The following is a 273,644-nucleotide window of genomic DNA, read 5'->3' as shown; positions in this document are numbered from 1 at the left end:
TAGCTCAAGCATGAATACTAACAACCTCGATCAAGTCTGACCAATTAAACTCCCCCCTCTTTGACTCTGACTCTTTGACAATAAATAATAGTGACGATGTTCTCTCTAGGCATGACCTGTAACAGCATGACGCAATTAGTCAGCGAAGGTGCCACACCGCTGTTGGGCACACACGAAGCTTTGCAGGCCGAGATCAAGCGTCTTCGGGAGCGCCTGATCTGCTTGGAAATAGAGAACGCGACGATGAGCGCCAAATTGAATCAGCAACAATCGGAAGTGGAGCTCCGTTTAGCCGAGATTGAGATGCAGATTGGCGGCGCCAGCTCGACTTCCAGCGTTGAGGACAACAACGAGAGAAATCGTGAAAGTATCATTTAACAAGAAACAAGGCCGCGAGAGCGCGGCAAAACCAAATTGGGGCGAATAAGACACTACCTTGCGGACGCCGACAGGTGAGGGTACTAAACTCAACTAGGTGTGACTGTTGTGGACACTCAACACGAGATTAAAGCGAGAATTGAGGGCGAAGAATGTTTGAAGTTCCTTGAAGTTGTTAAAGTGGATGATACCATATTTAGAATTTTGTGGTTATTAGACTGTGGATTTTTATTGGAAATCAGGTTTTTGTAAATAGGGTTAGAAAGTGGAGCCTGAAAAGAGATTTGTTTTGATTTTTATATGTTAGAATGTGTAGCTTACTTTTGGTATTTTGTATATTTTTGCAGGTTGTAATATATTCTCGCTATAGACTCACTGACGAGTTTACATAGTAAACGCCTTGTGTGCTGATAGTCCACCTTGGTCTTATTAAAGAGTGCTAATACACGCAAGTACAACTCATTTCCTCTAAATATATTTTCTGCACACTCGAATTTCATATAAATACATAAGTAAATGTGTAAATAAATAGTAACAGGTTCTTTCAGAGTATAATGACTGGATCATAATTTGCATAAATTCAGTTGAACCTGCTCCTATTTTTTAAAAAGAAAAATTTGGAAAACTAATACGTTGTCCTGCAGTTCAACCTGCTCCAATCAAAACTGAGATACTACCCTTTAAATAGAATCTCATATAATCCCATGTACAATATGTCTGCAAACCTCTTTTATATATTATTCATAGAACAAGTCTATGTGTACCTACATTTATATTGATGCACTGGGGACATACATATATGCATTTATGGGAAATGTAAATATTAAAAAAATGTATAAAATGCACATACCAATGCAAAAATATCCAAAGAAAACTACACACTTTAATATTTTGACGATAAAGCAAATTTTCATTTAGGTTCCGTTTGTCTAATTGTATTTACACAAACATAAATTTGCATAAACACCTACTATTTAATGATGAACCCTTAACTGGTACAATGAAATCAGTTTCTATCAAGAGTTAACCCTCTCTAAGCAAGCACTTTTTCACGCACTATAGACCCTGTCATTTATGTCCAAATCTAATATATTAAGAAAGCAAGGTCTAGTCAATATAAAATTTTGCTCATGCCATTAATAACCCAGATTGCCTACATAGGGTTAGTAATAAAATTCCCTGGAAAAAGAACAACAAAACTCACTAAAAACTCAGTCCTCCCCAACTCTGTCTGCCCCAGAAGATCCTCTATTCTCTCCCTCACAGACGTGTCAAACATTTCTTCCAGGTACACCGACGACCGAGAAGAGCCAGAGGGCGCCCGTATCTCAGGCCGATCCAGCGACACGAAATCGATCGGCAGCCTGAGCCAGCACTTCTTCGAGAGCGACGACGACGAGAAATACTACGGCACCTGTAACGGCTACTCCTCTCACCCGGGCAGCAAGTCGAACCTGCTGCTGTGCAGCGAGTGCGACCAGAAGGCCCGAACCTGCACGTACAGACCGCAGACGCCAGGTTCCTACTGCTCCAGATACGTCGAGGAGCGTTTCGACGACCGACTGGACGACCCAGGGACCTCTCGTTCGTACAAAAGCCCCGTTCACATGTCCTCTCCGCGATCAGTGCACCACGATCAGGACTACCCTGGCCAGAGTCCGTCGCCCAGGTCGCTGCACCACAGCCAGGAGTATCAGCCCCGAAAATGCTGGTCGACGAAGCACGAGCAGGAGGAGGACACGGAGGACTACGAGGACAGGGACCTACAGGTAGACGACGACAGTCCTGACTGCGAGCTCTGCCATGGGAACGGTGTTGTCGCTCAGTGTGAGCACTGCGACTTTTCTAGCGAGGGAGACCTGATATGCTTCCGCTGTCAGAGCGACGAGGGCTCCTCGAATGATCAAGGCTGCCCTCGTTGTGAGAAGAACGAGAGGATCATGGCTAGGCTGAGGTCGCAAAGGGGGATCGCGACCTCCTCTAGCGACGAGGGCAAGTACCCCGTGGATGCTGTGGTTAAGATCCAAGTGAACGATCGCATGATCGATGTGGACTCGGATGAGACTGCCGATAGCGACGTGTCCAGCAGCCATCACCATCAGAGGAGCGCTATGGAGCGGCTAGATACTATTCTCGAGGCGAAGGGAGACACTGCCAGCGAGAATGACGATGAAAATGGGGGTACAAAGATCAACGGGACTAGCAGCGCAAGATATCTCAATTATATGATCGTACTGTTTCTGTAAATAGACACGGTTAAGATAGCTGCGGTTGAGCTACGGGTCTGTCGACGATGGAGAGTATCAGATTGTTGTTATTAGCGGCTGATGCTACTGGGATTTTATTAGAGGTGTAGTACTATTGTAATATCGTACTGTTTTCGTTAATGGTATTAATAGTATACTATTATGACGCTTTATGGTTTTTGGAAATATTCCAACTAATTCTATTGGATATCTGAATTGGAGGTAATGTTATGAATTAAAGAACGTGGAGCTTGCATTCGACTGAAGTCCTATTAGTGCCAAACTGTGTATACAGTGGTAACAAAATTTTAACGAAATTGACAGTCTTATTTGCTATTATACGTAATCTAAGTCAAGAATCTAAAAAGTAGATTTATCACCTATTTTGTGATACAATTCGATGCTACGCAAAAGGAGTAATAAATGAAATTTTTTTTTAGATTTTTGATTTACAATTAGACCACTTTCGTAATTATTAAAAGCTTATTTTTTAAACACTAATGCAAACTTACTGCATTTTTTACCCAGAAGCTTCTATTTAAAAAATGGATAATTATCCTCTGTGTCATATGATACAAATCATAAGAAGGTATTTAAAAATTCAGCCAAAAATCGCTGTAACTTAATCTCAGAGGAAAAAACCATCTTTGTTCTCTTTTTGTTGATTCAATTTACAAAGTTTACAGTCTTCAACAAAAATTCGAGGGATCGATTCACTAATAATCAACGACGACACTCTCCATCCAAAACGAGACATTTTCGAAAGCAAGGAAAGGGGAACCATCGATTTGAACTTGCGCCGTGACTTTTTCCAAACGTTCCGTGTGCTCACGGTTTGTTCGACATCGAAATCTGTTGCTGTACGAATATCGATTAATCGCCGTGGCTCGACTCGCATGTACATAAACTGCCAAAGAACCTTATATCGTAGGACCGTATAGATTAATAGATAACTCGTAATATTTACAAGACAAAGAAAATATGCTATGTGAGAGAATAAGAGAGAATCGATAGAGAGAAAGCGAGAGAGAGAAAATGAGAGAGAGAGAAAGATGTTAATTACGTTCGACACGCGCAGTGTTGCCATGAGCTGAGATCCGTGATGCAACTATCGACACTATTCCATGCGCGGCTTTTAGAATGGGTTTGTGCAGAAATCGATGTTTTATTCCTTTCTTGGTCCTCATGTTTCATCTGAAAATTTGTGGACAATTTTCTCTAGGAAATAGTTCTAAAAAAAATAGGAATATACTGGAAAGAGTATCAGAAATCTCTTAAAACAGTTCCTTGAGTTACAGAATAGGCTCTCTTTCTAATATCTACAGTTTTCTTCATTTTTAGTGGACTATGGAATACTTTTATTGAATATGGAACTGTACTCGTGATTGTGATCATAAGCAGATTTGTCAGCCAGCTACGCCCGCATGTGTTATGGACATCTGCATTAAGGGGTTGAAGGGCCCACAGAATAATTTATTTTGAGATAAATTGAATCAAATATGACAGAAATATTTTTGGAATATGGTACAAATTATTAGAAGAAAAAATAGGGATGCAATGATGTTCAAAGAGAAAACAATGATAACTCTTACAATTTTTTAAGTGGGCCTCCTAATTCCAAAAATTATAAATGTAACTCAAAGAAATATAAAAGCAATTATAGTAAAATTTTAGTTCCATTAACTTTATACTTCTTAAAATTGTCATTCACATAGCATACTTTGTGGACTCTTCTACACCATCAAAAGAAATCAATGAATTCCTCTAAAGTCTCACAAATTAAGATTTATACACAAACCCATGCTAACTCATGTTCGGGACCAACTAAAGCCACCATCTGCATTGCTGCTTCCGACTTCTGCTTTCATTTACAATCGTTGCCCTTCAGATACTGCTTTCACATATGGGATACAAGAATAGCAGGAATATATCTCACTGACGTTTCAAAATTACTGTTTTCTTCTCGATAATCGATTATCCGAAAGAAGAAAGCGAATAACCACGAAGGAGCAGTTTAGTGAACCAAGAACAGAGTAACTTTAGTCTGTTTTTATAAAACCTTCATTTTCTCGTTTCGTTTAGAAATATCGAGTGCCACGAGCACGCAGAGTGTTCGACAATAGGTGGATAAAAATTTAAACAGCAATCCTACATGATGAAATGAAACAAAATTGCGAATACATATGTACTCGTGACGCATTGACGATGAATGCAAACTCTGCTGAGTGGACCCTCGGGCGCCTTTTATTCAAAATTTGAATCATTAATAACTGGGAAATGTAGTTCAGTTCCATTTTGTTACGTACAATCACCCGTTAATTTTCACCTGCTATCGAATACTCTGTATGGTAGTTACGAACGTGAATATACATATTTCATTCGAAGCAAAGCATTCTTAAGAAGTCGTCTAATCAATTCAAGAGAATTCAATCGAAATAAACGACGGTAGAATTCCTCGTCCTCGTACCAAGAAATCATCTCTCCTTGAAGGCCATCGACGGGACCGAATTTCCCCAATTTGGAAAATCAAAACGGGTCACGCCTACCCCTCCACCTTCCCCATAATCAGCTAGATTTCGTAATTGACATTGAACCTGTCTGTGAACGTTGTTTCTTATCGCATTCTTCAGCCGAAGCAACAGCGATGGTGTCTCAGCTAGAGCTGCGAGAAGTATCTGAACGTTTCTCCATGATTGTCTTCAAATTTTGCGAGGACACTTGTTCCAATTATTGAGACAGCATTTCTCCACGTAAATGAATAAATATCTCAACAGATAACGTTGTCAATAGAATGTTATCAGAGCTTATGACTAAGTACATAAATACAGATCCAAGATAGGGATCACTTTTATTTTGAGAACTTAGTAGAAGGTCAGGGAAAGAAAAAAGCTAAAGATTTGAAAGATATTGCTTTTCAGTCAAAGTTAATTTTTGTTTCATAATGTTGATTATAGTGCAAAAATTTGATTATAGCCATGAATTCAAAATATAACCTGGTACATCTACATATTGTTAATAAAAAAAATATTGCTGTGACATGAAATATTCCTGGCTATCACCTGTACCACTTATCACCTGTACCACTTATCACCTGTACCACTTCTTTCAACACACATGTAAATTAAATTAAAGTTAAACATTCAGATACTCGCAGTTCTAGCGGACAGTGTCCAGCATTCGTTCGCGAAAAATTGTTTGAATACTGCAAAGGGTGCAAAGGTTGTGACTCATCAGACATCACGGGGGAGGCAAGCTCCAAAGACACGCCCGTTTTTATATCATAGGGGAAACCGAAGGGGAATACTGACTTAATTCCTTCGAAATACAAAGTACGAAGCGACTAGTAATAAGAATAGCGATTTTTTTAGTATTTATATATACATATATCATCGAATAGATTTAAATAGTTAAAAGACATTTTTTTAACGTTCACCTCCCCACTTTGTATGCGTGCCACATACATACATGTACACATACATATACAAAGACACACGTTTATTGCTTGAACAGACGAATGATCCGATTTATTGAATGAACTACGCGTAGTCTTCGGAAAAGCAAAAGGGGAAAAGGAAAGCTAGGAAGAGAAATGCGCGAAATGGTTACACCGTATAGTTAATTAGTTTCGAACGTCGTCGACGAGTATAGTTCATCAGACAGATTTTCGCGAAACTAGACTCACCAGTCATTTGTATGATACTCATGACGATAGACATTGTCGAGGATACAACGTAAAATCTAAGGGAATAATTGTTAAGATGTATCGGTGCCCAGTGAACTACTTTGCTTCGAGCGATAGAATATTGAATTATTAAAGTGATCGAATTTTTTAAATAGTAAGGAAGAAATGAATTTCTCATGCGCATAGATTTTTTTGTAATTGGTGATACAATCGAAAAGTAAATGCAAAACAAGGTCCTTTTTCGAGATTTTGCTTTTGAACAAGTGAGATAATTCGCAGAGAAGCGAGAATGCAATTGCAAATAAAAAATGAAGCTTAAAATACTTCTTTAGCAAATAAACAATAAGATAACAATTCAAAGCAATGTTTCAGAAATTTCAAAATTTCTTTCAAACTATGTCTCTGTTCTTTATGAAGCAGAAAAAAGCTGATAATATCAGTATAATTTCCTTAATTTTTCTTCAATTAAAGAAAATATTTCTCTGCTTTTCGATTATAGCAGAAATGATAAAAAATCATGTCAGTTTTTTTAACTTTCAAAATAATTCTCTTTGCATAATACTTTTATGTTAAGATAATCTAAATAATTCTTTAGACAAACAATAATTTCATATCACTAATAATTACCTGGTAATACAATGAAGTAATTAACTTAGTTTTTGAGGCAAAGTAGTGGGTACACTATTCTACTGCCACATTCTAAAACTAGAAGAAACTTTGAGAACCCATTGAATTCCTAGTCCTATACACATTATCGCCAAGCATTAATATAGAGGAACACTGGTCGACTAAACTCTCTCTCCATTTTATAAAAGTTTTATACGCTTTCGTTCACACTCTATAGCTCTACTTCTGCTCCATTCAATTGTTCACCTTTTCGTGATACTCGGTCGTGTAGATATCATCCTAATTATAGATATATTAAAAACCAATAGCGTGATTTTGTGAGTGCAATCCAATGTGGAGAGAGAACTTTCAGTCAGATTCAACCGGAGATGAAGCGCGTTTAATCAGCCTTAATTATACAATTATTATCTATATTATTATATCAAAGGGCAGTATTCACGTTACGAAAAAAATCAGTCAAATACGAACATTCCCCCAATTTCAAATTGTGATTCTAATTTTTTTGTATGACCTGCGTTAAAAAGTCCTATTGACATTCCAAACAACTAAATTCCACATTTTGATAATTAATTACTTAAATCCAATTGTCAGTAACGTTTCATAAAAAAATAGACACTGAATTAAAAGTCGGGCAGATTGCAATATAGTCAAATCATTTGAATTTACGAATTCACTAAAAATAGAAGAAAATGAAATTTTAGGAACATTCTGTGAGAAGTGAATAATGTTCTTCAGGAGTACAATTATGTACGTATATGAAGTACTTTTAATTATAATCCTGAGAGAGTGCTGTGAACAACGATAATCTTCGAGCAGCAAGTGATATTACTCACATTTACGTCTAACTTACTTCATACTACTTTTTAAGAATTACATTGATTATAAATTACAGTGAAACTCTTAATTTCTGTTATTTTGTATAATTAAAATTCGGAGCTGTTTAAATGACTGTGATACGTAAGAATTTATAGTTTTCTTATTTCTATCAAATTTTTTATTAAAAATGTATCTATTAATTTTGTGATCTGCGATTTTTTAGTTTCTGTAGGTTCTTATATTGTATTTTATTTCCTGAATCACAGAACCGAAACTGCTGATAAACAATTTACGATCTTATTCAATATCGTAAGCCTTCTAGTATCTTATTATTATGTATGTACTATCACAGTTTCAGAGATACTCATAGTTAGAACAAGAATTATCCTCATAATTATTAGCGACAAATTTTTTTCTCATTACCCATTAGACACTTTATTAATTAAAATGCTCGAATTCTCTCTTTTCCCTTCGCCATTCCTATCTCACCTCCACCTCCACACAACAAAAAATAATTTACTATACCCTATAAACCTATATCATTCCAAAGTTTAATAATAGCCTTTCCTGAGAAATCGAACTGAAAATGAAGTAAACATGCGAGTGATATCTGAGGAACAATGATAAGAGCGCGGTATCTCTGGAATTGGAAAAAAAACGCGGCCGTGAGATGAATTCGAAGGGAATTCATTACGCGCTCGCCTTAGTTTTTATTAAATTTTCAAGCTCGAATCTCGCGCGACCGATGCGATTGAATCTTCGCGAGATCGATGTGATTGAATCTTCGCGAACACGAACCTCCTCACGACTGTTTGCATGATATTGATTTTATTAAGACGTTTATCGATGTTGAGAGCAAAGCAAAGCGTGCGCAGGGACGTGCTACGTTGGTGGACACGATCTATGAGATTTCTGTTGACGATCAAACGTACGAGGTTGCTGTTCGATCGAGGGATCAAACGATGCGAGAAAATCGATTGTGACTGACGATCGTACTGACGAGGACTTTTCTGGATCATTTTGTAGAACGATAACGAACTCGATAGTGATGAAACTGTGCCAAGGTTTGCTATCGTCTTCCTTGCGTTTTCCGCGAGAAAAACGCTTGTTGATCTTTATCGTTAAATACTGGGGGCTTTTTAATTATTTATTAAGAGTATACTGTGGTACCTGAATAAGTTAACAATTATTGAAAAAAAACTGTTATTATTTTAAGATTCGTAAAATACCCCTTTACTTGTTGAATTTTAGTTCTAATTATTGAAATTAATCGTGACCAAAAAGTAGTAAATATTTTGTACTATAATGTATTAATTCTCGTTATTTGCTGTAACCGATTCTGAATATCAATATTCCTAATATTGCACGTCCTTGATTATTTATAATCGAAGTCAAAATTTTAGGAGATAAATACATTGTGTAAAAAGTTTCATGTTATTAGACTAGCTAAGGAGGTAATGCTTTAAAATTAGGCAGAATTTAGTACGGTCGACGGTGCCATCTTTTTTAAATAATTTATATGGATGCGTGCTAAATGTGAGAATTTATTAAATATACTCTATTATTAAGATTACATTTGTTAAATATGCGAGGTATTTTAGATAAGAAAATTTATCTATAGATGCAAAAGAATCTAGATATTTGAATTTCATCGCTTATTTCACATTTAACTAGTAAGGTTTTAATTGAACCATTCAGCTATTAATATTAATTTTATATGATAAATTTTAAGGCCAAAGTAGCTTTGCCAAATCCACGTAATATACGAGTTTACCTTTCTATTTACCATGTGTCAATGGTTCTTCCATTTCTATGTATCATATAGTGTGTCGTTCCACAAAATGATCTAAGAAAAATCACAAAGAGCATTCATACTGAAATCTTAATGATAAACGCAAGTCCGCTTTATATCGACGCCTCAATTATGTACAAACACTTTATGTAATGTTAACGATGCATTTGTTCATGTTAGTATTCAAACTTACTCTTTCGCCGATAATGCCACATATATTGTTTGAAATGATTTGTTAAACATATTCAGTTTAAAATCTAGAAAGCAAGAAATTTATAACTCCATTACACATTTTGTTTAAAATTTTTCGTGCTTCGTATAATCCATTAAAAATGCAATAAATTCTATTGCAACTTTTTCACAATTAACGAAGTTTAAAATATTTTAAAAAACACGTACAATAAAAAACCTACTACGGAATTTAATTATAACTTTTTCTAAAAGTAAACCTAATTACAAAATATGTTTCATACGTTGAAAGCAGAATACGTTTAACTTGTCATTGACATTAACTTTTTCTCGATTACTCAGCTGCTTATCGTTAATCAGCTTAGTTCACGCATCCAGCAATTATCAGTGAACTTATTTCCATATTTGTCATCTCGTTACCTCGGTTTCATACCGCGGCGCCTCTACGTTCAAATAAGCCAATACCGATAAAGGAAACAAGACGAGGAGTCTCTTAATGAATGGTCACTCAGGAATAAAAAGTTATAATGTAATAACAATTGCGATATTGAATATTAACATTTAACGGAACAACTTTTTGTAAATATGAATATAATATAAATATAAATATAATGCTAAATATACGTTAAAATAATAGTATGAATATGTATGGAAACTGTGCATGTACAGGGTCGTTCGAATGGTGTGTTATGATTGGATTTTTTCGTTGATAAACAAGATTATAATATTTAAGAAAAAAATATGGAAAGAGACTACAGATTAATGTGCAAGTGAAAATTGATATTAAGCCACGTTCCCACGTGTACAATGTGCAGTATGAAAAACAATCATCTTACGTCCCCCACATTCCTGCAACTTCCCTTTAGATCCTTAAAATCTTAGATCCTTAAACACCTAAAATGTAACTCCTCCTTCATCCCCTTATATAAATACAAAAAATATTATTTTTCTCTCACAAGAAAACTCTCATCAGTTTCTCAATTCAGGAACAAAGTCTCGCTCCAAACGACCAAATAGTGAAAGGGTAAAAAAACCATAATCTGCTGTAGCTACTTTGCATCAAAGAAGCATCTTACGAAATTTAGAGAACCTCGAACACATTTCGCAAGTGGTAACGTGGCTTTAGCCTCCAAGTTCACCGGAAGCACATTCTCTGATTAATTTCTCCGATCGAACGCCCGAGAGAAGTCGCCCTATGCAACCTGGCGATCGCCCCAATACGAGATAACAAGCCTGAGATAAGCGATGCATGAATGAGAAAAATTGTATGTGTATGGCGGACGAAGCGAGAGAGAGAGGGAGAGCAAGAGAGAATGTAGAAGAGTGGAAGAAGCATTTATGCAAGAATTCACTTCCGATTACAAAGTATCGACCAAAAAAGGAAGCACACGTACACACATGCGCGCACACACACACACACACCGTCGGCATTAAGTGAAAGATGTACACTGTTGGTGAAACGTTTGCGATCGTGACTATCGTCAAACAGAGAGGCGAACTTCGACGAAGCGAATCGTGGAATAAAATGGGGATGAAAAGGGAGACGAGTGTCGAAACGGCGTAACGCAGGACTGAAGCCGCACGATTTATCAATTACACCCCCGCAGCGACTGCATACATCGCGTGTATCGTCGACTGCATCACTTGAACAAGAAGGGAAAGAAAAAAGGGAAACATAAATTACGGCTGCCCGCGCGAATGTGCACCGATTTTTGTCCATTTCTACACGTATATACGTTCTCCTCTTCGACGATAGAAGTTATTTTTAAATTTTCGAAATCTTAGCTGCGCCGCTCCCACGTGAGAGTGTCTGTACGAATCGGATGTCAGTAGGAATTCAGAAATATAAATAGACGATTGAAGTCGGCAAGATGTTTTCTTTAACACCCTCATTCACTGGAGATGGGATCAAGTGCGCTGCGATCGCGTTTGAATAGGGGTTGGAGGGTTTTTCATTTTCAAGATTTGACCCAGATCACAGCATGCTCGAATGATGTACGCGTTGTTTAAAAAATGGGATTGAGCTACTTGAAGATAAAATCGAATCTTGGAATGTTTTCTAACTTTGCAATTGGCTATTTGTAAATATCTTGTATGGATTGTATTAGGGGATTCTAGTTAAAATACAATGGCTTCTCAGTTTCGAGAGTCAAGGAAATTCAGTAGATAAATCTCTGCATAAAGTATAAGTCAGACATAGATAATTAAGTAGATATAAGTCAAATTTGGGGTCTGATATTTGCTTGAACTTTTGAGGAAAATATTTGTACTTGATCACATCCTTATTAAACATACTTTAAAAACACGCTATTTTCTTGTTTTTCTCTTAATTTGATTGCTTGATTTAATTGACTAATTAATTAGGTAATGAAGCATAGAATTTCAGAGACCAACTCTAGTTGCAAATTCTTCACTAGAAAATACTCGAAAGTGCAGACATTAATTTAAAGTTCGTAAAACTTGAAAATCTTAATCTCACTTCGAGATACGATATTCTAAGCAGCACCAGCGTTATTACTATCAGAACTGTATCTGCCTCGTGCAGAGCAATAAACGGAGGAAGTGGGAGTCTCCCCTCTTTTGTTACACACAGCACCCTCTCAAAGGCTAAAGGTCAATAAAAACTGATCCTTCTCTTTGTCACAACTGGATCAATACGAACTTTGGAGAGCTGCTTGAGAGTAACTTTATTGCGCTCAGATTCTAGATTCTAGATGCATCGTAGTATTCCCCCCCAAAAGGAAAATTGAAGTCATTAATAATAATTGCGTATATTAAAAATTATCAGAGAAATGCAAAAAGTATTCCTCGAAAATAAAGACGAGTACAATTATTAAAAATTAAAATTTGAGAAGCTCTAATATTTCAGAGGAAGGAAAAAATAAAAGTGTCAAAATGTCATAATTAGAACAAGAACACAGTATAATCAAATATAATATACAAAATAAATGTCAAAAAAGTAATTTTAAAAAACGGTGAGTAGAAAAAGATCAGATAATTCACGCAATAAACATTTTTTAAACACTATAGATATCGTATAACATATCAGTTCTCACGTGCTAATGAATAATGCACTGTACCCACTATTTTCAATGAGTCATTCACCGGCTTGCAAAGAATGCAATTACATAACACTGGCTTGATAAGTCATCACTCTTCCGCTTGAACCACCGACGCCATTGGCATGCTTGCCTACTCTACGAAGAAGTAAAACGGGTTGCCAACAGTTGGGCACCATGAATCAAGAGCGTGTTGCCGCTAAATAGGAAGAATTTTCTAATTGTACGATAAGAGCTGAGAGATAATCTCCTCGTTCGTATAAAAGGCAGAAGAATTTATATCTCACATTTTGTTGTCTTCTTTCACAAACATCGTAGCAAAAAATCCAAAAAGTTTCACGAGTATAGATACATCTTTATAAAACTATTCTCCAAATGAATTTTAATTTAACAAGTTCCTTGTTCTTAAGTCTTCGCAATTATACTAGTGGGAACAAATATGTAATGATCGTTCTATGAAGCACATTTAGTTAACAGTAATGTTGTACTTCCGGTTGAGAACTGAAATGCAAGGCAGAGCACGTGGGTGGTCATGTAACAAGTATGACCATCGATACTAATAAAGTAATCATTTGGCTAATAATTGTAATCAGAGAAATATGTAAATGAAATGCAGTGTTTAAATATTATAGAATTTTTTATCAAAGAATGTAAAGTAATAATCTGAATAATTGATGCCATACATGATCGTATTGCATGTAAATGAAAGATGGGAATTGATCCATTCAAAGAGTATAATGCAGAATAATGAAGGCAGTAAAAGAATATGATAGTTTATGCAAGGAAAGTTCTATTGTCGCCACCGGAAAGGTATTGTAGCAGGAATCCAGGGCTGTAACGAAAATCATCAGTACCCTAACCACTTCGAGATTCGCGAAATCTACGCCAGAGATTCAAATTATGAAATATAGTCAATTTTAAACAGATCATATTCAAAGTATCAATGACGAACTTTTATATCTGAACGTGATCACGTGTATAGCTATAACCTATACAAATAAAAATTAAAAAACTTTAAATAAATAAAAACTTTAATTAAAGTGTAGCACACACTACGCTGAGCAAATTTTAAAACCAATGAAAGCCTCTTCTGCGTATAATAAAGTAGAAATTAGAGCAGAGGAATTGTTGATAATATCATCCACAAAATCATGGTAATTGTAAGGAACGATCGTATACATATAATCTGCAAGGCCCTTCACGACTGAGAAAATTTGACCTGCATATACATTCTCACGCCACGAAGCACTTGCAGTGGAAATATTCCTTCAGAGAAAGTACAATTTCCTCTATCTCCAAGCATTCAAAATTCCTGTACTGCCTTCTAAAAAAACCTATAAAATCTACATGTCCAACTCTACAGAACACGTGAATCAGATAATTCACTGATATACACGAATAATTAAGCAATTATCGTAGAAAAGTAATACATGATACGAAAGGCAATGAGAATGGAATGTATCTGCGCTCTCGTATCATCGACCGCGTAATGGGGCTGAAATACATCATCGCAAATACTAATACTTTCATAGAAGATATACTTTCATATATTCATAGAATCTCCAACACAAATATACTCATTTCTAATCACAAAAAATCTTTCATTAAAAATTCTCACAAATCGAAGCATAACGCAGCTTCGCTACATCGATCTCAGAGCAGATGCGGCTACATTGAACTCACCTATACCATCTTCGACTCTCCACTCGTTCCTCCTGACAAAAGGTCAATCTGGGAGAAAATCGAATTCAGTCTGCGTCTCATAGTTCAGCATCTCGGGATTCGATGTATTCAGGGTCATATCATTGAATCCGATGTTACGGATGCACCAATGCATCCCAGAACAGAGCGACCTAACGCTCCTTCTCTCTCGCTCCCTCCTATCCGCATCTTTTTCCCGACTCCGTGGCCACACACACGCACAGATCCTAGGAATACCTATGTGTATATATCCGTATACGAGCCTCGGCACGCCTGGTGTTGCTGCGTAACCGTAGCCTCGAATCCATGCGCCTCCTCCGACGAAACCTTTAATTTCGCTCCCCGTCTTAAATAACAAACCTTTAGCGACTTTGCTCGAGCCGATTAGAACAGCCTCCCAGCGAATTTGTAGAAATATCAACCCCGAAGCGAACTCGATAAATTATAAGCCGGAAAAGGGGTCATTGTTCCTCGAGTGATCGATATGGCGGATGCGCTGGGTTCGAGGCTTCGGCCGGGAAGCCGTATGCGCATGTCACTTCACTTGGACGATCTCTTTCTGTCGTGGCATCTGGAGGTGAGTGGTTGTACGTGGTTTGCGCACAGCAGTATAATCCGTCGATTTCTTTATCGGGAGGGTAGCATCGAGCGTCAGGTACGGAATAAAACGACGAACGAAATATCGAAGGATTGTGTTGTGACAACAGTTTCGCGGAATTCGCATTTTTCTCGGTGAATTTCGACGTTGGGAAAGTGGCGCATGGCCGATCGGTCGTGCTAGCCGGCTGTTCGAACGCGGACCACATGCTGTATCATTCGTAAAAGATGTTCGGCATAAGTTCCGTAATATCGTCGAATCTCGCGATCGTTCGCGAAAGGGAATAATACACGTTCGTGTATCGATTCGAAATGTCGACGAAATTCTGCATTTGAATGGAAGAAAGTTGAAAAATTGCCCGAATAACCGGATGCAGTATGGCGGTCGCTTGTCAGAGTTCGAGATTCGGTCACGAGTTCGTGCATAGTTCGGGACGATTGTAGTGTAAAACTCCTCGCGATGTGAGTTCCACGGTGTCGCGATGGCATCGGCGAAATTTTAGGGATGAATGTTGAATGGAAGTTGTAATTGGTGTTCGATTCTTCTCGAGCTGGGATTATCCAGACATGCATTCGAGTTCTACTGGAAATCGTGTGCAACGATGACCTTGTGGGACGACTTTTCGCCGACAATGGAGCTCGCTTGCTGATTTCCAGCGTGGAGGATTGTTCGATCAATCTTTCCGACATTGTTGAGACGATTCGCTGTGCCGAAGTGATAACAAGTGAAGATGGAATCACTGAACGCTAGATGTGCAAAAAATGATCACCCGATGGGTGTTCTATATCGTATGTTACTTATTTCAAAATTCAGTGATCTATTGCATAATACTGATTGGTATTTCACAGTATCATCGACTGATGAATTTGGTATTACGAGTCTCGTTTTCGGTATCTTTGTTCGTGAATATCGAGTTTGAGGAATAGTCGGTTCGTTATTTTAGTGAGCTGATTCATGTTGAAGTAATGTGTTTTTATGAGAAAATTATGTTCGTCGCTTTCATTATGAATTCTTGGATAATGGGGTCATTTAAAGGGTTAACAGTAATTACAGCTCATCGGTTGAATATTGCATTGCGAATCGCTCTTAACGAAGTATTCGTCTGATGCCAAGCGTCAAGAATATCGTGGCAACGTTGCAATATTCCTCGCCATCTACAAAATGGCTACCGGTTCCGTTCTCGAATATTCAGATATCGCCACGTGGACGCTAGGGCAAAAGTACCTGCTGTATTTTGAATCAATGCTTAGAACTTCTAAATTTCTCTAATCTTAATAGAACTCAATGTCCTACATGCATTTGTAGAAATTTTAGACGGATTATATTTGCACATTAACCACAAAAATCTTCCTTTTTGATATGTGTAGCTTGTGCACATAAACTGTCTGTTTTTCGACAATATTTTACTTTCCTTTCCATCATATTAACTATTCAACATTCGTTGAAAATATAAATGATTATATATTTGTCCTTTTCTTTTTTACAGATTTATTAGCAGTCTCACTAAGCATTCAATATGGGTAAAGAGAAGATTCACATTAACATTGTCGTCATTGGACACGTCGACTCTGGCAAGTCCACCACCACTGGTCACTTGATCTACAAATGTGGTGGTATCGACAAACGTACTATTGAGAAGTTCGAGAAGGAGGCCCAGGAAGTAAGTATAACATGCGTCTAATACAGACACTTCAATCTAACTTCAAAATTCAACTCAGGATATTAACTCTTATTGTATCAAGATACTCGCGAATTCAAATACAAATTTTGAAGATTTGAATTTGATCCCATTGAAGTCTACGAGTAATTCCACCTTGATATGCTAAGAGTTAAATTGATGTCACTGATAACAGAGTTTGGCACAGTGATCAAATATAACTGCTTTTTACATCAGAAATTTAACATACAATTATATAGTCTAAATTGAATTATTACCGATTTTTAGATGGGCAAAGGTTCCTTCAAATACGCTTGGGTATTGGACAAGCTGAAGGCTGAACGTGAACGTGGTATCACTATTGACATTGCCCTGTGGAAATTCGAAACCTCCAAGTACTATGTTACCATCATTGATGCTCCGGGACACAGAGATTTCATTAAGAACATGATTACTGGTACCTCGCAAGCTGACTGTGCCGTCTTAATCGTCGCCGCCGGTACTGGAGAGTTCGAAGCTGGTATTTCAAAGAATGGACAAACCCGTGAGCACGCTTTGCTCGCTTTTACTCTTGGTGTGAAACAGCTGATCGTTGGTGTCAACAAGATGGACTCCACCGAGCCACCATACTCCGAGACTCGATTCGAGGAAATTAAGAAAGAAGTATCGTCCTACATCAAGAAAATTGGTTACAACCCTGCTGCAGTTGCATTCGTGCCAATTTCTGGATGGAACGGTGACAATATGTTGGAAGCTTCTGCTAAAATGCCCTGGTTCAAAGGATGGAGTGTTGACCGCAAAGAAGGCAAGGCAGAAGGAAAGACCCTCATTGAAGCTCTCGATGCCATCCTTCCACCTACGAGACCTACAGACAAGGCTCTTCGTCTTCCCCTTCAGGTAAATTTCGTATTAGTGATCTCCACTATATATAAACATCAGAATAGTGGAAATGAAAAAAAAATTGTAGGTGCCATTGTAAAAAAAAGGAATTGTTTTTAAGGCCAATATCAGTAAATTGTTTTCCTCGTAGTTATAATTTTGGCACTTACGACTCTTCTTATTTCCACTCTTTTTTTCATGATGATAACACTACTGTCTCATTCGCGGTTTCCACCGGAGGATTTTTTAATCTGGTGATGGTCAGAGCTGTCTGACTACAATAGTCTGTACCAGATTAAAAATCGTTTTAAAAGCTGTATAATAATTATGTGTGATTTGATTACAGGACGTCTACAAAATTGGTGGTATTGGAACAGTACCAGTTGGTCGTGTTGAGACTGGTGTTCTGAAACCAGGTATGGTTGTCACATTCGCCCCCGCGGGTCTGACCACTGAAGTTAAGTCCGTCGAAATGCACCACGAAGCTTTGCAAGAGGCTGTCCCTGGTGACAACGTTGGTTTCAACGTGAAGAACGTGTCTGTTAAAGAGTTGAGACGTGGTTACGTAGCTGGAGACTCCAAAAACAACCCACCCAAGGGTGCTGCTGATTTCACCGCACAGGTACGTACTTCACATACTAGCAATCATTTTGAAACAAAATTTCAATCGTAATTGATTTGCACAATGATGAAAACCTATAAACTTCATTCGCGGTTTCCACCGGAAGATCCCTAGGATCTGGTGATGGCTGAAGACGTCTGAGTGCTACTCATTTCAATTTCATTTTTGTTCCTCTTTTTTTTATTATTACTATTTTTGGTATATCATAATTTTGTGTTCAAATTTCTAAAAATACTTATGCATTTGATGTTTCTATTGCGCAGGTCATTGTGCTGAACCACCCTGGTCAAATCAGCAACGGTTACACACCAGTGTTGGATTGTCACACTGCTCACATCGCGTGTAAGTTCGCTGAAATCAAGGAGAAGTGCGATCGTCGTACCGGAAAGACCACTGAAGAGAATCCAAAATCTATCAAATCTGGAGACGCTGCCATTGTGAACCTCGTACCGAGCAAGCCCATGTGCGTCGAGGCTTTCCAAGAGTTTCCACCCTTGGGACGTTTCGCTGTCCGTGACATGCGTCAAACGGTGGCCGTTGGTGTCATCAAAGCCGTTAATTTCAAGGACGCCACGGGCAAGGTCACCAAGGCTGCCGAGAAGGCCCAGAAAAAGAAATAACTAGTTTCCGTATATACTCCCCGCCAGATGAACGTCGGCGCATAGTAGCCGGGGTAGTTTACTTTCCTTCTTCGCGTTTCTTGCGCGAGAACAGCGTTCAGTTATCATCACAGCCCGCAATATTTTCTATAAAATCGCAGCCAACGATTAAGAATAATAGAATTGGTAGAGAATCGCGACGAGTGGCCTTTCGTGTGCAAGAAGTTACACGTTCGCCACATTTTTTTGACATTCGTATATTTCGTTTATCGAAGTGGTTGCTCCGTCACTTTTCCCATCGTAAAGAGTTTCGTAGGAAAGGTGACAGATCAACGGTGGTGAACAAGCCCGCGATGCGTCATTCTCGACCACGGCGAGCTCCGTGAACAAAGAAAGTAAACTACAGGAGCTACTTTTAACATCTGATTCACAAGAACATCCAACAGACATGATAATTTAGCTCGGCTTAATTATATTTTCTAATTATTATACGGAAAATAAATCCTATATCTGCGATATTCGGAAACATCTCATTATTATATTTTCTTTGCCGTCGTTATTACTAATTATTAATCATCGCCATCCTTTATCATAAAATGTGCTTCGTATTTCCGACATCGTTTATACGAAATTACTCCGTGAAATTCTTTGCTGACCACCAAGTTACTTCTTTTTTTTACAAATCTGGTAACATAGATCCAAATAAATAATGGAGAAGAAAGGTTAGTAGTTCCAGTACAGACTTAGTTGGGACATGGGACCTGTTTTTTTTTTTTTAATTGCTTTTTTATTATCTGACTAGGTAAGGAATTGAACTGCTGAAAATATATACACAAAACACTTTTCTACGAAATATTTCTTTACAAAGGTTTTACCTTGTCTTTTTACACTTCTATATTGAAAGGAAGTATGTGCGGAGATACGATTGCTCTGCAATGGTTCAACACTTTTAGCCCGCGGTCCTCCTATAATTGAGATTGGTTAACAACGGTTTTCTGTACATACGTATAAATAACAGTAATAACGAATGAAAGTGAATAAAGGAGCTACGGAAACAATTACAGATTCCTCTTTGCATTCGTTACTCAATTTCCTTTACCTTTTAGTTATTCGTATATGTATAGCAAAAAATAAAATTTTTATGCATGATAACATTTTAATGATCTGTAAGTACTTTGAGAAACATATCAATCCTTTCGCTACTATAATAAACGTGATAAAGGATCATTTTAATTACTACTGAAATTATTAAACAAGGAACTTTAATAGAGTATATATATAAAAAGATTTAGACGATTTAGTATGGGACAATAAATGGATCTGTATGCACCATATACCTACATAGGCCATAACTTTAGGACACAAAATAAAAGTCCTCAAAAAATAAAATTATTCGTATAAAAGCGTTTAAAAAATTGCTCAGTTTATGGTTGCGTAAATTTGATAGCCATCTTGTGGCTAAATTTACAAACTAAAACCTTCGATTCCAAAAATATGTAACGAGATAAAGATTTATTTATACGTATATCTATTATTATTATAGAACAAATTGAATCGAAATATTACTTAATCATATCTTACTTCATGAATGATTAAAAAACTGTTTAGCAATAAATAAATTTCCATCGTTTAGTATTAATGGATAAAGAACCATAGAATCGTTATGATATAATACAATAACAGTATGACAGTACAATTATATTTTCGTTTATGAAAATTAATGTGCGTATAAATGAATTCATGATGCATGCAATTCTGTGTACTTATTTTCTATGGCGCATGTAGGAAGAATAGTGTTGTGTTAAACATGGCTGCCATAAGAAAGGGCCTGGGAATGTTTTCAAATTTTCTTTCCCAAAGCACGAATTATACACCATGCGGTGTAAGTATATGTACATTTTCGAAATTATGTAAAAAGTTATACATTTACGTTTTATGCTTTACAAGTAAAAAATCAATTGTAAGTTTTATTTGTTTGTTGTTCAGTTTCAGCAAATACGCAATAAATATTACGGTGCTTGGATGAAACGTGACATGAAACGAAGAAAATTAGCAGAGCAGTATGCTCCTGAACGATTACGATTGGTGGCAATGAAAAGGAATGATATTTTGCCACCTGAAATTCGGGTAAATGCATAACTTACATAACCTCAAAATATAGAGCGAATACAATATTTTCTCATTATCGACTCGCCACTGTCTCTTCCATTAAAACTTTTCCTTATTTCCTTTCAGTGCTACAAGACTATAACGAATAAAATAATTCCATTATGTTGAAAAATATTTATAATTTAATTATTTAAAGTTTGTTTAAAATTTCAGCAATTAGTTGGCAAACAAATAGATGAGACAATTCCTCGCCAAACTGCTCTAAGACAGTTGACAAACCGCTGTGTAATAACTTCTCGTTCACATGGTGTTGTTGTAAGGTGGAAAATGTCTAGAATAATATTCCGTGACTTGGCTGACAATAATCTATTAGCTGGCGTACAACGTGCTATGTGGTAGAGGGAAAAGCAAAATATTGTTTCAATGTTTTGTTAAGATATGTAAAAACTTAGGTGTAATAATATGTTGAATAAATTAATAAAAGAAATTGAATATAAATACAGTATGATGTGAATGATAAATATTTCTTCCAAGCACAATATTTATAATTTGTAAGTCTATACTTCCAAATATCCTTTATGTAGTTGTCTACTTGCTAGTAGAGAGTATTTAAATAAGAACTACAAATCTTTTTTATGTGTAAGTATATTTTTATATTTCATTATTCTATAAGAAATGTAAAGCGAGATTCATATTTTAAAAAACTAAATTAACACGTAACTGCAAAATATAGCTAGTATACGATTGTATATCTCGCCTTAGTTTATCAGTGAAAAGTGTGAGGAACTAGTAGTATAAGCGCGTATCTGATCAGACATGCATGGCGCAGGTCCGACCATATAGTTGCTCTCTCCTGAATCAAGAAACTTTATAAGTTAGTATACACTGGCATACTTGTGCAGTGGATCCCCCTTCGTCCTCATTGAAAATTGACCTGTTGCATTCATTGTCGATTGTTGATATTTTTAAGAGTGAGGTATATGAAATACCACAATTATGGTTACTCACGTTTGTAAGTACCTTTCTTCAAATAAAGAAACTACTTTAAGAAATACATAATTCATTGCTTAGATATTTCTCACTATTTTATAGTTTTAAGATTATAATTGTTATAGCCTGTTTTAATATTGTTTTATATTTTTATAATGAGGAAGAAGAACGAAAAACAAAAGTGGAAGTAGGAAATTATGTTTTAACGTACTTAAATTTTTTTAAGAGCTTTTTTTAAAAAAGTAATTAATAATTTTAATGTTGTCCTCATGATCGATTTAATTTTAATGGATTTTAATGATTAATAGTTGAAATGAGTGTAAAAATAATATGAAACCGAAAAAACGACATTGGTTTAATTTTGTATTTTTTTTTTGAGACCTGGATTCTGTAGAATCAATAATGTTATAAACCGCCCTGTGATAAAAAGTAATTATTATTACATATAGTAGTTAAAATACAATTTCTACTAAGTTAAGTCACATAGAATAATTCTTTTCGCGTGTGATAGTATGAGAGTAATTGTTGCATACTGCATTTTATAGTTTCTTTTCTGCTAGAAACAACTAAAGAAATATAAGAACACAAATTATATTCCCAAAAAAATATTAAACATTTCTTCAATTTTGAAATGCATCAATAAATCACCAATAAAATTACATTAAAATGTGTTTGTAAGCCTCACGAATGTAAAAGTTATTAATGATAGATCGATCACTCTATAAAATCAAACATTGACGCTTAATAAAGTAGCAGCAGAAATGGAGACTTTGCATAAGAGTTGCGACGTAAATTAACAAGTCCTTGAAATGTCAACACATTAGTTCATATGCGGGATAAACATTTACCACCCCCAGGAATGTAATGTGCATCATTGGGTATCGCGTGTCTCGAATATGCGTCACATAGCAGGATGTCCACAGTGCTAACTAATTAAAGAACACAGTCCTCTCAACCAGATCAAGTAATCTTCCTATGAAGCTCGTCAAAATTTCACTCTAGTGCATCCAGCAACGTCACTTCCGTTTTAATCCGATACAACGCTCGTGATAGGGAATACGAGACGGCTCCAGTTTCGTAAAACTGAAGATATCGATACAATTAATCCTACTTCTACCGCTAAGCTCGATCGATGTACATCGCGGTTCATTTTAATAAACCTATACAGATAACTCAGAAATTTCATTAATTTCAAATTTTTTATTTGAAGAAATATTTTCTCTTTTCATAAAATGTGCTTTGTGTATTTGAAATTGCAGTCATTTCGTTCTTTCCTTCTCTGAAGAAAAAGGAATAAGAATTAATGGTAAAGTTGTTTAAACAGGATCACACTAGAAATGCAATGTGATGGTTGCTTTAGCGAATGCGCTCCCAGATGTCCAGATCATGATGTTGAAAACAAGAATCGCTTTGAGTGAAATTCCTATCAAGGATTCCAGTAAAAAGGTTTGGCCCTTTTTGATGTATCAGAGAGAAGAGGATGGCTCCGAAGAATTCAGTACGAATCAGGGGAGCTTATCAAGAGGAAGGTTCCGAGAGGAACGGACTTATCCTACAGATCGAGTGAGAGTTCTTCTAGTAATAAATATAAATTCAATATTTTTTTAACTGAACTTCTCTTAAACAAATTTGATATTTTTGTTATTATTCAGATCTCAGAAACCTTTCACTGTGCCATGAGCCCCATTCTGAGTCTGGCACAAGCATTTGGAGCATTTCCCGTATCTGGATTACGAGCATCGTCACCTAAGAAGCTTCAATTCAGGATATTTTCATTCCTCACTTTCTATTCTATCTTCGTCGTTGTATTGTTACTTTTCGTCACGATTGTATCAGTGATTCACATGGTGAAGACCTTGAACGTTGACACGTTCCGAACACAAGGTAACTAAAATATTTTCTTCGCATAATTTTCTCATTTACGATTAAATTTTATTTATCTATTATTTTGGAAAAGGAAATGAGCCAATATATCTGCGTTCTAATATGTCGCGTGACACAGCATTTTGATAATCGATATTCTCAGGAAACGGTAACAGTGAAGGGGAACCTTTTCATAGAAATATCTTTCCAATTTTTCTTCCTTCGTACAGTGGTTGATAAAGAATAGCGAGATAAGCTTGGATGGTTATATTATGTTTCAGGTGGCATAGGGGCAGCGACCGTGGGCGCAGTGTTCTATGGGAACAACCTGCTGGCCATGATTTTATTTTTCCGATTGTCTTCGCGCTGGATGTCCTTTCAGTGCGAGTGGAGAGCTATGGAAGACTATATAGACAGGTCGATATCATAGTTGTTCACACATAGGAACTGAGGCACGATTTGCTGTTCGCTGATTGTTTTGTCTGCATTTTATTAAGCTGCACGCGAAGCTAGATACCTACTAATCACCATTACATCGTGGAGGAAGAATAATTGGTTTATTTTCACATGAAACGCGGCCACATGATGATGCGAGGTCTATACAGATCGTTGATTACGATCTTCCTTTCAAAGTCGTGTTTTTGCTTGTTTTTGATGGGGTGAAGATTGGATATTGAATGCTTGACAAGTAGGAATTAGTAGAATCACAAAGCAAATATTTTTTTTAGATCCATAAATATTTATAATACGTAGATTTCTATTCACTTTTTATCCCCCTTTCACTTGGCGCCATTTTAGTTTACTGTAATTAGGTTGCAGTAACTAAAAATTGAAAATACCATTTGCTGATATATGTTATAATATATGTTCTTATTTATATGGCATAGCAATAGCACACAGTTTCCACGGCTCCGATGGAAGTTCTACATTATAAGTTCTGTCGTCTTACTGCTGGCTCTCATCGAACATATTCTCAGTGTAATAAATAACGTTGATGAATACGAATGGGACAACTCGACGAACTCGAGCTTTCGTAATTTCCTGGAAGTGTACAGCTTAAAATCACATTCTTTTATCTTTGACACACGTAAGACACTGACTTCTACAAAATTGAAAAGGATATCGTATTAAGCAATTTCTATTTCCAGTGGATTACAATATGCTTTTTGGTCTCTACATCTTCATTGTCAGTAAAATTGCGACCTTCACGTGGAACTTTATGGACCTTTTTACTATGCTGGTAAGAATCCTAACAATTGAAAAGCCTTTTATGACTCAACATCATATAGTCCCCTCTTGAGGCTCTTAGGTATAAATCCTTTTTGTCCAGTTGACCATTTCAAAGGACCTGTAATTGGTGAGCAATAAACCAAATAGCAGGTAATCTATTCAAACAGTAGCTCACCACAAGGCGTCAATATTAGTGTGTCATTTGACCCCTGCTGAAGCTACCTGCAACTTTTTCCAAAAGGATAGGATTTATACCTGAAAACCTCAATAGTGAGCCTACACTAATTTATTTATTGGTACTTATGTTTAACATTTTCCAGGTTTCCACTGGCCTGGCTGAAAGGTATAAATCTCTGAACAAGAAGCTGGCAGTCGCAGTTGCGAAAGATCGTTCGAGGTTCGACTGGCATGAGATCCGAACAAACTACGCAATCTTAAGTTCCATGGTGAAGAAAGTCGACGACTACATTTCGTCCATCGTTCTCCTATCCTTTGCAAATAATCTTTACTTTATTTGTCTTCAGCTACTTAATGGTCTGTCGTAAGTACAGTATATTTTAATAGTTGAAGTATATTAATATACGATGTAGATGAATTCTCAGAAAAAATAGAGAAATTGAGGAAAATGATAAAATAAAAGTTTAGTTGTAAGTCCATTACTATTCTTTTTATTTCAAATTCAAGTAATGTAATTCTCTTTATTTCTGTGAAAAGAAGACCAAGCGGGAGCACTCTTACTAGCGCAATCTACTTTTTCGGATCTTTCGCGTTTCTCATCGGCCGTACGTGCTTGGTGACTTTGTGTGCTGCGAGAATAAACGACCACAGCAAGCAGGCATTGCCTTATTTATATAATTGTTCATCACTATCCTACGGTATTGAGGTAATTATTTTTTTTAATAATTTAATTATTTTATTACCATTCAAAAGCGATTATTATACTTTATTCTTCAACCAAGAAAAAGAAGAATATTAAATATTTTTAATGTTTGTATATTTGCTAAAATTTAAGATATTATACAAAGAAAAATGTTTAATTACCTTATTTTAGGATATACTACTCTTGGTTGAAGGTTCAGAGTTCTTGTCTCTCATGCAAGAGATTCTAGGTTCGATTCTTCCTGTGTTAAGAAAATTTTTTTTCATTTAATATTCATGAATTAATAGACAGTTGTTTTAAAATATTTGATAATCTAATGCAAGAGTTTAGAATAATTTGTTTTATATATTAAATAGTAGAGAATGGCAAAATTTATTCCTAGGCTCAGAGGCTACAGTACCAACTCTCTACTGACGATGTAGCATTGACAGGATTACGTTTCTTTTCGATCACGAGAAACTTTATGCTTGGGGTAATTTGACAACTCTAATTAATTATTAATTGACACCCACACATATTTAGACGAATGTTTATTTTCAGGTGGCTGGTGCAATTATAACTTATGAAGTCGTACTTTTACAATTCAATTCTAATACCAAGTAAATGAAAATAATTTGTTAGTTACGTAAATAAGTAAAAATAGTTCTAATTTAGTTTGTTAACCGACTTCTTATCAGTACCTCTGATGAAAGTATTATTACAGATAGCTTAAATACTTGCTACAGATTATAGAATTATCACTTACTGATACGTACGCCTTTGATGTATATTAAACAGCTGAAATAAAAGAAGGCAGACATTTTCTTATAACGCTATTTTATTGAAGGTATCTTGTAATAAGGTAGCTAACAACATTATCATTTCTAATAACATCAGTTAACATTATAAAACAACAATTAAATTCAAGTTATATGCGTTTCGTTGTAGAAGCCTTCACTGCTAAATGACCATTATTGTGAAGCATCCAACAAGCACTACAACAAAGTGACACATCAAAAAAATAATAATGCATAAATCAATCAAGTAAAATTTGTACTAACTATGCCTACTAAATATTACCAAAACTAATCAAAAATTGTACTAATTAAATTTTACTTAATAAATTACTATCTATACATACCTACGTGTTACTTATCACAGAAAGTGTCATTTCACGTTTTAGACTCCTCTCACTTAAGTTTCAAATATGCAGCTAAAAATTCATACATTATATTTCAAAATTTTTTATTATAGATATATAAAATAAACATTCAAATAATCCCATTCTAATATTACTTACGATGAAAAGCTACACCATGCAGCTGCTCTACAGACTATTTGTGAAGGATCCATTAATGATATCGAATAAGAAGCTTTGTTTGCATATAACAAAGACATGTATCTTTTTGCATTTTCATTTTTATTAGAGTGACTAATCAACCCTTGGTCTGTCTTTCTTACATGTGCAACACTACATCGTCTGTACACTGTATAAGCATGATAACGAAAAGGGTTCACGGCTGCAAAGCATTATAAATTTGGAAGCATGTATCGTAAGCCTATATTACAATACCGCAGCGTTTTGTATTTACATATTATCACTAAGATACAAGTGCAATTCAATTTCTCATATACTTACTTTGCTAATACGACAGAAATCTGTTCAAAACAATACATATACCTAAAAGCAGGATCGATATAAAAACACTAAAGTGACTTGAAAATTTGCTCTTACATGCTGCATATCGAGGCTAGCAAAAAAGTTCCATTTAATTTTGATCGCTATCATTCTAAAATATGTAATAATAAATTCTTCGATTAAGAGCTCACAAATTTTCAAACACACGATTGAACTGAAAGTGAAAGTTCAGGGTTCGAATTTTCTAATTAACAATAGATAATACATGGGCGTACTGAGGTGATCTCCTAGTGAGGGAATTTACCAGCCGAATTTTGTATGTACAGCAGCTTAGGCACTGTCGTATTCTGTATACTTGTAAAGCAACGAGAAAATTCTGGGAAAAGGAAACTCGAAGGAGGGATTCTTCGTAAGCGGCACTAAAACTGCTTACAAACGCATCTACTTCACCTCACAGACGTTTGTAGTGTTTAGTGTATCCGTTTGTTGGACTGCATTGAACTGGACTAGAACCAATTCGTAAGTGACTATGGTTCCTGCGACCTGGAACAATTTTTAATACGCTAGAAAAGTTAAAATTAATTCTGAAAGCTGCTACCTATTTGAAGTGAAACTTATACGTACAGTTAGAACTAAACTTCTAGTCACTGAGAAGAATTTCATGCCAGTCAAGCAAATGCTGTCCGTTGTCACTTGAGACAGAAATCTCATTACCTGTGGAAAATGGAGAAATTAATTAAATTCTTAGCTAGAATGAAATTAATTCTGTTCTTCTCTTAAATATTACTCTTGATAGAAAATTTTAATAAGATGAGCAAAATTTAAATTACTGTAATGGTAATTTTATGTATTATTAATTCTCTAAATCAATACTGAAAGGTGGTCAAAAGATTCTTTCTCAAAGTCGTAAAATTAGCCAGACTCATCGGCGTCTTACCTCAGTGGAAAAACTACTTTCGGAGACACTGTACAAAACTGGAGCAGGAAGTAATGATTCATCGTGAATAGAGGCTGCACATAGAGAAACCAGAGTGGTCCTTGCCAAAAGGAATCCGAAGGAGAAGCCAAAATAAATTTTCTCAATGATGCCTCGCATTGGACTGTTTAAATATCACTTAATAAATATTGACTAAAAATATCGATTCAATTTTTCTAAACTATATTACTTATATTCTATGTTATACATTCAAATCTCATTACATACTTTAGATTTTTATTATAACGTTATTAATTTTGAAAAATTAATATAAGCACCAACAGAATTAAATTGACCGATTTTTATGGAAGTTTAATGTCTGTACTTGAAGGAGAAGAGTAGCTGCATGCAGATGAAATAAAGGTCGGTGGCGAAAGAGAGAAGGACCATTGCGGATACGTGAGAGTCCAATTGCCTCGTCAAGCTCGCCAAATGGTTGTAATCGTTTCTTGCCTCGGCCCACCACCACTCTGGCATTGCCTTAACAACGAAATGATACTAACGACCAAGATTCGTCATTAGAAACGATGATACGTATACTTCTTTGCTATAGACATTACAATAATTGCTCATTAATTCATTTTGAACTCAATCATGCTTACAATACTCCATTTTGGTCTTATCGAAAATTGTGAGTAGGTACTTAATGGTGCTCACAAGTGCAGCTTGCTCACTCTAAATAATTTCAAACTATATGAAATGTAACAACGAGACTATAATGAGAAAATACTGTAAAATGCAATATCCATATCTTATATTTAAAAAATCACAGAATCTGATTCAACTATTATAGTTCTTACCTTGCCCCTTATAGAATGTAACCGACTGTTCAATTGACGAAATTGATCCGCCAAAGCGATGCTGATGAGAATGAGGAACAGATCAACGAAGTTCCACGAGAAAGTACTCAGAACATTAATAATATCCACTGCTATTCCTTTCCACAAGCTATAGGAAATGTTAGAAAATACCTAGCCGAAAATATGAAAGTTTTGTTTATAAATTTTCTGCAGCGTCTGAGAAGAGTCCGTAATTTATTTGAAACTACGTAAAATTGAATTACTTTTCTCACCTGTGGAAACTGGGATTGAAAGTACACCCCAACGATGTCTGAATTACCTTGAAACTCTGCACATTCTGTAGCCCTGATGGAACCATGAATTATAGATAGACTATGCTCCACTGAAAGAATTGTTTCGTTTAAAATTAAAGTCTCCTGCGTGAACATGTGAAGCAAAATATAGCGATTAAGCAATTTTAAAAGATTTTTGCTCTATCTTAGAATCTTTAGAATACAACACATCGCGATATTCATGTGGATACTTTAGCTTTCAAAAGAGAGTCATTATAGTCGAGATAAATTACAGTAGAAGCTCGATTAATTGGATCTTGACTATCTGTCTCCTCTATTATTCAGTGTTCCAGTTATTCATTGCATTAACGATAAGAGTACAGTAGAGTAAGAGTAGAACTGGATCCATAATTTAGTGGCACTATTAAAATTTAGAAAATTACAAAAATTTAATCTTAAGCAATCGAGGCCCTACTGTACCTAATTTATAATATCAATAATCAAAATAGAAGTATCGTTTACCCAAGGCAAATATCATCACCACTATAGTCACGAACTTGAATTTAGTAGCCAGGCTCATTCTACAAACTTTTCTATGCCTACTGGAAAATTCTTTCTCAAGTTTCTCCCAAGTTAGCATTAGACAAGGCCACTGGATAGCCAGTCGCAGGAAAAGAAAAGACGCAATCAGGTTCGTCCCGTTGAAGACGAAGCTAGCTATTGAAAATAAAGTAACACAGCAAATGATTTTAATAATGTAGTGAAGTATACGTGATAAATTCTTACTCATTTTCGCTGAATTGATTCCTGACGTGATTATCCTCATAATGTTGAACACCGTCATCATTGAGGAACCAAGGAATGAAATCGCGCAGTATATAATTTTTGGGCTACGCCAGGTGAACCTAATCGAGTAGGAATATTAAATATCAATGTCTTAAGAATTGATTCAGTGTTTCAATCATTTTTCTACATTTTAATATTGCACAATTTGACGTTCTCCTGATGATTAGAAAATTAAGGGGTTCCAGACTACCTGAGGTAAGACGCGTCAGGGGTGTTAACGCCAGACACAGGAAATATGGAGAAACACTGTGCTAACATAATGATTGGCCTCATAGACGCATGCAAACTGTCTTTTTGTGGGTTAAAAGTATTGACAGAGGCTGCCGCTGGTCCCGACACTAAAAACCGAATTAATATAATTATCGGGACACTAACACGTAGAAATCACTGGTAACTTACTATCTGGAATTTTGTTGCTGGTTATCAGATTGTGAAATTTACCAAATTGTGTGGTGCCTTTGGGTGATCTGAAACACATTGACACCTTAGAGGATAAAGCTTTATTTAAATCTTATGCATCCACAGAATTGTATTTTTTCACCTTCACGATGGATTAATTAAAATGCCAGACACGTATATCGTAACACTTTGGGTATATTATTTCTTTTCAAATTTTATTTGCCATGCAGAATGTCTTACGATTGGAATGATACGTAAGCAGAGAGATTAATTAAGACATCGTAGCTTTCTGAACAACATTTGATCGCGTCAAACTGGTCTATGAACTGTTTCTGGTAGCAACTCGCGATGGACGGTGTGCGCGGCACAGGAATACATCGCGAACAGAAGATCAACTCGTTATTTCTGAGTTTTATCGTACGTCGAGGAAAAAAGGGTGGAGAACGTTTTATAGACAGCGGAAAGCTCAATAAATGTCTGCTTGCATAGGCAGTGGAAACACCTTGCGCCAGACAGACAGGTGTAAAAATCCGTGACGTAAGAAAGGATTTGTTCTTGACAAGAGTGGACCAGTAATAGCTTTCTATATCAATTACTAAGATTTCTTTAACCCTTATCCTTAGCTCCTGAAGCAATTAAAATTCTGCGTAACTTTATATTACGAAAGACTTTACATTAAAAAGAAATAATTTTTGAGTTTCGCTAACAATGACTTTTAATTTTGATATATACTTCAGGTTTGAGTTACCAACTGAACTTAAATTAACAACTGATTTATTGTGGGATGTTAATTTTGAGTAAAAAGAAGATTTGAATATTTTTAAATTGTTTGTGATGAAAAATTCCATTTTAATAATGAAATTTGGAATTTGATTTTCTGAGGTGCTTGTGATAGAACAGCCTAGAGAACTACTCCGTCATCGATCTATGCGTATAATAACTTCCAGCTTATTTTCCTCCCGAGATAGATTAGCTTATTTGTACCCAGCGCCTTTTTAATTTCCACTATGCAAAGTACTCATGCAATGTTTTTATTTAGCAAACAGTTTCACATAGTAATAAGTTCTAAATGATAATAATGAAAATCAAATTGTTGATGATGTCTTCTGTTTTATAAAAAGTTACATAATAGAAATACTTCAAAATTTTAAACTTATTAATAGACTAGCTATATTTATGTATTTTTAGGGTGTAAATATACCTATACTTAGGTTCTATTTTTTTTTAGTAATATGAAATATGAATTTGACTTATAGAAATATGAATTTGCATTCAAGTCTGCACATTTGTAATGAATAGTATTTCAGGATTTATGTGTATTGGTTGTAGCTTCCCTTTGAGAGAAACTTCAACGTTGCCCCATAGGGGAGGCGGTACATGCACCCCACTCCACTAAATTTTAGCCAATCAATTACTGTGCTTCGATGGAGTTCGACTTTAATTTTTCGACCTCGGCATAATTAGTGTAAACAGTTTAAGGGCAAATGAGGCTCGCCCTTCTCTGTGTTACGAATATCGCGACAGCTTTGGGACGCAGTTGCAAGGTGCAGGTCAAAAGGACAGTGAAGTGGTTGACAGATCGTTTTGGACACTCTTTCAGTGCACAGTGTTTTATTCTCTTATACTGTGATTCTATATTTCTTCTTTGTGTCTTCAGTAATTATTATAAATGTTTCTCTGTTTTATTACAATTTGTTAACTGTAACTCTAACGATGTGCAAGTGTCATTGAATTCTGTGTTTGTAACTACATGTGTGATTTATTAAATTGAAACTGGTAAAGTGGAGAGTAGAAGAATAAAGTGTTTAAAGAGTTTGCACTTACGAAATTTTGAAAATGAACATTGGCACTATCACTGCAAAGACACCAAGAGACCACTGCTCGACAGGTGTCCTGAGACAACGACGATAGTACTTATCTTTGGTAAGTTTAGAATCAATACTGTGCTTTACATGTACTATATGTATTTAAATTTGACAAATTTTGAGAATATTTATCTTGCTTGTAACAACTGAGTGGAGTAAGAATTAACATAATCGAGAGAGTAAGTAGGGGGAAACAAGTTTCACAGTGGTGATACTTCCATTAGTAAAACAAAAAGTAAAATCTTTGGTTTAGTGTTTAGATTTTAAGCTTTTTAGTGAGTGGTAGAGGAATATTTACATTTTTAATACGTACCCAACATTGATCGACAGAACGCCTTCGTGTTTGATATTCGGTAAATTCAAAGTTCGCATTTTGCCCAAAGTGTTTTTTAGATTAGCGTGATCCGACATATACACATCAAACATATTGACAATCAATAATTTTAAAATAGAAAACGAACTTATAAACCTTCAAAATCTTTCATGTTTACTCAGATAAAAGAAAAGGATTTTTAACATGAGAAGGATCTTAAAAATAAGCTGTTTCATAAGTAGGACCCGTGACGCACACTCTGCACGCGAGGAATGGAAAACTTGAAGAGTTAATGCAGTTTTTAAGAAATAAACGTCAGAGCGATTAAAAAGCAGAAGTTAAGGGTTGTAGCGCGGTGATAGGGTAGATCACAGGGTGATGATAACACATATGCCGTCCGAGAACGCGTCGTGAAATGAACTGAAAGATATACAGCGCGGCTGGATAAGCTGTGCAGTGTATTGTTTATATAGAACGTCCATAAATTATGGTAGAAAAATAACAGATATGAACTACTGTGTGTACTTGTGTATAGATTTATAGTTTGTATTAGTATGAAGGACAGTCATTGGTTGTTGTTGCACTTATCCTGTAAAACCATCCTCAACTTCTAATCTTCATTCTCAATGAAAGTTTGAACAATTTACAATTTTTGGCAAATCAATTTTTTTCTTTTTACTTTCCTAGAGTTTAAGGTTTTGGAGATGGTGTTCTTAAATATTAAAACAGAATTTGAAGTGATATGACAATAGCAAAATAAAAAGAATATAAAGATATTGAAAGATCTGATTTTGAAAGTATATAAAGTATATAAAGAAATAATTTGAGTTATTTTAGAAATTTTTAGAATTGTCATCATACACTTTTGAGTTGATTTTAAAATCTTGAAAAGGGAACCTACGATATGTCAAGTGCTTCTGTTTTTCTACTTCGATAAGAACAAACCTGTCTCTTCTGTTTATTTAACCCCCGTAATGGTCTATTACATTAGTCATCAAGAAAATGCATCCATCATTCTGATTTATTGTTATTTGAAGAAAATGTGTACAATAATGATTGCATATTAAACCATCGAGGCTGAATACTAAATTTTTTATTTAAAAAATCGTAGTCGTTATAAATCTATTTTAAATATAAATTTTCAAAAATTTATAAGAATATTTTAAAGCAAATAAAAATTTTAAACATTTGCAAAGGAAATTGTCAATACAGTTATTAATAGATAAATTGTAATATAGATTTATTAAAGAAAAAATTATATTTTTTTTTATATATTAAACGTTATCGTGTGAATATATCGAACGCAATGAAACATATCAGAATATACGATCACAGCGAGTATATGTTACAACTCACACACGAGTAACAATATAAGGTAGTAATCATGTATATCAGTGATAGGCTACAAATCTTTATTTCTGTCTAATATGATTGTTTATAAAAATCCTCTGTCTAATCATTGATGTTTAGTTTTTATTTGAAAAATAAATATATAGAAACAAAATACAACACTTACATTCTCATATTCGAAATTATACAGAAAAGGTTTCGATATCACCAAATTTCGACCTTCTGGAGAAGAATTTTTCCAGTTCCCAAAAATCACTCATTTTATATTAATTATAAATGAAAATAAAATATAGTAGCGACTATTCTGTTACGCGTAATTCACACAGGATCTCAATATTATAGATTACACAAGAAAACCACATGAACAAAGGATAGAATTCTTCATACTTTCGTTACACTTTTAACGATGTTTATCCACTGTGACACACAGGCTCGTCGCTTCGGTCTCCTCTCTGCCAATACTGTTCTATATACGTGGAACAAATGATAACCTGACAGGCTGTGTAAACAGAATTTTTCCATTGTCACGACGCTTTTATTCGCTTCAAGTGAAAAGGGGTGCGTACGTGGATTTTGTCCCGCAATTCCGACCCACTTTAATATCCTCCTTTTTGTAACTCCGAAAACTGATGGATCCTTTGTACCACATTATGGCGTTTATGTTGTACCATGTTCTTTACTCTCTCTCTCTCTCTCTAATGAAGTTTATGCATAATAATCCACTATATTGCAGCTTAATTTCGAGAACTTTGTCTGCAAAGTTTGTGCTGCATAGTGATAGAGCAATACAATTGCTCAAACTCCCTACTACAATATTGATGATAATTGAAAAAAATGTAGGTTTATTTAATTTTGATTAAAAATTTATCGAAGTTTTTAAGGATACTAAGTTTCACGAGATCACATTTTTTTACTACAAAAGAACATTCTCAATTACTCGCGTTACTGAATAACTAAAGTTCTATTAAACATTTTTTAAGTATTTTTAAAACGAAAAAAAATAGGATCAAAGGATATAGTGGAGTTAAATTAACAAGAGATCCCATTTGCATTTCCTTGAAATGTATCTATCCCCTGTGAATATCTACACTCGGAATTACGAAACATCGAAGTAATAAACTCTGGTAGATCGTCACTGAACACGGTATCAAGGATAGTCTGCACGAATCCTTTAATAAATTCTGCTCGAGTACTAATTAATAGTCCTGTTTCAATTACATAAATATTTGCTGTGCTGTGTAGGATACCATGGGAGGATCGTTACTGTTTAATCACATTTTACTTGCCAGCAGGTTTGTTTGCGTCTCTGACTTGTAGTCAATTAACATATACGAATTATATCTATGTCCTGCTCCCATACACGAGTGGTGTACATCATTTACAATCGTGTTTTTAATCACTAAATACAGTGAATGAGTTCATAAATAACGCCATTGTACATATATTTCTCATCGATCGACATTTATTATTTATTGGCAATAGTGTTCTCGTATCATAGACCGTTATCTGTGCTTGCACTTTTATCGACGCAGTCAAATCTTTCCAAAACGATATATGTATAAGGTAGAACGTAATTCTTGATGCAATTAAAGAGGGGTTGGGGAGTGAAGAGTGCTTGTTTCCTGTTAAACTACATTTGTTAGAAAAATAAGTTTGAACAAGTTATTAACTGATTAAACAGAGTTTGGACATCACGTCTGACTATTGCAAGGTAATTCTACTTATACGTAGAATTTTTAGCATTGAAAACAGATTCACAGAGCTGTTTTTAAACTTCTTGGTCTTTGTTATTTTAAAAATTCTAAAAAATTACAAGGTCTATTAAAAACAAAATCTGTGAAAAATATAATTTTTTTCACGTGAATGGAAATACTGTACTTAACAGTGTCAGACTGAAATTCTTAACTTCTAATTTCCCTGTAAACTATATAATGTTATTTCGCATTTTTATTGTTCTCTGTTTTTGCCTTTTTTATTGAACTCTCCCCCTCTTACGAGCCAATTACGTCCCACCTTGTATAGTACACTACATGTATTATTAGAGTGATTTGAACACTCACATTTCTTAGAATTAGTTGAGTAAAGACTGTAGTATAACATACAAACAATCACAAGTCTGTACAAATTGTCCTTATATAAAATTACACAATCTAAAACAAAAATCGTCCTCTCGAAAGTCGAAACAAAACTGATGAATCTCGTTAGGATTATTTTCCTAATACTTACGCGATAACTTACAATTTACATAAATACTGGTGTGGGAGCTCAATGCTGTTCACTTGTTTTTGTTTCGCGGGTCTACCCGCGCTTAAATTGTAGCAAAAATCTAATATACCTGAAACAATATTATTACGATTTTGTTACGCGATAAAATAGCGTAATCATAACAAACGTGTTCCTTTACACGAGATCATTGTCAGTCGTTCTCTTGTTACACACAAAACATTCTATTTCAGATATACGTCATGTATTTACAATTCGATGATTAATATATAATGTTCATTTTTTTTAAATCCATTTATACAACACTGCCTTAAACGGTTAAGACTCGCTAGCTTTTTATACAAAACTCACAATACTGTACATATAATATTCAACTGAATTGTTTTTCCAATTGCGTGATGAGAATTTTTAAATCAACAGCGGTTTTATTAATACATTAAATTGGTGAAGTAGCTGAGTGAACGTAAAGCTTTTATATCAAAGTTAATTCTACCTATTTCATTCTTCAAAAATTTTCTGAATTTTTTTGAACTGCGAATACAATTCGAGTCATTTTATCTTGCTTGTGATTTCTAGTCTCTTTATTCATGAAATTCAATATGAAAGATGAGTCCTTGTATAGTCAATTTCAATGACGATTTATAGTTAAGAGTTAATAAACTCTTTTAACTAGAAAGATCCTTATCCGCAGAAGTTTTTAGAAAAGAAGTAATAAATTTTCAAATTCATAAAAGAGGAGAATGTTTTTACACAAAATGTACTTAGAAAATATTTTTCACTGACTCACTTTATATACCCTGTCTTAAAATCTTAAATCATAACCTAACGTTACTCGTCAAATTAGAATGAAGAACTGTATGTACAATTTTTCAAAATAGTATGTATTCTAAATTAATTCCTCAGTTCGTAGTCAAATGCCATCTCGATAAAAACGTTTATCTTATCTTTAAAAGTATCGTTTCTATAATATTTCCGTACTAGATACTAGAATTTCGTTCGAGGAAAATAATCGAAACTTTGCTGTGAATGCAGTCATATTTACAGAAATCTACACTGTTCATTTTCATATTGTACTCGCAGGAAAATTAACTCTAAGCACCGGTTCTATTTGTACTGTTATTGTACCTTTTAAAGTTAACGTTGAAGCATGCTCAAAATATCATCTAATCTGCAATAGTTGAACCTTCGAATATAAAAAAAATCGAAAGCGACTAATGAGGTATACGAGTTCGTGAATTTACGCAAAAATAGATGAACAGTTTCGTCTCATAGGTGACATAGTACATAATGCATTAATAGGTCAATTTTTCTTAGCAAAATGCCTATAAAAAATTCCTCGTCGCCGAAGGGATTCAAAATCGCAGTTTCTGGTATGCTTAAATCTTCAAAATTGCTACTCAAATGCAACGTTCCCTTTTTAACAATGCGCAATGACAACAAAGATCATACATACGTGCATCAAAAATATCAATAGCAAGTTAAACAATTCTAGCATGTACTATATGTTCTTAATCTGTTATTCGACGACTCGATTCAATAGAAAACTTGCTACTTTGAAAATCAAAAAAGTATTTGTAACCTCACTTTGCATATAAAACATCCCCTAGGTCTACATTGTTATACGACACTGAACGTTTGAGATGGAAAAGTTATCTTCATAACCTATTATCCCTCTGTTCCTCTATGTAATATTATACGAAAACTGGGTATGCAAATACTTTTTTGTCTCGCTGTATCCCACATGGAAAAATAAAAACTGAATAGCTACTAATCTTTTCGAGTCGAACGCGCGCTGTGTACAGAAATATCGCGATCCACGTTTGCCAATTCTATTCCCAGAACTCACAAAAGACTCTCTGCATGCTAGTATTATTTTTATTTCATAAACGCACAAATAATCAAGGTTAGACCGCTGTTTCGATGTTATCGCACAGGTCTCAAAGGACAGTTCTCTCCTGTGGTAAAATAGAACAAACGAGCATCGAGCTGCGTAGTTACAATAATGTGTCGCCAGAGTCGCTGCATTATCTCTGACATTGCTTTTCAACCAGTATCCGATTTGACGCTGCGTGTTATTCAAAACGTTTCAATACTCATTGTTCTCATGTATCTCATCCCCGTGTCGCTAACTACGAACTCTCTACGCTGGATTTTCAATAGCGAACAAAAGGATCGCGTTAAAAGAAGGTTATATCACGAGAATCGTATGATCTAGCTTCAAAGAAACGATTGTTCTGCGCAGACGCAAATAGATGCGCGGACGTCATGCGCAAGCGCTTCACGCAAATTGGCGGGCCGTCGGTGTTTCGAGAACCTTTCGTCAAACTTTAAATAACCATTTTTTCGTTATTTGTATTGCTTACATCGATGGCACAGTCCGTCGATGTTCCACAGTCGAAAGTTTTCGTTATGGAAACGTGAAGTCACATCAACCCTGTTTCGACGTACTAGGTAGGTTTGGATCTTGACCACTGCTTGACTGATCTGCAATTAGATCGCGTAAATGTTTCAGTATTCAGTACAGATTTTTTTCTTTAATTAATATCTAGTTGTAACCTTATTATAGAGTGAGTCTCGCAACTTTATCTCCTAACTTTTCTTGTAAACTATTTGTTGTAAACGAAAGTTGTTTGGTATCAAGAGAAACGTACCAAAAAGGAGCATAAAGGAACAACTTTCATTTGAAACATTATTTCACGCAACAAACAGTTTAAAGAAAGTTCAAGTGATATAAGCTGCAGCCCGAAATTCAGCTGAAACTGCTAATATTGCTGAAGCTATATACACTGTGTGACATGGTGTATACAGTATTCAGTACTTGTTAGCAGTCTCAGCTAATTTCGGACCCTAGCCATAGTTGCAAGATTCATACTGTATATGCAAGGTGGGTGAAGGTTATAAGTCATCGTTAGAGGTTATGAACATATCGAGATTAATGACAGCATTTTTTTAAAAATATTAACATATTGAAGAATTACGCATTCTTTTGTACACACGTGAGACTTTTATCATTTGTGTCTTGAGATAGTGTTACTTTTACGTTTTTTAACTCATAGGATCTTCCTGATTTTATTAGTATTAGTATTGTGAATCTGTGTATTTTGTACATTTTGGGACTAAGTTGCCTAATTTTTTAAAAATTCATTTTTTTAACAAACCTGTAGCAGTAGAAAGCTCCTCGAAACGGTCTGGTAAATCTAGCAATCCTGTTTCAGCGTGGCAACCCATGATATCTGGCAGAGCGTTCCTCCTGCCGGTTCTTCCGGTCGAGAGGAACTCCTTCGTTCCATCGCCATTTTCAAAGGTGCCTGGAGTCACCGAACCGTTTCCTGTGCTGCCTGGATCCTTCGTCTCGTGCCCATTGCCGATCTCCTCGGGACTGATCGGTCCCGATCGTCTCGGCGTTAACATCTTCTTCAACGCTGCAAAATGGTCAGACAGTTATTTCATTAATTTCGTCTGTCACTTGTTTATATTACTCTTTGCTGCTTCCTTCAAGAGGAGGCGTCACTTAGAGGGATGGTTATTATTTCAATTTTTCTTTTATTTTTAATTACCTTTACACCTCTCTTAATGATTAAAACAATATGCTTTAGATTAGACGAAAAAGGTTGAAGTGGAAGGGTTAGTAAGACCTCTTTTTTATCGTTTTTGTGACTAAATCGCTAACCGATTCACAATCTTGACGGACAGAGTCAAGAATCACCTAAATGAGGATACCAAAAATGACTGGTTTATTTGGCGTAGCTTGGCACGATAAGGTGTTTATCGCCGATAAGTTTATCTCCACGTGAAATAATTCGTATTCCCTTTAGATACAGTAAGCGTTCCACTCACATTGTGAAAATAAACTTGTCTTAGTATATGCTAACAGCTATCTAATATTCTTATCAAACTGTTCGTAGTATACACGAAACGAGCATGTTTTCTGTCTATACTTTCTTCGAATAAAGAAAAGAGGGTATAAATAAAAACTTTTATTTAATTTGTGAGTCGTGAGAGAATTATGAATCGTATTAAATTGTCTTAGAATGTTATAATAAAAACACCAAGGTACATTAGGTGGAGCAAGAGACTCGCTCATTGCTGTTGGACTTAATTCGCTTTTAATGAAGTTTGTACTTCCACGGAAGATATTTCTCGAGCAGGATTAAGTAATTGCAAGAATGTCTAACAGAATTTTCTTTCAAGTGTATTTATCTGTTTCTTTGTTTTTTTTTCTCAAGCTATATTAGCTTATTCTTTTTCTCCCCCTAGTAACGTGATGCTTTTTACTTTGTACTCGTAGTATCACATTTTGGACAAAAAAGAAACTTCCTGTGTATATAGTCTAAGAGCTCTAGTAAATTCGAATTTCCAAGTAAATATTTTGTCCTTCTTTATTGAAGAAGATGCTTCGTTGTTCTACCCTCGCGTAATAAAGTCTACGGCAATATGGACACTTCCCAACAATTTGTAATATACGAATACCTTAACTTTTATAATATTGGTAGTGGATTAGCTAGCAGTAATTAATCACAATGACAATAGATAATTAACTCAGTGTATAATAATATTTATATTAAAATTAAAATCGTACTACAATCATTAGGTACATTATATCAAAAATCTGAATCACTGAATTTATTTTCTAATAAAATTGTTATACAAAAAATAGGTATAATTCTCTGATTGAAATAATTGTTAATACCAGAAAAAATTAATATTTTTAATCACTGTTATACCTGCAAACCAAATATTGTACATAACAAAGAGATAGTCATCACTATATTATTCAGCCTTTATCTCACTTGCAAAGAGAGTTACATGTCAGAATCAAGTAGAACCAAAGCAATTAGAATTAGTAAAGCTGGTTAATTCGCCAAGATAAAGCAGTATTACCAAAGTTAATAGAGACGTTGGTAACAGAATTAGATAGAAGTTTGACGTGAGCACACTGATAGTGTAAAAGATACCTCTAAGTCGGACAGAGTGCTGTCTTCGATATCCTTTGAACCTTGAATTACGGGAAACTGTGAGATAATTTGTCTCTGCTTGCGGGTAAACGTCGCCATCTTGTAACGGTTTGCGTAGCCTTACCTAATTTAATTATTTTTTATATTATAATACATTACTTGTTCTTTAGAGTCAAGAATATTCTCGTAGGATATTTTCACGAGATAAATTCTAAATATAAAAATAATAAACAAAGTTCATGTATATACATGTCAGATAATACTTAGTTCTTTAATATGTATAATTGTAAGCTATTCCTGATTGCCCAAATTCCTAATTCAGAACCCCTGCAAGACTGCAACCTCCACTTGCATTAGCTCAGCGAAATATTCCCAGCAAATGCTACACGTTGCTGGTTTTATCTTCCTCAAATATTAAGGCTGCGGTATATTAACGATCTAGGCCAATATTTTAGGCAATGGAAAAGAGCTTACAAGCAAAAGAACTCAGCCTTATCAGACGTATACATACAGGAAGTTTCTTCATTACCTTCATGTCTGTAACTAATTCTATGAAAATTTTCTACATTTTTTTCTGCTTTTTAGTTGTTCTCATAATTAAAGTAGGATTACCGTCCCCAAGTGCCCACAAAATATGCTTCGCAACAGCTTGTATTATCCATTCATATTAATGCGCACGTACTAATTGCTAGTTCGCGTGATCTTCTCGAATAGTGGAGACGAAAAGAAACAGACGCCATTTTCGCGCGTGAAATTACGTGGCTGGGTCCTGCTTTTGCAATTATCGACCAATCCGTTAACAAATACAGTTCTCGTGATGCTTCTCACGCAAGCAGTCAGGTTCTGGGTCATAAAAAATGCATCGACAGCCTCCGTTAAAAATATATTTGGTAGCCCTAGACAGGATAATCGAGTTGGATGAACTTGTTTTCAACTGGTTTGTTAAGTATTCACGCAGATGCTAAATGCGTTGTCACGCTGAAAGTAAAGGCGTACGTTATAGATGAATTTTAAAAAGGGTGGAAGGGCAATCGTTTATTACTCATGAATATTATTAACACTTGAATTAGCAAAGTAATTAAGTTGGCTGGTAGTATTATTTCTTATACATATTTCATTATTTACATTGATTGCCTTTTCTCAAGTAATTTTTTAACGAAACTAAAAGAATATATAAATAAACGCCATTTTTGTGAATTATATATCTCCTTTTTTAAAGATTTATCATATTTGGACAAGAATACAAATACCTTTTTTTCTACGTCTTTTTGTTCTAAATTTGATAAAAGCTGAGGCTTTATCAGTCATCTTTCATATCAATTATGGAATGAATTTTTTCTTACCACAAGTGTTTTGGAGACAGTATTTAATAATTCTGCTCCGACATGGGCGTTAATTTCATTTGTAACTAATAGAACCCCTTGTTCGTGGCGCCCTCAGCGTTTATCTCTTTCACTGGAATTTCGTCACCCCCTCGAGACAAAGGTTTTGCTCGGAGACGGGAAAGATGAAAGTGCTTTCGCTATTTTTAGCGGGTCAGGTGGCCCTTCACGCGATGCACGGTTTTCATCTTGACAGAGCTGCGATGACTACGTAAAGATCCGAAAAGAGCCACCAAAGTGAGCAGAGTGTCGATGAACAATAAATTGGCCACATGATTTCAGTGGGGAACTAAGATTGGTTAATCACGTGTTTCGAAGGTAGAAATAGAACTAGAGGGCTTGGTTGGTAAACAAAATTCTCGGAATACGCTCAACTTAATTTTTTGTGGTAAACTGTACTCATTTATTGTATGTAAATTTAACAAAAAAATTTCAACAAATTTTAAATTTCGTCACACAAGTCAATAGCAGTCGTTCAGTTATCATACAATTTTTCAATATTTAATTATAATTTATAAGTTTGTGTTTTCATAATTATTATAATAATTTATGGAATCAAATTTGATAAATTGCGTTCTTTCTTCAGTTTAAATGCATAAAGTCTTAAAAAGTCTTCATTACAGTAAAGTATGTATTAGACGATGTTTTTTCGCAAGCTTAGCCTGTGAGAGATATAATCTTATTGTCTTTATACGTCATAAAGAGGAATAATATGCAAGGTAACCTGTCGTTCTTTGCTAGCAATACACATACACGAGTTTTATATACAAAACGTCTAATACTGTTTAATCGAGTTATTTCTAACACACGGAAGAGACATAATTTCCTCCAAAGAGTCGATAAATATGAATGTGTCTAGAATGCAATACAGTGCTTTCAAAGGGATTCATTTTTATGAGTTGGATAGTAACGTTAATGACTTTTCCAAGAAACCGTACACGTGAAACAGATTACGTTTTAAATACGTGCTCGCGATTGTTTGTTTTAATATCGAGAGATTTACTTTGATAGATTAAACTGGAATGGTGGAGTTGAATCTTTTTTTGATTGTTAATTGCTGAAATTACGCAAGCACAACCAGTAAAATGAATTCTCGGACAGATTCAATTATACTGTTGACTATTTATTCAAAAATAAATGGGAACTAACCAGTTAGGTTTGAGTTAGGTGTAATTATTGGTTAAGTTAATTTCTGCAGTTCGAGTTTTATTCCTATCGATTCGAATTTTGAACTAAGCTTATTTACAAAGTTTTAAGTACGTATAAGCTTCTGTGACAATTGTCGTACAATTTCATTAAAGTTGTCCTCGGTTCAAACTTTGTCGTCAGAGGTATAAGAAACTTTTAAATTAATAGAACAAGTTATGTCATACTTATCAAATCCGTTTCTTCTTACAATTAGCTTAATAAATCTAACCTTGAAGAATTTGATGCTTGATCAAACGTATCCCAAACTGATCGCGTTCAAAAAACAAATAAAAAAAAATATAGATGATACAAAATATTAGCAAATAGTTATTATATTTTCAGAAATTTGAGACTTCGAGTGTAAACCGTGTCCTAATGGAATTATTTTCCCAACATTTCGCAAGCATTGTAACTAGCTTCATCAGGGGGTGTAAAGATACTGATACTGTATCAATGTGTCTTTTGACACATTGACTAGCTACAATGCTTGCGAAACGTTAGGAAAATAATTCCACTAGAACACAGCTTACACCCGAAAGCCTCAACAGTGAGAACTGTATTATATTTTCGTTAACCAATTCAACGGTCAACCTGTCGATGTGTAACGTCCTCACCAATTTCGATGAACTTGAAATATGTTGGAAAGGACGACATTCTAAACAACTTTTTCTTATGCATGTACTAGGCAGTCGGCTTTAGTTTTCGAGATATTCGTGAAAAACCACCGAGGCGGGGGTTGGGGGCGAACTCCCCCCACTACTCGGAAAGCAAAGATTCAACTTGGAAAATACTGTCTACGCTCGGTGATCTGCCATGGAAAAGAGGAATGTCATTTTTTGCGCGCGAAACGCGCCACGATGAAAAGAGTGACGAGATATAACTTTCAATATATTTAAACTACTTCAGGTAGCTCTTTAATCGCTGTAAAATGTAACTATCTTTCTAAGGTACGTTTTTCGCGAATACACCACTTATATGCAACTTTGTCGACTGCTGTACTGTGTCGCGCTGTATTCTTAGAAAGAACAGCCAAGCATTCGGGCTGCGCTGACACATACGTTGTCACACACGTATACATGAAAGCGAAATTCAGTGAGTAGTAGTGGCGGTTTTTCGCGAATATTTCGGAAACTAAAGCCAACCGCTCAGTATATGTATACGAAAAAGTTGTTCGGAATGTTGTCGTTTTTTTCGAAAAAAAATCGGTGAGGGCGTCACATATCGACAGGTTCACCAAACGTGCAAAATATTTGCATTGAAAAAATTTGATGAAGTATACAGAGCGAATATTGGAATGTATGTATGTATAGTGAGAAATAATGATTTTACAGTCGTACTCATGCAACAACCCTGAAAAGACAGTGATCGATTCGCGCGGTCCTCTGGCTACAAGAAGACGAACCTTGCGTCAATCACGTGCATCGACGTAATACTTCGTTCACGATCTGCCAAACCATGAATTCCTAAAGCCTGCTTCCCTTTAAAACCAATTACAACCAACGACGTAACACGCGTATATCGTATAATCGCTCTACGTATTATCGTGTGCGCCAGAGTGAAACAACCGATAATCAAACAAAAGTGATACTAATACAAAGCAACGAATGAAGAATCAATAATGGGAGTAAAATAAAAAGCAGTCAATGGTTCTAAAAAATAATACAAATTAATTTGCATTGCAAATTAACAATTTGCTGATAAACAATTCTATTTTATGAAAATGCTATAGTTTAAAGTAGACAGAATTTTGAGGCGGTTAAGCTGATAAGGCTAACATATTTTATTTTAAGTATTACGTCGTACCATAGATAGTGTCACTGAAAATTATTCTTTAGTTTTTTAAAGCTTTTTTAAACAAACTTTTGCTTCTTGGAGTTAACATGTGAAACAAGAAATATTTGTGAGATGACTCAGCAGTTGAAATTGAGAATCTAACAAAACATGACTGACACTAAATTACTGTTCAGAGTAGATGAGTTTTCATTTGATTGTACGATTCGTCGGAATATGAAATTCGAGGAATATCATTTATTGACAATTGCGTTACCTATATATAACAGCGATTTATACAGAAACTCTGCAGATGAAATCTCATCTGCTGCAACTGTAATTCCTATTATCCCATAAATACAATTTTAGAACCGCAGACCGCTGTCGGGTCAATTCCAGCGGATAGAATTCTGCCTTCGCTATGATCTCGCCTCCTCAAAAATTACACCTTTAGGAATAACTCATGTCGACAATTCGTGTCTTGTTTCATAAAAATAGATGACCCTTTCATCTCACAGCGCCGAATATTAAATACCAAACATAAATAGAATTCTCATTTTGAGTAGAAACGTTCCCTGCCAGGTCAGACACGATTTAACAACAGTAACTCGTATAGAAGAAGAAATACTGGCACCGACAGGATTACAGTGAGTCAATACTGCAGCTCTGTTTACTGCCACCCTATTGACCTCTAAAATTTCGATTGTCTCCTACACATAATATACAGACACATCGACTATACAGGGTGTAAACAATGTACGTAGTAATATTTGAAAGGGAGAGGAGCGCAAATGGATTACAAAATATCCAACGACATAATATCCATCTACTTCCATTTTACAGTAATAGTGCCTTAAAGTTAGCATATTTATATGGTAATGTAACAATCAGAGGACTCTGTAATTTTACAGATGCATTGAAGAGCAAAAATAGAGTAAAAAGGTCTTGATACATTTTATTGTATATCTTGCAGTTTAAGTGTTATAAAACTTTCAAATCCAAGATTCATTTCCCTAAAACATTCCAGGTTTTAAAGCTTCATAAAAGTTAAACTCTAAGAGACAGATACAGCAAAATGTATTAAGACTCTTTTGCTCTATTTCTGCCTTTAAATATATCTGTAAAATCACAGAATCCTGTAATCATTACTTTAACACATAGATATATAAACCCTTTAGTGCCGACCGCAATAATTTACCTTGAAGAAACGACGATATACCGTTCTTACTCACTAAGAGCGCTATTTCTAAGGGTACACATCCACTTGAAAATAAAACTATCACAAGTTGCTCTCGAGAGTACTCTCAGATAGCGAATCTATCTCAGACAGTATCTCTCAGTTACTCTCAATGAATGTCAGACAGTGAATACACTATCCAAGAGTACTACCAAGAGCCACTCGCGATAGTTCCACTCTCAAGTGGACACGTACCCTAAGGCATTGCTCTGCAGAATGGGAGCAGATCAGGCACCACACCACAGGACATTTTCTGTTTCCTTCGGCTGACATAACTCGATAGCCCTCCCAAACACCGCCACATTGTTTACACCCCGTATACAAAGAGCAAATCAACAGTAACGCGGTACATGCCTCGGTCGAGGGGTCACGACGCGACGGTCGCGGCGTGATTCATCAACTCACCATCGAGACGTTTAAATAACGTTCGTCCGCCGTGTGCGTGGCTCTCAGTAACGCTGCTCGAGCACTGGGCTAGTCGCACACACGCGTCCCCGACTCATTCGGAGGTTGGCTGTCAGCGTGGACGCGCGTGCAGCGTGCCGGTCGCGAACCAGTCGCCTGCGAATCGATACTGCGCGAAACGAAAGCACACAGTGGCCGCTCCACGAGGAGAAGGAGAGAGCGTTACGCGATATGCACGATGCACAGGGCGAGCGCGCGCGGGCACAGGTGAGAGGACGTCGGCCCACGAGACGCCGGCCCAGCCTGGGAAACCTGCCAAATGGCGAGCGATTTTGTGCAGATTTCACGTTGATGGGACGAATTGGAACGTCGCGCGCAGAGGAGGTTCGAGGGAGAGGAAACTGGCGGTGGTTCGTTAGGCGATCACGGCTGCTCGTGGACGAAGTATGACACTACGAGGACGTCATCACTCGCACATCCGACGTTCGATTTCGGTCTGACGGCACGCGGGCGGCGCGCGGCGCTCGCGGCGCCGATTTTCATCCTGCTGCGCGCCGCGCGCGCCTCTTCGCGACCCGGACACGACCCTCGCCGAGTCTGCACGATTCGGGCCGAATGAGCGAATGAATTTTCGCGACTTTCGAATTGCGACGAATTTTTTTTTTTGGATTTTTGTTTGGGGAATCGAAAAGGGTCCATAGGGTGTCGTTTGGGGTGATCGAGAGGAAGAGTGAGGCGTTTGGGGAATTATTGGGAACGTGCGTGGGAAACATTTTCAAGGATTTTTTTATGGCTTTTTGGGACACTTGTACTGATTTTATTTCATTAGTTTCTACGTCTGCTTTTGGGTTGAACGTCTTATAGGGGTAATTTGGACGTCTTTGTAACGTCTTATGAATGTCTTTTAAGATGTCCTGAAGACATGCTGATTTGTAACTTTGGATTTTGGATATCTCGGAGGTGTTTTTTGGATATTTTGAGGACCTTACTGGATGTCTTTGAATTGTTATATCATTTTAGAATTATTTCTGTAAGTTACAGTCTTACTTTTAAAACCTTACTTTATTCTTAAAGGTATAATTCTTCATAGTATAATAATTCAAAGACATCTAGTAAGGTCCTCAAAAAGTCCAAGAGACATCTTCGAAATGACCAAAGTCCAATGTTACAAATCAGCATGTCTTGAAGACGTCTTAAAAGATATTTATAAGACGTCTCGGTGACATCCAAATTTGCGACTACAAGATGTTCAGATCAAAAATAGACGTCCAAAACCGTAAGTCTTTAAGACATTCATCTAGTGCGTCTTTAAGAAGTCTTGTGAGTGTAATTTTCGGAAGTTTTTAAGACTTACGCTGTCTGGATATTTTTAAGACGTCCAAATTATATCATAAGACGTTCAAGCATAAAATAGACATTAACTAGACGTCTTCAAGATGTCGTGTGCTATCTGGGTAATAATAAACTTGTAAGAGGGTATAAAGTTATTGATTTAATTTGAAGTAACTATTATATTATAGTTATATCTCTGGTTTTCCAAAAATGATTAAAAAAAGAACATATCAAAGATAAAGTAGAACAGTAAAAAGTAATTTATGGAGTACCCTACCTGTTAATTAATTCCCACCTTAACACGTGTATCTTTAAATTCATTAAAAGTTTCAGTGAATATGGAATTGTGAAGCCATTCATTAACACACATATATCCAGAACAGTTTCTGACATTGTGTTTGCGGTCGTAATTAAAACATTAATTAGTGAAAATATAAAGTAATTTGTAATAAATCTAAAAGGTCTAAATACACTTTTTAACGTAACTTTATTGTTAAAATGTGCTTAAATGTATTTGTACCTTTGATTATGAAACTGGTCTGCTTCAAAAATCTCAAAAAGTTGAATTTATCCCTTATTTAGTGTTGCATCGATTGTCATTGCAACAATTGATAAATTCAACTTTTTTAAATTTTTTACTTAGACCACTATCATAATTATTGGTATATTTGGAAACTTTATCATATATTCTCATTACTATCAAATTACTATCTCCCAAAACACTAATCAATCATTCTGAATGTATTATTTCAAAAATATTTTCTGCTCAGTCGAAAAAATAACGAGCTCGCGTTGGAAGATAGTGCCATCTATCAGAATCAATAACGCTCAATTTTACTTTTTAAATCAGCGCTGAAAGTTGAAGAAAAAATGACAGGCTAACTAATAATTCAATGAATAATGGATAGTTTAGTGGTTTCAAATTAAATATGAAGAGGTGTTAGGTTGATGATTTGCAAAAGACGCGTCCTTTAACACGACGCAAACAAAAATTTACAATTGACGAGAAAAAATTTGCGTCTAGTGAATCAGTCGACGAATAACAAGGGGAAGGGAAAAAGTCGAAGCACGGAAACGCTTTTACCGAGTCAAATATTGACCTATTGTGGCGAAATAGACAGAACATGATGTTCCAGTGTTCGACACAGAAGCAAAGAATTAACACAGAAGCAAAAGTTGTCCTCTGGGAAAATATTTGCTGTAAGACATACGTTTACCGCATCGTGCTATTAACTCACGACGTATTAATTAAAATGTAACGCATTAAAGTACTTATCTGCGTCTAAAAGTTACATAGTTACGGAAGAATGTTTGTTATTAGATAATACGTAGGATCTGAAAGTCTGGTAGAATATTTTCACGATATTTTCATTTCTACAGAAGTAAAGAAAAACTGTACATAATTATTTCTAATTGTCTACTAATTTATACTAGTTCGGACAAAGGACCTGACTACAGGAAATAATAAATTTAAATTCTCATTGCGCATTAAAATATTGCGAAATACACTAACAATAAACATTGCAATTATTCAATCAAATATTCAATGTGCGCCAAGATGCACGTGATCGAACTCTAACTCAATATCTAATATAGTGTCTAATGCAAATCACAAGGTCGGCGCGAGTTTTACACTTATGATTTCAGAATATCGAAACGTAACAATAGACATTGTTACTATTTTTTTTACAATTGATCTAAGCATTTGCTAAATACTTTTTTATTCTTCATCTGTTGTTCAATTATATTGCACTCGAAAAAAATAAAGATAGTCTGTGGAACTGGCTTCAATCAGAGATATTACAGAACATGACCGATGAATTATTCGTTTAACGAATCGAAACTTTCTTCAAACTTTTCTCATGTCTCCTTTTAAAAGATTTGTAACATTACTCATAAACGTCACGTACTTTGTGTAACTGTATAAATTTTCTGAGCGGACAATGCGGAAGAGAGGGGACGTCATGCCGACGACGAACAATTACGTAAGCGATGCTTTCGTCAGAATTTTTCTCCTTTGGATGAACGCCTCGAATATTTCACATCATCTTGTTTTGATATAGGAAATACAAAGTAGAATGTCTACAGGACAGCCTGAAAACAGTCTGAAGGTTTACTACGTAAAAGTAAAATAGGAAGTGGATTACAAGTGTCCAATTTAAAGGAAATCTATTTTACTACATAAATATAATACATGATACAAAATATGATAAAAGATTTAATGTCCTCTTCTTTTAGGTCACTCTGTAAACATGTATATCTAAGAATAGGCAGGCAGATATAGCAAACTGAGATAATCGATTGCACCAATCACTTAGCTAAAATTATTGTTCTAGGAAATTTAAAGAAATAGATATTTAAAAGCAATAAACTAAATATTTCTTTTTTACCGATTCTGCATCTTTTAATCTTTAATAGATTCACATGTGACGTTCACCAGCATCCACATCAAGCTCTCTATAATTATATCAATTTTCAAGAAACAACTATTTCTGTCTAGCCACTCTATTCGTTCGATTTTGTCTATTATACCAGATCACTAATACTTATTATGAGCTTTCATTAATTTGATCCCTAGTTGTGCACAATAAAATTACTCGTATACGAGCTGACAAACCAAAGTATAAATTAGACAAGTCCTCTTTATTTTTTCTTTCAGTATCGAATTAACCTTCTCTAATTAGTGTTACATAAACATAATACACAAGATTTTTTACCTGGAGATTAGGAATGAATTAGTTTGTTCATGATTCGTCACTAAGGTTCATTTTGAACCACATTTCGCATGGATTCGACATCACGTCCCTCCGTGTGGACGACACTAACTGTTTTAGGTTCAATAACTCGCGCGAGCGTTTGCATGCGCGATGATGCAGTCGAGTTTAATTAAAATAACCAACATGACGCGAGCAGCATTACAGTGCAGAGAAGGCCGGTCATTTTGCGAGCGCATCGTTGCGTGAATCGACAATGAATTTATTGTCACTTTTCATCGGGCAACGATGACCGATCCATTGACACACACGCAGACTGACACTGAGAGAGGAACGATTTTCACTGCACTACTTATTTTGTGGATGTTGAGATCGTCCAGAACCTTCGAATTGTCTTTTTAAGTAATATTGATGTTAATATAATTAATATTTACTTACTTGCTATACTTAACACGGTGCTGTTATTCGTTTCTTCTAAGTTGCAACGTGCAGGATAAAAATAGTGTTAGAATAATGGTAATGGATTCACATATCTGTTTGAGCTTTTCATTTAGGGGGTTTGTATAAGATAAAAATACGTTGAAGTTGTTGTTCAGGAAGATCGAAGTACAGAATTGGTATTAGCTCACTGCTATTAGTAGTTATTCGCTAGCCAATTGGAGAAATTGAGAGAACCGTGACATTTGAAGGATTTAATTCCAAGTGAATGCAATTGTATACTTAATATAATTAATAGAGTATAGAACAATATTTTTGTGAGAGTATGTATATTTTATTGAGTAGTCTGTCATTGATTAATAGTGTCTGTCTCAGGTCTGACTTTACTGGCTCCGTTGTGTCTGACTTGGGGCTCATTCTACTGATTTTATTGCATCTAACCTGACTAGTGCACGTCGATAGTAGAATAAGTAGTCAGACACAGCTAACGAGAATTTTAGATGCTTTCTCAACAATTAATAACTCTGAAACGATTGATATCACAAGCACGCCCTTATATGGGCATGTCCTCTCGTTATCGCACACAAAGGTCTCAACCTTTCAAACTTTCACTTTCATGCAGCAAGTGTACTGCTTTCGACTGATTATTTATTCGTATTATGTATATCGTCTTTACGTTCAGATTGTATCTTAATGGATCAAGGTAAATGACACGAGTGACTGATAAATTACATATTCAATTTTTTATCATTTCGCTAATCATGTCTGTTCGTAAAAGAGGTCCAAAATCTGTAAAATTTGAAGACATTGGAGATCAGGAGAAGGCAGAAGAATTTACTGATTTATCTCTAGATCTTTCTACTGATCTATTAATTTATGCCTCGTTCTTTCTTCTAATCTATTATCTTATTCCTAATTCTCTCTCCTAGTTCTTCTCCTTCTTCTCCCACCGTGTTGAATATTAAGGAAGTAGAACTAATTGTAAGTGTCCCAGGATACTTGACCTACCACCTTTGGCCTACGTTCCAAGAATCTTATTCTAGTCCTCATGATAGAAGACCCATGGGACGTGGGTCAGAGTGGAAACTGGAGCTTCCTAAAATAGCTATGGGGTTGAAGCAAAATCGGGGCACTTATCTGAAAGTTCTCAAGAGAGTTATCTGTCTTCAGTGAAGCTACTGAATTGATTTAAGAATCGGCGGCCTCTGGAGTATATTTATAACTCTCCTGAGGCAATAAACCACACCTGTAATCGATATTGATGGCTCATTGATATCGTAAGATTCTTCAACTCTTCAATGAATTAATTTTGCAATTACAATTCTGCCGATCATTCTCACCGATTTTCGCTCTTATCTCTTTCATCGCCACTCAATGACTTCACTGACGTAACAACGTACAAACACGGAGGTATATCGAACCAAAACGCACACAACATTTCAAGCTGTTAATTAGCAGTTAAAATGCAGCAAGACATCCAATTCTTTAATCGTATTCAAGATTACGAATGAATTCAAGTTTAAGGACACATATGACGTCGTTTTCGTTCGTCCTCATTGACCACGCGTAGATTTTCGTCTATTCAAGGTCTCACCATGGTTACACGAAATCCTAAGCCGGTTTTCACATAAATTAACTCGCACTAATCACCTATTACTGACATTGTAAAATAGCAAAAGCTGATAAACATCACAGTGTCATACTATGTACAGACGTGGAAATTTTTATGGCAACATAATATCCGTTAGGTTCACCGAAAGGCTTTGTCAGATATCTACTTTAACCCACGATCACTCACGCGCAGTGCCTCCAGCACCCCAGGCATTTTCAATCCCGAAAAAAATTTGTTTTTTATTGGGAGATTAATTTGATTGTCTCAGTAACTGTTAATTATTATAAACTGCGTCTGTTGTCGGTGAAAGGTTGATATTTACCAGATGCATGAGAAGGCTTCTATACTTGAGGATCTTTATGTTCTGTGGACCACTCATAAATCTAGTGTTACGTTCCCTGGCATTCAGTAGTAAGTTTAGCAGTCGTCACTCTAAGATAATGTGTATGTTGTTTCGTCGACGGGTGGTCTGCGAATTGCTGAGCAAAGCGTCATAAAACGGCAACCCTAACAAGAGAGTCTGGTCAATCACTCAGGCAATATTTGGCTGCCAGGTGGTTGCACTTTCCTCTCCTGTATTTCATCAAAAAGACAAGGGTTCTTCTTCCAAAGACAGATTTTTAGAGGAAAGATCTCTCCTCTTCGAAGCAAATGCAACCAATCGGAGTTTTCTCATCCCCAAAAATTAGCTAGCTCCATCTTCTTACTTATGCGCGTAAGAGTGGACAGATATTAGGTACCTAGCCACGACGCGAAAAAGTCATTTAGCTACGTATCCTGACGTGAGCAGATTTCAGAGAATTTTTGAGTAGTTTTATAAACTGACTTGTGTTTTTCTTATTTAGAAAATTATAATTCGTTTGCTTCTGTTTTCGCAATTCTTTAGTAGATAAGAGTAGCTATGTGTAACAAAATTATAGTTTTGCAAAATGAACAGCTGATTTTCAGATAACGTCCTTTTTTTACTCCCCTATAATAAGGTATTAACATAGTGTTAACTTATATTTACATACAGAACTACCAGAGTCACTGCAGGTTCGGTTTAATCGTTTGGGATGTTAGGGTCACCCCGCGCTAATGACCGCGGGTTAATGAGAAACCAATTTATTATATTTAAAGTCAATTCATTTCTTACAGTCTCTCATATATTGCCCCTTCTACAACTAGCTTCCATAATTAATTATCAAGAGGTTAGAATGTTTCTAAAATTTCTTAGAAACGTACTAGAAATTACAAAAACAAATTTATGCAAAATTATATCTATGTTAGAATCTCTGAAGAACGTCTTGAAGAACAGAAGCAGGCTAATTTGAATCAAGGGTCGACTAAAATAATCACAGTACAGTGCAGAGAAGCCCCAGAAGCTAGACCCTATCAACGAATTCTATCTATTCGTTGAACTTCACACTAACAGAAACGTCAAATCAAAAGTCGTAATTCATGGTGAGCACGAATAGAATATGTCGCAAGAATTGCTGAAGAATGCAACACACTAGGGGCCCCGACCCACTCTCTATTGCGATTCGCATCTGTGCGACGAAGATAACGTGCTCCTCGCGAACCTGTGATATAGTTGGCTTCGTTACAAGAGTTCGATGTATCGAACAATACAAATACAGGATCCACGAGCGATATTTCATTCCCTGGCCTGAGAAATTTATTCCGAGGAAGAGAAGCCGAGGATGAAGTAGCCAGATTAAGGTAATGAGGAATCGACGATTCCAGGAAGCAAGGAAGCTGTACAGTATTCATATTAGAAATTCAAATGTATTTTGTTGTTATTTTCACTGTCTTCTTAAAAGCTTGGCAAAGGTCAATGTATTTTAACATGAATGTAAAAAGGTACGAAATTTGTATTAGCAAAGCATACCACGCCCGGCTTCTCGATTCAAATGGGAGGAACATTCTTCCCCACTTGTTTTACGATCATCATTAAAAATATTCCATGCATGTACTTGCTTTTATTTTTTGGAATCACTAACTTTAGCTTATCGAAGCTTCTGTACAAAAGACTATACGGTGTATAAATAAAACATGGATACAATTATATTTTTGGGATTCTGTACAATTTTTTTAATAACATTTTTAAATACTTTTTTGAGATCTGAAAAAGGATTATAAGGCAAGGTCTAGACAATTTTTTTTGTTCGACACTTTTTTATTACGAATTTATGCAAATATAAATGAAATGACATTTAAAGAATGATATACGATACAGTGACAACATTTGACAATAAATTTAATAAAAGGAATAAAAAGTTTTCGTATTTCTCGAACACAATTTTTCGAGCACCTTTCCGCGAATACCTGTTGCGAGCACATTGGACTTTCGCAAATGTTTTAATGGTTTCTTAAATTGATTTGTCGCGGATTTAATTGGATTTTAAATTTGCTTTTTCTATAAATGTTAGTATAAAATCAATTATGTGTCGTAAGAGACAGGGTCATACATTTGAACCACGAAAACCATTAAAAAGGAGTATAACTTTTATGATCTTAATTTCAATTTCAAATATGTAACAAATGCTATAAATTTAAAATGTAATTGACTTATAATTATTCATAGAAATTTTATATTTGGAACATTGCCTGTGTCTTTGGATAATAAAAATGCAGCACGTGGATGAAAAATAAACTATATAAATGTTCTGTTAATTAAAATTTTTTGTGTTAATTTTAATGTACTTATTTTACTTCTTTACGAGATAACAAATTTTGTTTAAAAATAATAAAATATGACACTGAATACAAAAAATGAAATAAATCTTTTTCCTAAAAAATTGTTTTCCTCTGGAATCCCTATCAAGGGATTAATGAAATTTTAACTGATTTCTTATCCCATTTTATGTTAACAAATTTTTAAAGTAAACACTTTCCCATTTTCTTTATTGTGCGTGTTTGATTACTAACATATTACCTAGTAATCTGACAACTATTCGATCTTATATTTTAGCAAACTTTCCCCTCCTAAATTTGAACGAGTATTTTACTTTCTCTAGAGTTAACAATTTTAAATACCTTCCCAAAAATAGTGAACTCGTACTATTTTCCATTAATATTCAAATTTCCATATCCCAATCATTTCTTTAATTTCTCTAAATCAATGTCACTTGACAATCAATGCAAATCAAATATTAGTCAGTCTAACATAAGGCTTCTCCGAAACCCTAAATTAGAAATCTTTCGTTCCCTGGACCGACTAACAGACTCCCAAAGACATTCTACCAAAGCACACAAAGCTAATACCCAACCAAAAACTCGACTAATTGTCAAACTTAGAAAAAACAAAGAGCGCAAAAAGCGACAAAGGTTCACCAGTCGATTTACGCAATTGTCTCGAACAATTTGACTTGGACTAACAAAGTCCTTCGAAGACGGCCAGAGTGGGAGTGGAGGAGCTCAGCGTCCACCCCTCTTCTCGCCCTATTCGTTCGCACAACAGGTGACTCCGTCGTTTCACGATCACTCATAAAGCTCGCCTTCGAACGATCGGGCAATACAGAGGCCGTGAAACGTTCGTTAGCATTGTTCCCTCGATCATTTCCAACTCTAGTCTTTTTTCAATCGGGAACGAGCACGCGCGGAAAACCTGACATCACTCTGGAGAACGAATCAAAGTTTTCACCGATCCTGGAACCCCCTTACTAATCGGCAATCTTCAACAATCGGATGTCGGATGTTTAGAAGATCGTGTAAAATCACTGTGCTAGTTGCCTCCGATAAATTCAGATAGCGGTTCACGAAATTTGGAGACAACCCAGGAAGAGGACAGAAGAACTCCTTATACAAGAGGAATATTATTCAAAATGGGAACGTTGCTTAAGACATGGACGATCTTCCTGCTAGTGAAGCTCGCTTATGCTGGCAAAACTGTGGACGTGGATGTCCTGACCCCTGGAGGACTGGGTACTCTGGAGGAAGAGCAGATCCTTCGAGTCCTGTCTCGAAACAAGACCAACTTGACGAATAACTTTACGTTGTTCGAACTGATCGGGAACCTGAGGAATCATACGATCGAGGAAAGCAAGGATCCGTGGGGGCTGCAGAGCCTCGAGACTCGAGACAGCAATCCGTTCTATGGTGAGTCTTTCTCGTTGCTAAAGAGTGACGCGCTCTGTTTGGATGGGATCGTTGAGATTAAAAATTAAGAGTCGCGGCGCGCGCTGCGACCGCGGACGAAGGTTAATTAATTAGACAAGCAGTGTTTTCGCGCGATGATGCAAAATTCATGGCATCCGACTCGCGTGATCGGAAGGCAAAGAGATGCTAGCTGGTGTGTGGGCAATGTTGGGACAAGCGTTAGGCTTCTTCGCTGAGTGGCTGGGAGTTGGGGAAAAGAGCTGAGTTAGAGAGGACAGAATCGAAGGTTTATTTAATTTATTTGATGTGGACGTTTGAAAGTGGTCAGTTAAGAGATTCCTCTTCGAGGGTGAATTTTAATTAGCTGTGTGGTACTTTGGGCAGTTGACTCGGGGAATGAGATGGAGAAGGATGTTTGAATATAGATTACGTTGGCCTTGAATCCTCAATAAGGAGTACGTGTTATATCTGTACTATAATTTGGAATGACGCTTGTTGAATTGAAACTGTGGTTTATCTCTACGATGAAGATAATCTGAGTTGAGTAATATGTTTGTTTCTTGAAAAGAATTAGTTGGACTATAAATACAACACTGCTTATTTAATATTTGATGACAACCTAGACCCAATTATAGTAGTAAAATTTAAAAAATAATTCTAGGTACATCTACTGTATTACCTTAAAAAAAAAAATTAGAATTTGTGTCATACACACATTGACTAATTGTACTTTTCAACTATCTAATGATAAATCTAATCGTGGACCCAATTATAGATTTGACGATAGACTCACTAACAAATCTAAGAATACTACTGTTGCTATTTCAGAAAATATGAGTATGAAATCATTTAAATTTTCATTTCAATAGTGCTAGTAACATACTTGAGCAGAGCTATCAATCATAATCAGAGCTAAAAATGATAACTCATAACACAAAATCCAGCTTGCCATTAATGGGCGTCATTTGGAGCGATTGAAAGTCGGGAAAAGACGTGACAACTTTCGATATTTCGAAACGGTAGCCGTTCCCCGATTCCGATTTTCATCCATGTGCAGTATGTGCAAACCACTTGCGATTTCGTTACTCATTGTATCGTATGCACGTTGGCGGCGTTGACATGTGAAGTAACACGACTGCAATAAATAGGGAGTACACATATCGATGGGCCTAGAGAAAGTCTTATCACTCTTTAACCTTTCGACGTTTTACTATGGCTAATTGTATCTGTGGCTGTAAGCCAAAACGATTTTTCAAAATTTTTAGTTGTTCCTTGATTAAAGATAAAGCTCTTGAAGATAGAATTTGTGTTTCTAAGAGAAGGAGGGTCTATCGAAGACACTTTCTTCTTTTGTGGTATGTAGTAGATTGATGTTCAATATTTTAAGCCCCGAGACTTGTAAAATGAAAACACTAAGTGTTATTTTTGGTCTAAAATTTACTGCTCTAAACAAATAATATTTTTTATTGAAAAGGAATTTTAGGAACTTTTTATTAATAACTGTTTTGTGCTCCTTTTAATGAGTACTGCACTGATTTCACTGATCTCTGTATTAATAAGATTTGGAGATACTTAAAGGTGAATTATCCTACCAAAATTGATGATACAATCGTGTTACAATTAGCCTATTAGTAGCACAAAAACTAAAATCTTCATCCCCCATTGAGGACCTTCTCTTCATAGTTATACTCGTCGATTCTTTTCTAAGATATATTACATAAACTCATAAATTGTGAAGGAAATAAAAAAGTAAGATATTTAAGCCAAAGTTAGTCGATCTAAATGATTAGAACTTTTTGCTGCTTACTACTGCACATTTTTCTATTTTTGACTTCGGAACAGGTCGTAATCATCCATCATCCCTTCTAATTCACATTCTTACTCTGACGAACTTGTTTCTGTTTTACAAGGCTAAATTACACGTGAAAGGCACTTTTCTACAATCCAAATGCAATTAAAGTCAACGCAGAAAACTATCCGCGAGATTTTCTGAAATAGGCTTTTACGAATCCTGTCCCAAAACCGAACTAAACATTTATTGCATGCACTCTAGCCCCTGATAACCGAATCGCTATCAGAAGACGTGCTGGACGTGTGATTGAAAATATTTTTACGTCAAGCAATTGCACAATTATCGACACGCTGATGGTGACCGCAAACATTCGCGCGCTGAAGCCTGATAAAGAGTTTCCTCTCAGGCATTGTGTCTTACATCACGTGCCATGTGCAATGGATAGTCTTGTAACCATACGAAACGACGACACTGCGAGGAAAATGAGATCTGAAAACTTTCTTAGCATCTGCCACTTTCTTGCCAATTTCCCGCGAAGGTTCTCGTTTCCGGTGCAAGGAACATCCTCTTCCTTCATTTCAAGCCGCGGACCCGTACTTTCTATTGATAATTACCCTTATCTGAATTGAGTAGTTGCAATGCTTATACAGGATTAATTTTTCGAGTTTGACATGACAGATATACTAGAATTTTACACACAAAAAAATTAATAAATTTCAGTGATATACATATGTAGATATATTTTCAAAATCTAAGTCCTTTTTTGTAATGGGGTTGATGAATTTTACTATATTGGATGTTCAAGTTGAAACAGACCATCTAAATATAGCCTGTGTTTTTAATAATATAAAAATGCAGAAAACTGAAAAAAAAGACACTACACAAAAAATTCTTCTGTGATATTCTTCTTCTAAAACTATTTAGATTATGCCATGGACGATTTTCGTGGCATTAAAAACCGAAGAGATATTTAGGTGGCCTATTTCAGCTTGGACGTTCTGTACATGTATTACTGTTATGTTAAAATCGTTTATGATCCTTATTTTCCAATAGTATTAATAAGAAATTGACTTAGAGTGAAGCTTCAATATTTTTTACCTACTGCCCATAAAATAGTAAGATTATTCCATGGAAACATGTATAACCCACGAAAAAGACATGCTGCACAGCAGCGATCTCGTTGCACAAAAAGTTAACATGAAAGAATTTATTAGCACAACAATTAGTCACTCGTTCGACTTTCGTTTCGTTGGCCGAGTTACCTTGACGTAATCGATCCTAGATTTTCTAGGACGATACTCGAAGGACGGTTTTACTTTCGGCAACGTGGACGTACATACAATCGCAGCGAAATCTAAATTTGGATCTGTACTCCACTTCTTTATCAAATTAAGACCTCCTTCTTCCAATAAGGGCAACAAAAGATTTTACTCCCCATTTAGACACTTTAATTGATTCGTGTAATTTGGAAGCTGTCGTAAATTTCGAAGTTGTGAATGGGTATTTTATAATTGTATACACTGATTTCAATTTAATGACCACTTGACGAACAATAGGATACGTTGTATTTTCGATTGAGCTAAATATGTACGACCATTATCAGATCGTTAACACTCGAAGAATTGTAAATGAGAAGTAACATGTATTGTTTGGGAACCTATTTGGGATGCAGTCACTTCTATTAATGTTCAGACATCGTATTGTTTGCTTGTAATATATCTACCTGAGGTATAATAGAGACTAATTGACCTATAAATAAAAATTGAACATTTGAAAAATCGAAAATTATTTATTACTAAAGTTAGCAAGCTTTATAAGTTAATAATATTCATAAAATAACAACCGAATGATTTATTTATAGATAAAACAACCTTAGTCGCACAAAAACTCTAATTTACTTTTCCAAATTGAAAATTTGCATCAAGGGTATGATAAATATCGCATAATCAGTTGAGTGTTTGACTTGCATTAAACAAAGCTTATATCAAGAAACGGAAGAATCCAAATACGCCATGATAAGACGAGATACGCGTAAATCTGTCTGTGTACACTGTTTAAGTGATTCCACACGGAAGAAGCTAACACAAACACCTGTACACGTGAGCACCTTCCAACTCCAATCTTCAACGTAGTGTTAATTGCTAATTCTACAAACTGTTTTACGCGAGTGAATGATTCCTCTTAATATTGACTGGGTGTAGTATTGAGATTCTCTTTGGAAGAAGAACTCCATGCAAGTTACGCTGATAAAAAAAAATATCTACTTCACTATAGTGACAAATGAGATTCGAGACGTCTTCGTTTACTTGGGACATATAAAAGCAAAAAGGAACATCTACTTTTAACTAACGAACATCATGTAAATTTCTCATCTAAATTTATCATCAGGCAATTTAGCCCAACCCTAGGTAGAAAGTAAAACTGGGATCGTTTATTTCGACCTGTTGAAATATTCGAAGCAATTCGAATATTCAAATTATATTTTCCCACTATGCAAATAAATACAGTGAAAGTCGGTAGCGTTTTCGTAAGAGACCACTAACGTCCACTCAAAGTGTTAAAAGACAATCGCAATAGAAGACGACCCGATTTCCACCATTTTTGTCGTAGTAATACGTCTCACGACACTTTGTTGCATCAACTGTCGACAAACTGGAAATAGAACCGGATGTATCGTTTCTGAGTGCCAATTTCGAAACTTGTCATCCGTTCTCTTTTGTCCTCTTCAGTGGAACATATCGTTTAAAGGGATTTGAACCATCTTTGTCTTTTAGTATGCAAAGCTTCACAATCTTAAGCTAGAAAATCTATTCTAATTTTTAATAGCATACAATACTTGCATCATAGCGAAAGAAAAGAAACTTAGAAATTTTAAGACTTTACGAATATGTTTTCTATTTTGTTAGGGTAAAAGTCAAGTATTATACTGGTTTGCAAAATACTTAACACTGGACTCTTCAGCACATAGAGGACGTAAACATTTGCTCATGGAAGCTGAAGTCTTGAAAACTATTTATACAAAAATCTGCTTGTATTAACAGAGCAAGCATTCTACGCTCTAGGATTGAAAAAAATGCAGAATTCTTGATAGAAGGATGAAAAAATATTCTAGAATTCTCTTTTATAATTCTTCTTTTGTGATAAAAAAATTAGGGTATCCTTAAGGAGTAAATTATAAAAACCAGTTGGAGAAGAAACAATTTAATTTATTCAACCTTTCAGTTAGATGTGATCTCATTCGATGATTTTTTACAGACATTTCCAACACGGTTGAAAGACTTTTCATAAAGTATAACGGGGAATTACGATTGCAACTAATTAATAATACGAACGAATAAATTACGCGATAACGAAGCTCTTTCAACATTCAATAATTATTGGATATTACATTCTGCCTTCGATATTCATATCCACGGTTTTGCCACGATTGTTCTCGTTTACACAATATAAAAAATGAACGCGTTCCCCTCGCAATTGGCTCGCTTTCGAAATCGATCGAGTTCAATTGAGGCTCAACCTCTGTCTAATAAAAACTTCATTGACGATTGCTTATCAATTCAATATTTCTCAAGAATCTTTCTTTATAGGTACTTCACAGTCAAAGAAAAAAAATATAGCCTTCGTTATATTATAATCATTCGTATAAAATTGCTTATTTGCATTGGCAATCTTGTATAATAGTAAAATAGATACGACGTGATGAAGAATCAGGTCAAAAACAGTCTTTGCTATTTAGTTTGTATCTGTACCAGGTCATCTTCTTCACTTTAGCTCCACTCTGCAGTACTCAATGTTCAGCGATATAGCAACTATCTTATTTAGGACATGGTACACACCACTCCACTTCAAGTACAAGAAAACAGAAATAAGAATACCCTAATTGCATCTGTAAGCAGAACAGTAAAAAATATCTATCTCTCGCGCATAAAAACCTAGGAAACGATATTATTCAAGATGCACAAAGATCAGCAAGCACAAAAGAAGAATTAATTCCACAGTCCAGGGAGACCTATGCTTAACTCAATTTGGGTATCAAATGTCCTAACAATTTCAAGATTAACGGAAAAATATGCAAATAGGAGTCGATGAAACGACATCGACCAACATCCAACCTACGCCTGGATCATAGTATAACTATACATCTCGTTCCTCTCGTTAATTCACTTAATAACGGTCCAATGACCACAGATCGTTTGGGGATTCCCGTTTCAACGAGTCATCAGAGGAGGCTTTGACCTTTTCTCAGGTTCGAAAATTCCTTCCGCGCTGCTCTGGCAAGTGCCCTGCGGCCATCACTCGAAGAAGGTCACGTCTGCAGAGAAGCTGCCTTTGAACGCGCCTGGTAGCATGTCAATGTCAGGATCCCCGATGTTTGAACTGGTCGCTTTTCCTCCTGCGACCAAATGTAGTGGCTTGCACGCGGAACACGTACCACGTTCGCTGGTTTACAGCTCACCTGAATCACTGTCGGACGTTCGAAGGAGAGTGAAAGTCTTTCTTGCGTCGACTCTGCTGAGAACGATAGGTTTGCTAGGCGAGGGTTGCTTTGTGGAAGAATCCTCTGATGAAATTGGAGCTGTGGTTAATTGCGAAATTCTAAGGGAAGCGATGTGTGAAAGAAGGACACAGATGTACATTGTGAGTACAATAGAGCAGTCTGTATTAGACAAAAGTGTTCGGATGATGAATCCTCTCTGAAAACATTGTTGTGTGTTATTTTGGAACATATTGTACATATTATATTGAGCTATAGTTAACTAGTCTTTGATATACAGAATGTTGGATAACAGGTGTGAGAAATTTTAAGAAGTGTTTTTACATGCTAAAATAAGAAGAAATCGTTTGAGGAAAAACTCGTTTCTGAGTATTAATTATGAAAAATATGTACATCTAATGTACGCGAGAATGATGTCTGACTTGCAACTTATTCCACTGCCAGCGTGCATTAGCCAGGAGCGATATCAGTAGAATGGGTCTTCGAGTCAGACACATTTTACATACATATAGGTATACATACATTTTAGGCATTTTCTCAACAATTAATAACATGGAAACGAAGCCTCAAATGCAATTTCGATATTCTCAGTTTTCTTTTTATTTTAGCACATAGAATCACTTTTTAAAATTTCTGTATATTTTTCGAACTTCCTTCATAAGATGTAAATTTTACTAAATTTTTCTTAATGGCTTTTATGACGAAAATAAGAATAGATAAATCAATACTCTCAGAATCAATTGATGGGTGCGTGTTATTTCCATTACTTCGACTGAATTAATTGAGTGAAACATTAGCTCAGAGAATCCCGTTAAGTGTCTGTAAGTAGTCAAGACGAGTTTTTGCTAAAAATTCGAATACTATAATAAAAACACCTCGAGTCAGGTAATTTACGTAATAGTTTTAGTCGCTGTAATCGAAGTGAGATTTTGATGAAACATTTATGGCTTTCCAGATGACTTCGCAGAAGAGATTGACAGAGAAGCGAGGGCATTACTGCAGGTCCTTCCTGCGTATGATCCTGGTGCTGGTCGAGTGAGTCGAGAGTGTAAAAAACACGCTGACATCTTCCATCAAGAGCTCGCCAAATTCACTTTGTGGGCTCTTAAAAGTGAGTCCATTTGTGTCTGACTAAAACATATTTAAATTACCAACGTACAATATGCAAAGAACGATTACTCATCAATTATTGCAAATTTTGTGAATTTTGAAGATCTTGGAGAACCATCAAGAAAACTTAGAATAAGTGGTTTCTATTATTGTTAAGTTTACTTAAATCGAAGTACACATGAATTCTTTTTCTATAATTACTATTCCCACGAAATCAATCATTTCTACTTTAACATAAGACAGTGAATTAATGAATATCGTGAATCCTAATTTTTAAACTCTACGACGTCAACTTCTTCAGCCCTTAATTTAGGAACCTCTTTTAATATTTAGATTTGATTTTTATTGCCGATACAATATGCTGTTCGAGCGGTTCTAGATAGTAAATTATAAATACTTGTCTATTTACCATATTTTCTATAAATAGCTGTTCGAAAAAAGAAGTTCGGTTCCCAGACAAGCGACCTTGGATCATTTCTCGTTTCGAATGAATTACCTAGAACGCAGGGTAAACCTGCGATTTCAAATTACGAAATCGCGATGTGAACAAGCAAGGGGCGCACACCAAGAATACCTTAAGAAGAGAAACTTCTTTCACGCGGTCGTTGAATTCAAAATGACCATAGACCAATTGACAAGTTTGTCCTTAATGATCTTACACAATGGATGGTAACTGCTGACAAAAAGAATCGTTCATCGAAACGTATGATCTTATAAAAAGAAAATGCAAAAGTGAATCGGAAAGATAAAACAGTGAGTTTATAACGAAAGAATACATTTCGTATTTTCTTGTCTCGTTTCAAGTGTACGATGCCACAGCGAAAATACCGTCTGGACTCCTCAACGGAAATGTAAATCAATTCGGGGATTTCGACGAATGCATCGGTGTCCAAGGAAGTGAGGGGATTCAAGGACAATATTGCTTAGCATATTTACAACTGAACATCGACGAATCACGATCGGACCTTAAACACCTCCATCGACTTCTTCATGCGCACTATGCGTTCAGAAGCAACATTACAGATGTAAGTACGTACTGGTATTTAACAGATTCCTTCAAATAGGAAGAGATCTTTGATGATGATACTAGCCCTAGAAATATTGAGACCTGAGTCACCACGTGAAAATCTCAAAATTACACTTTTTATATATTTATTTTGGAAAGGCTCAAGGGGACTTTTGGATATCAAGCTTGAAGCGTATACGACAATAAATCATTTTTTGAGAATTTTTCACAGGAAGTATTTCAAACTCAATGAAATATAGTAAGTTGAGGGTTCAAGGAAGGCCACTCTAGTGTTCCTAGAATTAAGAATTCAGATAATTAGTCACTGGCAACGTGAATTATTTAACTAACTCCAGAAGCGTTTATATGATACAGTGGTCCCTCGATGACTGATTCTTTGGTGGACTTTGAGACATATATATTTTGGAAAACTACTCAGAAAAACAGTTCCTTTGTCTCCCCTTTTATAAATAGATAAGCCAAGTGTCGAGATGAGTAATTTTCTAACAATAAATTAGAGGATAATATCCAATTAGTAGATCGTTTCGTTGAATAGAATTCGTACTTGTCAGAAAGGGAATCATGTATGACTATTTACACCACAACAATGTTCGTCGAATCTTAACATGAAATTTCGTTTCGAGCGAATACATAAGAGAGCAGCAAATTCGCAAGCACAGAGTCTATGTAAATTGAACCACGGCGGGAGAAACCTGTCAAAGAATAAAGGACATTTATTTGATCCGTAGCTACGGCGAAAACGGGCGACGTATTATGAATTTTAAGTGAGATATCTGCTAGGCTCTGTCTGTTGACGAAATTCTGACGGAAGTCATGCTATGATTACAATTAAATTTCGATTTTATATGAGAACAATTTTGCTCAATTTTTGAGAAAAACATTAATTAAAATATAATAGGTATAAGTAAAATACTAAAACGTACATATTTTGAGCATTTCGTTGATATTGAATTTTTTCTTCAGCCTGGGCACAGAGTACCCAGATTTACTATCGTCAATTGGGGAGTGTGTGCACCTGCAGCATGCAGTCATAAAGATATTGAAATATCTATGCGTGACACTCTCAACAGATACACCTCACAAACTGGTCTGAAAGTTACAGTAAAGGTGAATGAAGAAATGTGTCAAATGAAAAAAAAAGAATATCCGAGAGAAACTATGTATGCCAGGTAATGAATAGTTAAAGCACAAAAAATATATAGACACAAGGTCTGACGCATTATGTATAAATTAATATTAAAATATTGATTATATCTTTTTCAGTTTGTTCTTCATGACTGTATTCGCATTGACAATCATAGCGGCATATTATGATCATTATAAAATACCCGCTAGCGAACTACTTTTATCATTTTCTTTGAAACGTAACTTCAAGAAACTTGTATCATTGGAGAGAAGTCGAAATGATATACCTACTCTTCATGGCATTCGAGCTATAAATGCCTTCATGTTGCTTCTCGCTCATAAAAGCATGGCTTTATTTTTTAATCCATACACGAATAAAACAGAAATGAGTGAGGTACAGTCGTGTTTCTTTTTTAAAAAAAGTATTTTTAATTCGTTTCATAAGAAGGTATACAGTGTCTCCACTTTTTAGTATCTTGGGAAACCATGGACTGTCCTAGGAAGAGCTGCTAGTCTTTATACTGATCCATTCATAATGCTTTCTGGACTCTTAACATCGTATTCTTTCATTGGAAAATTAAAAAAGGATGGCAATTTGAATATTAAAGACGAATACTTATCTCGTCTAATTAGGTAATACAGATAATTTGTATTAGATTATATTTAATTATTGACTTTAAAAATAATTCAAGTCGGCAATTAAAAAATATTAATTCTTGTTTTTAGGCTGGTACCACCTTTAGCAGCACTGATGTTGTTCTGTACTTATGTGGTACCTTTTATGTCTTCTGGACCACAGTGGAACTTAGTGGTAACTGAACATGCAAATATTTGTAAAAGGACATGGTGGAGAAACTTTCTATTTATTCATAACTACTTCGGATTTGAGTCAATGGTATTTATGGTCTTCCAAATTTAATACCATTAGTTAAACAACTGCGTTAAAAGGTTCTTTATAAATAAACCCTTGTTTAATTTCAGTGTCTTACTCATACACACCATTTGGGTATCGATACACAATTATTTATTTTTTCTCCCTTACTGGTGCTAGTCCTTTATAAGAAACCAAAGATGGGAAGCGTCTTTCTTATTTTGTGCGCTTTATATTCAACAGCGTTACGATATTTTATAACATATTACAGACAACTAAATAATTATGTATTCTTTGGTACATCGTAAGTGAAAATATTTAAAACTTCCTTTACATTACATTCAATATTTCTAAACCATATTGATTCTTTAAAAACTATTTTTATATTTATAGAATAAGACAGCTGTTTGATACTGCTGATTTCTCTTATACTCTACCATCGCATAGATTAACAGTTTATATAATAGGAATCTTTATGGGTTATTTATTAAGATATTTGCCTAGAAATTATAAGATAAATAAAGTAAGTATGTGTGTCAATTACCTATCAGTATTTGAGTAATGTGCTTGTATCTAATGACTGCCATGTCTGTTTAGACAGCTTTATATACAGGCTGGATCCTGTGTACAATAATGTTCTGTTGTGCATTTTTTGGACCTGCTCGTATGGGATCTATAGATTACATATATAATCCAATGCATGCAGCAATGTATAATGCATTTGCTCCAATTGGTTGGTGCGCTATTTTCGCTTGGGTAACTATACTGTATCACACTGGAAATACAAATGGTAAATGCTACTTTACGAAACATGACTTAAAAATATGATTAATTTTTATGCAATATTTACAGTGCTTATAAAATCTTTATCAAATTTCAGGTTTATTTAGTAGATTCTTAGCATGGAGGGGATTTTTAATCAGTACAAAACTGAGCTATGCAATATATTTAACACAATTTCCAATATATTTTTTCAATGTTGGAACAGCCAGAAGTGCAGAACACTTTGAATTCTTTCATCTGCAAGTAAGTTTTGCAAGTATTTATAGGTATTTTTAATATTTGCAAAGTATAATTTTTTTATAATATATTCATTGCTTTACAGTTCAACCTAAATGAATTCTTATGGGTCCTTACTTTATCTGTAGTTCTTACTTTACTTTTTGATACACCATTTCAAAATATTAAGAACCATTTAATGAAAAAATCTTCTGCATCAGAAGCCTCGACAAAATCGGTGAAACCAGAATAATGCTTTTACCAAATACTTTTTAATATCACCAAAAATGGTTTAAACCACTGTAAATAGTGTTTAAAAGTTTCGATTTACTTTTAGTGAAGTTAAATCCCTTGGCTTGCCCTCATATACAATGTATATGATAGCTAAGAAAATTGATAATTTATATGAACATCGTCGTCGTATTTGGTTTACTGTAAATAATATATATTTTTGTAATTATAATGTTTGTACCTAAATAATTTAGTGCAGTCTTATTTATTTAAAAGCATTTTTTATTATATATTTTATAATAGGTTTTAAATATGTTTCAGAATATTTGTAGTATCACTACAATTGCTACAACTATTTTGTAAATATATTTCTAGAATATATACAAAATACATGCTCAAAATAATTTATACTACATACTGATTTAGAAGGGATATTATTTACATCAACAATGTCATTTCCATATATTTTGTATCCATAAACTACACTTAAATGATATCTCCTCCACTTTTTAGTATATATTTTAGAAAACTTTACACATAAACTAATAAGCGTTATTTGTTATATAAAAATCAATAAAGAATATTTTATATTATTAAATTTTCGTTTATTGTTTCAATCAAGACAAAAATTAATAGTTATAAAAAGAAACACTTTGCATACAATTATTATCACATTCAAAATATTAAACATGAAATGCTTTATACATAGTGTCTAAAAAAACTGTACATACGTTATGTACGCGAATACATAAAATTGAACTCCGTAAAATATCTTTTCAGCATGATTTCAAAATCAAATTTAATAATCTCACAGTTACGATACTCAAGTATCATTTTGCACTAATTATTCTATAAAAATTTATGAACTATTATGAATGAATTATATTTTATAGAAGTGTTAAACCAGAAGTACTAAATGTAACACAATATAATCAGTTATACTTACAATGCGAAACCCTTCTATTGATCAATGTAAATACCTTTTACACGATATTTTCGCAACACAGTCGTAATTATAAAAACTTAAAAAAGAAAGTACTATAGCAAACGAAAGATAAAAATATTGAAAAAACCAAACGAACCATATAATATATACGTATACACGAATGAATATTAAGTAGTAAAATATATAAAAGTGATACTTAAATTTGTTTCACATTTAATACCTTAAAATTCTACACCTTTATAAAGCGTTCTTATCTTTAAGAATATATTATATGTAATAAAGGTTTAAAGCAGAATTGTGTAATACAATATACATCTACCTAATTATGTATTGCATTGGTATATACTTATGCTCAGCATTATTATTAATTATGAAACGTTCAACTTAACAATTATAATATTTTCGGTTAAATATTATAAGCAAATCAAAATATTTTTGAATGTTACAACCACGTTTAAGACATTTAAATGTTCTGTGGAAGCTCACAAATAATAAACCATATATAAATTCGAAAAATGCTTCAGTGCTGATTTATTATATATTATAGGGGTCTATGTACCTGCTAATTATCACTTTCGATTTTTCACTGTGAAATTCCTATAGGTATTTAAGAAAAATTTCGGTTTGGTAATACTGCAGGGGCAATCACTGACCAAACGTATATTCCCAAGCACATCCAAGAGGATATAATTTTCACCCACATTGAAGCAGTGTTGGCGTTCAATGTTTTTAAGTCGGAATTCGGTCTATAAGATAATAATAGTATATTCATTAATATTAAATACTTACAATAATAATTGTATTGATTTATTTTGCCAAATAGATGATAAAGTAAATACTCACTGATACCAGTTGGTGAGTGTCATCATAACATATAAAATGGCGAGAGCAAACATCAGATGGAAAAAGCTCCAGTTGTAAGCTACTAGGTTCTCTTCATTGTCCCAAACCTTGGCCTCCTCGTCTTTGTTTGATTCCGGATTGCGACCTTCTATCGAGGCATAATCTGGTTACATTTTGGAAAAGAAGAAATAACTCAAAATAAAACATCTATCAATCAATACAATTTTTAACTTCCCAAATAATTCTGTTAAAATTAATAACACGATATTAACAACAAATACTACTGCATGCATTGGTATTCATATCAAGCAGCATCACATATTTAAATTCATTCCAAAAATAATAAGCCAATTAGTAAAATGAAATTCAAAATGCACTGTTTAAATTTCTTGTAAAGGAATGAAAATTCATATGAAATAAAAAGTATACATGATAATGAAAGCAGGCACACCCTAACTACTTAAGCAAATATATCATTCATGATAAAAATTGTAGCATGTATTTCATATTTCCTTGTGAGTCTACTTTTATATTGAGCTTTAAATAAGTAATTACTATTGTATGAATTCTCTATATAAAATATGAAAAACTAATGACCAATATAATAAAAATATATAATGTGATGCTACATTTTTGAGTGATAAAAAAGGAAAATGACCAGAATAAATATATTGAATTTGAATTCTATTTTTATGTAATAGTGTGTGCCTACCTTCATTGTTGATAAGATACTGGTCTCCTGCATTCCTGACTGTGTTAAGAAAGCACAATAATTTATTAAAATGAGAATTAATAAATTACTACTGTATTTGAAAAAATGAATAGAGCATATGCAAAAGAAATGAGAAGCATGTCTATGTGTATGCATGACTGAACACAGTTATAATAATCTTCAAACTGACTTGAAGAAATTAGGAAACACATAAGTATTAAATTCTCTTACGTACCAGCTCCATTATCTTGAACTAATATATTCTCGCTCATTGTGAGCTTCGACGATTTCGATGCAGTTTGCAAAGAACTGTATAATACACAAGCAAACCAAATAACTAAACCAATAATACTTTCTTTGTCAAAAGCAACACGGTTTTGCGCAACAGTATCATTGCCAGAAATTATTTGGAAAAATCCAGGATTGCAATTACTATCTGTAACAGATATAAAAAATGTTTAGCATTCATATAAATCTATTTTATGAGTTACATATATGTCAAATACAACATGTACCTGGACTGTTTGAAATTCCACTCCATGTCAAATAAACTACATACAGTGTAATGACAGATGATTGGAGAAGGCCAGAACGAGCATTGTATTCTTGTACACTTGGCAAAGTTGATATAACACTTGCAATTACGCACAAAATCAAGTTGAAAGATATGAAAAATTTATTTAAATCACAGCTGTGTGCCTAAAATTAGAAGTAAGTAAAATAATAACAAAAAATCAAGATAAAAAACATTATGACTATGCTATCAAAAGACTTACATGAGTAAAGTACACAAACAGTAAAGCAATTCCAGTTATGGAAACAGCATAATTAAAGAATGTTGCCCCCAAGAGTGCTGCATACCTAGTACATTCATTTAATTGCATTAATTTACTCTATTGGGAATTAAACAAAATACGAAAAAATATGGCATGTACATACCATCCTTTTGATTCAGTTTCGTTGTAGTTACCCACCCACTCATCTGCCCAGGAATGAGCAAAATCAATGATGAGAATTAACTGAATGATAATGAAAAGAAAGCCACCTATCATTCCAAAATACATCCATGTTGTTCCAAAGGATTTTTCAGGAATGAAAAAGGCACCAATAATTCCCCCAATTACTAGCAGATATTTAATAGCCCAGAATCTGTAAAAAGTTCATTCATATGGTAACAATAATCTTTAACAACATACAATCAGTGCTGAACTATCTTATCTTACCCATTTTGTATAGGTGCTCGAGGATCTTTTGAACTTCTCACTCGAAGCATCATAAGAGACATTAAAAAGAAGAAAAGAGATATGATGAAACATATTCTGTATACTGCTAGGTAACCCACAGCAGATTCACAGTCAACAGTGAATTTCGATGGAACATAATTCGTACTGTTACTACAGAAAGGTACCTATGGGAATAAAACATATAAACTGTTTATTTATGATTCAATTTGTTTTATAATTATACTATTTGAATTATTACCTTTTTAAGTGCATCTTGTAAACCAGGAGCCAATGTAATGCAAGCAGCAATGGTTCCTAGCATTAATAGTAATGCGTACATAATACGAGTACTTGTACTGTTGCGACATGTTGGACATTGGGAACAACAAAAACTGCACGCTGTGCCTCCACATAGGCAGGCAAGCTATGTTAAAAAAATTAACTGTAATTATACATTCTGTGCATTCAGACTTGTATCAAAGAATACAAGCTAAATTATAGTCTTCAAAACTATGATTTTAAGAAAAATTTCACATTGACAAAAAGATTTGTTTCTTCGTTTTTATAAAATTTTTCATATTGCAAACGACATTTCCTCGAATTAGATAAATCTTTTCTTTCTATTTCATACGAAAATAAGTTTCCTATTTTCCATTTTATCTTTCTTCTTTATATCATAATTTCAAGGAAAAAGTGTATCTTATCATAGAATACTAAAAAAATCAATATATTGCATAATCAACTAATAAAACGAAAGACATAATTGAGTTTGATGATTCATAGGATTTTCCCGAATTTTTTTTAGATTAGATAGACACTTTACTATTTTTTTGAATGAATAGTCACAATGTAATAAATAAATTGAATTCAGTAAAGAATTTTCCAAAATGGATCATCAAACCATTGTTTGAGGTCGTTTCCAGAAAACGAGAGTGAAATATTATTTAAATATTGTTTTTCACCTGTGCTGTAGAGCAAATAAGACCCATTACGATGCTTTCTCTCCGTTCACTTTATTCAGTTCTCAAAACGAAGAGATGTACAACTTATTTAACTTTTAGTTATGAAACGCAATAGGTTCTGAGGAAGAACAAACACTGTGGCCTAAAACAATAAAAATTTTCACAATAACAATGGCGCTCTGACAGATGATCACAGCACAGCTAACTTCAGCTAACTTCTCGCTATCAGCTGACTTTGACGTCATATCCCTTCACCATAAACACATATGTATTTCTGACATTTAGGCGGGAAAATGAACAACCCTTGGTTGAAAAAAAATTCGGCAAAACTCAGGGTTTATATTAAGAGTATACAAAAATAAAAGAGGTATTTTTGAGACTGCAGTTTAGGCAGGAAAATGAGCAATTAAAATACAAAAATTTTTCTCAGAAAACAGAATTTGTATCAAGAAAACATGATATCGAAGGAAGTATTTCCAAGACTATAATTTAGACGGAGAAATAGCTCCAAGATTGCAAATAACATAAATAAATATACAATCTTTTACAGCATTCTAAAATTTGATACTAATGAAAACTGTTAAAAGGCTTTTTTTACAATAACGATTTTGCGATTTAATATTGTTACGTAATAAAGTAGGAAGAATCTACAGCAATTCTTCAACTCAATTTTTCTGAAATTCCTTGAAGTAATATAAACTGGTTTCCCATGAATATTTATTAGAAAGCAGAGTTGCGTAATGTATTAATAGTATTTATTCATATTCGTAATATTCAGATTCTTTCTGATTTCAAATTAATTTCAATTCTTTCCACTGTGGCGTTGTGATCTTGTTATAGACTGAATCGATAACGTTGGTCGTGACACGAAAATGGTAAGAGAACTCCTGGCGGGTGAAACAAAAATACATTGCATGATAAGTCTATCCTACATTTCGTCAATGGTTAAGATCATCTTGGATGAAACGAGCTCGCGCAATCGTTGACAGTTTTTTCGCAAGCACGTCAGCTTTTTTCAGGCGCGTAAAGTTTTATTGTACGATTACGCAAAAGAATAGTGCATAATAGGAGTATACTGTGTCAGGTACAGAAGTATGATTGCTCTTACATAAACCATCAGCTTTCATATTGTTAGTTTACTTTCACGTTTAAAATATATATGTGACACCTTGCTCTATAGTATGACAACATATTTTTCCAAAAATAAACAAAGATTCTCAATCAAACATGTAATGAACGTAAATATTTTATACTATTCAAAGAATATGCAGTTTCATAACAAAAATGTTAGCTAATTTTGGTTGTGAAATAAATTTTGTTTATCATCTGTTTTGTCCATAAATATATTTTTAAAACATTTCACTATTCTGGATATATATCTGTACTTGTAATGACTTTTAGGAATGTTTCTTTATCAATAAAAATCACAGATAAGACATCATATAGTTAAGACATTGTATTCAATATTTTAATGGAAAATTTTCTTTAATTAATTCTATACATATGGCACTTCAAATAATTGTGATTGTTTTATGAAATTTCAGATTCATGGTGACAACATGAAATAATGACACATTGATAAGTTACTTATTAACTTATTAATATTAAAATTATCATAGGACAGTTATGCATGCTTTAATATTAAGAATCTATAGAAGAAGATTTGGATTCAAATATTGGAAGATGTTCAATATGCTAATGTGTCAGCGAATGATTTAAACTTTTATATAAGTCTTTATATAGAATCAATAAAAAAGTATATTGAGTTGTTTAAACATACATACAAGTGTTAATCATGGCAGGAAGTGGATCTATCATAACGTCAAACATAAGACAGTTACACGAAAAAGATCAAATACCTACTGCTAATGTAGATTATTCTAGTATAAGGGGGAAGGTATGTTGATTTAATCTTTGTGTTGTACTATATAATATTTAACAACATTAATAAATCATAAATTTTAGGGAATTTTAGTTAGCCCATCTGAAGAACAGTATGAGCTATTACTTAGACGCTTGAAAGAAAGAATTCAAGATGGAGGTAGTGAGACAATTTTTGATATTGGTATTGGCGAAGGTTTGTATTTCATATTCAAGATCAATATAACTTTTTTTATTATATTAAACATGTTTATATTATTTTAGATGGTTCAGAAGATGGTTTAAAGGAAGATGAATATGAAGCATCTGTTGCTACATTGCAATCTCTTGCTGCTACATTAGAAGCAGATTGTGTCCTCCTACGACAGACTAAAGTAGATCAAGGCCTTATAGGACAATACCTTGTTCGAAGGCGTTTAGATAGACAGGACTTTTTAGAAATTAGGTTTTTATATTAGATAATGCAAATTATAATGAAACTTTTTTATTTGGTCGATACAATTAAATAAGAGTTAACAGATTTTAATTGCAGAGTGGCTGTTGTTGGTAATGTTGATGCTGGGAAATCAACACTTTTAGGAGTTCTAACACATGGAGAACTTGACAATGGTCGTGGATTAGCTCGTCAGAAATTATTCCGTCACAAGCACGAAGCTGAAACAGGTCGTACTAGTTCCGTCGGCAATGATATCCTTGGATTCGATAGTGTTGGTAAGGTAACAATATTAGCAAATTCAATACTAAGTATTTTATTTTTCTAGTCACAGAATTATATATGTGTTTCCTTCCTTGTATTTAGGGAATGTTGTAAACAAACCAGAACATGGATCTTTGGATTGGGTAAAAATATGCGAGAAATCTTCTAAAGTAATTACATTCATTGATCTTGCTGGACATGAAAGATATTTAAAGACAACTGTTTTTGGAATGACAGGACATGCTCCCGACTTTGGTGCGACTAATAATTCTATGAAACAAACATGTCACTTTACATACTTTTTTTTAATACGGAAACGTCTTAAATATATTTTAGGTATGCTGATGGTTGGAGCAAATGCTGGTATTGTTGGAATGACAAAAGAGCACTTAGGCCTGGCTTTAGCATTATCAGTACCAGTATTTGTCGTAGTCACGAAGATTGATATGTGTCCAATGAATATATTACAAGAAAATTTAAGGCTACTGATAAGAATTTTGAAGTCACCAGGATGTAGAAAGGTTCCTGTTACTGTGAAAACGCCCGATGATGTAGTCATCAGCGCTACCAATTTTGTATCAGAACGGTTTGTCATCATGTTATTGTTATTGTATTATTCATAATGAAAAAAACTCTTAATTGTCAATATGTGTACGTAGATTGTGTCCTATTTTTCAAGTCTCGAATGTAACTGGCGAAAATCTAAATCTTCTTAAAATGTTTCTAAATTTATTAACTGCAAGAATGACTAGTCACGAAGATGAACCAGCAGAGTTTCAAATTGATGACACATACTCAGTACCGGTAGGTATGTCGCGATATGTTACAGAATTTTGTGTAATATCAGAAATTTCTTACAATTTTTGTTTCCGTGTCATTTTAGGGCGTTGGTACTGTTGTTTCTGGGACAACTTTGAAGGGTGTTATAAAATTAAACGACACTTTATTATTGGGCCCAGATCCATTAGGTCGTTTTATTCCAATTGCAGTAAAAAGTATACACAGAAAGAGAATGCCTGTTCGCGAAGTGAGAGGAGGTCAAACAGCTAGCTTTGCATTGAAAAAGATTAAAAGATCACAAATTCGAAAAGGTATGGTAATGGTTGCGCCAGCATTAAATCCACAGGCTTGTTGGGAATTTGAAGGAGAAATTCTCGTACTACATCATCCTACAACAATCAGTTCCTGTTATCAAGCAATGGGTATTTTTTTCGTTTTATGATTGTCTTATGACTTTAATTTCTAATGTATTACATCTGAATATTCAGGATTATATAATTTGTAGTGCATTGTGGAAGTATAAGACAGACAGCAGCCATAATTTCTATGTCACAGGATTGCTTAAGAACAGGAGATAAAGCGTTAGTTCGCTTCAGATTTATAAAACATCCTGAATATATAAAACCAGGGCAAAGAATGGTATTCAGAGAGGGCCGCACTAAAGCAGTAGGCAACGTTTTAAAATTAATTCCAAATTCGAGTGCTCTACTCACGCACACAAGTAGGGCTAATAAATCGAGTAAAACATCTCAGAATCGACAAAACTCGTCATCTGTGATGCAAGTATGTAATAAAAATACTTAAAGGATACAACAGGTTTACATAACAATGAATGTAAATTTTTGTATTATATTAGTCATCTGACGCAACGGAGACGAGTTCTTCGTTCGAAGAACAGGGATCGAAACAAGAAAATTTACTTCAAAAATCTAACATGAATCAGAATAAAAAGGGCAGAGGGCGAAGAGGAGGACGATCTCGTAATACTGCTAACAATATTATTCAACCTTTATCTGAACAAAATCCTCCTACAAAAGTGTAAACGTTTGTGTACAAAATTTATATACATGTATATATACTCTACTCTAAGCAGATTGTTTTAAAATTTTTGGGAATTAACAATGAAACACAAGATACTAAATGTTTAGTGCTATCGGATGTAAATCGTCTTTTTTGAAAAATATATTATCAGAATTTTTATTTCACCATTTTCTTACAACGAAATAGTTTACATCTGGAAGCCTCAAGTGGTAACGATACAAGCTGTATTTTTAAGCAAATTTTCCTAAGTTTTTTTCTTGGTATTTCAAATTGAAACGGATATGTAAAGGAGTATATAATGAATTTTTAATTTCTGAGTTTTCTAAAGCATTCTGTTCATATAGAAATACATGTATTATTTCAGTAGATATTTACGTTAAAATATGTATTATTCTTAACAAGAATGAAAATTTTATCTCATTAGGGGTCACTTGCATTCTTTATAAGTGTTATCTTCCACAATATGGAAAGAACCCCTGAATTATTGATATAACGCACATCGTGCTTTCAACCCTATCAGAGTACAAATTGTCTTTCACATTTCGACTAAAGTATTGGATTTAAAAAATCGTGTTTCGAACGTACGGGGATACGTTGTTATTCATAAAGTGTTTTATTTTTATAATCATGAATGTATCTTAAACTAATACAGAGTAAATATAATCTATATAAAGAATACAAATATTTGTTTCTTTCAAAATATTAGTCGACCTCCTAAGTATTACATCTGTTAATATCGTACTACATGTACAAAAAGATATGTTCAGATGTTCTTTCTTTGTGGTATTATAAGAATATTTTACTTAAAAATCAAATAGAGAATTGTTAATTTATCAAGTGTAACAAAACTGTTTGTAACATGCTTATTATAAAATATTTAGCATAAGTCAATGTTACAATATACTTATTATGTATGCTATACTATATTTAAAATATACTACAATAAAAGTTTTTATAAAGAGATTAGGTATATATCACTTAATACACTGTACATATTCATTATGTGTCTCTACATATTCGTTATATGTCCTCTAGTACCTTCATAGATAATCTCAATTAAAAATGCAAAAATAAAATTTTTTTCTATTTATTTGCACTCTAATTATTACAACATTAATTTTTCTGTACTTTAACTGTTTTTAAAAAGTAACATTTTTTACAAGGTTAGTTAGGTGGTCTCTTCTTAATGTCGTCTTTAACTTTTTTTAAATCTTCTTTAAATGTTTCAGCTATACTTTTTAATTGTTTAATAAACTCTTTAGGGTTGGAAAGAGGTTTCGGCATACTATGTAAGGTACCTGATCTTGCTAATAAATATACTACAAACTGTGCAGCTCGTCTTATTGGTTTTGATTCTGCTAACTTGTTGATCAACCGTTCGTTACTCATTATATACATAAATAAAGCACGGAAAAAACGCATGTTGATGAGATTCTATTCCTTCATAAACAGTTAAACATTTACTTTTGGAACTTCAAACGTGCACATATTACGGTACTTTAATAAAAGCTCTCGTTTCAGTCGAAGCTGTTTTCGAAGTGTTTCAAGCTTTTGCAATTGTTCTTCTTTGCTATATTCTATTCCAGGTAGTCTTTTAATCTGTAAAATGTCAGTAATATATTATATAAAACTCTACATTATTATGATATACACATGGACAAAAAAAGGCAAAATGCGAAACATAACTCATACTATATTTAATAAGCAAAGGCTCTATTCTACACTAAAATTTATTAAAATATCTCACCTGTGCTCTTGCAGAATCTAATTTTTTTTGAAGTTCTAATATCTTATGGCTTGTATCTTGAGATTCTTTGGCTTTCTGAGTAGTATCATGTGGATCTTTCTCAACACTAAAAATAAATTGAATATATATAGTAAAAGTAAGTTGTGCAATAAAATTTTCACAATCTGTGTTTATTTCATTGAAGATGCTGTTTTTTGCTTTGATATTTCAGTAATGACTGAATATACAGTTTAATTGTTAATATATAATGTGTAATAACATAAACAAATAGTATGTACGAAAAAAGAAAGAGGACATACTATATTACACTAATTTAAATTTTTATATACAAAATAACTATAATGTACTTCAATTTCTTAAATTAAACACATATTCACCTTATATGGAAAAAACTATATTATTGATCACACAAAATTAGGTTATATACTCTGTACTCATATTCCAAAACGATTTGAAATTACATGTCAACAATATTAATATTCAAAGTATGAATACGATCAAGTAAACAAACCTCCGAATTATTTCGTATATGAGTGGTAATATTTCAATATCTAAATCATCAACTGTAAACTGTGCGCGAAGGGGAGCTTCTTCTGCCAATTCTACGGGCTCCATTATGGAATTTTGTTTATAAATCGTATTTTAAATTTCCTGTTTGAACATTGTATAGGTAATATAGATTATGATACCAAGAGTGTCGACTCACAGCAAAAATCGTGTCAGAAATAAGCTTTGTAACACGCATCGCAGAAGCGCTAGTGTTGCACTTTTGATGAGGATCATTTTTGAACGATTAATTCCCACTAACTTTACCATCTGAACGTACGATTCGACCAATGCTTCTTCTTGTTTAACATTTTTAGACAGCACAAGGTAGTGTTTTTGGTTGTGTATCGTAATCTTAAAATATCTCAAAATATATTTGACATCCATTTGTTTTCTATCATTGTAAAGTATAAAGTAAAACTTTTTAAAGTATTATTTGATTATTTAACTAATATTTTTCTTATTATTAGCAGCCAATATGGGGCGCCGACCAGCTAGGTGGTACGTAACAAATACTTATTTACTACGTTTTAATCAAGTTTGAATGAAATGAAATAATTACACATTGCTCATTTCTACTTTTCCTTTTCTATTTTTTATGAATTTTACTTTAAAATTTAACGTCTGTCTGATATGAAAGGTTAGAAACGCCTGTTCACGTTTCGTTTTTTCTAATCTGAATTTATGTTTTATTATAGTTATCGGTATTGTAAGAACAAACCCTATCCAAAATCAAGATTCTGTCGTGGTGTTCCCGATCCTAAGATACGTATTTTCGATCTTGGAAAAAAGAAAGCCTCCGTGGAGGATTTCCCATTATGTGTACACTTGGTTTCGGACGAGTATGAACAGCTCAGTTCTGAAGCCCTTGAAGCTGGACGTATCTGTGCCAACAAATACATGGTGAAGAATGCTGGAAAGGATCAATTTCATATTCGTATGAGGCTTCACCCATTCCATGTCATTCGTATCAACAAAATGTTATCATGTGCTGGAGCTGATAGGTAAATAAATTGCATAGAATATTTGAATTCTTTAAAGTTATTCACTTCCATTGTGTTCAATTAAGATAAAATTGTTTCTTTTTTTTGTTTTCAAGGCTCCAGACTGGAATGAGAGGAGCTTTTGGTAAACCACAGGGCACAGTAGCTAGAGTACACATTGGCCAACCTATTATGAGCATACGTTCGTCTGACCGTCATAAGGCTGCTGTTATTGAAGCATTGCGTCGTGCGAAATTCAAGTTCCCCGGTCGTCAGAAAATCTATGTTTCTAAGAAATGGGGATTCACTAAATATGATCGGGATGAATATGAAGATTTGAAGACTGGTGGTCGCTTAGCACCAGATGGTTGTAATGTCAAATATTTACCTGAACATGGACCTCTTGAGGAGTGGAAGAAGTTCAAGAGAACTCTTCTCACTGCTTAAAGGAAGGACAATTTTTTGGAATTCAATTTCATTAAATCAATTATAAATAAAAATGTGTGTTATTAATTCTCTTCCATAATTTTTTTATATTCTTTCATTTCTTTATCAACAGTATTTGCAAATGCTATAAATCTATTTATGTTTCAATTATAATTAGTAGATATAAATTAAAACATTTATCTTGGTGTATATCATATAAGCAATTTCAACATATTAATGTTTTGTTATACTTAAAGATAATTTATTTACAATTTAAAATTTTAAAGGAAACGAGCGATTTTATATTACAAAAGGTAATTGAATTAAATATACACTTTGAAACTGACATTACGATTAACTGTTTTTACATATAAAATGTCTTTAATGAGAATGACATGTATTATCAGTATCGTTTTCATTCTCTGTATTCTGAATTTCATCGTCATACACGTCTGATGCTTCTTTACTTGTTGCTACATCCAGCAAAGGAGATAATTTTTCTGCTTCACTGTCTTCATCCTGTCCTTGTCCCTATACATATTGATTTATTTGCATGGCGTCTTAGAAATTTGTATTACTAACATAATAAAATTTTAACAAATTACCTCGTAAAGAGAAGTTTTCTCATTAACAAGTCTAAGTGTATCCCGTAATCTTAAAGCAGATTTCTGTTGTACATGGGCAGAATTTTTCATTCTCATTGGTGGGGATTGGTTATGAAGATCTTTTTGTGAACCTGAATGTCCTCTAGCTAATAAAACAGACATTCGTAATTCCGGAGTAGGAGATGTCGTACCACTTGTCCTTGCAGATATATCTGTTTCCTTTAAAGATGCATGTTTCGAGATGGGGGTACGTTCTACAGATCTATAACAAATGTTACAATATTTATAATAGTATATAATTATAATGTATATAAATTATATGATAAATAATATAATTTGAAACTTGAAATAGTAAAATGTTATACCTATTTAATGCTGCAGCTGCTTGAATTGCACTAGCTGTATCCGTATCAGGTGTGTCTGGAGATTCTGGAGCAACAACTGCAGTTCTAGGACTGTAGGGGCCATTTAAAGCTTCTATTAATGATATAGTTTCATATCCAGCTGGAATGTTCTCACAACTTCCCTAAATGTATTACATTTCAGAAGTTGAGTATTATTAAATATAATATAATTGTAAAAAAACCTATATAAAATAAATTACATCTGGTAATGGTGGATTTGATATAATATCTTCTTCAGTTGCTTTTTGAAGGGCCTTAATTTGAAGGAGAGCCCTGAAAGGTGCACGACATATTGGACAATTGTTTGCTTGATATCGAAGAGAGTCTGCACAGCCATTACACAAACACAAATGTCTGCACGGTAATATTAAAGTATCTCGAACATCAGACATACAAATGACACATTCTGATCCGTTGTCATCTGTATCTTCATCACTTCCTTGTTGCTAAAACATAAATTGCTATTGAGTGATCAAAATTATATGCAACATTCTACACTATATTGACTATAAATTTGTATAATATACCTTTGCATTTTCAGCATTCTTATTTTCAATCCCGTATATTTCTTGAAGTAAATAACAAAGACCATCAACGTATAGCTTTTGTTTGAGTGCCTTTAATACATATGTTCCATCTGAATGTTTTTCAACAACTGCAATTGTTGTATGTGATTGTTTTGGTTCATATGAGCCCTCTTCTGCTACACAGTGTATTGCTATTGGTATTATCTACAAAAATTGAAACAATTAATGAGCTCATAAGATTAAAACAGTTCAGATATGGGTATGTTGAGTATTACATACTTCTCTATCAGCATTATACATTAAATCCTCTTCACTATATGCTGTGGGATCAAATACATGCGATGTTTGAGAAAATAACTGATTTGCACCTTTCTTGTAATAGTATGTTTCTGAATTCATTGAAGGATCTCTTGGTATATACCTACAAATAAATTCATATATCGTATCACGTATAATATTTTATAAGATTTTCAAGCTTACTTTTATTTATTTATTTTACATACATAACTCCCTTTGTTGTGACTTCTTCAGTGCAAAAATAATATATTGTAATTGCACATCTTACATCACAATCAAATGTGAATTCAATATTATAACGATTCGGCTTCTTATCAATATCACCATCTCCATAATGTTTCACACTATGACAGCGAGGTGAAGTAGAAGTTTGATCAACATTACGAACTAGTCTTAATGACTCCCTTCTTATATTCACTAAACTCTTTAATGTTTTTGTTGGATCATTAGCTTGTGGAGGAGGATATGGAAACTAAAGAAAGATAATATTTTTAAATTATATACAGTTCTGTCAAATAATGTATATATATATAGATAGCAATATAGTAGCAATTTAACATTATGTACAATCTTACAGGTGTTGGCCGACTTCCCAGAAAATTTAAATCAGCATTCTCTCCAAAAAGGTATGCTTCTGGTTGAGATGTATCAAACCTTTCACCACCCATTATAAAATGACTACCAAAATAGCTCCCTAAGAAATTAAATTAAATAATTGAAATACACAGTATACTCCAAACATAATGTAAAATTTATGAATATATTTTTTTAAATCACAAAAATATCTGAAAATTAACATAAACAAACCAGAACGGGGAGGATATTTGTATGCATGATTTGAAACAATATCAACTTCTTCTACACCAGCATTCTGTCGACTTGTTAGCGATCCCATTACTTAATTATATTAAAATTAACTGTGAGTCGCCACTGCTCAGCCAAACTTCACTACTGTATACGAATTAACCATATGACGATTTCTTCTTTAATAGGTAATTGAGTTACAAACAGACGAAGAAAGCCATGATCGTTAGTAAACAAGAATTTCACTATATCGTCAATTTTGACAGGTAATTTGTCTAGTTGACACTTCCAGTTCTTTATACATGTAAAACGTATGAAATATGTGAACGTGTTCCTTACAGTTTAGCCAATCTGCAATGGTTTTATAAACTTTATTATAGCAAACCTATTGAAAATGGTACGAACATCTAATTAATTTATAATAGTTTTCCTAAAAATGTAATTCTAATTACATACTGAAAACAAAGCATGGTTATTATTATGATAAATAATTCAAAATGCGAAGGATAATACATGTATATGTTTCTCAGACTGGTGAAGGCGCTATTTTAAAATTTGTAGTGGTGCATCTGCAAACTTTATGGTTGACAAACGATTGGTGATGTACAAGTCTTCACCGTATCGACACGTTCGATCTTATTTGATAATGTTTGTCTGACGAATATGTTGTAAATATGGCATTTGTAAATAATTTATATTTAGAAAGAAATGGATCATTAATATCGGTGAGAAGTCGTAAGGAGTAACAGATTACGTATTGTTAGAATTACGATATTGACAATTGGCAATAAGTTTCGGGAATTGTAGCCAAACTTTTTAAACAAACGTAGTTCGAGCAGTCAGTGCCATGAATTATAAATATATATTGTGACCGTACGATAGCATTTATATTATGCAGAAATATTCATCATACAAATAATTTTTCCCATCATGAAATTTAATGAAAAAGAACTTGCGGAAGCAAGTAATGGTCCCGCTGATCTCGAAGGTCGTTTAAACCATAAACGAGCTCACAAGTCAGGTTAGTATAGTGGGAAATCATTTGAATTCCTGTGAGTGATGGCTGTTTCTTAATTTATTAATTCATTAACCTATATGAATGCCTTTTTATTTCTCGTACTATAAAAACAGTTCTCTTTCTTTTTAATAAAATAGATTATATAATACAAATAAAGCTTTTAATGTAGTTTTATAATAACATATTTTACTGTTTGCATCATTTATTTTACAGGATTTAAAGAGAAATGGTTTAAATTACGGTGCAATTTATTATTTTATTTTAATATCAATGAATTAGGACAAATTGATAGAAGGCAACCAGCTGGTGTGATAATCTTAGAAAATTATAGTATTAATATTGATACCACATCCGAAGGAATGTTCACATTTAGTATAGCATTTCGAGATGAGCACGAAAAAAGACATCTCTTAAGTGGCCGTTCAGAGTTTCAAGTAGAACAATGGATGAATGCACTTAAGCAGGCTAGCTATGAATATTGGAGGTCACGTTTAATAGTTCTCAGAGAAAAATTATGTAAAAAGACAGGGAAAGATCCCTTGCTTATGTATCCAAGAAATCAAGGAATTATTAGAGATGAAGCATGGGAGCCTGCATCAACCTTCAGATCTCATGTACGTTCCTTCACAACATCTGTTGTAACATCGACTGCAATAAGCACAGTAACAAAAGATGTAAATTTAATTGAATTTTAAATTAAGTGAATTAACTATACTTTTCATAAACTCTATTTTAAATTTTAAATAGATTTTTCACTTATATACAGTTATATTAAGACAAGCAGATTTGCAGGATTAAATGTAAATATTGCAATGGAATTACTAGGCTTTAGAATTTATTTATTACAGCTAACATTTGTAATAGTTATATATAAAAGATAACTTGATAATTATTTACATGAAATATTAGATATAACTTTTTTATTTATTAAAACAAAGAAAATTGATATATATTTATGTAAAATGATTTTGATAAAATTTTTAAAGGTAACATCTATTGTATGATGCTAATATACTGTAATCAGTACGTTTTACAGTAAAAATATAACTATGGCTCCTCAAGTGATTTGTATTATAGTAAGGCGAATGAGTGATTACTAAACTATTGCACATACTCTCTAACTTGGATATAAACTTTTCAAGTATTCAAATACCAAATAATTTACTGTCTGTAGTGATCATACATGCTATTAATTTTTATTAATTGACCATATCTTTGTAATATTAGAACAAATAAAACCTATTTTTTTAAGTGATGTATTTAAATAATCATTGGAGTATCATTCTTCAGGACCTCAAATTTATGTTCAATACCATTTGGATATTGAATGCTTTATTTCAAGACTTATAATATCTATATTTGAAAAAAAAATAATAATTTCATTCAAACAAAATCATAGTGAAGTTTTCCTAAAAAAAATATGAATTATCAGCAAATTAGAAAGGTATATAGTTGCAAATCGAAAAAATTCTGTATTTATATTTCATTTTTTCTAACTAGTAAAAGTTGGTAGTACCGTTTCCAACTATTTTCCACGTGTAACCACGCGCATCCACGCGTCCTTTGAGGTCGCCACAGGCAAATTGTAGTTGTAACCATTTAACCTAACATGGTTTGATCTGCCGGCAGTGGATGTGGTTTTACATTCAGAGAACTAATAGTATTTATCTGTGAACGTGTGAAATAAGTTATTAATTAAAGCAACACGCAAAGCTAGAGAATGAATCGATTCGCAGTTTTTTGTATTTTAATAGTTAGTGGAATTTCCGGAATTCTTGGTGAAACTTGCCAGAAACCCGAAGTTGTTGCGTCTGGATATGTCACGGAAGATGCGACGATTCTGACAAATGTTGCATTTACAACACAATTTGTGCTTAAATGCAGCAATGGTGTGAAAGGAATAACTTTGTACGCCGAAGTTGAGGGTAAATCACTACCTGCTGCCAGATTGAGCTCTGATAACAAATACCAGGTAATTTACTTGCTGGGGGTTTTTATCTGTGAGGGAAAGAATAGAAATTGATTTTAAAGGCATAATCAAATAAAATGTTTTAGGTTTCTTGGACGGAAGATGTGAAGAAAGCTCGTTCAGGAGATTATAGAATAAATCTGTATGATGAAGAGAGATATGCAGCCATTCGCAAAGCGCATAGGAATGGAGAAGATCCAAGTACTGTGAAGCCCTTAGCTGTAGTAGTGCTTAACAATCCAGGTGTATATCTTGGACCTTGGGTGAACTCTGAACTCCTTGCTGTTCTTTTGGCAGCTTTAGTCTCTTATTCTGCCTTTTTCTCTAAATTCAAGCTCCTTGCTTGAACATTTTTCTTAAATAAATTATTGTGAAAATGTTAAATATTATTTAACTGAATAATAGATTTGTGTATTTACAATATCACAGTTATAACTCAGATTGTTTTAAATACAGTTTTTTTATAAAATTTGTGTACATCATTAATAACTCCTATCTATAATCTAGTTTTATAAAATAGGAATTTCAGAAATATCAAGAAATATTTAGAAAGTTTAATATATTTCAGAAGCAGGTGGATTGCCAAAAAGGTACTCCCAAGATAGAGGAAATTTAATATTGATATTACCTTTGGCACTAGTTTCTAATAGATTTAACCACTTATTTAAACTTATTATTATTCTTAATGCATCGGAAATATTATCTCCTTCAGAACAGTAACAAAACAGAACTGTAGTAGGAATTTTCATTGACAAAAGATAATCATAAAGATTATTTGCAAATCCACCTCCAGGAATGTAATGATTTTCTGTGGATTCTATCAAACTCTTCCTTGTATGCTTCTTCCAATGAAGTTCTTCAAGAAGCTTTTCATCATTTAATAATAAATCATCTGAAGTAAGATATCTCAAACTAGTATCTGATTTATCAGCACATTCGTAGTCATAACTGCTGGTTAAAATTATTATCTGCAATAATAAATTTCTTTACTAATACAAAAGTAAACAATTAAGTCAATATTTATAAATATGACATACCTTCTTGATTTTTCTCTGTTGAACAAACTGTGTCAATTTGTTAAAGAAATCTGTTGAATTACCAATGTAGGGAGAACGTAATTGTAAAACAATTAGTTTAAATGTAGCTCCAAGATAAAAATCAGCATTAGTGCAAAGAGAAGTAGAATTTTCATTGTAAGGATCAAGTCCACAAATGGGGATGAACATAGAATTCCACATAGATCCAACTTTACTTAGATTCAGATTTGAGATTAATAAATCAACACATAACTGTCCAACATTTCCAACAGCTACTGATGGAAGTATCAATGTGTAATTTTCAAGATCAATTGTTTCTGGTAGTTTTATCATTTTTGAGAGCTGGAGAAACACCTGTTTTAGTAATCATGTTTATTAAGAATAAACATGTTATTAAGAATAAACATGTTATTAAGAATAAACATGTTATAGGTAAAGAAAATTTCGACTTAATCAAAAAATAATCAAATAAATTTAAAACTCACAAGTCACTCTAATGGAATGATTGTACATATATCTGTATGATTGTAAAGCGCAATAATTTTTATGGATGTGTTAAATGTTATATGATTTCTATAAGATAGGATACATAACATAACCTTTATAATACGATATTGGTCAAATTTCGCAGAAAAATGCGTGAACCTGTGCTGCCAGACTGAGGACGCAAATCTTGAGAATTACCCCCTCCACTACGCATACTAACGCACGGGGCGCGTATCCGTGAGCTCGGCGCTTCGGACAGTTTCGGGCAGCTTCGGGAGGTCGAGAGAGAAGGTGGATCGTGATGCGCACTCTCTCATTCTTTGAAATGTTTACATCCCAATCGCTAGCAAGCGGCAAGCGGCACGCACCTTGCGCGAGCTTTCCGATTGCCTGGATATTTTCAGTGTTCAACTTAGAAAAGTATTCTAATGAAAAAAAATTTCAAAAATTTTTTCTGCAGAAAAACTCATTTTTGGACCCCCTGATTACGTTTTAACTAATAAAAAAGAGCTTTTTTAAAAAACCGCATATGTTTATTAACCCAATTGCATTCAAACGACTGAATGAATTTCAATGAAACTTTATATCTAAATTTTATATTCATATCTCAAGATCTTATTAGATTTAGAGCAAAATCGATGCATGGATTATCGAATTAACCCTCTTACCGAATTAACCCTTTCTGATTCAGAATTAATTGCACTTCAGAATTCAAGATTATCACTAAATAAATACTGAAAATTCGTCAAATGTATTAGAATAAGAGTCCATTCTTGACCAGTAACGTGCACTTTGTCACAATCTTCAATATAATATATTTATATTGGTAATTATTTAGAATAAGGACCTTCTCACCGATTTCTTTGAAACTTTTTTATATTATGTATCTTGATATCGTGGATTAATTTTTCTAAATGAAATAATTGTCGCTCTCTTTTTATTTTCGAAATAAAAATTTTTATATGCTTGAAAATTATGATGGCAGGCCGAGGGTAGGTAGGCCAGTAAAAGAGATGTTTCGAGTTGGTTAGAGCTAGGGCCAGTAAAAGAGATGTTTCGAGTTGGTTAGCGCTAGGGCCAGGAAAAGAGATGTTTCGAGTTGGTTAGAGCTAGGGCCAGAGAAAGAGATGTTTAGAGTTGGTTAGAGCTCTAACCCAACTCAAACCCCCTGTTTGCTACCTACCCTCGGCCTGCTACCATAATTTTCAAAATTTTTCAAAATGTTTATCTCGAAAACGAAAAGAGAGAGATAATTATTTCATTTAGAAAAATTAATCCACGTATCAAGATACATGATATAAAAAGATTTCAAAAAACTCGGTAAGGAGGTCCTTATTCTAAATAATTACCTTTATATTAACCAAAGGAACATTAAGTCACACGAAAAAAAGCTTGATATATAAAAACGTTTACATGAGTACAATGATACTATAAAAAAATGACAAAGAAAAGCAGTAAATATATGCATTTCGAATGTCATGACCCACAGGTCGTTACACTAATCTATTCGAAAAGTACGATGCTGCGCGCATCGCGATCGCGTTTCTTTTGTTTCACGTGGTAAAGCACCCAGTGGGGTGATCGCGCTACGTGACAGTTAACGGTTAGATCAGATCGATGGCTAATCGTTGCGTGTTTTGTGATTCGTGACATTTGTTGTGTGTTGTATCAGGTAAGTAAAACTTTTTACACAACTAATTTTGTAGTTTCCCTTTAATTCCCCCTTTCCGCGAATTAGAGCTTATTTTTCTTGCTTGTGTATATAGCTTGTATATTTTTACTATTTCATTCTTTTTGCGGTGAGATGGATACGTTCGAGAAACCTAGTGGAAGCAATTCACGTGTTTTCCGTGGTTTGTCGACCATTAAAAGACATACGGAATCTGCGAGACGTAAATACTTTTTGTCGAAAAAAAGTTCGCGAGTACGTATCGATGTTAAGGACTCGAGAAAAAAGACTTTTATGCCTCAATGGCTTGATATCGAAGATTTCAAGTCTTGGTTGCATAAAGTCCTCGAGGATCCTTTTTCGTGTTTTTGTTCGGTTTGCAATAAATCATTTGCTTGCGGTATATCGCAAATTAGACGTCATGCCGATTCTAAATGGCACATCAAAAACTGTAAAAAGAATGGAATATATGTGAGGTCAAATAACGATATCAGTACGCAATCTGAAGAATCATCTTTGTCATTTCTTGATCGAAAGAAATCTGCGGAGATTCGTTTTGCGGCCCTGATCGCCGACAGAAATATTTCGCATCAATCGGCAGAAGCGATTCTTCAGTTTTTCCAAGACGTCGGGAAAGATCCCGATGTTTTGGAAAAAATGACGTTCGGTCGAACAAAGTGTAGTAGCATTATATCGAACGTTCTGTGTCCTCGAGAAACAGAACGTCTTAGTAGTATTTTACAGAACAATAAGTTCTCAGTATTTATAGATGAAACTTCAGACATTACCAATGAAAAGTGGATGACGTTTCTTGTTCGGTATGTCGATCCCCAGACTATGGATATTCGAACGGAATTAGTCGAATTGATGAATCTCGACGCGAAGGATTGTAGCGCGGAAAAATTATTTAGCACATTCAAGCACGCTATGTGGAAAAGACAAATTCCGTTCGAAAACATTGTAGCCCTATCTTGTGACAACGCACCTGTCATGATAGGACGACACTCGTCATTTAAGACTAAGCTTGCAGAAATTCGCGGTAATTCGTTTTTTACCATGCCGTGTGTGTGTCATTCCTCGGCATTGGTAGTGCGTGCAGCATGTGCTACCATTCCCGAGGTCTGCGAAGAACTTCTTCGCAAAGTCGCGACGTCTATTTATAGTAGTCCCAAACGTTCGGCCATTTTTCGCGATTTTCAACAATGTTTCTAAAATTCCGACCACAAAATTTTAAAGTTGTGTACTACGCGATGGCTGTCACATCATTCATCCGTAGTTACACTTCTAGAAAATTGGGACAGTGTGTTACATTTTCTGCAAGAGTTAGTCTTAAATGAAAAATCAAAGTCTGGAGAATATGTGTTGATCTCAATGCGAAATCCAGAAGCGAAAACATATCTGCATTTTTTAAAATATGTTCTCGAGTTTTTTAATAATTTTAATTTATTCTTTCAAGCTCGAGAAACAAGAATCCATTTGCTTCAAAAGACTGCGGAAACTCTTTTGTATAATATAGCAAGTAATTTTTTAAAACCCGCACTTTTGAAGCACATGGGTTTAGCAAAATTAATAGATTTTTCGCGAGGCGATAATCAGATCGCACTTCATCACGTTAATGTAGATCCGAATTGTGATAATTTCCTCCGCGGGTTGATTGAGGAAGGCAAACCCGACATCGTCAAAACCGTTCGTACAGTTTGTTTAAAATTTTACGTCGTGGCTGCTAATGAAGTTCGTGATCGATTACCAATCGATGACGAATTTCTTAGCAAACTTTATGTTTTCAGTCCTCATTCAGCTTTAGACTTTACTAGCAGAGACACTTCCTTCAGAAGTGTTCTCTTTATTGCACAAAAGTTCGGCGGTTTCGACGAAGACGGTTTGCAAAAAGAATGGTTAGAATTGCATCTGGACTTCGCAAATGAGGATCAACAAAAATATGTAAATATGGATTTCGACAATTTTTGGAAAACGATTTTGTTAACCCCAAATGATCAGGGCTTTAGTAAATATCCATGTTTATGTAGATTAGTAAATTCAATTAGATCGCTCCCCAATTCGAATGCCGATGCCGAAAGATCGTTTTTCATGTTGCCGGACATAAAGACTAAGAAACGTAATAAACTTAGTTCGACTTCCGTCAATGCCCTTTGCGTAGTGAAATCGGCATTAAGGGCAAAGGGGGACAAACCTCAGTCCATGGAGATAGATGACAAACATCTATCTCTCATGTTCTCTGAGACTTTGTATTCTCGTTTTGTTAAGAAACAGAACTGTAAATTACGATTATATGCCGTACATGACGAGGGCTCGCGAATACTCCCTCTTCGTCCTTTGACGCGACTTAACGATGTCCAGAATAGTATCACTTTAATTTTTATATTTAATTTCATTTATATTCCTCTAATTTAATTTATTTTTTGGACATCGCTAACATGTAAATAGCTTTCTGACTTGCTTCACATAATTTTTATTCTTTCCCTGCTTTAGATATGCTTGCATGCTGTAAATATAATACGCTTTCTCGCTGTAAATATGCTCGCTTGTTGTAAATAGTATTTATAGACAGAACTTCCAGATAATTGTAGATATAAATTTACATATATTAGTTATATAATAAATTTACATGTAACAATCATCTCGAAATTCCGTCATATGTAACTCTTCTGCTTGTGCTTTCTATTCTTTGGAAATGTAAAGAATTGTTTAACTTTTCCGTTTCATTTTATCTTTTATTTTGATGTACATTATATTACATGTTTTTGATCACATAAACAATTTTTTACATTTCCCTCCCGATAAAAGAAACCACCACCTTCACGCGGTTTTCATCGAGCGGTAGTGTGTACGTTATTTTATAATAGCTGCGAGATCAACTCAGACATAAAATTGAAAAAATGTATTAAAAAACCTCATTGAAAAATATTTTATATTAAAAGCTGTGATAGCGTGCACGTTACTGGCTAAGAGTGGACTCCTATTCTAATACATACATTTGACGAATTTTCAGTATCAGAGTATTTATTTTGTGATAATCTTGAATTCTGATCTTGATAAGATCTTGAGATGTGAATATAAAATTGAGATATAAAGTTTCATTGAAATTCATTCAGTCGTTTAAATGCAATTCGGTTAATAAACATATGCGGTTTTAAAAAAAAGCTCTCTTTTTATTAGTTAAAACGTAATCAAGGGGTCCTAAAATGAGTTTTTCTGCAGAAAAAATTTTTGAAATTTTTTTTCATTAGAATACTTTTCTAAGTTGAACACTGAAAATATCCAGGCAATCGGAAAGCTCGCGCAAGGTGCGTGCCGCTTGCCACTTGCCATCACGATCCACCTTCTCTCTCGACCTCCCGAAGCTGCCCGAAACTGTCCGAAGCGCCGAGCTCACGGATACGCAGCCCGTGCGTTAGTATATGTAGTGGAGGGGGTAATTCTCAAGATTTGCGTCCTCAGTCTGGCAGCACAGGCGTGAACTCAATCGTAAAACACCTATATAAATAATTAACTTGTTACCGTTGATCTGTCGATTGCTTGGTGAGTAGAAAAAAAGCTACAGTTGGCAGCATTGCTTTTGCCAGTTTAATTTTCTATTGAATATTTACCTTTGAAATTTACGATAAAATCTGTCAATAAATATTTAATAACTTTCCTTGATTTGATCAATGCATATACTAAACAAATCTTGTCATTACAAAGATCAAAACGGAAACAGTAATTGCACCAGAACTAATAGTAAATATTTTTCAAATTTCTAAGACGAAAAGGATGGAATATGACATAAAATAGATTCAATTTATATAGACGCGCTAATAATAATTTAATCATTCTGCGTTTTGATTGGGTGAAGGTTGATCGGTATAAAGGCAGAGTTCGTTACCGATCGCGCAAAGCGGCGGCATGTGACGTCATGCATCACCGCCCCGCGATGCCTTTCGGGAAATAGCGCCGCCATCTTGAGTGGCATGGCCCAGCTAGACAGTGCGCCCTGAGCAAAGACATGCGATTTATCGCGAAAACATTGAACGTTCCGAGAGTCACGGATCCCTGTGAAACATAGCGAAACCTTGGTGCTTCGCACCTGCATCGAAATGGAGGCGGTTAAGGCATTTAACGCGGAGGTGAGCCCAATCTTACCCTCGATTCATCCTCTAGCCCGCCGACTCTCCCTCTTCTTTTTTTCCTCATTTTTCTTTTCCCATTTCCCATTTCGCGGTCTCTCCTTGTTGAGAATAGTAAACGGGACGAGGATGGGATCGAGCCCCAGAGGGAACATTCCCTCCGGTGTTCGTGGGTGTTCTCAAGGCGAGGAATCAAGTGATTCTCGTTCTCGACGAACGAATGCTTTGATTTCTAGTCTATGGGTGTAAGAAAGAGAGGGAGAGACGATCCTTATACGCGAGGAGGATAGCAGTGAGAGAGAACATTTATTGTGATCTAAAGTGTTTCTGTGATAGATGACGCGATGGTTATCATTAATATTCGAAAATTTTGCACAGGAGAGGAAAATAAATATTTGTATTTGTGTTTTGGAAGAGTGAGAAAAAGGGGAGGGATGAGGGAGAGGAGTGAAAGATAGTTCCATTAGAAAAGGTTTGCGCTCAATGAAGTAGTTGTAGAAGGAAGATAATAGAATTCTGTAATCTCTAATTATTGAAATAATATTTCTATGTATTATTATATCTTTGATACTTAACAACAAATTGTAGTATTGTTTAATAGTCATGGCAAGTTGTTTATGTTATATTGATTGGTATGGGTACTTTTAATAGTGAACTGATCTATAAACCTATATATATTTCTTCTGTTTTTTTAGCTTTCCGCGCTATATGATGTCAAACCGCCAATCTCCAAGGCCAAGATGAACTCTTTAACTAGGGGCGCAATCAAGGCAATCAAATTCTACAAACATGTTGTGCAAAGTGTAGAGAAATTTATTCAAAAGGCAAGTTATTTAATGGACTCTGTTACATAATTATTTTAAGCAAATGTTTTAAAAGATAGGCAAGGAAATGAAGTATATGATAAAAATAATAGTTGTTTCTATGTTACAGTGTAAGCCGGAGTACAAAGTGCCTGGATTGTACGTTATAGATTCAATTGTACGCCAGTCCAGACACCAATTTGGAGTAGAGAAAGATGTCTTTGCTCCACGGTTTGCCAAGAACATGCAAACTACCTTTCTAAACCTTTTAAAATGTCCTCAGGAAGACAAAAGCAAGGTGATAAGGGTTTTAAATCTTTGGCAAAAGAATGCAGTTTTTCCTTCTGAAGTTATACAACCTCTGTTTGATCTTGCGGATCCAAATCATCCAATACATAAAGAGCAAGCAGTTAATACCAATGGTAAGAGATTTGAAGTGTAAAGGTGATAATGAATAAGATTTATACTAAAATTGAAAATAATTACTATTTTTCTTCTAGGTACATTGAATACTTCAACAAACAATACAAGCAATACTGGTGCTGTTGTAAAAACTCCTCCTTTAACTGCAAAGAATGCAGTGAAAGACCAGAAACTATTTTCCTCTGCAAAGCCAATTGATCCTCTTTGGCTTGCACAAACAAAAATGGAAACAGCAAATATAGTTAGTGCTAATAAACTTCTGGTATGTTTCATGTTTATATATTTTTCTCCTTATTGAAATCGACGTTAGTAACAATTTTAAATATCTCTTTTTCAGGGGCAGTCAAATTCCAGTCAGATGGATGCTTCTTTCCTTGACCAGCTACAACATTTACAGCAGTTATTACTTAAAAAACAGGAAGCAACAAATGAGCAAAAAAGTTCTGTAAAGTTTGACAAGAAGCTACTCGATTTTGATTATGGCGAGGAAGAAGATGACGATGTTATTGTTGCAAATTCACCAGCAGCGACAACAACGTCAAATGCTGCCCAACATAATGCAGTTTCTACAGGAAACAGTTTGGAGAGTCTTGGACTTCTTCTAACAAATCCAGAGGTTCGCTTTCAACCGTTTTATATTATGTATATTTATTATAACATATTGCATTGTTATTTAATTGATTATTTGTAGGTTTTAAGACAGCTTCAGACATTACAACAAACAATGCAAGGAAATGCTTCTTCGTCGCAACATGAAATGGAAGAAAAAATGCGAAAACTCCAACAAATGAAGCAACAAGAAGAGGAGTTTGATAAGCACTTAGCTCAAACTGTTCCTGTACGTAATTCACATGAAAAGTAATCCTCTGTGCATAAAAATCTAAAAAGAATGAATATCGATAATATATTTTATGTTATGTTAATTAAATTTTACTTTTGTTTTTTTTTCAGAATCTGCCATTTGCATCGGAATGTGAATTAAAACCTTCAGATATTTTAAAACCAAGTCAACAAAATACATATACTACTAATGTAAGTAGCGGAGTCATACAAGATTTGAGTCAACCGCCTCCTGGTTACCCACCGGCTCTACCATATGCCTCTCAACCCTTATCAAATATTAGGCAGATCAGTCAGCAGGTGCATCAAAATCAAAAAAGTCCGCTTCTTGATGAGCGACAAGATACACAAGACTATTCTGGGTAAACATGTGTTCCTTTTTTTAATTGTGATTTATTACATTAATGTTTACGTTTTTTATAATCTACCTCAAAGATTGAGTTTAATTAGTAATAAATCATTACTTTACAGGAATGGTGCAAGGCGAGACAGTAGTAGCGTAGAAATTGTAAATTGCGAAAGTACAAGATCACAGAGTCGATCGCCTGATCGATACAGGCATCACAGTCGATCTAGGTCACCAAGACATAGAGATAGGGATAGAGATAGGGATAGGGATCGAGATCGAGATCGAGACAGAGACAGAAAATCTCGATCAAGAAGCAGATCTAGGAGAAGAAGGTAATTGTATCTATTGCTCGTATTCAGATAATAAACTTTGTTTACATATCTTATAATTTATGGTCATACATATATATTGCAGGTCACGTTCGAGAGATAGGGGACGCGACAGAAAACGTGAAGATAGTCGAGAGAAAATGACCGAAGAAGAACGGGAGAAAGAAAGAGAAAGACGAAAACGAGGACTGCCGCCAATTGTAAGGGATAAATTAAGCGGTAAGTTCAATATTTTATTATTTGTTTATACCATTGTATTTTGCTTACTTAAAATTTATTTTGTTCGTAGTTTGCAGTACAACCCTTTGGGTAGGACATCTGTCGAAATTGGTTCACCAAGAAGAACTTTCAGATACCTTTGGAGAATTTGGTGATATTGTCAGTATAGATTTGATTTCGCCTAGAGGTTGCGCCTTTATATGCATGAACAGAAGACAGGATGCATATAGAGCACTTACTAAGCTTAAGAATCATAAAATGCAAGGCAAAGCAATCACTGTAAGTTGTTTGATTTAAAAATTAATTTTCATTTACCTATGATTGTGACAACTAATAAATTAGCTACATCTTTGTTGCTTTTTTATGTTAAAACATGTGTTTATAGAATAATAGAATTTTCAATGTATTTCAGTTAGCCTGGGCACCAGGAAAGGGAGTGAAAGGAAAAGAATGGAAAGATTATTGGGAAGTTGAATTAGGAGTTAGTTATATTCCATGGAATAAATTAGTGAATGTTACTGATCATGATTTAGAATTACTCGAAGAAGGTGGAATGATCGATGAAGACACTCTGCCACCCAACTTGAAAGGTAAGTAAAGTAAGATGTAGAAAAAAGATGCATTAGGACAAGTTATGATTAACAATCCAATTTATAGGTAAATTAAAGCATTCCGGAACGAACGCAGACGTGCTTCAACAGCAGCTGCAGTTGCAGCAACAAGCCTTAGTTGCAGCTGCTGCGATTCCAAGCTTGGCAGATGGCATTGTGAACGTAATGCAGCCTTCGACTAGTACCCAACAGCAGCAGAGTCAACAACAAGCTCAGCAACAGGGTCAACAGCAACAGCAAGTAATCGACACGAGTCAGCCACCGCCGATTAGGCCACCTACGTCAGCTGCACTTTTACCGCCACCGAATACACAATTACAAATGATGCCACCTGCTTTCACAATGCCAGGAGTTCCCCGTAAGAGATTGTTTAAGACATTTTTTAAGAAAACTTCAAACTATAATTTTATTCTACTTTTACTTTGGTTTTCCGCTGTTCAGGTATGATTGGACCAATGGGATTACCAATGGCGCACAGTTTAATGCCTAATGTTCCAATAGGTGTGCCTCCTCCAAATATGCAAAGTTTATTAGGCCCACCAGGAATGATGCAAACTATGTTAACACCTCCAGTAAACTCTCCGTTTGGAGCCGGCGTCGGTGTTGGTTTATTAACACAGATTCCTTTGCCAGCACCTGCCGCTCCTTCTGATAAACCTAATTCTACTGGTATGTGTAACACAATTAAAATTAAATATATAAAACAATTCGTCAAAAGATGGGAAAGAAAGATATAAAAGTTTAAATTTCATAATTCTGAATAGGTATGCCACACAATGTTCCTCCAATAGGAGTCCCACCACCAACGACAGAAACGGGTATGCCAAATTTGCCAATGTTACGTCAACCTTACGGTGTAGGACCTTCTGCTTCCTTACAAATGCAACTACCTCAGCAACAACATTCTGCAGATGACATGGACGTGGAAATGGAGGACGCGATGCCACAGAGTTCAAACGGATCTAAAGGCAAGGGCAGCTTAAGCGACCAGCTTCCACAAAATGAGGAAAGAACAGAAGCTGACCAACAATTAGAGGTAAAGAATATAGTATAATTTATATTTACAATACAATTTTTATTGGAAAAAAGATACGAAACGCTTTGTTTAATATAGAGTGTATTACAGTGAGTTTAATTTAAATTTAGCAACAGCAGCATCGAGATTACAAAGAAAGGGAAAGGGAACGTGAGAACAGAGAGAGAAGAGATAGAGAAACACATTTGTCTCATAGAGATAGAGAGAGCCTTGATTCTAGGATGGATCGTGGAAGGGAAAGAGGTAGAGGGAGAGAACGAGGAGGACGTGATCGCAGGAGAGATATTAGGGACAGAGAGAGAGATGACAGAAGAGAAAGGGAAAATAGAGAAAACCGAGAAGGGAATTCACAAACCCAAAGTCTACAAGAAAATGATTCTACTCCTAAAAAAGATGGCAAGCCAAGTTTAGCTGATCGTTTGCGTCAATTGGCTGACGGAACTTTGCCCCTTGAAGATCGAAGCGATCGGATACCTCCTCCACGCAATCGACAAGATCGAGACAGATCTGACAGGAGTTTCGAAGACTCTCGATCGTCACGGGCAGAACCCCTTTCTTCCTTGATGGATTTACCGAAATTCAGTTTGCCTCAGGAAAGGGGCGATTTCCCGGCTCGACCGCCAGATTTTCGAAATTCCCAAGATCCAAGGGAATTCCAACAGCCAAGAGACAGACAGAATTTTGGCAGAGGTCACAGAGGATCACAAATGCACGAAGAATACATGGATGTTCCAAGGATACAGGGCGGAATGTATCAAGAAGAGTTTGATAACAGGATACACGGTCAACAAAGAATAGAGGAATTTGGAAGACTCGGTCCACCTAGGGAACAGAGGTAAATATGCGAATAAAGGAATTCCCATAGCAATTGCAAAGAAATTTCTACTGATTGCATAGTAATCAGCATTTAATTTCAAGTACCCTATTTATGGTGATAGAATATAAATAAATGATAAAGTGTTTAATCACCAATTAATTCTTTGTTAAAGGGAGGAATTCGATAGGTCCGAAGTACGAGGAAGAAGGCCACTTGATGATCGAGATCGATTCGATTACGATATCAGACGTGACGGTTTTGATCCGCGGCTTCAAGACGGCTTTGATCCAAGAGGACACCTTGATCGAGGTGACTTTGAACCTAGGAGGCGAGAATTCTTTGGGATGGAACCTATGTTTGGAATGCCGCCTATTATGGGACCTAGAGGACCTCGACCAGGACATCCTGATGGATTTGGTCCTCGACCAGCTCCTTTAGGAGCACGTGGACCTGGTAAGAAACGATATTTTGTTTAGTTATCAGGAATATAAGAGTAATATAAATTTAATATCGTATTTTAGTTACATCGTTATATAAATAATCTGTTTTCAGAAATACAATTAAGTGCAACCCAATTAGAAATTTGTTTTGCTCTTCAAATACTATAAACTGTATTTAACTTCTGATATTTTGTAGAATTTTATATATTATTTTTGTACGTTCTTGCACATCAAAATTTACCATAAAAGCATAAAGATCCACAGACTAGCTAATAAATAGTTCATTCTAATAAGTACTAATCTTCTAGGTCCTTTAATGTTTCATCCACGTGGCTTAGGACCTCGTCCTCTTCGTCCTGGCATGAGGCCCTTTGGTCCTCGTGGCCCGCCTTTCGATCCTCGAGAACCGGACGCCTTTTTCAGGCCTCCCTTCGATGACATTCGTCCCCATGTTCGACCACCTTTCGGCCCCATGGGTCCACCAAACATTCTTCCTCCAGACTCTGGAGTTCCCTGGAGGAATCAAGAGCATCCCCCTGGCTCTTGGTCCGAGTCTGACAGCCACTCGCAAAGAGACAATCCCAGAGACAAAAAAGGTGGCAAACATCAAAATAACCAGAATATGGAAAGAGAGAATCGAAATAGGGGACGTAAGTCCAGATGGACGAACGTAAGTCCGTCTGGAGAAGAAACAGAGGACTCGAAGGAGCAGGAATCAACAGCCGGAAACGTTGAAGAGAAAGAAGCGCCTATAAAGGAAGAACCGGTGGTCGTAAAAGAAGGAGAACCGGAAACTGAAATGAAAGCAGTGTTACCTAGTGAGAAAAAAGAAGAAACGGAACAAACAGTTGTCGCAAAACAAGAAGGCATTGAAATAAAGAAGGAGGAAGAGGACCGCAGGGATTCTTAGACCAAAGTAAAGAGCGATTTTTCTCTTTAAGATTTTTTTTCTTACTCTGTGGAGTGGTGTGAGAGGAGAACTCGTTGCTTCGAGCTGAATCGAGTCGAAACGGGAAAGCTTACTTTGAGAAACGAAACGCTGAGTTTTAGAATAGTCATGTTTCAATCGATGATACGTTATTATTGTTAAAATAACCATATGCTTTAAATTTATCATTTTATAAGATATCAAGCAAGTTCTCTCTTGTTATTAGAGTTAGATTTTAAGAATTCCAACAATGAATGTTGAAATTTTAATAAATGCAATTAATGACATACAAAGTCTTTACGTATTATTTTAAATTGATCAGAAACTTTATACATAATTTTTTTTTAATATATATGTATAAAAGCATACATTCGATCACTCCTTAAGTGAATTTATATACTGTTTTATTACGCTTCAAATATAGACAGTAGAAAATATATCATCGATTGAAAAAAGGGAAGGAACTTATTTCTTTAATTCAACGTTTCAAATTTCAAAGAAATTAATTTTGTAATCGACTTGACACGAGGGCGCTGTGATTTCTGAACACAGGACCTATGACCCGTGGATACTCCAAGTGGCGACTTATTTATTGAATTGTAAATACTTTTGTATTTTCGTAGTAAACAGATATATAGTACGAACGATTTAACGTACGTATGATTATTTCTTTGACTATTCAAGATTATAAAGAATTGTATAGGAATTATTTGGATTAGAAGGGAAAGTGTAATAGAGGAAACGAAAGTTTTGCAATGAACCCTTGTCTTACGCGAATTACTATCGAAGGGTTAATTAAATGCCACGATTAACAACATTTCTTTAAACGAAACTGTGTATTTTTTTACTCGTTACAGTTTTCTTGAAACGCACAATAGTTAGGACAATAAAAAATACGTAGTTTCATTTAAGAAAATATATAATTTTGAAACTTTTGCTTCTATTATTCTGTTTCTTTTTCCAAACCGTATAATTATTGTATACACATCTTTTGCATTTTGAATAGTCTGAGAAATAATTAGATATCGTACATTTAAATCGAATGTACTGTATGTATAGATAAATCTTACTAGTAGTAGAATCTTGCTTAACTGTAAACTTAATAAGTATTTGATATAGATATTTTCGTTGATTGAACTCTGTATTTGTATCTAAAGTAACAATTAATTCAATACTTACATGTTATTCAAGTTTAATCTTTAATTGTACATTTATCTTCACAAATTTTTATCATTACATGTTTAAACAGGAAGGGAAAAAAATTGTATTATATTTACATTAAAAATTGAATGTTCAATCGACAGAAAAAATCAACTAGTAATGTACGTAAGCATTAAATCGGATAAACAAGATTCTACCACCGTAAATATTTAAATAGATAGAGAGAGAGATTATATATATATATATATATGAATATATATATGTATGATAGAGTGTAAGATAACAAAGAATGAGAGAGAGTGAAAGAGAGGGAGAGAGAGCGCGTGAGAAAGTGGAAATTAAAAGGCGAGAATATATATAGCGCCGATGTTCGGCGTGGCTCAATCAAACGAACGAAAAATAAATATTTTCTATATAACGTCTTTCTTCATAAGCAGAATTATAGCCTCTCATTCCGCTTGGCTCCCGGAATTATATTTATTTATTTATTTTTCAAAGACAACTACAAGCATTGGAAACTCTGACTAATTGAAGTTTGCAGACTATATCTGGGAGTCGTCATAAAAGAAATTAGAAAACTTAACATTATTTGTTACTTTGAATAATCATTTTTCGTTTTTTATGTATCTGCTTCTTTTCTATCATAACTAAAATCTTCTACATAACTTCTGGAAAAAGATTTCAGGAAAAAGTTGCGTAGTTTAAAAAAAAAACGGTGAGCCAAACGATATTGCTCGAAAATCATTTATAAATTCTGTTCATACTATATCACAGTATTTTCACAATCAATTTCATAGTAGCTTTCTTGAGATATTGAATAATTATAAAACTAGTAAATGCAATCATTATTTAATTTTAAGTGTAATTTTACTATAGCTTACATCTTTATTTAACAGCGATGTTTTTATATCATTACATTTCTATACATTTTATACATTAAGTAACTCTTAATTCGACGCTTCTTATTCCGTTATTCAGTTTTTTCAACTATGCAATTTTTGTCTGAAAAATTTTTCCTCCGAATATCGAGTATTAAGGCGGATAGTTCGTATTCAATCGAAAAGCTGATACATTTAGTTAAAAGTGATGAAACGTGCTCAGAGCAACAGGTCAAAAAGACATAGAGACCGATATTCGGAATGGAATGAAATCTTTTCAGAGCAGCTTTGGATACTTGTTCAGTACTCGTATTCGTGTATTCACATGCGTGAGTCTCTCTCTCTGTCGCCACACGACGATGGAACACCAGCCACCAGGTCGCTTGCGCTCAAACTGAGCGACAAGTGCAAGGTACTGTTGTGTTTATAACTCATTATATTTATATACTGAATGCTATTTTTCTTTCTGGACGAACTACAGAAAACAGTAACGTGAAACGAATTCATTTATTGTGTTGTACAATTGGAGACTGAAGCGAAGCAAATCATCTGAATTAACATTCATTTTAATTCCAAGACTTTTCAAGTGTATTCAAACGAATTAGGAGATACACTTGATTTGGTTTGCTTGAAGTCTGTAACAAAATTTGTTAATAGAAAATCGCGAGTTAGTATTAGAGCTGGTCTAGTTGTCGGCAATATATTATTAGATCATTTTGTGAATAGAATTAATACTAAGAATTTCGTGTTATTGCTCTAGCTATTAATAAGAAAATTTGTATATTCAATTTAATACTAGTGTGCAATAATGAAGGATAGAATTAATAATTGCACATGAGAACAATATTAGTTCTGTCAAGCAAAGAACAAAATTAATTTTATTAACTGTTTATGCTTAACTATTACGTAGATTGAATACTGTAATTTTTTAAAATATTGTATCGCATTTTTATTGAAATTTGATTGGATAATTAGAATTATAGCTATTGCTGATTATAATAGGTTTTGACGCGGAGTTTTTTCAAAAGTTCGTCCAGAATGTAATATTTTTTTATCGAATTATAGTATTATAAACTTTCAAGAAAACAGGATTTAAAGAGAACGTAGTTTAAAGAAGTAGGAAGAGTCCTGTGCACCACTCCAACGCAGAGTTTAAGAAGAAAAATTCTTTTTTCTCATTTTAAGAGATTAGCTTCAATGTGAAAAAAGTAGAAGGGCGCATATTTAATTATTTACATAAACAAATAGTTGATCGTTTATGTAAATATCTGTTTATGAGATAAACGGCGAGCAATAACAGGATTGGATGGAACAAATGAACAACGAAAATGATATTATCGACGATTTTACAGACGATTGTAAATAATTGCTTTTCAATTCTACCACGTAATGAAATTGCTTTTTGACAGTTTCGATTTCGTATTGAAGTATCTCTACATTCAGTTCGTATTTTGTGTATTTACACAATAAACAATAATTTTATTGTTTCAATTCGTTCAAGTATCATTTTTTTGCATTTGTGTAATGCGTGCATTTCGTAACCTGTTATTGACGTCGATTTGATCAGTGAAAAAAAGATAGTATGCACATGCGCAGAGATTCGTGGTCAATATCGGATTTAGGATTCTAGTACATATAAGGTGTCTCGTATAAAATGTTAAGCCTATTTTTTGAAAACTGAATGATAGTGTTCTTATCATTATAATTATCATCGTTATTTTATAATCCACTAGATGATCATATATTTGACATTTATTCAACCTACGCGATGTCGAATGCAGAGACTCTACAATTTTTTTTAAACAAAGTAGATAATAAATGTTGATATTTTCGATCTTAAAAATTAGTAATGTTTTCCCCAGATTTTGTATAGTTAAGGAAATGTCAAAAATGTCCAATAGTAAAAAAAATTAGGCAAAGTATTAGTGGTATTAACTGTATTTATCGTGTATTAAAAATCATTACATTTATATAGGGGTATCAGTAAATGTCCATTTTCATTTACTGGTATCAAGATATTGAAAGAAAAGATTCTGTTTACATTTCTTTCTTTATGTAAAATTTGAATAGATAATTCTGATATCATTGCACGTTTTAAATATCAAGAATAAACCATTTATTAATATTTACTACCATCTTTAAGCATATTTATTCAAATATTTCGTAAAATCTTCAGTGAAACGAATAATATTCAACAAGAATTGTGTTAGGCTGCAATAGATAATTTTAATGTTTTATGTGGGACACCCTATATAGACAATAACCTCGAATTTTTATGCATCCTTGGACGTATACATCTAACAATAACTACCAAATACTTATGAATGGTCCAATTATAAAGCGCGCTTTGTAAAATTTGGTACAACTAAAAAATGAGAAAGTTACTATTAAAAAGTAAACAACTGTTGATGTTTTCATGGCCTCTAGCTACCGCTATTAAGATTTCAAGATTACCTAGCAATTGAATTTGATTTAGTAGCAGCAGTAGTCAGTAGTTTTCCATTTGATCACCATTTGTTTTCATACGGAGATAAAGATTTCATATATTCGTATTGTGAAGAATTACAGTGAAATTATGTAAAAAAACATTAAACGATACACAGTTCTATCGTAAAATATTTAAATGTCACGTATTATATATTAGTTTTTATTGTAAAAATAGAAAGTGTTTTTTGAGAATGTTGCTTAATACTTGAAGGTTTTATTTCTCATTATTGCATATTTTATAAAATGATTGCACAGGCAAATGTACATATTGATATTAAGAATTGTTAAAAGTTATAAAAAAACTACTGTTACTTTTAAAGTGCATACTTCAAAATTTATAGTCGAAATAGATAATTTGCTACAGTTTTTGTTAGTTAACTATGTAGTTTTAATACGCAGAACGAAAACTAGCATCCATGAAAACTTTTTTTTTCTATTTTCGATTCATACAACTAGATATTTTATTCATAAGTCGAACTGTTTTATAAATAAAGGATAATCAGTAAGTTATGTGATCATTGTTACCAGGGAGGATAATAAATTTTTGATCTAATAGGATTTGACATCTTCAAACTTTAATTTTTAATGTCTCTTGGATTTAATGATATCGTAAAACAAGTATAAACGCTCATAATTTTTCATGTGATGCTTGAGCTAAACATGTTTTATTATTATCTGTTTCAGGCATGTACGTCTTGGAACGACGAATGGATCTTTTGCGTGCTTTTTCCTCAATTCTGTATATTTATTGTAAACATGAGCATTTTAATAAAATTGAGATATAAATGTATATTACAGCATGGGTATCATATTACATAATGCGTAATTGTTTCTTTAGGTTTCTATTTATATTATGGTTACTTGTCTCTTTCTCTCATTATATAATACATATTAACTAATAACAATAAATTATAAACTCTTTTATTCTTAATTTCAAAGCCAATTACTGTTCAGAAAAGTTCAGATATTTACATTTATAGCATTTAAACACATACCAATGAAAATATTAACAAATATTAGTTCATTAGAAGTTTAATAGTATTTAAATTACAAATTAAGTACACAAAATATCATATCAAACTTACAGTTTACGTAAAAGTATACAATATTTCACAAATGCCTTAATATTTAAATAAATTACAAAGATATAATAAATACATCAAATATGATGTTACAAAATTATTATACATTTGTAGATTACACGTTTATTTGGCAATTATACACTTTACAGTGCATAATATAACGAAAGTAATAAAAATTATTAAATATTAAATATGTCTTTAATGTTAGAAGTACACATCTTTTAACAAGCATTTTTATTTTGTCTTATATGTATAAAATTAACACGCAATATGTTACTGTAACTCATTTAAAAAGTATTAAAGGAAATATATCTTTCTTTATAAAGAGATCACTAATGAATTGACATTTTTTAAAGAGTAAATTTTCAAGATTAGACGTATTATTTGTCATCATAATCACTTAGAAAAAATACTGGAAGTTTTCAGTATTACAAAGTATTATTTATGATTATAATAATTATTCGTACATGAAGTGGGTACATTTAAAACTAAACATTTCTTTAAACTATTTCGAGTTAATTGGATCTTTTGGTAAATATGTGGCAGTTGAAATATTATGTATTTTATCAAAGTAATTCTTTCATTTCAACAGACACACTTTGATTTATGAACTAACTATTTGTTTCTATAAATGCTCTTTTAAATTATTTAAACCTCATAATTAAATTTAAAACAAACGAAACATGTTTTTTAAAATGAATTTTCTTTTAGGTTTCTTAACTTGTAACATAACTTTGAACTAAACCGAAATAAACATGTTTTCAGTTATGAAATTAAATTAAGTTAATTTTAGAATTATTTTTATAATCGGTAGTATAATGCATTACAATTATTTTTATAAATGACAATATTTGTAATGTTGGAATTCTTTGTATGATTAATCTTCTTTGTCAATAGCTCCAAGTCTTTCGAGAAGTGGAGGATGGCTATGATGCCAACTAGAATATAGTTTATCATAAAGAGGATAACCAAGATTATCTTCTTGTAATTTAATTAATGACCTTTTCAATGCATCCCCATGCCCCAAAATCTTTGCAAATTTATCTGCTTCAAATTCGAATTTTCTGCATATCACCACTGTTACAAACTTCATTAACTGGAAAGAAGTGATAAGAAATTTTAGGTATACAATTCGAATAATTCTTCTCATCTATGTAATCTTTAATGTTAAAAGTAATGAACTTACTGTGTTGAAAGGTATTACTATATACATAGAGACAATAATAAGCCCTATGAATGTGGGTTGTGAGTCCAAAAAGCCAAATGCAACATACATTGGCTTATAATTAAGAAGCTTTGCATACAAAAGAATATTTGTCAAAAAGCTCACCTATAAAAAAAAAATAAAATTTCAGAAATTGCAATGTAAACTGTTAACTACTTATTTTAATTGAAAAACGTACCTGAGCAAGTAAAAATCCTTTCAATGTATGACTGTATTTCCAGTGTCCTAGTTCATGTGCTAATACTGCCAATACTTCATCTGTTTCGCATCCTTTTGCCTTTGTTTCACCTTCTCCTAGTTTATAATATTCTTTGACTAGAGTGTCAAATAGAACTATCCTTTTATGTTTATGGAACCCATACAAATATGCATTGCTATGAGAGGATCTCTTTGATCCTTCAACAATAAATAACTTATAAAGTGGAAAATTGACTGAAGCTGCCAAGACTTCAATTTTTCTTTTCAAGTCACCATCTGGTAGTGGCGTATACTTATCAAAAAGTGGAGCAATAACTTCTGGATAAATAATCATCATGAAAAGAATGACAATGATCACAAAGATCCAAACATAAAGGAAAAAGTAATCTCCCCCATTCTTTATAATCCATATCATAGCACAAAGGAAAGGTATTGCAATTACTTGTGCAACAATAAATTTAAGAAGTTGATCTTTGACAAAGAACAATGGAGTCTGAAATGAACATGAAATTTTTAATACGAATATGTATATCACAATTTTTAAAAATATAAAATATATAAAATATTCTTTACCTCTTTATTAAATCCATGTTTCTGTTCCACTACAAATGTCCCATAGATTTTCAATGGAAGAGTAATCGTATCATAAATGACATTTATAATCAGCATACAAATGGCACTTATAAGAATTTCATTTTCATGATTGAGACCAACATATTTTGCTATCTCAATGCTCCATTGCCAAAAATGATGATAACAAAAGACCAACAGGAGAGACTATAAATATTTAATTGTTTTTAATTATTTACACAGCAATGTATAATTAATAATAAAGAATAATTGAAAGTAAGTTAATTTTCATACAGTAGTAAGAAGATTAGAATAAATATCCTTAAAATTGCTGAAGTTCAGTTTGTCTAAACTATAACTGTGCGCTTTATCATAAACATCTTTGGTTATTAAGCCTTCAACACATTTAGGCAAATCTATTAAACGCATCATCAAAGCTTTCTGAAAAAGTTACAATATTCTTTTGATTAATCCTCTCTATCATTTAAGGTATCGTGAAATTATAGGTTAAGCAGCAACATACCTGCCGAAGGCTCAAATAAAATTCCCAAAGAAAGAGTAGCCATATCAGTATTAAAATTTCGTAAAGTATATTTTCTTCGATTAGTTTAACAAAACTAGACATTATTTCCACATTTAATAAATGCAAAAATCTTGATTGCGGTGTCTCCCCGTGGATATCGTTTCTCTCAATGAGGGTTAGGTCTGATGTCTGATTAAGTTTTATCAGGATACTCTAGATCACTCTGAATACTCTCCTTCTGAAACTATCTTAAACTTTGTTCAAAGTGATTTTATTCGAACGTTTTAAATTAGAAATTCGACCAACGTGTTATTCGATCATGTTACATCTTATTTTGATTTTTTATTACTAAACAAAATGTCTTATATTTAAATTTATTATAGTGAATTTTAGAAGAAAATTTCATAAATTTTATTCAAAAATAAAATCATGCGTATTTAAATATATTTTACGTAATTGAAGAATTGAAAGGAATTTACTTGCAATGAAAATTTGTATTTGTATTTCTCTTGGACTTCAGTGACATGTTTTAAGAATGAAATATCTCTAAAGAAGAAGTCAGTTGCAAACTTGTCCAAACTTTCCACAATGAATAGTAATCTTCACAGTTGTCAAAAAAGTTATATGTATATTTATATGCAAATGCAGAAGTCTTTTTTGCATTTGTAGAGGTGTTATGAACTTTGTACGCGAATTTTCAGTAAAAAAACGATAGACGGAGTTATCGTTAACGATGACGCCTGAAAGATCGAGTGGAATTAATACGAATCAGTTAAAAAATGTTCCGAATCTTTCGATCAGGTACTGATGTTTTAAAAATTCATTTGAATTGAATTTAATAAAATGTGAACGTTATATACAATAATTAAGAAATTATTTTACATGAAATACAAAGTATTTATGATCGAAAGTGATAACAGTAGAATGATGTGTCATAAAAAAAGAGTAATAAAGTTTACTTTATATCAATGAATGTACAGATTTAATAAAAGTAATTGCTCGCTAGTTCATTTGTTATTTTCATAGTCAAGATCTAAGTGCAAGCATTTAGAATGAAATGGCACATTAAAATGTTTTATTCATATTTACATTGTGGACTGTAAGTAATATTTGTATTATTCTAATGTAAAACAATTTTTTTATAGTACACCAGGTATATCATCACCATTTCCTCCTTCAAATGTTCAACCAGGGAACCCACCACCTATACCACCACGTCAACCAGTGCAAAATTATTCTGGATACAGTAATTATAGACCATTTGGACTGAATTATAATGGATATGGTTATGGTAGTCAATATAGAGGGTTCGGTGGTTTTGGAGGATATAATTCTTATGGTTTAAACCCTTATTCTAGCTATAATAATTATAACACATTTGGTGGACATAGCGGTGATGTTGAAAGTAGGCAAGTTGCATAATTTCTTTAAAAATAATCTAACACAGCATTTGAATTGGAATATCAATTCAATATTAGAACTTCTAGCTTTTAAAATATAATAGTAAAAGACATTTCAGAATAAACTTTTTATTTACAGATTTTATCAATATGTTGAAGATAGTACTAGGCCAACCTTTCAGTTAATTGAAACTGTCCTTCAAACATTTTCATCCATGACAATGCTTCTGGAATCTACATATTTTGCTTTAACAAATTCGTTCAAAGCAATTTTAAGTGTGGCAGAGAATATTGGAAGATTACGTTCTACTCTAGGACAATTATTTAGTACTTTTGCTTTAATTAGATTTCTGAAATGGTTGTATAGGAAAATAACACGCAATACTGGTAATGTTTATAAAAGTCACTTATATAGATTTAATGTTATTGTTATGTTATGTAATTTTACAAAGTATTGTAACTTTTGTTATGATCCAATTACTACTATTATTTACTAACATTGCAATTCATTGCACTTATTTAGGTTTTCAGGACAATGGTTCCATTAATGAAGAGTTTTGGAAAAAATCTGTAGCAAAAATTGAAAATGAAAATAATGTTAATGGCTCCTTTTGGTCTGGATTTTTAATATTTAGTGTATTTTTTGTTGTACCTTACATGATTCACAAAATTTCGAGTAATATTAAACATATTCAAATGAAAGGTACTAACAACAGTAAAATAATATTGTTATATTTAGTAATACTGGTAATACTGCTCTGTACAGAATGGCAATTAAATAATAATGCATACATTGTAGGGAAAGATCCAAAAGAATGGCATCAATATGAAGAACCCATGTATGTTGCAACAGTACTTTATGACTTTGTTGCAGCAAATAATGAAGAACTTAGTATAAAAGCTGGACAACAGGTTTGTCTTGCACCTCAACCTCTACAACCAAAAAATTTACCAGGATGGTTCAAAGCTACTGATAATATAAACGTTGGGCTTATTCCCTGCAATTATGTGAAAGTTATAGGAAAACTAAAAAAGAGAAAGGAAAATATTGAAGCAACTTCTCAAAATACCGAAAAAGCTTTTGCAAGCGAAAATAATTGCAAAAGTAATAAAGAAAGTTCTGAGATCTTAAAAAATGATGAAAACTTCGCAAATGGAATATAAACAATTAAAATTTATTTTCAAAAATTGAAATATTTTTCATTAAACTTTTTAAAAATATGAGATTTAAATCGAATACCAAATGTTTTACAGTTACAATCACGTAATTCCCAATTATTCAAGATTTTGTATCTATTATTAACTTATCCTGAAGAATACCGAAATTGCCTTGAAACTATGTCATAAGAAAACATTTTAAGAATACATTTTGTAAAAAATAGCAAAGAATTTAGATAAATTTTGATTTCAATGCAGTGATATTTAGCAATGTTATAATTAATTAAACTGGGATTCTATTATTACTGAGTTCTACTGTAAAATTTGACAACTCTTTTTTAGATAGGTTTAGTACATGGAATTTCTAAAAAAGTTATATGCAGTACTTATAATTATACTGCAAATCATAATAGATAATTTTAACTTTACTATAGTCATTTATTACATTGTTACATTTGTATAGTTTTCTATTTTGCTTAATTTTTGTTTATAATAAATTGAATATTTAAACAGAAATTATTAAGCGTATTCTTTATTTAAAGAACAAACGTTAAATATAATTTACAACCTGGCATTTATTTTTACAGTAAAGCTTGTTTGAAAGGATATTCATTTTTTAAGTTATCTCAAAAATGAATCTTTTAATTAGGCGAAAATTTATTACACGTAACAATATGTACGTATAATAAAAAATAATAATACATGTTTCTGTATAGGTAATATTTCCTTGAAGCAGTTGTATTTACCATAACAGATAAAAACAGAAAAACTATAATAAAAATAAAATGAATTATTGTACAAGGAAATAGTTTTCTCTCGGAGGAAAATATTTTAAAACATTTACATTCATGTTGACATAAAACACTTTATATAGATATATGTATTTATATATATATATATATATATATATTTTAATTTGAATGCGCACGCTCGCGCGCGCATATTTTTTATAATTTACAATTTTACTTTCTTTCTCTTTCCAACAACGTTGACGATAGATTCTACGTTCTATACAACGAATTCTGCAGTCATTTTAGCATTCTAAAGAAGGGAATGTTTTGTTAGGAAGGAAAAAAACAATGAAAAGAGAAAAGAGAAGATGATAACGGACTTTCTTTTTAATCAGTGAACTTGCGATTGGGATTGCTTCCAAACAGAGCCGAACGTATATCCGGTATCAATTGCTGTGCTATTAATTCTAATCTTGTTTCCAAAGTGTTACTGACTTTTATGCGTCCTGAAAAAGAAATAACGCAAAGCTTGATTTATCGTAATATATTAGTAAACAACATGTAGTGCAATCACAAGTATCTTTTTCTTGAAAAATACAAAATAATTTTAATGAAAAAATACCTTTCGCTGTAAACAAGTCAACACCGCCACAGCTATCAGGAGAAAGAAAATTATCTTGATCAATTTTAACTATAATATCCTTCTTTGTTATCTGCTTATAAGTATCATAAACAGAATCAAGAAGAGATTCTACTAGAGGAATATCTGCTTGACGCACACGAATAAGAACATGACTTTCTGTCAACTGCAAATTGAAAATTTAAATATTGTTATATAAATTACAAATATTCATGAAATCTTTAAGGAAGTGATAAAAAATGGAAACATATACCTGACAAAGGCCTTGTATAATTAACAATTTTAAAACTTCTCTGTACTGTGAATTATCGTGTGTTACTTCTCCTAATCTTTTCCTAGCTTCATCAAGTACATTACGTACATGATCTTCTCTAACTTTCAAAACTTTCAAACGAGCTTGGTTTAGCATGTTTGATGATTGGCTGTACAAAAAGATTAATAATTGTCACAATATAAACCATTATGTAACATTATGAATTAGTTTTTAAGCTGTATGTACATTTTCTTTTGAAGTTCCACTTGTTTCTCTTTCTTCTCATAGTATTCCATAATTTTAAGTCTTTGTTGCTGAACCAGACGACCTTTCTCAATATTGAATTCTTCTTCAGCTTTGGCATCAATTTCCTCAGCTTTTTCATTAGCCTCTTGTTCAATAAAGGCCATCATATGTTTAATCTAAAAAGACATTAGAGTTGTCATTAAAGAATATCGCAAGTTAACGTTTATTTGAAAATGTACATTAATTATAAATTTGTGCAATACATGTAAATCCTTAATATAACAAATTTTATTTTATTAATTAATTAAAAAATAATTTATTTAAATTGAAGAATTTATTTAACTATAAAAAAAAATTGGAGTCTTATTTTTTGTCATAATAATGACAAATATATTACTCATACTTTACAAATTTAAAAATTGTAAATTAAAAATTAGAACAAAATTTATTTTAAAAAATAAAAATATTAACAATTCCATTTTACAGCAAAATTTTCATTAAGTAAAATATTTATAATATAATTTAGAAAATAATTTAATAAATTATTTATCACTTGTAAAGAAATGACTTAAAATAATTTAATAGCTATACTTTCATCCACAAATTCGCTTTGCAAAATTGTTGAACATTATCTGCTCAATAAAATTTCATTCTTTAAAGTGTCGTCTATTATAGAACGCAAGGAAAAATATGAATTTGACAAGAGAATCTGCCAAAAACAAGTATTCTACCGAAGCAACAATATATAGAATAAAATGCAAAAATAGCTTAAAATCAATGCTCGAACGACAGCTTCAAAATTGTTTTAATCTGAATGGTTTCGTACCTGTTTTTGTACATCTGCATCGCTTAGTGCCATGGTGATGTTTTAGAATTCGTTACTTTCCTTACAGTAAAGATTTAAGGAACTGTTTCCCGAGTTTCAACGCGTTTCGATTAGAATTTTTCAAGGAGTCAACGCCTACTGACGAAAGTGTCTTCAGTTAATGATGATCATATGACACGAATGGCGCGTTCGTAAAAACGATTACACAGGTGCAACATATATCAGCGTGTTCCTAAAATGCACAAAACTGTATTATAAGTATCGATATTCATTTTCAAAAATTTGGTGTGTGTTAGCAGCTTGCTCGTAAAACTACTCATGTAATAATAAATATATATATATATATATATATATCTATATACTATATCGAATATATTATAAACTTTACGTTCACTTTTAATTAAGACAAGATCATTTGTAATAGCTATATTGTGTAATGAAAGAGCTTTTATAACGTTGCTTATTAAGTTCACTAATTTGCATGTAAACATAATTTTACAAGATTAATAAAACTTTACATGCAATGTTTTCGCTTACGTTTGGTTAAGTACAAAAAGATATGTTATTGTTTGATAAAATTATCTTTTATGTTGCCTTAACTGTTTGCAAAAGGTACTAAGTACACAGAACCAACGTATACGATGCAAAAAATCCTACTTTATTGTGACATTTCGGTACACTTCAAACGTTGAATTAACTAGCTCGTCTTCAGCGTGCGTGTCGGTGGTTGCGTTTCGTACTTTTATAAAAAAATACTGTTCTCAATCAGAATTTCAAATATTTAGACGATTTAACGCGATTTAACTCACTTAGGAAGGTAATGCCTGTTGATATAACTGTCAAACATCGTAGTTGACAATTAAATTTCAAGAAGGTATTGTTTCATCGACTCTAACCTATAAAGACACGCGTTGCCTTTCATCATCTGATTTGTAAAAAATATCAACAAACTATTTTTATTGGTAGAATATTCACTTTTCTTCATAATTGTTTCAATTGTTTTCAATCATTTATAATGCTTTATCGATTTCTTGCGTGTTTCTTTCTCCTCAAGAGGTTGATCTTTGTTTATCATACGTTGAATTTTAAGGTTAAGTTACTAGTTGATTTTAGATTTTAATGAACAGTTGCTTAATAACGTTTAGATCATAAATAAGTATTAAATTTAATTATTTCCGTACTCGATTTGTTGATGGAGAATTATGTATATCATATATTTTCTTAAAATTTTGCAAATTTAGTCCAATTGGAGAATGTGCATTAATTTTGATAATGATTTTCTATTTTCAGTTTAATTAAAATTGTGTATTACATTACTTTGTTAAATTCTTGTTGATGAAAGGGTGAATGATAAAATGAAAGGTAGAAGAAACAAATCTTAAAATAAGGATTTTATGTAGTATTTATTGCAGTTTATATTTCTCAGGTTGCATTATGTTAATTGTGCAATATATAAATATAAACAAAAATTCTCATTTTTTTAATTAATTGAATGACTGGTAATTCTATTGCTCCATATTAAAAACATAAATTATTTTACTGTTAACATATCGTTTAGTTAATACATTTTGTATTTAATTGAGTTATAATATTAAACATTTCACATAATAATCTGAGAGTTCTGAAACAATTAGGAGACTAAAAGTGCCAGAAATAAATACTTTGAAACACTGAAGACAATTAAGTTGTGTTTTTAATTCCAAGTAATTTTATGTATCAAATGTATGAACTTGAATTTATATTTATAGGATTACACAGAAAAAGATGTCAAGTGCAGAATCATTAGCAGAAGTAACAGATGTAGTTCAGATTCTCAGACAATGGGAAGAGGAACACACATCACCTACATATGATCCAATTCCAACGCTTCAAAGACTGGCAGAAATCATAGAATTAGAAACAGAGAACTATTTAAAAATGGATCCAGATCCATTTGATGAAAGACATCCATCACGAACAGATCCAGAGTGCAATTTTGGGCATATACTGAAAGTTTTGTTTAGAAAAGATAATTTTATGACTAAGGTGAGTTACTGTATAATATTAATTAAGTATAAATTTTAAGAAACGCATAATATAAATATTAAAGCAAACTTCAATAATATATTATATTTTCAACAGCTCATAAATGATTATTTAAGAGACACTTACTGGTCTCGCTCGGGTATCACAGGTCGTGATGTTAGAAAACTCAATATTGCTGCTTGTCGTCTTATGCTGGATATTCTTCCTGGCTTAGAAACCTCTGCAGTGTTTCAGCCAGATATGGAAGGACTCATACATCGTCTTTTTTCTTGGGCAGAAAAAAGTATAGAACCATTGCAGAGTTATGCAACTGGACTTGTAGCAGCTGCAATGGAAGTTCAGGAGATAGCTACAGGTTTGTTTCTATTCCATTACTCATTGAATGTTGTTAAAAATTTCGGTACCATTTATTTATTTATCACTCATTATTCAGGATTTAGAGAATTAAATGCAAAAATGGTTCCTCTAATGTTACAAAGACTTCATAAATTACAAGAGAAAGCACAGGAAGATAGACAACTTGCAGTTAATAATCGACCTTTTGCACATTTCGGTCAAGACAGAAATAGTGGAGGAGATGGTGAAAATAAAGGAGTTCCTGGCAAGAGAAAAGTAATAACAGTTTGTAATCTACTTTTTAATTGTATCATTTCATCTTATCTATCTCTAATTCTATCACTTATATCTTATCAATTAATATACCCCATATGTTACAATATTACAATTTCATTTAAAGGTGCGAGAAAAACGAAAAGAAAATGGAGTTCTCAAAAGTCCTAGTAATTATTTTTCCGACGAAGAGGAAGATTGCCTGCAGTCCTCAGAAGATTCCGCTCCTTTAGCTAAAAAGAAGAAAAACGATACAGAATGTGAAACCCCTGTAAAAAATGATGTCATGTATCCAGAAATAATGTCTCCACCTCTATCTGTACCAAAGAACTCCAATTATAATAATCAAGTAACACCATCTAAGACACAAAACACTCATGGCAGGCCATTGAATGTTTCCTCTGCACGGTGTAATCTGCAAAAAAATTCTGCGTCTTCACTACAGTGTTCTAGCACTCCATCTACGTTATTAGAAGGGAATTCAAACTCTTCATGGGCAGAAATGGAATCATATGTTATTGGAAATGTACAGATACATCCTCCAACATTAGCTACAAGGCAAATGCTTATACTCAGGTAAGGATAATTTTATTATATCTGTTTGTAAGTGCAATCTGTATAGTGTCGATTATTTAACAAAATTTTTCTTCTATTATACAGGTATCTTACGCCGATGGGTGAATATCAAGAATTTCTAGGCCACGTTTTTGAACAAAATGCTTTAGAACTTATTCTGAAATATATTAATGTCAGAGAAACAAAGGACAGTCGCTTGGCTTTCGAAGCTTTGAAGTACTTAGCTTCTCTTCTCTGTCATAAGAAATTCTCCATTGAATTTCTTAGTGTTGGTGGATTACAGAAACTTTTAGATGTTCCAAGACCTAGCGTCGCAGCTACTGGGGTTTCTATTTGTTTATATTACCTAGCTTACTGCGAAGACGCAATGGAAAGGGTGTGTCTACTGCCAAAGCATGTTATTTCTGATCTTGTCACTTATGCATTATGGCTATTGGAACGAAGCCACGATTCTGGAAGATGCCATGCAACAATGTTCTTCGGCTTTTCTTTTCCATTTAAAGTAATTTTAGAGGAGTTCGATGCACAGGATGGGCTGCGAAAACTTTTCAATGTGGTAAATACTTAGTCAAATTACATGAAAATTCATAAAACACATTTATCAACGAATTTCAGAGTTTTGTATTTTATACACTATTTAATTTCTTATCTTCTCTTTTTCTTAGATATCCACGTTACCTATTTTAAATATAGAAGAGGAGCCAGCATTAAATGATGATGAAGAATGTGCTTCTAGACAAATAGTTCGACATGTTGCGGTAGCTTTAAAACGGTACATGGAAGCTCATTTACATTTGAAAGCAGAACAATTACAAAGAGCAGAAAATGTTAGAGCAGAACGTGACACGTGGCAACCATCATTACCACCTTATAAGGCTTGTAAGCTAAGCAGTGAAGAGGTTCAAGCAAAGGTAAAGTAATCAACATATATTTTGTACACATGTATAACAAAGCAAGCTGTTATTACATTATTTTTCATGTCAGGTGGAGATACTTCAAGAACTAATGTCTGTAAGAGCAGTATGGCCACCAGTAGAAGAATTATATCGTCTTGGAGGCATAACGCTCCTTCTCCAAATCATTGCTTTCGCTAGAGAATGGAATTATAGTGGTCGAGTTCACACAACTTCTAGCGCAGAAACAGTACGATCTTGTCTTGATGTAATAGCTATTTGTTCTGTTGTGCCAAAAGTGATGCTGCTACTTTGCGAAAGAGTGGACATGCCGGATATGTCGATGACTATGGCAATTAATTTACTCTTGGCTGCAGCAGAATGTGAAATTATTGCAGATCCCGATGTACAGAGAGCTGCGCTAAGAGCTGTAATTAATTGTGTATGTGCTCCAATAAATAGGATCGGCGGGAATGTGGCAAGGTACTCGGTGACTGGTTCTGCCAAGAAAAAAGCGAATATTAATAACAGTGAAGAATTGATACAGAAAATCTGGGAAAGTGTTAGATCTAATAATGGAATAATGGTTTTATTACAACTGATGATGGTTAAGACTCCGATTACAGATGCAGACAGTATCAGAGCACTAGCGTGTCGTGCCTTGGCAGGCTTAGCACGTAGTGAGAAAGTTAGACAAATAATTAGCAAGCTTCCGATGTTCACCGATGGACAAATTCAAGCTCTTATGAAAGATCCAATACTTCAAGAAAAAAGGCAGGAACATGTCACGTTTCAAAAATATGCTCTAGAATTAATGGAAAGAGTTTCTGGGAAAGCAAAACCTACTGGAGCAGAATATGAAATTTCGTTAGCCAGTTTACATCGAGCAAATGTAGTAGCACAGACTAGAATACAGTACAATGAACAACAATTGAATCAATTAATATACCAACATTTAGTATCGAAAGGCTTAACGGAAACAGCTGCTACTCTTCACAAAGAAGCAAGTTTAGATTCCTCTGCAATAATGAAACCATTGTGCACATATCAGCCATTCACTTACCGCAGCCCTGTAACATCTGTAGTAAGTAGATAATGTTAATAAGAATTCTAATGATTAAATATTAAGAGTAAAGCGTAATACGAATTTATTTTTTCATTTAAGACAAGAAATGGATTTTCTCCTGGAGCTCCTGTTAATTTATACAACACAAGTAGATGCAATCAAAGAGAAACATCTTCTCGAAACAACACCACTCCTACTTCATCGTCTAGGTATATATCCCATTCGAATTCTGGTTCGGGTTCATCGTCTTTAACTCCCGGAAATAATATACGTTTAAAACTTTCTGACTGCCTCAATCAAAACATTATTCCAAATAGCACAAATCAACCAATTAAACTACAGATTAACCAAAAGTAAGTTGAAGTTAAGCTCACCTTAGTTTACTTTAAAGGAAATATCGAAAGTGTGTGAAAAAATAATAATATTAATTTCAGGAAAAATCAAGTCGATAAGCAACCTCTAGTCAGTTCAATGAATTGTCAGTTCAACATGCAGCCAACAGTATGCAGATCACTGCAGAAACAAATTTCAAGAGATCCTGGAGGTGGAGGACCCGGAGTAGCTACGTCAAATCCAGCCACTATAACGTTAGATTCTATTATCACAGAATATTTAACTAATCAACATGCACTCTGTAAAAATCCCATGGTTACTTGTCCACAATTTAATCTTTTCGAGTGAGTATATTACACTTCGATATCGTTAAAATGTTTTATTGTCCTGAACATAATTCATAAAAAGAGAACACTTTAATTGTAGACCACATAAGTGCCCTGATCCCTGTACAAGAAATTCAACACCAACAAATGTAACAGTAAGGCTGGCCAGAAGAGCTTTAGGTATGGATGGTAGAAGATTAGATAGAAGGCACATCTACAGTCGGTTTTGTCCTGTAAAAACCTTCCGACCTACTGACGTCGGAACCTTTACCTGTTGTATTTTCTCGGTAATTATTTTTACTATTATTATTTAGGCAATTTGTATACTTTAAAAATTCAAAACAAGCAACTTTATCTTTACTAATATCTCAATGTTTAATATTTTCACAGCCTTGCCAGCAATATCTAATGCTGGGTACTTACGCAGGGGATGTAAAAATGTTCAATGCATACACTGGATTAGAGGAAGCAACATATCCTTGCCATGAATCCTATGTATATCATATGGAATGTAACCAACGTGGAAATTTATTATTGACGTCCACTGCATGGAGAAGCCCCATGTCTGCACTTTGGAGTATAGGAACCTTCTTTGATATGAAGTTGTCTTTAGAAAATGAGGACTATGTCGAGTTTGGGAAACTTCAAGACAGAATTATTGGAACTCAAGGAGAAAGTGCTACAGTACGTATTTTTTCTTTACGTGTTTAGTCTGTATGGGAATTGACCATTGGTAATTTATCATTTTTATTTACAGATTTACGATATAGCCACAGGAAAATTACTTACTACCCTTACTCCTTCGATTTCTAATCAGTACACCAAAAATCGCGCTACCTTCAGTATGAACGATGAACTGGTTCTCAGCGATGGGATCCTCTGGGATGTAAATTCAGGAAAAGAAATTCATAAGTTTGACAAGTTAAATCAAACTCTTAATGGAGTCTTCCATCCGAATGGTATTAAAACGAATTATATATTTCTATTTAGTTGATAAAATTATTTTCATTTATAATCTATTTGATATTAACTAATTTTGAAACAGGTACAGAGGTAGTGTCCAATACAGAAGTTTGGGATCTAAGAACTTTTCATTTACTGAAGACAGTTCCGACTCTCGATCAAATGGAAGTAATTTTCTCTCCTGTTAATAATATTATATATGCTGTGTCTTTGGATCAAGAAAATGGAGATGAATCGCATTATGTAACTTCGTTTAAGACATTAGATGCTTTGGATTATAGTAATATTGGTGAGTTTTATTAAACTTTATCTAAGTTTTGTAATCTTAGCTATATTATATTAATGTGTACTAATTTAATTTTAATTGTAGCAACTTGTGACGTTAAAAGAGGAATCTACGGATTGGCTTGTAATAAATTCGATACACAAATAGCAATAGTCGAAAATCAAGGTGAATTCGATAGTATCCAAGAATCTTGCGTCAGGCTGTACGACGTAGGCAGAAGAAGAGATGATGAAGATGAAGCTGATGAAGACGATGATGAAGAAGATTTGGACGCAAGTGACGATGATGGTTCAAATTCTGGTTCTGATGATAATAATGCTGATGGTATGCACCTTATATTCTTAAATATTTTTTAATTTTAGTTTAAAAACTTAGTTTTATGAATAGTCTTATTCAAATCCATGTTAAATCTCAAATATTTCCAATTTACTCTCTGTTTTCTTTTGCTTCAATCAGACTCACAACACATATATTTTTTTAACATTTGTAACTGCTTTCAAATTACTTCAACTCTTATTCTAATTTAATTTGTAAACTTTTTCAAATATAATTCACTTAGAATTCGATTTTGATAATATTATATAAAGTGCGTGAGAACGATGATGGCAATGTTATTGCTTGCTAACTGCCAAACGAATCATAGTTTTAATTTATTTTATTTGTAATATTTGTACATGTCTATTTTGAAAAACATCGTTTTTAAATAGACGCAGAGAATCCAGATGCTGTAGTGGAAGAGAATGGTGATGAAAACGAGCGAAATGATCGTGAGAACAACGACGATGATGACGATGACGATGATGATGATGCGGCCGATGGCGATGATTCTGGAGAAGATATGACAGACTACAGCCGCTCTCCTGACTCTCCTGAATTTTCTCTCTCCGATGTAGATGATCTTGAAATTCTTTTTCCATAGAAGTCTTTCAAATAGGCGCGAAACAAATGAACTTTTGTCTTACGCAGTTCTAATGCATCATACAAATAGAACTTCATTTCTTTTGAAACAGATCATAAGGCTGAAGGGAAAAGTTTAATATAACTATTTGTTTTATTAATTGCCAATTGGCGAAATGAGAATATATATTTGGAGGACTGGAGAAAGTATTGGTACACAATCATTTAAATAATACGTACAATTATTTGTATAATAAAATATGAATTTTATTATATAATTTATAATTAATTGTATACTGAATTTGTAATTGGTTTAATTGGGAATTTTTTTTAGTGCTATGTTCTAGATAAGATTTATAATAATTAAAAGTGTTCTATATATGATGAGTAATTAAACAAGTTTAATTTTAATTAAATTGAAAAATAGCTTCTAAAATAGAGAAGTACTTAAAACGTACTCGTTTCGCCAATATTGAAATTTTTATGAATCTTCAGCCAGTAAATAAAAATGTGCTATTACAATTGGGCAATGAAATAATTCTAAAACCGGGTTACTCAGCAGCTACTAAAATATTAAATATTAAAAAAAAAACGATGGTTTGCTGATATGAATTTAAATTTCGATCGAATACCTCATCGATCGATTTCAGTGTATATACTATTATTATTTAAGATATTAGTTGTTCAATGAACCTGTATCGCATATTCTCTACTAAAAGATGGTTACTATTAAGAGATTCTCTTTCTTCTCATAATGAAAATTTTTATCGATCGAAAGATCTTGTTTAAAAATCACTGAAAGCTCGATTATTTTGAGACCTTAATTAATGGATACAGTAAATTTTCAAGATTCTTTGAACGTATACTTACATGTATATGAAAGAAAAAATGAATGCGAGGGAGTATGATCGTGTATATGTGTGTGTGCATTTAGCGAGGATGAAAACAGAAAGGGAGATTGTAAAAAGTTGATTTAATCCTGTCGTTTGTTATCATTAATAAAGAATCGTGAATTTGTATAGACTTGCTCTAATAAATAGAACCGCGCATTACGAAGAATTTTCAGTAAACCTATCAGTATTTTCATTCACACTATCTATTGCATATTTTTAAATAATCGCTTTTTCATAAATAAATTTGATCCTGCAATTCAGAAAAATATTTAAAACTCTCTAAAAGGTTCAATTTTTAATTCAGTGATCATATATTTTAAATATATTTTTATTACTGTAAAGTATCTTAAATATTCTGAAACTGTGAATGAAATATCTTATTTAATATTTGAAAAATGCGCGACAAGTATTTTCATTTTTCCATAAAGCAATTTATCTTTCAATTTCACGTTTTAATGTATTACTTTTGAGGTTCGCTTATTTTTTAAAATAGTAGTAGCACTTTATATGCTTTGACTGTACGTGACCATACACGTATTGAATTTTAACTGATTTTAACGAACTTTTATTACATTAATTAAGTAGGGTATTTGATGGTATTTTCTCCCTAGTCCCTAGGAATTTATATTTATGCAATTGGAGGCACTGGTTCCCCCGAGATGGCCGTTCTTAATTCACGGTAGAGTCAGGTGGAATGGGAGACGTGTCCACAGTATATAAAAGAGCGATGCTACCGCGGATCGGCTTCTGAACTGGAGCTGATTTATTCGTTGGATTATTCCTATTGTTTCTGTAATTAGACAATACGAATTATCCTCGCTATGGCTCTCAGTCAGACAAGTGTGGTGAGTAACAAATATGAGCAAAATCGGCCACCGATCAAAGAAGCAATTAATTATGATTATTTCGATGACGACAATGATGATCTTTATTATTTGAGTTTTTCCTTGTCACCTCTATCATCGCAATCCTCGTCGTTAATCCTTTCACTTCGATCAGAACTGTACGTTGTTTTGAAATTCATAATAGATTTACGTATTACTGATTAGATACTGATAATTAGGATTTACGACTTTATGATAATCCATGTTCAAATTTTAATATCCATGATGATGCAAAATTTAAACAAAATGTTTTTTTGTAATTTTATTATGATTACCTTTATGTAGAGATCATTTTATAAAGATTTTATTCTATAGTAATAGGTTAGGATTATCTTTGGTATTCTTACATTTTAGTAACGTTAGTTTAATTTTTAATCTGTTCAAGTACAGTGTGTTTAGTATTCATTTTTGCAGATTAAAAATTTATAACTGCAAAGTTAAAATTTGTTTCAATTAAAATGAAAAGTATTGAATTTTTATGTCAGTTAACAATTATCGTGCAATAATCATAAAATTGTATATCTTATCTAAATAATTAAAACATTCGTTTAATTACTTACTACATATAACTTTTTAATATCTTACTGTATATTAGAAAATTGAGAAAAGCACATATTGAAGAAAATTAAATAGAAAAATGTATATAGAATTTAAGAAGAATGCAAATATTTAAAAAATTCATTCTAGCTATTTAATGATAAAATGTATGTTACTGTTGCAGCTAAAATTATATAATACTGTGATAGAAGATGTTATATCGGGTGTAAGAGAATCATTTTCAGAAGAGGGTGTAGATGAACAAGTACTACAAGAGCTCAAACAAATATGGGAAACAAAATTAATGTCTAGCAAAGCCGTTGAGCTTAATCCTGATCCTCCAGAGCCACAGGTTCCTCAAATAAATACGCACAAGGCTGTGCCTGTGAATAAAGGTAAGCATTAATATTACATTAAATTAACTATTGAAGTCATATATAAACTTATTTATTACAAAACTTCATTGCAATTGACTTGTAGAGTGTTATATTACGCATCATAAGAAATTTATGGTTTTTTAGGAGTAAATATAGGAAATCATTTTGTACAACAAACAGGAGGAAATTCAGCTCCACAACAAGCATCCCAACAACAACAATCACAACAGACACAACAACAATCTCAACAACAAACACAAACTCAAACACAATGTCATTCTACCACAACTGGAGTGCAGCAACATACTGGCACACCAGTGCAACAATTAGTAACATCCACATCTGCAGTGATGGACCGACAAGTACCTATTCAAATAACTTTGCCACCACAGACAGGCGTTCCAGATGCTCCACAAAGAGTATTAACCATTCAGGTTCCTGCATCTGCGATACAAGGTATGATCATTATTTTATACATAATAAATAATATATGTTAATGATATTGTATTTTATATTTAAGTTACTTAATATATTTTACTTATTTTTAGGTAATCAGTTACATACCATTTTGACGGGTCCAGTTATTTCAGCTGCAATGGGCTTACCAGCAAACTTAGCTTCCACATTGCTCCAGCAGCATGTCAATTCCACACTTCAGGGCCAAGCAACATTGGCACCTCTCCAAGTTAGTCAGCCTATACAGGTTGTTACACAGAATACAAATAATGTCTCTCAACGACCTGTACAAAATCAGGTATTAAAAAGCATAATATTTACGCAATATGTGTATTTTTAAAAATTTTTGTTTGTTTTTCATAAGTGAAAATTAATGTTTAGAATAACATAGCACAATTAGATGGTCCTCTTGGAGATTCATCGGATGATGATGAAGAAGAAGAGGAAGAAGACAATGAAGATGAAGAGGAAGATCTTGACGATAAAGAAGAGGAAGAAAACGACGAAACTGCTACAAGAGAAGAGGTATTTAATGGCACTGAATATATTAATGGTTTTGTTCCTTTTCACTTAAAATATAGTAATGAGAAATAAATATTTTTTTAGGAACCATTAAATTCGGAAGATGATGTAACGGATGATGATCCAGCAGATCTTTTTGATACTGATAATGTAGTTGTTTGTCAATATGACAAGGTATATTAAAATATTTATTATTATTAATTTTTAATATTTATTGTATATTAATTAAATTTGAACAATTTCTAGATAACAAGGAGTAGAAACAAATGGAAATTCTACCTCAAAGATGGCATAATGAACCTCAGCGGTAAGGATTATGTTTTTCAAAAAATGAATGGTGATGCAGAATGGTAAAAATTTATATGGGATGGTAAAGAATAATATATAAAATTTCGAAAAAATTGACCTTGGTAATGTGTTCACGTGAAATTGATATGAAAACTTTTCTCCAGATTTGTCCTTTGAGAAACGTTACACATTCTATTCATTTAAAACAATTTGTACAAAATCAAGAATGTCCAATACTATACAATCATTTCCGATAGACTCGATTAGGATTGTTATTTTTTTCGAATTACGAATACTTTGAAACCCTGATTATTCGATTGAATGAATATCGTTCATTTTTATATTCTGAAATTAGACTAAGAAGGGATTTGGACGAAGAGTTAAAAATTCTTAATGAAAGTAAAAAAGAAATCAAAATTGTCTCATGCTTAATTTAAATCAAAATTGAACAAATATTTTCGAATAATTATGGTTTTACTGTATAATTAAGAGCTCAATGATAAAGTGCGTACTAAATTATATTTTGAGGAATTCCAATACGGAAAATTTTTCACGTGAGTTTACTGTGTAAATAGATTCCAAGGGATCGCAATCTACCACAAATATGTGATGCTCTTGAAAATAAATGTGTCTTATACTGTTAAAAATCTAAATACAAAATGTTTCCTATGGAACTATATATTGTTAATTCATGTATCATTGTTTTTCCTTTTCTTAGATTTGTGTGAAGCTAAAACATTTTTATTTAAATATCTTTTTGTTGTTTCAGAGAAGCACTATTATTAAGTTTTAAAAACAAGTTAAATTTTTAGCGAAATATAAGACCAAAAGTATTTTTTAATACGAACATTTCTTAATGCGAACTTCTCTGATTAGATAAGCCTTATGGAAAATATTTTATTATGATGTGATGTACAGTGATCATTGACGTATTGTTTTTATATCTTCTATTTCACTAACAATTCGAGGAACTTCTTGTAGCAACTCTTCTGCAGTTATTTCAAAGTCTTTGTCTAACCAAATATCTTTTAACTCTGACATGATTAGACCAATCATTTTTCCTCTTTTAACATATGGCATTAGCATGTGTCCATTAACAGGGAACCTATAAATAAGTTGAATCTTCTGTATTAAATATGAGAATAATGGATATAATAATATTGACGAACTTTAATTTTTAATTAAAGAGAAAATAAGAAGAAATGAACTATCGTAATACCTCGGTATCGTAATTTTTTCAACCTTTTCGAGCAGGCTTAGATGTTCTTTACATTTCAGTAATTCGCAAATATAACTTTTTGCACTTGCATTGTTTCCTTTCCAGTGAATAAGTATTCTCTTATAGAATTTTAAAGGATTTTCGCATGGTTTATCTTCCCACATTTTAACTAAAAATAATGCTAAATCTCGTTCATATGCAGAAAGCTTTAGTCTGTTATGAAGAGTAAATACTTCGTCTTCATTTTTTAACATGACTGCGAGGAACGAAATTTGATGTAAAGAGAAATTATTTGTCTTAGAAGCGTCGCATACGGCTTCAAACCGTTTTACGTCTGGATTTTCTGGAAGTCCAACATATCTAGAAAAATTGTTAATTTTTTAAAATGCTTTCGTGTTTAATAGACTTAGTGAGAAATTCAAAAGTAACATAAAAAATCCGATTAGAAATTTAATATTACTTTGCAATACCACATTCCAACATCTTCAAAGTTAACTCTTTGGCATAATTTCCAGAAAGAATTTTCGACCATTCTGTCCAAATTCTTTCTCCAGATATTCTTTCTAAACCATCTATATTTTCTTTTATTGCCATGATTGTCGTTTCATCGTGAGAATCTGGTTGTTCTGCAATTCTTCCATAGAAGCGGAAATACCTACAAAGTAGTCAAAGTCTAAAATAAATTTTAGCTATTGTATATTAAAATTATTTTTTAAATTGGTAGTACCTTAAGATTCTAAGGTAATCTTCCCTAATTCTAGTTACTGGGCTTCCAACAAAAACGACTCTCCTCTTCTGTAAATCATCATATCCATAAAAGTAATCATATACTCTTCCCTCAAAGTCAAGGAACATAGAATTGATTGTAAGATCTCTACGAAGAGCATCTAACTTCCAATCTTTTGTTAATTTGACTTCTGCATGTCTACCATCAGTAGCCGTGTCAATTCTAAGTGTAGTAACTTCAAAATTTTCTTTATCATTAATTCTGGAAGTAATGGTACCTAAGAAATTAATAAACGTTCTTAATAAAATTTTTTTTCATAATTCTAAATGACAATACGATGTGATTGAATTTACCATGTTTCTCTCCCCTATTATTAATCATTCTAACTTGTTCTTCTTCAAACATATTTTTCATTTCATCTGGAGTAGCAGTTGTTGCAAAATCTAAATCTACAGGTTTTATACCCATCAAAATGTCCCTGACAGCTCCTCCAGCAATTCTTATTTCATAATTTCGTTTTTTAAATAATCCCACTAAGATATTAAGCTCTGGTGTAAATAATGAGTGAAACAGCGGATTATCCAATTTTGTGATCACTGGATCAGCCCTGCTTGATGGTGCTGGTTCATTTTTCATTTTGACCATTTGCCAACTGTGGTAAGCCTGTGGAAACTGTGGAAAAAATTGTTTAAAAAAATTGTTTAAATTTCAAATTACATTAGTTATAACAAATGTACAGTTTTTTATACAGTTAGATTACACTAATATTTAAGTTTATCCTTAAATATACATATATTTAAACACGCATTTGTGTTAAATTAATTACGTCTACCTTAGAAATACTTATTGTTTATATAGAAACAAAAAAAATATATTTTGTAAATTTAAATAAATACATTCATTACTAAAATATCTATAATAGGTACAATAATTACAATGTAACTTTATTTTTATAAAATATAAGCTACAACAAAAAAATCAATCGGAGAATTCATTGCTCTACTATACAGAGGTTAAAATCCAACCTCAAATTACGAATTAATTTCAACTTCATAAAACAAAATAGTTTTTAAACAAGTGAAACACTCACTCGTAATGAATAACGTGTAGTAATATAATTTACACGAGGAAAAATGTTTAACATTATTCAAAAAGTCTTTAACATCCTTTCACATTCACATATTCATATTCCTTCAAGAAAAGTGTTTAGTTCATTGACAAATACTTTAATGTTACTACTACATTTTTTTGTAATTTCATAATCGTATTTTTCTTCTACATTATAAAGTAAAATTAATTACCGCTTAATTGATTTACCAAAAAAGAATAAAGTCTATACGCATTTTTTAGTAATTTTTATATATTCTGTGTTACTGTTTTCAGCGAAATATTTCGTTACTCAAGCGAAAAAGGAAGGCTGAAATAACAAGGGTACATTTTACTGATAGTTTATTATCAATATGTATAGTAAATGGATGCGGATTCGTGTTTACGAATTGCAAATAAGATTTGTTTGTATTTTATTCAAACTTTGAAATTTTTAATTTAGTTAAAAGTTTAATAAAATATCGAAATCTACAACATCTACAACTATGATATAAAAACAATTGCAGTTCGAAACATTAATCCATTATTCACTTATTGATTCTAATTCTATGTAATTCTATGTATTGATAAAACATTTTGTATCTATAATACAAAAGTTGTCGGTGTGAAATTTAGTTAAACTACAAAAGTTTGTATTTAACATATCATTCACTAAAAGTACATTAGATAACTTTTTCCTACAATTTTACATTTTGTTACGTTTTTGCATGGATATGTAACTGAATAAGATAAACAATATAGGGGGATCAATACATCTTTTATTTGAAAGAAGTTTTTAATTAAAATTTATTAACAATAAATTAATAACATAATTCCTTTGTAAAAACTCATTTGTAAGGAATATGGAAAATTTAAACGCAATTACATCAATGTGTAACTATAATTCAATACATAATGAAATAGAAAGGTGTTTAAAACATATTAAATTTAAAGAATTTCCTGTTGAATGGGAAAAAAATATTTTAGATTTGTTACCAAAAAAATACATTAAGAAGTATTTTTTATTGATACAGTCAATATTAAAAGAAGCAAAAAATATGTATATCAAGGACATGCAATATTTTACTGTGGAAGTTGTTATATCATTACAAAAAAAGAAAACAGATTCTTTTATATCCAATCTAAAAGAAAGGGAAGTTTATAATTATAGCGCATTTTCGAAACATCGTAAATTGCTATTGAAAAAATATTTCCTTTTTCTAAGGCCAGTAAAAACTATTATAAACATAGCACATATTAAATTTCCAACAGTTATCTGTAATTTTAGAGATTATTATTGCTTTGGACTTATGTCACTAAGTGAGTTTCAAAATATGATTACTAATGATATCAGAAAAAGATCATTGACCATAATGAATGAGTTTCATGCTGGAACATGTAAAGCTATAATAAGAACAAAATTTTTAAAGCGTATTAATATAAAAAGATTATTATGCATTATTCAATGTATTACAAATGTTTTCGTGCAACAAATATTAAATTTTATGATTAGGTCTATTGATCATATATTGAATACCATGACTGATGAACATTACTGTCCACAAATTAAGCTTCAGCTTGTTTTCCAAGATAATCAGCTTTCTGTTAGTCCTAGTATACCAGAAGTATATTCAACATATCATAGTATAATTGATAATATTAACAGCATTGCTCAGGACTTAACACCATTAGAAGAATGCATAAATATCAAAACACATATGAAATATATTAAAATCAAATTACCAGATTGGTATATTGAAGAATCTCATAGTAAATTGCAAGGTATATTACATCATTTATATCAACCTGTAAATAATTATATAACACATATCATTGAAGAGTTTTATCCTATTTGTGCACCCACTATTAGGAGAAGAATATTGTCATTAGCTTTAGGGAAGATCAACTTTGATTTATATCTTAAGCAGATACAAAAGTATAATATATATTCAATAAAAGCAAATGCCTTGGTAGAAAATAAGTATTATATAACAGGAAAATTAGAACAAAACAAAGCTAAAGAAAGTTTGAAAGAAGAATCACATAATATTGTGAATGCATTTCTAGTGAAACTTATTAAATATCATAAAGAATTCAATTTGTCTATTTGTTCAGAATTTGAAGACTTCAGAACAAAAGCATTGAATGTACCAAAAGATGCAAAATCTTTAATAGATTTAACTGAATACATCTCATATGCATTGCAAGTATTAATAAAAGAACTAGAATCTAAAATTCGGAAGTCAATCAGTATGTTAAGTACATTGTTAGAAATTACAGTTCTGTCAGAGGATCATATTAAATTAAACAGCAGAACGATTAACTGGCTACATGAAATTGAACCTGTATTTAAACAAAATAATGTATTATGTGAAGCAATGAAGAATGAGTTAGAAGATGACATGCAGAAAAGAATAAACGAATTAAATTCTGAAATAGATAATGTTATCCCACAACTAAGTATCTTGGATAATATGGATGATATTAATAGAGTTGAAGAGTACATTGAATACTACAGAGGTCTTCTTCAACAAGTAAATAAAATTAATTGTGAGATGCAAAGAATTAATGAGGAAGAACAGTTATTTAAATTTCCTGAAACTGAATTTTCTAAAGTAATTGAATTACAAGACGTAATTATGCCATTTTATGATCTTATTTTTACTATTTACCAATGGCAAAAAGACAATGCTGTCTGGTTGGATGGTTCTTATGAATGGTTAGATGCCACTGTTATAGAAAAAAAAACTTTAGATTATCTTGAAAAGATTACAGAAATGAGTCAATTATTTAAGAAAAAGATTAAAATGGATTTAAGTACAAATAAATGTTTTAAATTCTCTGGAATTGCAGATGATCCAGATCCAATGCAACAACCTGCTCCACTGACACTGTGTTGGCAGGCTATTAATAACATAAATGATTTTAAAAGATATTTGCCACTAGTAATATGCATGTGTAATCCAGCTCTCCAGAAACGACATTGGACAGAAATGTCTTTAATATGTAATTTTGATCTTACACCTAATGCTGGTACCAGTTTGAGAAAAATTATTGCATTAAATTTAATGAATGATATTGAGAAATATGAAGCTATTAGTATCAGCGCTAACAGAGAATTAAAGTTGCAACAGAAATTATCTAGAATGATAGAGCAATGGGATGAAATTTCTTTTGAGATCAATGTTGATAGTAAATTTGGCATGAATGTATTTTCTAATTTAAACGAAATAGAATTACTTCTTGAAGATCATATTCTAACAGTTGAAGAAATTAAGACATCAAGTTTTGTCAAACCAATAATTTCAGAAGTAACAGAATTTTTCATGTCTCTTGTTAGAATTCAAAATATTCTTAATGAATGGGGCGACATTCAAACATTGATAAATTCATTAAATTCGATTTTTTGTTACCCTAACATAGAAATGTTTTTATCTACAGAATCAACTTTGTACACAGAAGTAAATAAAGTGTTGGCAAATATTGAGCATAAAATATGTGAAACTCCTACTTTTATGGAAATGAATAGTCCAATAATTTTGGAATCTTTATATAATGTTAGTGCAAATCTTGAAAAGATAAATTATGGAGTAACAAATTACATTGAAACAAAAAAATTATACTTTCCAAGGTTTTTTTTCCTTTCTGATAATGAAATTAAAGAAATATTATTTGAATCAAATAATTTATCAAAAATACATGTTCTGTTAAGAAAGTGTTTTGAAGGTATAAATACTGTAAAAATTAATGATGAAAAATTGATTTACTCCATTATTGGGGAATATGGAGAAGAACTACGCTTAGAAAACTTTATTAATATTTTTCCTACTTATGAGGAAAAGTGGTTGATACATTTAGAAAATGAAATACGTAGTACAATAAAGAAAAATATTTTCCAAGGCTGGCAAATATTTAATGAAACATTTTCGTATAATACTATTGCAAAATTTCCAAATATGATAGTTATTTGTATTTTTCAACTTTATTGGACTTCTGAAGTACACAAATGTCTTATGTCATTCAACTTTGAAACATTAAACTCTTTATATTTAAAATATGTTAATTGTTTGACTTGTTTAGTTAATGAAATGAAAAACTATTTAACACAAAGATACAGAGATGTATTAATTTCTTTAATTATCATAATTACTAATCAGAAAGATATTATAAAATTATTGATTGATAAAAATATTACTGAAGTTACAGATTTTGAATGGATTGCACAATTAAGATATTATTTACAAGAAAATGATGTAGAGGTGTTAACATTTGATGCAATTGTACAATATGGATATGAGTATAATTATTATAAACAACATATAGTTAATACTATTCTAACAGATAGATGTTTTTATACTCTTATGCAAGCATACAAATATCATTTATATGGGGCTGTTATAGGATTACCTGCTTCAGGAAAGACAGAGACTGTTAAAAGTTTAGCAAAAAATGTTGCAGTGCAATTTCATGTTTTTAATTGTACCAATATATTATCCTATAAATCTTTGCATCAAGTTATTAAAGGATTCATTTCCTGTGGAGCATGGCTTTGCTTAGAAAACTTTGATGGATTGGAAGTAGAACTTTTATCCATAGTTACACAAAGTCTGGTTTGTGTTTCTCAAGCAATAGCAACAAATCTAAAAACAATAACACTTGATGATTCAACACTGAATTTAAATTCAAGAGGATATATTTGTACTATTACAAATCTTGGTTCATCTAGACACTCTAATTTACCTGATAATTTAAAAATATTGTTTAGAACAGTATCTATGATGGTGCCAGATGTTAATAAAATTATAGAAATTGAACTTTTTGCTGCTGGTCTACTTGATTCAAAGCGTTTGGCGCTAAAATTAAATACACTCTATATAATCTTATCTAATCAGATATGGTGTGAATCATGTAACATTTTTAATTTATGCTCCATAAAAGCAGTTATAAGAATGACTATTTTTTTAAAGAAAAGTTTCCCTGATGAAAATGAAACTATGTTACTTGCTCGTTCGTTAATTGATATTAATCTTCCCAAACTTTGTAATTTGGATGTAGTTATATTTAAAGATATAGTACATAACATGTTTCCTAATATTAATTTAATACATCCCAATTATACAATATTTTTTCAAGCTCTTGATACAATGTGTAAGACTAGGTCTTTACACGTACACAATGTATTTAAACTTAAAATCATTCAAGTATTTGAATTAATGTATATTCATTCTGGTTTAATAATTGTTGGTGACCCTTATGTAGGGAAAACAACAATTTTAAATATTCTTGTAGATATTTTATCATTTTTGCATAAAGAAGGCATTGAATTTGGCACTAATGTAAAAATGGAAACTATAATTCCAGGAATAATTGATACTGATCAACTTTTTGGATATTTTGATAAAAAACTAAAAATTTGGAAGGATGGAATATGTTCTAAAATATTTCGATCATTTTCAGAAGATCATTCTTCTGATAGAAAATGGGTAGTGTTTGATGGACATTTGAATAATGTATGGATTGAAAATTTATATACAGTTCTTGATACAAATAAGGTATTGTATTTGGAATCAGGTGAGAAAATTAGTAGGTCAGATTCAGTATCTACTATTTTTGAAACTATGAATATAATGGAAGCTTCACCTGCTGTTTTATCAAGATGTGGTATAATTTACATAGACTCAAGTTCTATTGATTGGAGACCTTATATTCAAACACATATTTTTAAACATAATATTTATAATGGATATGAAGATATATTGTGCTCATTATTGGATTGGATAATAGATCCTTCTCTAGAATTTATACATAAATATTGTAGTGCAACTTCAACTATCGGAAAATTACATTATATAATGTCAGTATTAAATTTACTTGAAATGTATTTAAAGGATGCTCAAACAGAAGTTACTGAAGAAAAAGGGAAAGCCAATCATTTTATAATATGGATACAAATTGCATTAGTATTGTCCAGTGTATGGGGATTAGGAGGAAATTTAGATATGAATTCTCATATTAAATTCAATACTTTCTGTACGTCACTTTGGAGTGGTACAAATAAAGAATATCCAAAACCAGAGATAGTAAAAAATTTTGATATTACATTACCACATGAAGGTTTGATTCAAGATAATTTTTATATTTTTAAAGGTGTTGGAAACTGGAAATATTGGGGTGATTTATTAAAAAGTGAAAAAGTATTAGAAATGTTTGATTTTAATGAAATCTTTGTACCAACAATAAATACTATAAAATATAATCATATGCTTTTAAAACATATTAAATATGAAAAGCCTTTCCTTCTTTGTGGAGAAGTATCTGTTGGCAAAACTTGTCTTGTAAAGCATTTCCTGAAAAGTAAATCATTGAAAGAAAAATACGTAATCAACACTTTTAATTTCACATTTCTAGATATTATTAACAAAATGCAACAGTTGCTACTTTTGAAATTAAGAAAAATAGGAAAGAAACATTATGGTCCACCCAAAAACCAATATTGTATCAGCTACATTGATGATCTTAATATAGATGCAAGAGAGTGTAAATCAAACACAAATGCTATTTTAGAGTTTCTTCGACAATATCATAGTTATGGTTATTTTTATGATGTAACTGAACCTGAACAAATTTTTGTTGATAACATTATATTTTTGCTTGCAATTACAGGAAATATCAAGACTAAAATATGTCCTAGATTATTAACACATTTTAATTTGTATACTATGTATATGTTCCCTACAGACATGTTGTACAGAATATTTTCAAATGTTCTGTTCTCTAATTTAAAAAGGAATTCGTTTGCTACTGATGTTTTAAATACTGTAACTAGTATAACTCATGCTACAATTGATATTTATAATTCTGTAATTGAAGTTCTACAACCAACACCAGTCAAATTCCAATACCAATTCAGTATAAGAGATATAAGCAAAGTTATCAATGGATATAGTCTTCTTCAGAAAGAATCAGTAGAAACTAAAGTTACCTTTATTCGTCTTTGGGCACATGAGATATGGCGTGTTTTTGGTGATAGAATATTGGATAATAATGATAAAGATTGGCTCTTTTTGCAAATTAGAGAAATTATTAAACGTAATTTTAGAGATTCATTTGAGACAGCTTTCGATTATTTACCAAAGTTTAATAACAATCAAATTACAAAGGATAGTTTTAGTGATTTAGTATTTACCAATTTTATGGATATAGATAAAGATGGAAATAAAAGATATGAAGAGATCAATTCTATGGAAAAACTAAAAAATAAAGTTCTTTTTTATTTAAATGACTATAATACTAATTTTAAGAAACAAATTGATATAGTTATATCACAATATGTATTGGAATGTTTAATTAAAATTTCAAGAACTTTAGCTATTCCAAGAAGTAATTTGTTGATAATCTCTCCTACAGGATCTGGTAAAAAATCTATAACAAATCTTGCTGCATATATACAACAGCAAGAATTATTTGAACCATCTGTATATTCTTATCATGATTTTAGTATATGGAGAGAAGATATAAAATCTGTTTTAAAAAAGTGTGGGGGTTTAAGAAAGAATTTTGTACTTTTTTTAAAGGATAAACAAATGACAGACAATTTGCTTTGTGATCTTAGTAGCTTATTAGCTACTGGTGAAATACCTAACTTATTTTCTATTAATGAGAAATATGATATTGTAGAAACTGTACGTTTACATGCTCAAGATGGTAACAGAAATGCAGAAATAAGTATTCATTCTGTGATGGATTACTTCTTAGAACAATGTAAAAATAAATTACATATTGTAATATGTTTCAATTCAGCAAATAAAGCATTTAAATCATATTTACATAACTACCCAGAGTTAGTGAAATACTGTACAATGAATTGGTATGAAACATGGCCAACAAGTGCACTTATGCAAGTAGGTTCTAAATTCATTGAAAATATTAATGTTCCTGATCAGATAAAACCAAATATAGTGAAAGCTTGTATAGCACTACATAATAATGTGCAGGAAATAAGTGCTGACTATTATAAAATAACAACTAGAAGAATTTATGGTACATTATCTGCATTTTTACACATGCTGAGATTATATACCTATCTTATACCAAAGAAACAAAAGAATATTACTAAAAAAAGAAACAGGTATTTAGCAGGTTTAGAAAAGTTAAAGTTAGCAGCACAACAAGTGGAAAAGATGAAAGCCACTTTAATGATGTTAAAACCACAATTAGAATTCTCTGCTCAGCAAACTATTATTACTATGAAGGAAGTAGAAACTGAAAATATTAGTGTAGAAGCAGCAACCATTCTTGTACAACAAGAGGAAGAAATAGCAAATAAAAAAGCAGAAATTGCTGGAAAATTAAAACAGGAATGTGAAGCTGACCTTGCTGTAGCAATTCCAATTTTGGAAGATGCTGTTGCTGCCTTAAACACATTAAAGCCTACAGATATTACACTTGTAAAAGCCATGAAAAACCCTCCTGACACTGTTAAGTTAGTGATAGCTGCAGTTTGTGTTATGCTAGATGTACCACCAGACAGACCAATTGATCCAACTACAGGTAAAAAGTATACAGATTACTGGGGTCCAAGCAAACGGATTTTAGGTGATATGAACTTTCTACAAATTTTGAAAGATTATGATAAAGATAACATTCCACCTAATATCATGGAAACTATTAAAAATAAATACATGTCAGACAGTAACTTTAAACCACATGTTGTTGCCAAAGCATCAAGTGCTGCTGAAGGACTCTGTAAATGGGTGCATGCAATGGTATCCTATGATGAAGTTGCAAAGGCAGTTGCACCCAAAAAAGAAAAGTTATTAGCTGCCCAGAAGGAGTGCAATGAAGCTGAAGCCTTTTTAAATGAAAAACGCAGAACACTTTCTGCATTGAATGCAAAACTTGCAGCATTGAATAATAGTTTACAAGAGACAATGCAACGAAAAGTAAAACTTGAGAAAGAAGTAGAAGATTGTACTAGTAAACTTAATAAAGCAGGAAGTTTAATTGCAAGTTTAGGAGGTGAAAAAGATCGTTGGTTGCAATGTGCTGAAAGCCTTCAAGAAGACTATAATAATCTTGTGGGAGATATAATGATATCCTGTGGTATTATAAGTTACATGTCATCATATAACATTCTTTTTCGCGATAAAATATTAGAATATTGGAAGCAATATGTAAGAGATTTTAAAATATCATTTACTGTAAACTATAATTTAAAAAATGTGCTTGGGGAAGAAAGTGAAATAAATGATTGGTATACTTATGGATTACCTAAGCACAGATTTTCACTTGAAAATGCAATTATTATGAACAATTCTGATCTGTGGTGCTTATTTATTGATTCACATAATCAAGCAAACCAATGGATCAAAGCAATTGAGAAAAAAAACGATCTCAAAGTAATTACTCTCACTGATTCTAATTATGTGTCAGTTATACAGTATAGTATTGAAAATGGCAATCCAATATTAATTGAAAATGTAGGTGATAAACTAGATACATTATTGGAGCCATTTCTTCTGAGAAGAATTTATAATGATGAAGGAATTTTGTATTTAGATACTGGTTGCAATGTAATAAAATATTCACATGATTTTCGATTATACATTACAACAAGATTGTTTAATCCTCAGTATTCATGTGAGACATTTAGTAAATTAACAGTTATTGATTTTTCTATACAAAATGAAACTCTTCAAGACAAATTGCTTGATGTTGTCATTTCTAAAGAATATCCGGAACTTCAAGAAAAATTCAATACTTTACTCATAGAAGATGTTCATAACAAGAAAATATTAAAACAGCAAGAAGATAATATTTTATGTACTTTATCTTCAACAAGTATAAATATTTTGGAGGATGAAAATGCAATAAAAACTTTGGATTCTTCAAAAAATCTTTCCTTAAGTGTGATTAAAAAACAGGAAATGGCAAACATAATGTCATTAGAAATCAGTAAAGTTCGAGACACTTATATACAGTTTGTCAAATATTGTGTAAATTTATTTGATACACTTACTTCTCTTTCATACTTAAATTACATGTATTGTTTCTCTTTTACATGGTTCATACAATTATATATTAGATCAATTGAGACTTCAAATAGGAGTACTGTCATTGAAAGAAGACTACAATTTCTAAAATTTTCATTTACTCAGAGTTTTTATATAAGTATTTGTAGATCATTATCAGAAAAGCACAAAATAGTATATTCATTCTTATTGTGTATTAAAATTTTATTAGCTAATGAAGAAACTACGCAAGAAGAAATTAAATATTTTATGTCTACAAACTTAAATCATATTAATCCAATTTCTAATGACATAGTTGACTGGTTACCACCTGATACTTGGAGAAAAATATGCGATCTTAGCAAATCATTGCCTGCTTTTTATGACCTTGCAGACAATTTTCACTCTAATCATAAAGTTTGGAAGCAATATTACAATTCTGAGTTGCTTGAAAATTATTTATTACCAAAACCTTGGATTGATACCTTATCTTTATTCCAGAAGCTTATACTTACAAAAACTTTAAGGCCTGATAAAATTTTAATACAAATTACACAAATGATACAGAATATTTTAGGAAACACTCAAATTATCTCCCCAGAACTCAAAATATCTGAATTATATAAAGAATCCAGTCCTTTAACTCCTCTTTTATTTATATTACCAAGTTGTTCATCACCTTTAGAGCTCATTTCTACATATGCAAAAAGAAAAGGATACTTATCAAAATTCACTTCTTTATCTATGAGTAAAAGTCAAGAAGCAAAAGCTAAGTTTCTCATACAGAAAGCTCGGAGAGAAGGGGGTTGGATATTTTTGCAGAATTGTCATTTAGTAACTCATTGGATGATTGAACTTGAAAAAATGTTTGGAGATTGTAATGTTTTTAATACAGCTTTAAATTTTCGATTGTGGCTATCTAGTTACCCTACCAATGAGTTTCCAATTAGTATTTTACAAAACAGTATAAAAATAACTCATGATTATCCATTAAACATCAGAGAGACATTGTTAAACGTTTATCACTCTGAACCAATAAAAAACAAAGAATTTTTTGAAGGCTGTCCTGGAAATGATAAAATTTTTTCAAAACTTTTATTCAGTATTTGCCTCTTCCATACAATTGTAAAAGAAAGAAAAAACTTTGGAGCACAAAGTTGGAATATACCATATGATTTTGATGATTCTGATCTTCGTATATCTATTATGCAAATGCAAAATTTAATAAATAATACAAATCATATACCTTTTGATATCTGTTTATATTTGATTGGAGAGTGCAATTATGGAGGAAAAATTGTGAATGATTTAGACAATAGATGTTTAAGACACCTTTTAAGAAATTATTGTAATTCAAACATAATTAAAGATAAGAGATGTGCAAACTTGAATGATATAGAACAACTGATACCACAAAGATGTGAATATTCGCATGTAATTATGCACATTGAAAATATATCATTAAATTTATCATCTCAAGTTTTTGGATGCAATAAGAATGGTGTTATTAACCGAGATATCATGATAGCTACTGAATTTTTCTCATCTCTTTCCTATATGAGTTCTATTGTTCCTCCAAATCAAGACAAAGAGGATCAGTCATTCCAAGATCAAGTAATAGCGGTAATTAATGATATTAATGATAAACTAAATGATTCATTTAACATCAACGAACTCTATGAGGAGAATATTTTCTTGCTCAAAGAACCTTTAGAAAGAGTTTGTATGTATGAAGCAAAATTACTAAAACACATTATAGAAACCATAATTGAAACTTTAAATAATTTGAAATCAGCATTTAATGGTATTTTTCCATTCTCTGAAACTTTAAACAAAGTAGCAGAAGGAATATACAGAAATAAAGTACCACAAATTTGGAGAAATATACAAGGCAATATTATGCCCGGAAATTTATCATATTATATTGATAATATAATAAAACGTGTGGATTTTATCAAAAAGTGGATGAATCATAAATGTCCCAAAATTATTTGTCTGGATGCACTATTTTTTGGGAAAATGTTTTTTTCCGCAATTTCGTTAACATTTTCCAGAAAATATAATACACCCCTCGAAGACGTTGCGTTTGAATTTGAAGTTCTAAGAAACGAAGATGAAATTGATACTGAAAATGAAGAATTTTTCATTTATGGTTTACACTTGACCGGTGCTCGATGGGATTCCAACAAAAATATATTAACAGAAAGTCTTATGAATATATTTTGGCAAGATATGCCGCTTATACGTTTTAAATATTCAGAAAATAAAAAAGTTACAACTGATAATTATGAATGCCCTGTTTATGTAATTGCTCTTCAACTTACTCATAAAAATATTAAATCTGCATTAAATAATTATATTATCAACATACCTCTGAAAACTGATATTCATTCGTCTCACTGGATAAAATGTGGCACAGCTTTGTATTGTCACACAGATGAAAACTTTAAGACAAAAGCTCTGATATAATCATCATTTACAGTTTTTTTAACGATATATAATAATGTATAAAAGATATTGAACAATTACAAAATATGATTTATAAGGAAAACTAATTATATCAATTTAAAGATTATATCGTATTTACTTGTAAAAGGTAATTGAAAAGTTAACAATTTTTTATGAATATACAATGTGTGTTTCGAACATTTCGCGGATTCGCTCGCTGTGTCTATATCCGGTTCAGTTCCGCTTAAATGGAAGGAATGACAGGAAAATTGAAGAAATTGACGTAAAGTTGAATTACCGAATAAAGGAAAATTATTTGCAAGAGGATTTTCGAAGCGATTAGAATCAGGTATAATTTAGAATATATCGTGAGTGATTTCGTGTTTATTCTCAATGGCGAGCCACGAAGAGTTGGTTTCGCAATTTACAGATGTAACTGGTGTTGAACCCGAACGAGCACGATTTTACCTTGAGTCATCTGCTTGGAAGCTCGAGGTGAGACAGCATATTTAACTTTTCGTGAAACTTGATACGAGAACTTTTAGTTTATAAACGGTTGTTTCTTAAGCTGTGCCTTTTTTATCGAGAGAAATCTCAGCACCAGTTTTATGACTTTTATAACCTTAAAGGTAGCGAATTTTAATAGAAGTTTCGGGATATATTTTTATGAACTTTGGAAATGTTTTGAAAGTGATTACGTCTTTTATTTATCATAACAATGAAGAGTTGACTGAAAGAAAAAATATTCTGCAGTGTACAAACGCGTGATTGTAATGTTGCAATAATGCTGTTGAATATTTATAAACGTATTATATGTATTAAGAATATTGTCAATGACAGTGTGCCTAAAAATAAAATTAATTATCATTAAAATGTATTCTTTCTAAACTGTCGCTTCTGAATAATTTCATTGATTATATTTATTTATTCGCTAATATAATTAATGTGTTTTGTTTTTTCTTCATGTTCAAACTGTCTTTAAAATATTTTCAGATTGCTCTTGCAAGTTTTTATGAAAACGATGAACCTACTGCAATAGTTAGTGAGCCAGTTGAACAAGATTTTAGCGATACATCGTCAGAAGAGGATTATAAGAGCATTCCAGGAAAAGCTGTGGGAAGTGGAAAACCTGAAATGGAAGGAAAATCATCAAAAGAAAAATCAAAATCGAAGTCTAGGTTCGCAACACTTAATACACTTAAAAACAAAGAGAGTAGTCCAGAAGAAGAGGAAGGACAAGCATTTTATGCCGGCTCTGAATTCAGTGGACAACAAGTTTTAGGACCAGGAAAGAAAAAGAAAGACATTGTTAGTGATATGTTTAAGTCATGTCAAGCACAATCAGTGGATGTAAAACCAAAATCTAGTGGTCAACAAAGGCCAAATACATTTAGTGGTACTGGGTATAAGTTAGGCCAAACGAATTCTGATACTGAAGGTATGCTAGAAGCATTATTGATTTTTCGTACATTTACATTTTGATTAAAACATGTTGTGTTTATATAGATATTTTGTTTTTTTTTTAGTTGTCAATGCCTCATCATCAGATAACCAACAACCTAATTCTGGACTTATTACTTTAAAATTATGGAAGGATGGATTTACATTAAATGATTCTGAACTCAGATTGTATACTGATCCAGAAAATGCAGAATTCCTTGATACTATTAAGAGAGGTGAAATACCAGCAGAAATACGACAAGAAATTCAAAGTACAGAAGCATGGCTAGATATGGAGGATCATCGTCATGAAACGTATGTTCCTCCAAAAGCCAAAGTGAAAGCTTTTACTGGAAAGGGACACATGTTAGGAAGGTACATAATTACTTCTATAAAAAATTATTTTATAAATTGATTGTACTTATATACATGTTTATATATAGTCCCTCTCCAGCAACTGTTGGTATGACAATACCAACAGATCTTGCAGATCAAACAGCAAATGAGACACAAGCAAAGAAACAATTAAATTTGGACGAATCCAAGCCCATCACCACGCTACAAATTCGTCTTGCTGACGGCACTAGCGTGAAAGCTCAATTTAATTTAACGCATACAATCACTGATATAAGGCAGTATATCATATGGTATCCTTTTAAAATTGATATTACTATAGTTAAAACGTTATTACTTTCATTTTCTTTTTAATATACATGTTATTCCTTAATTATATTTTAGTATGAGACCTCAGTATGCAATGAGAGAATTCAGTTTATTAACAATGTACCCAACGAAGGAACTTACAGAAGACAAAACTATTGAAGAAGCTGGTTTACAAAATACAGCAATAATTCAACGACTGAAATAGATGGTTTTCCTAGATTCTTAGTCATGAAAGTTTGAACAATGTACTGTCTAGATGATTCTTAAATATATATTGAGATATTTCAAAGTAACACATTTCAACATACTGTTAATAACTGAAGATCATTCGGCTTTATTAATTTCATTTTTATTTTGTATTTGTTTTTTGTTATTTGACATTGACTTTTTTAGGATAATACAGGAAAATGCTATTTAACTGAAATTTAATATTAAATCTTTGATTGATAAGGTGTAACAAAATTATAGAACTTTTGTAAAATCTGTAATAAAATCATAATTTCAATTATTCTGCTTTTACGTGCGTGCAATTATTTTCCGTAATAAGACTAAGTCAATGATTAATTTGTTAATTAGTTTAAGAAATACAAGTCTTACTATAGAAAATTATGGAACTGTATATATAAAGTAGTAGGCATTTTGTAGGAAACATAGTTTTTTCATAATATTTAAAAATATATTACATACATTTATATACAATTCTTATAAATAGATCAGACTTTTAAACTAAAATTATATATTACAATATTATTGTACTCGTGTATTAGTTTTATACTGGAAGCACCAAAAAGGAAATCTACTATCGCTTATTTCGTAAAAATTTATTGTCTGCTTTGAACTTTCTAAATAATGGCGAATTTAACATATCCTCTTTAAACCGCAAAATTGACAAGTCTTGAGTATCTGTTTTAGGATGTGGTCGCTTAAAACAATATTTGTAACGATTTAGCATAACTAAATCTTTTCCAATTTCTCGTGTATAAATATTATTTTTCTTTAAAGCATCATGTCGATTATGTATATATATAGGCAGATCATCAATAATATCTGGATCAAAGTATGTTTTCTTGAATATTGTAAATGTTGAATTTTTAATAAGCACGTTATCTGCTTGTTCTGTACAAAATGTCAATGTTTTTATTTTGTAACGATCAGCTTTTAATCTAGATCGTTCAAAATCAGTCATTAAATCAACAATAGAGTGATGGTATCTTAAAACTACGTATTCTTCCCATGACAAAGTAACAACATAATTAACTTTATTGTACGTACGGTATAGACAATCTGCCTGTATAAGATCCTTTATCACTTTAAGATGAATTTTAGAGAAAGGAAAATTCCATGGTACTATTGTATATGTGAATTTCCAATACGGATTTTGAGATCTAGATAATTCTTTTAGATTACTATTTAATTCATTTGGAATACCAAAATCATATACTATAAAGTTGTTCATGCCAATTATATCATGGAAATTTATAAAAGCAATCATCTCTGATGGATACATTGGCTTTATCAATGGAGGTGTTACACATACTGCAACATTAGTATAATTGAAATTTTGTAATGAATTTTTAATTGTTAATATGGGTGCATCATTAAGATTTGTATTAGATTTTGTTAGAAATGTTATCCCTACAGGTATCTTATCTTTCATGTATGTGCAATAGAAATAATATCCATTATAACTGAAAGTTTTATTAATATTCGTAGTTTCTGAATCACTGTTAATCAGATTGTATCTGAAACTTCCTAGTGTTGGCTTGATCTCATTTTCAAAGAATATCACACACTGTGTGTCCTTAATATTAGTTAATGATCCAAAACCTATCACTTGAACTTCTTTTTCGTATATGTTGTATGCAGAATAAACATATAATTCATTGTCTAATTTTTGCCATGTAGAAAGAGGTTCCTCAAATTTCATATTAAATTTTGTGAATATTGGCACATTATTTGTACAGTTTGTTTCAATAATTTTCTGGTTTGGTTTACCAAAATAATTAAAAACTTCTAAAACATATCTTAACTTATTATACTCATGTCTATAAAATAGAAGGCACACAACACTCACTGCAGCAGTCACTGCAAGAGCAGCTTGGTAATATTTTCGCATGCTTTAAAGTTATGAATGTCAATGACCTTTATTGTTCAAATATCAATTTTTTAAAAAAAAATTGAATCTGTCATACACTGATGAAATTCTGAAACAAAAAAATATTAAAGAACTTAAGTATTACTTTTACATAAGTAAAAATATGTATTTCAATCCAAGTATTTTAAAATAATTTAATAAATAATTTGACAAAATTATTCAATTAGCGTACCTGAAAAACGAAATGTACAAACATATTTTTGTAGAATTATATATTGTTATTATTATTAAATTGTCTCACTTACGATTCACGTAACCTCTAGCAGTAATTTCATAACAAATCTCATAAATGTTAATTAAATATTACAGATCTCTGACGAAAATTAACCTCATTCCATCATAACCAAACATAAAGTATTAGGTTAATGTATGTTCGCGCCATTTTTGAAATTATTAAAATATACCTATGGAATGCAGGTATACGTATTTTAAACGTATGTACGTTTGTTTTACATTATCAATTCAAGGGAATAATTAGGAAAAGAAGATATAATTTCACGTATAAAACTTATAATTATAATTATAAAGATACTTTATACAATCGCATATTGTTCATAGAGTAATTCACGCACTTTATAATATTCTTCAGAAATACAACCTTCCAATATGACTTTGCCAGCTTCGTGCTGAAAAATTAATTTTAAATTACTTCTTTCGTCATTTATATCTTAAATAAATTATAGTTTTATGATATTAAATACATACTCTTCTAACAGCAATAGTATTATTACAACACCATAGGACACCTCCACTAAATTCGGAAGGAATATTGCTTTTATTTAAAATCTGTTTAAAATCGGATAGTTTCAACTCATTTATAAATGTCGTTTGATGCCCGGGAACCTGAAAAATGTAACATTTAGTGGATTTTTAATCAAGACAATAAAATTCATTTTTCTTACGAGTACGCACTTCGTTTAATGGTAATGGTTCCAAAGTCAATATTTTATCACTTTGGTCTATTGTGTCATCTGTCTGATTATCGTTAACTGCATCTCGACACACCTGATCACGAGCAGTTATCATTGCATCGATCCACGCTACCTCAGAATCACCTTTCCCCTTTGAAAAGTTTAAACCACTAACAAGAGCATCGGTCAAACGAACCTAAAAAAAGCTTAACATAATATCGTGCACACACAAAAGACGCATATACATTTTGTTCAAACTCGTTACCTGATAGATGTGTGTTTCTGTTGTAGCATCTAGTGTTTCACCTCTACCTGGAACAAACACTCGTGCACCAGCACTTTGTGCTTGTTGTGCAAGAATTTCTGTATCTTTCTGAGATCCTCTAACTAATACAACTCTTCGAGGTCTTAGTTGAGCTAGAATTTTTTGTAAGGACTCTCCATCTGATCTACCCTCAAAATCTATGTATGTGACAGATGCATTAACTGTCATCGTGCGTGTAACTTGAACGCATTTAGTGGGAATGTCAGTAGGCACCTCTGGATGATGACCAGCATCTTCTTGTTTTGTTTCTAAATTCTCTTTATTATCATCTATTTCTGGCATAGTCTCAGCTATTTTATAGTCTTCAGGTCTACAATAAATTAAATCAGATATTAATGCTTGATTAATTATTATATGTCATTATAGTAAGAGTGTTACCTTATAATTTCTCCATATTCGTCAATTTTAATTTTTTCTTCTACAAATGGAAACATAGGATGCTGTTTTTTACTTTGTTTGAAGAAACCTGGTTTACTTTCTTGCTTTACTAACAAATCATGTTTCCCTCTTCCACCCCCAACTTCTATTTCGTCTTCTGATTCAGAACTTACATCAGCAGTTTCCCTAATAAACAGTATTATTTTAATAATATACAGTTCAAATTGTAATATAAAATTGCTTACATTTGTTCCTGCTTTAATTGTTCTTGTTTTAATTTTTCTTTTCTTTGATATTCTTCTAGTTCAAGTCCTTCAAGTTTTATTCTTCTTCTTACTTCTAGTGTGATGTTCCTGTTACCTCCTTTTTCTATTAAATCTCTTGCAAGTGTCCCTGGCGAAGTTCTACTAGTTAATATAATACTGTTCTGTGGATTGCCACACCATTGGAGAAACAATTCCCTTGAAAACCCACATTCCATGTCTGGAGTACTTGCAAGTACAACCTACAATTTTTCTGTGTAAGTTCTTTTCAGATTATAAAATTCACAAACGAGAATAATTTTGTATAATTCTGACCTTTGGACTAGGAACTTTATTTAGTTCTGCCATACTATGACACAACTGTAGGTGTTTGAATTGGAATGGATTATTCCTAGCTCCTTCAAAGCTCCTCATTAATTTATCGCTCATCCATTCAATCTGTGACTTAGCAAATTCGACAACATTGTAACTGACATTATTTAAGAGAGCTAAGGAATATGCCAATAAACCAGATTCCTTGTTACGCCAGAGTTGATCTAACATATGTGCCAATTCTAATACACGACCAGCAGTATCTACACTAACCAAAACATTGCCACCGCCACGCAGTGTTTGTAAAATATTAGCTGCAAAATATTATGTTAAAAATGTAATAACATTGTTAAGAAATCTACTTCAGAATGAATTTAATTTTTAATAACATACTCATTAATTTTTCATCACGTGTTCTGCGTCTAGCTTGCTGATATGTGGCATTAAAAGCATCTGTTATCAATAAAGATGGTCTTTGCAGTCGCTCTAATTCACAGCCATTTAAATGTCTCTCTTTTTTATGATTAAAATCAACAGCATATATTATATCTTCTTCTCCTACTTTCACAATTTTCCAAATAGTTCCCCCAATCATGTGACCAGCAGGTAAAGGTGTTAATGTGACTCCATATCCTTTACCTTTCATGGATATACTTTGATTGTATTTCAGTTGAACAATTTTGTCAAATGCTGCATCAACATCATCAAGAGTAAAAAGATCAAAATCTTCCATGTTATGGCGAGACTACAAATATAAATTCATCATTATTATTGAAATATTAAATTTACAGAAGTAATATTTTTTTTATGGAAAATACCTGGTACATATCATACATAAACATTTGTCCCATTTTATATACAGGAATTGTAGCATATATGGGACAATTTAAACCACATTTTCCAACTAAATAAGGTAAAGCACCCAAATGTAATGGATCAGGATATGATAACAATACTGCATCTATTTGATGAACATGCCTGAAATTATGAATAAAAATTGTTTTTATATTTGTTTTACTAACGTGGAAAGTGCTAATATTAATCAACAATATTATGTAAACAAGTTTATCTACCGTTTCAATTCCCTTATGAATTCCTGATCAAAATTTTCATCCCATCCACAATCAAGTAGTATCCTTAATTCATCAACTTGCAATATATAACAAGGAGGAGACTCATCCATAGCTCCAGAAACCGCATGAAGTTTTATAATCGACGTCATTGTGCTTAATTATTTTCTTCGCCTGTTCTAATAATAAAAATAACAATTCAAAAAATCATTCTTTAAAATTTACCTCTAAATTTCTACTTGAATATTATTAAATATTTTATTGCAGTGTATTCTTATCCTAACCTATAGAGTAAATGCAGTAAATCATAAATTTATTTGTAAGAAACTTTAAAAAACTCCCACGTAATTCAGAGAAAACAATTTTTATAAAGTTTAAAGTGCATTCAGCTTGACTTCTCTCCTAAATATTTGAAATATTCGATGATAAATCATCTTAAAATGCTTTTCTTGTATTTACAAAATCAAGGGTAAACGAACGATATACACTACATTAAAATATTCTAAAGTCACGGTACTTCGCGGTAAAAAGGATCTTCCCATTCATTGTACTTCGCCATACGAATTTTAATAAAAAATCAATCGTTTACCATAAATACATAAATCCAGCAGAATTCATAACAATAAAAACCAATTAAAGAAATAAACAATAACAACATATACGCATAATTTAAACAAATTAACAAATTAATTGTTAAAGTATTTAGTTGCCCGTGGCACGTGAATGTTCAAGAAACAAATGAAATCGAAGAAACGAATATTCATTCCGATATTCTGATATTTCGTCTGCCTCTAGAAACCTTGTTTAAATTTGTTACGCCGTCCTTGTTTCTCTTTCGATTGAATAGAACGTAACTTTTTCGAGGCGATTGCTGCCACGGTGTAGGTATGAGATACGTAAGCTAAGATTTAAGTTTGTTTTTTCCATAATTCAACGATTACTCGTCGAATTAGACGGAAATGTTCTGTGAAACTGAGTCGTTCGTGTGCGGAACGAACGAATATGAAAGTGAAGGTACGCGATAAGGAGGATATCGCGTACGGGGTGGCGGGAGATCGCAAGTAAATATCAGATCAGCTGATGAGTGACAACAGACAGACGAGAGCCTATTGTTCTTGTTCTTGGTTATGGCGACAAGCAGTTCCGATGGATCCTGTACAGCACCTGCAGATTTTCAGCTTTCGTCAGAGCTGGAAGACGTATCGAGCCGTTTAAGCGTGAGTTTATTGAAGTGCCCGCTGTGCCATAATAGCCGTCGAATTTTTCACTGTCGACAGTGCGTCCAAAATGGTGATTTTATCCATTCAACTTCTGTTTATTCTGAACGGTAAATATATACTTGCAATTTACGTGATCAGTGTTCATTTATTTTTTCTATATTAAAGTTCCGTTCTGTATCGAGCATCTTCGTAATACTTTCCTCGAGCGATAAGTGTGAAGATAAATTCATTTTTCATTCAGACGTAAATAACTATTTATCGCGAGGATTTACTAATACAATTTTCAACAGTTGAACAGTGTATCGATAATAATTTAACATTGATTTTATTTGCAAGTAGGATTCGTTTCTGAAAAATTCAATTTTTTTTGTGACCAATTTTTTTAACAGATTTGCAGATAAACAATTGCGACTTTTACGGCTGAAGGCTGCTAGAGCTCAGTTGGAAGAAAAATGTGTGAAGGCTCTCGAAAAACATAAACAACGGGATAAATTGGTATTTTTTAGTAATTAAATGCCTTAGAATTAATTGGTATTAGAAGAAATATTACACTTGAAGTTTTTATGTAATATCTTTATATTTGTGATTTTTGGTATTTGTAGATATGTGATATAAATACCTGTAAAGAAAGAGTTAAGCTTCTCCAATCATTGGTGAATGAAACCAGGCAGAGTATAAACAGAGGTATACTTTGCTTTAAATGTAGTTATGGTATATTTAAGAGATTGTTATATTCATATGATATTAATGATACACAGGTAATCAACGTTTGAATGTTCTCAAAGATGTAAATTCTCAGTTAGCACTTAGATTACCTAGACATGAAGAACGAGTAGAAAAATTACATCGGTATGTTGCTGGTTTGAAAACAAAACAAGAGAAACAAAAAGAGGCAGTAGATAGAAAAAGGCAACAGTTAAAAAAAGTCATCAGAACTGCTGCAAAACAATTGATTCAATATATTTTTCCATTATCTAAAATTCAACCTAATAGAAGGTAATAATCTGTATCATTTGTGTAATAAATTATACATCTCATTAAAGTGCACGATAAGAGATTAAATATTTTTCTACTTGTTTTTGTAAAAAAATACATCTTTCGTTAGAGCATGTTCCCAATAAGATTTGTTTCTTTTATAGCTTGTGCAGCAGTGAGGAAGATACTAGTTCAGATGTAACTTGTGCATTGGCAGATGCATCTGGAACATCATATGTCAGAGGTAGATGGATTAATGATACAGAAAATGCTTTAGAAGTTCAACATCGCATAGTTGCTCCAACTTTACCAGGAAACGGCGATTATAGTGCTTATTCTTTATGGGGTACACATATTATATTATGGTTGTTGGCTGACTGTATTTTAAGGAATAATTTCATATAAATATTAATCCATTTCTTCAGTGGCAGCAAACAAAGATGGTGTACCAGGTGCAAATAAAGAAACTGCGATGCACAATCCTGCATATAATATCAGTGCTGCTTTAACTTATGCTACACAATTGGTTAATATTATTGCCTATTATGTTAACGTAAGACTACCCTATAAACTTGCTTATGGGTATGTGATAAATATTTCTTTATTTTAAGTATTGAAAATAATTAATATTATCTCGTTTGTCTATAATTTACAGTAAGAATAGAGAAGAGTGTTATTATTTATATTTTTGAATACAATTTTTCCAGAGAATTTTGTGGGAATGAAATGTCAGATCAAAAGTTTGCAAGGAAAGTAGCAAGGCTCAATAGTAACGTATTACATTTATGTTTCACACAAAACACAAACATTGCAGTTTTACATCCAATGCATACTTTACAAAATCTGATGCACTTGCTCAATACTGAAATCAGTGATCTTGGAAGGTGAGTATGAGTAATGTTAATTTAATATTAATAAGGGGTAGTCACTTGTATAATCATTTGTACATTGTAAAAAATAGAATTGGCCCCATGGAAGTTGACCCAAATATTGTAGCACAATTGCACAGTCAATTAGTTCCAGATTTAGAAAATAGTGACGATTCTGCTTCTGACGAGGAGGAAGATGCTTTTAATTGGGAATGGGAAGCTGTGAGTCTTCACTTTTTTTTATTAAAAGAGTAACATTTATTAATCTTTGAGATTATATTTCATATGAATTATTTTTTTTTATAGGTACCAAATGTTGCTTGCCCTGAAATGGTAGTCCCTATCCCTGGTGCAATGATTAGTCAGCAATCTTCTAGTATGCAAGTGAATCAGAGTGTTGCTGGTGGTTTAGTTACAAGTGCTGCAGCAAGTATAGCCTCCATATGGCGTGGATGGACGACTAACAAATAGACTATTCTATTCAATTAATATACTTCTTTTTATACAAATTTCAACTACATATGTCTTTACATATGTACGAAAAGACATAAACATTAACAACGCTTTAAAACGTGCGAAATATTGTATTAAAGGAGGTGGGTGTCTAAAAGCATATAGTAGGGAGCAAGCAATCAGATATTGCTGGATCAAATATTTCTCTATGTTTCACTACCAATTCTTACTTCAAACATAAGAACTCGAGAGATCACTGACAAGCTCAGGGAAGAAATTGTTGCGTGAGTAGAAATATGCTGCTTGATTTTGTGATGTCTGATCGTTTGCTCTCTAATATAGTATAGTATATATATAAATATATATATATGAATATGAAGAATATGTATATATATATGAATATATATATGAACGTATTAATTCGTATACAACAATGAAATAGTTCAGTTCCGCTATGAACGATTTTACAAAAACTAACAATTAATTTATTATAAACCATTTGTGTAATATATTGATTTGTGCTGTTACTTGTACTATAGTTCCATATGTTTTGAGTACACATGTAATAATATTAAAAGTCATAATTCTTTGGTACAAATTTTTCAATATACAAGCGTCTATTTAATACTTGATACTCTACATTTTCATTATTTACTCGTAAATATTATTTTATGATAAGACGTGAGTTTAAAATGACTGCCATTTTTATGCTCACTACACTTTGTGTGATTATGTATTTATTAACATACATATAAAATGTTCTTTTCTTTTTTTAATCGAATATCATTATGTTTGTAATGCAATATCTGTGTATTTTTAAGTTATCAGCAGTTTTAACACAAAAAGTTTTAAGGCTCACAATAATATTATTTTGTTTTCTTATATAATGTAATCAGACAAATCAAGAAACACGAAACTTGCTACTTAAAGACTACTTATCTTAATATATTTTTACAAGAGCTGGATGTTTCTTACACAGGAACGGCGTCTTAAAAATGTTATTGTGTTTGTGTCGATATGACCATTTCATGTTTCATGAATATTTTGGATTGTATATCATAGAAGTAAGACCTGTGAAACACTTCATACCTGACAATATACAACATAAATATAAAAAGAGGTTGTATCATGTTAATCACTATGAATCATACGAAATTAAAGCTAAGAATAATACCTATGTCATCACAATGAATTTTGTATTTGAAATGTTGTTGAAGCTATGTTATGAAAATTTGATAAAGAGTAAATAGATAGCATGTACGTTCTTTTTAGTGCACGAATATATGAATATAATATACTCGCACCATAAAAGGTAATTATCACAAGGATATCGATTTTTTTGTTACATTTAAAGTGATTCAATATTTAGTATGTATGATACTACATAGGAATGAAGTGTTCTTTATTTTATTCATTATGTATTGTGTTCGTAATGCACATATTACAAAAAAGTTAAAAGTTAACTGTTCATAGTTAACAAATGTTAATCATTAATTCCACATAATCACACAATAGAGAATGAATATTGTAATTCTGGTAGTTAAATACAACATAATTATAACGATAATTTATAGTAAGATTAAAAATGCGTTTTTTTGCATATGAAAAATTATAATGAAAATTTATTAAATCAAACTATTTCTTAAATTGTTAAGTTGCAAACATGATAAAACGAAAAGAAAAAGTATTTGCTATTTAAATAAGCGAAATTATGCGTAGTTGTATTTCATTAAATAATTTTACATAAGATCGTTTTTCGAAAAATATAGTGTTCTATAAAATTTACGGACAAAATGATTTTATGCGATAAAAATTAAATCGTAATACGTAATGTTAAATATAAATTAAAATTTCTAAGAAAATCAGCACAAATTTGTAAATATTATTTAATAGGTATATTTTGACGTAATTGCAGTTGATATAATTATTACATTAAAAGAATTCAATGGCACATTAGATTTGATGTGCTCTACTTAAAATAATGCACTTTAATACATTTACGAAAGTGTATACAAAATATTTTTAGTTAAAATACTAAGTAATGTACATATAAATTAATAGTATACAGTTTATATATTATGTAAAATGGCTATGTTTTACCTAAACAAAGTTTCAATGTGATATCTTGAATAAATTAGAATCTGTTTTTTACCAACTGACTTGTGTTTCTTAATTTAAAGATAATCAGCAATGTCTTTTACATTTATTAATGATGTAAATGATGGGAAAAGAACAAAGTATGTTTGATAAATATTTATTGAATAGTAAGATAATAACATATAACATTACCTATATTTTCAAAGTAAAAATCTTTAATATATTGCTATAGAGAACTTGATCAGATTTTTTACTCTTACTTAGAAGCAAAATGTTTCTCTGTACAACAAATTTCATTGTTAAGTTTGATATTAAGGTGCAATATGATTTTCAGTATCATTTGACTAATAACAACAAAATATGCTAATAATATTATTCAATTACCATTCCATATAGTCTTTGTTCATGTAGGATTCCTGTCTTGTTCTTGCTGGTTGATATTTCACTTTACTGTATACCAATTTATTGTATACCACATGTATCAAATTGTATACATATTGTGTACACTAACTGGCTTGTGAATTCTGTAAACATATCATCATATAATATTTTAATTTATGTCTACACATACATCTGTATAGAATTTATATTAAAATAGTGATTAAAAAAAGAGGAGTGCTCCTAGGCATTTCTGGAATGCCTAATACGAATAATGTACATATTTGTACTAGAATTGTTAACAGTATAAAGTGGGTATTATTAATTTTTCAATATGCAATTTCCTTATATTTTGTTTTTGAAAGAGTCTTTTCAATGCAAATTAAGTATTGAATACAAGACACACGTAATATACAAAACCATTGATTCTACTGGTTTAAAACAAAAACTGCATTACATACTTACACTACTTAGCGATTGATTATTGAATGTTAATTTCACTTATTGAATATCAACAAAGTTAATTATCTTTAAGTATTAATAAATATGTCTTTTATTCATTTTGATACTATATAATATGATATTGAAATAATTAAATGTAATGTAATATTTCGTCGAAACGTTTCTTTAATCTTTCTATACTTAGTTAATAGTATTAATTTCGTGACTACTATTAAATATTGCTTATTCAACATTTATTGAATATTATAGGAATGTCTTAAAGAGAAAAAATTTAGAAGATTTTGGTTGTTGGTATAAAATATAAAACAAATCATCATTACATTCTATAATGCAAAAATAATAATTGCAATGCAATAGAAAATAGTAGTGTGTAAATAACAATAAAAATATTGTTTGGAGTAATAAGTGATTCAATATTCAAAATCTATATCTATTTGTATTATGAAAATTTCCAAACAATATTCTTCTGTATTGAACTAAACATAAACTAAGAAGTAATTGCAACATTAAATAAAATGAAAAATAGCTGCATTTAAAGCACTATCACGTTTAAAAAAAAAAGTGCAATATAAGACACAGAAAAAAACAATTACTAAAAGCGTAACAGAAAAAATATATTATTTGTTTAAGTATCTATAAGAAATTTTGCAAGATAATAAAATTAAAATATCGCAAATAAGACATTTTCTTATGAAAACAACAATTACATTCATGAAATATCTTTTTAATTATGTATACTATATACAATAATATGGATAAATATCAAATAGACAAATCTATGTATTGTAGCAATATATTATTCTTTGTCTTATGCTGGATTCAAGACATTAAAAGTTTTAGTACAAAATATATAATCATAAGACCTTAACTGTTTTTATTATATGTATATATTATTTAATGCATGTACATGTATATATAATACTAAAGAAATATTAAGATATTTTTGTTAGTAAACAAGTAAATAAAATGTTTGTACTGTTGCCACAATATGATATGTTAAATTAACGAATCATGATAAAACAGTTAAGATCTTATGATGCACTGGTAAATAAAACAAGTAATTTCACACAATATAAAGCATGTCACATTCCAGAATTATTGTATGATGCATTACATACACTGTAAATATTAAAAAGAAATATTATTAGCAAAGAAAGATAAGGATAGGATTTCCTTTATTTATATATACACAAATATATAAGATAATAAAAATATGTTCCTTTGAAATCAGATGAAATGTACAAGATTTTGAATATATTTCACTTCTATTAATGAAACACAATAGTGAATATACCATTGATTTACATAAATGTTGCCAAAATTAAAATACAAAGAGCAAATATTGTTTGTATATAGACTGAAACAATTTTAAATGTAATTATCGAAATAGAAAACCAAAGTATACTAATTCTGTTTTGTAATGGTATGTTCTTATTTTGCAAAAGAATTTAGGTAAAATATGCATATTGGGATACTAACAGTTGTTATTGAGATCAGTGACTGAAGAATTCAACAACTTGGATTGCAGGAAAGGATGTAAGTATTGTCGAAATGTAATCTAAGAAATAAAAACAAGATGTAAGGGAATTATATTGCATTATCAAAGAAATCAGTCACATTTGTAAAAAACATTTCTTTTCCTTGAATTTCAGTGAGTTTAAAAGCTAGGTAAGGAATAGTAATAGCACTGATTTAAAATATTAATATAAAAAAGGCAAAATTATTAAATATTTTAATTTTGCCTATCAATCTTGGATATCAAAAACAATTAACAATTATTACGAAGATAAGTCAGGTACATATATTAAAAAAATTTGCCCATACCCATTTTACACACCATATAATATTTACGAAATACTGATCTCTTAAATAAATATTGAAATTGTTTAAATTGTGTAACCATATTCCAGGAAATATTTCGAAAATAAAATTAAATACGAAAAGTACATAAAATTATATACAAGAGAAAAAAAAAAATTTCAATTTTATAGATGCATATATTTTATGTATATATTTATAGCTAATAGTCCTCTTCTGTATAACACTATTATATCAATTACATTAAGTACAGAATAAATATTAAATGTTATCCCTTTTTTGAAATTCAAAAAATTGATTAAATCTCTCTTCATTTGCAGAACAGGACTATAAGTAAAAAATGATATCATTGAAAAGTAATAAAAGCCACAATTAAAAATGCACTTTGGATTATCATGAACGCAGTCATTACTATTATGAACATTAGTAACATCGTTATTACATCTGTATTATCTAAACTTTCAACTGTATATAAAACTTAAAAATTGGTAGTAAAATTTTGATATTTTATGTATCAAAATAAAATAGTTTACTTCTCAATTGAAAGTACACAGGTATTTTGTTAATGATAATGTTGTAGCACATGAACTTGGAATTTTAGTTACAAATATACTTTAAGAGTATAAGTGATTGATAAATAAAGTACGTTGATTAACTACATATTATTCAGCTACATTTTACAATTATTATCCTCAGTTACTCGTTATTTTTAAGATTATGACACAAATTTACTGTAACATTTGTGAAAGCTAATGTCTCACAAAAATGTATAAAAAGAAAATTTGTATATGACCAAAACCTGTAATGCAAATTCTTTAAAATACCAGTAAAATATATTACTACTTTTATATACTCCATAATCCGTTATTAGTAAAAATAGAGGAGATAACTCTATGCATGGTTTTATTTATTTTAATATATCACTTAGAAAGAGAATAGATTGTTAACTTTAGTTAATTTCAGGACATCTTTTTAACCAGGAACGGTAATATATACTTTGGTATATGTACGCTAACATTTTATGTTTGAGGATGGCCTTGACACATAGTTTCCATGTCATACAGGAAATATTGGAAGGGTACAAAATCAATCACATAAAGAAGATAAAATAACAAATATGATTACCTGATATATGTTGTTTCATTAACTGATTAAGTCTATATTCGTGGAATCTAATAACGTGGTATTCTAATATCATACAATACTTACTTGTCCTCGATTAGTTATATATAATACGTGCTGATTATTAAAATCCGTTTCCGTGATTTTTATTTGCTTTTTTGTTTTACATACAACATAATTTATGTAATATTTTATATTGAATTTTCTAATGATACACTCTTCATTTAATTACAAAATTTTAAACTTGATGAGATTTATTAATTAAATAATTTGATTTCAAAATCAATTATTTTGATAACTGAAATACAAGTACTCTAATGTAAAATACAATTTTGCCTTAAGAAACTAAAATCAAGGCCTCCTTATTTTATTCCTACTTTTCAATTTTAAAAATGATTTGAACCAAATATTAATACACAATTTTCTCGACACAACTTTTATGTATATACACAGCATTGGTATTTCTAAAACTAAATGATCAGTTTTTCTACTCTTCTTGTATATGAAAAAAATTTGAGATTTTTCAAAACATAGAACAACTAGTTGTTTGTAAGTATACTCAAAATTTTTGAGGGAAGAGCATGAAAAACTGATCTAAGAAGTAAATATTCTGAGCGCAAGTTCTCTAGAGCTACAAAAATATATAATTATATATAGTAATATTATGCACTCTTTATCAACATAGCAAGAGGATGTAATATAAATATTCTACTAAGTATTTATTGTAATGAAAATCTAGATTTGTGAAATATCTTAGACTTATAAAAAATAATATTACTTTACAAATAAATTACTCCTTATAAGCATTAAAGGATGTATTTAATTTTTCTATATTAAAAATTTATATAAATGAAAACCACAGTATAAAAATGTAATTAATTTAAAATAATTTAAAAATAAAAAGTTTAAAATTTATTTCGATATATATGTTTCATTATAGTAAATAAACATGATATGAATTAGTTTCTCACATTATCTAGTTTTCCATAGAATATATAGGCATATATCTATATTTATTATTCTCAGTAGAATACCTCTAAATCCTCTGCTCATAATAACTGCAATATAAACATTTTTTTCACTCCTTGGACGAAGAATTTATAAAATCCAACAATAGATAGATAGTGATAATTATGAAAACCACCAATACCAATAGCAATTGGAATCAGCTGGAGGATGTACTATGAGTTTATTTTTGCATTCATTCAAATTATGCCATGCAATGTATTCAGATATAGTTATAGTCAATGTTGTGGAATATCAATATTTTTCAACTTATCTGCTTTATAATACCTCTTTAAAATAAAGGGAAAGAGGCGACAAAGACTTATTGTACCTATTTGTATCTCTAATTTTTTATGTTACTTGCACTGTAAACTAAATAATAGTAACTGATAACAAAAATGAATGCTTAATAATAATGAATATTAAGTATTATGAAAATGATTGCTATAAAACTTTTTAACGTATTTACTTTTAATCAAATAACCCTGCATTTCGAGACATTTTCCCTCAATATTTAAAGTCTTTTCTCGTAGTAAATAACCCGAAAAATAAAATTAATATTTACCATTATCGAGTATATGAAATTTGGAAAATAAACTGTGCACTTATTTTTCTAACTGGGTAAATGTATAATATTTTACGATCTTTAAATGTGTTTTTAAACTCTAATTTATTTTTGCCAACAATAACGTACTGCAAGAATTTATGATCTGCACATGTTTAATGGCAGATTTATTTTAGATAAGACTTAGTTCATAATATACCAGTGTACTTTTCTTACAATTTTAAAACGAATCTTTTTACACCAGGAGGGATCAATAAAATAAAAATATTTCTGATAGCATCTGCATCATTATATGATTATGGAACATGTCTAATGATTATAGTTGTACACTTGATGCAGTATAGAAAAAGATCAAGGGTTAGTCATCCGTCAAAGGGAAATCGTATCCAAGACTTACACTATCCGCTCGGCTGGGACATACTTCTTGAAACACTTGTCCAATGAAAGCTTGCCTAGAAAAAAAAAAACAAATATATATACATTATAATTGAAAATTATAAACATTACGAATTTATAAATTAGCTTTTTTTTTGCATTAGTACTGTAAGATATTTAAAAATATTTTTACTGAAATATTTTGTGAAAAGTACTTTTTTAAAATAAATTTTAGAGAGGAAGCTTAAGCTTTGGAATCATGCCAAAAATGATAATATGTTTGTCTGAGGTCCTTGAGTTTTAGGAATGTTAACCTTTAATATAATTTTAATAAAACAAGAATATGTTTATGTTATTATTAAATAAAAATTGTAATATTTGTAAATATGCTTACTTGGCTGAAAGACCACCACCAGGAGGCAGATTGGGAAACTCTTCATCCACAAGAATTTGTAGTACCTGCAGAAAATCGAATTCGTCGTTGCCCTCTTGCTCGGCAACTATTTCTACAAATAAAATGAAAGAAATGTTAGTTTCTGAACCTGTGATAATCATTTATAATTTAGAATAACATTACATATAATTAAGTTGCTTATAAAAGTTTTCTATTATTATTATTAGTATGTGCACTGTGCAGATACTATTATGTTTGTGCTATATATAAAATAATGTAGCAAATATTGTTTGCAAATATTTGTTTAATATCATTCAATAAATTAAGTAGATATTTCAATTCTAACTATTATTTTTAAAGAACTCAAAAATATATCTTTACAATATTTAGGATTTCATTTTTCTTACAAAAAATTTATTTATACATTTAGTAACTTTTAATAGATCACTGTGAAATGAAAAAAATAAACATAAAGTAACTACAATTACATGCATCTACTTAGGACTGGAATGCTTCAATACATTTCTTATGGAAAACCTATAAATGAAATCCTGTCTTAAGTAGATACATTATTGTCTTGATTTATTTCTGAATATTCATAATTTTTATTCTGAAGTCATCCACCTCTGGAATTGTACTATATTACAAAATAATATGACTGTTGGAATGTTCCTCCATAAGAAATGTGTTATTGAAAAAAAAGGAAAAATGTAGCAAGAAAGATATTCCTGTACTTTCATAAAAAGACATTTACCTACCTGTGACATCGTTTAATAGCTTTAAAAAAGAGGAACAAACAACTTTGTAATAAAAAAATTTTACTTACAACAATCTTTTTAAAAATACCAACTCCAAGGGTGGAATGCATTTTTAAGTAAGAATAATTCTAGGTGTTATAAAAAGTTTAATGAGAGATAAAATAATATTACAATATGACAGCAAAAAATACTAACATTAAGTATAAATAACCATTAATATATTTATAATTTTCTAATTCTCTAGGATCTTAAATTAGAATCACAGTTATTGCTACTCTAATATAGTAATTTACTAAAATTTGTACTCATAGGATATTTTGGTATAATACTTGACAAATGTACATAATAGGTACTTTAATACTAGTTTGGTGAGTATTAACAGAAACTGTTAAATATTTCTCTGCTCTACAAATATTTGAAGTTCACTGATTAAACACTCCATTAAATTATTTTAAACAAATATTTCTAACAAATTTTAAGACATTCTTGTCTTATACTTTTGTATAAATCAACAATCACACATAGACTACAAAAATGAAAAAAAGAAAGAAAAATATATTTTGGTGAATTGTAGAAATCTTAGAAGTTTTACTTCAAAGATTATAGTGATGGCAAAGAACTATGATATTGCACAAATACGATTAATGATAACATAAAATATACGAAATTGGAATTTATCTACTATTTCAATCGTATTATATACAATTTTTATAACTATTTGTGTATACCGTACTTTTATGATATTTCATTCACTAAATTAGTAATTTCAAAAATTCCAAGAGTTTCATACATTGAAACATATAATTATGTGTGATAGTTTACACATCTACAACTTTATAAATGTCAAGTTTTTAAAATTTTTGACTACTAAAATAAACTATTGAATAAATATTTAAACAGATCTTTATATAACAAAGACTAATAAAACATTTTTCATTATATGTTCATATAATGCAACAACGTGTAATGGGCAATGAATCATTAAGTTGTAATAAGTATAAATATAATTATACTCTAGGTAATATTAAAACATCAAAAAGATCAAAATCTTATGTTCTTTAACTTCAAGAGTTAAAGACTGTATACACGTTAGATTTGTACTCAAAATAAGATATTGTTGCTGTTAAGGAGAAAAATAATTGTATATATTTGATTCTTAATTTTTAAGAAATGTAAATCTTCTTTTTTGTACTCATTTAATGTTATCATAAAGGTTGTATTTGCTTGTACTAAAATTTCATTATTGAATGATCGTATTATGTGCTGTTCCGTATTTAAGAACTGTCAGAATGTCAAGTACGTGAGTGATATTGTGACCTTGTATTAATACAACAGCAGAGAGAATATAATTGATGTGAATATGGAAATGTTAATGAACCTTTAATTCTCCTTTCAATGGCCATTTCCAGCTCAGCTTCCTTTTTCTGTGCTTCTGGGCTCAGTTTTGGAGCAGCAGGAAACGTTATCAAAACTATACTCATGTTGTCTCTGCTACCCTGCAACAGAGAATTCATTTATAATAAATATTTCAATATAAAAAGTTTGTATCTTCTGTTGAATATAAAAAGATTTTGGATTCAGTTGCAATTTTTTCAAAATTTAACTTTAGTTATTAGATGTGTAAATAAGTATTAGTAACTATCTATATAATTCACAGTTAAAATGAAAGACACAATAAACTTAGTGACTTAAAGATAAAACCACAAAATAATAGATAGAAACACAATGTTATCTACAGTTTAGAATGTAATAATCACTTGTATTATCAGTATATAATACCTAAGAGTCTTGCGATATGTAAAATATTTATAAATACTTGATTGTATAGTTAATTATCCTTGAAAATTGGACATTAAAACAAGTAAAAAGATTTAAAAACTATAAATGTTACTTATTTTTATTATTTAAACCTCTAATTAATCATCTTTAATATTAAAATGACCACATTTTTTAAAATAGCAATAAGAAGCTCATTATAATACATATGCAAAAAGCTTTAGACACCATTACCTTGTAGAGACAGGTGTCTATAACCTGGTTCGTAACTGCTTCTAAGTCATCTGTAAGCAGCAGCCTTGAATGTATAAAATTACATAGTTCTTCATTATTCATTACATCCCAAATACCATCACATGCTAAAACTAGAAATTCATCGTGTTCATCGTCTCTATCTCGCACAAATATTTCTGGTTCTGGGGACACTAACTGTTCACAGGGACCTCGATCTTTTAAATTTTTGTACTCATAGTCTCCCAGTGCCCGAGACACAGCTAGAGCTCCGTTAACTCTCTGAACCATTACACTACCACCAGCATTTTGAATTCTTTCTTTTTCAGCAGGTAAACCAGGTTTGTGGTCTCGTGTTGAAAAAACTGGGTCCCCTGCTCGACATAGTACAGCTCGAGAATCGCCACAATTGGCAATATATATATTCCTTGGAGATATAAATGCACAAACAGCTGTAGAACCCGATTTATCTGTACCAGAGCTCATTTGGGGCAAATCTCTCATTTCATCGTCGAATCGGAGGAAACCAGAATGAATTCCGTTAATAACATCTTCCGCTTTAAACTCTTCTGTTTGCATTATACACTCTAGTAAGTGTTCTGCACTATGCTCCGATACTAATGCACCTGCATGCCCATCAAATACTGCAAAGTAGCTCCAATCCGATAGACCGCCTTTTAAACCGGTTATTGCTGTATGAGCATCTTCCATTTCCATTCTCCATCCTTGCATGCTGGCAACACCATAACGTAGTCCATTGCCAGCACCATGTTCATTATATTTGTCTGTTTTCGGAGTGTCCAAAAGTGTCCCCATAGTATTTATTAAATTTTTGTTGCGTCAGCTCGATTAATTTGCTTCTTTAAATATTATTTGATCAGCATCTTTTCTACCAATTATTCAAATAACACTTTCTTAAGTTTTACCTAAAATTATAAGAATACAGAGAGACTAAAAAAACATTCACTTTTTATACATGACTGAAATCAAAAGCAATATAACGCGTGTTATAAGTGCATCGACTATCTTCTGAATTCTGATGATATAAGCACATAAATCAAGAGAGAAACAACAATACTAGATTTGCTCGATGCATTACGACATTACTTAAAAATTTACAGTTCCGATAATCGTTGCGCGAAGCGGCTCCATCGTGGAATTGTTTCGCGTTATAATTACGAATTTAGTACAAGAGGGGGAAAAAAGACAATTAGAACATAACAGCTCTAATGCCGAACGTAACGTACGAGATAACTTCCGAAGTGTGAACATTTCGGACAGGATATGTTAACATTCGTTTAAATTGGAAATGTTCAAAGTGCATGCGATCTCACGTTCGCTATCGAATTTTGATAGAAACTTTGTCGATGTTGCGAATTAATCAAATTCATGGGTAAAAAATAAGGTATATCGGATTCTAATGAGAAACTCTATTTGGCAGTGCCAAATTTCGCGACTAAAATAGTTTATACCTCGGTCTGCAAATTTTCTCGCGGAACTTACGTAGGGAGATCGTGACCAAATATCATCGTTACTTCGGTAAAATATATATGCGTAGATTGTAGTATTGCTAATAGAATTGTTTCATATCACTATCACCATGTTCCTTTACTAGGCTCAACACACAGAACCCAACGAAATCGACTTGCATGAATGGCGGATATACACTAGGCAATTTTCTGCGCATGCGTTCAGTTATTAATAGCACAGGTTCGTGGCGTCATGATCCGCCAATCAAATGCCTACGATTTCCGCTCAAGCCTGGGCAATCATATAGAATTTTGAAGTAAAATTAACTCGCACGCGATACTGGAATTAACTCTCATGAAAAAAACCGTATAAACAAAAACACCAAGTTTTTGTCGAAGATAAATTGTGTCGTCGTTGATTGCCGCGTTTATCAATATCACTCTAATCGGTCAATTCAGCTAGTTTGAATTTCGAAATCTTGTAAGCATACGCATTTAATACTTGCTTTAATGAATTCTTCTTCATCTTCTTAATAATATTGTTGAATGTATACATTTTATAATCATAACTTAAATTATTTTTTGTTATAAACGATAAGGATAGTTTCGTAGTAAATTTTGTGTTACATAAATTACAATTTCAAATTAAATACAATTTTAAATTTCTGGTTTTCATATTGGAAATTTTGAATTTTAATTACTAGAAATTATATAGGTTTCTGCATTGTTTAAAGAATATACATAATATATATAATTTCGTAAATTGTTTGCATGTAATAATTTTACATTTCAAAGATTAAAATTCCGGGTAATAAAACGCACTTTTTAAGTACTTTTATCTCATTATGCGAGGTTGACAAAATTAAAAAATGAGATAAGAAATACTGTATTTATTATTCTTATAGTACGTATCACAATTATTTTAAATCGATGTTTTTTTAAATTGAATAATTCAATACATTTTTTGTAGACGAAGAGAAAACGTTTTAAAAAATAAATATTTTTTATTATGCTTCTACTTTTTTTGTAGTAGTACGCCTTTAGAATAGATTTAATTTTATAAATAGTTAAATTAAAGGGGTAATCATACAGGTATAGTACAATATAAGATCAAACTGCATATTTTTACAAAAATGAATAATATATCTTACTTTTTTAAAAAATAGCTAGGAATGCGAATATAAATATAAATTACATATTTTTAGAAAAGCAATTTAATCTTTCACCATCAAATTTCAAAAAATAAATTTTTTAATAAAAAAATTGTTTTTATTTTGCTAAAATAAATAAAATTAAATAAATGACTGGCAAAACAGTTTCTGCGAAATTGTGCTTCATGTGCATAACAATTACTTTTTATGTATCTACTTTGTGTTTATTACAAAACCAAGATCTCTAGGAACCATATACTGTTTAACAATGTCATCTGTTAGTTTGCTTCTAATAGCTTGATGTGTAGCCACTAGAGGTTGCAAAACATTTATTAATTCTTTTTTAAGTTCTCCAGTTAAAATTTCTCCACTAGTGTAACCCTGAAAATTCATGATTTATTATTTGCAATTGTCCTTTCAGGATTAAGATAAATTGCATTTGTATTTTGAATTTGACTTACTTTTCTAAGTTGTTCTAATTTTTCGTCATCTTCTAAGAAAAATCTTAACCACTGATATGATACATCAACATCACAATTGCCTCCTAATTGTCTATGTTCTTCAATAGTAGCTTGCCCTCCTGAGAATGCATATTTGTTAACTTTGTTTTTTATCTGCTTTGCAGTGTCTGTCAAGAATATTGCACTGTTATCACTGCTGGCAGACATTTTTGTTTTGGGGCCTTGCAAAGCCGGGAAGAATATGGAATGCATTAAGGCTGGTTTTGGATATCCAATTCTTGGCGCAATATCTCTGGTCATTCGAAAATAAGGATCCTGATCAATCGCACAAGGTATCAAACACTGTACTTTTGCATTCTTGAAAATGAAAGGAAAAGTGCTAGAAATTGCTGGAGCAGCTTGAGTAGGCGGAAATGCGATTTTTGCTACTGGATCACTGTCTCCAAATCCAAAGATACCTTTTACTTGATTGAATGTAACACATTTTTGTATTCTAATCATATTTTGGTAAAATGATGGATTAGTTCCTATATGCTCCAAATTTGAGAAAATGAATGTATTCTCTGGTTTAAATCCAATAGCAATAATGTCTTTTGCATTATTGTAGGCCAGTTTAATTGCATCCTCTATTTTTAAATTCTTCCATATTGCTTTTTCATCATCAGTCAATTGTATGACTAATGGTACTTGAAACACATCTTGCAACCATTTACAAAACAAAAATGGTATGAGATGTCCTAAATGTATAGAATCAGAACTAGGTCCTCTGCCTGTATAAAGATAGAAAGGTTTTCCTTGCTCGTATAAAGTTAAAACTGTGTGCATATCTCGATGCGAGAAAAATATTCCTCTTCTAAGGAAATGATGGGGTTTCTTGCCTGTGATTTTTTCAAATCTTGCTAAAAGTTCTTCGTCTATCTTTGAACTTCCAAATTTTTCTGTAATGATAAAAAGAAATCTATTGAAAAAGTATATCTACAAGCTGTTACTTATCTTTGAAGGTGTATGTTACTTAAACTTAGTGCACTTTCAAAAAATGTGATTAAGAATGTACAACCTATGATATAAAAGCGGCTTTTGTTAATATGACGAAAGTATCTTTAACTCTCAAGGTTTTTTTTTCATGAAATAGTGGAACTCACTAATCAATTTGTCATAGTCAATTCCAGAGTCGTTTTTCGATGAAACATCCCAGGGTGTTACAACATCCTCGTCATTTATTGTCTCGTTTAGGGTTAATGAGTTTATTTCTACTTGTTCTGCTGCCATTTCTTTTTCACTTCGATTTCTTTCTAATTTCTGAACACAATTAAATGGTAATTTACACACGAAATGTATGTCATATGCTACAATTTCAACCACACGGTTTGTAAGGTTATGTCACTTTATGATCCCGGTATGATACATGTTCTGCGCACGCATTTGCTCGCATAGATAGGAAATTTGATCATTTTGAATTCATTTTAAATTATATTTATTGTTCCTTTATAACGAAAAAAGAATAGTAGTAGGAATGCTCAAGTGATCATAGTAATGGCATAAATTAGTACCTAGTTGATAAATTATCTATTGAAATAATTGTCTCTCCTATTTTGCAATATGATTTGTAATAACAGTGCCACCTTACGGCGGCTAGTTAAAATAATTTCAAACTATAGAAATTCAAATTATATTCGAATAGTAATTGTAATAGTTTGTCGAATCTAACAAAATGACAGGAAAAGAATAACTTGTTAAAATAGTTTTAATCTAATCAATATATTATATTTTCCTTTGATATATACAAAAACATATAGGACTGATCACATACTTGCTGTATGCTTAATCCCACACCTTCACATCGTATTGCAAATCAGTATTAAATACTATGAAAAGGAAGTTATAATACACGTAATAAATTTAAAGCGAATCAGTGCAATTGCCTGTTCAAATTATCGATAAATTAATCTTCGTTGAGTTACACAAATAGAAGGAATCGTTTAACGATATTTTTGTCGCAGAAATTGGTGTCGATTTCATCGGACTAACCGGAAGTGCATGATAGTTGAAATTTTCGACAACGTAGAACAGTTTCATATGAAATTTCTATTTGTCATTTTGTTTTTTATTCGATCATTACATGTCTACAAAGAACAACATCTCTTCATAAAAATATATGTATTAATGCCTTATGATCTGACGAATATTACTTTTATATAAGAAATCTTGATTTCGAGTATCCCATGAACCGTAACTCGTAGTCGAACACCAAAACGGAAGTTCCTCTCGCTTCTCAGTTCCTCCACGTTTCTTACGAATGGAAGACAGTTCCGTCGAACGAATCGCCATGAGGAATAAAAAATATTATACTATAGATAATTAATAAATTGATTGTACATCGTTTGCAGTCGTTAACGAAGCGGAACATTGACCTCTTATCTTGAAAAAACTCTTTGAATTGTATTCGAGTAAGAATTCACAGAAACGATCTTACGATTTCATGAAATATAGAAGAAACTAATTATTTCTATCAGGGAACATTCCAATAGGGATATTTTTTATATCCACGATATTGAGTTCGATAAGTACAATAAAGTTGTATATATACAGGAATAGTTATAAAATGCATCGACAAGCATTGGGAATAAACGGTGTTCATAAAAATAAATGAGACATGAGCCAGGAGATCGTTTTCTTCAGAGTATCTCTTTAGACAATGCTTAAGGAATGATAGAAATAACTGTTGTATTAATCATATATCTAGTTTGAGTAATCTGAAATTACTAAACTCGATTTTAAACAAAAAATTATATTCTATTACACTCTTGATTCCGTTTCTGCATTCAACACTTTTATTGTTACGAGTGTACGCGTACAATTTGCATCTTCAATCGAACCGAAAAATAAAGAGGGAAGGGGCGTGCTATAGATAGCATAGTGTCCACATGCACTCATACATACATATGAACCGGGTCAGGGGTGAGAGTTAGGGGTAGGATTCAAGTTAAAAAATACCGTAGATGTGTGACAAAAATAATTTCATTTCACGAGCAACCTTCCTATGTATTTTTATGTATAAAAGTAGTTTCCTTCTTTTTTTAAACGTTTAATTGGCATTGAGTGGTTGAAGGACGTTCTACGCAGTCCCGAGAGAGTTTCTTTAAGAATGTGAACTAGCGAAAGCGACTTTTACAGCGACATATTATAAAAATTAGAGACCTCGATCGATTCATATGCCAGACTGTCAGGGCGTGATCTGTCACAAAATTAATTACAAAAAAATACAGAATTGATGTATTATCGACGGTGACTTATAACGATTATGAACTACGAGTCAAATCGAGACGACGTCCATCAGAGTTCGAACTTTTGAAAATTGTTTTGGTCCTTATGTTACCTCTACTGTACAATTTCCTTACCCATACAGCGATTCCTGTCGTCTTCTCGTTAACACTGGAACAGTGACTTCTCTCTATTTCCTATTAATATTAAGCTAAAATATCTACATTCTCGGCGCAATGCCGCAAAGTTTCACGTCACTGCTTGCACCTAACGCTGATAATAATTGCGGTGCTGGATTTTTAATGAGAACTCGAAATTGGTTGATCATGGGCGTCACTTTGGACAACCTGTTTCCTCTTGAACTGTTAAGTCGTTATACCTTAAATTAACTATAATTAAGTGTGATTAACACGATGACTAGACAAGTGCAGAAGGAATGAAAGTGTAAAATGAAACTCGGACGATACGAGGGACAGATTCTGTTCGCTGTGTAGAATTATCATGCCATCGACATTTCTCTGCTTTATCAGAAGTCTCCCAGAGGTTCGCAGTTTCTTAAAAACCTTTTCATTTGTCTGTAAATTATTTAGTCAGGTACACTAGCCGTAATACGTTTCTTTCCCTTTTTCTACCGAAAAAATTGTGTTTTGTGCAAATCGCTTGGCACAGTTTCAATAACGCTTGGAGAACGTGCAAAAGTCTTGAATGATTTAAATACGTTCTCCTTTCTCGCACGAGCACATTCATTCGAGGGACATTCATAAGTACAAATCGTGTTCTTTTCCACAATAGCTCTCCCACATTCCTGGATAATTAATTTAACCAGTTGCATTGTTTGATATCGTTCACTTTCTCTACTTCACGCTTCAAATTCTCTATTAGTATTAAGTGTGAGACTCCTATATTACAAACTTACATACGACGTTAATCCTAAGACCCTTGCAGTCTGAATAGTTACAGAAGATGAACCTAACTGTTAACTTATATATTTGTACTGAAAATATTTCCTCTGTGGAGCACGAAGTCTTTGTTTCCAAATCTATCGTTCCTATAGGAGATTCACGATATTAAATATCCGAAAATATTTTTACTCTTCCAAACAGTTCATCGCGTTAAAGTCGATCAGTGGGCCCTGTTCATTGAAAATCATTCGTACGAGTCGAAGGATTAATCATCGATAATATGACTATACAACTTCCTCTCTGACGTGGTCCTTCTACGATTCTCCTAAAACCACGTCGTACTATCACAGTCCAACATGAAAGTTCGATCTCGATCACTTCATGATAATCATTACCCCTTTCAGGACGTTCTCTTAAACCATTAGACAGAATAATTTCCAGTCGGCTCTGAGTGGTTATAAAAATTAGAATTATATTACACATTTACAGCTCGCTCGAGCAGACCTGATTTCGCCAGGCGGAATCATTAAATTACTGGAAGGAAACCCATTAATTTTATTCTGCAAATTCGTCTGCACGAGAGAGCTTTTACTATACACTATACCCGAGTCTCCCTTCGAGCCTCTCGAAAAGAGTCTCAGACTCGAACACCGACACCACTGTCGCCCTTTATCTCAGAGACGAACTCAAACGTAGGAGTGCAGATCTCCGTGGGTGTGGGCGAAGCGAGGGGTGCCACGCGTGGGTTTTTCTTGGACGTGTCCTTAATAAGATAATCAGTACCAGGCCTGATACGCAGTCTATTCTTGTGCAATGACAATTCGAGTCGCAGAATGGTGCAAGACCTAGTCGACAGACACCTATTCCTAGAGATAGACTCTGTGGACTTGCTCTGGAAGTCCACCTCGTTCATGGATCTTTTCAGGTTCATCGTCGACCCAGAATTATAAGGAGAATGATTACGTTCTGACTCAGGCGTGAACATGGACTCGTCGTTCTCTTCAAAGGACGTGAAGATCTCTGAATCTGGTACGGATGGGGCGCTAAAGAAGGACTCGCGCAGGGACGACGTCAGGGCGTCGGGACACATGAAGGGGTCAAGGGATGTCAGGTCATTCAGGTCGCTCCCGCTGTTGCACACCTGGAAATTGTTCACTGAATATGACGAAGGGAACGCCTGGTGCTCCGTCACGTTGGACAGGATTTCTTGGCTCCTCGACGACTCTGACCATTTAGAGTCTGACGGTCTCCTGGAGCTGAACCTCGTCGAGTCGTGCTCTGTGAAGACTGGATCTGGTAATCTGACCTCCCTGGATCTCTCGGAGTTTTTAATCAAAGCCTCGAACAGGTCTATAGGCTCCATTGAAGGCATATGACCCGACGATGGGAAATCATTCAATGGGCTATTGTAACTAGAACTATTGTTGGCGTGGCGCTGATCGCTGTAATCTTCGATGTTCAATAGAACGGATGGTATCACTGGGCCCGAGTGTTTCACTGGACTTCTTCTGTTGCTCAGCGGGGATTTTGATCGCTCGACGTTGGCGGAAGCCTTAGACGTCTCTGGGTTCTTGGTATCCTCTTCCTCTAAGGACGCCAGGGGAAGTGGGTCTATAGGACTCGGAGGTTCTGAGTGTATCGTTGGCACAGTCAGAGTCTCCATGACTTTGGGTTCCAGGAACCTGACGTGACTTATTGGCTCAATGGTATTGATTGACTCTGAATGCTTCAGTATCTCTGTATTCCTCCTGGCTTGTAGCACTCTAGGTATTGAATCGATTCTGGATTCCAAGCTTCTCGTTGGACTGTCCGCGTGAGCCAGATTAGCTAATTTATTGGACGTGATTATCATGTGCTTCGGAGACGTCTTTTGTCTAGGACTGTCCAAGAGGCAGGACTTCACGCTATCTGGCGTGGATGGTGAGGTGTAACTATTCTGTAGTCTCAGGTTCAGATTAGGACTCGTTCGGTCGAAGTTACTATTGATCTTCACTCTTGGGCGTGGGTAAACGTGCAGTCGTCTCTGATTCTCCAGCTGTCGAGACATCATCACGTGCCTGGCTAATCCACCTTCGTACCTATTGTGATCTAAATTCTGTATCGAATACCTGTGAGTTTCAATCGGGTTCCCCACAACTGGGAGTCTTAGATTCACCTCTGACGAGTGTCCAGTGGCTGCTTTGATATTGGGATCCGACATGGAGCACAGATTCGAGTTTCTCCTCTTAGAATTAATCGGACCGAGGGCATCATTGAAGTCCTTAGTATGCACCATGGGACTGTCAGCGCTGAGCACTGGATCCGACATGGTGTTCATTTGCGTCGTCTTGCGATTCAGCGTGCCATCGCTTTTCAGGTTCTGATAGGAGATGAACTTTGGCTCCGACGCCTTCGAGAAGTTCTTACTAGTTAGTCTCTTATGATTCAGTCGCCTCAGGTGTCGGATCTTGTTGAAAGTCGGGTCAAGCAAATACTTGAAGTTCTTGATTTTATCGATATTGTGATTTGAATCGATCATGGTGTTTCTATCAATGATGTACTTGAGATCGAGCATCTTTGTGAGATCGTGGATGTCCTCTTCGACAATGTCGCCCTGCCTGCTTCCAGAGGACGTGTGATCGAGGTTCCTCTCAGGGGAGATGTCTGTGTGTCTGCCAGACACGTCGAGGCACCGTCTGCTAGTATACAAAGTGCTGTCTGGTTTCACAGGGAAGCAGTCTTCCACAGGGTGTCTCCTCTCCTCGTTGCTGTTGTTCACTTCCGCCAGCTCCATGTTCGTGTTGGAGCCTCTCCTCATGGGGGAGCAACCGTACCTGCTAGGCGTCACGCCGAACAGGGCCACCAGTTCCTCAGTGATTTTTCCAGCTGCAACTCTCATTTCGCCGTGGTGGAACGCGTAGATCCATGGATTCACGCCGCTGTGGGCCATGATAGGCAGGCCTAGCCACACCACTGACCATTCCGTGAGGATGTCGGTGCCGCAGAAAATGTCGAGCAGCATGCAGGTCTGCAAAACAGGATTCTGTGAGATGCAGTTTAATAAGAATTTTTAGTAGTCTGGGAGAGGATCGCTTTTGGATGATGTGTCTGTTAAGGCGGGTCCTTGAGGATGGTCAATGTTTGAGGAAGGCGAGACGCCGCAAGTTTTGAAGAGTTTTTAGGGAATACAAATGGAAAGAGTTCCTTGGGGAGGGTTTTTGATAGTTGAACGAGTTTATAGCGAGCTCTCGGAGTTTTGGAAAGTATTCAGGAGTGGAGGAGGATAATATTTAACTTTGTGAAGCTATTCTGTGATACAGCACTTAAATTATTGGTTCCAGTGTGAGATATAGTATGTTATTTAGTGAAATTGAATGGTGACTTAAGATACAGTAAAAATAAGAAGATGGAAATTTATGTTATGTCAACAGTTTAGGTTTAGTATATAGGGTGTTCTATTAAATATGTTTCCAGAAATAATTTTCTTTTCTATAATATATTCTCGAATTGGAGAAGGGGAATGTATCTTCAATGCAGCGAATCCACGTGTCTGAGCGTACTGCGGTAAGAGTCAAGGTCGAACGTGCGATGGGGAAGTTAGAAAAGTCTCTTTATCTTTACGAATATCTGCCTTTCATTGGGTTCATCCACGGGTGGCTACCCCTAATGTTCTCCTATCATGGAAGAACACGAACCGAACTATCCAGTTTCTTGCGTGGGTGTCTATGCGATATACAGACGAAAACTCGGGTCATTTGTTTCGACCTCCATTAATGAAAATTGGTGGGACGCACACGAACTTGAAATCTATGTGTACTTGGCAGTTCGCTCGTGAAGGGCCATATATTATATAACCCCCTTATTGTGAGTGATTACACTAAAGCACTAATTCAACGAACATTATAACTACACTTCATATTACAGCAAATTTCTTGTATAAGCCGCTTAAAAAAGATGAATAGGAAGCTTGCATAATTTTTGTTTATTATTTAAATATAGAGATATACAGACGTTGGGAAATATATTTTATTTTTAAGTGTAAAAATTCTTTAGAAAGAAAAATAGATTCTTTTTTAAGATAAAGTGTCTATTTTAAGTAAAATTTCTATTTTAAAAAGTATTCAAATCGATAATTTTTTCATAAAATAAATGTTTTCAGATATTTCTTGAAGAAATTTCATATTTATGAAGCTCTAGCCACATATCTCCTTAATAGAAAATCATGTTCTTTGAGAATTCCTTAACCAAAAGTAAGCGGCGCAATTTCAGCTTTCACGATACGATGACGAAACGGAAATACAAGTTCTTTGATGAAATAACACATATCCAGGAAGGTTCGGTTATACAATCGATAGATGTGTGCAAGTCAGCGTGGAAACGGAATAAATGCTGTGTGTGCATCATTAGAAATTTAATGATCGGAATGGAGGAGTCCAAGTAACCGCGAGCAATTTCCGCGGATAAAGTTTATTTAATTAACATGTCGCGGTGAGACAAGACAAAATGGATATGTGTCGCGGGCAACAAAGTCAGGCAACGTTTGTTCGTTTGCGATACAATAGAATTATTTGTAATTGTCCCGCTGCGTCGGCGAGGGTTGCTCGTTTACGATTTCCAGGGAAAAGCGAAAAAGAGGAGTTGGAACGCTTTGCTGCAAGTTTATCGAAGCAGTGCTTCTCTTTGCTTGAGGCTGGCGGACGCTCGTTTCCACAATTTCTTTGCTTTCGCGATTTCGAAAGTTGCGTCGTTTTTCACCCTTCATTGTCGGGCAAGTTTCGCTCGAGAGGGGTTGGAGAGACAGACGCGCCACGAAAACCTCATTACTGCCCTCGCTTCGTCGATTCTTGCAATATCAATCGATTGCCAGTAGGCGCAGTTCACATGAATTTGCATATTCTTTTGCTGAGATTTTTTGCTGAGCATTTATCATTTTTTGTTAAAATTATATGATTTTTAAGTTAGGATTATATGATTTTAATATAGTAAAATATATGATTTTAAATTCTATGGTTTCATAATTTCAGTAAAATTATATAAATGAATTTTTGAAATAATGGTCAATTGGAGGAACTAATATTTAGTTATATTTCTTTTTGTTATATGAAGGATTAATTTAAAATGGATATATTTTTGAAAGAAGGATCGTAGTCATTTTGGCTGTTTTGGTAGCTGCAGAATTAATTACGAATTTTTAGCATAATTCAGTATAACAATAATATCAATGCAATCTGAACTTTAATTAGCTCCAATTTGTGTTATCATTAGCGCATAATTTATGTCGGAGGTCGTATTATAACTAACACATGATTTAATGCGCTACAGAATATTTCAACAGGAAAAGGGAAATATCGATATATGACTAACAAACATCGTAATAATTTCATATTCATTAACACGTGTTTTACGAATCATATTAAATTTATCCCCGAAAAGATGAAATCATTAGCAAAGAGATTAAACTTGAAGTGTCACTTTTTAAACGAAATTAAAGCATAAGCATGAAACTTTAAATCCAACAATAGTATTTTAACTTCCAGCATTATTTACACAGTAAACACTGTAAGAATTACATCCCAAACAAAAATTTTACGTTTCAGATTTAATCGAAAAGTATTTTAGTGGCAAAATAAAATCATTTTTTACGAGAGATTTACAGCCTCTTAATTTCTTACCAGTGTCATCTAGGACTCCTCCCGTTAGTTTAAACTTGACAGACCCGTTTCAGTTATTCCCATTTACGCGTTACGTCGTAAATCACTTATTGAACTTTTTCACGCCTGCAATTGCGCGTTCTCCTTTTACGCCATTGCCCATGCAGAAACAAATTACTCGTTACGCGTTACGACTGGAAATTATCGTTGCGACGAGCAATCGACCGCGTCAACGAGTTAACAAACACGAGACGTAGGATTGCGCCATACAGACGCTCGTCACACGCTTTTCAACTATCAGCTTTCTTGAGAGTTTCTCTGTGATCTCCGCGACGCTTCGACGCAGGAAAAGGGATCGGTTCGTTATTCATGCCCGACGTACGAGGCGCATTTTCGAGGCAAAGACACAGACAAGAAAATATACCCTCGCGGAGAAAAATACGGCTCTGGTATGCAGGCCACGTCACACCTAAATACTGTATGAGAGACGTCGGGAACGATGTTGTAGCTGACAAAGTAGAATTGATGCAGTGTAGGTCGGACGTTGCGAAAGTAGTACGAGAGTGATAATAGTCAGACCAGGAGCAACGTGGGAGAGGACAACGTGGTGGGTTAATCCAGAGGCATTTGCATTCGTGTCCGATACGGAATGATGATTTATACTGTGACTCCTCCGCTTGTACGTGTTAGATCGAAAAAAGCTCGCTTTTGTTCTCCTATTTACGTCACCTTTACGCGTAACAGACGTAATCGCTTCTTTAGATCAATTGTCCTGACTACGTAACAGCTTCAAGTAGCTCTGGAAAATGGAGTTTTACGATTTTCCTTGTGGCTTTTTTTCATCGCTAAATTTTTTAAATTGAATTATTTCGTGAGTCTATAGCCTACATTTTTTGGAATATACATATACATAAACAAAAAGTGTATTATAAATATAGGAATTAATTAAGCGTTTCAGACAATACAGTTGAACCTTGTGAAAGAAGCCATACAAATACAATAGTAGGTATAGTAGTCAAACATATCTACAAATTTTCAAAAATAAAAAATTGTCAAACACTTGATTTGAATAATTAGTATTAAGACTCCTCAAGTATTAGAATTCCCCAGTACTAAAAATCCTCAAAGTAGTCTTTCCTTCCACTCACAAAAAAGTTGTTTTAGAACACCCTGTATCTAACCTTAATCAACACACAGCCAATTAACGATAGACACCTCATGCAGCCAAGTATCGTTTCGCATATCAGTCGATTGTCTCATGCACGTCGCTGTTATTGCATAATCGATGCATGATTGCACCAGCGTAAAGGTTTCTACTCACTTGAAACGGAAGCCAGAGGGCGAGGAACGCGCCGACGGTGACAGCCAGCGTTTGACCGTATCGTGGCAATGCCAAGGTCTGCGTTTGATGCCTGAACGATAGCTCCACCGTGTAGATAGCGCGTGCGTGTGCACGCGCTACTAAGTACACGTACATGTAGCAGCCGAGGAGGACAAAGGCGCTGGGCGCCCATACTGCCACAACCAGGAACACCCTTACTGGGGGTTGCACAGCTGCCCCGAACCTGCAGTTGCCACTGTGACAGGAAGAGCGAATTAGTCTTAGCGCTCTCGTTAGCCAGTCTCGTTGTGTAACGGGCCGATTCGGCTTCCGTCTAATTAATTTGCCCTTTGTTGCACGCGCCGCGCGTTAATTTAGCGGCGCACGTGCAACGTCGCGTATGAGCTCGTTCTGGAGCCGTGGCTACTCGAACAACTTCATTTGTTGGGTAGTTTGTAGGTATCGGAGGGTTGTAAATATTCGGTATTGTTACTGTAGTTTGCACGTGGATATTCGATCTTTTGGGTCATGTAATTTGAGAGATATTTAGATATAGGTAACCTGTGTGTAAAATGATATTTTATAACAGGAGGTTTTGAAAAAATGAAAATTTGAATAAAGTTTTATTCCTAGCTGTGGTAATTGAATCAGTGAGGTGAAGAATGGGACAAGTCCAAAATTAGCCATTTTCAAGTAGTCTTAAAATTGTGTCTGGGTCCCCGAGCCAAAACGTATTAAGATATACTGAAAATGGACTTGATATACTTTGACTCTGAGGTCCAGATATATGTATAATAGTTTAGAGATTACTTGAAGTTGCTAATTTTAGACTTGTCAAGATGTGCTTTCTGGACCTGTACTGTTCTGTTCAACTCATCTTTTGATTCGATTTCTAGTATTTAGTATACAAGACACATGTAGCTAATTCATAGGGATTAATAAACAGAATTTTTGTAAATTTTTTGCAAGATATTTCAATTGTTTAGAGCGAGACTGTCAAAATTGCAAAATATTTGGTGCTTCCTCAGTGAAAATACCGATCCTTATGGAGGGTGGAATTTAGGAGGTAACTTGCGGAGCTTCTTTCAAGTTTTGATACGATTTGAACTTTAGAGGTTACTGGTTAACGATCGGGGAATATTAACGAGAGGATTATTAATAGCGGCGATTATGGGGCTGTAAAGCGTGCTCAAGCTGTAAAGTTTTATAATAGCGATCAATTTCGAACAGTCGCAATTACAATCAGTTGTTTCGAAAATTCCCGATACAACTATTCTATTGTTTTACGAAGCATCTCAGTGAATTCTACACAATGTTTACTTCCTGTTACAATTGTTTCTAGGAGCACTGGAAAATAATGCAGTTCTACAAATTCAATAAATCGTCGGGTTGTTTGATGGGCGCAAAGGGATCCAATTCGGATTGCTGCAACTATGACGACCACGTGTCAAGGTCAGTGGTGTCATTTTAAATCAATTGAATAGTTATATGTGATCTCCTGCCAGAACTTGTAATTTTTATTAACCTGTTTCGCCTTGTTTAATATTTAAAGCAATACTCAAAGTATCGAAGAGTTTGCTCGAGATGATTGAATTTTAATAAGACAGTTATGTTTCCCTTGCGTTTTGCATAGTAATTCCATTACGCAGCATGGTTGCAACGAAAGGGATCGATTGTCGATTCAAACAAAGTTCGCGGCTATAATGGTTGCACGACACATTCGGATTAACTAGGGACCTTCAGTAAAATGCAATTTGCAGTTGGCGTACGTTTGTGCTACGCTTTGTTTGTTAGACGCGGCCGTGAGTTTGTGAACTGTACATGGTACGAGATCAAACGAGGAAGATGGTAAACGAAAGTTAGCGAACCATAGAAAATGTTATTTTTCCAGTAAAACAAAATTTTCTTCATTCAATTGTAATTTTAACTTCGTTTTTTCCAACTTACTTCAGTTTCAGCTTAGAGAACATATTTATTATTTTGTTAAATGTTTACCTTTTAATAAATCCCCTGGGACACCAGTGGTTCCAGTGATAATGAAATAATAACACGGTATCGAGTAGTTTTGTTCTTTCGTTTGTTCGTCTCGTCTTTATTTGAGGAACGTGACTAGTAGGTAATCCGGCTTTAACAGTTCTCGGTATTTGCTTTGGCGTTGGCCAGCTGTCTTACAAAATCGAGAAAAACTATGCAAAACGAGCTCTTGAAATTGATGCTATCATTAGCTGCAAGTCTTTAACAGAATCATAGACGATTCTGTAATTAAAGTAATCGCTGGGTGAAGGCTAAGCGTTTAATGAGAAAATTGTAGACCTCGTTTTAATAAGGATTCTAAGCGTTCCAAGGGTGAACACATTTTTTAAAGGCTATTCCAAGGTCTCTGTGTTATATCTTTTAATAAAAACGATATACTGTTATTTCAATTTAAGGAAAAGTTATGTGAAAGTATGTGTAGTAACCTTTGGATGAGCCAAGGTTACGAGAAAACAGAAGTTCCTTTCTAGGTACAAAATAAAATAACCTTGACTCTGTGCAGTGTTTACAAAACGTTTTTAAAATTTATTCTTTCCTTCTGTTTAAATAAATACTACGTCCTTGTGCGCTCAAGCTGTTCGTAGAACACTTTGCGTGGGTACAGTGAATTTGTTTCACTTTTCTTATGTTTCTATTTCTTTATCTTCATTTTAAATCAGGAAGATCAGGAAATACTATTTTGTTATTTTAAAAATAACCCATGTAATACTTCCTGAAAGACAGACTACAGCATTCAGTTAGAGAGGACCAATAATCTTCAATTTCCAGAAAAAGAGAAAGTCAACGCTTTTAGTTTTCTATAAAACTACCCTTAAAAAAATTCATCCCCTTTTCAAGTGCACAAAGCTTCCAAAAATTGCATCTTTTTGTGCCCACTTCTACAGAAACTATAAAGCCCTCGATTTCCCGAATGCAAACATCCTCCAACTTTCAAATAAATGTTCAGTTCAACTCGGCACGAGGTTCCCATTAGAATATCGCGAAAACTCGCGAAACTTTTACAAAAGCTTCGCTCACCTATGCGGCTGCGTGTCCCCGATGGCTTTCGCATAGATCAAAGGCGAGAGGCCGACAGCGATCGCGTAGATCCAGAACACGGCGATGTACTTCTCGATGCTGCTGTGGGTGATGATGTTCTTGTACCTGAGGGGCTGTGCCAGCGAGGTCAGCCGATCGACGGCGATCGCCACGGTGACCAGAACGCTCACGCTGCACAACGCGATTACAATGCAGTACGGCACGATGCACAGCGTGGAAACGCCATTCTCGGGCAGGCCAGACAGCTCCAGCTGCATCCCAAAGGGCATAAACACGCCGACCTGCGTGAAAGTAGTATCGGATTTGCATGTGCAACGTTTGTACAAACAAAAACACGCGGCTAGATTCGCGTACACAATCTATCCTCCCTCTATCTCTTTTTGTTCCGTCGTTTGGCAACTTCTGTAATAAACAACGGAGGATACGCACGCGAGAATATGAAAGCTTTATAATATCGAGCGTACAGAGTTTAAGACTCGTGGATTCAGCGCTCTGAAACCGCGCAGATGGCCGAGCCGTATGGAATTAAAACGAGATACAAAAGCGATACGCGCTCGTATCGCCGTGATTTTCAAGCAAATTGGCTCTCTAGCCGTGCCGAGTATTAAGCTGTTTACCAGCGAAAACAGAGGGCTCTTTGCTTTGGGTAACTGGAATGGGGTGGTTATAACGAGTGAAAGTTCAGGGTTTAAAACAGGAGGATGTTTGGGGGAATTGTGGCTGGAGAGCTTTCGTCTCGTTTCCTTGATTGGGCGAATAGTGGAGGTGCTTAATTGGACGATCGATTTTGGGGAATGAGCCTGTTTAGTGTCGATGCTTTAATTCTTAGCTGGTGTGGTGTTAATACTAATAATAGGAGTTTTTATTATATAAAATTAGTTCCATTATGTAAAATTATTAGAATATTTGCATTCATCACTTCTAGTACATTTTCTCGGAGACTTATCAGGTTAATTATTAAAATATTATTCAAAATCTTAGTACCTGCGATTTTTTAGACGAGGTTTTGTAAGGTTTCCTAAAATTTTGAAGCTTTTTTAAAGTTGAAAGTGTAAATTACTTAATTTCGTTAAAATATTACCTACATAAATAAGTAAACGTACAATACACTTATTTCTCCAAATTTTATCGTTAGTATCCTTTATTAAGTAGTATCGAGAGTGGATAAAAAAGTTTGATATTGAGTACCACACTAGCTGAGAATAAGACTACATATCGGTAATTAAGCTTCTTCTGGTTGCCAGTCGTCCCACGTTTATATTCGAAATTTCTCATCGATACATAAAAGTTTTCACCGCTTACCCCGAAGTCGCTGACAGCCAAAGAGACCAGCAGGTAGTTGGACGCAGTTCGCAGCCTCTTGTACCTATAGAACGCGGCCAGGATAATGGAGTTTCCGGTGACGGTGATCGGCGATAAAATGCAGACTATAGACACCGCCAGAACCACCGAAATAGGATTGACGTCCAGCCGCGTATCGATCTTGGTAACTGTCGGTATAAGGGTGGTCGTCAATTCCCCGGAAATGGTGGACGGCAGCGGATCCGTGGCGGGCGTTGACATTGTAATCCGCGAGCTTCCAATCCTCTCGTTTCTCCTCAGCACTGCGTCTTCAAGTGAGGTTCGGTTCGTAAACGTGTACCTCGTAGGACGACATGACGCATGCGATCAGGGCGATGGAAGATTCTCCAGGTACCAATTAACAGTTGATCGTTTGCTGTTTCCAACGATCTTTCTGAGTATTCATGTACAGACGTCCTGAAAATATTTAAATATTATTATTTCATTGCAATTTTGGCTGTTGCGGGAATTATTATAGAAGGTTCGACGACTGGTGTTAGAGATTTGAAGAAGGTGGTTTTATATGGTGAAATAAGATAGAGATTGAAAATGGAGTTACAAGATATACATAAAGTGCGTGTGGACAGTGACTGACTTGGGGACTTATTCTACTGTCGTACAGCATAATCAGACAATGATTAAAAATAGGGGTATAGGGCATATCTAAAATGTCTGTGGACTATGTCTGACTTGGAGACTTATTCTACTGCCTTGCATGAAAATTAAGCAGGGATTAAAACAGGGGATACAAGATACACAGTACAGCTAACTAAAATGTGTGTGGATTACGTTTGACTTGGAATCTTATTCTGCTACTGTGCATCAAAATCAGATAGAGATTAAAAATGGGGTTACAAGGTACACCTAAGATACATATGAACCGTGTCTGACTTGGTGATTTATTCTACTGGCGTGCATCAGCCAAGTCAGACGCAGCGAGGTTAGTAGAATAAGTCAGTAGAATAAGACAAGTCAGACACAGTCTACATGTGGTATTCTTGATGCTATAATTACGTAACTAAATTAGTCATTTTTTTATTTTCTCATTATCAATGTGAACAAAATAGTAAAGTATACTCTACACTCTACGATATTCGAACTTTGCAATAAATCACAACTGAAATTCTGTCTTTCCAAGTATCGATAATAAAACTATAAAATCATTTTACTGACCTTTCATGCTCTCATACGAGTCGTCCAGTGCCATATTAAAATTCGGCATTGGTTGATCGTTCCGCACGATGATTCAAGCGGCAACGATAACTGCTCGCAGAATCATGGCCACAGCTCGAAGACAGCGTTATTCAGAGGAAGGTGTCCCGGAAATTACACGATTTCGGTAATCCTCGACCTTGGCCCGTTTCCTCGTCCGCCGTCTCGCCGCGACTTTTACGAATGGCACAGCTTCACCTTCGCCTCGAACTTTCTGAAACAAACATCCGCGTTCCATTACCATTATCTTCACTTGTAGCGATTTTTATCTTCCACTCAGTTGTTATGCCGATAAATCGGGGATGCACGCGATTACGTGCAACAGCTGCGCTCGCGGCGTGTTTATCGAACTCGTAGAACGCATTAAACGTCTCGGGAGCGGTGTTTGTAGGCAATACAATTGCACTGCGTTCAACGATTATAATTCATGTCCTCGTAAATTATACTTTCTCGTTGTGATAATGTCACAGGGGATTCTTTATGTCGAAGAGATTATCGTTTAATTATATGGCTGGGGGAAAAGCAGCATTTCAACTTTTTATGCTTATCGAAATGAGTCTTGAATATTTGAATTAATTAACAATTGTATAATTTAGTAGGGACTTTGTTTAGTATCTCAAGATTTTTCAAATCTTCTTGAGCTTAAAAAAGGGGAAAAAATTATTATTTAAAAAGTATGTTTGTCTAGAGAATATTAATATTTTTTTTAAATTGACTCTAAATAAAATCGAGAAAAGGTGTATAATAGTATTTTCTCACATTACGAATGGCATGATCTCTGCTTGAACAATTTCACTAACAATTTCCTCTGCTTGAACATATCGCACATGTACTTTGAAAATGACACAACTCAAAAAGCGTGATTTTCAATTACAATTATAAATTACTATGGTAAATGCACCTCTATTAGTTATAAAAAGTTTCCTAGTCAAACATCAAAACTGTAGAATTTATTCAAAGAACTTTTCAAATACAGATTACAAATCATTTAAATATTAATAGTAAAGAAAATCATTCAAAGCAAGTAATACAAAACTATTTCTAAAACTAACAAGGGAACATCACGAAGTGTGAATTTCCAATTTTGATGGAACTTGACAGGATTGTAGAATAACCCAAAATATTCGATACATATTGTTTTATCGGCTCTAATTCACATTAACGAAGCAAAAATCACCCCCAAAGTTTCCACCCTCAACCTTGAAGGTGAAAAACATTTCGTTTAGTATCTCGAAAACTATTGCGTGTAGCAAAATGGTGTAAACGAGGCGATTGCGTATGTCCATATTACGTGCTTAGTAAATAATTTTCCCCCAAACTCATGAATAATCGTTCTTCTCGCCCTGAAAAATATACTGTTTCGTGTCACTTTTGAAACACATACGCGCGATATTACTATTCCACTCCAAAGCCTTGCTCACTCCCAAAAGTCAGCGGTGTGCGCCACAAGGAATCGCGTTAAGCCCCAAAGCCCGCCTTCCGCGGAATCACAACAAACTCCGTTTATCCATCGAAGAAACCCGCACAGGTGCTCGGAGGGGTGCTAGTTTATATTCACCCGCACGCCTTCCATTATCACGAATTTGCAATTCGGATGCACAGGGGTGTTGAAGCTTCTAGAGACAAATGACCGCTGGCGCAGGGTTAACCGCTCCCGAGATCGTTGCGAGCTCATCAAAATCAACGTACGGCCGCCGGGGGGAATTAATTTCGCCCGACGAAAACGCTTCACGGCGCTGGCCACTTTGTTTTTTCTGCTCGTCCGTCCATTACCAGTTTTCATCCGCTCGCGGGACATGGTAATTAAGCCCGACCCTCGTGCTCCGTCGTTCCGACGCGATTTCAGTTACCGAGTGCCCGCCTGGGACGGGCAAACGGCACGCTCTTCGAACTTAGCTGATTCTGCAACGCGGGAACGTGCGCAGTTTTGCTTCGGGGGGTTGAACGACATTTAGGGTCTGCTGGAGCCTGAGCACGGTCAAATGAATATGCACTGGCGGGTTAGTGGGAGATGTAATATTAATGAACGTTGACCGAGGTCCTGTATTTCGTGGAAATTTGTTGCCAATGGATATTCAATTACGATTATTAATTTTGTGGAATTAGATTTCCTATTGGTTGCAATTGGGTGGAATAATTATTCTTTTATATTCTTTTTTTCTTTTTTATTCGTATACTCTAGTTTGATATTTTAGTTATATTACTATTATTATCTTTAATGTTATCGTATTATTTTACGTATTGTTGTCGTAAAGGACCCTCCCCGTGAAATCTAATGAACTATTATTATTGGGTTTAGGTCTGGGTTAGTTGTGGATTAAGTCAGAGTACTTGTAAGGAAAGTTTTAATTGACTTCAAACATATTTGAATTTTAAATTATTCTTAGTAGAAAGGGGTAATTTTAGAGGCACTGGATTAATTTATGAGATTAATGCTACATAGGAGATAATTATTGTATTAATTTTGAAGTATGGAATAAATATGCAAGCAACAAATTTTGAAACAAGAGAAAACGTTTTGAAAAACGTATGAATAAAATACAGTGCGACGCTTTGATATTTGAGTGTGTGATTGTATTGAACATTTCGATTGTGGAATAATGAAATCCAATCACGATTAATGGTTTACCCTTTGTACAACGAGTGACTATTTTCGTGTGGTGAGAGTCCTTGTAACTTTAAAGGTATGCGACCACAGAGTTTGAAAGCTCTGTGGCTAATTCTTCAACAATTCGTTCCACGTCCTCGAATTGAATTTAATGGACTCTCCACTTCGATCTCTTTTCGAGGGGTTGAAATTACCACTTTTGAACTCCTTAACGCGCAGTACATTTCCACAAATTTCGTTTATCGCTTTGGGAAACTGTGGCTTTGATAAACTCGAGGGCTTCCTCACGCTGGCTAACCGAATAACTTTCGAAACGTGAGAAATCAATATATGTAGCGCGTAACTAATCTTAACTATATTATTTATAAATGAATACTACTTTTAGCCCTTTGCTACTAAAAGTTGAACGTTGTAAAACCAATCGTTCGACGTTGACAAAGCTATTTTCTAGTTTGCACCGTGTTTCCTTCGTTGGCCTTCTTTTATCAGTTTTACACGCATCGTGGGATAGCTTCAGCCTCAGCTAGGCAAAAGGTTCTAGCTGGGTTAATCATCGGAACGGCCCTTACGGTCGCTTTCGTGTACCGTTGAGCAAGATAGGAGAAAATAGAAAATTGCGTGAAACGACGAATCGATCAGGCCCCTGCTTTACACTCTGACAGCTACGCTTGTTTAATCTACGGGAAAGAATCTTCGTGTTACGCTTTTAATCCTCTGCTTTACGATCTCTCTTGGGTTACACGCAGCGAATTACATTTAAAGAAGCAAAAAAAGTAATTAAATAGAAATCACCAAATGTAAAATAGAGAATCAATTGTCAAAGCCCTCTTTCCTTGACGAATTCAGCAAACTTAGCTGTAGGTAGTATGTTAGGCCAGGAATATTAGAATGCATAGGATTCATCCTTGTGCACTGTTCAAATAATTATTCTACACAAAATAATGTGATTTAATTAATTTGTAAAGATTAGAGAGTAGGTATAATTCAAAATAAATTATCATAACAAATTTAAAAGTTTGAAAATTAAATTTTTAAAAATTAACAGTTAGAAACTCTAAAATTTCAAAATACAAAAATTTAAAAATTTAGGAGTTACATCTTTGTTACTACTTTGGAGTTTAACAGACACCACATGGTACATTTTGTATTATCACCCTTGGCATAAACTTTTCTATTAAAACATTTAATGAGTCTAACAGACTGCATTCATATTAATATTGAGTTTCACATCAAACTGACTTGAATAATGCACGAGGGTTACTAAAGCAACGAAGGGTAGAATCGCAATTTTAGATGTAGGTACCTGAGATGTAGTATAAAACATATCCCTCCTCAAAATATCAGGAAAGTTCTTCCTCGGTATTACTATCATCCCCCGATCTCAAAAGACACTTGCAACCGTTCGTACTAAAATATAGCAGTGGACACGGTCTAAAAGAAGCAGAAAGACAGTTTTCATGTGACTCGTCCTATTTGCTGTTTCTACTTCGAGCAGGTGCTTCCTCGCGTATATTGTCGACGATAAAGGATGGTGTAACCGTTTCGACTTTTTACGAGAACGAGCAGCGTTAGCTGGCTATCCGTTTCACAATTGTAACATTAGTCACATTGAAACTGGCTTGTCTCGTCCTTATCTCCCCTTTCCACAACTGTCGCTAACGAAAATTTACGTAACCCTTTCGTCAGCTCGATAACGGGTGTGATAGGCTACTGTGTTAAAGGTATGATGAATATGGGTGAATAATTTCTGATTGACCAGACCTGGAACAGATGGCTTGTACTATAAATATTAGAGGAAAATTGAGGAAGTCATCTCTATTCGAGATGGGTTTCGATTAATCGACTACCAAGGAATAAAATTTTGAGGGAAAGTTTCCATTCGCTTGAAAGTTTCTTTTATTATAGTTTGCAGTAGAGATACTTTGCAGTTTAATTCAGAGCTTGTTGGTTTTCTGAGAGGGTGTGGGTGTTTCTGAAACGATAGAACGTATTTTTTGTATGTATATATACATATGTAATTTATAATTATTATTAAAGTTTGAAGTTTAAATCTAGCAATTATTTGAGTACGATTGAATAAGAATTCCTCCAATTTCCGAGAATATCGAGAACTCCAGATTTTAATTAAAATCGTGCTAATATTCGAAAAATATTTTAAAGATACTCGAACGCTTCCCTTAGATTCGTAATTTCAGTTAAAATTTATAATTCCACACGCCTCCGCTGTAGCTTATCTCAGAAATGAAACGAATGTTACATATCCAAATAGTGTAAGAGTATTGCATACCTTCACCACTTTTTTTAAAATACTGCTGGAACGTAAAATGTAGAAGTGTCCAGACGTAGCAGCGTTTTTTAAACCAACACGCGAAACTATTTGCAAACAGTAGTTTGCAAATACAGAAAGTTTCAACATTTTTCAAGCCAAGAAATAAAAAAATTAGAGGATTCGTGTGTGTGCAACGAATTTCTATGCTTCCACTTTTCCATCGAAACGCACACGCACAGATAGTTTTCAAAGGGGTGCGATTCAGGTCAATCATCGAGAGAGAACGAATTTTTGTGTGAGCAATGACTAAAAGTAACAACGAACTGGTGTCAGCGTCTCTTTTCTCTCTCTACACCCGCTTGTATTTTTTATTCCAACTGGGAGCCGTTTCGATTTCCGATATAACCGTCGCGTGATTGGGGAACGTTCGATAATCAACTTGAAGATTGAACATCCAATTCAGTCACTCGTCGATCCAGACGACGGGACAGTCTTTCCCCAGTCGCTACCTCATTTTCTTTTCGCGATTTAATTAAGCCCTTCGAAGGCGTTGTCGCAGATTCTGAAAACGCGATTAAGGAAATGCTAGGAGGAAGTGTCTTCAATTACTCTCTTTTCCTTCACTCTTATTTCGTCCTTTTCCACTCGTTTCGTTCTCGTTGGTTTCTGAATTAGTATTGATTTTACATATTGTCTTGGCTTCAGGCGTGGTTGGAAAAAGAAGTCACGATGGCGATAGAGGTAGCGATAAGCGAGTTTAATTTTGAAGGGGGAAAGATTTTTCTGAGGGAAAAGATATGTAGATGATCAGAAGCAGATTCCTCTCGCGCATATAGATTAGGTGAAAGGTTAGTGTTCGTTGTTGCGCCATATGGTGATATCGAACAATGGAAAGGTAGCGAGAATTGTCGCCTTATGGCGGTGAATATTTGAAGCCTATACAAATAATAGTTAAATTTTCCACGAACTCGAGTGTATTCGCCGATTTAATGAACTGGAAGTTCTGTGTAAAATGCAATTCGTTGGCAAATTAAGCAAATCTGTTATTGTTTTGCAGATAGTAGAAAGGAATCTGGCTTTCAAATGAAATCATTCGAAATTCGTTTCTGTGCCAACCTACTGGAGCGAAATTTATTCACGATTAAACAGACGGTTAAATTTAAAACGGTATCGTATCAGGCTTAATGTAATTTCATGTGACCGCAGTAGCATTGGAAGCCAGAAACTATCGAATTACAATATCTCGTTAAGATATGAAAACTTGTCACTCGTGTAACACGTTCGTCTAATTTTCGATAGCGTCGCGAACTTTCCGGGGAAATGATAACCGATCGTTTGTTTTGTGTCATCGTCTAAATATAGTTAAGGTATTTGTTTCGATTTATCTGAATTTTAAACTGAAGCTATTTAAGACAGGGTGTAATTAAAAGGTACAAATGGTAGATCTGAAAAAAATTAAATAATTTAGATGAAATAATAAAAATCATAGATATCTGAAATACCTAAAATACCTAAAATATCCAAAATCATTAAATATTTTGTAATGTGGTTACAGAAATTCACTACTAATATTGTATTAAAAGCACAGCCCTAGAGTAAAAGCTTTGCAACAGAAAATTGGAGCAAAACCAAATCATATACACAGTGAACGATTTTAATGCTTGCTTTATTATCTTTCGGACCGTATATGTCCGAAACGTTTTGCCCCAGCAGTACAATTGAACTTCAACATTTGACCGGATGTCAGACGTTTAATCCGCAGCACGTGTACAATGTCCTCGCGAAATCGTGGATTACACAGTACATCGGCTCCATACACGAACACTATCCTTCGCGCTGTTTATAGAAGCACGACAGATATCTATGTTTGCAGCTTTAACGTATCGCTGATCGTGTTGCCCTTGTGACGGGAATTTGCAATTGATTTTACGCAAGGCGGCAATTATCCCTTCCTTCCTGCGGCAATGATTGAATGATGTGCGTGACGTGCGCGAAACAAATTCCATTAGCGCGTTAATTGTTCTGTCTCTCGTTCATCGTCTCTCCCGCGATGAAATTACACTTATGGGATCATGGGCGATGGAGGAACTGGGGAAATTCGATGAACGCGTGAGCATCCAGGGCGAAACGCGAAAACGCTGGAGGGAGGTAGAAGGAAAGGGGAGAGCGTGATGCAAACGCAGTGGCGATTTTTCCTCTAACCTTATTCCCTTCTTCGACAGGTGCACCGATTTTTCTTTGCGCGGAGGGTGAATCGAAAATTGTTGGTTGCTAGAGAGCTATATCTTATAAGAAGAAAAATTTCTGGGGATATTTTTCTTTTCGTAAAAATATGAGGCTTTGAAATTTGTTATATTTTTACATTCAATGTTCATTTTGAATTTTGTTAGATAATAATATATTGAAATAATTGAAATAGTTTCTTAGTAAACAGTTGTGATATTGAAGTTCTACTTGGTCTTACTCTTGTAAGTAGTATGAGTCAATACTTGGTCAGACCGATACTTAATTCTACTTTTCAGTCCAAAATTGTTCGAAAACAGTCTCTAATTTTATTGAGGAGTATCTTCTATTCTGTAATCATTAGTTTAATGTGAAATTATCTGAGGGATTTGGAATGGGTACACGTATTTAAATGATCGCATTCGAAGCACGAAGAATCGTCCTTCTTTCAACGTTATTCGTCTAACTGCTCTAGAATGTGGAAATACAATCGCGAAGAGTCAATATGGGGTTACTGTTTGAATTGAACTCCTGGTGTTAACACAGGCGACTGGGGGGCAAGGAAGTTTCGATATTACGTGCAAGAATGCGGTGACGCGACATTCAAACAGCTAGCTTGGATCTGTCTGAACCGAAAAAAGGAATTTACATAATCGATACTGCACGCGATAGAAAATTCAGAAGGCAGTTTCGCCCATAATAGCTCGTACTATTGTGTTTACGGTGTCGTAGAGAGCAAATAGATACGAAACTCTACATTTTCCAGTGGGGAAAAAGCAAAATTCAGTCTTTTTTAAATTGCCATTCAGAGGCTCCACAATTTCGTTAATAAATATCCCTTTTGCAAATATTAACTTATTTTAGGCGTCAGATAAGACTCTAAACTTTATGGATTAATATGGCGAAATTAGAGTTACTAATCTTATAAAATTTACTTCATTTCATATTGTTTCGTTTTATTTAGATTCCTAGAAATTCATTCATTTTTATGTATTCTTTCATTTCGTTTTAACCTAAATGTAATATAATAAAATGTACCTAAATGTAATATAATATAGGATTGTTTCAAAAACATAATACAGTTCCTGGTAACACAATAGTAATATTTCTTAGAATCTCCAGATATTTAGAAACTACAACAGAAAACTGAGTTAAATAAAGAGACCTTAGCAATTAAAACATTTGAAAATTGAAAAATTGGAAAAGCTGTAGATCCAAAAATTTCAAAATTTGAAGATTGCAAAACCCGAGGATTGAAACATGGCAAAACTCTAGGTTCAAAGCTATAAAAAATCACTTGAAAATTCAAGTTGCACCGATCACAAACACACTTCCACTCGGAAAGACTCACGTTGCTGGCGCATCCTCTCACTTTACCAAACCCCTCGTCTGTTCACGTTTCAACGCCTATCAGACTTCCTCGCGTTTAATGAAAAGTTTCGCGTTATCTTCACAGGAGAATTCCGCGAAAAGGATCCATCCTTTCGTGTCTTCCGCCCCCACTGATTCGACTCACAAATCATCCTTTCTTTGTCCCGACCCGCCGCCCGTAAATGGCTGATAATAATCGTCACGATCGTGGCGAGTACAGGGGCTAAAATTCGCGCGATCTCGCGCCAGTTTTTACCACGGGCACAAGTTCCGCTGAAGGGTGGACCGAAAGGGGTATTATTAATGCCACTCGGAGTGTAGTCTCGCTCCCAAGGACAGACTCACTCGCAATTCCTTGGATGAATATACATATATGCATAAGATGGCTTTCGGTGCATGCGAAAAACCGAGAGAGTCGCGGCTTTACGTCGCGTTTACCTCGGACAGTCGTTTACTTCGACGTGACTCGGGGCTTAAAGTGGACTCTCGGCCGTGTAAGTTTCGAGAAAAGTCGAAATAGGTTACATAAATTCGGTTAACGATGAGACGCAGTTGTCCTATGAAACATATTGCTTGTTAAACACAGAAATCGTGTTTTCAATTGAACTGAATACAATTTTTGTTATGAAGATTATTGGTGAGAAATTATGGAACTGAAAAGTTAGAAAGAAATTTGTTATTTGGTGTAGATGTAGCTTTGTTCTAGCAATGTTTCTTTAATGAGGGAAAAGTATTGTTTGTCTCAGATTACTGAGATTTATTTATTTATTTGCTGGGTCTAACTGTGTTTGTAAGATGAGAAGGGGAAAGGTTGCGTCATACTTCGTCAATCAATTCTTTCATAATGACATGCAAGCCTAATTTGATAGACTTCTGTAGTATCGATGTCAATCATTGAAGTTTCAAGTACCTTCTTCAAGTTCAATTGCCTTCTTTAATGAGATTTCTGTGGTCCTGTTTAATATAATCCGCAGCTCACAGATATACAGATGCTTCCTTAATCTTCAATGAATGTATCTGTAATTCAAATATCTGCAACTTGTTAGGTGAAAATAAAGACCTAGTATGAGAAACTGATCTCTTAAGGGGTCAGCAAAATATCAATTCCTTACTGGGTCATTGAGCATTGTGCCATAATTTATTTAATATTATGGAAATAGCGGTGTTTAATTTCCTGTCGCTTCAACTTTAATTACCATTAATTCCACCCGATACACAAAGGAGAAAAATCGAAATTGCTTTCGACATTGCATCGAGGGGAGCAGAATTAACGATTCAGTAGAGTTTATCTTCTCATTTCTTCACAAAATTTAGATATTGCAGTCACGAGCGTAGGGTCATCTTCAGCATCCTCCTTACTCTTCATCTCGTCGTGGGACACAGTATAACGTTGGTGCATTATTCCTAAATAGCGCTGGGCATTCTCCGCATATCGCGAGCCCTCGACTGCGTGTAACGCGCAGATAATGCATACATTTGCATAGGCTGCGACGTGTGTGCCACGTGCACGCCGCGAAATTGACGCGGAATGTTGCTCAACGCTTGCTTACTTCTCCTCAAGAATTCACTTATTCATGACGGACCGATGGGATCTGAACTGCGTCAGTTTCTTTTTCTCGCGCGAAACCCCTTCTCTTAGGAAGTAGTTTATTCTCTGGAAAGACTTCATCACGTTCTTTGTTATTCGAACAGGCAGCGTTTCCATTAGCTCTATTGTAAGGGGAGTCTTTTTATAAGAAGACTATAATGTGTAGTATTTCAAAGTTCCTCATGTAGATTCATGTATGTACTATGTTTATAAATAATGATGTCTGTGTTTATTAACCCTCTGTCAGTAACCTAATTTTTACTGACGACATCTGCAAACTGAGTCCATGCATTTTTCTTGTATCTTAAAAAATATAAAAAAGTTCCTAGATACTCTTCTAAATTTTTAGAACATACAATACCTTTTATTACTATATGTTAGCTTAATTATTTTAAATAAGAGAAGACAACATTTAGAAACAAAAATGGTCTGGATCATAAAAGATCCAGGTTCTAGACGGAGGGTTGATTAATAGATATTTACAATTGCAGTGAATTGAAAACACTGGCAGAATATAATTGATTTTTCTAAGCTATTAGTTTAGTGATGACACAGTATCTATTATTGAATAAAATGTGTTTTAGAATTTTAATATAAAAAATTCCCCGCATTTCCGCCTGGCAAATCTAGCCTCTCCAAAAAAATTAATTTTACCGAGTGAGGAATTCGCTCGAATCATTCCAAAAATTGCAACATACTCCATCGAGCCCTACTTCCCCCTGTTCCACTCAGTTGAGCGCGAGGGAACGAGAAATTGCAGCGGAACTGAACGCGCAAGTGTTCCTAGTGAAATCGTATTCTCGCGTTTCGTACGTCTGTAAACACGAGCGTAGTAAATGCAAATAAGGAGTTGTGTACAGTATCGCTCTGTTATCATTGAAGTATCAAGGATTAACACCTTTCAGTTCTTCACGTATAAAGTTTCCACCTCACAGATACTTGCAATTCGAACGAGGAGACCTAAAGAGGGTCAAGGATTCGAAATTATTAAAAGTGATTGAAGTTCGCGAGTCTTCGGAACTTTAAATGTGTTTTCAAATCGTTATCCTTTGGGGAACGTTAAAGTACTTTCCATGCGATTTAAAGTATCCACGCGCTTCGTCTCGTTCGAAAGGAGAAAATTAAACGAGAAGGAGAAACTGGTAAAGGAAACATTTCCTTTTTGCGTTAACAGCGGAAAATGGCGGGTAGAGGCTCTCTCGAGGGGACGACAAGTTGTCGATTATTCGGTGGCATCTTTATCGTTCGCGAAGGAGGTTGAAAGTTCAACTTTCAGTATAATCGATTACAGAACTGTCGATGATCAGAACCCCTAGATTGTTCACTGTGCTTAATGTTGGAATTTTTGGGTAATAGGTAAATGTATTTATTTTTTTCAAGCTACTTATAGGTACTTTTAAATTGATCAGAAAATTTTATCGAATTTCACTAGTACAAGCAATAATAATTTCTAGTTATATTTTTTCCACTGTAGTCTTAATACAACGAATTGGTGTTAATTAAATACACAAATAATAGAGTTAGTGTATGTAGATCAGGGTTCATTTTTTTGACTTATTCTCTTTTTCTCTTATCATTTTTTTTGTCCCTATTTTTCTTTTTTTCACGTGGCTCTGAAAATTTAGTGACAGCATTTCTGAGGGCTGGTATCGCCCCCATTTGGAAATCCTGATCTCGACAAGGGTATGCAGGCACGACGAAAACATAAAATACAACTTCTTCGTCTGATCATAATAATTCGATCACTCACTGCACTTAAAGACACAAAGAGACTAAATAATTATCATCTCAAATTTCCTTTCCATCTTCCACAAGTTTGCTCAATGTTAACGAAATTTACCTCGCCCCCGAGTTTTTCAAACTTTCTTTAACAATTCCAAGGAGTTCTGATCATTTTCTCGAACTGTTTCCGAAGATTTCATCAAAAGCGTAGCTCGCGCTCCATCGAAGGCGCTTCTCGGAAGCAGGGAGCGGATGCTCGTTCCTTGGCTTCCGCTAGAATCTCGAGGCGTTTATCAACCAAAGGTTCCGTTGATCGCCCACGGCCATGTTCCTGGAACGATAAATTTCGCTCTGAAGGCGTCTGACTAATTGCTCGCGAGGGTTTCAGTTGTATCCAGGGGACAGTAAAAACGTCTGGCTCGATAAGACGAGGAATATCGAATCAGCGTACTGATTTATCGGCGACCTTGCTGCGCTTTCGCGTGGCTCGTTCCTTGGGTCACAGGCGTTTAATGGCGTTCTCTTGCCTGAATGCTTTACGATAGGTCGTTGCATCGCTTTTGTCATTTTCTCGTCCGCGATTCTCTATCTGGCACTCTGTTGTTTCTGGTTCTAAAAGTTCATTGGACAGAATTGATCGTTAAATTGGCGACAGTTTTATCTTTGATGGTGTATACAGGTACCACCAGGGGAGTTGATAGAAGAAATATTGCAATGTGTATTTCTGTTAGTTAAATACGAGTCAATGTTAAATTAGTGTATTTTAGTGTCAAGAGCAGCGAGATTAAACAATTGCTCGGGTTTAATAAGTTCAACTTCCTGAAACTCCATTTAAAGTTCAACAATAGACTGAAAGTTCTCTGTGCTTCGAGCAGACGACAGATATAATCAGAATTTCAATGAGATACGACAGCATTGGCCCCGTCCCGCTAGTCGAAACACTGTTTTGGAAAAGGTCGTGTCAGGTATTTATAGAGAATCCAATATACGTTCGTTATATGTCACACGTGACTGCTAATATTGCAAACAATAGGGTGTTCCCCATTCCTGTGGTCACTTATAATCGTGTATCTGCATTACTTGCAAACCAGGACCAAGAATAAATGGCTTCACTGAAAGTGTCTCGAAATGTGTATTATATCTTTGAATGAAATCCTATACATTCGTGGTCTGCTATTTTTGGGGAATTGTCGTATTACCTGATAATAAGTTACTTTATTAACCTGAAATACTGACTCAATTTTATATAAAAAAAGAAAGCTGATTATTTTTAATCAACAAAGTGAGACAGTACCTTATTCTCTAAGAGATAAAAATTTGTCTTGTTATCTTTGACCTCTCATAAAATCATATCTGGAGTCCTTGTCTCCCCCCAAAAAACAATCAATTCTCCTGTCCCAATCCTCGAGGCGTATCCACTTTAGCACCCCAACAGATTTTACGACTGTATCTTTTCTAGTGAGTGTATATGACCCGATACGCCTGGGAAATATGTTGCCACCGTCGAATTAATCCGCCTCGAGCGGGATCGCGGCTGCAGAGACATGTGGCAAATCCGAAACGCTACGTTGGACATTGTAGATCAAGGAGGACGGGAATGCATCGTCGAATACCGGCTGGGTCGATGGGAGAACCACGGATTAATTAAGTCCTGGACCGGATGCGAACATCACCCCACCGTTTGGCACTTTGGATGCCGTCACGAATTCATTGCATCCTTTGAACGAAATCTATTTATCGGAAATGTCTTCCAGAAAGTTATGTCATGATTGCTGGGTAATTTAGATACTTGTTGAATTTTTCTGGATGCATTTATACGCTATCGTGCATAAGTATTTGGACACTTTTACATTATTGGAAATGTGATACATTTCCATATCAATACATTATTGAAATACACTTTCTTATTTATGTTAATTGATATCGAATGTTATTATTGATATTTATAAAACTTATATAATGATCGTTTGTTATAAGGCCTGTAGTTGAAACTATATTAGAGAAATTTACTTGAAGTGTACTTTATGCTTTTCCAATAATACGAAAGTGTCTACATACTTATGCAAGAAGTACGAGATAGAAGTATGAGTTATACAAATAAGATATCAGGTGTATAATTATGTAGCTATATTGAGCGTGCTAGGGATGATATTTGACAATATCATTTAACTAAAGTAAATGATGATAGACATTGCATACCACTTGATATTGCAATTCGATAATTTAATAATGCAGTAGCTGCACAAACGGGCAATTTTAGCACTAATGCTGCCAGTAATCTGATTTGATTTATACTAGTATTATAATAGATTAATATGTAAGATACGATATTTCTAATTAAATAATCATAATTAAATTCTTTTATCTTAAAAACAGACATCAAACGCCTAAAAAAGAGATTTCACCTAAAACTACGTACCTATCTAAAAGTATCACAACAAAAATATTCTTTTTACCATCACATATCTTCCAATTATTTTTACTGCTAATAAAGGAGACTTTATAGACTCTCCCATAGCAAGCTCAATGCAAAGCATAATCAGCTGTGTGCAACGATTCTACGAAGAGCGAAACGCGGTTTTCGTTGGAAATCAAAGGAAGACAGGCAAGAGTCAATTGGAGATAGGAGGTATCTGAATAATGCACCCTGCTTGAATTATCGACGGCGAAGTAGGGCGTGAATGAAACATTCGACTTCAGGGATTGGTCCCTCGATTCCCCTCGAGGGAAACGTCCGGGGGATGAAAAGGGTTGCTCGGCCGGAAATTCAATTTCGCCCTGGCCAGGTTTTTGAGCGTGTCGGAAGAGCGAAAAATTGAACGGTTAATAATTGAGTGGCGACTCTGCGTGGTCAAGTTTAATTTTCTTCTTGCAAAGAGGCAGAGCTACGTGCTACATGGAACGAGCCACGATTTATGCGGGATCCCCTCATTCGCGCGAGCAGCCCTTCTTCATCTTTTTTTTCTGTGGGACTTCTGCGTCGCGAGGGGTTCGTAATGAAATTTTTGCCCGACGTTCGGACTCTTCGACCGCTTAAAAAGGGATTTTATGTTAAGTTAGGAGAGGACAGAGAGAATTGGTGGAAGGCAAAGCTGGATGAAGAAATCCTTTGACCACTTTGGGCTGCTTTAGCCTGTACTTCGATTATAACGAAGACTCTCTTTCAAATAAATTCTATAAAATTCTTTTCCAGAGAACTCTTGCGACGTGCTTTTTGCCTCTCTTGAGTGACTTTCTTATTAGTATAAAAGCTCTGGAATTTGTGCTTTTAAGGATTCTATGAACGAACTAGTTCAGGTGAAAAGATCGATACTTTGAGGGGTAGTAATAGAAAGACACAAATTCTACTATATTCAAATATTTGGTAATTTCAATGCTAGGTTCAATATTGATCAAAAAAATAGATGGAATTATTAGTAAATTAGTAGATGATTTAGTAAAAATTTAGCGAATATTTTTCTTTAGACTGTATTAGAATGCTTAATTATTGGAATATCGTCTCAATTAGTGTAGAATATTTGGTGAAATATCGGGAGAAAAAATCTGACACGAATTGTGTTTGATTTCAAAGGGTGCCAAAACTAACAAGGAACAAAGGTTATAAAAAGTTTTGCAAAGTGTTTCACCGAGAAACCAGAAAATTGATATCCTGTGAAAACAAAGAGCAGGAAAATAGAAATAAAAACTGTGCGGTCGGAGAAATAAAAGAATACGTCGACAGTTATCGCCAACAATTTGACAGCTGAAAAATCCCTCGATAGAGCTTGTCGATACTTCGTGCACGCAAAAATGTTTGTTCGCCATGTAGTATTAAGGTTGTGGCTCGTTGAATGGTATTGTGGGGAGCCCCGACGCTGGCACGCCTACGTCACCGAAGCGTCGCGGCGCCACGAAACACCCACGACTACAACCATTCCTCCGCTGGCGCACCATGAATAATAACCACGGATCAGGAATAATCATTGTTCAGTCGGCTGAAAATTGACGATGCAATCATTGGGATCCGTGGGAACGATTGGACATTGTAAACCGCGCGGGACGTGACCTATGGTCGTTCACCCATACCTCTCAGCGAAAATTTATTTGCATACGGCCGTCATCCCCGTGGTCAGTGACTGTAGCTTCGGGATGAACCAGCAATTCGCTCTTGAATTTTATCTATCACGTTCACCTTGCAATACATTCGCATAGTTAAATTTAAGAGCTCACATCTAGCTGGAGAATTAAAATGCCTCTGGTCTGCTCGTGAAGTTTATGACTGTGTCTTTAAAAAATGTAAATTTTTATTGCGTGACTGGAGGCTTCTACTTTGAACAGAATTATGGAAAAGATTTAGACGATCTTATATATTCAAATTTTTTTAAAAATTGCATTAAAAAGAGCTTTTTTAGGGTTACAAATATATAGAGTACCTATTTGACTTAATGTAGCCTCTTAAATTGTCTACTGGTGTTTATTTAATAAGGTTTAGATATCTCCCAATTATGTGATAGTGATAACAGACTCGCGATTATTAATTTCCCTCGAAGCCTACTTAAAGATAAATCAGAGGGTATCAAGTTAATCTTTGAACTGAGCGTTGCGTCCGAAGATTATCGTGATTCCTTTCGAACCTTCTCGTAGTGACCTTTAAGCGAAGATAAGGTTCAAGCTCGACATCAACGAGGTGTTCTTTCATCTTCCAAAGTATACGTATTAAAAAATCCCGTCGAGGTTGAAAATCTGCTAGAATCCGAAGGAGTAATTAACGATGCTGTGACACCACAAAAACCACCTTGTTTTCGCCCCTTAGAGCGTAGCCTGTGCTCTTTCACGCCACATCAGCTGCCCAGAGCAATTTGCTGGACGCGCCCGATGGAACGCGAAAAACAAGCTAGCAGCCACCGCAAGAACTTTTAATTACTCGTTGCGCGGCCAAGTTTCACGCATCGTCGGCTCGCGCGTTGCCTTATCACGCTGGTGTAATCGGGTTCTAATTCAATATGCCGCACAGATTGCCAATTTGACCGGTTGCCCGTTGTCCCTGCTGAAATTGGACTGGAGAAAAAGCGAGATGGAAATCTTATGCGCGAGATAACACTGCCAGCTCGTGTATCGTAGCTCTCGCAAGTCGAGAGTTTTCACGATCAGAAAATATCTCTATGAATTTCGATTGACGTCTCCAATGTAGGAGATTAGAATTGCATTTCACTTGTATTGTTTTGGGGACTCTTCGAGAAGTTTCATAACATTAGGTATTCAAGTATTCGAGATTCAATTGGACAAATTTTTAGCAAGCCACTTAAACGCTCCTTTTCTTGGGTGTTTTTCAGATTAACAATTTTTTTTTATGACTTCTTACAATGTCTGCTTCCTTTGAATTTTTTCTGTGTGTGGACTTTATTTGGGGTAGGTGGTTTTCTGATCAATGAAATAGAATGATATAAATGATGGTTGGAGTTGCTCTCATTTTGGCCCTGCTGTTATGAAGCTGTCGAGGAATTGTTTCCTATGCTGGAATGTTGCACTCTTATCTGGTGCACCAAGGTCCCCAATGTCGTTCTGCTGTCCCTGTTGGTATCTGGCTGGCACGTGGATGCTTTCACAAAGTTGTTTCACTTTCATGGCGGATATGCTCTAACGATATGCCAGAGAATGGTAGTCTTCTTTTTGCTGCGGAGAGGGAGATATTAGAATAGAAGCCTGATGTGCTCGTGAAGGGTAGATATTAAGGGCATATATGTATATTATATTTCCACTTAGAGATCCAGCCGTAAAGGGAAACAATGGAAAATTTTTTACAAGGTAACTGGGACGTGTAGAAATGTTATTTCAAAAAATTTTAGTTTCAAAATTCTAAGAATCCTTCTCAAACATAAATAAATGTATCCAGCAAATTTCAAGATTTTATATATTACAGTTTCTCAAAGTACAAATTTTAGAAATGTGTACCAAATTTTGCTAAGAGAAAAGTTTTAAAAATATATAACCTTTTCAAGGAAGAAGTGTTAAAAAGTTTATAGTTTTTCCTAAGAATACTTTTAAATTTTAGTAACTCATGAAAGATACTTCTCGGTTTTTCCTAACTCTTTGAAACAAGAACACATGATTTCCAAGGATGATTTTAGCAATCTCATGAGCATGAATATGAATGGCATTCAGAATATCGGTCACTGTAGTCCACCAGTTGATCCTTCAATCATGTATTATGCAAAATTATTATTCCAGTCGTCGCGTCTGAAAATCGTCACGCAAACAATTCACTACGGCTCATTCGTGTTCATTTATCCTGCAGATTAAATATCACCGTGTACGTGGGATTAAAGCTTCATCCAATTTGCCCATATATTTAAGTGCTCGATTATGCGCGGAAATCTCGATGCCGTTACCGATCAGGATTCATCAAGCATAAAAATAAATCAGGACAGAGTTAATCCCTGTTAAACTGTTGTCATCGCATGATTTGTGGAAGAGAATCGTTGCTCGATGAAAAAGCACTTTTCTTTTTCTTCCATAAAACATATCGTTCAATTGATATTTCATTTCTAAACCAATAAAAATACGATTTCTTTATAATGTTAAAAATAATTTCTAAGAAAACCCTTAATGTGAGTCGAAAGACGATTGCTATTTCTAATTGACAAAAAAAAATTGTTCTTAATTGGACAGAAGAAATTATTTTCATCTGGCTAGTCTTATAATATAGTATAATTAACAAAGGAGATCGATCACAGTAGTAAAGTCAACGACAAGCGACGCGCAAAGAGGGAAATAAGTGGAAACAATCGAAATAGTACCGACAAATAAATACGAATTTTCTGTTTTCCTTCCTCTCGTTTGGTATCGGCGTGTTCAGTGACTAGGACAAGAGTATCAGCTTTCATACAACTACAGTATACCCCAAAGAAGTTCTCTGCGTCTCTACCACTGACTGGCGTGTTCAAACATTTCATGTATTCTTTAACAAAGCAACTCCGCGAAGAACATACACACAGAATGTTCAGCTAAATGCAAGTAGAATTGAAAAATTATTTACAAAGCTTCCCTAGATCCCAGGCCTCTGAATGAGAAGCTGAATTTTTAAACGAATAGCTTACAGTCTTATTCAAAAAGGAAACAAAAGAACACGTGACAAGCATTAAATTTCTTTGATCTTCTTGACAATCTCCATTATCCCATCAAATATTTTGTCTCTGGTCCTGGCTTCGAGGTTCCATTATTATGTCACGATGCCAAGCTTGAATGCAATTCGATGTATCGTTGTCCGAGTGAGAGTCGCGAGATGCTCCGCGCGGAGACGGAGTGACGCCCGGCGTCTGCGTCGGCGTCCTTGAACCCGTTGCGAGTAAGCTCCCTTCGTTGGTGTTTTCTAGATTTCCCAGAAGGCCGCGGTCACTATCGCGCCGTTTGCTTCGATTATCGATCGGCGACGGACGAGCCTGGCGAAATGTGCATTGAACCAACGGACATTAATTATTCGCCCGCGCCCCCTTGGACGTGTTCTTGATACGATCCCATTGTTGAAATAGTCGTATTCCGATGCACACGTAAAAATTGCACGTTTACACGTCTAATCGAACCGCGAGCGATGGAACCACGTGTCTCCTTTTGAATTCGAAGCATCCCTTTGTCCCTCGACCCTTCCTCTATTGTTTTGTTCTGTGGCCAAGACGTGTGTCATTCGCGCGACGTGAACTTAATTGTATTGCGTGGTTTTTATTTGACTCGTATGGTCGATAGAGGGTGTTAATAAAAATGTGGAAAATTTTCTCATAATTGATTGTTATAGATAAGTATTAATACTATACAATAAATTGGGTATTAATATTAATACCACATGCTTTTAATATTATTCTACTAGAATGAATAATGATCAAGAAAAACACATGAATTCATAAACTCATAACTCATTAGGGTAGTATAAATATATGAATTATTCAAATTTTTAATTAGTTCCTAGAAGAAACCCATTATCAAGATCATCAGTCACTTGCTTAGGATAATCATTACCAAGGACAACCATGCGTGTTGCTAGATGGAAAACCAGTTCATAATTGGTCATACATCATTTATGATCACAGTCAGTGGCACACTGAAGTCCATCGTTCATAATGGATCATAGTTATAAACCTTTGCTGTAGAGCTTTCACTGTCTCATTACATTCCCTGCTTAGTACACGTGGATAAGAATACTAGTAAATGTTAGATAAGATGAACTCTAGTGGCCGTTGACACTGAAGACATTAGGGTGTGCCTGACGACAGGGGAAGAGTTCAATGACCCCATGGGGTCGGATCGTTTGATGTCTGGAGACCATAGAGGAAGTCAATCTCGACAATTTATCTTTGCTCTTTGAATGTTACTATAAAAAATGTATTATATACACTTTTAATCCTTTTAAGATTGAATAAAATTATTTCGAATTTTATAGAAACAAAATTATCTAAAAAATAAGTTCCAAAAATGTTGTCTGGAAAAATAATTATCTCCACTAATGCCACTGCCTTAATTTTCTAGCAAATTTTCTAAATAAATATAAATACATAGAGTACTACTAGAAGCTGATCGAACAGTTTCAAAAAATATAACACTAAAGTTCTAGTACGTGTACCTAAAAATAAAGGAAACGTCTTTTCATTTTTTTATTTCGAATTCCCCAAATAAGCCAAACCCAGAATCCCATTAAATAAATGCAGAAGTGTATCAGAATATTCCAAACCCCCTTCACGCGAGTAATCAAGCAACCAGAAGTAGAGGTAGATGCGCAAGCGATTGATTAAATCGCCTCACGCTCGGAGTCGTTCAATCGCTCACAGAGTGCGAAGGGGATCCAAAGTGTTAGCGGCGTTCGCGCGTACCCAGTAGAAAAAGAATTTTACAACTGTCGGGGAAGTTTTCTTGGAACTCCAGTGGATCAATACTTCGGTAGGAACAGTACTTGTCGAACTCGTGGCCGCCTCGCAGCACAGTTCGATAAAAAAGAAACTCACGTGTGGGTTCAGCACCGACGGCAGGGCTTCTTCTCGCCAAGTTTCGCGCCTGTTGGGCTCGTCAGGACTTCCGTAAACGCGCAGAGAACCTAGAGCTCGCTGGAATTCTCGACGTGTCTCTGGACGCGATAAACCACTTTGCGCTTATACGACGAGCGTTCCCGTGAATCGAAAATCGAGTTTGAAGAAGAATTTCGTTCGAGGGTATCCCGATCACGTGCGATCGCCGACGCGAGCAGACAACAGCGTCGGGCGAACGCACTTGGCGAGCTGCCTGCTGCACTTGACCCTGCACTTGCACCCGAGCGCGTGCAAATTCTGCACCGCGAGGGGTCACGGACGATTCTCGTTTTAAACAGAGCCACGCACCGACGCCTAGACGGCTCGCTCACGTGCGATTGCATGTGCCACCGTTTCGTGCTTCTCACGCAGATGCACGCGTGTTCGCGACCTTTGAGGCGACGATGAGGAACAGGGGACTTTGGTGGGTTGCAGTTTGCGCGATCGACTTCTTCGACTTTATGCTTTAAATTGGAGAGAAATTGGAATGTTTTATTTGGTTAGAAGTAATCAATTCTGCACCTCGGAGTTAGAGTAACCTAGATTCATTTCTTTCAAAACTCAGATGTTTACTGGATCTTATTGCTTTCTCTTTGTTTTATTAGAATAATAGGAATTTAGTCCAGTTGCGTTGTAAGTGAAGGAAATTTAATAGTAGGAATTGTTTTTCGACTCTCCTGAAAAATAACAAAAAAGGACGTGGGTTACTCGGGCTCTGAGGTACAGAATTATAGGATGAATGCAATTGGGCTTCTCTTTGAAACGTCAGAAACACTTTTGCTTTGTTGTTTGTAGTTAATCGATTTTGCAAATGAATGGCTCATATTACTTACTGATAAAGCAATGTAGAATAAAAACGCTAAAAGTAAATATTTTACTTTCTGTATGAACAAAAGTTACAAATTAATTAATTGAAAGCAAAATTTTCTGTATTCGTTTTTATAATTAATTAGTAATTTTAAAACAGAGCAGTAAATCTGTGAGTAGATATTGTATATTCATATTGCATCATACCTGTAGATAATTCTATAGCTACATCCCTTCCCCCAAATTTAATAAATTATCTTTCGAGAATTACTAAGCAATGCAAAGATTTTGCACTGATTTACAGCTCACAATAACCACTTTCGCCACAATTTTCCACTCCACACCCACAATTATATCAATCCACCCACCGCTCATAATTTTTTTCATCGAGCATCGAATCCAACGAGAGTAATTTCTCCCCATTCACGTGGCAAACTGTCAGAACGTATTGCGTCAGACTGAAACATAAAACCAAGCCAAGAGGAACTTCGCAGCAATCTCCACCACCCTCGTAATCGACGTTTCCAGGAACGAAACATACATTTTCGTTCTTTCAATAGAATCCGCTGACATATATTTGGCACCCGTCCACTTCGATCGTCATTTCCGTGTCGGTCTTCCAACCCAAACCATCCCTTCCTCCCACAACTCCAACTCACCCACAAGATGTTTGTCACATTACCATGCCTCCCTGTCCTAATACTCCCAATCTCATTTTCCCAAGCAAAATATCAATTCTTTCGCTCAAGCAACCCCACCACTATCAACACCATAATAAACTGCACGAACCTGACCAGCAGCCAGCTGTCCGATCTCGAAAGACGAGTGGACGTGATTTGCACCGAGCCTGACAGCCTAGTCGACGCGATTGCCAGAGTCCTCATGCGAAACGGACCTATTTTAATCGCCGATAGGTCAGCGCAGATAAACCACGAACCTACACCCAGTTGCATCGTGATCGAGCACGATCGTGTCGACGCTTCGAGGCGTCATTTCCCGCGAAGGAAATTCGGTTTACGCACGTTGCAGTACTTGTTCGTGACCAAGACCTCGAGGGAGGAGGTGCGTTCGTTCGCGGGAGATTTGTCGCGCGCCGACAATCGGGACGTGGCGTTTCTGGTGTTCGACGACGCGGGCAACGGGACTATCCTTCGTGCTCGCGTGACCCAGGATGGGATTACATTGAAATCTGTTGGATCCTGCGGCCCGCTCGCGACCGATGTGCCTCGAATTCCGACGTTCGCCGCGGATTCTCGACGCTTCTGTCCCAGGGGTGGTTGCTCGGTGAAGTACGGCATGGTTGTGGGCCACACCGTTCGATTCTGGCGCAAAGAGGACACGCTCGGGTTGAAACGTGAGCAATCGTTGTGGATCGGTGTGCGTGGCTGTGTGGAGACGCGAGGATCAGCTGGTATTCGAGGATTTTGCGTTCGGTGGGATGGGGCAGTGAGGGGGTGGATTGTTGAATGGATGACAGTATGTAGAGTTTACTACTGAGCTTGGATGGCGAGGGCTATGAACCCCTGGTGGGGATTGGGGGGTATGATTATGGGGAATAGAAGGTAGGTAATAGAGGGGAGAGTAGAAAGAGCGGTGATAAATAAAAACAATGGCGGAGAATAAAAAGAGCGGCGGAGGATAGGAACTTTAGTAGAGATTAAAAACAGTGGATAAATAGGAATAATAGCAGAGACTAAAAAGGGTGATGGCCAATAAAAATAGCAGTAGAGAATAGAAGTAACAGTAAACAATAGAAACAGTAATAAATATTGAAAATAGTAGTAGAAAATAGAACCACTAATAGAGAACAGAAATAATAGTAAAAAATAAAAGCAGCGATAAAAATTAGAAATAGTAGTAGACAATAGAACTAATAACAGAGAACAGAAATGATAGTAAAGAATAGAAGCAGTAATAAAAATTAGAAATAGTAGTAGGGAATAGAACCAATAATACAAAACAGACATAATAGCTACAAATAAAAGCAGCAAACAAAATTAGAAATAGTAGATAGTAGGGTTCTAGAAACTAGAAAAGTAGTTAATAAGAAAGCAGAGTTTTAGAAAATGTGGGGGGAGGGGGTGGCAGAAATGTGTAAAGTAATAGAGGAGGGTAGACACATTAATCCCATAAGGGTTCTAGGAAACCCTCCTCCTCCTCTGCCTCTCCCTCTCCAGGGGTTGGTGGGTGAGGCCTCCTGCAACCCTTACGAGGTTAAGAAGGCAAGAGATACTTACCTGGGACTTCCTAGGAGGGCTATCTGTTCCTGGCGGAGTCCCGATGGCGACTGAGGAATTAGGGGTCACGAGCTGTATTTATATCCTTCCAAGATCATAAAGTAAACACGCGAACAAAATTGGGGGTCAATTGAAATCATAAAACTGAATAAACTTTATTTCATTATAATCGGTCACAGTATCAGAGAATATCATTTTATCACTAACTTCCACAATACCTAAAGAGTTATTTTTTAGACAGTCTATAACCTGAATTTTCAATAAAAATTCTAACTCCTCTTATAATAGCAAATCATAAACTAAAAATACATAAATATATGAATTTTGATTTTATCATAATTTTAGAGGATTTATCGAAGGTTTAGCATAGAGAATAAAATTTAGAGTGTGCTATTCTATTTAAACAGTATAAATTATTTTAACCTTTGCTACTTTAAATAAACGATCACCACACGTTGCAGCGACATTGAAACAACTCATTTGCATCCAGAATTTCTGCTTCTGTTAAGACAAGATAGCGGAAGAGTGTCCATGAAAATTCTTCAATTATTAAGAACCCTTGCTCTTGATTGTCTTATTTTATGTCGTACGTAAGGGGTGGACGAGCAAAGCGAGTTTGAAAAATGATCGCAGCAAGGTCTCCTCCTTGGCAATGAATACCCCGCCAACCTTGTCGCGGGCAGTCCCGAAAATGGAGCTTGCTCATCCGGGTAATTTATCATGGTGCTCAAGAAACATGGGGACGAGATGCATCAATTATTATTCGAAGTAGCGAACTATTGAATATGCATCGCAACGACTTAACGATCCCAACCTCCACCACGAATTAATTACATTGATCGACGACTCAGTATGGGAAGAAGCTAGAAATATTCCAATCTAGTTATACCTCCGACTCCCGCGCTTTAATTAAAACTTCAATACTCAATTTAAAAATTTCTACCCAGGACTTCGATACATAATTTAAAAATTTCTGCGCAAAATTTCGATAATAATTTTCTCTCTGAGGAAAACAGTGTCGATCATTATAAGTAACTTATTCCTCTTTCTCATTAATTATTATCGCGGTGTAACGAAGTTTAAAATGATTTTAATCTCGTCGAATGAAGAGATAACAAATTCCTCGAGAGACAGATCTCATTATCTCCAATTTTCATTTCAATTTCCGATGGCTCCTTTAGGAAACGAGACGCAGAAAGCAGTGGGTGCGTTGCTCGTCGAGCATTTCGGTGATTATTACAACATCAGCATCGATTCCAGTGCTGGTATCAGCATGCCGTGGCCTGATGCGTTAGCGAAGCTCATTAACCATGACATAGACGTGATGCTTGGCCTGAAGCCAGAGGTTCTGCGCGTCTTAGATAATTTAGAGATCATCTGCTGGTACATGTACCGCGACATGGCTTTTGCTGGTCTCGTGAGGGTTAAAAACATCCAGAATCATCTTCTTAGGATGTTCATGCCATTTCAATATCTAGTTTGGATGTGCGTGATCCTCTTGCTTGTCGTCTACGTCTTGTTACTGATCGTGCTCAGAAAGCTATCCGATATGGGATTGATTAAGGAACGAGTAAAATTTATGTATGTCTGCACGATAATGCTCTCCCAAGGCATCACTTATCCAAGCACCTTTGGCCTGCGGCTGGTGCTGCTTTTCTGGATAGTATTCTCGCTATTTATGAATATTGCTTGCAACAGCACGATTACTAGCTCCCTGGCTGAAGTCGAGAGTGACGGCTTGTTGAACAGTCTCAAGCAATTACGTGACTCTGGTCAACCTGTCGACGGTCTAGCCATCTTTCGCTCTTATTTCAACGATTCTTCTGAAGAATTCGTGAGGGATTTGAATGAAAGATAATCCCTTGGTTATTGATTAGTTTTTGGTTTCTTTGAATTTTTGTCTTTCTTTTTATTGGAATTGTGTTGGCAATTGTACAATCAGACTGTTCTCATTTTGTTGAATAAATGCTTACTTGGATTTAAGAAATGATTTTCTTTACATCGAGAAATTCAACATGAAAAGCTAGTTTGGAAATATATGTAGAATACAATTTTTTGATATCATGTTTCATTTTCGAGAAAATTGAGTTTGAGGTTTGATAAGATGCGAATGTATAGAGGTAGTTTTAGACGCTTGAAGTGTACATAAGGTAAGAGAAACACTCTCGGTCTGACCACTGACTAGATAAATCTACTGCAAAGTAGAAACGTTCTCCTGAATGCACATTCCCTTGAAATGTACATACTTCAATGCACATGTTCTTGGTTAAACTATGAAGTCGTCTGTTTAGAAAGTGAAACATCAAATTAATAAATTTTGATACACATTTTTATTTATTTTTTAATATAAAATTACCACCTTTTCCACTTGTAATCTAGGACCTCAGATACTCTGTATAATATTATACAGAATATTACCTAGTACACCACAGAATAATAATATTCAGTCTGCTTGGAGTAGAGGATCCAAGTTTACTAAAGCATCTGTACCCAAGGCGAAACTAACCAAATCAAAATTATCGACAACACCTGAACTAAGGTCACAAACTTCCCATAAGAAAATTAAACATACAAGATTGGTTAAAGTATAGCATACAAAATTAATGTGCTTGAAAAATCTCGAGAAAAATTGACCTAAAACAATTGAAAACTCCTGAACCAAGATCACAAGATTTCAAAAAATAAATTTAGCAGAACCCTCCATTACCCTCACTATATCCATCAGAACCAGTGCACAAGAGGAATCAAAGGCACCGCCATTTTTGCAACAGGTATAAGGTAATAGGATCAGAAGAAATCCTGGAGAGTATACTGACAGGAAATGGTATCGGTGTGCTGCAGCAATTCACCGTAGATAGAATGAACTGGGACTACAGGAGCAACAGAAGCCTTCGTATGTATACGTTGTCGAGACCCATGCTGAGATTCCCAGTGTTCATGTTCACGAGGAATGGATATGTCTATCGAAGGCCTCTTCGAAGGTTTGTGACGAGATATCGAGCAATAGGGATGATACGAAAGCTGGACAGCGTGCTGTTGATCGAAGAGAACAAACAGATGGCCCTTAGACAGTCCACAGATGAGATTCTGACCATAAAGCATCTCCGACCCATTTTTCAAATGTTTTTCGTATGCCAGAGGATCAGTTGTCTGACACTTCTGGTCGAACTCCAGCAAGTTTGGATTTTAAAGAATCGTGATGGCTTTTGAGTTGTCAGTTTATCTCGAACATCGGAGAAAATTTTTCCACGACTTTTTTGTTGCTGGAACACTTCTCTATTTGATTAATACGATAGTTGGTAAATACGTATTGGTCACTAAGATTTGTTAATATTAAATATAGCTTTCTCGCGTCAAATACCAAATGTAAATTTTAACTACAGTGATCATTTTTTAGAATGTATATAAAGATATTCAAATCCCCTTGGAAATATAGATTAAGGTAGATCAAGAAGAATAAAAAAAATTTCTACGTTGAAACAAACTTTACAGTGGTGGAATTCTCAAAAATATTAATCATCAAATTAACTTTTCAACTACTCTACAACAATTTCTCTTCATAAATACAGATTACTTTATATACAGGGTGTTTCAGTTTTATTTGTACCTGTAGGAGACTCTGCTAAAATTCTTACAGAGACTTGTAGAGCACCCTGTATGTATCCCCAGTAAAAGGGTTAAACGAAGGAAATAAAAACGCTGTTTGACCGTCTCGCGAGTGCTTGCCCAAGACCACGAGCTCGATAAAAGGCGCGTGTCTCGCTAACGATCCTAGCGATGGCCACAGTAATCGCCACGTTGACCCATCGCGAGCTGTTGACACTGTCGATCGAACAAGTTTCTCTGTCCGTCGGCTAATTTGCCACGAAGCCATGCTGGAACAGCTCCAATATATTACAATGAAATTAATTCTCGACCTTGAGCCTCGTTCTCCCCTGACAGTCCGAGGATCCTCTCCGAAGGGTGAAAAAGGGAAACGATGGGAAGCGTGAGATAGGTAGCGAAGAGCAAAATGCAAGATTTATTACATTCTTTGTGAGGGCACCAACGTAGTACGAATACGCGAGTCTGACACGTTGAGTAGATCCTAGGGGGTGGTTTCATGGATGTTTTGGGGCAAATTGTGGCTGGGTATACTCTGTTCCCTTGGCAAATAGGAATCATAAGTTATGGATTTAAGTGCACTGTATTCTGTACAATCAGTCTTGAGAAGAAACTTCTACGCAGATACTGAATTTTTTAGTTGAAGATGGAAAATTATTTTCCGAGCCTGGGTTGCGTACTGAAATACATACTAATATTTCTCTGAAAGAAAGCAACATAAATTTTTTAGTAACTTGGTAAAAAAAGCTGTTTACTCCTTCATATATTTCTTCTAATAAAAAATGTGGAATAAAAAGAAAAAAATTAAGTAATCGATATCCATTTTTTTCGCTCAATCTCCCCTTAATACTATCACACAAAAGCGCAGTGATTCTGTGATAAATAAAAAAAGAAGACCATGAAAAAGGAGAACAGTTTCATTTCCAAACACATTTATATTAGGAAAGATATCCAATTTACGTTTCAATTTTCCCACGATTCCAGCCGAATAACTCAATATGTATTTCCGAGCGTGTCGAATTTTTCAAAAAATTCGCCGATCGAATCCAGCAACGAAACAAATGAATTATTTGCGCTCGATTCGCGCCAGGATAGGATGGCTCGTGTGGTTGGAGGAACAAGGTGGAACGATTCTATAAGTGAATTGGATCGGCTGAGAATCGAGCAGAGAGACGTTAAAGAGGAGCAGTGGAGGTGGTCGTCGTAAAACGCGGCATTGAGGGTTTAGAGAATCCGATTTATCGTCGGCGAGATCGACGGATGAAACCTTCCCTTTCGTTCGATAAATTCGCTCGTGGCCTTGAGTGGCTGCGCCGCGTGAACCTAACATTGAGCGAGATGCGTTTTATGGTAATGCGTCTTGCGGGACGCGCACTCGTCCAAGAGTTATTGTTTTACGAGCGTGTGCAGCCACGGGAACGTGACGCAATGGCAACCTTCGGAGAGATTCAGCCAAGGGCAATTTCGGATACCCTGTAACGCAGATGGAACCGTGCAACGTGAGACATTCGAGCAATCTTTGTTAGTAAGCCCCGAAATACGACGTAACGTTTTGCGTCATTGACGGAGAAAATAACTGAACACGCGGAGGAGTTTCGAGGAGCAGCGATTCGAGGGGATTACGAAAGTTATTTTTCTGCGATGCTGGGTTACAGGTCACGTGCTACGGATCTGTGATTGAAGGTCTGTCGTTGTTGAGGGGAGCAAGGAGAGTTAGCATAATTGTATTGCTCGAGATGCTTCATGTTATGTAGAGTAATTCAGAATTATAAATTAAGGAGAGGGAGAAGGATGGAGGACATGATTTAGTGGCTGTGTGTTTGTGATTGGGGGAGGGCTGGGTTCCAGGTGATTATTAAGTGGCATGGAGTAAGATACAGCGTTTACGCTGGCTCAATTTTTAACCCTCGGTTGACATGGTCTCAATATTAAGAAGTTCATGGTATTATAATCTCTGTGTGGGTCAGAGTAATTTTAATAATTATTTTTGCTGCTTTTTATATAAAATTCTTGCTAAAATTTCTGATAAAAGAATGTGTGGGCATATTCTCTTCTCTATTTATTTTGTCAGTTGATATTTTCAATTATTTTGTGAACCTTGTATCTGAATGTAAGCGTGAAACTGTGTCCATCGTTTCTACTTTTTTATGTCGATGAACACAGAACTATGATAAAGTGTGCCACACTGTTTCTACTCAAAACTTGCAGCAGCTAAAGGGTTAATTACGCGTACTGCGTCTAAGTAAATAAGGATTACTGTTCATCCGTGTCGGGGGACCTGCCTTGTCGGCCATTCTTTCATCCTCCTTGTCGTTGTTTCCATCCCAAACTTTTCCATTCGCTGTGTTCCTCCACGAACAGCCCTCATTAGTTACGCGCTCTGTACAGGAGACTTTCTCCTCGTTTCCCGTATTTTGCTCAGAACACGGGGAGGAACAAACGAGTAGAAATCTGAGAAGAGAATCCTCTTGCGAGGGAGTGCATGCTAGCCGATCCATCAAGTCCCTTCTCTCTACCACGTAACCTTGACTTCTGGGTCCAGTCTAGATTGTCCCAAATATATCCACTAATGGACGACTAACCAGAAAAATCGCTACGTCATGCTCGATTTTTATCTTTCCTGCCAACTGACGCGAGGGTGGATTTAATGATACCTTTGGTGCCTCGTGACGAAGTTTCTCTCGCCTGGTGAGTCCTTCGAGTCGATGCGCCGTGGCGTGGATGTACGAGACGAAATTGCTTGAAGCAAAGGCATTTTCGCTCGCGCAATTTCGTTCTTGATGCGTGGTACGCACGAAGACAACAGCTGCTCTGAACGATCCAGATTGTTCGTCAGAGTGGCTTTCTTTCTTCATTAAATTGAAGAAGTGAAGACGTCTTTAGTTATATTGAACGAAGGGTGGAACAGACTGGTTCTTTTACTATTACTGTATTCTTTAAGCTATGTTTTGTATTTTTTCTAGTTTTTTTGCTATTGTTATCCCTTAATGTTTTTAAGTGTTATTGCATTCGTAAAAGTACACCTTTTTGTGCTTCATCTATGTTGTTTCGTAGTTGTTAGGATAATATTTACTCGCTTCGAAAATGGTTTACAATGGGCTTCCAATAAATTAGAATTCAATTTAATTGCGGCACTGGGAACTCAAGCTAATTTCGAAGCGCAGTATTCAGTTTACTTTCACCACGTGGAATTGTAATTACATCGCGTTACCAGCTCCGAAATTGTTTTCACGATCATCGCAGCGCGAAGATAATCCGATGCTCCGCGAGCGATGCAAATGAAATAAAAACAGCAATAGTACGATTTATCGTGTCCCTGTCGTGTCAAAAGTCCGTGATACCACGATATCTGGGCACGGTAGCGGCGATAAGGTTGCCGTGACATCGCGCTAAAAAGTGCTATTCATAGTGACTTTGGCTCTCCCTAAATATATTCGTCTCGAGTAAGTCTGATACGGCGAATAAATAAATTTTCACGGGGCAACAATAAAGGTCAAGACTTGTAAAATATATAAGGTATGCAACACTTAATTATAAGTCGACCTTCAGACTATTTTTCTAGTTGAATTAATCTAACATTAGTGTAGTAAGAGTGAACCCATTTGAAGACAGTCTTATCAATTAATTAATTGTAGCTTTACTATGTTGTGTATATCGTATGTGATGAATGAACAAAATTCAACATCGAGTTCTAACTCTAATAGAGTGCAAAGAAATAGAAATATATTAAGAAAATTTTTGCTATGGAAAACTGGAAGCTTATGGACAGAAGATATTTTTTTTTAAATTAGTTCCTGCATTAGTGTAACTTGTTTGTTTCATTGCAAATAAATTTGAGAAATTTGGAATAATTGACAGATAAAATTAGTAAAGAAAATAACGAGTAAATATTGCAGTCTCTTATCACGTTCTCAAAAGTACTCAAGTAATTTGTTAGCTACATAATCCGAGTGTAATATTCTTAAACTAAATTCGCTAATTCTGACAGAATAAAAAATAGAGAAAGGAACACATAATAGTGGGTCGATCGATAATGATAATCGAGCCCGTATTGCGACGTCCTCCGCCTAATTGCAGATCCCTGACCCACGTGTGTACGCACACAGATACTCACGTTGTCTGCTCAATTTTCGTGGGCTTTCCTAATCACAACGAGCACGTGTCTCGTTGTAATTACGTCAATGTCTCATACAATGGCTTTGATCGACAACTTGGATCGACCAAAATTCATTCTTGATGCGTTCCTAAGTCGATAGATGCACGCAGGTGAATGTTGAACATGTAACGCTCCTTGTGGTTAGTTATCCTCGGCGGTATGTAAATTTACATGCGTTTAGGCTTTGATGAATATTCCGTGACGAAGTATTGTCTTCGATGTGAAGGGAAAATTCAGTTTGGGTGGTGGAGAAAATGAATTTCTGAAACATTGTATCTCCCTTTTTTAGGTGGTGTCCAAGAAAGGTATTTCTGGAATAATTAGAAGAGAGTGATCATACATTTTTTAATATTTTTATATATGAATTTTTATCTGAAACAAGGTTAATCTTTTTTCTATTTATTTTCCAAGCTTTTGCTTCTATGATTATTTTGTCTAACAGTCTACTTCTAAGAAATTTGACTCAGGATAATATTGCAAAGGGAAGTACACACTATGTACACAGACGTACCATTTAACTACTATTTTCTCTGTTCAATTATTTCAATTGAACTTCTCCAGACATTCCTTTGCAAGCAAAAGTAGGTCACTCCTTCTATGAGTGGACAGTCTGCTATGACGTTAGACTGACGAGATGCCGTCGTAACTGCGTGTACACGTCCACGTGGAAGCAGGATTTCTACGTCAGTCCTGTGGCAAACAGTGGTCATTATGGCATTAGTGTTAAGGAGAGACCCACAAACGGCCTGGCTGGATTAATTAGTGGAACAGTCGTCCAGTAAACCGAGTCCCTTTTCGGTAAATGACTGACTCTTTTTCTTCCCTTCAGCTTCTTGAGCACTCCACCTTGGAACATCTGAGTTTGTCATGAGTGATAAGAGTTCCGCCCATTTAGGGAAAGGATCTCATCACTTTTTCCTCTTCAGGGAGTTTCAGTAATCTTTTTCTTCTTAGACTTGTTTCGAATGTGTAGGAGCTTCTGTGTATTATAGGGAATAATTTTCAGATTATAAGAGTGGCAGTAACAGTAAAGTAAAATATCATTCACTTTTGTGACAAGCTTGGCTATCCTTATTATTACTTAATTTTTAAACATATTTTATCATCATCTTGAGACTCAATATCAATGGCTCCCTTTGACCCAATCTCGATTAACGATGTTCATTCTCCTGCAAGGTGATAGATCTCAAGAATTTTTTATAGTTTCGTCCATTATCAGTCCGATCGTATCGAGATTAAAGGTGGCAGTAAGCTGTAAGCAGAATGACGTGCTCGAAAAGATAGGGATCCCACCCACGCGTAGACAGTTTCACGGTAGGTGTCCTTCGCGTCACGCCTTTCTGACATCTGTTCTCTGCCAATGCAATTCGTGAAACCAATACGACACGACTTCAATGTGACTTTCCATGTTACTCGAGAAAGATACCTTCCCTCTGGATCTTTTAGATCCACGTGTCCAAACACCGTCATTTTGTGGTGGATGTCACAGATGGAGAGAGGTTCTGTAATTTAATATTTTGGGATGCTTTCTGAGGGACACGTGCAAGCGATCATGTAGCTATGGTGTGATTTAGTTTACACGTGGAGGACCTTCAATTCCAGCAGTGTAATTCTGAGCACACTTTTTTTTATCGAACTAAGGATCATGAAGGAATACGCGAGAGAAAACTTCGAACTTAAAGGAAAGAATGAAAAATTACTTCAGCTAGGATTCCATGCAATTTCCACAGGATTTGCTCTCAATGGTGGCTCCCAAAGTCTGACAAATATCAAGTGACAATCGACAGGGTGATCTTGACGGAAATACCGTGGACTCGATACGGAAATCCAATACAGCCACCAGGGTAATTAAGTTTCAATATACGAACCTTGACATTTGCACTGGCGAGACGATTCCAGGCGACGGTGAACGTGCGAACAGGGCGGAAAAACGAGTGGAATTGACGTGACGATCGGTTTTTCGAATTGATATAAATAAAGCTGATTCACCGCGACGTGAACCAAGTCGTGCACGTGATACGACCCGCGAAACTTTTTTTCGGGATCGTAATGGAGATTGATGTCGATGATGGATGGCTGAAAGATTGAAGTAGAGTATCTAAAGCTTTTGCACTGATGGAAATAGCATGGAATTGGGAATCGAATTTAATCGTGCCTACTTGAGATATTAAATGAACCAGATTTCAATTATTAATGCATTCTGCAGCGCTTCAAAATTTGATGTTTTCAATGGGATAATAATTCTTACTTATTGTATTAAACATAAAGTCGCAATATTGGGTCGTGGAATAGTTGGGTTAATTTAATCGTGTTATAAATAATTACTTGTTATTTTCGTCATAATTTTAACTTCATTTTTTCTTACCCTGTTTTAACTTCAAATTTTGAAATATTTTATTTTCTTAGAATTTTCTCTGTTCTTTTCATATAATGGCATTGTTGAATATGTAGCATATGAATAGTATTAGAAAAGATTTAAAAAATAATTTTTCTTCGATTTTTCTGATAAGAGAAACAATACTGCATCGTCTTTCCAGCGACATATTTAATTCAGCGTTATTAATGCCGAAAACCCAGAGAGCAAAATCAGGTTTTCCACTATCGATTGTTAGTCGGGTGACAGAACATTTCCATATTTCGAAAACGAACTTTTTATCATCGAGGTAGCGTGGGCAGTTCGAATAATTTCGGCACCTGCATGGGCAGTATTTCTTGCGCGAACGTTATATGTGCCACTTGTTCCATTAGCTATCGTACTGCAAGGAATAGCGACGACTTGGCCAGGATCCAAATCACCTTGTCACCATCTGTGCACAGGGCATCTTTCTATTATACAAACAAAGCTTCTATTTTTTATTTTGACTTCGATAAATCCTATTAGTTACAACAAAGTCCATCAATATTAAATTATTTATGTCTGCTTTTGCACTCTCATGCTGTTGCTTCTTATAATATTCGATAAAAATTTGGGTAATTAAATTCGTTTCAAAATTCTAGTAGATATTTGTTTTGATTTTGCCAGCACTATTTTCGAAGTATATTTATATGTGACTATTCACAACTTTTTTGGATTCCTCAGCATGAGCAATTTCAAATTATTGAATTTTCAAGTTTTCAAATTTTTAAATCGTCAAAATTGTCAAATCTCCAAAGTTTCAAGGTTTCTAATTTCCAAAATGTCAAGTTTTGAAAAAATTCACTACCCTTCACCCACAGTTTCGCTTGCACTCGTAAAGAATGCAACTTCACTTAGTCACCTCTAAAACTAATAATAAATCCCCTAACTACTACAATATTCCTCCAACTCCTCAAACCTCTCATCGATTCCTATCATATCAAATATCTATCTCTTCCTGTTCTCACCAGCACGCCACCGACAATGAGCATTTCACCCTCACCCGAAACAGTAATCACTTCAGAATTCTTTCCACGTATAATCCCCGAGCTTCCACGCTACACGTCTCACCTTGAAGTCTGATTAAACTTCCACGCGCCCCGCGCAATTTCTCCCTCTCACACCCGACAAGTGGACGAGGAAGAGACCAGTTGCAACAACGACATTCCATCATTAAAACAAAACCGTCCCTTGGCGCGGCGATGATACAGCTCGTCATATCATCCACCCTGACCTTGGCCGCGGGTTATCGAGCTTTTTACGACTGTTTCCTCGCCCGATCGAAGCGTCCTTAATATTAATATCGAGCCAGCTATCGCGCCGCTGTTATACTTTATTGCCAATAACGAGACGCAAATGAGGGAAACAGAAGTCCTTGCGTAAATGCGATTAACTCCGATACCCAGAGGTGGAATGTAGTTCATGGTCATGGCGAAAATCGTGCTCTCACGAGCGGCTGATATCAAGGGACAGCGGGGATCGCGCGAGTGTTGTCGGGAAAATCGGCTCTTCCGCCGAAGTGTGTGGCAGAGGCGTGGGTGTGGAGAGAGAGCAGGGGAAGGGGGTCGCCCTCTCGTTTTCCGCGAGGAGACGAGTGAAATCGATGCTAGATCGATGCGCCGCGGAGGTATCGTTTACGCAAATCGCAGGGAAAATGTAGTTCATGGGCGGAACGATAAACCATGGACGTTGTTTTGCGGTGGGGAGCCTCTCGAGTCCTGGCTGTTTCAATAATCGACGAAATTCGATGGCATTCGCGGGCCAGACCTCGAGGTTTCGCGGCGTTTCGCTTTAGTAGGAGGCGTTTGCCTTGATGCAATTAGGTGGACGAGTGGGGTGCATGTTTTTGGGGATGAGCTCGAGGACCTGTGTTAGGTCGATGGATGTTAGTCTATTCTGGAATAGGGTGAGTGGAATAAGTAGGAATGTGGAGAGGATTAAATTTAAATGTTAATTGAGGGGAGATAGGCTGTGATTGGGTCCATCTGTGCTGTCGATAGAAATACTTGCGAAAGGAGGTGTGGGAAGGAATATACTGAAGCTCTTGTTCTGGTCCTCAGCTTATCCGTACTTATTAGTAGTATCAATGGCCTAGTTATGGACTTGTTATTAATGACCTACTTTCATTTTACTCCATAATGTTTATAAGTTGCTTTGCTAATGTATTCGCAATGGAAGTAATGAGTAAATAAAGTTTCGTGTTATTGATATAGAAGCCAGCTGTTTATATTGAATGGATTAACATGGGAAATATTATGCAGAATCAGTAGTAGTGTGTACTATAATATTGAAATTTTTTTGATCTCTCTTGTTGGAAGAATTTTCAAATTTTCTGGATTTCAAATATTTAAATTCAAAAAATTTTTAAATATTCAAATATTCTATAATAATACAGTATTTTTAACCCTTTTTCATGATACAATATTTCTGATCCTAGTTCCATTATTAATGTATAATCTCATGATCTTTAGCCATCTATAAACTCTACAAATGTAGCTGTGAAAATTCCCTTTGAAATCTGATTACAAAAGGTTAATGCTCCATCAATTTAGAGAGTCACCCAGATCGCGTAAGTCCGTCCCAGAAAACAATAAAAATCACTTCACTAGCTCCAAAGACGCTCCCCGATAAATCGTCATCCCCAGTCCCCAGTGTCTTCAAACCTTAATGCCTCTGTCTTCGACCATCCAGTGACCTGCCTCTCTCAAGAACCTCTCGCAACACGTTTCCTTTCAACTTTTCTCTGAACGTTCTCCAAAACGGACAAGGAGTCACCCTTCGTCTCTTCGCAAATCGAGTTCCATTTTTAAACTTAGCTCCACCGTTCTAAGAGTCAAGGATGCAACAGCGCAATTAAATTACTCTTGGGTCTGCGTTGCGTTTGGGGAAGTTTAAGCAAGAGAAAGGCAGATGGTACTCGAGGAGATACGAAACATGAAACGTAAACTTGATTTCGAGAATCGACGACTGCCTTCGTATTCCAGAGGGTCGTTCGCAGGTCGAAGAAATCGAATTTTGTTTTCAGAGCATGCTCCAATGACGACTCTGTTTAACGCTAGAGACTCTACTGGAATAATCTTGCATATTTGTGCCAGTCAGCTATTAGAACGATAGGAACTAGGAACTCGTCAGGAGGGATTTTATTGGCAAACGGACAGACGGTGGAAGTTTGCTTTTAATGAATCTTCCGAAATAGCGGGGAATTATGCGATCCCGCTCAGCGGCAGGCTCCGATCCAACTTCTGAAGTTCCCGTCTTTCGCCTACTTTCACCGCTGTGAAACTGATTTTAACGCTTATAATTCTCGCAGACGTGATCAAAGGCGCACGATAATCTCTTCTTTATGAAATCATAGTGCTTTTAATTTTCAAACGGCGGGAAATTCGTTATTGACCTGGGGGAGGATATTGGTGAATCTATGGGGTGATCTTTTAGGTATTTGTTATAGACTCGTAAATATTCACCTTTTTTCCTAAAGCTACTCTTCTATTTTATTTCATTCTTACCTTTATTCAACTAAAAAGAAATTCTAGGTTCTACAGTGTATTTAAAAATCCTTATATTCTTCCCAAATTGAATTTACACTTTTCATGAATGTATGATAGTAGTCCTTTTAATTTCCAAACGAGTGGAAACTCGTTACTTACCCGTGGGAGGATAGTGGTGAATCTATACCTTATAGACTCATAGCTATCCCTACTATATATTTTTTTGAAACTACTCTTCTATTTTATTTCATTTTCACTTCTAACTAACTAACAATAATTCTAGGTTTTAAAGCTGTATCTAAAAATTCTTATGTTCTCTTTCAAAGTGAATCTATATTTTTCCTGAATCTACGATAGTAGTCCTTTTAATCTTCAAACGACTGGAAACTCGTTACTTACCTGTGGGAGGATAATAGTGAGTCCATGGGCTGACTTCTACGTATTCGTTATAGACTCACAGCTATTCTCCTGATTTCCTAAAACTCCTCTTCTACTTAATTTCATTCTTACCTCTACTCAACTAAAAAAATATTCTAGGTTCTAAACTGTATCTAAAAATCCTTACACTCTTCTAAAATAAACTTATGTTCTCTTGAGTCTACACTAACATTCCAAAGATGACTACACATTTTTTATTAATGTCCAACCCTCATCCTATCATCAGCAAACATCACGCTAGAGTAGTCCATAAATACCTCAAAGCATTGGTAACAGCTCGCCCCCTAGTAAGCTCGTAATTATGCATTTCATCGTGAACAATGCATCGTCATCTCTATTAGCCATGATCTCGCGGCTAAACATCCGGCAGGCTCGCGGCGTAACAATGAATTTGCAAAATGAATTCTAGGAATTAAAGGGTCAAAGAGGTCTCGCAAGGCCATTGGAATCAATGGAAAGTGAAATTGTCCATTACAAGCAGGCTGCAAATTCGCGCACGCATCAGGAATACGCGTGCTTTAACCCTGACACGGATGGCTCGTCGCAAGACACGCAAATTCGACGTGGGAAGCATGAACCATCTGTGACGAACGTGTGCACACGTTTCGTGGCATGAACGTTTGTTTTGTCGACCTCGACGCAACGTTTAAACGATACCTATTACGCGCTGAAACTGGAACGCTTGTTGTGGTTAATCGTGTATCGTCTTTTTCTGGACCGATGTTCAGTTTCAGTTCCTTTTTAGTTTCTCGTCAGGAGCTCGTTTTCGCGAAGGCGCTCTATAATTATTGTAACTTTTACGAGCCGCGTGGTGCCTCTTGAGGCGGCCGTTAAGGGCAGGTTTTATTGCAGCTGAGAGTATTAGTTTGTTAGAGGACCAGATGGTGGTTTATATTGTTGAGGTAGGATGAATTATAGGTGGACCACTCGAAGAATTGCAAGTTGATTTCGTGGAAATTGTGGAGCAAGTGCATCTAGTTGTAGAAGTTTCTAAGGGATGGCCTGGTTAATAGATTAAGAAATATGGTGCAGGATGTTTAGCCTGAAAGTACATCTGGAAGTTAGTGAAATAATAACTCGTAAGTAATAATGATAATAAATTGAGTAGTTACTGAAACTAAATTTCCCATTTTCCACACCTCACATCTAGTTCTAATGACTTCGTGAGTATAGTGGGTAATGTTCTGCCTACTTTAAGTAGCAATTGTCGAGTCACCAACTACATTCATATTGTATCTTGTTATAGCCACAGGCAATACACTAGGGGATGCTCTGTTTCATGGCAAAACAGGGTTATTGCAAGGTGCACGTTCACGCATTGTGGCTCGAGCAAAGCTCAATGCGATCAAGACCAAAACGTTCGTCAGCTCTGAGTAACTGCACTAATTTCGTTACACAGCTGGTGAAATGTTGCTATAGAACGCGCTGACCAAACTTGCAGTTTAGAAATTAATTTACTGCAGGCCAGTGCCTCGCGAAAGTAGATCAAACTGTATGTACCTGACTCTATGAACTAATATCTAGTGGTTCAAGTTTTGGAATGCTGAAGGTTGGAGGTTACTAAACCTTCAATATCTGAGGAACTCAATATCTAAATATTGGCTTGAATACCTGAGTGCTCCAATATTAGAGTGTCCCACTATTCGAGTGACCCAATATTCGAATAACCCAATTGGAGTACCCTAACATTCGAGTGCTCCAACAACTCGAGTGTTTCAACAGCTCGAGTGTTCCAATATTCCAGTATCCCAATATTCGAGTGACTCAATATTAGAATGCGCCATTATTCGAGTACTCCAATAGTGTCAAGTGCTCCAATATTGGAGTGTTTGAATATTCGAATGACTCAATAGTGGAGATCCCCATTATTCGAGTGCTTCAATAATTCGAGTACCCCAAGATTTGAGAGTCTTAATATTCGAGTATCCAAAAGATTCGAATATCCAAATATTCAAGTATCCCTGAGTTGGAATATACGATCATTGGAATACTCCATGGTTGGATTACCCTAGGATTGGGGCACCACAGGATTCGAGTACCTCAGGATTTAACCTATACGAGGGTTCGACTATCTCGATATTCTAATATTTCAATATTCGAATACTTCAATATCCGAGTACCACAACAGACAAGTGTCTCATGATCCAAACGTTTTGTTATCCAAACAAAGTGTCTCTAATCATCTTTGGGTTCTCTCTTTACAAATCTGTGGCTGTGAAGAATGCGTATACGTTACGTGAATGTTGAGAAATTACCAGTATTCCCTCCTCTAAACTGACACATTTCTAATCACCCTCAAGCGGTGAGGGTCCATTCCAAAGTACATCATGTAATATCCTGCTCTTGGAAATTTGTATAATGCAGTGTCAGCATCAGTATGACGCTCATCCAGTTTCTAATTTATGCATGACGGATTTGCAATTTACGCAGCAACATGGTGGCTGTTATTGACGATAAACACGTAGCGTTTAATGCCTGGGGCATCTCCCTGACCTCTCTACGTTACCTATCCCTCGCATGCGTTGGTAAGTGTAATGAAATTCGCCAAATTTCCTAAGAATTTTACAAATTCCAGAACCCTCCAGGGGGTCGAGATTTGCAGAGGTCGTATCTAGTTTCAGTAGCTTGAAATGTAAATATGTTAATAGGTATGTTCCCTCGATCTAGGCAGCGAAAAGTTGTAAAGCAAGCTCGAAACTCGTTTGCCTAGCGAGTGGAAAAATAGCGAAAAGTTCGATGGCAAGCAATCCTTCTCTGTTGATGAGTTAGTTCTCGCTTTGCTTTATTTTCACGGTGAATTGTATTGATACCAGGCTCACAGTTTTTACGTTGTTAGACTCGAGCAAGTGGGGTGGAAAATGTAGCATTCAAAGGGGAAGTTGATTAAGACCGACGACCTTGGACGATATTTTGAGACAGTTTTCGATTGTTTAGAGGAAGCTACTATTCGGGCAAACATTTAGTGAATCCTTTAGCAAACTATACCCTCGTCTGTGAATGGGTACAAATTTGTCCCAGGAACACAGAGCTTATTAAGCGCCATACATATAATGCTAGACTGAGGACCTTTGTAGTTATTCAAGCTAAGTTTAGACCATTTGCTATTCAAACTGAGCTTAGAGAGCTGAGAATGGTATTGTAACTGAAATATCTAGTCAATTGGGGCCATTAATTAGAACATATGAAATTTTCTATGGTTGATGATGCAACTATTAGGGAGATAGAACAATTCTAACTGTGAGAGAAGGCTGCAGGTGTTTCTTATTTTTAGGCAGTATTATAGGTAGGAAACTTTATTTTAGAAGTAAGGTTCAGATTTTCTTCTGAAAAAACCAAAAGAGTGGGTCATAGATTTTTAGGAAAAGATTCCTCTAATAGCTCCTGAATTTCTTTTCAAACTTCATTAATTCCATACTCCATCATCATCACTGTAACCTCATTCACGTCCATCATTGTCCAATTATTCGATTATGTTCCACAAAAATCAGTGGGGTCCCCTTTTCCAGAGTCACTCAGGGGAACAACCTTGGGTTTTAAGCAGCTTTTCAAGCGGCGACTAAATAGCTTGCCCCGAAATAGGCCGAAGCATTAAAAGTTTCGACCAAGAGAGCCTCGACGATCTTTCATCCCCCTGAATCTTTCAAATCTGGGGCAAGGTTGACGAACCCCATAATTCCGAGGCGAAGGTACGAAAAAATTGTGAAGGAGCACTGTTTTCCAATACAATTGAGCAACTTTCTTTCAGTTCGAAAAATATCGAAAAATATCGAAAAAAAGCGTAGAGGAAGTCTTCCATCGAGAGATAATACTTTAATCTCGATGCTCGCGATGTTCCTTTTCAATTTCGTAAAAGAATTCCCGATTTCCTTTTCGTTTTTGATCACCTGGACGAGTCCGACTCGAGAGGATCGTAAATCAAATTTTAAGGACTCGCGACCCTTCGAGGGGGTCTCGAGTTTGAAGTAAGCTCGCGTTGTTATCGTGTTGGAAAAGCGTTTTTCCTCGAAACGAAGCGAAAAGTCCGAGGTTTAACGTGGACTAGGGGGTCTCGTGATGAACGATACGATGAAAGAAGTGAAGAGAAAATGGAGGGATACTGTCCTCTTATTATAATAATATTTGTGCTATCGATCGAGGGTTGACAGGGGACTTGTGACGTTCGGTCTTCCATCTTGGCCTTTTAGGAAATCGAATTATAGAGGTTGGGTTTCGAGATACTGATTCTACTTCACTGTACCTCTATATCTTTGACATGAGATCGTAGCAATCTTTGCTGTAACTTGGAATTATTTAGATGGGAATTATGAGCATGTAAATTGATAGTGAAATATTAATATTCTTTGTAAACTTGGTTCTGGTACCATTTTGTGACTTTATGTGGAATAAAAAATTGAATTAAATTAGAAGAATAATTTTAAAAAATCAGGAGAATAGTCCTATGTCTATAATGAGTTAGTATTTACCTTGAACTTATTTAAAGCCAAAGAGTTCTTAAGATAATGAGTCGACCTTAGAAATATGTCCCTGGTTACAAACTCTTCAATGAATCATGATTCTCTGTTCAAGAAACACTGAGCATCGGTGTACTCTTAATTCTTCCTGATAGCTAGCATTTTATGCCATCTTTGCATTCTTCATTAAAAGAAATATGTCAACGTTGTTATGATTAATATCTCGCCATTAAGATGTCGTGTTCTAATTACGTTTACTCGGAAGTCACTTAACTAGGACAGCGCCGAGAGAAAGTAGGCTGCTGCTTGATTTATCGTTTCTATTAAGGGTCCTTAATGGACATATTAATAGTTCGCAGGATCCTTGAGAACATATTAACGCATCTGGCCAGGAAGATCATGGAACTTCATTTTCTTTAGGGCAACATTGATCAATGTTTGGACAAACAGTCCCTACCTTCTCGATACATCATTTGAGGAACAATTACTGTCAGTCCCTTACAACGATTCCTTGGCCAAACATTGCCTAAAAAGCTATTTGTCAGTCTTGAAGAAAGAAGATATAGGAATTAGCCAGGTTAAGGGATCATTCGTAGTTGGCACCTTGGATTTTTAGTGTTTTCCTAAAGTTAGAATTATTGGATAATTAGAATGATTAGAGGAATTTTTTTATTTGAAGCTATCATTTGCAGCGATGATTAACATGTTTTTAGTTAACAAATTTTTTAAATTGATATTTCGAAATGTCTGATTCCTGATTTATAAATTTACAAATTTTGAAATATCTAAATAGGTGTTTTATTATTCGGAGTTTCAGATATTCCAGTATTTGAATATTAAATTCACAATTTAAATATTTAAATACTAATTTTTCAAATTTCCAGTATTAAAACTCCAAATATTTCAATACTTAAATTGAAATACTCAAAGTTAATGTTGACGTATCCAATTTGAAGAGACATCGATATTTTCAAAGTATTTTGAAATTAAATTAAAGCACTAAATTTCAAAAATCAAACAAATAATCGTTAAAGGCCTCCTACGAATCATCGAGGGTAAAAGCTCCTTCAACTAAATCCAAATCAAACCTGGCTACCATCCAACATTAACCACCTAGACGAGTCCAGATTTAGGTGGTCAATTAGTGCACATTAGTCAGTTTAAATTTATACTCTTCCTACTTCCCCCTCAGTCGCTTTCTGAACTCGTTAAACATCACCTGTACCATCATCACTACGCTCCCTCATTCAGCGAGGATCAAGAGAAACCCACAATTAATATTCTCCGCGTTAAACAAGCAATGTAATATTCCCCGCGCGAAGCGGCGCACAAAAGGGAAGCAAAACGTGGCAATTGCGAGCAGCTCTCCCGTCCCATTGTTCCCACCGCAGTTGAAATTTGCGTAGCCCGCGAACGGACATGCGAGTGTTTAACAGTCCCGCGAAAGACACCCTCGTGTTTCGTTGAGAACGAGCCCCGACAGATTCATCAACGTGACCGAGGAGAACGTGTCAATCGGGCACGTACAGGCCGCGCAGTTCTGCTTCAATTAAACGTGAGTTACTATCGGTCGAGTTTCAATTAATCCGTCAGGAGTCCCTCCCACCTTCGCTCGTCCTGTGTGGAGCGTAGCATGGACGCCCACGCAGGTCGTCGAGCTCTCCCGCGGGTCGACGCTTCGAGCGTCCTGCTCGCGAGGAATACGGGTCACGTTATTCAGGTCAACGGGGAAACGTCCTTCGCTCCCCTGATTCCCTTTATGCACTTCCATGGTGTCCATGGTTATTTCTGTACGCGAGCCTGCAACTGCACAGCCGTGCACGCGACCCTTGCGCCATCGAGCTCTGGGCCACGCTCCCACGCTGTTTCGTCTGGGGGAGGCTTTCCGCCTGGTTCCTCGCCTCGCCAGACGCCGTGTTCTGGTTTTATTTTTAAAGGAGCTCGCGAATGTTCTTTCGGGGAATTTATGGGGAAAGTGGTTTTGGAGATTTTTACGCTGGGGGCTCTGTGCTTTCTGTTTTGTGCGATATTTGAGAACTCTGGATTTTGGACTTTAGGTTTTAGAAGATATAGGGAATTGTGGTATTATGGAAAAATGTTTCTTTTTATACTATGCTGTGTTTAAGACAATCTTTGTCGCGTATACAATAATTTTGATTTAAACAAAAAATTATTATTTTTTTGTTCCATTTTTATATATATTCTATAGTGCTCCCTTTCTTTGACCTTGTTTTGATATAATCTTTTGCTTCTGTCATTCCTAGTCGTTTAAAAATTCTCACCTGCGGACGGATGATAGGACAATTAAAGTCCTAATTATGCACTAATCTATACAAATATTGAAATTAATAAGTTACAGTATTATAGCATAAATATTATTTTCTAAGTAAAATAATTCCAATTTCAACGTGTTCTACTTATTTTAATTTTGGTCTGTAATCTGTGCTTCTAATACTAGGTATCACGCAACATAGTGTTGAAGCTTAGAGAATCTTTAATTCTTGGCAATTTACTGTTGATTCACTCTGCAATACAATTTCCCAAGGAACCTCACAAATGAGCCCAAGTCTCGGGGCCAAGTCTCGACAGGTCGACATTAGGGTCACTAATTAATCCCCGAACTTAAACTCCATTTGAGCTCCACCTCCATTCGAGTGTATTCAGAAACGAGCCACTAAAGCTCGCGAATTTCTCAAACAATTCCAAACTCGTTAATCTTAAACAAACAAAATTACAACAATATTAACACGATGAACTTAGGAGTCACGCACATTTGTCTCGTGGTTGAATTTTTGTTTTGCATCGATTCAGAGGAAGCCAAGTTTAATTTAACGTCGTTCCTATATGACGGAAATGATAGACAGGTAATCTAACGAGTGCATTTTTATCAATTTGCGGTTTATTTGCAATCAATGGAGCCGAGGAGCGAGAGGACATAAACGAGCACTGATGCAAACGATGAAATGATAGTAGTCAGACCCGATGGAGGATGAAATTTACGTTGCAATGCTCGGGGACCGTGAGTTGAATAAATGCCAAGAATTGCACCGACGAAATAACACCGTGGCAAGAATAATCTTGTTAGGGCATGAGTTACGGGGCGGAAACGTCAGCGACGGGTAACTCGATTCGAGATTAAAAATATGCCCAGGATGGTTGCAAGGTGATTATGGACATGATTGCATTTAATTGTATCACACTTTCCCTTGTTCTGTACCAAGTGAGATTCAAATATCCCTTTCTTATTGTTCCTTTATTTCATACACTTCTACTTGTTTCCACGCTTTTATGAAATACAGTAACTCACAAATCTGTTTACGAAGTATTATTCAATTTTAAAGACGTAGTATGTCGCGAATTTATACACGAAGGATTATTAGATAAAATAATGAAATACTCTCCTTCGAATTAAATTGGCAATTCCATGTCAGCAACAACTTCTCAAAATTGAATTGATTAAAATTAAGAAAGAATAAGCTTTCTTTTGTTTGCAATTATTTGGCACGAATAGCTGCAGAAGTGAAATCAAACAGAAGCTTGTTTGAGTAAGTGAAGAAGAGGAAGTAGCATCCAGAAAAAGGAAAATAGAAGATGATACGATACACGATCGCCGAGGGGTCAACTCCACCGATCCTCGTTACCGGGTCAATTCGACACTGTTAATGGATCGTGTCGAATTTCGATTCCCCATAGTTCGACCTAGTTCCCGCCGATCGACAGTGAGTCCCGAATTCATGGAAAACCCATTTTCCTTTCAGCCGAGTCTGCCCGAAACTCTGCTAATTGCCATGAAAACAAACTGTGACGCAACTGATCCACTCTTTCAGCTAAAGTGTTTCTAAAAGCCCCTTCACCCTTTCCCATTCGCACAGACAATCCCTTTGCTTTCGTTTCAGCACAGCAAATAACAAACTTTCGTTTTACATCGTATTGATTCCCCGATCTGCGATTAAAAATCTAGTAACGATGAAGATCCCATGGTGCCAAATGTGGGGACCCAATTAGCGATCAAAATCCATGGAAAATTGACGAAGGTTCAGTACGATATTCCCTTCATAATGAGAGATGTATTGAATCAATTTCCATCTGCATCGATTTTTCACCGATGCAAAGTTAATTAGAATGAAATTACATATTAATGAACATTGCGCGAAATTATTTGCTTTCTCGAAGTAGCTCATTTATTGCGCCAGTTTCAAATGTCCTGAAGCACTTATAATATACATTAATAAACCGCGAATTTTTATGTATTTCTGGGGAATTTAAATGATTAAAAAAGTACAGGTACATCACATGTAATATACAAATATGGAAAGTTCAGTCACACTAGAATTAGACTATAGGTGTTTATGTATATTCATATTTTGTTAAACGCAACTAAAAAAGGACATCTAAATGGAAACTCATTTCACTTTTCAAATATTACAACGTATACCTTCACTGGGTATATGTTCTATTTTTTTTATTTTTATTATATACATTCTGTAAAAAAATTTTCATAAAAAATAAAGGCCTGCAGTCTATTATTTTTTCAAAGGTGAAAGAAATCTGTATTTAGATTTCGTTTCTGTAGTCACGTTCGCAAAAAAATGAATTTACATAATGCATGCAATCTAAGCATTACCATTCGTCCGTGAATTTCACCGATAAAACTGTCTTTATAAAGTACCTATCGCGAGGACTTCCGGAACCTAGTTGCTGGATAATGCACAAGTCGTAATGCACGCGAAACGCGTAATGCTCGAGGATACTTGACTTTGCATTGACTCTTGGTAAGAAAAAAAAGAAAAAGAAAAAAGAAAAAACACTCGTCCGATTTCGCGTTCCATTTCCGAGTACGAAATTCGAATCGAATAATAATTTTCGTTCAGAGTGCACAATTATATCACGTCGGTATAAAATTCTCCAAAATTTACTACCTCTTGGATCACATTTCACTCACTCTCTTCCTTTTACTGAATTATAGATACGCTCACCATTACGTAGCGCATATTCGCGACATTACCATCGTACGAATTTTCATTAGTTATTATACGGCGCAAGACTTTTTAATCAATTTCCATGAATATCACTGCATGAAAATTTAATATTCTCGTTATTTCTACTCAACTGAATTTCAGACATACATATTTGACGAGACTGAATTAAAGGAGGTGAATTTGTGATTTATGACTGTAATTTTAACAAAACGTCGTCGAACATTTTTCGCGGAAATTCTCGCTGATATTGTTTGGTGGAATTGATTCGATCGACACAGTCGATACTAGGCCTATAGAGGGGGTTTATTCTTTTAAATATTTGAATTTCCCGCGAACACATGATTTTCCTGGAATAATGTCTCGCGAATGTTATCGTGATGCAGAGATAACAGGTTGCACGGTGACGTCGCGGAAAGAGGATTGGGTAATTACATAGTTAACTAGAAGACGCGGCTTATCTTGAGTGTTTTACGATGGTGCACGCCTATTGACCTTAACTAAGTGTCTGCTCTCAGCTATAGCCTTCTGAAAGGGGATTTTTCATGCGTTTCTTTTTTTCCTTTGCGGAAGGGAAAACGGATTAGCCGTCAAGGGAAGCGTTATTATCGTCATCGCGCTTTTTATGCACGTATCATCAAAGGACCTCATTTTTCGGAATAATGGACACACGATCTTAGTTGAAGGCCATAATTTTCATCGTTTCCCACTTGCTGAAAATTTTAGAAGCCTCATAGGGCGAGCCATTCAGAGCTCGAAGTTACTCAACTTTTCGCTAATTAAATGCCATTGTTTTCAAAATTATGAAGATTTAATTTATGAATGGGAAAATGGGGAATTGTTTCAATTCATAGAGTGAAAATGTTATAAATTCTTCTTATTATCTGAAGCAAAATTTTTTTCATCAAAAATACTGAATTTTAGGTCATTGAATATTTTCTTCTTTTTTACCTGTTTTTGAAAGCATTTGTGTTGCATAACTAGACGAACTAAAAAAAAACTGGGAATAGTTAATCGTTGGTAACTTGAGTATTGCCTCAGGAGTAATGGGAATTACGATAGCTTCCGGTTATCGAGAATAGAAATCGAACTTATAATGGCTTCAGACATATTCAGGATCACTTCTGTTATTTTTTACATTTTGTATACTTTTTTTACTCCCAGCTGTTTTATTGAACTGCAGTACGAATATTGTATCGCTGACCTATTGCAAAAGGTCATTGTTTATTTATTATCCATTGAGCTGTTCATCACGAAACGGAAGTTGTGTAAACACGTCAACTTTTCTCAGCCAGCGTACAGTAAAATCTGCGATGTTTATTTATTCAAATTTCAAGTGAATGAAATTGGGTCACTCTATAAATGAGTCAGCCAAAATCCATTCACGACTATTTTGTAATAAAGAAACTTGAGAATGCACATGTAACATTATCTAAAGTGAATCATTTCCAACCGAGAAACATTACGAAAATGTTCATACAGTTATTCATAGATTCGTTCACGCGTATTCAGAATATTAATTAATTATGTACACTATTGTGGGCAAGTTCCTTTTTAATTTGCTTGATTTCCATTCTGTAAGTTTAATTTTCCTCAATTTTCTCGACTTCAACATAAAGTGAATGTAACAACTTCTCGTAGACAAGTTTCTGTCTCACCGTATTTTCCAAAATGAACTGACAACGATGAACATTTGTAACAATAATCTCGTAATGGTTCTGGAAAATTACAGCTGGCAAAGAGTCTGCAGAACTCAGCAGAGAAACAAGCGTAAATTCACGTTAACAAGCTTCTGACTGTGTCATCCTGAGCGCGAAACGGAGTGACAAGTAATCGCGCTTAAGAAAATCCGACGCAACGCTCGTCACTGTTTCAACCAGCTCTGCTGACCGAAATATCATTTCCTGGAAAAAATTCCCTTCGTTCTGAAGGCAACGGACACGGGGTGAACAAAGCTAAGACGGTCGGCAAAGGCGCTGTCTGAGTCTTTCTCTGGGTTCTTTAATGAATTTCTGGTTCTTTGGACGTCGACCCAGCAAGAGGGAAACGTCGAGGAAACGAGAGACTGCTCCTCGTTGTTTCACGGTTACGAATTCAATCTCGATGTACGTTCAATCGTGAACGTTCCAGTGATTTCTTTATCGAATATTTGCCAATTTGATCGTGAATGAAGATCAGTTTCTCCTGTGGAAAGAATTTGTTTACGTAGCTAATCGTTTTTTATAGAATTATATTAGGTAGAATATATTTTTAAATTTTCAAGATCTCCAATTTTTCAACTCTTCAAATTTTCGATTATTCAAGTCTTCAATTTACAAATTTTCAAAGCCTCTTTATAGATTTGGTTTAGTTTTCTGAATTGGAATTTTGGAGAATCCGAATTGGAACTTTGAGTGACCCTACCTTTGTATTATGAGGCAAAGAAAATATATTTACAAATATTTCAGTTATATTCAATGAAACAAAATACAGACTTATAAGTTCATAATACTGGGTCTACTAAATTATTTGTTATATCATCAGAATTAGAAAAAGAGGTATTTAGGTGGCCTCACTTAAGTGGTGCACTCTATACATACAACAAAGTCATACAATTTTTTAGAAAACATAAAAAAGACATATGTATAATATTCCTCTTCTCTGTTCTCTAAAACATTATATAACTTTATTATATAACATGTAGTGAGATCCACCTTAAGAAACCTCACTGTAACAATTTAAAAACCACTTTTCAAAAATCTAATAAAAGGTCTATTAAGCATTAAACAGTTCTTCCTGTTCACACTATTGTTCTCTCTGTTTCATTCTCTAGGATTCAGTTTCACAGATGAGTGATCAGTGTTGGATTACCGAATATCGGCTTATTGCTAACGATATTCAATTCGTGCTAATAACAGGTCTGCACAGTGTCCTATTGAATATCCTCGGTTTTCCAACCCCTCGAGTCATTCTCTAGAATGTTAGTCTGAGAGTCTATTTCAGGCAAATTAGCTGTACTGCAGAGCGCGAATACGTCGTATCCAGATTGTGCGGTAATGTTTCTGTGGGTAGGCTTAGGAACACCCCTGCCCGAGACAGATGTTCAGCGACAGTGTAAATACTCGTCGCGATACTCCCCAGAAATGCATTTCTCATACCAGCAGAACCCTCAAAGCAGCGAGCGTAAACCCCAGGCAGACATTAAATCTCTCGGAATAATTAAAATTTCGCGACGTTTGCGTCCACAAACGACTGTGGGCCAAAATCTTAGATAAATACCAACGACACGATTGCTCTTTTTTTTAGAGAAACTTTAAATGCATGAAGTCTAAAGGCTCATTGAAGAAAGTGCTACCTTCTGCATTTTCATCTCGCCGCTAGGACTCTCTGATGGAAAATTTTCATATCTGATAAGAGGAAGATCGTTCCTGAGCATTGCTCGCAAAAAGATAATATCTTCTGTTATGGAAAATACGGAAGCTTCTTTGAGTAGGTACGATGGACACGGGCGGATAAAAGGGAATAAATTCTGTGTGCGATCATTGTGACTTTATGCAAGGGGATTTTTCCGTGAAATTCGAGCTTTCAATTTGATATTCTGCGATGCTGATGAGATTCAGTGAAACGTTTGGGTTTGATGGTCAGAGAGGAATTTGAAAATCAATTTTGTTGGTTTATGAGAATATACTCTTGTTAGGAGCTTCAAGGTTGGATCACTAGCACGTAAAGACGTAAAATTTGACTGTGTGATATGAAAATATAGTTCAAGTGGAGACTTGTTTCAGTTATATGCTCACTTATATGACTCGCGTAAGACTTGAGATCTACAGATGAAAAAAATATAAATATGATTTAACGTCCTTGTCAAGATATTTAACAAATTATTTCTTAATGTGGTAAATACTCAGAAAATCTATTAGTAATTCAACTTTTTCAGATATTCTTTACAATCTAACAAATACCTCTTTGAACAGAGTTTTATGTACCCAATCAAAGCTCCGAACCATTGCTCTCCTCTCCAAATAATCACAGAAAACTCTCATCTCACAGTACCACTCAAACCCATCAAACCTTAATCTCCCAATTTCTCTCACAATCAGATAAGCGTGCAAAATTTCTCCTCCCCGATTCGCCTCACGTCACACTCCATTTCTCATAACTAACGTACCCTGCGAGCACCCTCCCTCTCCAAATCTAATCCTCTTCATCCACAGTCTTCATCCTCGAACGTCAAACACAAACAATCATCGTTGAATCACGGGCCATCTGCGTGTCGCGTCTCCTGGCCACTGCGCGAAGGGTTCCCTCGCTTGGATTTATTTCTCTGACCAACGAAACGGATCGAAACGCTGTTGAATTATTGAACGGGTCAGACCGCGAGTATATCCATGGACGGTTGGATGCACGTGTAACCCTGCCGCATCCTGTCGCGCGAGCAATTAATCAATTTCAAGTGGAACCGCGAGCGTGGGTTTTAATTATCCACTCGAGGGGTGAAGTTTGTGCGAGAGCAACGAAGTGTGAGCCTTCCAGCAAGTTCATTTCGCTCGAGCACAGCTACATTGTACCTCTTTCCCGTTTTACGTTTGCACCGATTGCACAGGAGGCGCGCCACAACATTACGGGTGCAGCTGCATCGGTCGGCTTGAGCTGAATAATGAATCGAGTCTGAAGGGTATGGGGATGCTTTCGAGTGTGCTGTAAGGTAAAGAGAAAAGAGAGTTTGCGAGGTGTTAATCCTCTAATGGTGGTATTTGGGATATTTGAGAATCGTGAGGGTGAATTGCAATGAGCTTGAGAATATTTGAAGAGGTTTGATGGGGTTTGAGGGTGTTGGAGTGAGTTTGATCTGGTTGAAGGAAATTAAATTGACTACCATTGATATACCAAATCTAGATTATATAATCTAGGCACTATCCATTATTATTTATCATTCTAGGGTTCATATTACAATTGTTGCAAAGAGTGAAACTAGTTTAATTGAATTAAGGAACTTTTGAAGTTTCGACCTCTGTGAGATGAGATAAGCCGCGCCTGTCGTTCGTAGAAGCTTGAAAGGAGAAGAAAATGAAATTAAAGGAGCGGATTGGCGGCGTTCAGTGAAGAAAAGTATTCTTTACGTAAAAAATTAGCAGGGAGTTCGTTTAATGATTCAGTATCGAAGGAACGAGGCAGCTGCAGGCACCGAGGAGAAAATATTGAAGCGGGAAAGCTAGTCAGTGCTTCGAACCGAGGTAAATATAAAGTTTCTAAGTGCCAAGAATCTTTGCAGACTTTACCGAGGAAAGAAGCAAAAGAAACAATTGGACTTCCTCGCGACGAGGAAGTTACCTTCGACATTAACGATTTAAAAGGGGGCAACTTCGTCCCGAAGAATCTTTAATGCGCCCTGGGGAGACAATTTCAATGAACACATTAGGGGGGAACGAAGATAAATAGACACGTTGTCCTTCGAATGTTAAACAACGGCTCTGATCGATCCTTTCGGGAACAAAGGACCTTCTGTCCAAACACCTGTTTCAGAGTCAGATCAAAGAAATCCTTCACTTCAACGTTTCCTTCGATTTACCGAAAATATTTCCCTAAGAATGTAATAAAAAATGATTAGATACGAAAAAGTGTAGATAGAGAGAAATAAAGTATCTCTAAAAAAATAACTATCTGAAATAATACATATTTCAAGTTAACACACAGTTTCATATTTTATTATTTAAGATCGCTATTATTTTCACTGAACGAGATTTTTCATACTTCCAGATAAGTTAATCGGATGAGAATAATTAAACCAACTATCCGAAATAATACATATTTAGTTTAATTATTCTTATCTAATTGAGTTATCTGGAAATATGAAAAATATCGTTTAAAATAATAGCGATCTTAAATAATAAACTATGAGTATGTGTTAACTTCAAATATCCAGCACAATATCTCAAGCAGTGTAATTTCAAACGTGCTCAACTGTAAAAGTAACAATCGAGTAAAACGGAAAGAGTATGAACTCGTAAAATATTCAACTTCCTCCATCCCCGGAAGAAGGGGCTGCTTCCAACATTAAAAAGTTTCCTCAGCATCTCGCAAATGTACTCCGAACTAGGAGGATATATCAGACTTTGTTCATCTCATTTGCACAGGAACTCTTTTAAAATTTATTTTCACAAAGCGTATTTTACCCCTTCCATATTAGCAACTCATTTCTCTTCAAATTTAAATTGATAATATTCATTCGTCAACCCCTTCTAATTTACAAATTCAAGAGATGACAGATTCCCCATTTGACTCTGTATAACTTGTAATTATGCAGGGGGATGAAATTGATCATCGTACAGTGTAGAACTCGAATCGAATTATAATTACACTCTCTGCCCCCTGCGAGCTCGTTTCCCTGTACCTCCTGCGCTCGAGCCAAGTTTCTTTTATGTACTCGAATCGGTTGTTTCTTCGGTGACAAAAAAGTCAGGGGAGCTGGGGGGTGAATAAGGAGGCGAGAGAAAGAGAAGCCCAGAACACCTCTGGGTTCTTGTTGCCCCTCTTATGTAATTCTCTTCTGTCCACCTTTCTGCTTTGGAACAAAGATTGCGAGGTCCTTTTTCCCCTTTAATGAAGCTCCTGCGATGCTGCAACGGGTTCGTATTGAAAGGACGCGACTCGAGGGGGATATGGTTTCTCGATAATTCGACGCGTCGCGAATAATGGGGTGTAACGTGTGCAGGGATGAATCTATTAATTACGAGAGAAACCGAGGTGAATTAGTGGGGAGGTGGTTTACTGTTTGTGGTCGAATGGAACTGGTTTATCTGTGATAATTATGTGTCAGATTATTCTTTACTTTAGGTTGTGAGATAATTTAGTTCTTTTGGAAATACAGTTCTCTAGAGATTTTGAAGACGTAATTTGTTTCATTTATAGGTACTGACTATTCATAAAGTCCGTATTTATTTTATAAACATGATCGAAAAAAAGGACAAAATTTTAAGATCTTGTTAAAAAGAATATTTTGTCGTAACTGAAATAATTTTTTGTACTAGTGGTATAAACAGTTTTTCTTCTAGTGTGATCCTTCGAAGGTCTTCGCTTTAATTTTCTCGATCATTTAATAGTACAGCGCAATACTATGTCACTTTAGCATCACTTCTTAATTAACTATGGAGAACACAATTTACCACTTCAATGGGTGTTATAATTAAACTACATGCTCCTGTCCCTTAATTTGTCCATAGTTCTCATTACATAGCAAGGTGTGATATAACTAGTCATCTTAATTAGAGTTAGTACGAGCAAATCAAGTGTAAAGGTCGCTTTTTTGTGTATAGTATTGCACAAAAAACTTCGTATATTCTTAATAACCTAAACTTACAAAAACTATTTCACTAAATATTTACTTAATTTAATTATAAGTCAATGGAAAACCTTCGTTTCTTTAAAACGAGTGAAATATCTAAAAGGAGGATTGTTTCGCTTAATTAACACCTTCGATGATAACATTCTCATCGACGTTTTCAGAGTAAATATCGTGTCAACGGAGGTCCAATCAATGATCATTTATTCGCTGTGAAGTGGTAGGTGGGCAGAATAAGAACTGGTTACCAACAGTTTTTAATTATCATAGTCCTACCCATAATCGAGCAGATCTCCGTTGATTTTCGTCGATTACGTGACTTCTCGCGATTCAAATCACCGAGGGAATTATAATTAGCACTGAACGCTCTCGTGCACGTCTGGTTTCATTTAAGTTACTGACTGAATGCACTCCAGATGAGTTGTCACTGTCACTGGCCGTTACTGCACCAATATGGTTTCTCTTTGTTCGAACACCACATTATGTAGTTGCTTTCGTAGTGATTTAAAAACATACTGATTTGAACCACAGTACAAATTTCATTTAAAGCGGTCGTTAAAAAAATGATTAATTCCTAATTTTTCTCATAAAATAATTTTGGGTCAGAAAGTAATCGTGATATATAATTATAAACCCATTGATTGCATAAACTACTCATTAAGAGATCTTATTAGAGTCAGTCTTAAATCTTAAAATCATTTGGACTTCCTAGATTACGTGGGTATAGAAGATAAGTATTGTCTGACCTACACTGTCCAAATCTACTTGGTGGCCTAAAACGCACGCATATAAAATTCTTTAATCCTGTACAATTACAGATATACTAATATTTGTCTTAAATATACGAAGAAAATATTGTCTGACTAACACAGTCCACTTCTACTGTGGAGTCTAAAACACACACCCATAAAATTCCTTAACTTGTCACGTTGTTACAATTGCAAACCTTCATAGATCAACCTTTACATGCAAGATTTATATACTCTCAGCAAAAAAAAAAAAAAAAAAAAAAAGAATAAAGTTCAGAAGACATAGCGCCATTAATTCTGTCTTATCAGTTGTAAGTTAGCGCTCTTCCAAACAATAAGTTTCGAACGAATCCCTCTTTTGCGCTGACTTTTTCGAACGAAATTGCGCAAACTTTTTCCCACCGTGACTTATATTCTCCCTCGCCGAGGAACTTTCTCTGTCAGGTGAAAAGCTACGCGCGCTGGGATCGCTGACATTTAGAAAACAAAAATTCTAATCATCCCTTCGTTCAGACCCTTGAAAAGGGCGAAGGTTAAAGGGACGTGCGTCATCTGAATTCGATGATCGAGTGATTTTGCTCGTAAAGAGGTACCGAACGATGATTCGGCCCAAGGAAAGCTTCACGAAAAGTTCGATTGCCATTTTATTCGACGTCTTCGAACTTCGTCGAATAATCCTCCATTCTAGAATTAGTTGGCGCGATGGGACGCTCTTTTCTCGCACCTTTCGGTCTGTCGGTGACGCTCAAACAGCGGATTTTCCCGCGGCGGATAAACCGCGGCAATGAATCTTTTAAAAAGGGGATAAATCAAAGGGGAATTACTGGATCGCCGTTTGAAGCTGAGGCTAATGCCAGGGAATTCGAGAAAGAAGAAAATTCATTCTCTCAGTAATATCGTTTTCCACTCTCTGCTGTTATTTCATCGGCAACTCGAATTATTTTAAATGATTATTTCTACCGTCTGCTCTTTACTGTGGATTTCCATTACAGAAAATATTTTTCTATAATTTTCTTCTCGAAGTCACAGAATGTGGTTCTAGAAGAATTGTATTTTTCAAAATGTGTATATCTAACGACAATTTTGAGATTAAGTCTGATTAAAAAAGGTGAGAAATGTTACAGCTTCTGTCCTTTTGATACCTTTCAATTCTCGGAAAAAAGTCAAGGCCGGGTGCAGAATACATTCATAAATAAGAAACTTTCTTCAAATTTTAATTTGAAATGTATGGAGGACAAAAATTACCATACAGAGAGAAAAGAGAATCCCACGATTTCAGGGAATATACTTAATACTTTAAAAGTGGAAATTCTTTGTAAATGTTCAACTGCGATAAATTTTCTTATAAAGCCATATCGTGACTAAAACTATTCCTAAGTGTTCGTACATTTTATTTTAAATAATTCTTCGACCACGTTATAATAGGAACCGTGTCTAGACTCTTCGAAGAGCGAGGAGGTTCTAAGCAGGGTCTGCTAGAATGCCTTTTTTCTTCGCGAAGTATCAGACGCCTTAAAATTTATTGCCGACGTCGTTTCGCCAGCCACTTTTTCCATCTTCGCCTTGGTCTGTCTGTACCAACGATACTGTCCCGCCACGAATAACCACGAAATCCTGTCCGAAACACGTGCGTCGATGAAATATGAAGTACTCTTCCTGCATACGACTGTTTTCAGGAGAATCGAGGGCCTCGAAATATTTCTATCTGGATCTGAAACGAAGTGTAAAGGGCGCGGCTAAAAATGGAACTCTAGCCCCGTTTCTCGGAGAGAATTTATCGCGAATCTTCGCTCGCGAAATATTCTATGGTAGTTTTTCAATATTCCAGTATCTGGTTCAGTAAGTTCTAGTAAAATTGAAAGCAAAGTTCCATCAATCGAATGGTTAAACAAGAGATTATGAACTTTGTGATTATTATAATAGGAACTTTCTATAGATGATACATCGTATGTGAATGAATCGTAGATAAATAATGAGATAGGTCTAGAGAGTTTTAATAGGCACGTTCATAACTTTTCTGCGTACCTTGTAATACTAGGTCTATAGATAGTATTCGGAACTAGTTGTATTCTATGAACACTTCTTGCAACAAGTATTGATATCTGAACAGCAGATGTGAAAAAGGTTTTATTAATACTTTTATTGATCTAGAGAAGTTAATTTTCGTGACAAGATATTTGCCTCATGGTGTTTTATATAATAAGAGAAATAAAAGAAATACAATTTTACTGGGAGTATGTTTGTTTTAGCTTCGTTGCATATTCATGAATGGCTGCGTAGTTATTAAATCCTTGACGATTTTGCATTTTCGTGAAAAGTAAAAATTATGAAGATTGAAAAAATTAAAATTTTGCCTAATTTATCCACTAAATTATCTATCCATTTACTCCACTAAATCTTCTGAAAAAGGGTACCTAAATATTTTCTGTGATTTACAATAACACCACACTTTAATTATCAATTCAACATTCTAAAGTCGAACTCAAGAATGAGCTATTTCAGCTATCGTAAAAGATAGACACAAGCTCTAGTTAATAATTTGCTAATACATTACTGTCAATCATGTTTTACAGGGAAGAATGACTACTCAGCGCCTTTCTCGAATGACGTCGAACGAAGAAAAAGAGCGTAAAGAGCGGTTGTGCTCGAACAAAGGCGGTAACATTCACTGGGGCGAACAGTTACAGAGGGACGTTTATGATAATGCCTCGGACGTTTAAGAATCAAAAACGACCAGGGGGAATCGTACGATGGCGACTTGAATCGCGAGTACTGCCTAAGCTTCGTGTGTACCACAAATAGAATCTGGGTTTACAGTTGGAGCAATACCCTCTTTAAGTATCGAGCGTGTACTGTCACCCCCTCGCGACTTTTCCTCCACTTACATCCCCTCGTCTCTGAGCCCCTCCGACGCTCTGTTCGATTCTTATGGAGATTCTGACGATATCTCTGACGCGAGAATAGCACTGTTCAGAAAGTAGATGGATAGATGAACGCTTTATTGGGCACATTCAGACTGAAATCTTTTGTGAGTGAAGTGTTTTAAAGCATACTACAATTTTCTGAAACTCATTCATGCTCTAGCCAGGTGAGAAGTATTTGATATTTCATAATTCTAATTCGAATTTAGTAGGAGGTCTACATGCATCTCCATTTGTGAAGAGATTTGTAGATTTGGAAATTTTCAAATTTTCAAATTTTCAAATTTTCAAATATTCAAATATTCAAATTTTCAAATTTTCAAATATCCAAATATCCAAATATCCAAATATCCAAATATCCAAATATCCAAATATCCAAATATCCAAATATCCAAATATCCAAATATCCAAATATCCAAATATCCAAATATCCAAATATCCAAATATCCAAATATCCAAATATCCAAATATCCAAATATCCAAATATCCAAATATCCAAATATCCAAATATCCAAATATCCAAATATCCAAATATCCAAATATCCAAATATCCAAATATCCAAATATCCAAATATCCAAATATCCAAATATCCAAATATCCAAATATCCAAATATCCAAATATCCAAATACTCAAATGTTCAAATGTTCAAATGTTCAAATGTTCAAATATTCAAATATTCAAATATTCAAATGTTCAAATTTCTAAATATCCAAATTTTCAAGTATTCCGAGTACTCGAGTATTCCGAATATTCGAGTATTCAAGTATTCGAGTATTCGAGTATTCATATATTCAAATTTTCAAATATTCAAATATTCAAATGTTCAAATTTCTAAATATCCAAATTTTCAAGTATTCAAATATTCCGAGTACTCGAGTATTCCGAATATTCGAGTATTCAAGTATTCAAGTATTCGAGTATTCGAGTATTCATATATTCAACTTTTCATATATTCAAAGATTCAAATGTTTTAATTCTCAAATTCTTAAATATTTAAATTTATAACTACATATACTTTGTTTCCTGTTATTCTACTCTCCTTTCTCTGTTCCTTCTTTCATTCCCTTTTTTCTACTGATATAACTTTTTCATATTAAATATAAGAGTATTTCTTTTCCCAAAACAATCGTTTCATGCTCTTTAACAAAAGTGAACCATTATCGATAAACGTTTTTGTCCTCTACTTAAGAGTAAATATTGGCTCATTAAGAGAAAGCAAGAAAGTGTATGTAACATGCACCTCGTAGCCACTGTAGCGAGCGTTGCGTAAAACGTGAAAAAAGGACAGCCACCGCTCTCTCAATTATCTGTAATTATCAAACGATATTGATTACAAGTCAGTTGCAAAGTAATTAACGGCTATTAAGGAAGGCTGAAGCGTATCGGAGAGGCTCTGTGTTTCTGAAGTTTCCCTTCTTTGCACGCTTTGCCGCAGAAGATACGTCCATTGGGCGCCGCGCGCCGTCATGTTTCATCGTAAATGAATATCGGTAGCTGCCATGCAAACATTACCCCAGCTTTCTTAAATGAACTCCGAAGTAACGGGTGTGGATTAACGAGCACGAAACTTTCCCGAAGCTTTGTACATCCACTTCTCGTTTTCTGCCTTCTAATTTTCCCCGAGAGACCCTCAAAGAGCCTAACGCGAATTCTCGTTTACAAGAGCCGACCGATCTAAGGCCACCCTCGCCCGACAACTTCTAATTAGATGCAACTTCGAGCGTTTTCGAAATCCACCAGGAGTTAATTAATTTCGCGCCGATTACTGGAGGGATCCGTTTAGCCGAGCAGCGGGAAATGAGCGAGAAATTTTTCACAAACAACCCCCTCCTTGGCTGGGCAATTAGAGGTTGACTTAAAGTTGCCCTGTAATTGCTACGATAACAAACCGAAGTCCTCGCGGGCGGTCGAGCGGGGAAACATCCCCTTCTCTTACGCTTAAGCTCTCTTACCTCCCCTTCTGTTTTTCATTCACTGAGGAATACCCTTAAGTCAACCCGCCAAGTTAATATCCTTCATTAAATTCTGTTTAGTTGGGACTGAGAATATGATCTTTCCTCCTTGCAGGGAGTTCGTGACCTTTGTTAATATACAAAGGTTTTCTGTTTGGTACTTTTAGTGGGCTTCACGAAGGGAATCGAAAAGCATTGTTATATTTTCTGTCGAAGTAATATACAATGTTAAGCATAATGCAGTATGCAATTATCTCGTGTCATTTCATATTTTGCAAAGCTTGTTGCCGTGTATTTCTTATGTCAAAGGTTAGTGACATTATGGGTCAATGTCCCAGAGGTAATTTCGAGTGAAAATTCAGTTTTTTCTTTCTTGCATAGATCCCAGAAGCTTTATTTATTTCGAAATGTGCGTACATTTTTGTTGGATATTTTATCATTGAATGTCCACGTCGCAGATTAAACTTTCTCAACTGTGTCGGTTATACCACGACCTCCCTTAATCCCTGAGATAATTCATTACGATTTAAAACTGGGGAAAGTTTCCCTAGTTGAGGGTGAAAAATTCGGTCGTTTCGTTTCTTTATGAAATTATTACACGCTGCGGAGTGCTTCTGGAGCGTTGATTAAAGACACGCTAACTAGATAGAAGTAGCTGCGACGTTCTTTCAGTTTTTCACTTCATTTGTGCCCTTGTCGATTCGTAATGGTCATTTCTCCTTGAGGTATCGAAAATATCAGACGTCACTTTGCGGCAATGAGATCCGCGTTGAAGCTTGAATTACTATCTGATAATCTCTGAGACAGTGTCAAAGGGATGGAACTTTGTAGGGTAGTTAAGTTCTGGCCCTTATCTCGAGTCTCTGTGACTAACAAATTACACGAGACACTTAAATCCGCCCACGCTCTATAAATATGTAAAGACTTGCCTAATTGAACGTCGTGTATTTCTAAGGCAATTTCTCTGAGATTGTTAGAATAAACATCACCTGCTTTCTTAGACACAGATTAAGGAAAATGTTTGACCTATGACTAATAGCTAGATAATTACTACTGAAAATTTTCTGCTTCTTTTAGTTTCTTCTATATTTTTAGGTTTTTATATCCTCGTGACTGCAAGGTAGAATAACACAAGCTACTTATTAAAAACAATTGAAATTCATGTATTAAATGAAATCCACGAGATGAATTTAGAGTTTTGATATGAGTAGATTAAATTAAAGGCTCTTTTTCAACAAGGAGAATTAAAAGTTTAAAATACTTAACAGTTAAAACATTTCCTACGAAATGAAATAAATAAATCGCTAACCTCCAATTTAGATAATAAGTACCATTAGCAAACTCTCAATCAATAGACATTAGTACTCAATTTTTTCCATCTACTAATCAATAAATAAAACAAACTTATGATTTTCAACAGACGTCCCTCACCACTTCACTCAAACAAAATCTCTATTCATCTCTATTCCTAAAAAATCACCTTCAATTGTCCAGAGCTGCTTTCGAAGTATTGGGATATCTGGAACCATGGGTCTCCTTACATCGGAGCTGTTTACTCGACCGCGAAGCTTCGCAGAAAGGTATCGATTGATGGTCGGCAAGCGTGTCGTTAAACGCGATACGCGGCGCACGAGGGCCTGGGTTTGGATCGGTTTTGATAAGCAGACAACGGCTCGTCAAAGTGGCCCTTTGAGTTTGTGCTGCACGAACAGCGTGTATCTGCCTGATAGACTCTCAACGATGCTCGTACATGAGCCACTGTCTCCTAAGGAACATGTACGAAAGCTTCTGTTATAATGTTTCAACCCTTCTACTTATTCTTCTCTAAAGCAAACGTATCGCCGAAGTTTCTTTGCGATTCCTGCGCTAGTCTACTTTTCTCTAACTTTACAGTCCCTGGCCATATTATTAGATGCACTATAGATTCTATGTAAAATGTTAATTATCGGGTGTTTTACAGCTTTAGAACTTATTAAGAGACACAGTTATTTAATTTGTATGTATAATATACTTGATTATCTAGTTGTTAACACAAATAAAATGTCATATTTGTAGAAAAAATATGTGTTTATTAAATTTTAAAGAATACTGAAATTTACAGTATAAAATATTAATATTTTGTAGAGCTACCTTCTGCCACGTGCTGCACACACAATAAACAAACTACCGTGTAGTTTAATCCTGAAAGACAAATAAATACATTAAAGAAAAGTATATAAACACGTCAGTAGCACGCAACAACGCAAATGAAACAAGTTTATACTTGTTAATGTTCCATAGCCAATATCTTAACATTATGTGGCGATATGTAAAAAATAAATATGAAATAAAACTGTATCATAAATTTCTTATATAGAAATCATTATTTGTAAGGGTAAATGTAAATAATATCGCATATAATGTAGTGCAACATATACAATTACAAATATTTTATAGTGCGTCTAATAAACAGGCCAGGGATTGTATACGTGCTGGATTCCATGAATCTGTATGCTATTATTAGATTTCTATTTCTGTCTAAGGTAGTGGATAGGAAAAGGGAGAATAAAGGAATTTTGAGTGAAATATATAATTGTTATATGTATAACCGATGGTTACGTAGATTTGTATGTTTATAAATAGGTGTGACTCACAAAGTGAGGATTAAATAGAAATTTATTTCGTCCTCTGAATATTTTAGTTTGCATATTTTGTATATTTATGTATAAGTATTGTATACATATGAGTACTGTTTCTAGTTTGTGCTAGGCTTGAGTGTTGCAAGCTGTGAGAATGACAAAGATGGGTTTTTGAATTTTAATTGAGAGTTAGTAGAGTGTTCAAATTAATTTAAGGATATTTTATCAGCATATCACTTTTAGTTCCTCTAAACTTGTAATTTCTAAAACGTCGAGTTTTACTGAAAAAGAACTAGAAATCCACAGAAAATCTTAATGAACGAGATTTTCAAGATTTTTCTCTTCAAAGAACATTCCAATTCACGTTCTCGTGTAATTGCTTGCTTCCTGTTACTATAGTTACGCTGATTCCTCTCACCAAATATTTCAATAGGATCACGTATTCCCTTTCCAAGACCTAGTTAGTATGCTACCAACTGAGATGGATTTTCTTCGGGATTAGCCAGAATTATTAAGTTTCAGATTTATAGGTCGCAGCCATTTGGAAAATTAGATCTAAGAGAACCATCACTGCTAATCTCACAATTATTCTTTTACACGTAATCGCGTAACATTGCACACACACTAGCATACTCGTCGATTAATCGAACTGTAAGCACGAGTTACACCGATCGCTCAACAAACACAGAATCCTCTAAACTGATTAATCTTCTTTCACCCTGAATGTTCGACTTAACGTCGTTTTAAATTGAATTTTCACGCCTACTGGCCACTCGTAGTAATATCCCTCGATACGATTTACGATATTCATTTAAATACGCGTCCTAACGATAAATTTCCAGGGACACGGACCGTGAGTTACCACCGCGATAAATCCGCTTTTAAATTTAATAGAGGGCCAAATCTAAACGGACAGACTTGCGAGGGTTACTATGAATGATTTACTCATTGAGATGACACAGGTGAGGGTCGCAATCGCGTAAGAAGCCTAAGAAGCTCACCTGTCACTTTCAAGATTCCTTGAATCGCACAACGTACTGAGACGCCTGTCTGAACATTTTGACAATTATTAAGATTTCTCAACGCTTGACGAATCAATTTGGAATATTATTTGTCTGATAAAAATTGTTTAGTTTGTAAACGAACTAGGTAGTTTCTATTTGTCAGAAATCTAGTTTCTGGGACCTTTAAAAAATATCAACTTGGCGTGTCATGTTTCTCCTTGCAGTAAACGATGACATGAATATTGGATTATTTTGCTCTTCACAGACCTTACACAATAAGGTACATTTTTATTTCTGAGGAAAAAGATTCGAAAAATTCTTAAAGTCTAAACATGTAGACATCATTCGAAAATGAAATATGTTTCTTTCGTCGCCAAACAGGCGTTTGAGAACGCTGTGTGTACCACGGGCGTGCAATATGAACCAAACGTTTAAAAATTGCGGTTCCTGGCAGAATGGCCACAGCAAAGCCTTGGCTTTCGCGTATTACGTACACGTACAGTTGTGACCTGATTCACAAACTTTTTATGGCGTCATCCATCTCATAAGGGGAAACGAGCTTTTCTCATTCTCTTTCTCTCGTTTCGGCGCATCGTTGCGATTATTGTTGTTGTTCAAGTGTAACACCGGCGGAATAAGCTTTCAATGAAACGACGCTGATTCGCCCACGGTAAAAATAAAGTTTCGCACAATCACCGCCGCAGAATCGCGCCTCATCTCTCGTGAAGCTAATTTCTAGATCGCGACAAAGTTAAAACGCTGGGGCAACCTGCCGTGAACTTTACGTCGACTTCGGCGACGAGTTACAAACTGTTCCCAGCTTTCGAGCCAACCAGAGAACGTTCCTATTGTTGAATCCCTTCGCGAGCTTTCCGGGAATTCGACGAGTCATGATTCATTGTCCTCCGAGGAAATTCGAGGCTGAATTTGGATTTCGATGGAAAATGGAAACTCGTCTACATTTCGATTTCATGGCTTTTTGACCTTTTTTATATTTGATTGATGTAGTAGGTTTGAAGAAGTGTGTTAATATATTTTTTTATCAGAGGTAGTTTGTATTGTTTAAATTTATTTATATGAACGCGCAAAAGAATTTAAATTTGAGCAGCTGGAAGTGACAAAATCGAATTTATATACCGCTAGGATTTTATTTCATTGCAATTATTATTCAGGAGAAATTATGTTACTATAAATGACGATTAAATTGCGGGCGTAATTTTTGTGCAATCATTTTATTGCCGCGTGATTGCATAATTTTTCCATTTTATTGGATATTAAATAAGAGTTGAAATTAATTATATTTTTTTCTGAATTGTTAGAATATTCACCTTCGAGTTTATAATTCCCTTGAAATTGAAGCAGAGGAAAATGCTTGCAAACCCTCTGATATTTTAACTAAACCTCTGCGATCGTCTCCTTTCACTAAATCTTTCACCTGAATTGAAACGAATTGAGTGTTCGTACAATCTCCCCACACATTTCTCCAAAGTCAGCGGAGATAAACGCGGATTGAAAGCTTCTTTCCCCTGGAAAAACACCGAGCGAATCCAGCCAGTACGTATGTATACACGGAAATACGCAATTCTCTTCAAACAATCGAAGGGTGTTCGACCTTGTACTGGCATCGCCAGATTTCCCACTTGGTCAAAAAATCCTTGACCACCAATAAAAACGATTTCTTTTCCTCTTCTAACTGCAGGGCTGAATTACGAGGCCTGATAATGTACTTTCTGTTACGTCAAGCTCTTTCGAATTACTTTTCGAGGGCATCCTCCAAGTTCCCGCGACCCTTCTCTCTAATACCTCGCGTTTCTGTTTGCTGTCTTATCCCTGATTTCCACGAATCCACGGGGCAAACAAGTTCCAAATTATCGCAAATTCGCCTATTTGCGCACGTGGCAGCGCTTCGTCGTGACAGACGCATGGCTGTGGCTCTGCAGCTGTTGGATCGTGTACACATATGTGTAACGCAATTAATTGCAATTTTGGCGGGTGGTGACTATCATGAATCCATAAAATATTTTCTTCGTTATAAATTGGTTGTTACGTGTGACATACCCATTATTTATTTTCCTTCGAGACTAGCGATATTTAATTTTAGAATTTTAAAGTTTTCTCATATTTATATATTAAAAGTGTTAATATTCTAATAGTTGAATATTTGGGTATTCAGACACTAATTTTTTGCTATAGATTCATAGTAAACAGGGTGTTTGATTATATGTGTCAGAAATTTTAAGGTGTAATTTTACTACACCTTACATATTTATATATTAAAAGTATTAATATTCTAATAGTTGAATATTTGGGTATTCAGACACTAATTTTTTGCTATACATTCACAGTAAATAGGGTGTTTGATAACATATGTGAGAAATTTTGAGGTGTAATTTTACTACATGTCAAAATTGATGAAAATCTAGAATGATGAAATTGCTTATACATAGGGTTTCGTTTCAGAGTTATTAATCATTGCAAAAATGTTTAAAATTCGCGTCAAATATGCCTGACTTTGGGCTTATTCTACTGCTGGCGTGTGGTAGTCAGGTCAGACACAGTAAAGTCAGTAGAATAAGTCCCTAGTCAGACACAATTAGGTTAGTAGAATAAGTCCCTAGTCAGACACAATTAGGTTAGTAGAATAAGTCCCTAGTCAGACACAATTAGGTTAGTAGAATAAGTCCCTAGTCAGACACAATTAGGTTAGTAGAATAAGTCCCAAGTCAGAGACAGAAAAGAAAGTAGAATAAGTCCCAAGTCAGAGACAGAAAAGAAAGTAGAGTAAGTCCCAAGTCAGAGACAGAAGAAAAAGTAGAATAAGTCTCAAGTCAGATACAGAAAAGTAAGTAGAATAAGTCCCGAGTTCGACACAGAAAAGTGAACTGAATAAGTTCCAAGCCAGACACAGAAAAATCAGTAGAATAAATAAGGTTAGTAAAATAAATCTCAAGTCAGAGATAAAAAAGTAAGTAGAATAAGTCTCAAGTCAAATACAGAAAAGTACACAGAATAAATTCCAAGTCAGACACATAAAAATAAGTAGCATAAGTCCCAATCTGGATACACAAAAGTCAGTAGACTAAGTCCAGTCTGAGACATATTTCACACCTATTTTAGGAATTCCTTTAACATTTAATAATTCTCAAACGAAGCCTGAAACGCAATATTTCGCTTTTTTCAATCTTCACTTGTCTCTCATTTTAGCATGTAGAATAACCTCTTAAAATTTCCAACACCTGTTTTCGAGCACCCTGTACACACCCATGCAGAAAGGTCACGTTTCTGAAATCCACTCACATATGCTACTCCTAATCCAAAGTTAATCTCATGAAACATACAAGCCACAACACAGTATCCAACTCTTCAGAACTCTTCCACTAAATTATTTCAATCCCCACCAAACGTAGCACCAAGTTTACACCAAAGGAGCAAACACACCAAAGGAACAAATACATCATCGCCTACTTACATCGTTATCCCCTCTACATCCTCAATAACAAGTTACATATTCATAAACCTACGTCTACACGTGCCTAATACAACGTGGCACAGCAACACGCACGTGTTGAGCATTACACAGAAGACGTCCACACGTGCGAGTTGCATTACACGTTGCGTCACGCAGGCCTCGCGTTATAGCTGGTCTTGCTAGAAAAGTAAACGTAGCTTGCCAGCCTCGATAAGGACGATGTTCCGATAAGGGCCGCCTTTCTTATTATTACCTCCCTGGTAGAAGTCACCTGCAGCTGAATACGGTTTCCTCCCGCCGATTGAAAGTCCCCCGTGGGCGTCGCAATATCTTTCGAACGAAACGTGCCCGTGCGCGACCGTCGACAATTGCGAGTGCACATGCAATTTCTGCAGTCTTCACTCTCGCTACGCCCGATGCAGACGCAGACGCCCCGTTTCGCGACACGTGTTCACCCCCGTTTGGCGGCCGCGAGACCGACACGGGCATCGATGGCTCGGGGAAAGAAAATTGATGTTGTCTCGGTTTCAGACCGTCGTTCTTAAGTAAATTACTGTTTATCGGGGCAAACCTCCCTGGACGATCGACTGCACGGAAACTTTTGCCTCGTGGAGAAATAGATGGGAATAAATGGAAAGATTAAGGACGTTTGAAATACAGATTTTCTTAACGCTAGAATTGACAAAGCAGTCAAGGTTGCCACCCACGATTATTCACTATGCGGGATTCGATTTTTAAGTATTACAATGGGAGTCGTGTACGTGGGATAGTTTACTTTAATTCGAGTCGGGTTAAATAATTAATGTGTTTGTTTTTTGTGGAGTTGTTGTAGAGAATATTATTAAGTTTTATGTGAAGGTTGTTTAAGTTTCTAGAGAAGAAATTTGGCCTTGAAGGAGTAGAGAGCAGCACATCTATTTTTTATTGCTTCTAAATAGAATTGAAAAAGGTATGAGAAATAATTTTCTGAAACTGGGGGTTGCTTGAAAATTTATTTTCTTCTGCCTCTTTTTGAATAGGTATACCATATCTAATTTTAATTGCTGAAACTCTTAACATTAAGGATCAAATTTGCCACAGTTCTTAAAGATATAATTATCAGCAGAAAAAGATTATAAAGCAGTGATACGAAATGTTTCTAAATTTTTTACTAAAAGTGCTTGAAATTAATCGTCAAGTAACGCGAATTTTTACGATCAACTACAAATATTTAATCAAGAAACCGTAGTTTCAGTTCCACTTTTGGATTATTAACAAGTTCGACCAACCTTCTCTCGCTTATCCTGAATTCACATTTGCAGGTTCAAACGCGTACAGAATACGGTTCATGACTGAAGCGGGTGTTATCAATATCGTAGGTGAATGAAACTTATACACGTGTCGCCAGAAGCGATAGCATCCTACTACGAGTTTATGAAAAATGTGAGATGCAAATTTAGCCCACATGAATATTCGTAAATTATTAAAAACGGAACGAAAGAATTAATATTAACTGAAGATAAAATTGTGGAATTTATTGTACATCTGTTATCGATTAAAATATAACTAAGAATATGCAAATTTTGTTAACTGTTCTTTATTAATTACTTAAACAATTTTAGCGAATTAGTCTGGAAATACATATTTATTCCTATTCTTAGAGTAAATTTTTCAACCCTTAACTACTCGTATACTTTCGAACATATTTTTACCGTACCTTCATATTTATATGAACGATATGGACCGATATGCGCAGAAAATTTCATCACAATAAATTGTGAAAAATTCCCAAGAACTGAATATTGTTAAAATTCCTAACGAGTGAATATTCGCTCAACAACCATTTTCGAATAATTTCACTCAAATAATTTCCAAATCTAATAAACGATAAACGCATCGAACAAAAAATTACATCCTTCCTCTAAAAAAACGCTACCTATGGAAAGACAGTCTATCGCTAAATTACGAAATATCCTACCCAACAATTACATAAAATTATCCCTTCTTACGTCAACAGCCAAGCCAGAATTTATTTAAGCTAATGGCTCTCATCAATCAAGACTTCCCCCCTCGACTTTCACACAACAATTTTTCCCGGAAATTTACATCCTTCGCTCGCTTTGCAAGCATTCATATCTAAAACGGGCTCTTAAACTACGTCCATTATTCTTGCGCGACGCGCTCCACGCTCGGCAGGCCTTTTTAAAATGCACTTTCCCTGTAAAGATAAGTGGCAGGTGGCTGCAACATAATACGAGACTACAGGATAAAATTCAATGTTACGGTCAGAAAAAGGTGGAGGAGAGGCAGTAGGGGTTGGAAAAGGTAGCGTGCATGCATACATATAATCACTAGGCAACCTTCGGTGTGGATTAACGATGCATTATGCACATTTCCTCCTTGGAATGGTTCCTGCGCGATACCTAACTGGCTCGACAAATTGACGCGAGATCCGTCTCGACTGCCTTTTATCTATCTGTTCTGTTTAATGATTCGACGTCTAGAATGTCGCATTTCGCTCTGGATCTCGAGCTGTGCTTTCCTTCCCTAGATCCCCTGATATATTGGTTGCGAAGGGAATTTTGTTGGAGCAAAATAGTCGAATATTTGAATAGGAAGGTCGTGGGATTTTGTATGCCGAGTCCTTCGGAAATTCATGTCCCTGCTTAAATCTCATCGCAAGTACTTTAGGAAAATTTCTACAGAGTTACATATTATACTAAAAACACACATTAAATTGATTATAAAATATTATTTGAGTCTTTAATGGATAGTTAACTCGCTATTATTAAAATTATTGGAGAGCATAGGAAAATATATGAATTTTAATTATATTTAATATATGAAATTACTGGAAAATGTACCTTTGAAATTATTTACCATAAGTAAGTTATACTCTTATGAACTTTTATTTTAATTTTTGAGCAGATAAAAGTGATTTCCCAGTAGATGAATTTCTGTCTCAGAAACGCTAGAAAATTGTTGTCTGTGAATCTTGCATTTATCTTTAACATAGAAACACTGTACTGTTACGATATAAATGCTTTCCAATTCTTCCATAAGTGTTTCTAAATTTCCTAAATTCTTTATCATTTTCTAAAAGCATCAATTTTTAACATATTTCATGTTCCATGTCTATCGATAGGTACCAGTGTAAACCTTGCTACCAAAGTTGCAGAATCGATCACAACATAAGTTAAACAACAACTCAGATGGATTGGCCAGTGTTGAACGCAGTGATCCCCGTGGTCCTTAATACGCAGCCTGTCGCACGATTCGACAAGGTTGCATAAATATTAACGAACAGATAGAGGGAGGGAGCAATGACGTCGTGATGTAATCCCTTAGGAGATCCATGAGCCTAGCCCGAAGGGTGGATTTCATTGAATATTTTACAAGTCGCTCCTACGAACACCTAACTAACAAACATGATAGGCTGCAACGGGTGAGGGGGTGGACGATCGATATATTCAAATTTTAGGGTAGTACTATAACTCTCGATCGAATGTGCGAAACAGACGTAACGAAGTACCTTGTGGATAGATAATTCTTAAAAAATATCATTCGTCAAAGGATTTCTGATCAGCCATATTAACAAAATTCTGGTTTCTTGAACATGATTTTATTCTACTTTTATTCTAAATGTGAATATTATTAATAGTAGTCTACAGAAAAATGACAATTTTTTACTTCATTAATTTTTAGAAATTACCATTTCATATAGAACTTCAGATTTAGAATTTCGAAAAAATATATTTAGAATAGAAAGTTACTATTACATTACATTTAGAAATATCTGTGAATACTGGGTACAGAAATCAGACAATTTTTTAGTTCATTAATTTGTAGAAGTTACCACTACATTTAGAATTTCAGATTTAGAATATAAAAAAAATATATTTACAATAGAAAATTACTACTATATTACACTTAGAAATATCCATAGTTACTTTTTATACCAAATATAAAATGTTGAATTAGTATAATAAATACTAACCTCTTACTAATTTACCATACCACTTAAGGGTTAAAGATGTACCTAAGAACGAGGCTAAGCCAAGTCCATTTCTATCAAAATTGAATTCTATAATATTACAATTGACACTACAATTGGAAAACATTGAATAGTATCTATAAACTACTTTAAGCACAATCTTATAAAATATGTGACCACAATATTATTTTGCTACTCTCCTGAAAAATAAGAAAAAAGGACTTGGGTTAATTTGGATCTCAGATCCAAAAATAGTAACCTACATATTGCATATTTTATCTCATATGGACAGTGCTCATCTCCTAACTTTCTCTATGAAGTAGAATTTTCATCTGTGTTTCGTTAAGGGCTCTCGACTTCTCGTTCTTAAGTAACGCAGGGGCAACTTCACTTTATCAGATCCGCGGGCGAAGCGGATGAAAGAAAATCGTCTGGAAAATGAGGGCTCAGGGATGGGGTAGGTGTATCGAGACGAGTAACAGTCGACGTTGGATTACGAGAAATGCGAGTGGGTCTCTGATAAAGCCAAGAATATTTTCCGCTAGATGATCGTTCAATTAACGTAAGGACGTGGAAAAAGTTGATGCTCACTTTGTACTCTATGAATTGGTCAAGTGGTCTGGTACAAACATCTTCTTTACAACTGAAATTGAAATGAACAAGTGGGGAGAAGTTGGTGCATGTTGGGTTCTGAAACCATTTGGGCTGAAACCCCTTTTGTGATGATCTTAGAAAGCAAACTGTTATTTGAAAATAGTCTGGATAATGTGGATCGATTGATCTTAATATTTTCAAGGGTAGTAATTGATACGTTCTTTCGCCAGTTTCAATGGTAATTTTATACAAATGAATGCACTAAATATAGCCTATTTTACTACCATCTATGTTGTTACGTAAACCTTTTGTGATGATTGTAACCTGTGCTTTATTCAGCATAGAATCCTTACATAAAACTGTAATTGATAACACTGGCTATTAAGTAACATATAAACATCATTGTTAAATGCTGAAAATTAATTCCGAAATTACAGTGAGGTTTCAATTAAGCTGTCCCTTGTACCAATCCCTTTGTCACTTTTGAAACTGCCTACAAAAAAAAGTTAAAAAAAATTCACTATCTCGATTGGAGGGAAATTTAGTGCGACAGAAACACATGACGACTATTTTTTATCTGTCATAGCAGCGTTAACACTCATAAAAAAAAAATTGAAAACTCCCTCAGTCGACATAAAAACTATTAAATTAAAATAAAAACTTCAATTTTGAACGGCTTTTAATCTAAAACTGTCCACCCATTCTTTATACCCCCTCAAAAATTTACGACCCCATAAACTACCATCGCACAATCACACACTAAAACCATCATTCACACAAATATGACATCTCAATAAAATCATTAAAAAACGTCATACATCATTCCAAAAAATGTCCACTGTACTTAATGGACAGTACTCACGATCTCACGATCCATAAAAAATTCACAGACTTACCAGTCACGAGATCATCAACCGACGACAGTCCCAAGACCAGCGATCGTCAGTGGTTCTGAGGTGAAGGGCCAAAGGGGATGCAGAGGAAAATCCTCCCTTCACTTCACAGTCTCGGTACAGAATTCATTCGACTCACTGTTCGCGTGTGACGAGGGGATCCACGAGAGAACGTTGCCGCCTTGGTAGCGGGCAATCGCATACGATGGAGTACGTCGCGACGCCGCGTGCCGACTGAGGCCGTCGTTTTCCCTTGTGGAGACTCGAACAGAAGGGTGGGGATCGGGCGCGTCTGCCGACATTGGACGCCAGCGTCTCCCATACAGCGACGTCTACCCCCACCCCCAAGCGAGGCGCAGTCTACCCCTTCTGTTCACCCCCTGCTGGCGCGAAATCGTGGCCACGTGGTGCGCAATCGTCGGGGATCGGTCGACGGCTCGCGACGTCGAATAACCGCGATACGAATTGTACTTTCGGTTTTACTTTTTCTCGGGGCGAGGAAACAGCCGCGATTCTGTTTGCTTACGGGGGTCGACGCTTTGATGGAGGGACGGATGCTGCGATACGGGGAGCCTGTGGGAAAGGATTCAATGGTAGAAGTTGTGGGAAGGGTGGAGACTGAATTCCTTTGCTAAGCGAGGGGTGTTGTTGTTTAGGGGGCTCGTGCAGGCGAAGGTCTTAATTGGCGAGTTGGTTGAGCTAAAAATTTTGGTAGAGATGTTTTGAGGAAATTTTGGTGGATGTTAATAAAGTTTGAAGAAGGAAGAGAATTTGTGTAGTTTTAAAAATGACAGAATTGGAGGATCGTGATTTTTTATTTGCGACTTGGTGTAAAATATATTTTGGTACACGCACATATGTTTTGTGCTGTGAAATTTTGGAAGCATATGTGGGAATTATCTGACGAAAGTTATTTTATTTATATAATTTGTTTGAAGTTTGACGAATTTCTTTTTCTGTGAATTTAAAGGAAAACACACTTTTCTTGTCATATATAAAGGTCTTATCTTAATTTTCTTATTCAGATATTAATTTTGTTACTATTTTATATTGCTATTGAATATTATTGTTATTAAATATTACTCTAAATGCTTAATAATGTTTTCTTCATTTTTATTCTTCAAGTTCACTATTTTTTTAAAAATACATATATAAAAACTCAAATGACTATGAGTATAGGTGTTAATTAAGCTATACTGCTGTCTCCTAAAAATATGTTACTGCTATTTTGCACTAAAACAAGTCGCAAAATGTTCAGACTTAATTTCAGACTTAATTTCAGACTTAATTTCAGACTTAATTTCAGACTTAATTTCAGACTTAATTTTAAAAAAGGAAATTTAATTTTAGATTTTTCTGTAGTTACTGCCTTTTTCCATAGTTGACCAGTAATTGTCCCATTAAATACGAATACTATTATACATAGAATTTTATCACTAATGATCTAGGACCTAGGACCTTAGAAGTCAACACTAGCATAGACTACTCATAAAAAAAACTAGAATCATTTTTCCTCTCCAATCACCTCGAAAATATAAATCCCACCATCTGACATCATTTAATTTCTACTCGATATTTCTACTCGATATTTCTACTCGATATTTCTACTCGATATTTCTACTCGATATTTCTACTCAATATTTCTACTCAATATTACTATCCACCACAAATCCAAATAAAAAATCCAAAATCCACAAAAATATCAAAAAACTTCCCCTATTAATTCTCTAAACCTAAACATGATCAAACAGCAGCCCCAACCCCAAACCCAACCAAACACAACCACAACTCCCTAAACCAAGAATACCAAATGACGTTTATCCCTTGCAAATCGACCCCATCGCCTTCCAATATCGCAACGCGCCCACAGTTTTCTCCCAGCCTCGAAATCGTCTCTCGAATTGAAATAGCGGTTCCGTGGCATTGTGCAGCGACCGTTGAAACGGGAAACGTCGCGCCCGACGTCGTCGTCGACGGTGCAGCGGACGATCGATCGGTGCACGCCGCGTTCCGCGACGAGCGAGGATAACGCGTGGCAAAGAGAATCGCGAGAGGTGAAGGAAGATGCAGCGCGACAGGGGGGAAATGGCGAGAGTGGGAGGGTGCAGCGGGCAGAGACAGAGACCCAGAGAGGGGGACGAAGCGAGAAGGATCGGATAGAGCGGCGGTTGTAAATTTTGGGGCTGGGGTTCACGGGCTGGTGAAGGTCAAGTGCTTGGCCACGGCTGCAGCTCGCTCGTGGGTGGCTGGGGGATGTTTGGGCCAGCGGGCTGGCTCCGCCGCTGGTAAATGGCATGTTTTTCGTGTAATTTCGCGAGAGTGCTTCCGCACGCTCGAGTATCCGCGTATGATAAGACTATTATAACGAATTTGTGGGAGCAGGAGGGTTAGTATAGTGTTACGAGTTTGGGGATGCACTTTGCAGTTTTTCGATCCTCCTGCATTAGGTGTAGCAGTAAAGTGAGCAGAGTTGGGAGGCTTACCACTGAACAGGTGCAAGCATTCGTGAGGATGATTATGAAAGTGGTTTAGCTTAAATAGAAAATCTTTAAAAAATTGAATTTTTCACCTATTTAGTGTTGCTTCGATTTACATTGCAAGGTAAGTGATAAATTCAATTTTTATAGACTTTTCACTTAGAAGAAAGATTATACTTAAAAGAAAAAGGAAAATCACTTTCATAAAATTGGTAGCATATTTATGAATTGAAAGTTGGTTTAAATTGTAGACTTTTTTTCTGAGGGGTTGGTCGATGGCAGAAATCCTCCCTTGAAATGTAGATCTTTCAAAAATTTAGAGAATCGTATTCTGAGTATATATGTGAAGCATTTAGATTTCATATTTTGATGGTGAGATTTGTCACGAGTACAAGAATATTTCCATAAAGTTATGGGATGCAATCTTATTGAAGTGTTAGCATTTATGAATGCAGTTTACAGCTTGACACGGAGGAATCCAGTAAATTTTATCGCGTATTGAACGTACGAAATCGTACATTCTATTTCGAACCAATACAAGAGCAACAAAAACGATATTTACTTCTCGCAGAGCAGTTCCTCCCATAGAAGCCTTGGACTTTATTTGCAATAACACATGTGCTGTATTTTACCTCGACCTGAGGTATATCATCCTCGCCAATATTTATAGATTTGGTACTTGCAGTAAAGATTCTTTCAAAAAACGTGTGCTCAGATATGGTACGATACAAAAGTGTGAAGTAATCTAGTACTATTATTTTATTATCAAGGAAACATTACTCGGATGATGTTTATGTAAATGAATCACGACCACAATAGAAACACAATGTCCGCGTAATTTTAGACAAGGATAAAAATTATCATGATACAATGTATAATTTTTTATGATACGATTATTTCGAAACTTTCCAAAGGAGACGGACAATTATTTTTTTACGATCTGACATTTTTCTAAAATACAATAAATTTAAATACGTATTCAGGACTGCGTTTTCTTTGGATCGTCTCTCTTCTTTTCATCTTCATCATCGGTTTCGTCCTCGTCTGCGGACAAATCCGAGATTCCTTCGTCCCTCTTCGTATCAGTTTTCTCACCGTCGGACTGATGGTGTTCTTTAGTTACTTCTCTGTTGGCTGTGTCGATAGTGTTTTTCTTTTTTGGAGATGTGTCGTCGGACTCGTCATCGTCCTCGTTCTCCGCTACCTCGTTTGTACTTCCAGACCTAAAATGTTAAGATTTTGTGATGTCAAAATCAAGGTTTCAAGGTCTTACAATATTAAGATTCAAAATATGAAGGTTCAAAAGTTTTAGAGTCCTCTAGATCGAAGGTTAGGGTAAGTGCCAAAGAGTCAAGGGTTCAAAACCTTGAGGTTTGAAATCTCAAGATCCTTAGATTTCAAATTTCCAAGCTCTTCAATACCCAAAAATTTTAAGATCCCACATTTTCTCATTTTGAGAAAGTCATAAAGTCAAGGTTTTAAAGTCATACTATCATTCTAAGATTCAAAATTCGAGGCTTCAAAAATTTTAGACTTCACTAGATCCAAGGTCCTTAGAATCAAAGATTCTAAAGTGTCAAAGTGTCAAGAGTTCAAGGTTCTAAATTTTCAAGATCCTTAGATTTCAAATTTCTAAGCTTCTGAATCCCAAAATCGAAAGGTCCTAAATTTTTCCCAAGCTCTCAAAGACCCAAACTTTCGAAGTTCTCAAATCCCAAGTTTCCAGGATCCAAGGTCCTAAAATCCCAAGATCTTAAGATTCCAAATTTCTAAGCTCTTCAGTTCCCAAAATCTTAAGCATCTAAATTTTCCCCAAATCCCCAACTCCCTAATTTTCAAGATCCCCAGGTACCAAAATATTCATCTCTCAAACTTTCAAAATTTCTACGTATTAGCATCTCAGGATCTCGAGATCTCACTGCCATTATTTATTTCACATTGAATCATTTCGCCAGCACATAATCACCCGCTACGCCTCCTTCCACGCCTGCGTCGCCTCCTAGATCTGCTTCTTGATCGACGTCTTCTGCGTCTGCTCCGCCGTCGTCTCCTGGCGTCTTGCACTTCGCAATCCTCGAATTTAATCGGTGCTCGATGAGGACTCCTGTCCCGGGAAACTGCTCTGTCCAAGTACCGAGCTTTGTTCACATGATGGCCGTCGCACATGAGATCCGAAGAGACACGAAGGACTTTGTAAGCAGCATCTTTGGGTATAAGGTAGCCAGATTCCACGCCAAATTCTAAGGCTTTCTGGATGTACTTCTTCATTTTCTTTGCATCTGCAACATATAAAAAAAAGAAATTATTGTTAGAATAACACATTATCGTAATACAATATTTAATAATTTCTTCATTTTTGGTAGAACATCAGGGATAAAAGCAAAAGTTACTTCTTTTGAGTGACTGTAAATTATTCCTGCATTGTAACGAATAGTATTCGATGACTTACTTATTAATATTATAATCAATACTATACTTTATTATATTATGGGCTTAAAAGAAGATAAAAGAATATAAGTTATTAATAGACTGTAGTTGTTTAGGCAAATTCCTTTGCTTTAAATATAATTAGAGAAAGGTATCCGAATTAAATATTTATTCTTGGTATGTTTATATTATATAGATTTTATATTTTTCTGTGTATTAAGCTTTCTAAAAGATGCATCAAAATTTAGTCTAATTAGTATAATGACACTAAAAATTGTCCCATATTTTATAATTTTCCCTTCTGAACATTACTAACCTTTATTTCCCTCGCATTTGTACATGCAGGCCGACAGCTTCTGATTTTTAGCAGTCTGTCGTCGTTTCACGTGATGAACCCTTTTGGATTTCCTGCTCGAATCCTTTCGTTTGTTAGCCATACTTTTGACTATGGCGGCTGGGTCATCCAAAGAATTCAGAACTTCTCCGTGGCGTTTCGGTCGCTTACAAAAGGGACACTTGGTGCTGCTGTCAGAGAATGAACACTTTCCGACCTCTCTGCTGCCTAGGCTGAGAAACTTGAACACTAGCTCGGGGATGTTTGGTTTACGATGGCGTAGCTCTGCAACGCGACTTTATATCAGCCGAGCGAAATGTCCTGCGTTACGTACTGTTTCTTTTTTCTTAGCCAGAGTAACTCTATCTGAACGAATCTCCTTAAAAGCATTTATCATTTCCAACGAAAGGCTCAAATAAAATGTTCCACTTTTAATAAAACTTCCCTCTGTAACCCCTATGAAGGATGTAGTTTTTCCTAGCTTTTAGCGAATAATCCCCGCAATACAAAGCCTATCTTAATACAAAGCCAATTCGTGTAGTTTACCGAGTCAAGAAAAGTGACATTTTCGACTAATTCAACGCGAGACGCGAAAAAAGACTCCCTTTTCTGCTTTTTTTAATTTATCAGAAGATCTCGGTGGAAAGAGTTCAAAGAGAGCTTCAATTTCAAGGTTCAAACTAAACGAAACTCTGAGCTATAAGGGAGGTTCAGAAATTCGATACTCGAATTGTCTTCGAGAACAGGGGACAACTTTTATCTTGGAATTTCAAAGTCAAGATGCCCGTGAATAAAATTCACGTCTCAGGAATAACCGAAAAGGAACACCGCGGGATGTTTTCCTACTTTACGTTTGTCGAGCAATCCAATTGGCTTTAAGAAAAACGTGCTTATCGGAATTCACGGGGGAAGAGTCAATGGGTCTCCTCCGTCTTGAGGCGTCCGCTGCAAATATTGAATAGAACTCGCCAGCGGGGTTCGAGAAAACAGCGGAGTATGGAAATGGGAAAACGTGAAATGGTGAAACGTGGATATCGTCGCTAAATATAGACAGGGGAAAAAAATACTGGGTTGACTGATGGAAGGGTTTTGTGGAATTTTTGTTGACAGTAGAGATGTCGGTCAACAGCAATTCAATTGGAGGTCCTTGACAGGAGCGTTTTATTTAGGGGGAAAAATTCCTCCCTTAATTGCTGAAGTACCGCGATGATTAAAACAACCTTCAACATTTAGCGAGATTAAAGTGACCATCGTTTCTTTTCGGAGCAATTAAAAGGGCTTTTTGATCGGGTTATATATAGATCTTATTAGGGAAATGTAAATGATTTTAGAGAGTAGAATTTTAGGACCTTTCTATTTTGTTTCGTTTCTTTTTTAATTATAGATATAGACAATTGTGCGAAAGGGGGTTAAAATAAAAGTAATTTATAAAAATAAATTTTTGTATTATCGTGATGTTATGGTACGAGTTTACGTAAGTCGAAAATTCACTTTTCTTAATTCATGTTCAAGATGATCACTCACTCATCTTGTGACGGCTTCGCGTGTGAGGACGTCTTTTTACAGGGGCCATTTTGTGCTTACTGTTGGATCCAAAGATGTTTGTTGCTTCAAAGGGGATTCGTTGGATTGTTGAGGATTTTCTTGATAGTGTAATTGGTCGTGGTGCGAAATTTTGTTCACGAATTTCCAGAAAATTGGTGAAAGGAAGAGAGACACGACAGACTATACCAATCCGCCGATGTCTTCTCCATTCTTTCCTTACTCTGAAACAATTTTCGTTTCCATGACATTTCCGCGTTTTTCTTTTCTTTTACAACAGTGAAGAATGACTTCTATAGTAGTCAGTGTTTACTATACGCCAACGTGTGAAATTAATTGACTTTTACGAGAGTTAAGAGTAGAATTCTAGAATTAAAGAAAAACAACTGACAAGAGAGACATTTTCTGATTTCCACTGGGTGTGAGACCTGAGTCTATTCCATCAAGAGCACCACTGTTATTACAATGGAACCTTTTCCTGTTCTTTGACCTTTTCGAAACGTGAAAGGCAATACCAGCTTTTATGTCGTAAAAGCACGTCAATGGTAGCAATTATGAAGTCATGTAGCTTCTAGAGATTAACGAGGTCAGTCACCACGACAATGAGGCCATTGTTATTGACACGCGCTACTAGACATCGATATTAATTTGTACTTTGACCTAGCAGAAACAAGAATACTAAAAATAATAAATCTTCTTTACTCCTGTCACTTTCTTTTTTCGTTTTCCTTTTTTATAAAATTTTATTTCAAAATCTAACAATTTTCCTACAATTCTAAAGACACTCAAAATATACAGGTTGTACACTTTTAGAAAATACAGTAAAAGGAGCAGTATCGAAAATGAGTTGTTAATCTAGTTTCTCGAACACGTCGTTGTTATTGTTCCCTTCAATATTTGGAGGCTCCAGGTTTTCTGTGACATTTCTCGCAGGATTTCTGGGGAATTCGTTGTCCTCTAGAGGCAGAACCTCTCGACAGGTGGATGGTGATTTTCGTCGCTCTGTCAGGGTTCTCTGATTGACTTCGTTATCACTGGACTTCGCGCTGTCTCCGTTTTCCTCGCTCGAGTCTCGATGACCCTTCTGAGCGTTATTATTTTCGTTTTTCCGCGCACGCGATGGCGATTTGCTCGCTCGGTGTCTGAGAGCTAGCTTCTTCTCGATCACTTCATCTCTCTGCTTAGTTCGCGATTTTTTCCTTTTCTGTTGCTCCCTCTTTCGTCGTTTTAGGTTCTCGTCGCTCCTCTTGGACGTCGCTGCGAGATTGTAATTGATCACTTTGTCTCTAGAAATGTGTTCATCATGAGAAATATTAGATTTTGTTTGATAATTGAGAAATTGCGAAGAAAGTTGGAAAGGAATTAATTCTGGAATACGGAAATCAAATTACTGTTTTAACAAGGTTTGTGTAAGAGCAGAATTTTCAATTTTCGGTAGAATTCTAAAAAATGATCGTGAAATGAGGCTGAAGTATTCAATACTTAAAAAATACTAATAATACTAAATTATCTTAATTATATTTCTTTTCATTCAAACTTTTCAACCTCTTCTAACATCAAATTATAAATAATGTTCAATCCTCTGAAAAATGTTCCACTTTCAAAGAATATCACAGATAAATTATGGTTGTAAGTGCACTGAAGCGAAATGTAAATGTGAGAAAGACTACCAGTGCACGTAACATGGAAAAATATATAAAACATGCAAAGTGAAGTGCACATGATAATATCCAGAGAATGAAATAAAACTCCCTTCACATCGAATTTCTTCAGTCCAGTTTGCAAAAATATAAATTCACCTAAATATCGTCACTGTAATCATGAGCAACAGAACGTCCTAAAAATACCATTAGAAAATTCTCTGCATAAAACAAGCAACAGAGGTGAGTCAATATTTCACGAATTTCAGTCCCAGACGATTTACTAACTTCTTCTTCGTCGGAGCACTCTTCTTCTTGTTCTCTCCTTGACGACCCTGTCTCCTCGAATCCTTTTTACCACTAGTCTCCGTCAGACATAAATTCATTCTGGAGGCCTTCGAAGCCGAAGTTTTCCTTCGCTTTCGTGGCGGCGTAGGTTCAAGCGACGCCTCGCGTCGAACCTTCTTCTTCGTAGTTTGCAGAGGAGTTTCCCGTCGTCGTTTCGACCGATCGACGTACACGTCGTCGTCTTCGCCCCTTCGAGCCCTCCGACGTTTTTTGCGCGACTCCGCGTCGCTTCTGCTTGACTCCACCAGGGTTGGTGACACACGAATTATTTGACCACGAGGATCGGCAGGAATTAAGTAACCAGACTTCACGCCGAAGGAAAGTGCCTTGCGTATGTACTTTTTGGCTTGCCTTTTGCCTAGAATGGGATACTGATCTTAATCTTTAAATTCTATTTTGTAGAACTAGAATGCAGTGAAGAATTGAATATTAGGGAATTTAATACAGTGGAAATATTTGTTCTGTAAGGGCAGTGTTTAGATAGAGTTCTTGCAAAATGAAATAGCATACAGGAAATAGATATTAGTGTCTAGAGGACTGTTACATGTTGGCTCTCCAATAAACTTAAAAATAACAAATATTCAAAATGAAATTTTAAGAATTATAGTAATTACTCTCTATGGTTTCACAATTCGAGGTAAACAGTGAGCTTATAGAATTTAAGAATTATAATTCCAAGGGTGATTCATTTTTTAAAAATTTTCATTTCCTCTGTGATATTAAATTGGAAGAAAACGACCATAATTAAAAAAAAAAAAAAAATAAAGACGATACTTGGTGAAGACACTGATAATCTTATTGCAGGTAAATATTGCTCTAAAATTACACCTGAATCCTTAGAAGCCTGAATCCATAAGACTGTTTAAAAACTTAGTCCATATCCCTCATATTAACGAAAAAAAAAAGGAAAAAAAAGGAAAAAAAATATTAACATGGTAATATTGGTTGCATGTCTGACTAATTTCTCGACAAACCCCTTGCAACAAGTGGAAAAAGTAAACGATAACTGCATCGTACCTTCCTCGATACCAACGAGGAATAACCTAACCCAGACCTAACCCTCTGCAGCAAGTGGAAGAAGTAAACGATAACTGCGTCGTACCTTCCTCGATCCCAGCCTTGATATAATTATTAATTATTTGCACGAGAGATTTTTTCTTTAGCAGTGCTCTGGTGTTATCGATCGATTTGGTGAGCGTGATCGGCTCCATGGAGATATTCGATACGCTACTGTTCTCAGAAATCGCTGCTACCGAGCTATTGGTAGCCTCCATCGCCCTCGACAAGTTTTCCGTGGACGTCGCCATAGACTTCGTGTACTCAGACTCGTCAATGGATGCCGAGCTTTCGCGAGCAGACACGGTGTCGTACGAGGGTTCGTCCAGGTCCTGATACTTCTGCATTTTTCCGTAGAAGCCACCCTTGCTGTTCAACGACCTTCCGTTTCTGCCACCTGAAAGAAGCATTCGTCAACCGCTCGAACGTAATAGAAAAGTATTGAGCCACTCGAGAATTGGACGCTGTTTCCTTTCTTGGCTCGCGAAAATGGAGCATCGAAATGGACTTTCTAGTATTTCTTTCAATTTTTACTGTGGCTTGATTTTTTGTACATTACAGGAAGTGACTTCAGTCTTTGATGTAATTTAATTATTTTTTGGATTTTGAGCAACAGTTTGAAGCTTAATTGTTTGAAAATTGGTTTCAATAATTACGAGTACTGGAAAGAGCTGATAATAGCTGGTTTTATATGTAGTTTCGAATCCAGCACATTATTGGTCAAAGTAAATCGAATCAATATATCTTCTATATTCAAAAAAATACTACTATGTCAACAGGTGTCTCAGGTGCAACTTTACCAGCTTTGCAGAGTACTGACTTGGATTACGACATTAATTCTGCATTGAGAGCCACACTAACCCAAATCCTTTTTTGTTATTTTTCAGGGCAGCTGAAAAATAAATGTGATTACCCCTTTCTTGACATAATACTTAAAGTAGTTCTTACTATTAAATTTCTGTTACTTAGAACGTAACTTAACTAAATTCTTGTTATTCTAATGAAATAAAGAAAAAGCAGTAAGATCCTGTAAAAAACTCAATTATGAAAAAATGGTCTTAAGCTGGTCTGTCTCTCAGGTACAGAATTAGAGACACAAAATATATTATCAATACTGAAGGCTTATGAATTCGCAGTTATTATATAAAACACTGACATCCCTTTAATGGGATTGTATTTGGCACTTGCTAATAAACCGTATGAGATCAATGTCACTTCCACTAATTGGCTTATCGCGCTGACGGAAAGAACGTTTCCGCTTCTAACACCCTCCCCCGCGTGAGGCGATGGTCTGATCAAGCCATTCAATTTTCCCCATCCAGTTTAAAACTAGCGTGTAAAATATTTCGGCCATGAAAGGCGGTTTTAACCACTTGGCAGATTAAAATTCTTTCAGTTGACGATTTCCTTCTCATAATAGCCAGGGGCAAGAAGCTTCTGACATTAAGAAGAGAAGACGACGTGTCGACTCTCCTGATAACGCTCTCCCATCGAAAGGGAACTTTATTTCTGTTAAGAAGGAGAGGCCACGAGCGTGGAAATCGCTTTTAGAATAAGATTGGGTATAATTTATAGTATACACATAGTTTAGTAAAATCCTCGTATCATTCGTCAAAATGGGTTTCTATTCTTGAAAAATTTCATTTTGAAATTTTTTAAAAATTTTGAAATTTCACTTTGAAATATAGGTAGTGTTCAACATAAACACTGTGTTAGTCGTATATATGAATACTTTTGATGTTAACATTCCGAAATACATAGAAAAAAGTTTCATCTCTGCTTTCAAAAATATAAATCAAGTTTGTTTCCCAAAATTACGTAATATTTGTGAATATGACGAAAATTTAACATTTTTGATGTGTGCATGGTGTTCCCAGAATTGATCTTTTTCATGTTTTTATGATATGTACCATTCCAATAGTCGTATGGAATTCTACAAACAGCTCTTCTTCAAAAAAATATATACGTAATTTTATAATCACAGTGTTCATGCGCATTGCCTATATTTCCAATAAAACTTCGAAATGAAATTTTTCAAGAACAAAAACTCATTTTGACGAACAGTATGAGACTCTTAATACACTGTATCTATACTAAAAGGTGATGTTTTCGCTAATGGACTCAAAAGCGTTGTCGCCGCCTAAACATCGCAACAGAGACCCTATCCCTCTACCCGATAAACTATTTGACGTGTCATCGACGACGATAGCTACTGCAGCGAAGACATTTGTGTGCGTGTGACCTGTAAACAGTTCGCAGCGACTTCTCCCGTTTCTTGGATGCTTAGCATTTGAAACTTTACACATTTAATAGCTTATCGAATACAGGAACAGGATATCTATTATATTTAAGCAGCAGCTTGTGAGACCACTAGCGAAAAAAACACCCTGTATAAATCATACCCAATCCTGTCCTAAAATCAATTTCCATGCCCGTGGGCTCAGTAAATTAATCGTTTCGCGCTCCCCCCTAAGATTCGAAAGTGGTCCTCAGTCGTATCGATCGCAGGAAGCCAGTTTCCAGTCGACAGCAGTTTCACTCACGGCGTTCCGTTTCTCGAAACGGCGCTGCTTGGTTATGTCTCTCGAGGTTCAACAGTCTGCAAACCAATTCTGGCACGTTGATGGGGCGACTGGTTTGCGCTTGACGTGGACGACCTAGGCGTTTACGGTGCTGTAGATGGGAACAACGTGCCACTGTTGCACGCCTCTTTCCGTGCCAGCCTCTCGTCCCCTTCTTCGATGGCGCCATTATTTAGTAATGGCGTGCCTCTCGTCCTTCCGCGGGCAGCTTCTTGCTGAAACAGCGGAGTCTCGGTCGGCGACGAAAAAAGTAACGCACGATTTTCTGCATGCGATGCGCGATTAATAATGGTCGTCGCGGTGACGCTTTTTGGATGTATGGAGTGGCCGTGATCAATCCGCTGATATCGGGCCTCGTCGACCTTCTGGAAAGATGTCCCCTTCATACATCCACCCTTCCAGCGGTGGAAATAGTTCGCTATTTATATTCCACAGCTCGGGTTTCCTTGATTTTATTTTTCTGTTTGACGGCTGCGGAGGAAGCCTTGCAGAATTGAGGGAGACTGGGGAATGTAATGTGGTCACTGTCAGGAGGGTCGATGGTTACTGACGCCTTGGATTTGGAAGGGGTTTGGAATTTTTTAGGGGTGCATCACGTTACAGACTTGAGTAAATAAGTTAACTTAAAATTCTTTTTGTTTAGGAGCTGTTGAATTTGATATTGGGCTTTTTAGGTTTTAGAGTCTTTTGAGCAAAATTCAGTTTATTCTTGTTTGGAAGTAGAATACAGTAATGGTTAAATGAGCATAAACGTGATCACTTTCAAATATATCTAAATTTTTATTTAAATCAAAATTTCAAGCAGAAAACAAGAGAATTATATTAACGACAACTGGCAGAAATGGTTATTTTTCTTGTGATAGATAAATTGAAAGAATTAATATTCGTAAGGTTAAATAATTTCAATTATCATTACTGTACAATGGAGATACAGCAGAAGTTCATCTAAAATGATAGTTATATCAGTGAGTCACGAAATATTTTTGGTTTTAGTGGTCTATGTATACTTGTGTAAGTAAAAGGAAGTGGAAAATGTAAAAAATTGCTCGGCAGTGAACGTGTTAACGCTATGAATAGTAATTCACTTAAATGTATTTAGAATTGAAGAGCTCTAGCCTTTGAAAGTCAGGCTTGCAAAGTGGTGGCTTTCAAACCTATGACCTTGAAAACTTGGGATCAAAAAGCTTTGACTTTGAAAGTTCACACTCAACAGGCTTTGACCTCGGAAGTTTACTTTACAGAGTTCGATCTATTATAAAAATTGTGCACCTGTAATTATCACTTTCCTTTTCAATATAGGAACTATACATTTTTAAAATAATTATAGATATCAAGTTCCTAAAATCTCTTAAAACACAAACTCTAGGAAGCTCAAGTTATTAAACACATCAAACTTAATAGCTAAAGAAACTGAGTTTTTCATAACCATTAAATATCATTACCAATTTTTATTCCAAAAATAAAATAGTTGAACTCCGACCTGCACAATTTATTTCCTAAAAAAATAAACGAAAGTTCCAGCCTCCAGGAACACGTCCAATCCTACCTTCAGCTTTTCAGAGTTGATATCCACTCGACATCAATTTCCCGGCTTTCAAAATTGTCAACGACAGTACCATCATCTCTCAAACTCACCCTGAATCTCCCTCTTCACAATCAATAAATCCCTCTATCACACAGACACACTAAAACCCGCAGTATCAACTTAAAGCCGAACAAAATCTCGATCACCTAACAACACCTCAGCACAGTGATTCATCATTCTTACAAAACCACTTCCGCCAAGATTTAACACTCTCCTCGATCTTATCAAACTTTTTCGGCGAAGAACGCTTAACAGGTGTTGTGCCCTGGCATCGTGGACGTCGATTTATTGTTTTTTTATTATTGTTTGAATTCAACAGCTGCTGGATCACAGTGATCTTTAAGAGAGTGATTGGACAACCGTGGCAAACTGCTCTTAAATCGGATGTAAATACATTACTCTGTAGAGTTGGTAAGGTTGCATCCAGGTCACATTTTGACACAGTAGTAATTTTCCTTGTACAGGGTGTCCAAGCTGAAGCAGGCCATCTAATATCTCCTCTGTTTTTATTAATACGAAATTTTTAAACGTAAAGAAAATTATCCTACATAAAACATTGTTCTTCTATGATATTTCTCCTTTGAAACACATTCGAATAATGACACGAACGATTTTCATGTCATTAAAAAAAGAGGAGACATTTAGGTCGTCTGCTTTAGTGTGGACACCGTGTATAAGGGATACGTCGTTCAGTTAGTTTCTAGTTATGATTAGTTTGGCCAATAATACCTTCAAGGACCCAGTTTCTGGTCACTTAAGAGTAAGAAAAATAACAATAGAATATTATATGAATAACAAAAAATTGTTTGTTATTCATATAAATCTATGTGTCATCTTCAATTTCTTATTGAAAAACAGTGTGAAAATAATAAGAATTATATCATAATTTAGGTCTTAAAATACAACATATAAAGAGAGCAATAGCTAGTCACTTAAATTATGTCTCACTACCACGTATTTCACATATAAATATCTAAACAGGTAACAATTATTTGCCAATCTTTTGGAACAAATTTTTATCAAAATAAATTTCATATATGTATCTAAATACCAAACTAATCAAGAATTGAGTTCTGATAAGCAACTGGGTCTTTAACGCTACACGTGAAAATTCGTGTGAAATCAAGCGATTGTATCTACAGTAACTATATGAATCCACATTTTCTCCATATACAACCTTACCAATTCTGTACTGTACAAACATACATAACACAGCGACATACTTTAGGTTCATGGGAACAGTATACTCTTTTCTCCCTTCTTTTACATCTTTTTCCTCTCTCTACTTCCACTTTAGGTGCAAATAATTCTCAAGCAATCAACAATCATCACCACCTATTTCGATCACTCCCTCGAGGATCGCTGCTCGAGCCGAGATCGTCACACTCGTGGACATGCCACACTGTCCCTTTTCAGTATCGATTACCCAGCCACGAGGATGTCGTTCCACGGGCGAGAAACTTTCGAGCGTCGTCCTTGACTTTGCGGAAACTGCCCACCCCCACGAATTCGGTGTTCTTTTCGCTCGGTTGGCCACAGAGGAGAACCGCGGGATCCGTGAATGGCTCGCTGTTGGGATTATCGCGGATTTCCGTTTCGTTCGAGCTGCTCGAACGCTGGCCGTTCGATAAAACTTAGCTCGTAGGACGCTGTGCATCCTCTGCTCCTTTAATTCTCGCCCATCGGTGGGCGTTCGGCTTTTTGATCGTCTGGCTTTGCTGCTTGATCGTTGAACGGCGCTTGACAACTTCGGGAATAGCGGCCAAGCTGACTTTATATGGAAATTTCTGATTTAGTGCTGGGTAGTTTGTGGCGTAAGCTTGTGAAGGGTTTTTATGGTACTTTCAGAATGGCGTCTCTTTGGTGGTGGTTGGAGCAGGGAAAATGGTAGATGGGTTTTGAAGAGTCTGTGAGGGAATAGAGTCGAGGTCTATGAGTTTGAGTTGGTTAAACCTTTGTGTCTTGAAGGTGGTTTAAGAGGAGTAATTAGTAGTTATAGATGTTGACCCTTTGGGGAATCTTAGAGGAAACTTGGATCCTTTAAAGGGTTATGGACCACAATACCATTTATTCCATGGTATTATTCCCCTCATGTAATGAAATTCGAGTTTTTGGAATATTCAAATCCTTAAATATACGGCACTCTAAATTTTGGAATATTCAAATCCTTAGTTCACAAATTTTTGGAGTCCTTTTATGTTTAAACACTAACTTTTACAATTAAATAATTTCTAATAATTTCTTTACTTTTATTTAATGCAATCCCTTTTCTCATATATAGCCTGCGAAAGTTTACGCAGA

At 34.6% G+C, this 273,644-nt stretch overlaps 30 protein-coding genes and 1 long non-coding RNA gene across 54 annotated transcripts; 15 read left to right on the top strand and 16 right to left on the bottom strand.

The window, feature by feature from the left end:
* The first annotated feature begins 15,056 nt into the window (after positions 1-15,056).
* On the top strand, positions 15,057-19,908 carry Ef1a-f2 (elongation factor 1-alpha F2). Its single transcript, XM_076379061.1, has 5 exons — positions 15,057-15,145; positions 16,575-16,748; positions 17,034-17,642; positions 17,971-18,246; positions 18,510-19,908. Exons 2-5 carry the CDS (start codon positions 16,605-16,607, stop codon positions 18,864-18,866), a joined length of 1,386 nt encoding a protein of 461 aa, XP_076235176.1. The 5' UTR covers positions 15,057-15,145; positions 16,575-16,604; the 3' UTR covers positions 18,867-19,908.
* Positions 19,909-20,554: 646 nt separating this feature from the next.
* Mrps14 (mitochondrial ribosomal protein S14) lies at positions 20,555-21,495 on the top strand. The gene is made up of 3 exons (XM_076379064.1): positions 20,555-20,727; positions 20,832-20,972; positions 21,168-21,495. The coding sequence occupies exons 1-3, from the start codon at positions 20,593-20,595 to the stop codon at positions 21,351-21,353; spliced, it is 462 nt and encodes a 153-aa protein (XP_076235179.1). The 5' UTR covers positions 20,555-20,592; the 3' UTR covers positions 21,354-21,495.
* A 1,981-nt stretch (positions 21,496-23,476) lies between these two features.
* LOC143179737 (gustatory receptor for sugar taste 64a) lies at positions 23,477-27,018 on the top strand. Its single transcript, XM_076379063.1, has 10 exons — positions 23,477-23,507; positions 23,597-23,828; positions 24,089-24,224; positions 24,695-24,894; positions 24,956-25,047; positions 25,358-25,578; positions 25,755-25,920; positions 26,300-26,389; positions 26,458-26,758; positions 26,845-27,018. The coding sequence occupies exons 2-9, from the start codon at positions 23,621-23,623 to the stop codon at positions 26,518-26,520; spliced, it is 1,176 nt and encodes a 391-aa protein (XP_076235178.1). The 5' UTR covers positions 23,477-23,507; positions 23,597-23,620; the 3' UTR covers positions 26,521-26,758; positions 26,845-27,018.
* LOC143179736 (gustatory receptor for sugar taste 64f) lies at positions 26,722-30,890 on the bottom strand. The gene is made up of 12 exons (XM_076379062.1): positions 30,829-30,890; positions 30,620-30,767; positions 30,370-30,488; positions 30,106-30,300; positions 29,584-29,693; positions 29,312-29,482; positions 28,837-29,009; positions 28,473-28,635; positions 28,160-28,249; positions 27,986-28,078; positions 27,038-27,109; positions 26,722-26,891 (listed from the first exon to the last, which is right to left on the bottom strand). Coding segments are annotated over exons 1-11 (1,275 nt in total). The 5' UTR covers positions 30,830-30,890; the 3' UTR covers positions 26,722-26,891; positions 27,038-27,097.
* A 7,546-nt stretch (positions 30,891-38,436) lies between these two features.
* LOC143179739 (uncharacterized) lies at positions 38,437-48,006 on the bottom strand. Of its 2 annotated transcripts, none has more exons than XM_076379066.1 (4): positions 47,517-48,006; positions 41,535-41,658; positions 39,738-40,001; positions 38,437-39,063 (listed from the first exon to the last, which is right to left on the bottom strand). In XM_076379066.1, the coding sequence occupies exons 1-4, from the start codon at positions 47,517-47,519 to the stop codon at positions 39,008-39,010; spliced, it is 447 nt and encodes a 148-aa protein (XP_076235181.1). In that variant the 5' UTR covers positions 47,520-48,006; the 3' UTR covers positions 38,437-39,007. The 2 variants fall into 2 exon arrangements, with proteins under 2 accessions (XP_076235181.1, XP_076235180.1); XM_076379065.1 differs by lacking the exon at positions 47,517-48,006 and adding an exon at positions 42,064-42,180.
* Positions 48,007-57,189: 9,183 nt separating this feature from the next.
* On the top strand, positions 57,190-69,595 carry LOC143179022 (nose resistant to fluoxetine protein 6). The gene is made up of 12 exons (XM_076377999.1): positions 57,190-57,692; positions 64,935-65,090; positions 65,894-66,114; positions 67,080-67,285; positions 67,380-67,635; positions 67,714-67,874; positions 67,968-68,136; positions 68,223-68,416; positions 68,506-68,635; positions 68,710-68,902; positions 68,993-69,138; positions 69,218-69,595. The coding sequence occupies exons 1-12, from the start codon at positions 57,419-57,421 to the stop codon at positions 69,362-69,364; spliced, it is 2,253 nt and encodes a 750-aa protein (XP_076234114.1). The 5' UTR covers positions 57,190-57,418; the 3' UTR covers positions 69,365-69,595.
* A 351-nt stretch (positions 69,596-69,946) lies between these two features.
* Tms1 (serine incorporator TMS1) lies at positions 69,947-74,202 on the bottom strand. 4 transcript variants are annotated; one of them, XM_076377598.1, is made up of 10 exons: positions 74,029-74,202; positions 73,326-73,490; positions 73,067-73,251; positions 72,783-72,992; positions 72,620-72,704; positions 72,359-72,542; positions 72,079-72,279; positions 71,844-71,882; positions 71,132-71,294; positions 69,947-71,034 (listed from the first exon to the last, which is right to left on the bottom strand). In XM_076377598.1, the coding sequence occupies exons 1-10, from the start codon at positions 74,053-74,055 to the stop codon at positions 70,896-70,898; spliced, it is 1,398 nt and encodes a 465-aa protein (XP_076233713.1). In that variant the 5' UTR covers positions 74,056-74,202; the 3' UTR covers positions 69,947-70,895. The 4 variants fall into 4 exon arrangements, with proteins under 4 accessions (XP_076233713.1, XP_076233714.1, XP_076233715.1 ...); XM_076377599.1 differs by having other exon boundaries at positions 69,948-71,034; positions 71,132-71,279; XM_076377600.1 differs by lacking the exon at positions 71,844-71,882 and having other exon boundaries at positions 69,948-71,034.
* Positions 74,203-74,986: 784 nt separating this feature from the next.
* Gtpbp1 (GTP-binding protein 1) lies at positions 74,987-78,591 on the top strand. Its single transcript, XM_076379150.1, has 11 exons — positions 74,987-75,112; positions 75,573-75,925; positions 75,994-76,105; positions 76,174-76,354; positions 76,442-76,620; positions 76,709-76,861; positions 76,943-77,192; positions 77,266-77,410; positions 77,490-77,808; positions 77,892-78,169; positions 78,243-78,591. Exons 2-11 carry the CDS (start codon positions 75,824-75,826, stop codon positions 78,426-78,428), a joined length of 1,905 nt encoding a protein of 634 aa, XP_076235265.1. The 5' UTR covers positions 74,987-75,112; positions 75,573-75,823; the 3' UTR covers positions 78,429-78,591.
* Positions 78,592-79,739: 1,148 nt separating this feature from the next.
* Med9 (mediator complex subunit 9) lies at positions 79,740-80,839 on the bottom strand. The gene is made up of 3 exons (XM_076379167.1): positions 80,686-80,839; positions 80,175-80,280; positions 79,740-80,026 (listed from the first exon to the last, which is right to left on the bottom strand). Exons 1-3 carry the CDS (start codon positions 80,787-80,789, stop codon positions 79,880-79,882), a joined length of 357 nt encoding a protein of 118 aa, XP_076235282.1. The 5' UTR covers positions 80,790-80,839; the 3' UTR covers positions 79,740-79,879.
* Positions 80,840-80,934: 95 nt separating this feature from the next.
* Rpl10 (ribosomal protein L10) lies at positions 80,935-82,203 on the top strand. Of its 2 annotated transcripts, none has more exons than XM_076379160.1 (4): positions 80,935-81,047; positions 81,191-81,221; positions 81,419-81,724; positions 81,820-82,203. In XM_076379160.1, exons 2-4 carry the CDS (start codon positions 81,199-81,201, stop codon positions 82,148-82,150), a joined length of 660 nt encoding a protein of 219 aa, XP_076235275.1. In that variant the 5' UTR covers positions 80,935-81,047; positions 81,191-81,198; the 3' UTR covers positions 82,151-82,203. The 2 variants fall into 2 exon arrangements, with proteins under 2 accessions (XP_076235275.1, XP_076235276.1); XM_076379161.1 differs by having other exon boundaries at positions 80,974-81,047; positions 81,194-81,221.
* A 25-nt stretch (positions 82,204-82,228) lies between these two features.
* On the bottom strand, positions 82,229-85,135 carry Mrgn1 (Mahogunin ring finger 1). Its single transcript, XM_076379151.1, has 9 exons — positions 84,770-85,135; positions 84,538-84,656; positions 84,169-84,434; positions 83,945-84,086; positions 83,666-83,869; positions 83,339-83,584; positions 83,100-83,260; positions 82,735-82,996; positions 82,229-82,660 (listed from the first exon to the last, which is right to left on the bottom strand). Exons 1-9 carry the CDS (start codon positions 84,855-84,857, stop codon positions 82,511-82,513), a joined length of 1,638 nt encoding a protein of 545 aa, XP_076235266.1. The 5' UTR covers positions 84,858-85,135; the 3' UTR covers positions 82,229-82,510.
* A 229-nt stretch (positions 85,136-85,364) lies between these two features.
* LOC143179792 (translocon-associated protein subunit delta-like) lies at positions 85,365-88,100 on the top strand. Of its 5 annotated transcripts, none has more exons than XM_076379164.1 (3): positions 85,365-85,787; positions 87,539-87,756; positions 87,840-88,100. In XM_076379164.1, exons 1-3 carry the CDS (start codon positions 85,697-85,699, stop codon positions 88,098-88,100), a joined length of 570 nt encoding a protein of 189 aa, XP_076235279.1. In that variant the 5' UTR covers positions 85,365-85,696. The 5 variants fall into 5 exon arrangements, with proteins under 5 accessions (XP_076235279.1, XP_076235277.1, XP_076235281.1 ...); XM_076379162.1 differs by lacking the exon at positions 87,840-88,100 and adding an exon at positions 85,998-86,398 and having other exon boundaries at positions 87,539-87,628; XM_076379166.1 differs by lacking the exons at positions 87,539-87,756; positions 87,840-88,100 and adding exons at positions 85,998-86,398; positions 86,771-86,907.
* LOC143179794 (uncharacterized) lies at positions 87,058-87,708 on the bottom strand. The gene is made up of 3 exons (XR_013002008.1): positions 87,574-87,708; positions 87,301-87,452; positions 87,058-87,193 (listed from the first exon to the last, which is right to left on the bottom strand). It is a non-coding gene; the product is annotated as an uncharacterized LOC143179794 (long non-coding RNA).
* A 93-nt stretch (positions 88,101-88,193) lies between the features above and the next one.
* On the bottom strand, positions 88,194-94,681 carry LOC143179789 (proteasome assembly chaperone 2). 7 transcript variants are annotated; one of them, XM_076379153.1, is made up of 5 exons: positions 94,554-94,617; positions 94,426-94,440; positions 89,276-89,435; positions 88,791-89,144; positions 88,194-88,721 (listed from the first exon to the last, which is right to left on the bottom strand). In XM_076379153.1, the coding sequence occupies exons 4-5, from the start codon at positions 89,121-89,123 to the stop codon at positions 88,308-88,310; spliced, it is 747 nt and encodes a 248-aa protein (XP_076235268.1). In that variant the 5' UTR covers positions 89,124-89,144; positions 89,276-89,435; positions 94,426-94,440; positions 94,554-94,617; the 3' UTR covers positions 88,194-88,307. The 7 variants fall into 7 exon arrangements, with proteins under 7 accessions (XP_076235268.1, XP_076235267.1, XP_076235270.1 ...); XM_076379152.1 differs by lacking the exon at positions 94,554-94,617 and having other exon boundaries at positions 94,426-94,527; XM_076379155.1 differs by lacking the exon at positions 94,554-94,617 and having other exon boundaries at positions 88,791-89,132; positions 94,426-94,527.
* A 248-nt stretch (positions 94,682-94,929) lies between these two features.
* On the top strand, positions 94,930-107,371 carry Isha (Insulator su(Hw) mRNA adaptor). Its single transcript, XM_076378261.1, has 18 exons — positions 94,930-95,069; positions 95,765-95,893; positions 96,003-96,294; positions 96,373-96,557; positions 96,633-96,911; positions 96,987-97,133; positions 97,247-97,497; positions 97,607-97,816; positions 97,899-98,032; positions 98,103-98,311; positions 98,445-98,622; positions 98,690-99,001; positions 99,085-99,312; positions 99,408-99,679; positions 99,790-100,514; positions 100,669-100,949; positions 101,245-101,852; positions 107,075-107,371. The coding sequence occupies exons 1-17, from the start codon at positions 95,040-95,042 to the stop codon at positions 101,844-101,846; spliced, it is 4,464 nt and encodes a 1,487-aa protein (XP_076234376.1). The 5' UTR covers positions 94,930-95,039; the 3' UTR covers positions 101,847-101,852; positions 107,075-107,371.
* Positions 107,372-108,255: 884 nt separating this feature from the next.
* On the bottom strand, positions 108,256-110,293 carry LOC143178994 (CAAX prenyl protease 1 homolog). The gene is made up of 6 exons (XM_076377948.1): positions 109,989-110,293; positions 109,760-109,906; positions 109,469-109,672; positions 108,876-109,388; positions 108,659-108,802; positions 108,256-108,568 (listed from the first exon to the last, which is right to left on the bottom strand). The coding sequence occupies exons 1-6, from the start codon at positions 110,088-110,090 to the stop codon at positions 108,350-108,352; spliced, it is 1,329 nt and encodes a 442-aa protein (XP_076234063.1). The 5' UTR covers positions 110,091-110,293; the 3' UTR covers positions 108,256-108,349.
* Positions 110,294-110,595: 302 nt separating this feature from the next.
* Pex13 (peroxisomal biogenesis factor 13) lies at positions 110,596-113,232 on the top strand. Its single transcript, XM_076377536.1, has 5 exons — positions 110,596-110,789; positions 111,134-111,397; positions 111,528-111,775; positions 111,912-112,091; positions 112,188-113,232. Exons 1-5 carry the CDS (start codon positions 110,722-110,724, stop codon positions 112,550-112,552), a joined length of 1,125 nt encoding a protein of 374 aa, XP_076233651.1. The 5' UTR covers positions 110,596-110,721; the 3' UTR covers positions 112,553-113,232.
* Positions 113,233-113,648: 416 nt separating this feature from the next.
* Positions 113,649-115,426, bottom strand: Vha26 (V-type proton ATPase subunit Vha26). Its single transcript, XM_076377537.1, has 5 exons — positions 115,243-115,426; positions 114,417-114,592; positions 114,171-114,339; positions 113,900-114,083; positions 113,649-113,783 (listed from the first exon to the last, which is right to left on the bottom strand). Exons 1-5 carry the CDS (start codon positions 115,273-115,275, stop codon positions 113,665-113,667), a joined length of 681 nt encoding a protein of 226 aa, XP_076233652.1. The 5' UTR covers positions 115,276-115,426; the 3' UTR covers positions 113,649-113,664.
* A 426-nt stretch (positions 115,427-115,852) lies between these two features.
* Mahj (LisH and WD40 domain-containing protein mahjong) lies at positions 115,853-124,235 on the top strand. The gene is made up of 16 exons (XM_076377535.1): positions 115,853-116,059; positions 116,991-117,267; positions 117,364-117,622; positions 117,701-117,879; positions 118,004-118,452; positions 118,537-119,008; positions 119,118-119,363; positions 119,437-120,429; positions 120,511-120,764; positions 120,846-121,088; positions 121,171-121,357; positions 121,461-121,754; positions 121,828-122,029; positions 122,116-122,322; positions 122,404-122,643; positions 123,027-124,235. The coding sequence occupies exons 2-16, from the start codon at positions 117,007-117,009 to the stop codon at positions 123,236-123,238; spliced, it is 4,698 nt and encodes a 1,565-aa protein (XP_076233650.1). The 5' UTR covers positions 115,853-116,059; positions 116,991-117,006; the 3' UTR covers positions 123,239-124,235.
* Positions 124,236-124,799: 564 nt separating this feature from the next.
* Tfiia-l (transcription factor IIA L) lies at positions 124,800-127,854 on the top strand. The gene is made up of 7 exons (XM_076378370.1): positions 124,800-124,954; positions 125,715-125,925; positions 126,052-126,363; positions 126,456-126,661; positions 126,745-126,888; positions 126,970-127,059; positions 127,132-127,854. The coding sequence occupies exons 1-7, from the start codon at positions 124,931-124,933 to the stop codon at positions 127,237-127,239; spliced, it is 1,095 nt and encodes a 364-aa protein (XP_076234485.1). The 5' UTR covers positions 124,800-124,930; the 3' UTR covers positions 127,240-127,854.
* LOC143179243 (CCA tRNA nucleotidyltransferase 1, mitochondrial) lies at positions 125,783-130,513 on the bottom strand. 4 transcript variants are annotated; one of them, XR_013001923.1, is made up of 9 exons: positions 130,421-130,513; positions 129,473-129,791; positions 129,120-129,396; positions 128,853-129,047; positions 128,393-128,752; positions 128,022-128,278; positions 126,472-126,647; positions 126,274-126,351; positions 125,783-125,913 (listed from the first exon to the last, which is right to left on the bottom strand). XR_013001923.1 is itself a non-coding variant. In XM_076378369.1 (6 exons), exons 1-6 carry the CDS (start codon positions 130,261-130,263, stop codon positions 128,095-128,097), a joined length of 1,389 nt encoding a protein of 462 aa, XP_076234484.1. In that variant the 5' UTR covers positions 130,264-130,346; the 3' UTR covers positions 128,000-128,094. The 4 variants fall into 4 exon arrangements, 1 of the variants encoding a protein (XP_076234484.1); XR_013001922.1 differs by lacking the exon at positions 130,421-130,513 and adding an exon at positions 130,210-130,346; XR_013001924.1 differs by lacking the exon at positions 130,421-130,513 and adding an exon at positions 130,145-130,245.
* Positions 130,514-131,263: 750 nt separating this feature from the next.
* LOC143179644 (dynein axonemal heavy chain 7) lies at positions 131,264-142,684 on the top strand. The gene has a single exon (XM_076378958.1). It carries the CDS (start codon positions 131,264-131,266, stop codon positions 142,682-142,684), a length of 11,421 nt encoding a protein of 3,806 aa, XP_076235073.1.
* Positions 142,685-142,902: 218 nt separating this feature from the next.
* Positions 142,903-145,285, top strand: LOC143178844 (NSFL1 cofactor p47). 2 transcript variants are annotated; one of them, XM_076377735.1, is made up of 5 exons: positions 142,903-143,158; positions 143,657-144,101; positions 144,190-144,478; positions 144,547-144,750; positions 144,842-145,285. In XM_076377735.1, the coding sequence occupies exons 1-5, from the start codon at positions 143,057-143,059 to the stop codon at positions 144,969-144,971; spliced, it is 1,170 nt and encodes a 389-aa protein (XP_076233850.1). In that variant the 5' UTR covers positions 142,903-143,056; the 3' UTR covers positions 144,972-145,285. The 2 variants fall into 2 exon arrangements, with proteins under 2 accessions (XP_076233850.1, XP_076233852.1); XM_076377737.1 differs by lacking the exon at positions 142,903-143,158 and adding an exon at positions 143,173-143,292.
* A 109-nt stretch (positions 145,286-145,394) lies between these two features.
* LOC143178843 (uncharacterized) lies at positions 145,395-147,423 on the bottom strand. The gene is made up of 2 exons (XM_076377734.1): positions 147,094-147,423; positions 145,395-146,970 (listed from the first exon to the last, which is right to left on the bottom strand). Exon 2 carries the CDS (start codon positions 146,880-146,882, stop codon positions 145,566-145,568), a length of 1,317 nt encoding a protein of 438 aa, XP_076233849.1. The 5' UTR covers positions 146,883-146,970; positions 147,094-147,423; the 3' UTR covers positions 145,395-145,565.
* On the bottom strand, positions 147,415-151,047 carry Cpsf2 (cleavage and polyadenylation specificity factor subunit 2). 2 transcript variants are annotated; one of them, XM_076377731.1, is made up of 11 exons: positions 151,036-151,047; positions 150,184-150,359; positions 149,929-150,088; positions 149,504-149,855; positions 149,114-149,424; positions 148,781-149,040; positions 148,536-148,721; positions 148,098-148,467; positions 147,834-148,028; positions 147,627-147,764; positions 147,415-147,547 (listed from the first exon to the last, which is right to left on the bottom strand). In XM_076377731.1, exons 2-11 carry the CDS (start codon positions 150,330-150,332, stop codon positions 147,455-147,457), a joined length of 2,214 nt encoding a protein of 737 aa, XP_076233846.1. In that variant the 5' UTR covers positions 150,333-150,359; positions 151,036-151,047; the 3' UTR covers positions 147,415-147,454. The 2 variants fall into 2 exon arrangements, with proteins under 2 accessions (XP_076233846.1, XP_076233845.1); XM_076377730.1 differs by lacking the exon at positions 151,036-151,047 and adding an exon at positions 150,465-150,581.
* A 28-nt stretch (positions 151,048-151,075) lies between these two features.
* Positions 151,076-154,144, top strand: Atg14 (autophagy related protein 14). Of its 2 annotated transcripts, XM_076377732.1 has the most exons (10): positions 151,076-151,241; positions 151,319-151,507; positions 151,790-151,895; positions 152,003-152,084; positions 152,159-152,396; positions 152,540-152,721; positions 152,801-152,957; positions 153,083-153,259; positions 153,337-153,466; positions 153,551-154,144. In XM_076377732.1, exons 1-10 carry the CDS (start codon positions 151,183-151,185, stop codon positions 153,713-153,715), a joined length of 1,485 nt encoding a protein of 494 aa, XP_076233847.1. In that variant the 5' UTR covers positions 151,076-151,182; the 3' UTR covers positions 153,716-154,144. The 2 variants fall into 2 exon arrangements, with proteins under 2 accessions (XP_076233847.1, XP_076233848.1); XM_076377733.1 differs by lacking the exon at positions 151,790-151,895 and having other exon boundaries at positions 151,103-151,397.
* Positions 154,145-155,929: 1,785 nt separating this feature from the next.
* On the bottom strand, positions 155,930-166,332 carry LOC143179227 (protein phosphatase 1A). 3 transcript variants are annotated; one of them, XM_076378347.1, is made up of 6 exons: positions 166,182-166,332; positions 164,682-165,604; positions 164,050-164,167; positions 161,914-162,025; positions 161,542-161,596; positions 155,930-156,318 (listed from the first exon to the last, which is right to left on the bottom strand). In XM_076378347.1, exons 2-6 carry the CDS (start codon positions 165,492-165,494, stop codon positions 156,301-156,303), a joined length of 1,116 nt encoding a protein of 371 aa, XP_076234462.1. In that variant the 5' UTR covers positions 165,495-165,604; positions 166,182-166,332; the 3' UTR covers positions 155,930-156,300. The 3 variants fall into 3 exon arrangements, with proteins under 3 accessions (XP_076234462.1, XP_076234460.1, XP_076234461.1); XM_076378345.1 differs by lacking the exon at positions 155,930-156,318 and having other exon boundaries at positions 161,231-161,596; XM_076378346.1 differs by lacking the exon at positions 155,930-156,318 and having other exon boundaries at positions 161,231-161,596; positions 166,151-166,325.
* A 913-nt stretch (positions 166,333-167,245) lies between these two features.
* Positions 167,246-169,284, bottom strand: Trprs (Tryptophanyl-tRNA synthetase). The gene is made up of 3 exons (XM_076377749.1): positions 168,902-169,284; positions 167,760-168,697; positions 167,246-167,679 (listed from the first exon to the last, which is right to left on the bottom strand). The coding sequence occupies exons 1-3, from the start codon at positions 169,026-169,028 to the stop codon at positions 167,512-167,514; spliced, it is 1,233 nt and encodes a 410-aa protein (XP_076233864.1). The 5' UTR covers positions 169,029-169,284; the 3' UTR covers positions 167,246-167,511.
* Positions 169,285-169,504: 220 nt separating this feature from the next.
* On the bottom strand, positions 169,505-183,542 carry LOC143179413 (uncharacterized). The gene is made up of 4 exons (XM_076378628.1): positions 183,248-183,542; positions 181,925-182,226; positions 178,874-179,129; positions 169,505-174,944 (listed from the first exon to the last, which is right to left on the bottom strand). The coding sequence occupies exons 1-4, from the start codon at positions 183,506-183,508 to the stop codon at positions 172,560-172,562; spliced, it is 3,204 nt and encodes a 1,067-aa protein (XP_076234743.1). The 5' UTR covers positions 183,509-183,542; the 3' UTR covers positions 169,505-172,559.
* A 23,359-nt stretch (positions 183,543-206,901) lies between these two features.
* LOC143179415 (uncharacterized) lies at positions 206,902-210,210 on the top strand. Its single transcript, XM_076378630.1, has 2 exons — positions 206,902-207,469; positions 209,534-210,210. The coding sequence occupies exons 1-2, from the start codon at positions 206,998-207,000 to the stop codon at positions 210,208-210,210; spliced, it is 1,149 nt and encodes a 382-aa protein (XP_076234745.1). The 5' UTR covers positions 206,902-206,997.
* A 50,598-nt stretch (positions 210,211-260,808) lies between these two features.
* On the bottom strand, positions 260,809-264,163 carry LOC143178976 (uncharacterized). Its single transcript, XM_076377926.1, has 9 exons — positions 264,115-264,163; positions 262,573-262,875; positions 261,803-262,108; positions 261,682-261,747; positions 261,510-261,581; positions 261,364-261,397; positions 261,251-261,276; positions 261,173-261,194; positions 260,809-261,052 (listed from the first exon to the last, which is right to left on the bottom strand). The coding sequence occupies exons 1-9, from the start codon at positions 264,161-264,163 to the stop codon at positions 260,809-260,811; spliced, it is 1,122 nt and encodes a 373-aa protein (XP_076234041.1).
* Between the last annotated feature and the right edge of the window lie 9,481 nt (positions 264,164-273,644).

Source organism: Calliopsis andreniformis, chromosome 5 (assembly GCF_051401765.1).
Source record: "Calliopsis andreniformis isolate RMS-2024a chromosome 5, iyCalAndr_principal, whole genome shotgun sequence".
NCBI lineage: Eukaryota > Metazoa > Arthropoda > Insecta > Hymenoptera > Andrenidae > Calliopsis > Calliopsis andreniformis.
This window is presented reverse-complemented; position numbering and strand designations above follow the sequence as displayed.

What these genes read in the sequence shown, in the direction of transcription:
- Ef1a-f2 (XM_076379061.1), top strand. Translation starts at nt 16,605, where the DNA reads ATGGGTAAAGAGAAGATTCACATTAACATTGTCGTCATTGGACACGTC. An exon ending in CTCTTCGTCTTCCCCTTCAG is followed by an intron (nt 17,643 to 17,970) that starts GTAAATTTCGTA and finishes ATTTGATTACAG; the next exon opens with GACGTCTACAAAATTGGTGG. An exon ending in CTGCTGATTTCACCGCACAG is followed by an intron (nt 18,247 to 18,509) that starts GTACGTACTTCA and finishes TCTATTGCGCAG; the next exon opens with GTCATTGTGCTGAACCACCC.
- Mrps14 (XM_076379064.1), top strand. Translation starts at nt 20,593, where the DNA reads ATGCAATTCTGTGTACTTATTTTCTATGGCGCATGTAGGAAGAATAGT. An exon ending in CGAATTATACACCATGCGGT is followed by an intron (nt 20,728 to 20,831) that starts GTAAGTATATGT and finishes TTTGTTGTTCAG; the next exon opens with TTTCAGCAAATACGCAATAA. An exon ending in TTTTGCCACCTGAAATTCGG is followed by an intron (nt 20,973 to 21,167) that starts GTAAATGCATAA and finishes TTAAAATTTCAG; the next exon opens with CAATTAGTTGGCAAACAAAT.
- LOC143179737 (XM_076379063.1), top strand. Translation starts at nt 23,621, where the DNA reads ATGAGCCCCATTCTGAGTCTGGCACAAGCATTTGGAGCATTTCCCGTA. An exon ending in ATGGAAGACTATATAGACAG is followed by an intron (nt 24,225 to 24,694) that starts GTCGATATCATA and finishes TATATGGCATAG; the next exon opens with CAATAGCACACAGTTTCCAC. An exon ending in CGAGAAACTTTATGCTTGGG is followed by an intron (nt 26,390 to 26,457) that starts GTAATTTGACAA and finishes GTTTATTTTCAG; the next exon opens with GTGGCTGGTGCAATTATAAC.
- LOC143179736 (XM_076379062.1), bottom strand. An exon ending in GGTGATGATATTTGCCTTGG is followed by an intron (nt 29,694 to 30,105) that starts GTAAACGATACT and finishes CAATTCTTTCAG; the next exon opens with TGGAGCATAGTCTATCTATA. An exon ending in AAAGTAGTTTTTCCACTGAG is followed by an intron (nt 28,250 to 28,472) that starts GTAAGACGCCGA and finishes CATTTTCCACAG; the next exon opens with GTAATGAGATTTCTGTCTCA.
- LOC143179739 (XM_076379065.1), bottom strand. An exon ending in GCACTCTGTCCGACTTAGAG is followed by an intron (nt 40,002 to 41,534) that starts GTATCTTTTACA and finishes ACCATTTTGCAG; the next exon opens with CGTTGAAGAAGATGTTAACG. An exon ending in GGAGCTTTCTACTGCTACAG is followed by an intron (nt 39,064 to 39,737) that starts GTTTGTTAAAAA and finishes ATCTAATTGCAG; the next exon opens with ATCAGTCAAGCAGTGGTCAA.
- LOC143179022 (XM_076377999.1), top strand. Translation starts at nt 57,419, where the DNA reads ATGGGAACGTTGCTTAAGACATGGACGATCTTCCTGCTAGTGAAGCTC. An exon ending in TCAGAAGCAACATTACAGAT is followed by an intron (nt 66,115 to 67,079) that starts GTAAGTACGTAC and finishes TTTTTTCTTCAG; the next exon opens with CCTGGGCACAGAGTACCCAG. An exon ending in AGAGAAACTATGTATGCCAG is followed by an intron (nt 67,286 to 67,379) that starts GTAATGAATAGT and finishes TATCTTTTTCAG; the next exon opens with TTTGTTCTTCATGACTGTAT.
- Tms1 (XM_076377598.1), bottom strand. Translation starts at nt 74,055, where the DNA reads ATGGGTCTTATTTGCTCTACAGCACAG. An exon ending in TTATTTGCTCTACAGCACAG is followed by an intron (nt 73,491 to 74,028) that starts GTGAAAAACAAT and finishes TTTTTAACATAG; the next exon opens with CTTGCCTGCCTATGTGGAGG. An exon ending in GAAACTGAATCAAAAGGATG is followed by an intron (nt 72,705 to 72,782) that starts GTATGTACATGC and finishes TGAATGTACTAG; the next exon opens with GTATGCAGCACTCTTGGGGG.
- Gtpbp1 (XM_076379150.1), top strand. Translation starts at nt 75,824, where the DNA reads ATGGCAGGAAGTGGATCTATCATAACGTCAAACATAAGACAGTTACAC. An exon ending in ACCAATTTTGTATCAGAACG is followed by an intron (nt 77,193 to 77,265) that starts GTTTGTCATCAT and finishes ATGTGTACGTAG; the next exon opens with ATTGTGTCCTATTTTTCAAG. An exon ending in ATGACACATACTCAGTACCG is followed by an intron (nt 77,411 to 77,489) that starts GTAGGTATGTCG and finishes GTGTCATTTTAG; the next exon opens with GGCGTTGGTACTGTTGTTTC.
- Med9 (XM_076379167.1), bottom strand. Translation starts at nt 80,789, where the DNA reads ATGGAGCCCGTAGAATTGGCAGAAGAAGCTCCCCTTCGCGCACAGTTT. An exon ending in ATATACGAAATAATTCGGAG is followed by an intron (nt 80,281 to 80,685) that starts GTTTGTTTACTT and finishes ATTTATTTTTAG; the next exon opens with TGTTGAGAAAGATCCACATG. An exon ending in TAGATTCTGCAAGAGCACAG is followed by an intron (nt 80,027 to 80,174) that starts GTGAGATATTTT and finishes GACATTTTACAG; the next exon opens with ATTAAAAGACTACCTGGAAT.
- Rpl10 (XM_076379160.1), top strand. Translation starts at nt 81,199, where the DNA reads ATGGGGCGCCGACCAGCTAGGTG. An exon ending in GGGCGCCGACCAGCTAGGTG is followed by an intron (nt 81,222 to 81,418) that starts GTACGTAACAAA and finishes GTTTTATTATAG; the next exon opens with TTATCGGTATTGTAAGAACA. An exon ending in TCATGTGCTGGAGCTGATAG is followed by an intron (nt 81,725 to 81,819) that starts GTAAATAAATTG and finishes TTTGTTTTCAAG; the next exon opens with GCTCCAGACTGGAATGAGAG.
- Mrgn1 (XM_076379151.1), bottom strand. Translation starts at nt 84,857, where the DNA reads ATGGGATCGCTAACAAGTCGACAGAATGCTGGTGTAGAAGAAGTTGAT. An exon ending in TGGGAAGTCGGCCAACACCT is followed by an intron (nt 84,435 to 84,537) that starts GTAAGATTGTAC and finishes ATCTTTCTTTAG; the next exon opens with TTTCCATATCCTCCTCCACA. An exon ending in AGAAAACTTCTCTTTACGAG is followed by an intron (nt 82,661 to 82,734) that starts GTAATTTGTTAA and finishes CAATATGTATAG; the next exon opens with GGACAAGGACAGGATGAAGA.
- LOC143179792 (XM_076379162.1), top strand. Translation starts at nt 85,697, where the DNA reads ATGAAATTTAATGAAAAAGAACTTGCGGAAGCAAGTAATGGTCCCGCT. An exon ending in TAAACGAGCTCACAAGTCAG is followed by an intron (nt 85,788 to 85,997) that starts GTTAGTATAGTG and finishes TTTATTTTACAG; the next exon opens with GATTTAAAGAGAAATGGTTT. An exon ending in CATCAACCTTCAGATCTCAT is followed by an intron (nt 86,399 to 87,538) that starts GTACGTTCCTTC and finishes GTATTTTAATAG; the next exon opens with TTAGTGGAATTTCCGGAATT.
- LOC143179789 (XM_076379157.1), bottom strand. Translation starts at nt 89,123, where the DNA reads ATGATAAAACTACCAGAAACAATTGATCTTGAAAATTACACATTGATA. An exon ending in AACAGAGAAAAATCAAGAAG is followed by an intron (nt 88,722 to 88,790) that starts GTATGTCATATT and finishes TTATTATTGCAG; the next exon opens with ATAATAATTTTAACCAGCAG.
- Isha (XM_076378261.1), top strand. Translation starts at nt 95,040, where the DNA reads ATGGAGGCGGTTAAGGCATTTAACGCGGAG. An exon ending in TTAAGGCATTTAACGCGGAG is followed by an intron (nt 95,070 to 95,764) that starts GTGAGCCCAATC and finishes CTGTTTTTTTAG; the next exon opens with CTTTCCGCGCTATATGATGT. An exon ending in GATACACAAGACTATTCTGG is followed by an intron (nt 97,498 to 97,606) that starts GTAAACATGTGT and finishes ATTACTTTACAG; the next exon opens with GAATGGTGCAAGGCGAGACA.
- LOC143178994 (XM_076377948.1), bottom strand. Translation starts at nt 110,090, where the DNA reads ATGTCTAGTTTTGTTAAACTAATCGAAGAAAATATACTTTACGAAATT. An exon ending in AACATGGATTTAATAAAGAG is followed by an intron (nt 109,389 to 109,468) that starts GTAAAGAATATT and finishes TGTTCATTTCAG; the next exon opens with ACTCCATTGTTCTTTGTCAA. An exon ending in TAGTAATACCTTTCAACACA is followed by an intron (nt 108,569 to 108,658) that starts GTAAGTTCATTA and finishes ACTTCTTTCCAG; the next exon opens with TTAATGAAGTTTGTAACAGT.
- Pex13 (XM_076377536.1), top strand. Translation starts at nt 110,722, where the DNA reads ATGACGCCTGAAAGATCGAGTGGAATTAATACGAATCAGTTAAAAAAT. An exon ending in AGCGGTGATGTTGAAAGTAG is followed by an intron (nt 111,398 to 111,527) that starts GCAAGTTGCATA and finishes TTTTATTTACAG; the next exon opens with ATTTTATCAATATGTTGAAG. An exon ending in GAAAATAACACGCAATACTG is followed by an intron (nt 111,776 to 111,911) that starts GTAATGTTTATA and finishes GCACTTATTTAG; the next exon opens with GTTTTCAGGACAATGGTTCC.
- Vha26 (XM_076377537.1), bottom strand. Translation starts at nt 115,275, where the DNA reads ATGGCACTAAGCGATGCAGATGTACAAAAACAG. An exon ending in GTGGAACTTCAAAAGAAAAT is followed by an intron (nt 114,340 to 114,416) that starts GTACATACAGCT and finishes CTTTTTGTACAG; the next exon opens with CCAATCATCAAACATGCTAA. An exon ending in TGACTTGTTTACAGCGAAAG is followed by an intron (nt 113,784 to 113,899) that starts GTATTTTTTCAT and finishes TTTCTTTTTCAG; the next exon opens with GACGCATAAAAGTCAGTAAC.
- Mahj (XM_076377535.1), top strand. Translation starts at nt 117,007, where the DNA reads ATGTCAAGTGCAGAATCATTAGCAGAAGTAACAGATGTAGTTCAGATT. An exon ending in AGGCAAATGCTTATACTCAG is followed by an intron (nt 118,453 to 118,536) that starts GTAAGGATAATT and finishes TCTATTATACAG; the next exon opens with GTATCTTACGCCGATGGGTG. An exon ending in TTTGGATTATAGTAATATTG is followed by an intron (nt 122,323 to 122,403) that starts GTGAGTTTTATT and finishes TTTTAATTGTAG; the next exon opens with CAACTTGTGACGTTAAAAGA.
- Tfiia-l (XM_076378370.1), top strand. Translation starts at nt 124,931, where the DNA reads ATGGCTCTCAGTCAGACAAGTGTG. An exon ending in CTCTCAGTCAGACAAGTGTG is followed by an intron (nt 124,955 to 125,714) that starts GTGAGTAACAAA and finishes TTACTGTTGCAG; the next exon opens with CTAAAATTATATAATACTGT. An exon ending in TTGTTTGTCAATATGACAAG is followed by an intron (nt 127,060 to 127,131) that starts GTATATTAAAAT and finishes AACAATTTCTAG; the next exon opens with ATAACAAGGAGTAGAAACAA.
- LOC143179243 (XM_076378369.1), bottom strand. Translation starts at nt 130,263, where the DNA reads ATGTTAAACATTTTTCCTCGTGTAAATTATATTACTACACGTTATTCA. An exon ending in TAATAGGGGAGAGAAACATG is followed by an intron (nt 129,397 to 129,472) that starts GTAAATTCAATC and finishes TTAATTTCTTAG; the next exon opens with GTACCATTACTTCCAGAATT. An exon ending in GATTACCTTAGAATCTTAAG is followed by an intron (nt 129,048 to 129,119) that starts GTACTACCAATT and finishes ACTACTTTGTAG; the next exon opens with GTATTTCCGCTTCTATGGAA.
- LOC143179644 (XM_076378958.1), top strand. Translation starts at nt 131,264, where the DNA reads ATGTATATCAAGGACATGCAATATTTTACTGTGGAAGTTGTTATATCA.
- LOC143178844 (XM_076377735.1), top strand. Translation starts at nt 143,057, where the DNA reads ATGGCGAGCCACGAAGAGTTGGTTTCGCAATTTACAGATGTAACTGGT. An exon ending in AACGAATTCTGATACTGAAG is followed by an intron (nt 144,102 to 144,189) that starts GTATGCTAGAAG and finishes TTTTTTTTTTAG; the next exon opens with TTGTCAATGCCTCATCATCA. An exon ending in ATAAGGCAGTATATCATATG is followed by an intron (nt 144,751 to 144,841) that starts GTATCCTTTTAA and finishes ATTATATTTTAG; the next exon opens with TATGAGACCTCAGTATGCAA.
- LOC143178843 (XM_076377734.1), bottom strand. Translation starts at nt 146,882, where the DNA reads ATGCGAAAATATTACCAAGCTGCTCTTGCAGTGACTGCTGCAGTGAGT.
- Cpsf2 (XM_076377731.1), bottom strand. Translation starts at nt 150,332, where the DNA reads ATGACGTCGATTATAAAACTTCATGCGGTTTCTGGAGCTATGGATGAG. An exon ending in GAATATGGAGAAATTATAAG is followed by an intron (nt 148,468 to 148,535) that starts GTAACACTCTTA and finishes AATTTATTGTAG; the next exon opens with ACCTGAAGACTATAAAATAG. An exon ending in CAGAAACACACATCTATCAG is followed by an intron (nt 148,029 to 148,097) that starts GTAACGAGTTTG and finishes AGCTTTTTTTAG; the next exon opens with GTTCGTTTGACCGATGCTCT.
- Atg14 (XM_076377732.1), top strand. Translation starts at nt 151,183, where the DNA reads ATGAAAGTGAAGGTACGCGATAAGGAGGATATCGCGTACGGGGTGGCG. An exon ending in ATAAACAACGGGATAAATTG is followed by an intron (nt 151,896 to 152,002) that starts GTATTTTTTAGT and finishes TGGTATTTGTAG; the next exon opens with ATATGTGATATAAATACCTG. An exon ending in CCCTATAAACTTGCTTATGG is followed by an intron (nt 152,958 to 153,082) that starts GTATGTGATAAA and finishes CAATTTTTCCAG; the next exon opens with AGAATTTTGTGGGAATGAAA.
- LOC143179227 (XM_076378345.1), bottom strand. Translation starts at nt 165,494, where the DNA reads ATGGGGACACTTTTGGACACTCCGAAAACAGACAAATATAATGAACAT. An exon ending in CATTGAAAGGAGAATTAAAG is followed by an intron (nt 162,026 to 164,049) that starts GTTCATTAACAT and finishes TTTTATTTGTAG; the next exon opens with AAATAGTTGCCGAGCAAGAG. An exon ending in GGTGGTGGTCTTTCAGCCAA is followed by an intron (nt 161,597 to 161,913) that starts GTAAGCATATTT and finishes TTTTTTTTCTAG; the next exon opens with GCAAGCTTTCATTGGACAAG.
- Trprs (XM_076377749.1), bottom strand. Translation starts at nt 169,028, where the DNA reads ATGGCAGCAGAACAAGTAGAAATAAACTCATTAACCCTAAACGAGACA. An exon ending in TGACTATGACAAATTGATTA is followed by an intron (nt 168,698 to 168,901) that starts GTGAGTTCCACT and finishes TTATCATTACAG; the next exon opens with AAAAATTTGGAAGTTCAAAG. An exon ending in AATTAGAACAACTTAGAAAA is followed by an intron (nt 167,680 to 167,759) that starts GTAAGTCAAATT and finishes ATGAATTTTCAG; the next exon opens with GGTTACACTAGTGGAGAAAT.
- LOC143179413 (XM_076378628.1), bottom strand. Translation starts at nt 183,508, where the DNA reads ATGTCAACGCCCGCCACGGATCCGCTGCCGTCCACCATTTCCGGGGAA. An exon ending in TGGCTGTCAGCGACTTCGGG is followed by an intron (nt 182,227 to 183,247) that starts GTAAGCGGTGAA and finishes ACTTTCACGCAG; the next exon opens with GTCGGCGTGTTTATGCCCTT. An exon ending in GGGGACACGCAGCCGCATAG is followed by an intron (nt 179,130 to 181,924) that starts GTGAGCGAAGCT and finishes TTCCTGTCACAG; the next exon opens with TGGCAACTGCAGGTTCGGGG.
- LOC143179415 (XM_076378630.1), top strand. Translation starts at nt 206,998, where the DNA reads ATGCGAAACGGACCTATTTTAATCGCCGATAGGTCAGCGCAGATAAAC. An exon ending in GGACACGCTCGGGTTGAAAC is followed by an intron (nt 207,470 to 209,533) that starts GTGAGCAATCGT and finishes TGGCTCCTTTAG; the next exon opens with GAAACGAGACGCAGAAAGCA.
- LOC143178976 (XM_076377926.1), bottom strand. Translation starts at nt 264,163, where the DNA reads ATGGCCCCTGTAAAAAGACGTCCTCACACGCGAAGCCGTCACAAGATG. An exon ending in AGGACCTTGGATCTAGTGAA is followed by an intron (nt 261,277 to 261,363) that starts GTCTAAAATTTT and finishes TCTCAAAATGAG; the next exon opens with AAAATGTGGGATCTTAAAAT. An exon ending in TTTGAACCCTTGACTCTTTG is followed by an intron (nt 261,053 to 261,172) that starts GCACTTACCCTA and finishes TTAACATTTTAG; the next exon opens with GTCTGGAAGTACAAACGAGG.